Raw genomic sequence first — 268,538 nt, forward strand, 5'->3', positions numbered from 1 at the left:
AGCAACTGAATTCTTCCTACATGTCGTTTCCACAGGAATGATTGACAGTTACAAATGAAAACTGCACTCAACTGATATCATGCCACATAATAAGCTTCAGTAATTTTGGCTAATCAAAGGTAATTTTTCTCAATTTTTGAACGCTTTGATGGGTCATTCATCGACTTCCCTAGTGTGTTAATGCTTGTGATGTGATTGACGTTGGCTAAGGGTGGATTGCTTCTTCACTGTAGCACAAAATACACAAGACTGGACCAATGGAGACAGATTGAACATTTCCAAATCAACAACCGTCTTCAGAAATTGTGTCAGCTTTCCACACAATGCCAAGGCCAACCTTGATACATTCTATGAGGATATGAGGATTAGACCTTTAGGTCCTTCACTGAAAATGTGGAGCCCTCCGGATTCCCTTTGAAATAATGCTTCACTTCCCGGGGCAAATCTTTTCCCGGGCTCATAAATCCTTTTTTATTTCTTAATCGGATATTTAGATTACTCTGACAGACATTTGAAAATGAAACCCTGTGTGTGGTAAATGACAACACATGCTGTATTTGTGGCCAATCAATTTTTGGCTTTTACTATTTACCTTCAACAGAAATAGATGGCCATACATGCACAATGAGATTCTATTTGTTATTAGCTGTCCGATGAATCAGGCCGATATTGAGTCTGGATGTTATTTCACATGCTCAGATGGTTAGAATATATTACCTCAGACTCTCCTTTTTCATTACAAGATTTTTCCACTAACCGTGGACATGTTGTATTATTAAAATCGGAACACATTAAACATTTAATTGACCTCCATTGGCTTTGCATCATTCTCTTACAGACCTATCAGTTAGGCAGCAGCATCCAATTTCTAATGTGGTTTCCGGTATCTTCCGCCTTTTAATCAGGCATAGCTGTTCGGATTGTATATAAGTGACAGATATGGATCTTAATTATGGGGAGGCTTTATTAACTGGTACAGAACAATTCAGTTCAGATGTGCCGCACGATATTGATTGTCTATGAAATTTGGTTCTGCCATAGTATCAACAGTACTAGATTTAAACTTTTTATCAACACTGATGACTATGCCATTGTTTGACAATTGATTTAGGACACCTTGAGGGAATTTCTTCAAATTTGGAAATGTTCACTGCGACTGAAATATAAACTGATTGAGTTTGCTGGCCAAAGATCAAAGGTCAAAATAACTGTGACCGTATGACTCCCCATTCTTGTGTTTGCACTATCTCAGATACTCAGGGAATTTCTTAAAGTTTGGTTCAAATGTCCACAATGACTCGAGGATGAACTGATGATAATTTGATGGTCACAGGTCAAGGCCATGACTCAAGAATTAATATCTTAATTATGATAACATTTTACACATTTGTCTAATAGGACAAAATAACAAAAATTATGACATTTGATATGCTTAATGGTCAGAGGTGAGTTATTATTAGGCCATTATTCAACCTAATAGCTCAGAAACAACAACTTGGCAGGTGCAAGGAGGCACCTGTGAGGTTGCAAGTCTCATTGTAATGGCTATATGGTCGATTTTTAAATGTAAATGATTTTATAACTTATACCACAAGTCAATTTATAACAAACTGTTCACAGAAAAACAAAAATAAAGCACATTTTGACCAATTTCCAATTAAAAATAAGATCATAACGTCCTTAATTGCGGGTCTGAATGCGACGCAGTGCTCCAAACATGTTGACCGCCAATTACACATCGTAAATACATAAGAAAGTGTTATTTTTTTACCATCTGGAGACTCAACGCCACCAAGTTCTGTTCATGGTCCAGACTGTCCAAAATAAAACCAAGTATTCTGCATTCATATCAAAGCTGTGAGACATCTTCAGCTTGGCTGGTCCTCCGTAATACTGGTGAGGAACGCCTCCTCCGAGCTACGGTCACACAGCCCACATCCCAAAACAAACACCTGCAGCCTGTTGCTCTCATTTACAATGACAACATCTGCAGTATAAGCTGTGAAATATGAGAAGATAACAAAATACTCATCAACAGTTAGGACACAACCTACGAATAAATTACACATCATCAAAGACGAGGTTGATATGACCTCATGTCCTTGACTAGAAAATTAGCAACACTGTCATGTCTTGCAACAACGTACAGTACATCTATACAGGAAACAGCGTACAATATTATTAGATTCCTGTATGTGCAATGTAAACATTGAGGAGGAAACCTATTAGGAAACCGCAAACAACAACAGTGTCGGGGGAACCTCATTTTTCATCTGCTGCATCTACTACTTAACGAACAGCACTAACAAGGAGTGTGTGTGTGTGTGTGTGTGAAAGCTCTCACAGATACACATACATCACAAGCTGTACAGTGGAAGGGTTACCATCACAGACCTTCTACTACAACCCAATCATTTGCAAACAAACTGTGTTTACTGACAACAGTTTTGTGAAGTGATCCTGAGCCGTCATACTGTTTACAATTGAGTGTATGTCATGAATGATTAGCAAATAATCACATATTCTGTTTTATTTATGTTTTTCAGCGCCCTCAACACTTTTCTTTGAGGCTTTTTGTTCGTCTGTCAACTTATGCTCCGCTTTTTTTGACTCGACTGAATCACAGCACTGCAGTTGCTGATTCTGTTGCCTTCAGTTGGCTGATTTGTTCACAAAACATTTCTGAATCTGATGCGAGGTCAAAGACTGTATCGACTCTACATGTTTGCCGAAGAAAAAAATGGGACAAAAACCACATTAATTTGGCGTTAAATCCAAGGTCAAAAGATATCAACAATATTATTTTCAGTCAACACACACACACACACACACACAAAAATGGCTCCATCACTTTATGTTGTTATTGGTTATCATGACTGCTGAATACATCGATGGGTTTACTCTCTACTGACTACTTGAAAATTAAGGCAAAATGCCAACAAAATACTCAAATTTGCTTCCAAATTGAATTACTGTTTGGCTATTTTCACATGGGTCGCACTGCTACCAGGCAGACCATAAATGTTTCATACAAAGAAGCAACAGCTGCCAACAGAGCCACAGAGAAAACACAAATATTTTTTTTTTAAAGCACCAGTAGCTTTTTGGAAAGGATGTAAAAAGGAACAAGGGACACAACTGGACTGAATCTTTGACTGTGGGTGAGATGTGTTGACACTCGGTGAGAGCTGAAGTCAGAATTGGTACTTTCAGGTCGATTATGTTAAACAGATCACCATCTCTTTTTCTTTTTGTCTGTGTATACCAAATTACCACCATCTGAGGGAGTATCCGTACATCTATACATACAAAGCACAGATAGGAGTGTGCAGATATGCGCCTCTATTTTATTTGTATGTGTGAGTACAGTTTTAATGCACTGCTCAATGCGGTAAGAATGCTTTACAACAGGACTTTGTTTGTTTGTTTGTTTGCTTGCTTTCGGCGCTCTGTATTTTTTCTCTTCTTTTCCCTTTTTCCTGAAGAGCAAATGAATAAACAAAAATAAATAGCTGCCACATAATGCAGCTCTGTGGTTGGATAATGGAAACAAATTCTGAGGTAAAGTAATTACTCATTTCTATACATACTGTAAGCACAAAAGGTGCTCCTGTTTCCTGCTAGACTGTAGGTAGACTGTAGCAAGGGGCAATTTTAACATCTCAAATTGCCTGAAGCAGAAGTGATGCAGAGCCATGAAATTCGTAATGCACATGGTCTTTGATGATCCCTCCCTGCCTGCCAAAGGACAAACTGATGTCTCATGCCTGTCCAAGTCTTACTGCCAAATCTCATTTTTGAGGTATAAAATCATTTTGTTGGTGTTGTTGTTGTTTTTTCTCTTACACTTTTAACCTTTAACGTCTGATTTGTGTTAATCATCTAGTTTTCATGACCATTCTGTTGTCTAACATTTGATGTCTTTGTCAAAGGGTTAGCTTTGTCTGTTTCTAGCCGGCAGGGTTAGGGTGGTACGGGTTGGGGGGCAATGGTTGGCTAATGCTTTATTAAAATGGACCCCAGCGGCATCAAAATAGTGTCAAGCCCAGTAACAACATCAAAATACATCATTTAATTTCCTAACACTGTAAGAAAGGTGTCTTTTGTTCAGTTTGAATCCCTTTTTAAACAACATGGATGACTCTGTGACTGCCAATGGACAAACAAGTGTCTCACTTGTTTTCTACAGACTATAAACTTGTTTTAACTGTCTATATTCTTGGGAGTGTATTGTGGTCCCCTTGTATGTAAATGCGGGTGTTACACATGTCGCTAGAATTGCCCCCGTATGCTGTTACAATTGCTCAAATGGGCAGATGTAACATTTGACTTCTTGCATTTCAATAAATATTGTAAGTCTAACATTGATTGTAAAAAAACATTTGATGACTAGTTACAAGACAGAAGTTACCTACATGAAGATTGTAAACAGTTCAAAGGCGTTTAGGCAATGATGTGAGAACCAACATTTTTTAAAAGTGCCTCTGGTCTCCCCTATTTTCCACTTTCTAGCTCTATTCCTACTTCGACAGTTGATGGTATAGATACAAGTAAAATTGAACTTGTATATAAGTATTTTTATACTGTGTTATATTTTAATTATATATTATTAACCATTTTCAGCACTTTGTTCACCAAACTAAATTCTTTAGCTCTTTCTACTTCAGACACATTTGTAGTTTAAGCGCACCAAATCTTCAAGTCTTCAAGACTTTAAGAGACTTAGACTCTGTCGGTGTTACTGTACAGGCTCTTCTCACAGAAGCCATAAATAAATCGTGTTAATTCAAATAACACTACTCTTAATTAAATGTGTCCTTTATTCTTATTATCTGTGATCAGACAGATGTCACTGTAAGGTGTTGCTGGGTTACAAGTTTAATGGCGTATCTCTCAGCCAATCATGTCACTCAGTTCAATTCGGGTGTTTTCCAGTTTTGGGTTACAGTTTGTCTGTTTCCCCACACAGACGCACAAGAGCCGGGCTCACCATTGATCAAACAAGTTACACAAGATGTCAGTTTGAAGCTTTGAGTTATTTTCTCACGGCTCTTTCAAAGTTGTTGTTATGAGGTGGATGAAGCGTAGCAGAAAATCGTTCCGGCTCTTTGTGTCACTGTCTTTGAGGATCTGTTGATTTTATCACTGTCCTAGACGAGCCGGGGGAAAAATCTGGTCCTCGCAAACCCACAGGTGGTATGTGAGTCTAGATTAGTGTGGCTATTGATTACGGTTCAGGTTGACTTTGACTGCCAGATGGACTATCAGCCAACAGGGTCATTTATTATTTATCATGATTTATATAATTTACTATTCCTATATGTCAATAAATGTGCCTCGGCCTGTATGTCGTGTAAGTCATTAAATATGTATTGAAAAAACATGCAGTTATCGTTACTGACTGTGAATGTTAATCACTATCCCACATGGTGAAAGCTTACAAGCACATTAAGTGATTGAATACATGGGATTACATTGTCATGATTGCACTCAAGCTTTATTGTTAAAATCATTACCACACATTTTGTCTTTATTAAGTGATTTACTTGATTGCGCAGTGATTAAAATAAATCACACACAGGGGCTATTTTTCCAATATTTTGCCACCTAGTTGGAAATAATAACTGCTGTTCACATGCTGTGTGAGTCGAGCTTGTATTGCGCAGGGTGTGATCACACCAACATGAACATACAAGTCTATTCTCTTCCATAACAAAACATTTGTTGCGTGTATATATTTGGCATTGTGCAATAGAATCTGGCCAGGAGGGTTTTGGCAGAAAACGGTGCAGGACTCTGAACGTTCAAACAATTCCGACTTCAAGAAGTTGACCTGACAGGAAATTGAAAGAATTAGGATATGTCCAAGTCAATCCCAATGAAACTGCACCTCGGATCTTTTGAAATAGACCGGCTCTCATGTCTTTCCATCTCAGTGCACGTACTGTATTTGGCGGTAACTGAGGGAGGAAGGCAACTATTGATACCTACAGTAGCGGCTGAACCAAACTCAAAAGGAAACGACATCTAATAACTTGGTGTGAATGCACCTTAGCTGCGGACCTCAAGCTGCTTTTATTGTCGCCCTGTAAAGATAAAATACTCACCTACTGATCAATGTATGACATGGATTTCAAAGACAGCTCCGTCTGGTCTTCTTTGTGTGTAATCTGTTCTCCGCCTAAGGCGTTAGAAATCACTGACATGATGGAAAGTCTATGAGTACATTCACCTCGACAGTATCAATACAAAGATCTTTATGAACTGCTTTGAATTGCTGGAAGGACATACAAAATATAAATCTGAAGCAATGGTAACAAGATGCTATATATGAACAGGTTACGTTTGTGCTCACTGTAATGGTGGTGGAACAGCGACCAGGCAAACAGTCTTGTTGAAATGATGGAGCAGTGCAATTTTTATGAGGATGCCATAAAGATAGCGGAAGAGGAGCACAAGGAACATAATCTTTTCAGGTTTACCCTTTTCTTGGTCAATCGTTTTTTTTCACCAACACTGTATTTTCGCTTCTTTGTCAGCGGAAGTCTTAAACCAGTAGCTTGTTCCCTCCTAAACTGAACCGGAGAGGTGAGCAGCAACCAGCCGCTGACTGATTGGACCTGTCAGCCCTCAAAACGTTTGATTGGATTTGGCGACCGTGAGGTCTCTGCTTTCACAAAGTGAGCCAGCCCAGGGTTCTCCGGGGAGACAGAATGTTCAATAAAGTCCCACTTTCGGCTCCCCCCTTTCTCCTTCCGCTCTTATCCGGGAAGCACAATCAGATAAGTGCCTCACCCAACAAAGGAGATAGAGCGCTCACACTGCGAGCCCATATGTCATGCTGCATCTTCCCACCAAGGAGTTGATAGAGCAACAATTAGAGCTCTAGTGTGGGAGGTTAAATATTCTGTTAATTGTTATCAATGTGTGAAATATTCCCGAGGGTGCTCTATCAAAGTGTGACGTTTAATTATGACGCAGTAAGAAAGGAAAGACCACTTGTGGCTACGTCTTCTTAGTTAAGTTTTATCCTGCCGGCTCACATGTTATTAGTGTTCATCTATTCAGTGAGACTGAATCTGAAGTATCAGCAACTTTCTGAATATAACCTACTTTGGAGCTGAGAGAATTACTAAATATTTCATACATCTTAACTAGAATATTAAAACTGCACATCAAAGATGATCCTTCTTGACTGTGCAACTGGGCCCAAGTAAGTTCTGCACATATATAATGGATAGTAAAACATAGAGATTCAATAGGTGTTTAGGGATGACTGAAGTTGTACAAATTACTTTTCATTTTCTCTCTGTGCTGCGTTGACTTGTTTAGTTAGTGGTGAATGAAGAACTGTGGGCCAGTGCCAATGTCAATATTAATTATACGTTTCAAGATTCAAGATCAATTTTATTATAAAAAAGAAAATGACATGAAAGGATGGAGATAACAAAGACTGAAAACTAATTATTGCAGGTGGGGTCTGGAGGATGAATTTAAAAGTATCCCGGCCTGAGAAAGAAGCTCCTCTGTAGTCTGGTGGTATGGAAGTGGATGCTTCCTTTGGGCTCTGTGTAGACACCTCACCATACCAATATCACTGATGACCCATAGTCTGGTGGTATTGCAGTAGATACTTCTGTATCTTTTGCTAAGTGGGGTGAACAGTCAGTGGTTAGGGTAGGTGTTGTCTTTTAGTAGCCTTTGGGCTCCGTGCGGACATCTAATATGCGTGATAATTGAGTATCAGTGATGTTCAGGGTATAATCATCCGCTGTAGAGCCTCCCTACCCTGGGCCGTATACTTACAATGCCAGTTTGGGATGTTTAAAGTCAGAATGCAATAGTAATCCACCATGATAGGTTATCTGTGATGTTGAATCCCAGGAACGTAAATCTACTTTCTTGCGCCACCTGAGCTACACTAATGTATACAGGCCTGTTTTTCAGAATCATCAATCAGGACCTTGGTTGTGTTGACATTAAGCAGTTGACTGTCCTCTGTGCACCAATCAGCTAGATTGTTTATTTCCTCCCAACGTGAATTCTCCTTTGCTGTTTGCTGATGTCTGGGAGTGCGGTCGTGGGTGTACCGTGTGAACAGGTGGGGGCTGAGCACACAGCCCTGGGGGTCTCCAATGATGAGCACCAAAGTGGAGGAGGTGTGACTGCCAATCTGGATTGTCTAAGGGTTTGTATGTGAGGCGGTGCAGTATGTTATTTCCATCCATTATCTGCAACTTTTCATCCTGTGCAGGATTGCAGGGGGATGGGAGAAAATCCCAGCAGTCATTGTGCGAGCAGCCGTGTACACTTTTGACATATAGAGACAACAATTCACACTCACATTCACACCTATAGGTAATTTAGAGTAACCAGTTAACCTCGCCTGCATGTCTTTTGACTGTGGGAGGAAACCCGAGTTCCCAGAGTGAGCCCTTGCAGACACATGCAGAATATAAAAAGTCCACACAGGAAAAGGCCCAGTCAGGAATCCAAACCAGGACTTTCTCTCTGTGAGGCACCACGATGCTTCCCCAATATATAATACATCATGATAATCACACAAAATAAATAAATAATGCACATGGAGTTACAGGTGATGGTCAACGAGGCTCAACAGAGCTCCAAATTGGCCAAAAGCAGGTCACACAAAGTGGAGAATTATTTAACATGTCAGTGGGAACGGTCTCAACGATAAGACAGCACTGTGTCAACTGTGTCAGTGCAAGAACAAGGGGTTGGAAGTTGAAGCTTGGCAGCAGAGGCAGAAAGATACTTCTGTCGACAGGAAAGAGTTGAATCAATACTGCAGTCCCACGGTCTCTGTTTAGAGACTTGACTATTAGATACCTGCTATGTAAATGAAATGTGTAGGAAGCAGAAGAGCGTGGTCTATATAACGGTAAAACATTATTTAATAAAATGCTCCTCCTCGTGCCTTATTTTTTCGAGGACATAATTCCGAAAGACTGCTAATCTGGGCTTTATGAACCGAGATATTCTTAGAGAGGATCACGTTTAATGAATGTGAGCCGCTCGCAGTTTAGTTGCATGTTTATAAAACTCTGTCATTTCCCTATCATAACACCCAGATCACCCCATGCGTCACTCATTTGAAGTTGATCGTGTTTTTCCTTTTGCATACTAGCGAAAGAGTACATTGCCTTGTCTTTTCTAGCAGAACACCTTCCTGGGCTGTATTTATTTGCTTAAATTCAGTGTGCTGCAGTACTTGAACCTCTAATGTAATAAGAATTAAGCTAAAAGCATCAAGTATAATAGATAATATTCAGCCCAAAAAATCACATAAGTGGCAATGAAATGGAAAGATTCAGACAGGTTTGTCCTCTCCACGACTAAAATATCTCATTCAAATAAATAAGTAAGATGGCACAGCACTTTTTTTTCTGTGTGTTTTATGTTCTATTTTTAACACACAGCTGCTTACGTCCTGAGGATCGATTCATCTTTTCTTTTGACAAACCTTTCATATACTGTTAAATAACACTGTAGACGACAAGTATGCAATCTGGCATGTGTGTATGCAGCTCTGGAATACAGCGGCAGGTTGGGAGGAAGTTAGAACAAAGGACCATTATCAGCCTATATTATAATCAGTGTGTCCTTGTGAACTGGCGAATGGCACTTGTAAGTAATTGAATGAATTTTAATCATCATTTTTGTGATTGTATTGATTTGGATGAAGCTTTTCAGCCTCAAAAACGTGTCTAAACCTGCATTCTATTTAAAACCCAGCAGGGAGCAACTCTTCTGGTTTCTAAAAAAAAAAAGATTGTATGTAAGTTTATGAGAAAATTAGCTGTAAGTTAACCGTTAACTATAGAGTTTATGGTCTCAATCACTAGTTTCAAGTCTTCTTCAATACAGTATTATGTTCATTGAGTAACATTCAGTGCTATTTAGGAACAATAACGCAGGGTGTGCTTTCTGGAAGGGTTACAGTGCGATTGACAGGTGGCTACCATGCTGCTGCTCCACCCTCCTCTTCAGTCACTTCTGGCTTCTTCTGGCTTTAAAAGTGCGGTCCACAAGCCAGCGGGTGAGATCATGGTTGGGTTTCAGTGGTTAATGTTGTGACAATTAGTCTGGACACTTTCATAAGTATGGTGATGTGGTCTCCGGTTGCAGATCCAAGCTTTATGTGGTCAGCCCAGGCCCATCAACAACTATTTTACCGACTGCTGTTGAGGCAGCAGGTGGTAACTGTCTATTAAACAATTTAAAACGTGATGCAGGGCAATATCACAGTTTTTCCGGCTCTGGTTTTATGAACAGTGTACTGAAGTCAAGCAAGCAAGCTGCGGTTGGTCAATATCATATATCCATACACTAGATGAAAATTGAAGCCTAGCTCCAGCTACAGCTGACTGATGTAACTTACCTGCAATGTTCAACATAGCTGTATGAGATTAAATGTCTAAATAAGTTAGATGCAAGCCTGCTGACTGCCACTGTCATGAATGATGGATTTATTTTCTTTGTAAAGTTATGAATGGGTTGCTCTGCAAATGTTTAACTCAATCAAATATGATTGCCTTCATTGTATAGTGCTCCCTCTCTGAGCAATTTAATGATACATGTAGAGTGTTGTGAATGCCTGCATTTTACGAGTGGGCTACAACAAAGTCAAAATCTTCCTAGGTGACTCACTCCCCCCTATGGATCTGAATGACATTTATTGGTAGAGGGTAAATGTCAAAGATCTGGCAAGTTTAGCACAGAAGTATTTGTTTCCAAACTTACCCATTTATGAGTGTTCTAGTCTCCTTGATCAACTTTTATTGGATTCTCCAGGGATCTAATTATAATATTGTATATGTGACCAGAGTAATTCCCAACCACAATGCTCCTATCAACTGTTATACTTACAACACACACATTCACAGTTAAAGACATTCTGTCCAAAAACAAGTCAGACCTGTCAAACAGCCATAGTCTTGGATGCTAACTAACTGAAGAGGTTTTTTATTTTTTATCCTTTATTGTTGCAGGGAGGACCCACTGAAACTAAAGTCTCCATTTCGCTGGGTCCCTGCGACGATACTGTTAAATACTGATAAAGGTTAATGGATGGTCTTTGTTTCTAGAGTAAATGGGAAACATGCAAGGCAAGCTGCAGTCCCATTGGATCTGTACAGCACAAAGATACGATCATTCGTCTCATTCCAAGCTGTACCAAACCTCAATCCTGCCTCTGTCTCCAGCCGATTAGATTACTGTACTTGTCTATTCTTGGGTCTGGTCCAGAGATCAACTGAGAGCCATTTAAGAACATTTGCTATATTTTGGCTTTTCTTCGTCACTTTATTTATGCTTGCAAAATCGATTTTCAAGTCTTACAGGCATAGGTTAGGGTGGCAGATTTCTGTTTACTACCAGGGGTCCTCTGATCTTTTGTTGCACACTCCCAACCAGGACCAGGCTGTAGACAGAGGGCACACGGGTATTTTGCAGCCAGGGCTCCCAAAGTTCTCTAATAGCGTCTGGTTGGAGATCAGGAAAGCAATTCAATGTCCTCTTTAAAAGGTTATTGAACATGTTCTCTGTGAGCATTTATCCCACTCTCTTTCATCGGTCCTATCGGAAAAGCACCGTTTTGGTTAGGAAAAAGTGGTAAGCAGTCAAACATAATGGCCTTATTAATTCTGTTTAAACACACGAGATGATTCTCCAAATGGCTGCATAACCGCTTTTTATTGTCTGTAAACAAACTAAATTTTCTGTTTCTGGGAAAATTGAGAGCTGTGTTACCTGTCAAGTCTTTCAATTAGCATCAGATTCACAGCAGGCAGTGCCCTCCCCCACTCGTTCTCACGTGTCTTTGCGATACATTGTTGTTGTGAGGAGGGCATTTATGCATTATTCAGCGCAGCAGTTTTTGGTTAGTGAGTGTTGATCCAAGACTCCATTTCCTGTTTCAGATTCATTTATTCAAATGTGACAGTTGCGAAAGAGCTGTCTCAATGCTCTGCTACCAAAGTTCTGAGTAGATTATGAAATTCAAAGAGACAAAGACAGTCCCGTCCCTGCACTGTAGGCTGTACAGAGACAGATGAGTCACATGCTGGTAAAGTCCCCCGGGGAGCGTTCACCTGTATCTGTCTAACAAAGCCTCATCTGCTAACAGTGACAGAATGATGCCATTTTTCTCAAAGTAATTGCTTGTTTCATATGATGTTAGAAGTTACACACGGATCATAGACAGCCAGTGACAAAAGCAATTACAGTGACAATGTCATTTGCATCCTTCAGTTGCAGCTTTCCTAGCGCCATTTTTTTTTTTTTACAATTTAAAGCTTAATCATTCATCATTGTCCCAACATTTCACCCTGTAAAAGCCCACAACAGTGACAGTCTTACCTTTTGACCAGCAGCCCTACAGGTTGCCCTGTCAGTCGGTCAGTCAACAAAAATGTCTACACCCTTTGGCGACCACAGCTGAAGACTGAGTATGATAGACATGTAGTCCAAGTGTGTGTTGTGCGTTCGTGTCAGTTGGCATAAAGCGTGCATGGCAGAGGGAGGGGTTATAGCAAGAAGGTGCAAAACTACCAATGTTTTTTTGCAAACTTGGTAATGTTGGTCGCATGCCAAGGGTCAGCTAATTAAACGTCAAGCCAATTGGCTAAGAAGGCAGCATGGTAGTTGGAACATAAACTTACAAAACTCCAAAACATATGTAACATAAAACTTTGTATGAACAAATAAACACATATCCACACCATGTTGCCCAACAGGCTCTCACTCCTAACTCGTTCAAGTGCCCTTAACTGTGATGCTCTACCAACCCCCATGGCATCAGTTGGGCACATGGAGGGCTCCACGGTCAAGTTAGCACTAATGCATTGAATAATACATCCAGTTACACTTTCAAAATGAAGGCTCTGTGGTTTAGTTAGTTACAATATGTAAAGGTCTGATTACCCTTTCAAAATAAAGCGTGCTGACAGTTTATATAGTATGACATGACTTTTTTGAATGTCAATGTTGTCAGACAGTCAAACTTTACTTAGTCTTGAAAAATAAAGCAAGTTATGTACAACACTCTGGTAATGTAACGCTCATGACATCAGTTACGTTTTATGGACATTACAAAAGTTAAAAACAAGTCACTCTTGGTCACATGTGGGCCACAGCCCTGACCTTCAAAGGGGAAAGTCCTGTGAATGACCAGTCCAACCACCCCAGCAACCCCCTCACTCTGACTTTCCTCACTCTTTATACTAATGCGCTTGAGGGGCGCTTCAAGAAGTCCAACTAGAGGGGTGCTTACAGAATCAATCTTAGAAGCATGGCTACTGACCGAGCTGCAGTATTGGGAGTGACAACGACCAGCGGGTTTTGCCACACCCTTTCATAGCTCATGTACCGGTTGTTGGAGCCATCATCGAACTTAAATGAGTTACTTTTTCATTGCTGTGTTCGCCCCAATTTCTGTAATTTAACCATGTTGTGATCCTTCCCACTCACCTAAAGAGTCGCCTGCGAGGTCACTTCTACGCCGATCCACAAACACGCAGTCTCTTACTGTTGCACCGTATTTCTCTGTGCATGATGTACTTTTTCGCAGCTTTTGTGAATTCATGCTTGTTTTCAACAAAATTCACTGTGTATGAACATTCAGGGGTTGAAGCCAGTATCAATAACGTTAATGAGATTAGGTATCTGACTCATGCGGTGACTTTGAAAAGATATCAAAGCGTGAACACGGTTAACTCAGTTGCAATCACCTGGAACATTGGGGGATCTTTTTGTCAGCAGCTCTGATGGGGGCTGTGACTATTTGCAATGGAGTAAATGTGTAGATGTGTTGATGGTTTTTTATTCAAATAGGTTTTTTTGGCAAGCAACACCATCTTGTCTGATGGTGGAGTGCAGAAGTTCTGGAAAAATGTGCATATGCAATGACAAACAAAGTACAACAGTCGAAAGAAGGACAATTAAATTCAGGACTCACTGCTAACATCTAAAATTTTATAGTCTGCCCATTTTATCTTTGTTGGTGCACTCATAGACTGGTAGTTTTCTCAAGTGACCTATATATAGGACAACACGGATAAGATTACAAGTTTCATCTCTGCATCTGTCTGCCCCCGAAGACATTCTGCCTACCTCCAAATGAAAAAAAAAAAATTGCTTATTAGGAACCAAACCAATAGAGAAGGATACAGGCTCTACAGGACACTACACTATATCCTTAGCAACAGTAAAAGTGCTGGCGGAGAGTGGAGAGTTATATCCAGCTCTAATGGGATCAGGACACTTTTATCTGGAGTTTTTATCAGTTGATTAACCAATGCATTGTTCCTCGCCGAGATGTAGAGAGTTGTTTCAGTCACCACAGGTCGAAGAGGTCAAGCCAAGGTGAGATCCAATCAGGCCAACAGCACTGTCCCAGGCTGGCCGGCCCCGGTGTAATTACACTTTCCAAGACTCCTGGTGAAGTTACAGATAAGGCACAGGCATTGTTAGAGACTTGTGGACGCTCTGTCTACACAAACGTATTGTTTCACATTTTTCATGTTAATTGCATTGTCAGGAGTTGGTGTTGCTTAGCATCACAAGCAGTTTCAGCGCGACATTTCGCACTCCAAGTTGTTGGTGTAAGAAGTGTTGTGTGAATGAAGCGCATCGTTTACATTAAAAGTCACACTGCCTTGATTGTCACATTTTATCTCTCATTCTCATTGTCTGCATGTTCACAGTTATGCTACACATTACTGTGCATTATCATCTCTGAATGCTCTCAATCAGTGTCTAATCAATGGAAATTTAGGTCGTTTGCCTTTTGTTAACGAATTAATCTTAGTCGCAGGAGTCGTGAAAAATACCTCACGTAAGTACAGTAAATTAACACAAGTAACTTACGGGACATTACCCTACTAGTTCGACTAGTTCACAGCGTTAACCACTTGTTAAAAAGGCTTTCGGGCAGACAGACTTCCAACAGGGACAGACAGATGCTAAAAAAGGAGACCGAGCAAGTTCAACCCAAGGTCTTACACAATCTTACGAAGTTAAGCATATTTCTCAGAACTTACATAGCCTCATGCATATATAAATACAGCAAGCAATATGACTCTCTTACCTGCTTACAAACAAACAGCAGTGGACGGCACCTGCACTTATGTTGGATCTGTCGGCTCTCCGGGAGCTGTGACATGCATGTTTGACCCTTTCATAGCTTATTAATAATGACGCTTCCCTTAACATCAGGTTGGAGTTTTAATTTGTTTAACTTAGGCCACAAACTACAGACAGCAACTGCGTGAGTTATTTCAAAACTAGCAGTCAGTCCGTGACGACGCTGTTGGGTAGATATCAAAGATGCAAGCAAAGAAACACAGTACATGAAATGAGCAGGAAAGAAAAATTACATAGGTCGGACTCCAAACATTACAGGCATAAATGCTGAAGTTTGCCGATATCTACGAAATACAAATAAAACCTCCACTTGTCCGCCCTGAAGTGACAGTTGTGGTTAGCTAGATGTCACGGTGATTTGGTCTAAGATGTTAAATTACAAACAAGGCAATAATCACATGGTAACCTAACCTTGTGCAGCCTGTCTTAATTGCATGAAAATGTTTTGTGTGTGTTTTAAGCATCTACACAATGAGTCCATTTCTAAAGTTGAGGAGTTGAGGATATCAGAGGATTAAAGAAGAAGACAAGCAGACAGCCCATTTGGAGGACGAGGTCTAGCTCGCCCACTCAGACAACCATGAAACTCAACGGAAAAGAATCTCCACATTGCTTTTTCCACGAACCTTTCGCACACATTAGCTGAGAGCATAGCCACTAATCAGATTTATTTGTTGCACATGAAATTGAATCACCCATATGGCGAAGCTCAGCGAATATTTCCGACTAGCTCTCACACACTGCGAGAGCCTCGCGGAGTCCGGGTCACGGTCCTCGCTTCCTCCGTCCTGAGGCACAGTACAGCAGAGTAAATTTGTATCCCCTTGCGCATAGGTGTGTCTGATTGGTGGATCAAGTTTTGCGTCCCCCCCCCCGTCTGGCACTCTCATTGAATTACCACCATGTGGGCTCAGCAGCTGTTCCTTCTGGTCGCAGCAGGCCGCTGTCGTTAATTGAAGCGTAATGGGCTCAACAGCAGGGAAGGTCAGACAGAGCGCTCTGCTGATGCACAGCCCCTGTCAGAACCTATACACAACACACCTAGAAACTTTTCAGCTCTTCTATGGGGTTAGACCGATATGAGGGCTAAAAGAGATGTTAAATGCCAGTCAGCCATTTTCCTTTTCTTTCTGCAGAGGTGATTCTAAATCGTAAGGTTTGACTAACGTTTTGTGAAGCAGATGATTCATAACTTACAAGAATTTGCCTCAAGCTGTAATCGCTGCAACAAATGCGAATGCTGTGTCATTGTTCGCTGCTGTATACATTGCTATGGCACCGCAGTTCACATGAATATGCCAGCGGAATCTAGATACGGTTTCTTGACTTTAACAACCTTCATCTTTACTTCATTTTTATCTCACATGGTCGATACAGAGCCTCAGCTCTTGGTGTGATCTCTGTATGTCGTCGTCCAAGGTTTAAGTCCAGTTGATTTGCTGTTTTAATCTAAATGAAAGTTTATCCTCATGTGTCACATTTTTCCTCTTAGGCTGTTTCCTCGCCCTTTTTCTGTGTTTCATTTGTAGTTGAGTCTGTGTTTTTTTTCTCCTTTACTTTTCATTGGTTCATCTGTTTTCATCCCACCTCTTCCTGTTTCCCGGTCCATGTGTGTTCCTGATTTGCTCCTCACGACTTTATGGTTGTGTTGCTTTCATTTTGGATTTTCGGACCTCCTGTGTTATCCACCTGTGTTTCACCTGAGCCCACTCCCGGCTCTTCCAGTGTCGCCCTGTGGTATGTTTCTGTTTTTTTAATCGTCTTGGTTTTTCCTGAGTTTTGCTTTGCTCCTCTTTGTTGATACTTTGTTTTAGCTTTTGTGTTTCAACTTCACATTTTCGGGATTTATTCATGTTTTTTTTTTTGATTACTCAGCTTTTTGTGAAATAAAGCTCACCTTTTGTTCTTAATCCTTTCTGTTGTTCAACTAACCTGCCTCTGTCTGCCTTTGGGTCCTTTTTTGGTGAACTGTAACAGTATCATCCATACGTCAGCAGATAATATAAATGGAACTTTATTATTTGAATAACATGAGTTGCATCAATAATGTTTTCAGTCCCATTACAGTCATTTAATCAATATTAAATAAGATGCAGATTTGGTGAATTGAACTCAATTAAAGTCACAATTAAATAACATTGCGAGTTTTCCATGCAACAATTTACACCTACACCCCGATAGCATAACAGATTTTATTGGTCCCTGTGTTCCCCCCGTGTTTCAGCTGTCTTCTCACTTCTGACTCCAGATTGTGATTTGTGCTAGAAGGGTAGAGAAATAATGACCCAATCGCTAGGATGAATGTTTGCTAAGTATGTATTTGCACAGATAAGTTCAAACTGTAAGTTTCTTTGTTCTGCACCTTGCTCTTTGTTCATAATACATTTTCCGTATCTCTCCCGTCACAACGCTGTGCTTATCCTCTGGTTAGGAACACATCGTAGTTTGTCTTAAAATGTCTGTTTTGGGTTGCCATGATCAGGGATGGAAAAATCCATGTCAGGGCTCCTGAAATTAACAACCGGTTTTGTTGACACAAAAGCTGCTGGAAATCTCAATCAATAATTATTTGTGTAGCGTCAACAAAAGTCACCTTATGACACTTTCCAAATTGAACAGGTTTAGACGATACTCCTTGATTGATTTATTTACAGAAACCCAGCATTTCTCCCACAAGCAACAACACTTGGTGACAAAGAACTGTCTTTTAACAGGCAGAAACCTTGGAGCAGAACTGGACTCAATGATGGGCAGCCATCTGCCTCGACTGGTTGGGTTGAGAGAGAGGATATCTTCTCCCCTTTGACTTTAGATTTCCATCTGTGTTAAATGAACTCATCATTAATCCGAATAATCTGGTTGGAGTTCATTTGAGAATGAATATGTAGTATAGGCTTTTTGTGACCATATATTGCTGTTTAACGGTAAGTTGTCTCATTGTGATGCACAATGAAAAACAAAAGTGAACATTTCCATTACAAGCACATGATGTATAGAGCATGGAAAGCTGAATCTGCTGCAGAACCTGAAGCTTTATGCTGCAACAATGGCTCAAACCAGCTCAGGTCAGGTGGACAAACCCCTCCTGGTGATGGTTCTCAGTGCTACATGCAATTGACGGTCTGTGGTTTTGCCTTCATCATCTGCGTTTGCTCGCTCCACGCATCGGCTGTGTGGAAAGTCAGCTCCAGCAATAGCATAGCCATTCATCTTGGTGCTTACACCTCAAAGCACCATGAATTATCCTCCGAGCTCCACTTGTGTTCGAGGATTCAAAAAGATTTCATGGATCATTGGCATGAGATCAGAGTCGGTTTTATGAGTCAGAAAATCACAAGGCTATTGAACACGGTACCGTTTATTGTCGGCATTGTTTGGCCAGCTGTACCTGATTCTGCTCTGGCATTAGGAGCCTGTCTGCGCATTCGCTTCAGTGAAAGTTCCTTCAAATTCTGGGTCGTCCTGTAGCACACAAGCTGTGAAAGATTCATGCCGTGGCGAGGTGCCCCGGTCAGACTCATATTGGACATGAAGATTCTTTTACGTATGTATAGACTTGAGTCTCAGCATGCTCACGTTGGGACTCTATACATACATAATCTATACTGTAGCATCTCCAGGTTGTTGACATCTCTGAAATCGGAGTACTTTCACTGCTACTTTTATTCTTGCTGTGACTACTCAGGGAGAATCTCAGACGCTTGATAAACACAGCCTACTTCAAAAATGTAAGGCAACAGGAATAACCTGCGAGTTGTGTTTTTGCCATTGACCTTTTGGCTCTCTGCTTCAAAGAACAAGGAGTTGTTTCTTAAAGATTGACATCACCACCAGATGGTACATTATCTCAACTAAAAGCCCTTTGTGTCCTTTTTTTCTTAAAGTCATGTTGAAAACATCTCCCTGCTGTTGTACTGAGACTTAGGGGTTAGTTGGACGACCGATCTTTTAACTTGGATAAAAGAAATATCTGTTTTCTCAGCGAGTAGCTGACTGATTTAATTAATGTTAGATTGCGACTCAAATTTTGTTATTAAAAGATGTCTTTATGCGCCAAAAGGTTGACTCTTGTGAGGAAGCTTATTTAGCACTTTATGTTGTGATGTGAGAGAATTATGCTCCTTACATTTAATTTATTTATGATGTTGTAATCAAAGAAATGGTCCCACTGAAAGCATTAATGTAGGGCTGTTGACTAATGGTCCCGCTTTGTGTTCAAATTTCAACATAACTTACAGATTATACATTTCACATTTGATAAATGTCTGATGTTATCATTAGGATGTAACAATATTTGCATCTACTTAAGACCCATTGGAGACAACGAGCACACACAATAAAATGTGATACAGACATACAGTGCAGTGGCAGGCTGTGTCTTATGAACAAGATTCTGTAGACCAGGGGCGCACACAATTTTCCCCCTCAACTAAGACTTAATGGTGGACCACAGGCCAAAAGCTAACATCGATTGTATTAAGATAAGAAATTGTAATATACGGAAGCTCTGACAGGCAAATGAGAAACACAGATTCTGGCACTCTTTTCTTCCTGGGTAAGAAATGTATGAAAAAATGTTTTTTGTATTTTTTTTTACTGGCCTCTCTGGGCAGTACAGTACTGTACAAGGACCCTGACTGACATCCTGAAAAGGTGTCACTTTGCCTGTTGAGCTCAGATTCAAAAAATAATAAAATGAATAATAATATTTAGTCATCCTTCATAATTAAAGGGCATTTTTACACTACAAAAGTAAAGTGGCATAAAAAGCAATTCATATTATACATTTATTTCATCAATTTGTATCTTTTTTTTTTCTGGTGGGCTAAATCAAACCTTGAAATCCACCAGCTTTGGCCCGCAGGCAGCCCTGCTGTAGACTGTACTATGATTTAAAGACAACGTGGCTTGTAGTGATCCTGAACGTCCTTCTGTAAAGGAATCTGTTACTTGTACATCAATTCTTGAGATATTGTATGGGTGTTACAGGTTTCCATCTCTATGCATCTTAATAGCTTGTTAAACCAAAGCTGACACATTCTTTAAGTGAACTAAAATAATAAAAGCGCCTGAAAGCTGCATCTCCAATCAAACTCTCACATCTATCTAAAAACAGTTTGACTTCAAGCGTTCTTCCAGCAGAAACAGTGATACGGCTGTTACCGAAGCCCCGTGTTTGCACGTTATCTTCGCTGGAAACACTTCAGTTTTTCAGGCGGTATTCTATTTCCGTCTTTTATGCTCCTCTTCTGCAGCGCTGCGGATTACCTGGTTAAGAAAAGACCACCTTCCTTGCTGTGTCTTTCCACTTTGTACACGTCTCTAAAGCAAAATACAATGGGTGTAATTTTTGGTAACATGAAATACAGGCTGAGAGAGAGAAAAAAAAATAAAAAATTACGGGCACTTTTCTCTGACCAGAATTGGCGTACCTCTTTACTACATCAAAATCTCTGTCGGGTTGAGTGAAGTTGCTGTTTATTTTCCCTGACAGGGATATACTTGTTGCAGCTTCCTCCACACTTGCAAAATATGAAAGGATACATTACAGGGAAAAAAAGAGAGAGAGGCTGGAGTACGTACATGTTTCACCGCATTGTTAGACGTGGGGTTCTTGTTTTTTTTGCATATTCATTAAAAGATTACGAGAGCGTTGCCGCTGATGTCGAGCCGCGCACATGTTAAGTCTGCTGCTCTGCTTCCATTTCCCCGGTATGCTGTAGGAAAGAGACCCTTTTGTAGTCAAATGTCAGCACTCTTTGTATCCCGTGATGTCATGATTCACGGCCTCAGGTGAAACAGCTGATGCAACCGTGGTTAGTTTTGGGAAATGTTGCGGTTGCAAAACCATGATTTTGTTCACTAAACAGGATCGTTTGCATTTGTTCTAATGTGAAAATCGCTCCTCGCGCCGTGTTTCAGGAGCGAGGTTGTGACTCTGAAGGCTTATCCGCTCAAACTACTCAAACATCAGGTTTTTTGTGACTCCTCTAATATTAAAGATGTCGGTTTTTCTTCTCCCCCTGCTCTGACAGCACACGCGGGTGCTGACACAGGCGCTCTGTGTCGTATAACTGCCTCAGCCGCCTGCCAGGTTAACATTTTTGTTCGACGTTGTTTTCTTTAAGCTGGATCTAAAGCCATTATTTCTTTTCTGTTAGAGCACTTTTTTACAAATGGAATTACAGAAACACCTTATCCGTTACCCAGTTTCACACAAGAAAGGAGAGGCTGACGGCTGCCTGTCAAACTCATAGAAGATTGAACGGGGCTGGAATACAGAGCGCCGCAAAATCAAACCACTTCTGCGCTCTGTTCCAAGAAGTATTTTTTCTATATAATATTTCCCGCCATCAGTCCATATGAGAGAGTTGAGACATGACATTCTCTTCATATGCCGAGATAAATGATGTTGCACTTGAACAGAGTAAAAATACTTGTGCAAATTGCAGGAATCTTCAGGTTCTGATGGCACAGCAGCATGTGACTGTCACCCGTCTTATTTCTAACACATTCTGATGGGATTTGTTTCTTTGTGGGGAGGCAGGGTGACTTCTACCCCCCACCTCAGTGATAATTACACTCCAGGTTTATTTCAGCGCACCTGTCTGTCCGTGCATAATTCAAGTCCCGGCCACCTTGTACCTTAAAACGATATCCTTGAGATTTTTACAAAAAGATTGGCCTTTCCTGCTAGAGTTTAATCAGTAAAGCTCACAATATGACTTCTGTGTGACAGTGGTATTGTAATGGTTATCAACAGTCCTGTTCCAGCCAGAAAACGATTACTTTCTTGCGGGTGGCGTCTATCACCTCCGTTTCAAATGTCATCCTGAGTGAGTTCCTCCGTGACGGAGGAGCAGGGCAATTTATGGACCTCCCACCGGAATATTAATCCTTTTCAATTAGGACTTTAGTCACAAAAGCAACCTAAATAGAGGTAGTTTCCATCAAGATAATGGTGTATAGAATAGAATAGAAGCCACTATCAGCAACAACTCTGTCAGCTACTGGAGCAAGAACATTCAGATTGCACAGAGGTGAAGATGGCAGATTGTTTCGTGGAACGAGCGATAATATGAACACAACGCTGGAGAACAGCGGGAGCGCATCAGCATGTTTACACTGTGGATCGTTTCTATATCGACTTTCTTCTTCTCACACATTTTTGTCATAAGCGTTTAAAAGGATCAATACAGGGAATCCATATTGATATTTCCACTCCCTGATATTGGTATAAATATTAGCAGGGCTCTAGTTGGTGTGGGTGGCACAGAAAGTTATGAAGTAAGGATACCACACGAAGTATCCTCCAGACCACATTATCCATTATTCGGCAAACAAAGAGGAACCACTGAAATACATCGATATAAAAAAAATACCATTCAATATAAATATATATTTTTTTATTTATATAGAACCTTTCCGAGCAAGGTTAAAATGTGCTTGTACAGTGAAATAAAATACATTTCTGTAGAGATCAGTTAAGATAACATAATAACATAATCCAAATACAAAACACAAAAGGCGGTAAAATAAAAAAACACAGAGAAATCATTTGAAAACAAGCATTGAACCTAGAAATAAAGTATATCTACTCAGACCAACCAGCTACCATGATAATCTAATAACGCCATTTAATAAAAATGCAATTTTGAAGGTGATTCAAAATTGGTTACTGCAAAAGCCAACCTGAGGTCTGGGTGTATGTATCACGAAGGCCCGGTCGCCCTCAGTTACCAACCGAGCATTCGAGAGAACAAGTGTTCAGTGACCAACAGTGCAGTCCAATCATGATGAGAAGAGCGGTTCTGTAAAATAACCTGATCGGTGTCTTCCTGCCACCAGGGGAGCCACGCATGAACTCATGAGTTTTCTAAGTTTCACAAGCTCCGTTAGCTTTATTAGCCTAATAATTAGACAATTTTGTTCAATGCCGCAATCATATAAACACAAGCAAAGTAGCTGTCACTAATGTACCTTTCAGTCCTGAGGTAACCCGGCGCTCAGTGTACAACTACAACTGCGACTCGGTGTCGTCGCCGAGAGCATTTGAACCAAGACCAGAGACGAGACCACGTTGTTGAGCAGTTGAGAGCAAAGCAAGATCCAAAATTCCCATGAAGACACCCGAGGAAAACCTCTTCATTCAGCTCTTTTATGCCGTGTGCGTGTGTCTGTGTGTGTGTTAGTGTTCCATGACTGATGTATATTAAGTAATCAACAGGCACTGCGGGAGGGATTCTGATGTGTTGGAATTGTATTTTGTCGTTTCTATGAGCAACAAAATACCAACCATCATTTACCATCCACCTAAGAGAAGACAAAATTGGTGCACAATACGAACCATTATGAAGTACAGAATGTGTCCAAAAGATTAATCAATAACAGTGCTATCGCCGCAGCTGCGGTCTTGAAATGAAATCCACTGTCGATTCCGAGACGAGACCGTCGAAAAGTAGACGAGTGCCCCTACAAGGATTTTTGTGATTCACTTCTGCTCGTGGATCAAATTAATTGCTTCTTCTGCCATAAGGGTCATTCATCGAGAAAACATCACCGCAGCCCTTCATGTGTTTTTCAAGCCAGCATCCAGCCGAGGTAAAAAAAATTATTTAGAGCACTTCCACTCCGGTTAACTCGATATCGCCCTTCTCAAAATAAAAAACATAATAAAAGGGTTCACAGAAGGGACGAAACGAAGAGTAGACTGAAGAGCAGCACGAGGTCACATGAGAGATCGCGGTCGCAGACTGTACAATCCGCTAAAGCAGGGCATGACGAGGCCGAGTTCATGAAAATGTGCCCTGATTTTGCCTCCCTGAGACTGTTCTGAAGTCCTGAAGCAGCAACAGCAACTGAAAAAAAGAAAAAAGAAAAAAAAAAACACAATCACGATCCACTTCCTCATGCAAATGAGATTCAACCACAGTGCGTGCTGAAGTGTGAGCGTCGCACACCGAAGTCAATCATATACCAGGAAGACGCGAGTGATTTAACGTATACAGTACGGCACCGTCGTTCAAGAGCGACATCCCTCTCCTGCCATCATTATGTTGCCATCATTCGCAGACTAATCTCCGCAAATTATTGTGTATTCTCTTAAAGCCTGCGAAGGGGGGGAGAAGACAATTCCTATCAAACGCTCGCACACTCAGCCAAAAGCCTAATTGCAGCTGCCAAAACATTGTCTGCGCGCTCGATACTGGAGTAGGCACTTATTCCCTTTCATGCTACACCCTACATAAACACCCGTGCAGCGAGTGAGTGACAAATTGCGTTCCATCATCTCCATTTTCCGCTCGTCAACCTTGTGCCGTGCCAACACTTGTGAGTGACACCGGTTATCTTATTGGTGAGCTAACTGCGCTGTGCTTATTTGCAGTGCACGTGGCTGCCGTGTCAGATCTGGGGCAGACACTGTTTGTAAATAAAACATTCTTTTCTTCCTGGAGTACCTGACAGGTAGAGTTTACTGTAGCACGGCGGTTCAGTCATCCAAAGATCCCTCCTTATTGTTTTCAGTATGCCGGCGAGGTTCATGCATGCAAAGCCGGGCCTCAAATGAAGAAACCGACGAGGGGAGATGTAACAGCTATCTCGAGGCCAGTGCCATCTTCCCCCGGATCCACACTCTCGAAGCGAACTGGATCGATATAAGGTTAAGATTTAATCCCTGGAACTCCCATCAATCAATACAGGAAGTCACCCGTTTGAGTGCCTTTCCTCGACATGGAACCATAATTCCCAGTAAAACGACCTGGAGCCAGCCTCCTCTCGTCTCCTCTCCTCTCCTCTCCTTTGCTTTCCATCCTCGGCTGCACTCTGATAATCCAGACAGCTACAGACTCAGCATCCGGTCTCCCAGGCAGCCTTCCTCTATTGTCCTGAGCCCTTATCTCTCGGCACAATACCGGTGCCTCCTTACAGCACAAAGCGCCAACTTGTTTCCCCTCACCCCTCAAAATGTGAACTTTGAGCTCTGATGCAGTGGAGCTTAAACTCTACCCATTTCATGGTACAGACTTCAAAAGTTCTTTGTGTTAGTTTGAGATTTGAGTGTGCACCATGTACACGTGAGTGTGTTTGTGAGAGCTGCCTGCGCCCTATTAGCACGTCTTTGTCTCCTTCTATTGATTGGACATTTTGTTTGATGGCGAGGGCAATCTTGGGTTTTTGTCGGTGCCCACGGGCAGGTGCTATAAATGTTTGTTTTATTTTGATAAACCCAAAAAGAAATAAACCGTTGCGAGGATCCGTGCACAGGAGAACTCTGATAAGGACCTTTTCAATTAGCTGGGAAACGACTGTGCATCCCTGATGTAAGCCACTTTCTTTGCTTTTTAATCCACCCCACAGCTTTGGGTTGATAATGTCAAACACACACACACACACGTTGTGTCTTCCAAAACATTAATAAACACAATAGTTCATTGCATAGCAATTGGCTCATTGTTTCAAATATGTAGATAGCGCAGTAGGAGATAGAAACATGGCTGTGCATGCCTGGGTTATTAGTGCTGCAGGCAGTGTTGATAGGTTTGGAAAGGTCAGTGAACAAAGTGAACATAATGTTCTGACATTTAGAAGTGAGAGAGTAGGAGAGATAATAATAATGTTTTTGATGACTCATAATAGAAAAATAGTGCCTTCATGCATGAACCAAAGCATCATCTTAGAACCTCAAAAGTAATATTTAAATATTAAGTTCTAACTCGTGTTTTCAAGTTTGTTGGGACTGTCTGGTGCCGGTTGACGTGCTCCGTACTGAGGCCCCGCGGAAGTGCAACACAAAAAAGGAAATAAGCACACACAAATCGCACCACAGGAAAACACAGCCTCGGATCGAAAAAAGTGCAAATCACAAAACGTCTTTTTTTATTTGCGGTTGTGTTTCTCAATTATTCGGTTGGGTTTGTTGTTGCGTATTTCTATTTGCGGTTGTGTTTCTCTATTTGCTGCTGTGACATGCACAACACCGTGGTCATGGCCTCGTTAACACACCGCCTGTTTTTCAAATGTGTGCGATGTCACGCGCTTAAAAAGAGTAAAATGCGCCCAATGTTTATTCTGCGAAGAATTTTTTTGAAGCGGCATCGGGCGATTGAGTCACGCGGTCGTATTCTTGCGCATCTGTTATTGTCAGATTGCAGCGCACACTAAGCAGTGAATGGGTCAGCGCATTGTCACAGAAAAATAAAAGTAGCGAAGGCTTGTTCTTAATTGCGGATATCGTATTGATTTTTAACAAAGAACACTGTCGCGGCAAAACATCCAACATTCTCAGCTCTCTTTGACACACCTTTCCCGAACATGCTGGAACATTTCGACTTTTTAATTTTTTTTTTTTCCTTCTTCACATAACCCTGTCTTACTACTTCACATCGCCTGCCACTTATCACAAGAACCAGGCTTTTAATTTCACCCATGGTTCCCCTCTCCTCCACGTTTTCCCCTCTTTATAATTGACTTTTTGCACGTTGTAGCCATCTCTGGACATCTTCTGCAGGCTAGGCAGGTACCAAGCCCTCCGCTACCCCGCCCACACACACACACACACACACACACACACACACACACACACAGGGATAAATACACACAGCTCTCAGTACATTAACAGTTATTTTCCAGAGAGACACTCGTGGCTTCAGGGTCCAGGTGTCTCTGCGACTGCTGACCCATTTTATCAGCCTGCCTCAGCAAGCAGGCCTCCTCAAAATTAATCCTGACGCCGTCACGCCACCCCCCGTGCTCACACTGATGGCTCTCTCTCTGGGCGACAATCCCCTCTGGTCCCTTTGCAGTCGGGACTCAGACACGCTCACCTGCGTGCCCCGGCCTCACGAGACGCTCCCATCAATCGAACGGGAGAGAGAGGGGGAGAGACAGAGCAAGAATGACTGGGATTACAGCCGGTGCTGCGTTAATTATAAGCTTTTTTTAATGAAGGGGAGGTAGAGGGTGGGAGGCCAGGTGGAACAGCCACCCAAAACAAATCCGATTACCCGGGAACGGTTTGTTTCTCCTTTCAAGCCCTCCATCTCTCCCCATTCTGTCTTTTGTGGAATAATTTCCCTGCTCCGCTTCAGAAAGCACAGACATTTGTTTTTTTGGGGTGTCTGTTTCTGCTCCAAATCCCTTTTTGCTCTATTTTGCACATCCTGCGGCAGCTTCTCGGGGGGGGTGGCGTTACTTTATTTTCATCCAGGATGAACTACCTGAAACATAACCAATTAAAGCCCTGGGCTAAAAAAAAGAAAAGAAAGGAAGAGGAGAGATGTTCCTCCACATCCCAAAGCAACTTCAAGCTATTTCTACTTGTCCCCCCTGTGAGATTTTTCATAGTCTTATCGGGCATGTTCACGCCAATAAATAGAAATGGGCTTATCACTTTGCAGCTTTTGTTCTGCTATTGTTCCACACTAATTTGACATTCTCTAATATCCCTTTTCATGTCTTTGATGAAATATTTATGGTGCGATAAAAATATTCAGCGAGAATTGTCTGACTAACAATGCAATGCTCCGTGGCTTTGTTTTAGGCACCACTTCAATTAGCGTCATTTCACTCTAAAGGCTATTGATTTGCTTTGAACAGGAATTGTGTGAGCGAGTAAATGGTGCATGAATAGCCGGCTATGAAATTTGAAAAAAACCTTTTATATCCTGGGAGCAGACTTGATGTATGAAGGTATTCTGTGTTAAACATCAGGGTCTGTTAACAGGGCTGTACACCAATTTATCTTTGTAAATGCGAGGCCTGTCTCTGACCGATTCTGGATTGCTTTGATAAACATACGAGGCCTCGGCTGCAATCGATCACTCTGAGCACGTATTCTTATTCCGGAGCAGACATTTGATTTGTGGGAGAGCACGTATGTTTCCACAGCTGTGGGCCTAGTTTAATTTTTTTAATATATATATATATATATATATATATATATATATATATATATATATATATATATATATATATATATATATATATATATATATATATATATATATATATATATATATATATATTTTTTTACCTCTGATTGGATGTTAGTCACCAACCAAGAAATACTGTAATTGAGACAATCCAGGAACCTTGTGACTCAAATTCAAGAAAACACACACACAAGTGCACCAGAGCAAGGATTTCCTCTCAGTGATGGTGTTTGATGTAACTAATTTGATTAAGAGATTCACTGCAGCTCGTTCAGATTTGAGCGTGCTGGTGCCACTTTTTTTTCTGATCACATTTGCTTTGTAATTAATCAGCAGTCTTCTAAAGAAGCATATGCTTCCCCCGGACAGCTAAATCTACCATTCAATTTCCAAGCCAAGCCAAGGCTGTTTATTATAAGCATTCAGAAGCTGAGGGAAGAAAAAAAAATATAAAAGGGAAAACATCACAACATAGAGATGAAAAAGATTTAATACCAAAGTTAAATCCAGTAATTTTGTTAGAGAAAGATACTCGGCGGCAGACGGATGATATCATTTAACTGATCTTTATGTGGTGGAGCCGGGTGGGCACGACTGACTTTAAAAACTCTCTGCCGTTATCGACGCTGCAAACCCTGTTAAGATTGCTTAACTAGCCGTACTGCTGCACCTACACCTCAGAAAAAAAAGGGGCTGTAGTATGTTTGGTGCCACCACGATAAACATGCAGCTGATTGAGTTCACAACCCTGGCTTCAGGAGCAGCTGCCCAGGCTGCCAGACTGTTTGAGGTGCTGGCAGAGCAGAGATACCTCTCTCTCTCTTTCAGATACAGCCGCATACAACATCTTAACAGTCTGGGGAAACAGTTGTGAAATTCCTGGAAGGACTGCAAAAGTATACAGTTTGTCTTAGAGATGTGAGCTAGTGGCAAAGAGTTACAGTTTGTTGTTTCTGAGGTACAGAGGAAGAAAGATTTGTGTGAGGTTTGGAAGGGTTTGAGCAAATGTCTCACCAAGCATTTTAATTTGAAACTCTTTAACTCAAAAAAAAAAAACAACAAAAAAACTATTTTTTTGTTAGGTGAAAAAAAAGTGTCTTTTAAAAAAAAGTTTATTTTTTTTAGACCCATAACTTACCAATGTTCTCCAGTAAACAATGAATTTATTTGGAAAAGGCAAGGAAAAAAAGAATCATTTGACAGATGGTCATGTGCAGCGGATAACCGAGTTCAACAACCGCCCACGTGTGCAGATCATTTCCACAGTTTAATGTTACAATATATAACTGTCGTACACCAAAATCAGCCAGATCCGTAGGTCTTGATCTCTCAAAACGATGCAGGCGGCAGGAGAAATCTCACCTGTCACAGGATTTCTTTTTTTAGTACAGACTGACCTATTAGCATCTAAATCAAGTGACATCTGAATCCTGCCAGGTTGCCTTTGTACCACCTCACAGATGTCTCCAACACCTCAGACTGCAACACCGGCATGCTAGACACACTGTCGAAACAGGAAACATCGCTAAACGCACTCTCTGGGATGGAAATTGAAGAAAACCATTGACGTAATCTAGCATATACACAGCTTTCCCTTTTTAAAGATTAAATACAGTGAGGTGTCGTGTTAAAGCTAGCTTAATCCAAAACAGCAGCTCTGAGAAATCCTTGCATCATGGATGTTGAAAGAGGTGTTGACTTAAATTCGTGGTCGTTTTCATTTTTTTGGGTAATCCCATCAATTTTAACACGTTAAGTGTGTTTACAGGTCTTGGGGAGTACGACTGCATTTGTGAAAAAAATCTCGCCATTTTTATTTCATACATTCCTTCTTCCATGCCTACATTACCCACGGTGCAATTTAGCCAGTGAAAGACATCAGTGGAGGAAATTTATCAGATCACATGCAGCTTCCCCCGCAGCCACGAAAGACCTTGAAGTACTTTTTTATACGCATGCAGTAGTACGACCCCAAGACCTGTAAATACACTTAATGGGTAAAATGAGTTACCCTTTAAAATACTGTCAAAGATATAAATATGGTAGACCCAATATTAGGACGATAAACATTAATCTTCCTTTTAGGTATGATAAATTGTAGGGCTGTCATATTAGATTGTTGTAATTTTAGCTAGGTGTAACTAATAAACTGGCAACTGAGTGTAACTAATGACATATTCTTCACGGAGATAACCTTTTTATTTAGAAAACAGAATCTACATGCTGTAGTCTCTGTGAAGAGTTAGGCATATTGTGCATAAAGGTGACAAAGATTAAATACACACAGTTATCATGGTAATTTGGTAGTTTTGGCATCATGAAGGTTATACATTTCAGTAATCGTCAAAACAGTTTTAGAGAGGTACTTTAATTTGTGGTTGTTTTAGAGCTAGTTTGAGGTGCTGTTAATGAGAGGTTTGTCTAATATTTAATTTACCTTCACTGATATAAATATGGTGGACAATAGAATTAGAAAGAAACAGCTCTCTAGAAGATTTAAGAGGGTTAATTGTAGGGCTGTCGAATTAGACGGCATTAGTTTGTACCTAATAAATTGGCAACGAAATTAAAAGGCATCGATTACTGAAACTGCCTTTTGTTCATTTAGAAGGCACAATCTACGTGCCAACATCTCTGTGAGGCTGCACTGTGCTTCCATCTGAATGCTAACGTGCTCACAGTGACAGTGTGAACATGACGGTGTTCGGCAGGCGTAAGGTTTACTGTGTTACGAGCTCAGTTCAGTATGTTAACATGTTAGCATTCAGCATAAAGTACAGCACGAGGCTGATGGGAACATGTGTGGCCTTGATGGTGGTCCGAGATAAAACTATTTATTCTGATTCCTTGGACGTCTTGTTTTTTTTGAGTAAACAACAACTACTGCACCAACTCGATGCAGAAATCCACACGAGGGGGAAAACGGTGAGAGGTAGCGCAAGCGCTTTGACTGTAATAGAAGTCTTAAGTTGAGATTGAATAAAGATTAAATGAATTGTTTGTCCGTACCTGAAACCTCATGTTCAGAATTGATTTTTGCTCCCTCCACCAGGACCGCCTTTCTCCCATCCTATTTGTTGGCTTTTATTTAGTTAGTCGCCAGCCAGAGGACAAGAGGCGCAGCTACAGAGACAAGCTCATTTTAACCACAATGGAATGGCAAGGCAAAGCACTTAAAAGCCTTGGGAAATAAAGGTCTGGGTTGCTGGGATCCCGGGTTTTTCAGGAGCGTGGCCAGTAAGGGCAATAAAGGAGCAGAGCTGAGAGGTGGGGCCAGTGAGGCAGGGGTTGGGGGGAGTGAATGGGGGGCGAGGGCAGGAAGTGTTAATAGAATCAGAGTTTCCTCTGGATGAGCTCTCGGAACAGGCTTGGCTGGAGGGTTGACATGTAATCATTGGATGTCATAGTAGAGCAAAAAACCCAGGCTGCAACTCTTGAGACTGCACTCTTGTCTTTGATATCGCTGTCAGAATGTGACACAGGCTATGACAAATCATGTCAGCCTCGCAGTTTCTCGTAAAATTCGAAACAACAACCAACCCTGAGCTAATGCGATGTGTGAAAGCGAAGTTGCTCGGGTCTAAATATAGAAAATATAATAATCCTTCCTTATATGCACAGAAACTTTCTCTTGAGAACTTTTTCCGCTAAGATTGATGGTAGAATGAATAAGACAGAACAGATGAGTGGATTATAAATCACAGCAAAGTCGTGCCTCTCAACCACTGATGGCGGATAAAGCGAAAGGACGCTGCCTTCAGGTCATGCATCTTTATGAAACATCCGACACTGTCATTCATTCCTCTTTGCTCTTTTTAGCTTTTGCACACCTCTGCGATGCACGGCAGCAATCAACAATGCATCATGTTAAAGAAATATAATCTTGGACGTGCCATTGCGGGAAGTGTCGGATTTGACTCTGCTGAGGTATCAGATGTTTTCATCAGTGTCTCTTTTATCTCTCCTCTCTCCTTGTCCTCTTCAGACCTTGCAGCCTGGGGTGACTCTTGTGCCAACCCCAGCAGGAACATCAGTGGGTGGGTGCCTGACAGAGCCAGCACCGGGGAGTTAATACCGCTCAGTGTTGCTGGAGGTGTGACACAGTCCCAGCCCCCTACACATTGATTCACACGGGATTAAGCCACTGCATGATGCTTCAGGCGGGACGGCTGGCACAGCTGATTTACCGTCCCTGTCAGACTTAACGTCTTTGGAGGCCTCCTCTGCCCTGCTCTTGTCCTCTGTGGAAGAACTAGTAAAAAGCATCTGCCACCGCACCAACCGTATCACCTAAAGGGATGACTGGAAGTCATCTTGCTCAGGTACGGTGTATCTTGCAAAATCACGCTGTGTCGGATCGGCCTGTTCTCACTCCAAATGTGACAAATGCAGCAGCCTGGTCAGTGGCCCTACGCTTCCAGGTTTGACCCTGCAGTTATCCCTCTAGTGTTATTTTTTGAAGCGCCCCATCTCGTGCATTCGTACAGACAGCGAGAAAAGTCATAGTTCAGGGGGGTTTTGGATGGTTGGTTCAGTAACACACTGGACTTTTCCTCACACAGAGGTCCATTTCCTGTTTCTAAGAGTCAGGAGAGATTTATTGTGTTATGTAAGTAAGGTAATGAATGTAAATGTTTCAATGCATGTTTGGTGAGTGATGTACTCGCTTCACTAATGTTGTGTGACATGAGTCACGTGACTGAGAGAAGTTATTTTAACCCAAAATATTATCTTTTCCGAAAGCTAACCAAGTAGTTTTGGTATTTAAACGTAACCGCGTAGATTTTTGTCTTAACCCAACAGTGACCATTTGACACCATTATAAACAGGCAAAAAATCCTAAGAAGTCATCATTCATTTGTGAAGTGTTTGTCAGGAAGCTTAATTTTGAAAGTCTAACCAGACGTCGCATTTATATTATAGTTGACTTGACTGCACAGCCATTCACATGCAAAGCTGATGCCAGAGCAGCAGGTTAAAGAACTATAGTCTGAAACTTAAAGTCACTGACCATCCTGCCATATATGACGAATTGGGTGTGGATACATTTCGGTCAGATGTAATTATTTATGTGTGCTTGGAGTTTGGTAGTAGATTATGTGGAATAATGGGGTTCATTCGAGGGTACAGTGACACTGACAATGTTTTTTTGATGACAGTGGCAAGACTTAAGCTAAATAAATAAAGAAACAACCTTGAATTTGAGAACTGTGGTTAAATCTAGGACATTTAACTTTAAACTCATAAAAACGGAATGATATGCAAAATAGACAAATGGACTAATGAACGAATTAGGCCACTGTTTTAACACAAAATCTTACCTGCATGCATTGTCCTCTTAAGACTATTGATTAGGAAAACAGTGTCTTCCACTGCCCCAAAATATCTCTTAGATTTATTAAGATGTTTAACCTGTTGTACTGTTACTGGTGAAAACCTCAGATTCAGTAATATTCTGTGTGATTACCAGTCTTTGGAAGAAGCAGATGTATGGACTGCATGTATCTTAGAGTTAGAAAAGCAGCAGCAACAAAACAGCTTGGTCAAACATGTAAGGCAGCATGACACGTTTGAGTGCCGTGGATATGTTAATGATATTTTGCAATCCAAAAGAATGATTGATGCCGGCAGTCATCAAAATCTTCCTCGAAAACTTCACGGAAGAAATGCCTCTGTTATCTGATGTTTTAGCTGCTCCTCTCGAGCTTTGTTTTCCGTTAACATGTGAGTGCTGTGCAGAACACAGGTAGCTGCGGTATTGTTGGGTGAGCGGGAATGACAGAGAGACAGCACTTCTTTTCAAACAGAGTTTGGAAATGACAACTGGATGTACCAAGTCAGAGTCAGTTTGTTGTACTACTGCGCTCAAGAGTGGCATTGACACTGAGTAAACAGATGCCTTTTCGACTTACCTTTCAGCAGACAAGAAGGACACCTGTAACCACGGCACGGTACAGTAGCTGTGCACAAACTCGGTGACAGCTGCAGCCTCAGAGAGAACACCAAAATTAAAAAAATATATATCACAAAAATAGGACAAAAAGTTTCATGGATAAAAACCAGACTGATTTGTCTTTTGTTTTTGTTGTAAAAAAACAAGACTAGAAATGCCTAAAATCCAATGAGTGAAATGTTTAAAGCGTTAATTTAAAGCGTTGAAATATTACTGGTCCAAACATTATTGCCAGATGATGATGATGAAGAAGAAGAATGAATCGAAGCTACGGTATGGTTAAAAGGGTTCTGTGGAACTCCTGTCTTGTGCTGGAAGCCGGTCATTAGTTTATGTCTGCGGCCTCCATTTCTGAACAAACATTAGCTACTGTTACACTGAGACAGGGCGCTCGGTCACCACTGCACGTTCATGACGTGACGTAGACAGCCGACTGCAAAACGGAAGTTAGCTACAACGAAGACAGCACTCACAGCAGCTTTTCAACAAACCGCCCACAGACTTGTATAGGCAACTGATAGAAACAGAGAAGGCGTCATTTTTCACGTCGTGTTACAATCCACTCACATATGGCCAATAAAAAAGGGATGAATAAAGTACATGTCCATTTCTTCAAATTCTTACAACCTACAAACTTAGAACTTCAAAGTTAGGGAAAGACAGCTTGACTAGGGTCAGATCACAGTTAAGGGGCAGGCAGCTCAAACACATTGTTAAAGGTTGGGAAGGTGATTCTGGAGACGGATAGTTGATTGTTGAGCCTCAATCCTAGGACGTCAAATCCCGATGCTCTGGGTAAAAATCCCAGGCTGATTACCAGCCCAAAGCTTCGGTATTCGACCACCTGGGATGAGACTCAACTATCGACTATCTTTCTCTATACTCACCTTCCCTACCCTTGAGGTTTAGTGGAGTTTGAGGAAAAGTCGATACAAAGGGAAGTGCTAATTGAAGGTCCATTATGGGTCCGGAACTCTACAAACCCATCCACTACTTCAACCTACACATAATTCACCCTGATACATACTGGGCAAACTGCTTTGCTCAGGCACAGACCGTTGGCACTGAATGCAGAGGATTTGTCCAATGTTAATGTGATTCCCAGTGTGCAGTGCCTGTCCTTTATGAAACGTGAGCGGAGGCTCAACCTTTTTTGGAAACATCAAATATGCGGTGTGTTTCAGAGATGTCATCATCCGTTCGGCTAACAAAATTGGGAAGTGGTCTTTGTCACGGTCCTGAATAGAACAACGCCAACTGTGTCAAATGAAATGCGGGGGAACAAAAACGGAGATGGACAGCAGTTTCCTCCCATAACAGTACATACGGTGACAGCTGCACCCACAAGCCGGCGATCAAAGGAATACAAAAAAACAAAACAACAAAAAAAAATCCTCATGCGTGTTGCGTTTGTGATTGTTTCAGTGCAGTCACGGTCGTTCCTGCCAATGAAAACATCTGCAGAAAATCAGCAGGTTTTTGGTGAGGATAGATTTCCGTTTTTATTTTGCCAAACCCAATTAAGAACAATTACATGCATGTCAACAAAGAGGAAAATACTTGCAGCTTTGTTAACCTGAATATGCTGGATGCAGTACACATAGGAAGAGCACAGGGATACGGGCAGGAATCTGAGCGAACGAGCCGGTCGGCCACATAATTGTTTGGAAATCCAGGGAAGAGGGTGGCATCGCTGGTTAACGCGCTGGGATCAAAATGCCTTTGTTCCCACTCCAGACAGAACTGGCTGTTTGGCTCGTTTCAAGAGAGGCTGGAGGATCACATGGCGATTGTTCAGAGCCTTGGCATAGCAAATTAACTTTTGCCATTCATTTGGAAAGACCTGATCAAACATTAATTATTTTGACCACCTGTGAAGGAGAAGGCTGAGGAGTGTTGCTCATCTGCTCCCTTATGGTTGCTGCAGGGTCCGTACTCTCTGAAGCCAGCGAGTCCCCCCCCGAACAAGGACCACAGTAGACAGAGGAGCAGATTGCATTCCATCAGATCATGGAGTATCTAATAGGATGCACAGCAGCATCTGAGCTGCGCTGCTGTTTGCCAGGTTTTCAGTGGCTACTGAGAGCCTGGCATGATTTCTTTGACCCAGATATTTAGCAGCTTAAGAGCTTTTCTTTTTTTTTTTTAAGATTTTCAGGATAGCCTGTATTCCTCCTCCTCTACTGACAGGCACAGGCTGGATGTGTCAGAGCGGTATGGACAGAACGCTTCAAAGTGAGGCGGCTCAACAAAAGCAACCATATCTTATACATGATACACTATGGTAAATCTCAAACGTCCGTCTTCGATAAAACAATACTGCGATGCCTTGGGGTCATGTTTTTCTTTTGATGCTTTTTTTTTTTTTTTTTTTTTTTTTTGTTCAAGACCATGTTTTTCAATCAGTTGTGACATTCTGTCAGCCTATGGAGAGCGCTGCCCGTCCTATGAATAGTCAAATTAGACTGGCTGGAGGGAGGATGTAATCTGGGTGCAGTCAGGTATGTCTTCCAGAGCAGCGCAGCCCGAGAGGTTGGCTAGTAATCAGCAACCAGAGGTGTCTAATTGGCGGCTGTGTAAGTACCAGACTGCTCTGCTCATTCATCCAAACAGAATAAATTCTGTGGCCATCAAAAAGTGTGAGACAGAGGCAGCTTTGATTAGAAAAGAAGTGCATATATTCTGTTAAAAGCAGAAGAAACAATTAAGCCTATTACTATTCTCCAGGTTGACAGATTTACGATGATATGTGCCCGGATAGCATGTGTGAAAGATTAGCACTGAGGACAGATACAAATAACAACTGTATGTCGAATTGCCAAGCACTGAATTTGAGTTTAAAAGCCTCTGACACAAAGAGACCAAAACACTTTAGATGACTATAGAATAACACATCAAACCCAGAGCAAAATTGGACAGTCCATCAAAAAACCCGGGCCTCTGGCAGCCCGCTTCTGGGAACCGAGCCATCTCTACCATGCAATTCTTTCTCATTAAACAAATTTTGCCCCCACTGAAACACAGCTAAAGCAGCAAAGTAAAAATCTCATTTCCCCCGAATGAAGTCGAGCAAAAAAATAATCTAGCACCTGCCATTTTCGGAGACACACCATGTGTAAATAATCCTGAATCTTAAATGCCTGCTGCCTCTCAGTAGTTAATCTACCATTAGATACCCTCAGCGATACTTGGTTATCAAGAGAAAATGTAAAACCACTGTGTTGTGGTGGTCTGCAACGACGAAAGAAAATTAAATTAAAAACAGATTTTCACATTGTTATGATGCACTTTAAAGGGACAGTTCACCCCCATCAAAAATACTTATATTTCCTCTTACCTGTGGTGCTATTTATCCCGTTAGCTTGTTTTTTGAATTGCCGAGCTTTAGATATATCGTCTGTTGAGATGTCTGCCGTCTTTTGATTAGAATGGAGCTAGAAGGCACTGGGCTTGTGGTGCAAGAAAAACTTTGAAAACATCAACAGTGATGTCTCTTTCCTGCCAACTCACTCTTTCTTCTAATGCGTCATGTACAGCAGCCTGGTCAGTTACCCTCACTTTTAAGTTTGACGCTGTAGTTACCCCTCCATTTGTCAGACTCACCGCCACAGCACTATGTCAGGAGTGGAAGAAGGTCTGACTGCACCAGTCCTCTTGGGCGGTGCTCAACCTCTAGGATGCAGCAACTGTGCCACTGCAAAATAGCATCAGAGGAAAATTGGTCAGCACATGAGAGGGCAAACCCTGTCATTAAAACGACTAAATCCCTGGAAAAAGAAAAGGTACCAAGGTAACCAGGTGCTGGTTTGTTGATGGTCATGGCGTTAGCTACAAGGTTAGTGTGAGGGTAACTTTCAAATTTCAGCATGTAGGTTTGCTTGCTTGAGAGGTTGTTGTTGATCATCATCATCAGCCAACATCTGGTAAGTCAGACTATCCCTCTCGCATCAATTCGTGAGGCGCTGTTCTAGTGTAGAAGTATAACAAGTGAGAGGAGTCCAACTCACGGGTTGGTCAGCGCTGGTTGATTGGGTCATACTACAACTATGCATTTTGTTTGTGACCAAGAGTGACTGGTTTTTGATTTATGTTTCACAAGTAACAGTAAATGATGTTATTTATGTCACAAGCGTAACATGAGTGATGTAACGCAAGTCAGGTACGTGCCGAGATGTCAGTTAAGTCATGCTGTGAGATTCAACATAGTCAAACGCAAACTACCCCCATAGTCGTCAAACTTTACGCCACTTGCCAAAATGCCGTATTTTGTTAATTTGGGCACAAGAACATGCCGAAGGAAGGGTGCATCACCAATTAGCTAGCTAACATTACAGCTTAGCTTACAGTTTCCCTCTGAATGATAATATCAACCATCCATCTCAACAGCGACAGTTACATCTCTACTAATAATCTCAGTTGTAGTTGTAAAAAAAGATATCTTATACCGTCTTAAGAATATCAGAGCATCATACAGTTTGTTGAACTTTTTTCAGTTCTTTTATTTCTGTGATATGCAGCAACTCCCCGTGTTGCACAATTTATGCAATTTAATTTAATGCCAAATTATGTCTACAATAATACGCTAAGCAGTGAATCAGAAAGTGTTTTAGATTTTGACGCCGAGTTCCGCGCTCGCAGAATGGCAAAAAAAACCCCCAAAAAACTGCAGGGAGTGTGCTGTGGGATGATAAGCCAATAATAACAAATCTCACAATACCCAAGTGCTACAGTGCAGCAAGAATTGTTTTTTGGGAAAATGAATCAGCCTCGTCATGAACACCATAACATCAGTCTCTCAAAGCATCAGGTGTTGCAGATTCAATTCCATATTCATTAATTTTGCTGTTGGTGCAACACAATTAGAGGCGAAGTGAATCCAGGACTAATCCCCAACACTCCTAGGACATGAATCACGGCAGCAGGAGATAGGAATAAATGAGCTGCAATAAAAAGGTACTAATACCCTGTATTACTCCAAGCTTAAAGTCTCCCCTTCCTTCAATACATGTTTCCACTTCTACCATGGGAGGCAGAGATGCTCAAGCCTCTCTGACTAATTATTTTTGGTCTATGTGGGAGGAAAAGCGGGGACGGTATCACACTCGTATGCGGGATTTGACAAAATGAGACGGTATGATTCACATGTGAGAGAGTGTTACACACTTTACAAGGTGACACTGAATGTCATGTTGCTGGGCTGGAGGTCCAGTGTGACCTTTTCCACTTCCAACGTTTTTAAAGAGCCGCAGACAATCTCCTTCCCTGGTTTTTCCGATGGCCCCCATGTCTCTGGCAGTTTTTTTTTTTTTTGTGAGTGAAATGCTGATGAATTCCCTGTTCTTCCCACAGGAGTAAGAGAGGAAGCAATGGGCTGGACTATGACTCTAAAAGATGACTTTGGGGTCATTGCCTGGACATGGCGGGGAGCAGCGAACAACCTCAGCCTCTTCCTCCTCTTGTCTCTCTTTTCCTTTTCAGTCCAGTCCGACATTGTGTTTCCTCGGGACCGTCACTTCTCATGGAAAGCAGGTAAGATGTCAGTTGCTCTTCATCACTGTGAATGTGTGAATCAATGCCCCTTTTTGACTTTTCAAATTGAAACACCCAGGTAAAATCTCTTTCATCTCTGGATGTTGTTAGTTATAATTAAGGGTTGAGCGACAGGACAGATATATTGACTACTGGCCAATTGGCTGAAGGAGAGCTGGTGCTCAGCTTCAAGCTTGAATTAGCTGCAGGCTAACTGAGTAGCCCAAAGAGTCCAGCAACGACAGAGAGGCATGTAGAGTTTTGGTTGTTTTACAATGTTTTTTTTCTAAGTTTGGTACAAGACGGACAAAGACTATGAGTCAAAGCACATTTACTTACTTGATATTTTGAGTTTATTTTGTCAATTTATTAGACGTACCAAATGCAGACACACAGAGGCAGGCGGGTTGAAAACCAGAAGCGAGCTTTAACGACCAAAAATCCCAAATCCCAGAGTGTGAACAATGAAATGGTAGGTGATAAAAACTGGCATCAAAAAGGTCGGCAAAGGAAAATACCAAAGTGGGACAAAAACTGAGGACAAACCAGAAAACCGCAGGGAACACACGAGGGCCCGGGAACAGGCACAGGAGCACAGGAGATGCCTGGATGCGGAAGAGACGAACCAAAAAAGTGAGAGGACAACACATGCTTAAATACAAACTTAACTAGTGAGGGGATGAAGTGCAGGTGGAGAGACGCTGAAAACAGAGCAGTGCTAACGAGGCTGATGTGAGACAGGTGTTGGAGGGAAATCAGGCTGAGGAGGAGCGCAGAAACACTGGAGGGAAACAGAACACTGGGAACAACAGGTGAGAAGGGAAGTAGAAAGTGACAACAAGACCCAAGAAGATATAACTACAAAATGAAACAGTAAATTCGTAAACCAAATAACCCAAACCATGGCACACGAGTCGTAAGTCGGTTCACTTAAAGAAACAAACCCCTTTACTTTTGGCAAACATCGGATTTTGTGCTGAAAATGTTAACATATCGCCTAACTGCGTGAATTCCTCACACTGAGATACACAACTGCACTCCGCTGCTTGTGATTTGCCTGGGGTGGCTTCGATGGTTATATTTGCATTTCCTACCATTTCAGTGTGAGGATTTAACAAGACAGACCTCTTTGAACCTGTTATGGTTCTTACTGCTGGATATGCTGCATTGTGGTAGCCCACACACAGGCGCACAATCCAGTACATTGACTGTGAACACACACAGACACACACACACACACACACACACACACACACACACACACACACGCACACCAGAGCCTGACAGCCATTACTACTTCTTATAATGGGAAAAAAAATACTGTACAATTACATTTTATTTTCAGTGCAACCAGTTCTGTGGGGGGAGTAATCCTCTTCTTCCTGACTCACGTTGTTGGGAGCATAAACCTCAGGTTGGTGGACGCCATCAAGCCTAGGGGTCTTACACCCGGCCAGTTAGCATAATAATGCCTTATTTGTGATGGACTATCCATCCACAGCCCCCTGGTGACAACTGGAGCCATAATGATGTGTATGTAGTGGTAACGTGACAAGGTTAATGAGACATCGGTGCACAGTAAATAATCATGTCCTGGTATGTCGAGGATTTATTGCCTTGGTTATATCTGATGAAGTGCTTTTAATGAACAGCGTGCTGCAAACAGTACATATATGTAATGTTGTATGAATGTTGAGTATAAATGAATTGATTATTAAGCTTTTTCTAATGCATCCATGCAGTATTTTATAAAAACCAACATTTATCATATTCATGAGTGAACCTTTTGAACACTGTATGAAAAGGTCACGTCTTACCTCAGCCCCCATATAAAGGGAATTTGAGGTAATCTCAAGATTCATCCTGTAGGTACAATTGGAGCGCAATCCTTCACTCGCTTAACAAATTCAATTGAAAACACATTTCCAAAGCAGCTTGAGGAGGAAAACTTGGCCTTCCCACACAAAAGCCTCACTTGCTGTGCGATTAGCACTTTCATTTCTCACTCTGCGGTTGGGTAATGACACTGCCCAAGTGATAAAGAGATTGATTAATTTCACTTGAAAGAGCGTATGTTCAAAAGGGATGTAACCGGGACACCAAGTGTGAGGATTTGACATCCTTGCAGGGCTAAGATGGCTTATGAGTTGTTGCTTAACTGGATATGAAAACCACTTTGGAAACAAGAAAGGAAATCTCAAACTTAACATGCCTCTCACCTCTGAATATATCCTCCTAATGTCTGTTTGACTCGAGGGAAAACTGAGGGACTGTAACATTTCGGTATCGCAATGCTTTGAAGTTAATTCTTACAGCGGGAACTTCAGTCTAAGAACAGTCAGCTGTAAAATAAAAATGTGTTGAGTTACAGTACGACGGGTTTTTTGGTAGAGTTTGGTGTGAGATGAGCAGAAATTGCTCTTGGACACAGATCTGTCTGACATCCACTGTTTCTACAGCTGCTCCAGGCTTTATATCACAAGTATTACACTCATTTCGGCAAATATTGATTTAACTTCCCCGTGTCCACCAGGGACATAATATAGGCCTATTTAAATACATAAATTGGCTGACAGGCTCCTTTTTAATTCCTGACTTGTCAATGCAGGAAAGATGTGCTCTAAATTATGCACAGCCACCCTATTGTGTGTTTGGTGGGTCTATCTAGGCCAGCAGCATTGTGGGGTAAATCTTTTGTGTGAGACAGTTCCCAGAGCTGTGGCTAAGCCGGGAGTCTCTGGCTCAAACAGAGAGCCGGAGCCATTTAAGCTTGACCTTCATCAGCGTCTCAGAGAGCAGAATATAGCGCTGAAACACTGCAGCTAATGGGGCTATTATTTAATTATTTAAAAAGTGAGTGTACAAAGGCAGTCACTTTTAAACAGCCATGCTTGCTCTCTTGTAACGGGAAGGTGCACATTTATCATCAACTCACAGCACACTAAAAGGAACAAACTATGAGATAGTAATGGGAGTTTAAAACTACCATGTATGCTTGTGAGGCTTATCATTGTCGACCACAGATGGTGGAAATGTCTCAGCCGTGTGGCCGTGATAAAATGTTGGCATTTTGCATTTCTGTAAACTGCGGATACATTTACACTTGTACATATCTTATCAACCATTCCTACAACACGCGTCATATCATTTTCACATTACATGTCAATGGGCTGACTTTCATGGCACAATGTGATATTGCCAGGGTTGGTATTGTTCCCGGAACATCATGATTAATGTTACTTCAGGACCATCATTGGAGCCGACCAATCACATTTTTCACGCATGAGGCAGCTTTGCGACTTGGAAAAACTGGCAAAATACACACATGGGAGAAGTTATCTTTTATAACTTGTGTTTAACATTGTGAAAGGGTGTCTTTTGCTCCCAAACCATGGTTTACTGAACCTAATCAAAGAATTGTTCAATCCAATTGTCAAAATAAATGTTAGCTTAGTACATTTCTGCAAATCCACAGATAAGTAAACAAAAAACTTGGACTTTTCTCTATGTTATAACTTTATATTTGTTTCAGCTGAATTTTCTATTTCTCTCATGCCACTATGCTGTGCTCTTGCTCTGGTTACTGTGGGTTGCATACACGTTAAATGCTAACGTAAGATCCTGGCAACTTGGCTGATATTTTTCTGCCTAAACCTAACCAAAGACAAAGACCGACAGAAAACCGAAAAGAGTCACAAAGCCATGACATCACAGCATTGTGATTGGCCAGTTGCAATGCTGTCTTGGAACAGCATGAGTCATGAAATGCTGAGAATGACGCCAAATGATGATATCAGATAGACTGTCTTGAACGCTGGTCTGCAGCTTGGCACATGAAAGTCAGTGTTTCAACATTTCTCAGAGTTACACCATTGAATATGTTTGACCAGAGGTCGGGAGAATTTTCAGCTGTTGTTAGTGGTGATAAGTAGTTTGTGTGCCTAGACCTAAGCTAACCATGAACGCAGTATTGTAACAACAAAAAATCTAAAATCAATCTTACCAATCTCTCCTCAGAATTGTACATTGCCAACATTTGTTCTGACAGTTAAGTTGGTTATCTATTTTTATTTCCGACGTGAAATTCTGTGTGTGAAAAATGTGACAGAAAATCGGTTCCTACTGTAAATACCCTCACAACACATCAGAGCTGTCGACTGGGAGAGCACGATGTTCTGTTGTATTTTTTTATGTCAGTGTTGTTGCACTGCTGTAGATGGCATATAATTAGTTTATGTGTTGAGGAAATTGATTTTTCAAATATATTTGCAGACAAGTGAGCGTCTGCAAACTCCAGCGGTTGCCTCTTCAATTTTGCTTTTGAAATTCAAGAGATAACATGCAGCCCTGTGAGCTTCAGAATGCTGATATCCTCCAAAACAGAGCTTTTAAATTGGATTCCGACTTCCATACGCGTCTGCATTTAAACGCAGCACAGGAGGCCACCATGCTCTTCCTGTGTCAGCTTAAGTTGAGGGGAGACGTAAGAACTCCTCTCCCAGGTTTCCATTTGTCACCTTTGAGAGGAGTGTAATTTTTCTCTATAAAGGACCTTTAAAATGCCGAGATGCACCTATCAGAAGTTATTTGTGTGTTTTCACAGCCTAGTTTAACCAACAGGAGGAGAACCGCTTTATTCTTAGATACAAGAGCTCATCCCAGATGGGGTGTATTGTGCATCAAAGCTTCTTTTTTTTCCAAAAAACAAAAAAAGGAAAGAAAAAAACCTTTTTAATTTCTTTTTTTTTTTTGACAAGGGAATCCAACGGGTTCAGTGGAGTGAGGTTTCTTTATCTCTGAAGAGGAAAATGTGATATTCAGAAACAATTTAACAATACATTGAAGACTGTGTACAGGATTAAGACTGCAGAGAGTGCTATGATTAAAGCAATGCATTTATATTAAAGCAGCGAATGTATGTCCTCATTTGAATTGTTTCATTTATATTTCCTTTTTGGCTATTGAAATAAAACCACATGAGTAGCTGTTTTGATAAATCCTGCCAAATCCTGGTTCTCCGCAGGACTGAATAATTAAGCAGTCTATTGTTCATTTACATTACGTGGGAACTTCGAGCTTTAAGAGCTGACGGGCAATGATTTTCAAAAGATTGAGAAATCAATAAAAGGTTTTTCCTTAATGAGAGTGATCTCGGCTCCGGCTGTATTATTCAATGAGCTCACGGGAGGATGAAGCACCAGGACGCCGTCTTTCCCAGGGGGCATTGTGACTGTAAGAAAATATAAACCAATAGCGTGCAGTGATACAGTCAGGCAACATTTACATTTCATTTCAGGGTCTGAGTGTGTTTATTTGCAATTTCACCACACTGTTGCGCCATCAAAGCTTGAATCAAACATCGCTGCTGCAGTGAGCTTCTGTTGTTTCTGAGAAATAAGCTCAAAGGAGGCACTGTGCAGGGATGGAGTCTACCACAATTTCATATTAAAACCAGATGGCACTGAATAATTTAGAATGGGCTGTTCTTCATGGTGACAACGAATACAAAAAATAAAAAATAAAATAAGAAATCACATAGGTCAAATACGTTCTTTAACCACTTGACTGCACCACCCCGTCAGATGTTACTGTCACAGTCAATATTGGACACAGCGGATGATAGACTAGTTCTATAAAGGTAGCCATACTTGTTATGACGGCGGTGCTGGGGGAAAAAATGAAGGAATCTCCAGATCCAACAGGCTCCTTCCTCTTCGGAGCGTGACTGTGCAGAGTAATTGTTATGTACAGAACTGGCCCGGAGGTGTGTCCACTTGAAATGTGAGACTTGAGGTGAAGCAACAGAGAATATCACAAACAATAAATCATAAACGTAGGTCTCGTGTGACCGGTGCTGTAGGTTTAGAGACCCCCTCACAGAGCTGATCAGCTGTAAATAACAAATGACACGCTGAATGGAGAACAGGTTATTGTAGGAAATCGGAGAATGTGTTTACAACGCTGCCATAACTGATTACTCTCGTGGAGCTGAATGCAAATCAAGTCTGGCGTATGCAAGCGCTAACACGAGAACACAGCCCTCCCTCACCGTGTGCATGAGTCTGGAAGTTGCAAAGAACCCATGTTTTAACTGTGAGCTGTTATCCAGATGTGATTATTTTCATATCTGTCTCAGTCCGATGTCGGATAACAACCTATAGCTGTGAGTGATGTTCTTCCCTCTCGTCTCACTACACTGCCATCCTCACAATCCTGTTTTGAGCTTTGTCATGGAAATATCTTATGAAGGACAAGTGCACAGTATAAACCAGCTTAATTTACAAAAAAACACATCTCCTCCTCTCTATTTCCGCCTGCTATGCACATTGGGCTTTTTTTTCACACCTCAAAACGCACTTTTCAAAGATGCTCTCCAAACTTGATGACAGACTTGATGTGGATGGAAAGTAAAACTTTTTCACCACAATAACATTTTCCTGAATATAAGTGGGAGCAGAACTGTGAAGAAGCAAACTTTCCTTTTCCTCAGACCCTCATTTTCGATTGATCAATAGAGCCCACAATACAGTTGTTAACTAACTGAGTTTCATTGAGAATGGCGAGACAGCAAAAAAAAAACGACATGAAATGCGACGTTTGCACATTGAAGATACATTTGGAGGTGGTTTGAAATGAGATTCCAATCAGATTTTGTCCGTTGTCTCTCAGTCCTGACTCTGACTGCAGATTTCACAGGGTCTTTTGAGTCACCCGTACCATGACAGAACAGCGATGACGTTCTATCTAAAGTGACAGAAGTGCATCGGGGCAGCTGAGCCGGATCAATTCTGCTACTAGGATTTCTGCACCGTGATTGTTTAGAGGGTGCGATGATGGATCTCCAATTCTCATGCTTACATGTTGGAAAGCCACGTCACCCGTGTACGCAGTCAATGATGTCATTACCACAGCAGCCCATGCGGATAGGTTGTCGATGTCTGGACACACAGATCTGATCAGATCACTTGCAAATAACAGTGCGGACAGTCTGTGTGAAAGATCTGATTTGAGAAGCAAATCTCATTTGTCTGCGGTTTGAACAAAGTCGATGGCAGGGGTGCCAAAACGTCCTCTTTTGAATGGCCAAAAGTGAAACTTAACAGCAGGGTCTGGCCCAAAAGCAAACACCTACTGTGGAGCATTTTTAAAATGCAAAACGGTACAAGGATCCCAACTGACTTCAAAGTGTCACTCTGCCCGCTGTTCTCGGATTGTGAAAATGAAAGATTCATCGGGGATTCTGCATTATTAAAGAGCGTTTTTTCCTACAAGATAAAACAGCATAAACAGACATTGATATCATAATTATTACAATTTTTATTCAAAGGTGCAATTTGTAAAAAAAAATTCTACCTGTTGAATTCATAAGTAGAACAAAAAGGGGGCAGTTTTCACCAGAGTTAGTGCTAAATGCTGCTAACAATAGCATAAGCTACTTTACTCAGGTAGTGGTGGAGCTAATGGCCTGGACTGTGAGCCTGAAGGACCGGGAAGGTGTAGGTGCTTACACTGCTAGCACGGGAGCTTTGGACCTGGACAGGCCAGGGTCATTAGATACCTCTTAAACATGACACTTCGAATTCTGTTGCTAATTTGAGTAAATTGTTGAATGTCTCCATTATTTTTAACCTTATGGTGGGACGGCTTTGGCCCACACTCCCCACTTTTGGAGGCACTGGACTCAGGTTTCTCAGTGCCGTCACATTCCCCTGAGCGAGTCAAGTGACTTCATAACAAAAGTCAGAATCTGTACCACAAGTTCTTTGTAATGGAAACTTAGTTTACAATACGAACAGCTGAACCAATGTGCATTACAATTCACCTTTAGCACCCATGCAAGAAGTTGACTATCCAAGACTGGAGTAAAAAAAGCAGCAGTGACTTATAGCATCTAGAAAATATCCTGTTTATGAACTTTTGTTTCCCAAACAACCAAACTCATTGGAAGACAAAGAACCATTTTGCTGTACAACTTGTAGTTCAGTAAGAAAACTATTTAAGTAAGATAAAGCATTCATGTGGCACAAAGTTTGCAGCTATTACAGAATGACATTTTGACAGTAATAGGAAACAGTTTGAAATCTTGCACCATCTGCAGCCCTGAGCGCAACATAAGCAAGGCTAATGAACAGACAACGTCATCGGGCCCTTAACATCTGCTCCAATCCCAGTGATGGGACGTCCCATCTGGCTGCAGAAGATGCTAACCTGAGAGTCCCTCCTCGGGTTTGCTTGTTTAACTGATGAAGAGTTCTCCATCAAAGTCGGGACCACAGGTTCAATTGAAAGACACGAGTGTCAGTGCTGCCTTAACAAGTTGAGTTAAGTTGGCACGTTTTTTATTTGTTTGACGATTCAGTTTCTCATTTGACAGTAAGAATTTGCAGCTCACAGCGACCTCGTTATAATTAAGTGCACTGGAATTACCTATAGCCTTCATGGTTTATATGGTTTTATTCAGTAGCCACAACTTATCTATACATTTTGACATAATGTAAACTTTCTTTGCGGGTGAAAGACTTTCAAAGAATGCAGAAGTGTAGCCAGAAATATTCATTTAACTGGGCCTTGCCGATATAAGGTGGAACCATGGCAAAAAGTGAAATGTAGATGAACCAACAGTTTATAACTCTTCATTATGAGATCCCATTATTCTTAGTATCTGTTAACTGTTATGCCTAAATCTTAAACATTGCATCGATGGCAGGGTTTCTGGTTTTGGACATGTGATAGTGTCAAGAAATCAAGGTGGCGAAGGCGAGCTGCAACTTTAGTTCCTCACTAATTGCAGCATCAAATTCCACAGACACATTATAGCACAACTGTCGCAGCAATGTCTGTGGCACCACCTCGAGTTTTGGGATTTTTTCCGAGTCTGTGTTAAACGTCGGCAGTGTTCGGCCATTGCTAATAGTGTGATAACCAAAGAACGTCAGGCAGAACTGGGATTCTGATGAGAAGTTGAACGGAGTTCATTGCAAGGCGAGACAGGATTAATGGGTTGAGGTGATGCAGGTGGTGGGCGCCTCAGTAGAGATGTAGATCTGTAGACAGGCAGGCTGGATTAGATGTGAAGCCGGAGCATTGAAGCTATTCAGTCAGTGAAGGTCAAAAACACAAGGAAACAAAACGCAAGCAAAAAGCACCACGAGGTCTTTTCATCTCTACCGTTTACTGGAGTAGGCTAAACACTTCGGTGAGTGGCTGAAGAGCTGAGCTTCAGATACCGCAGGCTGGTGAGCTGATGAGGAAACAGGCGAACTGATGCAAACATGAGGAGGAGTGGAGGCTAGGCCAGGAGAGACGAGTTGGATAGCCACGGCCAGAGACACACAACTAAAGACGAGAAAAGAGAGACAAACACTGGGACACAAAGAAAAGGGAAAACAAGAGCCTAGTTCAAGGCCATGATGGATAGGTCCTTAGCAATTACAGCGGAGGGTCGAGACTGTCGGTTTTGGTTTCGAGGTGCTGGAGGGTGGAAGAGCCATCCCGGCGTCGGTGCTCAGGTTTTTGACTCGATGTCTAGACTTTCTCATTGTGTGGCCTCTTAAAAAGAACTTGTCCATAGAGTTTTGTTTTGACAAAGACCAAGGTGACCCAGCCATCGTTCACACTTTAAACTTTCATTACAAGTCACGTGAGGTCTCCATGGCTTTTCCATGGAAAATTTCAGTTAATATGTGTTAACATAATCTTCACGTTTCTTGAGGGGTGTGTATATGTGTGTGTGTTTCCTTGCACACATTGCATTGCTAAATCAGAAAATGGTTCTTGCTTTCAAATTGTTTTTTGTTCAGTGATTTCATGGTGATGGTAGCTTACAGTTTTACAGCAGGCCTCAAAGGTTTCGTTTCGTTTCTATGACCCCCATAGTTCCATAGGCAAAAAATATATTGTGTGGAGTGTAATATGATACTTGTATAACAGGGTTAACATTAAGTCAGTCATCTGTCAGTCTGATTTTATGTTTCTGTAGTTTTAATAGGACGTGGCTTGTTTTGCTTACTTTTTGGAACGCGCGCTTTATTTCCGTGTAATCGCAATGGTGACGGCTGCCGTGATTTGTCCTGTGGGCCCTGGTGTTGTGAGGAGTCTGACAACGGCTGTGTATCCCCGTCAAAGTGAGATTTCTTCTGCTGCGTATGGAGAGCTTTCAAGGTAAATAAGCAACAATTCAGGATAGAAAGCTGCCGCTGCTCTCTATGTTTCTAAACCTCTGCAACATCCTTATCACAGCATAAAATCACAGTCATTTAACCCTTAGAGGCAGCAAATATGAAAAACAAATTAGCAAAGACAAAGCTGCAAGTGATATTAATATTGAGTTCCATCTTCGGAGTGTTTTAATTGAATTGGCAGATAAGCCTCAACATGTTTTTTTGTTTTTTTTTGCCCGCAACCACACATCAGTAATCACGCAGTTCCCTCTCATTAAGTCGGCCTCTCTCTGACTTGAGGGGTGAGAATGTAATTGCTGCACAAGCGCTGGTCTGAGATCGGCAACGATTCTGCTCATCAGACGCACATCTGAAGGGAATAAAAACTTTCAGAGAGTGAGGAAATCATAAATGACGCTGTAATGACGGTGGTTTCAGTGTTAGTGATAAGACAAACAAACTGTTTTGCAGCTGTGTGTTGTATTTCCTTTACTTCCCTCTGGGGCGGCTTTAAGTACAGACATAAACACATTTACCACAAAGACCTGACGGAGGTACAGAAGAGGATAAGGGCCACAGTAAAAAAAAAATTGTTTCTTCACTTTTTTCTTGACTTTTTTTCAGAATTTTGAGATTAAAAATATGAATCAGAAGATTTTAATCTCAGATATTCAGTTTTAAGTACGGAATACAAGACCTGTAAAAGGTACTGAGGACGATTAGGGACGCTGCAAAAACTAAATATTCCTACTTTGTTCTCAAAGTTCTGAGAGTAAAATCAGAAGTCTCCTTTTCTAGGAAAGGGACATTTCTGTCGATAGTAAAAAAAACAAAAAAACATCTTGCTCGGTCTTCACACCAAAGAGACACCTGAGCTTTCTTTAAAATCATGACAAAACCAACGACTTCACCACGACTGAAGTACTTCTGAGGCGTTTTTTTTTATAGAAAACTTACACGCAACCTTTTTCCTCGCTCAACCATTTGTTATGACACACTCTTGATTTAAGTGTTTTCCTTTTGTAAACACAGTAAAGCTCTCAAGATGTTTTTTTTCTTTTTCCATCCATATAGTTTAAATTATGCATCGTGGCATTTCGATTCAGCAAATTCCTGCAAATGTGCACAAATGCTGTCTCATTAAAATCTGAAATAAAGGAATGTGATTTCTTTTCTTTTTTTTTTTCTTCATCCGCCTCCACGCATATCTCCCCTGGGTTGGCCGGATCTACTACTAGCGAGTCAGCCTGATTAGGATCAAGGTGAATAAAATTCAAAGTTGACTATTGATCCAAAGCTCCAATTAGATATTCTATATCTCGAGCTGTTTTAAATGTCAAATCTACTCTGCATTTTCCAAATAGTGCCTTGGGCATAGCATTGACAAAAACCCCACGAACAATAAAAGTGAATGACAAACGGAGTCTCTGCTTTGTCTAATTTAAATGTGATCAGCATCGAGAGCAGCATATTTGCAATGGCAGAGCGTGTATGCCAGCTATCTGAGCGACCTTGACAACATTTGATGTTTCTCTTCAGAAGCCCTTTACATTGATTATGCAATTGAGATCTCATTTTGAACTTGTGTCCCCCCTCCCTGTCTCACTGGCAGGGGACTGATTGAGGTTGTCATAAAAGCTGGCGGCTAAATTCTCCAGAGAGCCCACGAGGCGGGAGATTCCTAGCAGTCGGATCCCTAATCCAATGAGAATATCCTCATGCTGGAGTTCGCTTTCAGAGCAGCTCTCCTCTCAGAAGTCCCTTTTCAAGCAGCATGGGGGCTTTCACGTTGCCCTCATACAAAACGCCTCTATTCTGGTCAAATCTCCCACAGTTCAATTTCTCCCATTAGAGGCTTGGAAGAAGCATAGTGGAAAGACGCAGAGCCGTGACAAGTTTGTAACTTCGGGAGAGAAATAATTATAAAGAGCTCCTGTTGCTGCTGGGGAAAAAAAAAAAAAAAAAAAAAAGGGGCCTGAAGTGCCATTGTGTAAATGATGGGAATCAAAGATAAAAGGTTTGTCTCATTACGGAACGACTCCCACGGCTTCAATTAATGATAATACTGCAGTGCGTGAAAGACATCTCCTCTAATTTTGTTTGAGCCACTCGTGTGCAGAAGAGTTTCCTTAATACATCTTTCTTAAATTCATTAGAAGGATGGCTTCTGATTAAAACAATGTCAATTTGTGGTTTATTTGTTTAGACACCCATTGCATTCCTCCACTTTCACATGAAGCGACATGTTAACACTTCTATGAAGACTGCATCTATAGTGCATTATGGTATTATGATGCATTCATAATTCTTTACCAATGAACTTATAAACAACGTAAATGCTTTTCAGGAACACTGCATGATAAGCATCACTAAAAACTTAGGTAATAGTTTTTTTTTAACTACAGTTGTTAGTTAATAGACAATATAACAAACAATTGAAGGTTTTATCAACCATTTATTAACCAATTACAAAGTATTATTAACATCAGTTGCAACTTTACAAAAACAATTGCTTAATAAATGGTTCACAAAGCATTTTATTGATTTTAATAGTAAAAATTAACAAGTTCAGTTAACACACTGCAACAATTAACCGCACTCAGGTCTTTTTGTATGCTACTATAGTTCATGCAGTATCATAAGATATCATTTACAGCAGCAAAATATCTTTTACATGGATGAAGATGCATTATACTTCACTTACCAACAAGGAAGAAACATTATGATGAAGCGTTCGGTGTTATGCACCACAATGACAACAAATGGTACTGCATGGATTGTTGTGGCACGCGAAAGGTCGTTAATACAGGTGATTGTGGATGTATGCATTGGGTAGTTATACAGTGTTATAAGCCCCATCAGTCACCTCTAGTTTCAACACGTACTCACTCCCAACCCATCAAAAAAGTATATGGTGATACTAATTCTCCACAGAATCGATACTGATACCAGCTGCTCTGTCTCACCTTTCTCTTCTCTCTGACAGAGTCGACACACTCTGCAGGGTCGACGTAGGCCGGCCTCCTCCCAGTCTTCTGACTGTGGTCAGGAGTACAGTACTTTACCTGAAATACTGGTGTGCTTAACATACAGTAAACACCCCTGGTAAAATGTTTTTTTTTTTTCCCAAAGATATCGAACATGGTATCTAATAACAATATTTTAAGGTATTGTATCAAAGTAAAAAAGAAAACACGCTCTATTTACCCCTCCAGTATCGATTTTGTACAACAAAGTTCTTTGCAGACAAGTTAGCAACAATAGCTACTATGCAACGTCTGGTTAGACTTTCAAAATAAAGGTTGCTGATAGAGAGTTCACATATTATGACTTTTGGACTGATATTAACATCGTCAAACTGTCACCTAAACACTACTTGGTTAGCTCGGGTAAAACATCATACACATGGTCACAATAACTACATTCAGTCTTGTAACCTACATCATGAAACTAAGTAAGGAACGTAACTCGCATTGTGTAACGTAAGTGAGAATGTTAGACGGATGCTTGTCGCATCAAACTTAGTTTATAACTCCATAACTCTTGACCCGTCGAACTTCTTATTGTGAGTCTTATTATTATTCATTGCGAGTCACGTCCAGAGTGTTTTATGACTGTTGACAGAGAGTGCAGTCGTAAAGCATTATGAATGCATTATAATTAACTATGACTGTTCCCATGATTCCCTATAGAGAGTGTTACCAGAAACAAATACAGCTTGTACACTGTGTCGAGTTATGATATGTGTGCCCCATCAACCACACTGACGTCTGTTGAATATTGTCTCAGTGTCTCTGTGGTGTTGCTGACAGCGTGAATCGAAACCCACCAGATCAATCAGGGACGGTTGATTTCTACGATTTTAGATGGTTGAAAAGAAACCCAAGCAAATGAGTTATTCAGAATGAATTTTAGGAACATAGTTGAACCAAAAAAAAAAAAAAAAAAAATCACAATACTGAAATGTAAAGCTTTACTCCTTTAATGCTAATTAGACAAACCTGCTGACTGGAGCTTCTCCTGTTCCACTGCTGCAAACTGGCCCTGACTGCAAAGATATCAGTAGGAGAGCCAGACAGGAGCATTTCCTGTCGCCTCACTAGAAGTTTGGAGTGCTGAGTTTTGGAGGCCGATGCTCGCGACCTTGTACTCCTTCGTGTTATACATGCCCGTGTGAAGGTCAGGCACATAAAAAGGCCGTAAAAGTAATTTGTCACTGCATGAAATGAACGGACAAAGCATTCAACATCCTCTGTTGCACACTACAAAATAAATTAAGCCTCAGTGTCACATAGCATTATTACTCTATCATTCCGCGCCTCACTTTTGTGCCACCTCTTAATACGCTCTATAAATGCTCTCTGCGGAGGAAGCGTTTCGTTGTAATTGTAGTTTGTAAAAAAAAAAAGGCTATTTGCCGCTCTAACAAAACATAACAGGCCTGTTGTAATTACAGTAGTTTTAATGAGATGAACTCCTCTTAGCTTTACAAAAGAAACTCTTAAGCCTGAAGGTCTCAGCCACACTGAGTCAGTAAGAGTCTGGAGAGAGGGAGAAGCTGCATAAAAATACAGGGGGAGCTCAAACCTAAATGCTAAAAATGGCTTAAAGAAAAAGACCTCTTTTGTGTTCATCTTCTTCATGGTGCAGTTTCCTTGACAAGCTGCTCTCCATGCTGGAGTGCTCTGTCTCTGTCAGCAAAAGTGCTTATACCCCCTACTGCAAGACGGCGCTGGAAGTAAATAGGTTACCGACTGATAAGATTTCTCATTTCTTCTCGCAAAGTTCCACTCCATTTCTATCACTATATCCTCCTTTGTGTTTGATAACTAATGGCACGATATTTGTTTCCCGGGGTGGTTGTTTCACTTCATTTAAAAAGATCTCTGAATAATGGAGGATGGGAACTCCTTTACCGATGCACTACCCGCGGTAAAGAGGGGGGAAAAAAGAAAGAAACGGGAAAATGTTAATAAAGCTCTCTGTGTTTGAGCAGCGAGCCTCTACAGAGACCAGTTAAAATAGCCTACTCTGTTTACTGTGTATTTGACCCAGTGGGGAACACACCAGAGAGACAGCGGGGTGAAAGCAAATGGATTTCATTCTTACCTGAGAAAAAAGAAAAAACTCCCACATGAGTCATTTTCTGATTGTAGAGCGCTGTCTATCAAGAGCTCTTGTTTTATTTTACCCTTTGATCAACCGCTGTGCTGAAACGCAGACTAGTCGGAGCAGAGGAAGAGTGGAAAAGAGGGGCTGCGAGGACGAGATTGCAGGGGAGTCATCCTACCGCTGTTAATGCAGTAGCCAATGCAAAACATAGGTTTTGAATAATGTAGCTCATTTAAAGAAAAAAAAGATCAGGTTTGAGAAACGTGCGTATATACAAGATCTGGGCTCTGCTCCAAGATGCAGATGTAGAGAGTTATCTGGATGACTTTGCTGAGTTGCCCTCTGCCAATCCGCTGTAGCTGGTAAAAAATGACCAATTTGCAACAGCAATTTCATTTTGGGGGAAACGTAATGCTGCATAGACTGGGTGGTTTATCATCATAAAGGGGGAATGGTTTAAATTAACACATCTGGTTGCAACATCTTGATAGTTATGTCTCAGTAGAATGTTCACTAACACTGTTTTAATTGTTTTCCCCACAATATCTGCCCATAGAGTAACTAGAGCATGTTTACATATTTTAAAGGGGCAACATATGATTTCTATGTATTGTGCTGCGGAGATGTCTACTGGGGTTAGCATGCTAACACCTAGCTCTGTTTTGTGTTTGAATTATAAAGTACGGACAGTATGAATCACTTACACCACGTCACGAGACGCGTTTACTTGACTGACATTTTACTGAAACCAAAATCTTTTGCAAACTGTAGCTGAAAATGATTTTGACGCACATAAACTGACTGATGACCAGGACTTGACTCTATAAAGTCATGTGGAATCAACTAATCTTTTCTCATCTACTTGACCAAAGTTATAAGGATGATATAATTTAAAATGACATTAAAAAACACAGTTTGACAAATTTTTTGACCTGAAATGATGGAGCTGTGAATGTACTTAAAATAAATATTAAAGGAAAACTATCAGCATGTTAGCAGTCATCCAAGTGTGCACTGTTTGACTGATTTCAGTTAGAAATTGAAATATTGTGTTCACAAGAACAACAAGAATTCAACTGGAAGGAATCATTGGCTTTTTGTAATATTATTTACATCAAGTTTAGATGTTAATTACCTTAAATGTCCTTCTCGGATTCAATCAACTTAAGCTTTTAAAGTTAAAACCAACAACTTTTTTGACAGTGTTCTTTCACTTACTGCGGAAAATGATTGTTAACTCGTCCCTGCACACAGTCACAGGTGTTTTCACTTATGGCTGATTAGGCTTCTGCTCAGGGTTGATTTTGGATGGAGCTACGCTGGTGTCGCATGAACTTACCGGACTCCATGTGCATCATAATGTTGCTGTCGGACCGACAAAGTCAGAGTTTCTCACACTGTTCTCTCTTTAAATTCCATCCCTGTGCTTGCAGCATTAACCTTTCTCTGCTGCTTATATTATTCCTCTATCAGTTAAATAAACAAGAATATAGGCAATCAATATTTCTTGAATGGGAGGTCAATCCCAGCTACTTTCCCAGAATGGCTGAACATTGCGGGGCTTTGCGATTTGCGTGTTTAAGTACAGTTTGAAGGAAATCGATGGGGAGAGAAACCCAATGTGTACATACATAATTCGTCCCGACCGAACTGTTAACAAAGCTAACAGAAGAGTCAGGCAGACGTTAAGCACACGCCTACAGTACACACCTACAGTTCACACAGCCCTGAGCAGAGGTCCAATCAGCCAAAATAATTAAAATGACCTATGTGTGTTTGCCCCGGGTGTGCAGGGGAATTGAGCCCCCCGACCTCAGATCATCATCAGACCATCAGAATCGTATTCTGAGGACACCAGTATAAATTTCTATTTTCACGCTTTCGAAGACAGAAGTTGTCAGCGGTGTCAGGACTTCTATCTTACTCGCTGCTGTGTAACAATTATAGACGGAGTCATGAAACTCCACTGACAGTAGCTGCAATGGACTGTGATTTGAGAAAGGGGCACTTCCTGCCTTATTCTGTATTCCATATTGGGAATTTGATTATATAACTGATATACATACTGAAATGTAATGACTTATGGTGCATTAGCAATTAACCAGGGCTGGCTTTTGTGAACGTGGATGACTTTAGCAATGTATATCCCAGATGCGACTGATTCTATGACTGTGTTGTTGAGAGATTTCCTGCCGCATTATTTTAATTTGCATTAAGGGGTTTATTTGTGACTACAACGAGCCATCCAGTTGTGTCTGTGTAGCATGTCATTTTTTTTTTTCTTACCTCTTGTTTATTTCCACTGCCCTGGGATGAGCAGCTATATCATTCTTTGTTGTTGAGAGAAGAGGGAGAGCTGGATCGACCTGTCGGGCTCAGTGGGCACAACAAACCAAATTCATTAATTCTGCTAATGCTTGGCTTTCATCCTCGTTTTTTTTTTTTTTTTTTTGTTTAGCACGGCCGTTTAATAATGTTTTGTGAGTGACTTCTTAATCACACTGTGGGCTTTTTCTTTCTGCAATCTGCTGTACTCATGAGGTGAGAGAGGGCCGTTTCCTTAATGGGGCAAATGTAATAAATTCCACAAGAGTGAACTAATACATCTATGCTATAATTTTCAGGCAAAATAAACTATCACTTACCCACGGTAATTATTTAGAGCTCACAAGATAATTATCAGATAAATATTGGTTGGTTGCATTTGGCTATGTCGGACAGCTGAAGCCTCGCATTAGCTTTGACTGAACTGGAATGCATTTTTTGTACAGCAAGGGCGGTGTAGAGTCGCCTCCATCGCTTACATCATGTGGTGAACCACTTTGTGGATAATATGGAGAGGAGAAAGTCAGTCTTTAAATGTGTATTTCAGTTTACTATAGCGATTAAAGTAAAACCAAGAGTTGATTTTAATGGTTTCAACACACACCTCCACATAAACCTCCTTCAAACCTGCAGGCTATTCAGAGGTTCAGAGCAGCAGATGGACATAAGTTAAGTTGTTGTTGAACATATATTTGTTTAAACAGTCATTTGCCATGTTACGCCATGTTGAATAAACAGAATTTCAGATATCTAAAGTAGGAAAGGTTCCTGCTGTCCCTGCAAGAGAGCTGTTGCATTGTTACTGCATGAAACAGATCAGACCCACCACCCCTCCCCACATCCTTAGATCAGTCCTGCTTTCACTAGTCAATCTGTTATTGGTTGGATTTGAGCCACCTTTTTGATGATAATTGATAATTGTAATTGGATGAAAACATATGATACATCTCAGTCTAAATCAAATCTGCTACTTTATGGGATTAGTCATTGAAAAATGCTGTAATCTTGAATCTCCTACCAGCTGCAAAACTCGACCACCTGACTGATTAAGGTTAGAATGTCTACTTTCATTTACTGAAGTACTGTGACACTTTCCCCAACCATGCTGAAGTTTATTGAATTACATTTCAAATTTTACTGCAAAAGCTGGCTAACATCCTCACAGTTACAACATTAAGATGTTCCGCGGATGTCACCTTTTACTATTCTCAACATCTGCGACCAGCATGTTGGCATGCCAGCATTTACACAAAGCACAGCTGAGAATGGGGTTACCCTAACCCATTTTATTTATATAGCCAAATCACACTTTATATTAAAGGGCTTTACAATAGGCACAATCGGTATCTTAGAACTTGAGATCTTGATTCGGATAAGTAAAAACCCCCCCCAAGAAAAAGCGTCCTATGTGTAAAAATGTCAGTAAGAGCATCAGAAGAGGGATCACTCTCATAGTAAAGAATACTAGATCAACGATATATCACGGCATACACACGTTTTTGATGACAGTAATACCAACAGTATGGATCCAGCAGGATGTCGAGCAACTTCAAGCATCGCCAGATAGATAAAACCCGAGTCTCACAACCTCAACTGACCACTGAGAGCTTGGAAAAATAACAGGAGAGTCCACAGAGACAAACACAGTAGAGGCAGCGCAGCATTTACACAGACATAGGGACAAACAAACACACCAGAGAGAGAGAAAGAGAGAGAGAGAGAGAGAGAGAGAGCGAGAGGGAGAGAGAGAGAGAGAGGCAGGATAACATGCAAGCTAGAGGAGGGAAGGGTGGCTGAATCTCTGAAGGGGAAGTCATGAATTTTGCAGGTCTGTGGTCATAAAACATAAAGTATTTGACAAATTGAAAAATTCATACCTGATGATCAGGGGAGCGTTAAAGGCAGTAGGTTTCATCTCTTAGGAATGCTAGTTTCATGTCCATCCATCCAGTACAGTGGTTGGTGATTATTTCAGTCTTGACCAAAGTGAAAGACCGACCAGTGAACCGACTGACACATCACCATCATCATCATCTCTAAAACCACGCTGATATTGCAGTCATTTTATTTACTGCTTAAATATGAGTAATTCCAACTTTGCCTCCCCCAGAAATTGCAGTCATGTTGAAATAATATCACATTGCAGATATCCAGAAGTCCTTTAATGTCTTTAGGGAGAGTTATCACAAATGTTTTTTTTTGTTTATATATATATATATATATATATATATATATATATATATATATATATATATATATATATATATATACATATAATTATTCATCTCAGCAAAGTGACTTTACTTTAGGACTACATCTATCCAGCCTTCAAAACCCCTGGATCCTGTGAAAAAGAATATTATTGAATTTCCCAAACCTGAAGTTGTAAATGTTGAACTTGTGTGGAACTCAAGTGGGAGTGCAGTTCACAGAGATTTAAATGAGGCGCTCGCAAAAGTTGCATTTCAATAAGATGTAACTAGGGGAGAGAACACTGGTGTAATGATAAACAGGCAGCGGTGGGAAAAGGGTGCTGGTGGGCTTTGCTGCAGGGGTGCTTGCGGGACTCTCCTTGATCAGGGATCACGCTCTCAGACTGGCTGATTTTGGCATTGTGAGGCCCGAGCTGAAGAATGGCAGCGGCGGCTCAATGACAGAGTCGAAGTACCCAAAGACGCTACTCATCACAAATCAAGCGAGGCCTGAGAAAGCTAGTTAGGGCAGAAACTCTAAAGTTGCCAAAGCTGTGCATCAGCCTCATGTGTCAGCCAGGGTTGTGCACCGCCGTCTCTAATAAGCAGTAACTTCAGTGACTCCTTCAGTCCTTAAGGCAGAATTGTACAACAGTTGTTGAGAAGCAACTCACCCCTCAATCCCCAGAAGAGGTGATGTCAAAATGCTACGGATAACAATAATGATCGAGAGATGAGAGCGCACAATAAGAAATCCTTAGTCCCCCGCTTGTATTTTGTGTTTGCAAATGTTTAACAGTTGACTTTAAACACCTCACAAATGATGGTACTCAAAACACAGCCTTGACGTGTAAACAGAAGCTTTTTTTTACACCTTCAGGCGATTCACATTTAATACAGCTATTATGGGGAAACATGGAGATGTGGCCTTCAACATACAATATGTTTTAAGGCAATGCAAAGGATGGATCAGAGTGGATATTCAAGCAGGAAACAAATTTTATAATAGCCCATCAAAAGGGCACAGCCCGGGCTCTACACTGTAGATAATAGCATAGAAATTCAGTGTTAAATGCGCAATACCCTTGACCGACCAAATAACAGTTTATCCACATACATCACATCCACGACTTGAAAACCGTGTCAGTCAATAATGCTATTACGTCTGCTGTAGACAGCACCAATACATGTCAGTCAGTAGTTTTCAGCTATTAGTTAAAGAGGTCGTATTATGCTTTTTGGGTTTGCCTTTCCTTTGTTATGTTATGTATCATTTTTGGTCATGTGAAAGGAAAATTTGAAAAAGTCCACGGCAAAGAGAGTTTCGCACAGAAAACACTGCTCATGCACTGCCTGAATAGCCTGGTTTGGAGTCAAGCCTTTACTTCTGTAACCTATGTCTGTCACTATGTAACAGGCCTTATATAAACATACATTTTTATATATTTATAATACGATATATTCACCACAGTAAGTCACCAGACATACAATTGCCACTAGCGCTGTTATTTTAGATCACACTACCTTGCACTGCATGACCCGTCCTACTCTGCCTCTGATTAGATATATCCTGCCCGTTATATAATGAGCATATGCAACTCTCACCGAAGATTGAACAGATGTTAGATGTCTCACTGTGTAGCTAAAATGGAGCATTCAAGACAGTGTGAAAAGGGATGCTGCAGCATATGAGAAAAATGCTGTGTTTTTTTTCTTAATTAAAATATGTAAACCTATTCTACTGGGACACCAACATAAATGTATGATCCTGAAAATTAGCGTAATACGACCTGAACATTTTTTCAGAACATTTTAACAAATTAAAACCAAAAGTGGTGCTGACGTGTCCCCAGTGTCTCAAGTGTGAATGACACCTTTGATGCTTGAAAATAATTTTTATAAGAGACCTGCTTAATTTGATGATACAATTCATGGGAAGAAACTACAGGTGGATAACATCTGAGCCAACACACATCACCATGAAAAATCTTTGGTAGTTTATAAAGACAGTTTTTTTTCCTATCGCAAGCTTTCCATAAACAATGTGTTCAAAATGCAATCAGGCATTACCCTGTTTAATATGCACTATGCATAACTGTCCAGAACAGGAATTTAAACATTGGAAAAAGCTAGGTTGTTTCATTTCATTTTGTTGACATAAAAGTCAAAGTTTTTCTTACGTAGGCAATTCTGAATCTATGTTTTATTTAATTTTAACATTTATTGAGTTCTAACAAGAAAAAAGGTACAAAGCCTAACAGTTTATAACTCACAGCTTGGTTAAAGTGGAGGACAACACCTTCTCATTTAAATTTGAGTTACACAAAATGTAACCAAGTAGTAGCTTGTCCAAGTATAAATCTGTAACAGCCGTAGTGTTTTGTGTGTTCAATTTGACTAAGAAATTAAACACAGGGAAATCTGAGCTCCAACAACAAACTTTATGCACAGATGGTGAGTGAGAAAGAAACTAACTGAATCCACTGGCTTACAGCTGAGGAACAGCAGTCAGAGGTGGTAATTAGTTGTGCACTTCCTGCTTCTCTCCAAGGAATCTAGAAAAGAAGGAAGGGTCATTATGTCACCGAATCTTGCTTTGGTGCCAGACTGCGGTGACGGCTGCGTAGAAGTCTCAGTTTTAGAAAACCACTGAAACCCAATATATCTACGTCAATACTGCCGGCACCACAGTCTGCCCCCAAAGCAACATGCAGTGATGCAATGACCCTTTTTTAGGTTCCTTTTAAGACAGGAAGGCCAAACCAGGAAGTAAAAAGGCTCAAAGGGCTATCTCATTACTCAAACTCAGTCAAAATAAATACCAAGTACAAAGTGATCTCAAAGCTACACGATAATGTGAAGTGCTATTTGGTGACGTGCATAAAGGTTTCAGAGTTCATCGTGTTCTTGATGCTAAATGTTCAGTGTGTCCCGATGGAGAGACGAACACCCTGTGCACTGTTCCTCTCCTCCGGAGGTCAGAGAGTGTGCTGCTGTCGACACCAGTGATTCAAAACCAGTTTTAAACACCATGATCCGAAACAAGCCTTTTTTTATTTTTATTTTTTTCCGAGCTATCTTCTCGACTGCGTGACAGAGTTGTAATTGAGTTTGAATGAGTGTCCCAGTCTTTTTTAATTTAGTCTTTTGTGCTCTGTCAGAATCCATTAAGAGGTGATGTCTCGTCCTCTCAACAATATATCATTGTAATTCTTTGGTTGTTACGTAATTAAGAGACCCAGACCTACGCCATAAATCAGGAAATACTGTCAACACCTATAAAGAAAAATAATGTTCACCATATTTGTAGGAAAAGAATGTCATATAAAGTATGAACAAACCCTTTTGTGAAAACCTGCAGTGTACAGACAAGAATGAAAGTATTACGCTTTGTGTATGTCACACTGATGAAATGCAGATGTACATTTTTCTCAGTTTTAGACTTAAAATGGTGAAAAGGGTAAATATTTCATCTAACAGATATAACAATCGAACTTCCCTGACAACTATGTTTAGTATGGTTAAACACGTATTATTAAAATCGTAGTTGTTCCGAATCAATTGCTAACAAGCATTTGATATATTTTTAGTGTTAATAATGAGATGATATTTAAAACCAACATTGTATTTATAGTTATAATCCCATAGGAATACTCTTATAAATTATCTCTCAGGTCTATAAAAACGTTATTACTGTGGCAAGAAACATTTTTTAGTTCTCATTCTATATTGTAAAAGTCCAGACAGTGTGTTTAACAAAAATGTATGATTATGTAAAATTCCTAACCTGTTGGTTACAGGTGTTTTTGTGGAACATCAAGAAACCAGTATCCTCTTGTGAGGAGGAGAATGTTTCAACAAACCTGCACTGTGGGCTCCAGTGGATTTGTGCTCAGCTCGGTTATTGTTTTAAGTGTTGTGAAGAAAATTATAAAAAGGAGAATTTGTACGACAAGTTTTAAAAAATAAGCAAGTGAGGATATCCAGTTAAATATGTGCTCATTTGGATTTCCAGAACAGAAATCTAAAAAACTAAAATAAAGACTTCAATGTGTATTTTGGACCTTTTTCTTTTTCCACTGGATTAAAACAAGACATGTCACAGAAGCAAAAAAGTCAAAAATCTCAAAATTGACCTGTCAATGAAAAACAATGTTCTCACTTGTTCACCGACTTGAACTTTGCGTTATGTTCTCGATCGAAGCACTTTTGCTCTTATCCAGAGTGGCGCACACCTCTGCTCAGAATAAAACGAAATCATCAGCCTCAGAAATCTGGTGGCAATCAGATCATCCTAGTCATTATCACTGACCATGGGTGGTGCAGGGACCAAACTCATTAAGGGGAACGGAAAAAGACAATAGCGTGTACACGGTATACTAAACTAGGCGGCCCTTACAGACTTGCTTTCCACTGGGAAGTTTATTGTTTTGCATCCATACAGTGTTTCAAGAGCATTTCATTATAAAGTCATTATGCTCAAGGAAAAGAAATCTATTTATTTGTCATTGATTGAAGAAAACTGAAGTCACGTGTCTGGTGCTTTTGTCTCTCGTATCTGCCAGAGCATAAATAGAGCGCAAATAGTACAATGAATAATAATAATACTATACACCAGTTTCTCTCCGGAGTGGCGTTCATGCTCACCATCCTCCCGAGGACAGCCGTTTTCATTGATTCCTGCAAAAAGAAACGAGAACACAACCTTCACCGGATCTGCTGAAAATTGTTTTTGGCTTGTACTGCAAAGGTGTTACACGAGAAAAGACGCTTAAACTACAAGTTTTTGGGATGTAAATGTGCAGGAAACTCATAGCACATAATTAACACAAGTCGGATACGCCATGCATCATTTTCCTACCCTCGAACGCCCAGCACTTAATTATGAGGAGAGAAGCCAGGTGAACTTTTAATTAGGATTTGTGGAGTGATGTTTGATCTTTTATTAGCTTCGCCTTGGAGGTAATATGATGGCCTCTGTATTCCTGTGCGCGTCAGAAATTGTCTGCTTCCCAACAGGAAGACGCCTTTTGAGTTTAATGACCATAGCTTATACCTGGTGTCACGGGGAGGCCAATATAATGACCATATTTCTGGAATTATTGCTCTTCCAGGCATAATATTTGCACTGACCTGACTCCATGATGAAATGACATATTATCAGCCCCGTGACCTTTCTCCTAACAGTAACAGACACAGTGCCTTGGGGTTTCAGTTTTTTGAGTTCCTCCGTCTTTTATCCGGGAACATTCTTTGCTGTGTGAGTAGACAAACTGATTAATAATCGTAGCCGTGTTGTCGTTTCCAAGCATTCCTTTTGGGTAACGTGCTCAGTGTATTGGAGAGGAGCTGAAAATATAATGACAAATCCTGTTCTTTTTAGGGCAACCCACTGGGAAATAGCAGCAGCTACCTCCGAATCAGACAGGGGTATTTAAGACTTTTCATTATCTAACTGTCTGTGAAACACTCTGACTTATTATAACATGATGGCAGATATCCCACGGAGGACAGGTGGAATCTGCGGAGGGTCCCGGGAGGCGAGCTCTCCAAAAAACATAATTGGCTCCGAAACTCTCTGCACAGCTCGGTGACAAAATTGACCAGGCTAATCTTTGGTTTCAGAAGAAGCTAATGTGGAAATGCTCTTGATTAATGTCTGGTGGATCCTAAAACCCTAAAATGTCAGCAGAGACACGACTGACACCGCCCCCTTTTTCTCTCTCTCTCTCTCCCTTTGCCCTTGACTTTCTTTGAAACCGATTTTAACTTTCTGGGCTGTAAACGGGTTAAAGTCATTTGTCTTTGTGGTTCAAAGAGCTAGCACAATGCTGACTCAGAGGTAATCCCAAAATGTATTTTCACTCTTGGACTGCTTGCTATACAGTCCAGCAGTAGGGCTGGGTGTTTGATTAAAGTCTTGTTATACTGGTGACCCGACACTGAAACAATCTGTGACTATACACGTGTGACACCTAGACAACATGTAAGATATTGTATATGTTAATTGAAGATGTTTTTATTATGGCATCTCACTAATATTGTCTTGAAGGCCCCATATAATTCCCATTATCAGGATCATATTTTTTCATTTTGTATGTCTACAAGAAAAATGTTTACAATGCTTTAATGTTCAAAACGGATTCTGTAATCAACCTCTGTCTCTGCCTGTCTCTTTAAGACCCGTCCCCTTCTGAAAAGCCCAGTTTGCTCTGATTGGTCAGCTCTCACAGGCCTGAGCAGGCACCCATGCCTGAGCTGAGAGGCAGGGCTGAAGGCGGTAACTGTATAGCTGTGACATCACAATCTAAAGCGAGTCCTGACGGCTCATTGAAGAGCACACTTTGTGAATTTTGGGCTGAGCATTTCTCAGTGAATTGAGCGTTTTGACACTTTCATGTTATTTATAGACCTACTTTATGATTTAGAATAACAAATGGAAATATAGGACATTTAAACATTTACTTTGATACGCTAAGCTTATGCAACACTTCCAGAATAGTTCTGTGACCTACTGTATCTGCAATTTGATTTATGTCTCTCTTGCAATTATAAATAATTCTAGTGTGTAAAGAGTCAAAATCAGGGTCCGACTGGGATAATGTTTCTGGCAGGGAATCACAGATCAGCCCGGCTTATTATATTAGAGCCAGTAATATATCTCCCAGCCTATTACCACTACGGCTGCAACCAGCAATTAATTATTGAGAAATTTGCTGATTATCGCTGTGATTATTAATAAATGTATCCTTTAGTCTGTAAATGTCAGAAAAGTTACCACAATGACAAAGAAAAGCAGCAAATCCTTACATTTGAGAGGCTGGAACCAGAAAATATTTGACATTTGTCCTTTTTTTTCTTTTCTGTCGATTGACTTCTCAACTCATCGACTGATTGGTGCAGCTCATTTTCACAGCACCAAAACAGCCTAAAAAAACATCCATGATAGTTCAAAAACAGGCCCATGTCTCCAGTTTCAGGAGACGGTCCAGTGCACTCCTATAATTGACTCTACTTGAATAAATATTCATCTTTTTTTTTATTTAATTTTTGCAACTATAATCGGCACCGTAATATAATTAGCGCCCTGAAGAGAATATGTTTTGATGTTTTTTGGCTGCAGCTTGAGCATCAGTCGACACAAATAGACTACAGTGTGTACAAAACTTTCACCTGCGTCTTCCAGATGTCCAGTGAGAGCATGAGGTTCCCGATGGTTCTGTGTTTTAAAGTATTATATAGGGTGTTCCCCTGATCCGTACTGAGCCGAACTGTTGCATCAACCTCAGCAACAATGACTTTATCCTCCCTATGCCTTCACCGTGTACACGTCAGCAGTGTTGGGGAGACGTAAACTACATAGTTGAACTACATAGCTTAACTACAATTTGCTGTAACTTGCTGGTAGTTAAACTTCATTCATATTTTGTGCTGCGTCGAGTAATTCAACTACTTTTTGGATGATTTTTTGTAGTTTAACTACTCAATTACATGAAACATTTCTTGTTTAAAAAAGACCTATATAATATACCGGTACATTTTATTTTATTTTTCTTTGAAAAAAGGCATGAAACATGTCGTGACATGCCAAGCCAACACTGCCTCTGATTGGCTTGCCCTGGCAGCACTCAAATGCTTCACAGAGTGGGCGGGTCTTTGTGCCAAGGAAGTCAGTGTTCAGAGGGCACACACATCATGGACAACCCTCCCGCTACCCCGATGCGCCCCCGAACGTGCCAGCCTTACCACGGCCATATTTGAGCATTTACATGTTGGATATAGATGCATCTACAGACACGACCTACATGTTCACATGTGAGCCCTGCAAGCCGAAAACAACAATAATTTTCGGATACAGTCAATATGTGGATATGTGTCTGACGCGTAACACATACAGTATGATGCAGGATGTGCCGCGTCACATTAAAAGACAAGTGCAACTTCAGGTGAGCGTTGTGCTATAGGAAATATAATCAATACAACACAAACCACCAGCCTGCAAAATGACTGTGAAACGAAATCAACGGAAAAAAAACTGAATGATGAATAACTCATAAAGGGTAGGATTTACTGCAGTGCTATTATATAACACAGGTGTACAGAACAATCTAGTTGCACAGTGCGTAGCGGGGAATATTCAATTCACACTCCAAGCTGCGACTGCCTCGTCTCGATTTCTGCCTTGAGTTATGAGCCAAAAAAAAAAATCTGAGCCACACAGCTGCTTTTTCAGGGTGGGCTGCATCAGGTCTAATGTCATTTAAAATCCATGCATCACACCCACGCCTCTCCCTGATGTGCGCCCACACTTACATAACTGCCTTTCTTATTTCACGCGTATTCAAGAATGAAGGAGACAATGCCGAGCTCTCAAGGACTCGGCTCACATGGTGGCATCGCGGCATGATGTAGGGTGTAATAGGTTTTCTGACAGCCACCAAACAAGCCTTTAATTATCGGCAAGTGTTAGCATGATGCACGTTTTCTTTTTAAAGGTTTGAGCTGTTGACTGACTGTTCTTTTTCGGAGCTGAGTCGCTGGTTGAGGAACACTTGACCCAACAAACAGCTTGCAGCCAAGCGCTCTTGTCTTGATACCCAGACACCCACTGCCCTATGACTTAAGGCTGGATACACAGGGGGCATTACAGTTCATTTTCAGTCCAACTTCATACTTCTATTCCACATCTCAGAGGCAGACATTGTACTTTTCACTCCTTTTTTTCTGACGGCTTTGAAAGATAAAATTCAGTGTTTCTGAACTACTTCTTCCTAAGCTGAATCAATTATTTAAAATCTTGAATCTTCTTGAAAATACACCGTCACAAAGCTGACAACATACCCGTTTTTTCTGAGATCATGAGAAGTTAGAAAAGTTAGCGTGTGGCTGGTCTGCAGCACAGAAGGGGGAAAAAGGTTTCAGACAGGCGGAAAAAAAAAATGTGCATAGTATATTCTTTGGTGCTACCACAGATGGTTTCACAACTAACTGGCGAAGGCTTTTGGGGAAATACCGGCTTAAAACGGGTAGCTGGTGATCAGTGTGGCTGGACCGCAGGTGTGTGGAGCAACAGGTGAGGAGAGACTGTCTGATGGTCAGAGTGCAGGTCAGCCACGCCCAGCCTGAGACAAATCACTGACAGACAGAGGGAGACAAACATACAACAAGCAACAAAGGGAAATCGACAAAGCTCTGCAGATCCTAACGCAGTGATGCTTCAAACATACGATGATTTTAGCTAAATTGAGCTAAGTCGCAGTTAAATCTGACTAAACCAGCAGTGCTGCCGCGCTTCTAACATGCCGGTTTTATAACAGTTTTAGCTGGATCAAATTAAAGTCCAAAGTTAGTTAGTCCTTTTGTAAAAATGGGAGTGGTTTAAGGTTTTTTAAATCCAAATTCAGCCTTTTAAATATAATTGTTATTGTTATTGTTTGTGGTTTATTTTCTTATTTCTTTTGTTTTTCCTGTTTCCCATTACTTGTTGTCTGATTGGTTATGTGTTCCAGGACATGGATAGATGTAATGATCTTAATCAATCATCTTTTTTTTTTTCTTGTACTTGACCTGATTGTAAAACATAGAAAACCAAAACATGGTAGTAGTTGTCATGTTTACGCGGTCAGCGTTAAACACTGAACACTGAACGACATAACTTTGATTCAGATATTTGGTTAAAACCCAAAGTTCTGGGTAAATTGACTCAGTGATGCACACAAGAAATAATGAGCCTAAAATGTTGATTTATTAGTAGATTTGACTATGTAATAAAATGAATTACTAATCGAATTTGATGACATAAGTTCAGAGTAAAGAGTCACATTTCATTTCATTTTTGCATTGATTGACTAAAGAGTCAATGAGTCATTGTCAGTAAATCAAATAACCTTGACTGGTTATTAAATAATTCAAATGTATACATGTTGTATGTGTTTACTCAGTTATAATAGATCATTATTATTATTATTATTAAGTTAAGACATAAAAAATATTGTGTCTTTTAAGTGTATTTATTATTCAAGTATAAAAGTAATGCATTATAAATGTATTCACAGTGACACAACATGAGAAAAAAAAACAAAACACTGATGAATGAAAAAATGACATGTAATAATCAATTGATCCTCTGTGATCATGGATTTCAATATGTACAGTTAGATTGAGGAAGATACATCCCTCATCAGTGGTATTTACTGCCTCTTGATAAAAAATATCTCACTCAGGAGCAAAATGGCCCAAACTAACAAAGCAGTTTATACCCTTTCTGCCATATATTATTAATTGGATTTGTCATGATGTGAGGGAGATGAACACGGTGCACCTCTGACTATCAGAACTCCCAAACTATCCATTAGTTTTCTGTCCTTGCCAATAAGTCTCCCAGAGCAATGGGATCGGATGTGTCTGCACATCTCTAATGGACTCAGTGATGACAACTTCTGTGGCTTCACAGTGGCTGATGGCTTTGTTTGGCTCCCTGATAAGGACAGGCCAGAGACCGTTGTGTTGTGTGTTTTGGCCGAGGTGATCGCGGGGGTATCAGTGTACGGCAGCATACAGCAGCCCTACAGAGTATATTGAGCGATTTTTCAATTTCACATTCGAGAGCATACTGTATTATTTCTATATTGTTCTTCCACTACGAGGTGAAAAATAGAAAAAAAAAAAAATATGAGTTTGTTGCAGCTGAACACCGAGCTCTCGCCGACTTTGGCATCAGGGAAAGCGAAGTCTTCTCTGTCTCGTGTGGTTTTTCTTCTGTTGCGATATTAAGTTGGAATAAACGGAGTTTGAGAGATGCTGCTGGATGCTGTTTTGTCCAGCCATTATTTATTTGACCTCCCACAGATGAACATTAAATGAGGGGAGCATCTGATTAATATCCGAGGGACGAAGGGAGCACAAATGACAGATGGAGGATAGGTGAAGTATTTAGCCTCTGCAGGTTCCACTCTGCGGGCTACCTGACGCGGGTAATCGCTTCTTGTGTCACGGACTCTCTCTTGGCCCGGGGTCCTCGTTGAACTTGTCCTCACCTCATCATTTTGTGGGTTGATTAAAGGGGAAAAAAAAAACCAAAATTGCTCCGATTGAAGTCTGCAACATGAGACGAATCTGGAGCATGAAAAAGCCTGTGGACAGGAGATGCTTTCAAAAAACAGCGGCATATTCATGAATCACCAGCTGTGTTTTAGTGACAGAGAGGCAGACGTTTTTTTTTTCTTTTTTTTCAGAGGATGGGAAGATCAATAACGAAGTGTTTAGTGTTGCGCACCTTTCTTTTACTTAAATGCATTTTGAGTAGCCAATAAAATCTAGGGCAGGAACAATACCTCGTCCTTGTTACCCCCCCCCCCCCCCCCCCCCCCATCTACTCATGGTACATGCAGAGAAACAGAAAAAAAAAACGCAATTTGATGGTGTGAGCACGGCTTCAAGTGCCGCTCCGCCAGGACGAGCACAAAGCATGCCTGATGCCTTTCAAGGCTTTTTGAGTGAAATCACATGACGTCTGTAGCATTTTACAACCGTTTTATGCAAGTTGAGCAGTGTTGAACAAACAGACATCTTTATAATTACTGTTATTAAACAAAAAACAAAGGAAGAAGACAGACCTTTGGCTTTTTGTTTACGCCAAAGCAAGCACTGTGATATATATTAAGTGTTATTTTCTAGCAATGTGTTCTAGTAAATTGCCCCCCACCTTTCAAATGTAGAAGACAACTTGCAGAACATATGGTGACATGATGAAAAATGAGGGTCCGGAGGCCAGAGGAGGTAAGAAGTCTTTGACTGAACTGGAGTCGGGTCCCTGTAACAGTAATAATAATGCCAATATCTCGTTAAAGCGCCATTAATTGATTTTTTCCGGTGACTTGGGGACAGCAGAGCAAGATATTATCAACATGTTATCGCTTTATCAGTGTCTGGGTTGTTGAAAGAATGCATTACTCAACTTATTTACCCCGTGCACAAGGTAATTTGTTACACTACTCGGAGCGCTATCTGTGTGTTATTCTGCAACGTTGCCCGAGATGTTTTGTCACTTAATTGCTAGTTATAAATATAACGCCCACAAATCAGCCTCCTTATAGGGAGGACATACACAAAATCTTTCTTTAATGCTCACTTGAGTCGCTCAATCACGAAATCAGGGCATTTCAGTAAATAAGTCCACCTTATTTGACATTTTTTTTTCACTAAAGCAGTGATTTTAACCATTCGCCCTCTGCTTCTTTCATTGGTCTTGGAATATACACATAATATGAATTGATATACACATGAGCTGCTTAAGGAGAGGCGCGAGATGAAAAAAACCTTCAGAGGGCCTTGATTTGGGCGCTCTCCACTGCAAAGGCTATCCATTGAAAGCTAAAATTACTAAATTACTGAAACTTGATGACGCCTGATTGTAAAAACAAAGGTTGAGATGAACGAGTTTCACGAACACTGCAGACGATTCCTGATGCCAGTTAGTGGGACGAGTGCTCGTCCACACTGAGCTACGGTAATATACAGTTAATCTCTGAGAGGATGCACCTTCCCGCTGTTTTATTTTGTGGTGCTAAAGCAAGTTCATGTTTTCCAAGCTGCTGAATACCCAAAGGTATAACGGTAGCTTCAAGACAGCTTTGACAAATCTCAATTCCACCAATTTATTCTGGCCATGTCAGCCAACATGCTAACACTTCAGCCTGGTGAATGCTATGATGAAGGTCAAACATTACCATGTTGGTTGACATGGCCAGAATAAATTGGCGAAAGTGAGATTTGTTAACTCAGGCCTGAGGATTTGGTTGTGTGCTACTTTTTTAGTTAAGATACATGTTCGCCTGGATAAACCACAGAGTGACATAGAAATGTGGCTGCCTTAGTGTGCAATTTTATTTTAGTTGTGACTGTGCTAATGTGCCATTTTCCAAGATAGAGACTTATGATAATGTGTTTCTCTTCGGAGTCAGCGGAAGGCCGGCAAGGCTGAAAGGCTTCTCCACAGGGGGAACTAGACGGTAACACTGTATGGAGTTTCGTTAGTATCAGGGGAGGCCAGGCTGATCGTTATGCAGATAATTGAAGAACTTTTAAAGCAGGAAACAAGGGAATTGATCAGAAACTGAAGTGTGACTACAGTTTCTGCATGCATACATCACTGCGTCACAGACAGACAAGTGTGATTACAACACTGCGGCTTACACTGCGAATGAGCTACCAACCGATTTACAGATTAGGATCTTTTGCGGCTCTGTTTTACTTTCTACCAAAATGCAAAATAAACTCTGTTGCAGCTGAATGCTCCACTGTGTTCACCATCTAGTGACTAGCCTCGTTTGCCCATCGGTGCTGAGCAGGTACTGTAGCGCATAATGGGTTAATCAGAGCTTTTTTGGAGAGAAAATAGCTGCCTGTTGCGGATGGAAAAAAGGGTTGATGAGGGTAGTTAGACTGAACCGAACAGCAAAACGGCTAAAAGAGGCTGAAAAGCTCTGTAGGACTGACGGCTGGGATGACCCCGTACACATCCCTTACAGTCTCTGTGTGACCTTAACCGAGTACACATAACTACGTAACGGAGGAACCAATAAGAGCATGTTGATGTGGCTCATTTCAAAGCGCTGAAAAAAACACGGTTGTTGTGTAGGTACTTGAGCACCTCGGAGACATAGTTTACATTGTTCGGGGGGGATGAAAACCTACCTTGACTCAGTTTGAAGTGCTCTCACCTCACACTCGAGCAGAAGTGGAGCGGCACTTCAGATATATCGCGGCTCAGTCTGAGAGCAGCTCAAGGAAAACCTCTGGGGTGCGTCAGTAATCACTGCTCAAATGAAGTTTCAGCAGATGTTCAGCCATGACAACCTTGTCAAGGCTCGCCTCAAACGCAGACGAGGGGTAGCGCTTCATAGCCCCTGCAAAGTCAGCTTATTCCCTGTTCTTCCTGCAGTGCCTCCAAAAACCAGCCAATACATTTCTCTTTTTTTTTTTATTTCTTTGACACAAACCCCTCCTGCACTGTGACTCATGAGTTTATGTCTGCATTGTTTATCGAAAAGTAGTTTTCATTGATTGGATGTGCAAACGAGGGGGATTTTCTGGGTTATCTGCAGCTCCTTTGCTCCCATATAACCCTACACTACTGATGAATTTAATTAATAAAATGATGGGAAAGTAAATATGACTTTAAACTAGTCTTAGATTCATAAGCGAGGAGTTGCCTCTGTGCCTCTGCGGCTTACTTGTCTTTAGCCTAGTTAGCATGTCTAGTGTTGCAGCTTCGTTTTTAGCACCCTGCTCTATGCTAAAGTCAGAAAGCGCACATTGATTGCTCAACAGACAAGTTTAGCACCGGTGGAGTGAAATTAGGAGGTGATTTTATTCTTCATGGGACCCTTGCCCAGTCAGGGTTGTTAGCACACGCTCACTTTTAACACTGGGTTGGGTTGCCAGGTACCACAACTCATATACCGTGCATAAACTTAAAAAAAAAATAAATAAAACCTCTGTGAAATCAGGAGATTAATGGGAGAAACTGCAAATCCATAGCACAGCACGAATAAGGGTTAACAAATTAGAAAACATCAAACAACATGTTGGTGGTGTCCAGTGGATGAAATATGTATTGACAGATTACCTGACAATTCCCAGATTTGCACCGCTGGATGTCACTTTTTTGACATAGAATAATCCGAGGATAAATCATACAAAATGCTGCATTGCCAGATACACAACTTTATCTCTGTCCTGCCATGGCCCCTTGTCACCTGCATTATCAAAACACCGCGGTCTTTCCTCAGGTTGTTGCCTGTAGATATGGCCATTAGTTCTGCTCCTGTGCTTACGGGGGAGAAATCCCAGGTCAGTGGAAGACAGTGAGACAGAGGAGTGAATGACATCCTATCCAATTACCTGTCACCTCTACACAGGCTGGTGCTGGGACTAGAGGAGACCACATGAGACAAGCAATTACACGGAAAAAGATTCTGATCACCGCGGAGGTACAGCGCACCTCTGTCTGGCCCCCGCTGTAGTCTTCATGTCTTAAAGTGATACCAGCTGAAGTACCGTGGCATTAATAAGTGTAAACACATTGATTCGCAGAGAACCCCCCGGAGGGGCTTTCCAGCCTAAATCAAAGTGGGATCTATATGAATAAATGAAATCTTAGAGGAAATACATTATGTGCTTTGTGGATAAACTACCAAGTCTCCCAAGGCCAGTTAATAGAACAGGCCAACATTGATTTCATAGGAGGAAGTCCTGTCGGGATTCTGCCTTGAGCGTATTTAGCGAGACAGCGGGACATGCCACATTCACTATTAGGAAAAGATGAAATGTCACTGGCACTGGATTTATAGTCGAACCGTATAGTATAGAAAAATGGTGCCCTGCTGTGTTGTGCTGACACAACATTACACATAAGTGTATGCCATGTCAGCCTGTTTGTCTGTCTGGGACTTTACACCTTTCAGCTATGATCGCATTTTACAACCCAAATCAACTGATTCACAGCAGGGTCTGAGAGGGGAACCGAGTTAAGATCCAGATTTAACACATTTGTTAACACATTAATTAACCTCATTTCAGCTTGCTTTTAGTGCAGTCTGATGGCCCTTACAGGCCCAGTGGGTCAACACCACCACTGCGCTCTGAAACCCATTATTTCCAGTGGCTTGCACCCCGGCACAAAGGCTTTTTTTCAGTGTCAAACAAAACACTGCTAACACCGCCATGCGAACGAACCATCAACCCAGTCTCACATCAGAATGTGTAATAGCTACATTTTTCCACAGCACTATAAGTATTAGTTTAAATAACGGCACTTTTAAAGGGCCACTAAGAGAGCGCCATGTTTTTTATTCTTTAGTCCCATCTGAATGTATCTCTAACATCCTATAACTGCTGTTGTTGGTTTTATTATATGTCTCCTAACTTCCTGTTGTATTGCTTTGATTTAGATTGTATCATCTTGGACCATTTTTTTTGTCTTGCCTTCTCTGTATTATCATATTATTTTAATGTAGGGGGGGATTATTTCTTTATTCCTGCAAACCTATATTGAGGCAGACTCTGACCCATCCTTTGTAACTGGAAGCACATTTGGTCTTTTTTTTTTTTTTTTAAATGCACTATTTGAAAGGTTTACCAGTGTGGATATCAGCCATCACATACAAGTTTTAAACACACAGAAGCTACAGATAAATCTGACTGACTCATCATCAGGTTCCTTCCGATCCATTCAAAGGGTCCAGGATCTTTATCGTTAAGCCATGGAAACCCAGGAAAATAGTGCTGCTCATGGTGGCTGCTTTTACATTATTCTACACCCCCCCCGTCTTGACATGACAGAAAGGAGACTGTGTTTTCAACAGAGCCCATTTGAAACTCTCTGTCAACCCACTGCTGTGGGCAGGTTAACATATACAGAGTACTCACGAAGACAAATGGGACTTAAGCAATGACCCGGAAAAAAATATATCAGGCAGAGCAGAAAATAAGAAATGCAAGCTTATTCTTCATCTGTACAGTCACAGACGCAGATGAATCTTTGTCCTAGCTAGCGGTGAGCAGAGGTTTCACCTGAGCTGAAGGCGGGTATGCTTCAGCACAGCACAATGGTCTCAAACCAACGGCTTTAGCACACATATAGTCATGTTATAGTTAGCATGTGTACTTAAATTACATACAACACCAGACATACATATTGTAAATGGGTGTCTTTGGGTATAGATTATTGATGTATGACTATTTCTGTAGTCTTTCCCAAATTGTTGTTGGTACAATGTCAGTCTTTCCTGGCATACAAGTACTATGTTAGGCCAAAAACCCTCAATACTTGAGTTAGATGACACAGAAACAGCCTACATGCATGTTGTATCTCCATTTACCCTCGTGCATTCATCATACTGTACTGTTTGTAGGCTTGTAGATACTCTGTATTGCGGCTCTGCTGTTGTAACACAGCTTCAGTCAATCAACATTCAACATCTTGGAGCTTGAAGAAGTTCTTTGCTGTTTGGTTGCAACCCTATCGAGGGAATAAAGGACCATCCTGCAAAACCACTGATAAATTCAAGCTGTCCGTTTCTTTATGTTTCAACTTTTACATTTGTTTACATGTAGGTTGAGTGTTCTTTTCCGCTGACCTATCTGTGGTTTGCACCAACGTTGGCGGCTAACACTGGATCCTGACGACTGGGCTGGTGATCGAAGTTTCGAAGGCTATATTATATTATCATCGGTGTGTTGTTTATCGGCGGAGACAGTGCAACGCAGGAAATATATCCGTGCTTGTTTATATCAAAAGCTGCTGAATTGCCACCTTCCATGATTGCATATAAATATGGATCATTGGTGTATTTATGCAGCCGGTCACAGAGCTGTGTTGTTTGTTTTGCTCCGCAGGCTGAAGGGAGAAAAAAAAAATCCCCAGAAACCAGAAAGTGAATACATCAAAAAAGGGCCACTGCTTCGTTATGACTTCTGTTATTCCTCGTGGCTCCACCCCACGCTGTTGTCTGAAGGCTGCGATTCAAATACTGCCCCCCCCCCCCCCCCCCCCCCCCCGCACAGTGATAACTCTCTGAAGGAATCATGCTAATGCTGACTAAAGATGATTGATTATTCACTTAGAAGTCTTCATGCTGGTATTAAAATTATCCTCTTCATGATCTACTGTAATATCGATTTGAGATAAATCACAGCAGAGGAGCTTGTGTGTGTTTTTTTTTTTTTTTTTACAGTGCAGAGGTTGAGATTGGCTCTTTGAACCGTCACACCTCGTGACATCAGGCCGGAGACTCCAGATGCTGTGGGTGCATTTGTCTTTATCGCGCATTATCTCAGACACCTCTAATCAGATTTTCATTAAAAAGAAAGGGAGGAAACAAGTTTTATTGCAGCACTTTGGCGTTGAAAAATGACATTGTATGGCTGCATTACAGCACACATTTGCTTAGTAACTGATTGGCTCAAATGGGTATTACATCACTCAGCGGACACAACATGTGTTAGTGTTGTCTTGTTTATACTGCTGGCCATTCAGTTAATGATTAGGCATTCAAGTAGGTCTGGCACTGGTGCTGCAGGGCTGAATGCTAAATCATCACAAAAGCCTACTGGGGCCATGTGTATAGTACTGCAGCCCCAGGGTGCTTAATTCATTAGTGTGGGATACTGAAGCCGCATTTGATGCTTTGCCTCGGGATAATGCAAGCCGCAATAAGCATCTCATTGTCAAGCCAAAACACAAATACCATAATGCATTCACTTATTGAGCATTTATGGAAATGTCTGATTTATATTCAAGCAGGAAGGTCAGTCTTCTCACAGTGGCTGCTCATTCTTTTAATTATCACACATTATTTTTAGCTGCAGGTGATTTTTTTTTTGTTTTTGTTTTTTTATTTTTGTCACTTAATTTGCTTGTGAATTCTTACCTGTGAATGATTTTTTTTTTTACTACCCTTGCTAACAGTTCGCAAATTGTCCCCATAACCTGCTACAAAAACAGTCGGTTGAAAATGAGCTGATTCAGGCCTTCTGGAGATGGATTGACTGGCTGATGATAATCTGATGAATTTCTGCATATATGAATGTTGTAATTGAGGATGCACCTCGCTGCTCATAAATTACAACTGATGGAAGTGTGGCATGGGGGACGGCTCCGCGCATAATGAGGCTCAGTGGCACAGGTATCATTTAATTAAAAAGTGTTGTGACAAAAGACGCATGTATCCAGACAGCCAAACTTAACTCGAGTCGGGGATGGATGGTGAGTAAACTCGGCAGATGTTGGTGAGGAAAAATGCACCGAAACCTGCTGCGTTGAGAGAAAAAATGTTGTGTTCCCCCTCCAGAGCTGAGGTATCTGAATTTTTATTTTTATTTGAAAAAGTTTAAGACAAATAAAGTGTTCAGGACAGTTGTGTCGAAAGTGACACACGACAATATGAAACCCAATCACCAGTTCAAACGTTGGGAATGTACATCTCTGAAAACCACACTTATGTTCAAACTTTACATTTCTTTATGTTGCAACTTTACATCTGATTAGGTTCCGTTTTTAATTGTATCTTTAGACAACACTGTGATTATGGTCTGGTTAGGTTTTGGCACAAAAAGCACTCGTTTTGGCTTAAAATACCTGTTTTTGTCTCCACAAACATTTCTGTAAACTGTCCTGATGTCTCCTTAAAAAATATCCAGTGGTTTCACACTCATAAATGCCAAAAAGCAGACTGTGTTCACTGGCTCGGCAGCTTCCCCGCCCGTAACTCCATCACCATCCCCTCCGCATCTGGATTTAAGTCAGGTCATAAACATGAAATGTTATCATGATTTGACACTTATTGTGGACATTTCACATGTGGTCTACACTTATCAGTGGATAGCAGAAACGTTTATTGCCCGCAATTTGTCCTGCTAACCAGACTGCAGTTTGATCAACAAATGCTCAGAAGAGCTTTGCATCTGTTTTTCTTTGGAATAATACTACCCTTTTAATTGGAAGCTCTTTGAGCCGCCGTCAAATCCAGCTGTTCTGGGCGTGAAAGTTTAAAGCTGTACTAGTAAACGTTGCACATTTACAGTTCCGACATGGTCGCCTGAAGTTGGAAAGTTCAGAAGAAACTGTAGAAAGACTTTACTGAGCTTACTCAATGGCGCTTTCACCAAATGTAATTAAGGGAACCGGAGAGGCGAAAGATTTCACAGTGGTGAAATCGCAGTGTTCTCGAGACGGAGCGACGCTCGCTGCTGTTTAAACAACACTTTACTGCTTTGCTGTTTGCTTCTTCTCTGTCTCCGTCTGTCTGGTTTCGGGGCATGGCGGAGATTGCTTTTGTTGTGTTACTTGTTATTGTCGTACAGCTTTGCTATCATTTGTCCAACTTAAGGGTTGAGCTGAACACTGCTGAAAGAGAGAATACGGTTTCAGTCATGCAACATTGGCTAAATTTAATTTCTCCCTTTTCCCTGTGTTGTAGTGAAGTCTGCTCAGCCTCCTACAAAGTTTTTACTTCCTATTACCAAGATGTAAATGGAATAGTAAATATAGCAAGGGCCCGTGGGGGTACTGGAGCCCCCCGGAGGTGTAAGCAAGGCGACTAAGTGCGACAGGAATGAAGGAGCTGTGGGTGACTGGTTCCTCCTGAGGGGCTGACAGATGCTGATGCTGACAGATCGAGAGAGTGATTATTCAGAGCTCAGGAGATGAACTAGTGCTTGTGTTAGCTGGCTCCCCTGGCAGCGGAATCAGTCCCAATCACACCTCCATACATCACGCACACACATCCCTGGCACAGTGTGAAAACAGCACCATTGAGCGAAGGTGGTCATGCCGATGAAAGAGTGGTTATCGGGCTGGAGTGCCATCAGTGACCACAGGAGCACTCAGCTGCTCACTGTTGACACTGGAGCTCTTTATAAGCTCAGCCGTGAATTGCAACTCGTATCTTATTTTTGTGGAGGGCTCTTCATGTCTATTTCAGGGTGTAACCCATATAAGATTATTTATTTCGGTCTCGTCGGCATTGACTGAATTGAGAACATCTCTTCAAGCACATTTACAGAGCGGGAGTGTTGGAGGCGGGGTTGTGACTACACGTTTTTTTAGAAGTTAAATTCGACTGATGTGTCGGGTCTAATTTTTGGCTCATCGGCACTCGTAGATGTTATCACAGCCGGGAGTGATCTCGTGTAGCTTTTTCTCTCTTCTGACAGACAGAAAACAACACGTCTCACCTGTTTAAAGTGCTTTCAAGTGTCTTTCTGGTTGGCAGTTTACATCTCGCCGAGCCAGAGTTCAAACTATTAATTCATAGTGTCGCAAAGCCATATTGGTCCGGTTTAATACAATGTGCTGCAGCCTAAATAAACACACAGAAATACCAAGGAGTGGAATGGAGATATCCAAGATAGACACATACTGTAGTGAGAATCTGAACTCGTGTGTTGATCAAAGTGTGTATTTAGTGGTTAAAAGTCCACTTTCGCCAATGCATAACCTCGAGGATCCTCTCCACACGCGCCTGTTCTTCTATTTTCGGCTATTTTTGTTTGGCTTCATGTTTTATGCAGCTCATTTTCCGCTTAATTTAAATATCGAAATCGCAAGCCTCATTTACATATGGCCTTTTGATTATGAAGGCTAATGCAACAAGATATTTTTGGCCTTCAAGTTCCTGTGATTTGACCTCTTAATCGTGTTCTCGCTCCCCATGAAACTTATTAGCTCGTCGTCGTCCAGCACTCTGTTCATAGACAGTGATGGAAAGTAACTAAGTGCTTTCATTCAAGTAATGTATTCACGTACAATTTCCATGTTCTGTTACTTTATACTTCAACTCCATCACATTTCCGAGTGAAATATTATTATGATATGTATGTGACAGCTTTGACTAGTCATATGTGTTTCTAATAGATATGATGCAGTACTATACTACTCATCCACCCAGTGATAAATGAAGTATCTAAAATTGTCTCTGCATTAAGAACAACAGCAGAAATGCTCTTACGTGTATTGATTAGTGATGAGAACAGAATAGAATATAAACGGAGCCATTCTGCAGAATGAGGACTTTTGCTCTCGATACTTAAAACTACATTTTGATGACGATACTTCTAATACTTTTAACAGAAGTAATTGGGGTTGGAATGGAAGAAACCTCAGGAAGAGCCAACCAGGAGGGATCCCTCACTCAGGACAGACAGACATGCAATAGATGTCGCAGGTCTTCCTGAGTTTTTCCTACTGAACTGCTTTGCTTTGTATGTCCAAACACAGTTTTTGTTTTTGCTTAAGTTAAAAGTATTGATTATAAAGTTGAAGGATGCAAATTTGTACTTAAACTGGCAGTAGACACGTATTCTGCTTCAACATACATCATGAAGTAAATGTTGATTGCACGATGTAAAGGATTTAGCATAATGAAACCATCAACGTTTACGTTGGCACCCTATAAACCTTCGTTATTGCTACATCATTTTGTTTGCCTCTGGGCACGCAGTCACCCTGAGAAAGGGAGGTTGAGTGGCGGCCCACTCCCTTAATAGTCTAAATGATTAAATAAACTCATGTTTTGTTTTGTGTTGTTGTTATTTGTGACTCTTAACAAAAATAGAAACAATCAAGTTGTCTTAAAAAAACAGTTGTGCTAGCAATTATACCACTTGGAAACACTAGGGGGGAAATGTTGTCTGTTGCCACTATAATTATAGAGGGGGAGTGTAACACGAGTAAAGCAAGGTTTATGCTTCTGCGTCGCGGCGACGGCGTAGCTACGTCGTCGACCCTACGGCGTCATTGAGCATTCGAAGTTCTGCGTCGAGGGAACGCGTTGTTCTGAAATTCACCGCCCAGCCGCTAGGGGGGTGTGGCTGTGTCTTTGTTTGGTTTCGGACATCCTTGTAATGTCTTGAAGACGAGTTGTAAAGGTGGTCATATTTTCTGACCTCGATAATTCTCTCGTCTGCCTGGTCCATTTTTTCTGTGCCGCTCTTACCACAAAACCTTTAAAAATGGCGGTGTTGTTATACTGTTGACCGGAAAAGCAACTGCCGGAAATGACGTTCTGAGCGGACCAATCACAGTCCTTGCCGTTCGCGTCTCGACGCGTCAACGTGACTGGATTTTTTGGAGGCGCACGTCAGGCTACAGCGTAGGGTCCGCGTTGGGGTCTGCGTCGACGACGTAGCTCCGCCGTCGCCGCGACGCAGAAGCATAAATCAGGCTTAACAGTGTAGCTATGGCCCCTTCCCACAAGGACTTCCATCCCATCCTGAATTATTCCAGTGTATCACCAATGATATGTTAACACAGCTTTTTCGACCTTTCTCCCCACCGTGTTAATACTGGTAGACGCCAAATGTACTCTAATTGCTCACAGTCGTGGCAACACTTAAAAAACTGTGCAAATGGCTCAACAAACCATCACATCTAGGTCATATGTTGTTCCACATGTCCATGCGATCTGAATTGGAGTTGAAATAAAACTGAAGAAAAACATCGCTCCGCTGTTTATGCCAAACATGCCTTGTGAGAGAAAAGGTCAGATCCCGTTCACATCTCACTGCAGTGTGAATGAAGATGAAAGGATGATAATAATTATTGTGACAGTATTCACCCGCGACACAAAAACACAAGCATCTGCTGCAAGAGCCTCGGCATGTTTCGCACCGTGTCGGACAAAGATGGCCTTGTTCTCGTTGCTGCGCCTCTTCATTATTTCCACGTTCCAGTTCCTGAAATGAAACCAGTGGACGAGTCGTTTATCTCCCCTCCTGTGTGAAAAAAAAAACTATTTCCGAATTAATGCAACGCTTGTAATTCTTTTCCCTTTGTGCTTTCGATGTGTTCAGTCGAAGATCATACGGACATAATAATGTTAGCTACACCGTAAGTCCCCATTAACATTGCAAAGCCGAGATGAATAAACTCAATGATGTGCTTCGGTGAACTATGAAACAATTCAGCGGTTTGAAATATTGCCCCCTTAAGCAGGAAAGCAACAGCTCCAGAGCAGCTCTGTCATGTCAGATTTCTCTGGTAGGAAAACGGCATAAAACTGTTTCAGCTCGTTGTCATTCGAAAGCAATTTAGGAAGCAGTAGGATCTCATTATTACATCAATTTAATTCCAATTAGAAGAAATGAATCAAATTATCTTTTTCATAGCATGTGGCAAAATAACTGGATGAGAAGTGAACGCAGATAATCACATCGTATCAGCAAATTGATTTTGCTTCTTTTTTTGGGTCTACTTTTTCTGATTTATGTCTTTTGAAAACGAGGACAAGGGGTCAAAAACTAAATTGGCGTGTGTGGGGGGGGGGCACAAATCCCTTTTTAAGGATGGAGTTGTAATGAATCACAAATTAATTTAGCATTTCATTTTATTGCAATTCAATATGCCCCGACTTCTAATAACCCAATCTTTTTTCTAATAACCTGATCCTACACATCCTGCAGACATTTGCACAGCATGAATAAGTGTATCATGTTCTGATATAGATTTGAGAACACACTGAAAGACATTAGGCTGAGATTCAAGCCCTCAACAGGAGGCGTTGTCACAGGAGAAGCAACCAGAGAAGCAGTGCGGTGTACAAGCTGACGACGCATGCCAACCAGCTCTCTTTGAAGTTTCAATTTCCCGATGTATTCTTTATTAACAGGCCAGGACCATTAACCTCTCGTTAACCAAATGCTGTTAGGCTGCAGTGTGCTCATGATGACAGCTGTTTGCATGAGACTGAGCATCAATTTGCGTTTTATCTTCTACAGCGGAAGGAAAGTGAAGTGAGCGATGTGTGTTGTAGCGACTCCACACAGCCAGCCTGTTCATTTGAACCTCCGGTAACACTTTAAAATGATGATGCGAGTTATATACTTGAGTAATTCAGAGACAAATGCATGACTCATGATGATTTAATGCCCGAATCAACGCAGGATGCGTTATGAGTTTCTTGTTGCTCATCATTAACAAATGATCAGGTTGATACGACTTTATTGTCGCGCTTCATCAGTTAATTCAGTCATTAATCAATATGCAATCGAATTAGTTCGATTCCAAATACAAAAACAATGTATTTGTGTAACTGTTTCTATGTTTATTATGCGTTTAAATGTTGCCATCTGACGACCAGTTTGGTTTGCTTAATATTTCTACGAGAGCAGGGACCGCTCTGCTTTCAGAGAGGCAAAGCAAATACATGTTCTATGTCTAATGTGATCATTTAACATGTTCACATCTTTATTTATGTGTCAAGTAACTGTGAACACACCTGAGCTGATGATCTTAATGACCTTATCATCTCTTAATGATGAGCAACACAAGCTCGTGATAAATTCTCAATTAAAACCCAGCCCATACTCACTTGAGACGTGTCAGATACAGCAGCCATGGTCACTGACACGAGTTGCAGTACTTGCATTACATAAGTTATGAGACTGAATATATAAGTGTGATCTTTTAATAAACATAACTATGTTTTGTGACACATTTAGGCAAAAAATTTACCCACAAGACACACACAGAGGCAGACGGGTAAAGGAACAAAAAGCACCCTTTATTGCTGATGACCAAAAGTCCAAAATGTATTGAGCAAACTACAAAATGAAAACTCCAAGAAAACTAAAAAGTTATCCAAAAAAACAGAGAACAAACGGTAAATACGTATAATGTTTGACTTTGCTAATACATTGTTTATCCTGCTCAGTACATGAATAATCCATAAATAGTCATGTTTAATCTTGATTTTTGTTATTACTGTTAGTGGACAGCAAGAAATCATTGCGTAAGGAAGTGTGTGTTTAAGGTCAGTATGACTTTGTTGGAAAGTGATGGATTAGGGGGTATTATGGGAATATGGGTGTTCAACCTTGGAAGAAGGGAGATTATAATGTCACCAGTAACTCAAACGTGATAAGGGTTAGCTCCTGTGAGGATAAGAAAATATTATGCACAGAAAAGAATGATGTTATGGTACTGAGCACATGAAGGAGGACATTATGGTGTCCAAAACTCAGACATTCCTTTTTGGGGGGGAACGTGAAAGGACATGAGGTTTTGTTGTGCCTGCTTCATGACAATTAAAACCCAATGTCAGGACTGACATGGTAGAAACCACTAACATGGTTTTCTTGACAAACCAAGAAAGAGTGGGGGAACAACACAGGCTTAAATATACCGGGAGAAATCAACTAATGAGGCAAGCAAACAGACAAAGGGAGGAAGTGGAAAATTATACAACATGAAACAGGAAATGACAAAACTAAAATACCAAATCGTGACATTTTGTTTCCTAACCCTAACCAGATATTTTTCATGCCTCAGCCTACCAATCCACAACCGTTTGACAACATTAATAATGGTCCAAAAGCTGTATATATGTGATTTGTTTGTCAGCATGCTTTATTCTGAAAGTCTAAGCAGATGTTGCATGACGTCAGGGGAGGTGTTCATGTCCAAATCTGACACTAGGGTAGGTAAAGTGTCATAGTTTGAAGCTTAAGGGCACCGGGTTGCTGTATTTCACGGAGGGAGAACCTGTTGATTATATCATCATGATTCACACATGAATTAAACGTTCTTTAAGTATACGATTTGTATCCTTATTATGAGGTGTGACTGAACCTTCTTGCTGTGTGGCGAGGGTACGAACAACCACTGCACTGTGGCACCGTCCTCTTCCTGTCACTTTAATTTTACTTTAACACAGTTTTCTGCCCCATATAAATAAGTAAAAAGTCATCCTTCTTTTCTTTTCATGCATCTTACATCAACTGAAATACATAAATTTATATCAAAATCCATCTTTTTTTCATAGTATCACATCATCCGTTGACTTGAAGGTGGCTGTGGAAAACTTTGCAGCTCCCCGACTTCACAGAATAAGAATCTGTGGTCAGTCTGAATTTGTGCAAGTGTTACACTTTAAACTACAATTTTGATGCTCATGCAAGTTTTCACGATGAAAGAGGAGAAAGAGGTGTCAGCGATTTTGTTCCCTCTCCGACCACGCAGTGCTTCTATGTTCCTCCGTTTGTGTGACAAAAGCACAGTTATTTTCACCCTCGCACTTTGATGCTGCCGGTAGTCACGGCCGAGCGCGGCTCTGTTTCACGCAGCGGGGCTCAACCACATCATCACTCTGTAATGTTAGTGAATACCTGAAATTCAGGCTGCCATTCTGTGGTTCAACTTAACTTTGTGTGAAATGTATTGAACTGAGCGTTTTCATGAGGAGTGAAAATCAGCATTTCGCACCTTTTGTGAGTATAGTGGCCCTAAGCTTTAAATGTCAATACGACCTAATGTTCTCATAATTTGTGTGCACAATATTTATGTGACAGAGTTTGTTAAATAGAAATGTAACCAGAAAAAAAAGATTAGAGTTGTTTGAGTCAGAATACTCAAAGCCCCCCTCCAGTCAAAAATGTGTTTTTTCTTCTTGTTCCAACAGTTGAGTGTTTGAGCTTTACCGTGTAGGATGATGTATGTGCACAGTTTCACACTAGAAGGCATGACTTGGGACACCGAGTGGCACCGTGGTAATGTTTCATGACATCCTCTCCTATGAAGACACTGCGTTATCGATACTGTGAAGGGTTCCATTGTTCATTTTCGTCATGTTTTACACTGCAAGCAAAATAAAATCACAAAAGAAAAAAAACATTTTACAATAAGCCAGCCTGTCCCACTGATTAACGTACTTGTATGTTATCAAGTATGAGTTGAAAAAAAAAGGACCTAAACACAGACCTAAAGACAGACAAAGACAGTCAGTTTGAAAACAAAAAAAAAGCGAGCTGTGTTGAAGTAAAGCTGAAAACCAGTTGGCAGGGGCAATTTAGAGAATTTGAATTAAAGTATACCAATGCAAAAACTAAAGAAGAGCTGGGAATGCATGCAGGAAATAAAGAAAAACACAGGGACTGACGAACAAATGAAACACAGCGGAAAAAGTGGAAAGAGGACAAAGAGTTGAAGTGAAAAACATAACCTGACAATTGAGGAGATAACTACAAAATAAAACAGGAAATGAATAAGCCCAAAGAACTCAGTATCGTAGTTTTCAGTTTTTAACAGTCTGAATCAACTCTACTGTGAAGAATGCTGAAAGACATCATGGTAACTTTACAATAACAGGAACTTTTTATTTCTCCTCTGTGGCAGTGAACAACACACAGTCTTTCAGTGACTGTTATTCTGCAAACTCAAATAATCCACACACTATCTATGGCCGGCTAAAGTAATGATAGCACGCGTGTTTTAGTGACTGCAGCAATGTGCCGGTATATTATTTTGTATACTTTTGTTGTAAGTATACAAAAAGTATACTTACAGCATTAAAATCCTTAAAATGTCTGTATAGTTTTTGCAGACATTTGTAATCTGATAAATGTGTCTAGGTGATCAATTTAGAAGGAACATGTGTTTATGACAGAGCCAAACGAGTTGACTTTAATTTCACCTCTTACTCAGACCCAACAGGCATTGACTCAATCAAATTGTCACGACTGGTGAAAGATGAAATGTTTTAAAACAGCTTCACCACTTTCCCCTTTTGAAGTTTGATGTTGTTAGCTGTTCCCAAAGCTATGAACACAGAAAAAGAAACTCATGTTTCTCTCTGGGTTTGGATTTTTGCTCTGCACTCAATAAAGGGAGGCATAAAGTTGTACTAAGTTTTATTTCTTTTGCAGACATCAATTTATCTTCTATAAGACCAGAGCTGTTTTTTAAATAATTTCAGCCAGCAATTGTATTGCGCGTTAAGGTCAAATCCTCAGTGTGCTGCGAGCAATGAGCCAATTCGGAGCAAAATATCAGACATGTCCTTGGTTGGTTCTTTTTTTTTTTATTTATAGAGAAAGAATTCAAACTAAAAATTTTCTGTATTTAAAGTTATAGTAATGAGGTAATAACACAAACTCAGAGATATTTATTAAAATATGAAAAACAGAATGAACACACTGTTCTTTCAGAAAGAAAAAGGTCCCTAGATCTCTGTTTAAAGGTGCAGGCAGGGTGTATATGAACAAAGTAAAACAGTATGAAATTGTGTTGTCCGTTAAGGTCAGTCGATTTATTCAGTTTATGAAGTCATGAAAACAGAGAGAGTTTTTTATTCCGTTTGTTTAGACATCCCTGCAGTCACCTTTGAAGGAGTAGCTTCTTATCAAGTGTACTTATTGAAATAAAAAACAAGATATTGCTCACAAAATGTTGCAGTTCATCAAAATGATAGCATATCTGACAATAGTTCCTGAGTGAACAGCAACTCTGGTTGCGTTGCTTAGCCCGAGATATTGATCCATTTGGGATCAAGGACCCTAATGAGTCTCGTCCCTTGACACCAAGAAACTAACCTTATTTTTTTTTTGTATCGATGTCTGCTAGTGGTTTGATTAGTTTGTGTTCCTTTCTTCGTTTCTTCTTCAGTTCATGAATAAAGCAATCACGCAGGTTAAGTGAATGGCCTTGAATTGTGCTTGATTGCAAGCTGCCAGATTGCTGCAATTGAAATCATCATTTCAGGTTTTAATGAAAATGCCCTCTCTGTGTGTCTTCTCTCGGTTGCAGGTCAGTGGGGTCACTGTATGGGCGAGGAGTGTGGCTCCGGCGGGGTTCAGACGAGGACAATATGGTGTGTTCACAGGGAGGGCTGGACAACACACCATACCCACTGCCAGCACATGGACAAGCCAGAAAGCCAGCGGCACTGCTTTAAGGTCTGCGACTGGCACCAGGACCTGTTTGAGTGGGACGTGTCAGACTGGGGGGGCTGTGTTCTTGTCCCTTTCTTTGCCAATGAGCTCCTGCCAAGGACGGCTGAGTGCATCACAGCACAACATGGCATCCAGAGGCGCAAAGTCCACTGTGTGCGCACTTCAAACCGTACCACAGTCACCTCACGGATATGCGAGTTCTTTTCCCAGAAGCCAGCTGTCGAGCAGGCGTGCCTCATCCCCTGCCCCCAAGACTGTGTCGTTTCAGACTTCAACTCCTGGTCACTTTGCAGCAAAACCTGTGGCGCTGGCCTGCAGCATCGGACTCGACATGTCTTGGCCACACCAATGTATGGAGGTGCAAACTGTCCCAACCTGACAGAGCTCAGGACTTGTTCGAGCCCTGTTGACTGCCCTGCTGGGGAGGGCGAGTACCAGTACAGCCTTAAAGTTGGGGCGTGGAGCGAGTGCCGACTACCCCACCCCAAGGACACCCTGTTAAGTGGGAGGACCACAGTGGACTTTTCCACCAGCCACAGTGAGAACAATACAGTCACACTGCACACACATGCCTCTCACCACCACTCCCACCGACACCACCATCGTGCGCACAAGAACCCCATGTCATGGGAACTGGAGGTTGGATACCAGACGCGACAAGTCCGCTGCACACGGAGCGACGGCAAGAATGCAATGCTGAGGTAAGCCAAATGCTGCAAGTTGTCTCCCCTTTAGCTGCAATTTCCACCACTAGCTAACACTCTTGTTGGTAAGATAATAGTGATGCTTTGAGTTCCGCAACTTGTCAATTATTTACACTTTGGGATTTTAAGTCTTACCGGCTACTATCTGAAAGCGTCACCATTGATGAGTTGGGAATAAGACTCAAAAATCAACTATCTTACCAGCAGGAGCTTTAAGTTCAATCCAGTTCAATTCAATTATTTATTTATTTTTTTTCCATAGACAAAAGTTGTGGATTGTACCAATAAAACCACTCCATTCCACCATTGTTTTTTGCTACACTTCAGGTTAGCAGTGAGTCTATACTCAAAGGTGGTGTTTAAACACCGCAGACCGCTGGTTGGTCAGAGATAAATGGAGAAACCAGAGTCGTCTTGCTTTTTTTTAGTGGCCTTTTGTCTTTCTGCCTTCAGCTTTCCTCAAACATAGTTTGTATCCTTTTAAAATTTTGCACGGCAGAAAAGTGATGGTAAATGTGCGTGGTTGCAGAGACAAGGTTACCAGTAAGTTGTACATCAGTATGAGTTACAGTTTTTCAGTTAATGAATCTCAAGACCCAAAAATGTCTTGTTTGTTTCCCGGCAGCTAGAAAAGTGAAGGGACTTAGCACTGAAGCCCAGGTAACAGCCCTGTCTACATATGAGAGTCCTGTCTGAGGTGAACATGCAAAACAGATTGAGGTTTACCATTCTAGAGTGGAACGGACTGATCTGAACTGAACTGCAGGGTGGAAGCATGACTTTTTATACAGTGTGAATAGAACAGGGGTGAACCTTAGATGAATACATGAAAGAATATGGCATTTCATTTCAAGTCCAAGATGAGTTCAGTGTAATAATGAAAGCAAGGTGGCTGGTGAAAAGAGCTGGTTTGTAGTTGTCTAGGGACAAGATACAGATAACTGGATTTGTCAAACATTAATCTCTTCTTCCACTGGTGTAGCATATGACAAAGTTATAAAAAAAAACAAAAAAACACTGCTCTGTAGCTGAACGTGGGTGTCAGGTGAAATAACCCTCATGGAGTTGATTGTTTTTATGAATCCTCCACACTCGTATTGTTTTGTAACACGACAGGGACGTGATCAATGGTCATCCCCCCCTCGTGATACCAGTGGGTCGTTTGCTCCATGCGGAGGCGTATTCACTGAAACAAAATGGGTTTTATCGATGGTGGTTATTTATTCAATTATAACTAGATTATGTGGGAGCTGGTGTTTCTCACGCGTATTAGCATGGTGGCGAGGCTCCATTGTGGTAAATGTCAAGTGCTGCTCCTCTCCTGCGCCTGCTGTTTGAGTTGTGCCACGGTGCAGGATTTGATAAGAATGGATTTTTCTGCACATGCTAGCACATAAATGAAGGAAGAAACACACACAGACACACACACACCCCCACACACGCACACACACACACCTCCATATCCACACATAGAGTACAGAAATATCAACACTCCATCTTGGGCTTTCTTTTCAAGGAGAAGTCATTGCATGTATATATTAAATTGACTGAATGCCACTAAACCTTCTACTTGTTGTAAAGTGACACTATTAGTTGACTGTTTTAATCAAATGCCGACTGCCGTCTGTGGAAGATATAGTAGCCATGTATCAATAATATTGTGTCGGAATGATGCATTCGTAGTTCATAGATGTTTCTTTCTTAAGGAGACCTATTATGCTTTCTTTAAGTGTTTAATAGGCTCTTGTGCATGTAAAAGATGTTCAAAGGTAAATAATCTGCCCCTGAAACTCTGAAACTCTGCGACTTGGTGACATCACAATACATCACCATCCCACACATTTGCACAATTTATGCCTAGCAGCTAGTTTGACGTGGTAAGAATTGCTTTTGCACAGCTCTCCTGTAGTTGTAAGCGATGCTGTTCAGAGCAGACTAGGTAAGTCTTAAAGAGACAGGAGCTAAAACAGAGCGTTTCAGATTTCAGTTTGAGAAAACTGATGTGTTTTTTTATGATTTTGGAAGTAAGCCTGTCAACCTGTTCTAGTAGCAACCCAAAGTAAAAGTCAGAAGCAGTGCACTGCAATAGCACACAGCTAAATAACAGCTAAGCGGTGGCCGCTTTAGGGTTGAAACCCTCACATGTACAATACCGCATTAAGTTTCATACAGTTTTGATGTGATGTGTTTCCTTCATCCCATGCCGTTTGGATGAAGGGGCTTAAATTTGTCTTGTGTGTTTGATGCTCGCACACCATTATCCCTGACGGGGCGCACAAGGTTCATTGGCTTTATGGCTTTAGTGTGAAGAGACCATTTACTGTACGCTGCTTGATTAACATGGTATTTACCAAGGAGCTTTTGAATATGGATTTCCCACCTGAGTTCTGCCTCATTCTGCTTTTCTAATTACACCCTAATTACAAAGTAAAATTCTAAAATGAGCATTGTACTCACATCTTAATAACCTAACTAATTAAATTGTCCAAATTAAAGAATGGGAGCTATAATTACATGACTAATGCACTTGTTTCGTATTTCAATGAGCATATCAGCTCTTTGTACCATTTCTGTAAAGGCTGAAACTGAACTGAGACCTGTTTTATGATGATGTGTAATAGCTTTGAAAGTTGTCATGATGGAGTGGAAGCTGCCAAGGTCATTTCTTCATCAGAAAATCATGATATCTTTGAGTTAGTTCTCCTGGCACAGTGGTTGCCAACCTTTTTATGTACGATGCACCCCCACAGCCATGTTCGATTAAATCAAGTGACCCCTTCATCGTTGCAACCATTTATGTTCCAAATGAGTTCATTTAGAAGTCCTGTGTGTAGGATTCAGTTGCATTCAGAGGTGCAACCAACAGAACACCCTTGTCTAACCCTCGCCTACGATGGCCGCTTAAACCGCAAAATGCAAGAAACTCAAAAACTGTGAAAGGTCAACTTGTTCTCAGTCCCAACTCGTCAAATTCGGCAGCTTGGTCAGTGCCCTAAGCCTTAAACTACGATGCTCTACCTACATCCAGTTAGACTTTTAAAAATAAAGCATGCTGACAAACCGGTCTTTTCTGAACTTAGAAACTCTGCCTTTAGATTTGCAAAACATTGTCAAGATTGACATTCTCTTATTGCAACTTAACAATTGAAGACAATTAGCTCAAAACACTTTTCACTGACTTTTGTTCTTCTGAAATATTTCAACACTGTGTATTTTTGTGGATCACGACATCATTGCAAATGATTTTTGAATGATTTGACAATTTGATTGCAACAGTTCATATATGATGATTTTTGGACTGAAGCAACAAAACAGCTTGGTTAAGTTTAGCAAAACATCAACATTCAGTCATCAAATGTCACTCGTGTCATTGACCTTACGTGACGTCACATTATATACGTAGGATAACTCACCTTTGTTACATACATGAAAAAAAGTCACTCTTGATTCTTGGTCACAAACAGGACGCAAATCTCTGTCACCCGAGGGAAAATCCAGAGAGTGACCCAAGGACTCAAGGGCTCATCTGACTCTTTATACTACTGCTTCTTCAAGGAGAGACACTTGAGGGGAACCTACGGCATCAGACTTTGAAGCGTAGGGCCACTGGCCAGGCTGCTGTATTTGATGTGTTGGGAAAGAGAGCAAAAGAGAGAAAAGGACCTCTCTGGGGTCAGCGCCAAGTTTGTTTGTTCTTGGCTACTGAAGAAACTTGTCAGTGCAACATGGCAAGCTCTGTTGGATGAGGATCCACCCCCTCTGCAGATATAACAGGTTCATTCAAAGGAAATGTAAACACGTTGATTCTTGGTTTCAATTGATTATACACCAATGAAATCATAATTCTAAATATGATATTGTATTTCTGCCACTAAATCCATCTGTCAATCCAAAGTTCATTTAAAATTGGATGGGGTTTTTTTTGTAACTATGAATCATGTCAATTTTCATGTAATACATATTCATAGACAAATGAACTCTCAGTGTTGTTGTTTTTTTTACTCCAACATAGAGTTGCAAAGGTCAACATTTTTCCATTACTTTGAGCTAACTTCATCTCTGCTCGCTTGCTACAGTAACTAGTTTATATGCACTCTTAATTGCAATTACACACATGTGGATGTATAATTAAATGAATGTTTTAAAATGAGCTACTGTACGTACTCTCTATGTACAGACAGAGTAGAAGTACCATCAGGGGTGCAAGTCCCCCTGGTTGGGAATCACTATCCTACTGTAGCAGATGGTATTTCTTGCAATTGATGTGATTCTGACTTAATAAAATAAAATCTCTGTACCAATCTGATTAAATCTCGACCACACCTAACATCTGTCACTCCTCTGTTTCGTGCTCTCTAACTTTCTTGCAGCAACTTTGTTGTCGATCTCTGGTGGGGTTACAAAGATTTGGTGTAATTAAATTTTGTGTCTTTGCTGTGTCACAGTTCAACGTTGTTTTTCTTCTCAATCTGCAGTCTCTGTACCAAGGACAACTCCCCCCTCACGTTCCAGGCGTGTGCGATGCCCAAAGACTGTCAGACGTCTGATTGGTCATCGTGGAGTCCCTGCTCCAAGACCTGCCGTTCCAGCGACCTGTCTCCTGGTTACCGCCTCCGGTCACGGATCATGACTCAGATTCCAGTTGCAGGGGGCAAACGGTGTCCTGCCCTTGAGGAAAAAGAAGCTTGCAACATCATGGGAGATTTACTTCCAATCTGCCCCAGGTAGTTTCTCAGCAGTGACGGCTATCATCTCTCTCTGAGCTCACAATCCTCGGAAACAAAAAGCTTTGTTTGTGTGTGATCTCCCGATGCAGATGTTTATGCACCAAATGTCAAAGTCTGAAACCAAATAATGATTTTTAATTTTGCCTCTCTGAGCTTTTTCACCTGAACAATTATGTGAGAACAGCCTAGAGGCTGCAAATATTCATGATTTCACCATTGAATTACTCTGTGCATATTTTTCGGCATTCCCTCAATTATCTTGCGACACCTCCAATAACCTTCTGTACTGTCGGGAGCTTTTCACTCAACGGACATGACATGGATGACAAGCAGTGTTTGACAGAGCCTCATTGTTTCAGGAGTGTTTGGGTTAAGATAAAAGGCTTTTGCCTAATATCACACGCAGTAAACAAAGTAATCAATAGAGAATTATTTTCCCTGTTGGTAGATTTTTTTTTATTTGCTAAATCTACACGGAGTGCCTGAGAGCAGAGGATTTACATGATTAGGGAAAACTCATTACGGAAATTAAGCATTTGATAGATTACTACAGGCTGTTGTTCTGGTAAAACCCTTCCAATAATATTGCTTTATGCACCACTGCATTTTTCATAGTTGAAACTAAACATTTGTTTAGAAGTTTCCAAATCAAAACAATCTCGCCTCCCTCCTCCTGTCATACTGTGAGAGAGGCTTTTACCAGAGACTGCTCCCATTAATTTGTCTCTTGCTTTGTGCTGCTCTCCTGAAACAACACCGCTGTGTATACTGATACTTTATCCTTTTTCAATAAGCTCATTCATCAGTTGTTTTCTGAATGGATTGCAGCTCCTGAAAATGCATCAGCGTGACACTCTTAGTCGTCAGGATAAAGTACCGGCAGTTAATGTTTCTACAAACCCACTGATATGTTCACATTTGTATGTCATATTGACATTTCTACAAAAATGAGTCACGTCGCGTTCGCGTTACACGGTTGCGGACGAGGGGATAGTGGTGGATTTACAGGCGAGAAGGTTGCCAAAGTGACTGCAGTTTGAGACTGCATTTTAACATTTGTTATGACACCACTGGACAGTTTTAAGCAGACCTCGAGAACATTTTTATTTGTGTTTGTAGCGGTATTTTAAACCAAAACATGATCTTTTCCCAGCCTTAACCAAGTAGTTTGTGTGCCTTAATCAAAGCACAGTGATGTCACAACATAAAATAGAAAATAAACCTAAAGAAATTTAAAGATGCAACATAGAGAAATGTAAAGTTAAAAAATAAACATCTATTCTTTGACTTGAAATGAGGACATTTCCAGATCTGTTTCTGATACCCAAAGCAGGTATTTCAAGCCAATACATGGTATTTTCCTAACTCTAACCAAGTGGTCTGTGTGTCTTAACCCAACCAGCATCACAGCATTAAATAGAAAATTGGCTCTAAAGAAACGTAGAGTTACAATCTATCGTTGGTTTGCAGAAACCTACATAGCCAGCATGTATACTGGGTTGACTTCCTGAAACAAACAGTGTCTTCAATCGTGACACAATTTGATTGCCAATTCCTTGTGTGCATTGCAAATGTCTTTACGTGCTGGTCTGCTCTCCGTCAGGTATGTGTGGAGGGCCACTGACTGGGGAGAATGTCGCATCCTCCCTTTACTGAGCCAGCAGGATCGGCGGCAGGCTAACATCAGTATTCTGTGTGGCGGCGGGATCCAGACCAGGAAGACCTACTGCGTTCAAGTCCCTGATGACTCAGCACCACATCACAGGAAAGAGGGTAAGGAAATCTGCATTCATCGCCGTTGACCCAAGGCCCGCTGGAAGCACGCGGCGACTCGATAGATACACCAGAGATAAATTCAGAGTAAGCTCAGCGGTGTGTTTTCATATAAGCTGTGAGCATGCATTATTAAAGTTAAGGTTAGCAGCGGAGCATTATGTTGCACCAGGAAAACAATCATGAGCACGCTGTGCTGCTGCAGCTGAAGCATGTTCAAAGTGCAAGCAGTCAATGAGGATTATCATTTTATTGGGACTGTGCTTTCCTGCGCTACAATATACTGCGGCCGAGGCTTTGAACAGCAGGGATCCACCACTCTGCATGTGAAAAAGCTCATTTTTACCTTGAAAGGTTTTATTGCTTTTTGTTCGTTTGTTTGTTTCAAACAACTGGCGCTTTGGTGTGGCATCAGTATATATTTTACCTCAGTTTAATATAAAATGTCTCTACTTCTTTTGCGCTGGAAGCCTCACAGGGCAGTATGAACATGGAAATACCCTTACTCACGGCATACAGCGAAACAACTGTTTGCCTAGAATGTGTTTCATTTTGCAGGTGTGCCACACCTCTTGGCAATGTTTGACATTTGGGGAAACACTCTTACTTTCCCTCCTCTCGAGGGAGTTAGATGAAAAGATGGATACCACTCTCATGTCTGTGTGGTTTATATAAGACCAGCAGCCGGTTTGCTTTGCTCAGCAGGAGAGAACGGAAAAGGAAAAATACAAAAAACAGAATATGTAACCTGTTCTTTCCAAAGGAGGCGTGACATATAGTCGGAAAATGAAAAAACCATGGTGAAGGCGGGACTCAAATGTGTTGCTTTCCTTTCCCTCTTAGGGTGCTGTTCTGATCACAGTCCTTAATGACATCTCACCTTGATGTGATTCATGTCTCCTTATGCCACATTTTAAGTTGCATCAAAATCAGCACAGAAGTTGTCATGAACACCGTTTTGCTCATCAGACAGCGATCACAAAACACAACAGCTGACGACAGCGAAACAACGGGCGTGTGATGCGGCTTCGCCACACGCCACGCTTAGCTGATGTTTGTTGAATTTGTTTCTCCGAGGCAGTGACGTCTCATTCTGTTAAATGCCTGTCCTCTCTCCTCGTGTCTCTTGCTCGCCTCCTCCGCTCGCGTCTCACGTCAGACGGACTTAGACACGCCGAGAGGAGTCGAGGGGGGACAGAAACAAGAAGGGCGGCGGGTTTGGTGACTGCGCTGCACCGAAAAAAATCTACATGAAGTAGTGTTACGAGCAGAATAACCCCGAAGACTAAGTTACAGCAAACCAGCTTTCATAAGTAATCAAGAGCTATTGTGAACTCTGCTGCAGGTTGAGAAGTGCGTCACTGGCAACGAAAAATGGACGGACCCTTCAGACTGTTAGAAATAAATGAATCCAACATTTGCAAGTTGTGTAAGGATGATTACAAATTGCAGTGAAAAAAAAAACATTTGTACAGTTTACATAACAGTTATTTTTGTTATATCAGAACTCTCATTTCCTTTTCAGATAACAACCAATCTCGCTAACATCTTAATGGAAATACCCCTGTTGGAGTGCACTATAGACGATATGTGTTAAACAGTAAAAAAGCTATTATTATTGTTATTATTTATGCGCTCCAAGTCCAGACAGTTGATGAGCACGTCAGGAGAAAAGGTGGCTGCCTGTCGAGTGATCATTCATCGCCCGGTACCGTAACTAGCTTAGCACATCTCTGCCGCTGTAGTCACACATGAATTATCCAACGCACACAAAGAGTGGTATTGTTACAGCCACTAAGTTTAAAAGTATAATTCCTTTAGCTGTTTTTTTCTTTTTTTTCAGCCTCGCCTCCCCTCCGCAGTTAGTGTTCGTGTGGGAAACCTAAACGACTAAATCACTTTAATGCGGGGGCGGACACAGTAACTCAAACACCTAGGATTGCATTATATCGTACAAGCATCTGTGTAATTGTGGCTGGCCCGGACTGTAGGGGAAAAATGGGCTTTTTCACAAAACAAGTAAAACAGTTTTACGAGGTGGAGAAACTGTTGCAGACTCGCTGGGCAGCCCGTGTTCACATCAAATCAAATGCGGCGAAACAGGTATAGTATTAAAGGGGGGATGAATTTGTTTACTCTGAACACCGAGCACGACCGGCTCATCCTTCCCACTGTGACTTATGCTCATTTTATTATGCATTATGTTGGTATCATGCAGATATAACAGCCTGTAGTGAGGTGTAAACAGGTGGCTTCAGATAAGGGGAGTCAGTTCGTATAGAGAATAAAAGTTAGAAAAGAAGAAAGTTGCCTAAAAGGGGAGAGAGCCAAAACAAAATCAGACTTTAATCTTTTCCTGAGCCGTGGAAACTCTCACTGTAGTTAATATACATTACTTATACATACATTACTTTTACACTACAAAATCGGGGACGAACAACATGTTAGAGAAATCTGTGGTTAACCTCCTCTCTGAAGTGCTGTCTTTCAACTATTGGAGGCATTTCTTCATCGGAAGCCATACGATTACAATACAGCTGGCACCACAGGAAGACTGGGTGACGTAATGACCCTTCATTCTTTTTCAAGTTCCTTGGGTTCTGATCAAGAATCGAGCCACAGCATCCAGTTTACTGTCCAACTCAACTGCCGGCAGGGCTCAGCTGTCAGTCATGACATTTGACCTCCTTTTTACTGCATCAATTAACTAATGAAATCCACAATTATTAACAAATGAACACTTGAACACAGATAACCCAATCAAAGCACTGACATTGTTCGGTATTGTCACTGGTTTAAGAAAATGGTGGCTTATGGTGCATATACATATTCCATGTACGTGCCATGCTGAAAATATACACAGTGAATTGCAGCCTGTCTCGTTCTCGCTGTTTCAGCGTATGTACTTACAGCCCTAATTGCAGGAATTAAAGCCTGTCCGCAAGTTGTTTCCATGAGAGCACAAGATTACAACGTCAACGCTGCCAGAAGCAGAAGCATAACATTATGCACGTCAATGCATAAAAAAAAAAAATAATAATAATGTAGACCTCATTTAGAGCATATCTGTCTTTGGATGCAAAATAATGAAATGATGGTTATTATTGAATTGATTAACATTTTGTATCTATAGTAACGTCCCCGCGGCCTCCTCTGTGCCTTCACTGTGTCTGTTTCCAGCTCCCAACTATGCGTTCAGGAAAGCATTTGCCTTTTTTTTTTTTTTCCTGCACTTGCCCATTTTTGACTCGATGCAAAGAATATACACCTGATAAATATTTCACAGTGTAGACCTCTGACCTAACCCTCTTCACATCTGCCTTGCCCCGCGAAAGTTTCAAGATTGTGTTTTCAAAGTTTCCCCGTTGTTTAGCAGCACCTCATTCCGCATGCTACTCTGTCTCTTCCCCTTCTTCTTTATTCCAAACAAAGTCCTCTTTCCGCAGCCAGAATCACAAAACTCATCACTTCCTTTTTCGTGGGAGTTTTGTTGGAAAGAAACATTTAAGCTTTGGAATAAAAGAGAGAAAAACCTGGAGGCGGACACAATCCTCTATTCACAGTTGGTAGGTATCGCTCAGAGATGAAAAGCAACAGCTTAGATATATTTGTACTCAAAATGTAAAAAAGATTTAGTGTGATTATCTGTGTAAACAACCCAGGAGCACTACACTAAGTTCTCCAGGTTGAATGTGATAGCTAAAGTTAATTACTTTTCGGGAGATACATTGGTGTGAACGGAGATGAGGAAGCGTGCTGAGTTCGGTGTGTGCCAGAATCACCAAGGCAACCAGTGTTTGTGAACTGTGGCAAAAAGAAAGTGATACTCTTCTCACAAAAAAAAAGTAAATGAAACAAATTGAAAGTTTAAAGCTTATTTAAAATCAATCACTGCGAGAAAATAACAGGAGCGAATGCATACCAAGTGCTTCATTCATCTTTTTAATTAAGCACAGTGGGTAGTTTGTAATGGCGTTCAAATATAAGGTCCTATTTCGCAAAATCGCACTCCTTCCTAGATATTAATTTCGCCTCATCCGTGCTTTCCTATATTGCCGACTTGATGAGTCCCGGGTGGCTTTACTTCTCCCCGGAGATGTGTTTGGACAACGAGCTGAATGTGGCATATCAATGAGGGGGGCAGCTCTTTCAACCAAGAGATGTGAGGCGGGCGGAAATCTATACATCAACTGTGATGTTTACCTTGACGCGACCCGCGGAGTTTGAGCTAATTCAAACAGATATGCAATGTGGAGATCTACTTGGGTTCGGTCATGTTTGCTCCGACCGTTTGTTTGCTAGATGTCTCGTGACGCAACTGACAAACACGAACAAAGCGGACAGATCTGCAAAACGCACTTTGCGAACGCGTTTAAGCAAGCATCTCATTTTTTTTTTTTTACAAAGGGGAATCAAACACCGTGTAAATTACTTTTGGTGGCGAAGACAAAATGCACAATGGACATTAAGTAGATTCCTCTTCGGGCTCTCATTTAAATGGAAATTTGCCACTCAATGGTGTGCAGAGCTGCATCAAAATGGAATATTAGATTGAATAAGTCCCTGTGTTGTGGACGGGTAAGAAAAAAAAAAAAAAAAAACCCAGTCGTTCTGTTTGAGAGACTAATGTCAAAGCCCATTACAGGTGGCTGAGCTCTCTGTGATCTACAAATGATACCAGCCATGCTTAATGGCGAATTGGTTATACCGTGTCTTCCCTTGATATCTCCCTATTCAGCGGCTGTTTACTCCCTCAGCCGGCCGCTGCCCTCTATTTAATATTCTCCTGAGCCGGGTTTGAGATACGATGAGCAATTTTATTTCACTTCTTTCTATTTCCTCCTTTATTTTTTCCACAATAAGCTCCACTAAATCTAACCCGCCTCTCACCATATTGTTCAACATTTGAAGCTAAGACTTTACTAATATACAGTATAACCCACTCTCTTCCCAATCAGAGGGAAATTACTTCTGTACTTTTCATCGAATGACGCTTCTTGTGATGCTTATTTATCGTCTTCGCTCTCTTTCACAACATCATGCAATTATTTTTGCTTGCGTTCCTGTTTCGAACATACTTTTTTACACACACACACACAGAAATACACTCCACCACTGCCCGTTTACTGATTTAAACCAAGTATTTCCCTGCCTGTGTTCCTTGTCTTTGTTCAGTGTCCAGGCCTGTGAATGCCAGGCTGTGCGCCGGTGAAGAGCCCCCCTCAGCCGTCCAGCGCTGCTCCATCCCTTGCCAGCACTCCTGCCTGCTCTCCCAGTGGTCGCCCTGGGGTGCCTGCCTACACGATAACTGCAAGGAACCACAGGGAAAGAAAGGTACGATGGAGTAAATTGGATATGAGGCAGAAACAAGCTTTGCCTGGTTTCCCAAAATGTAATCAAAAGAGCTCAGGTTCTTAAAATACATGTTCAAACACTTCCCCATCATTCATGGTTCGTTAAAGGGAAAGAAAACAGCTGTAGCTTGTTGAAAGAGGTTTTGTTGTGTGCTTAGATTTACCTCAAACGCCCATGTTCAGTTCCAAAGACTGGAGTGTGTTTGTGTTCATTTATATAATTTATAGCCGGGGTGCCCAATCATTTTCAGGTGGAGGGCCAAAACTGCAATCTAACAGTGGGCCACGGGCAAAAAAACTAAACAGTTCCCTATTGTATCGTATTGTATTGTTAAGATGCAAAATGATACCTTGATCCCAAATCACCTTTACTGACTAATTCCTTGCACAGCCTGCCATGCTCAGATTATGAAAAATAATAACTGGAGATCCTACACATTTACAGAGCATTTTTACCTCACAAGAAAATCCAACACCATAGACATTATTTTATTTTCTTAGTGTAACCTTATGGTGGGCCACCCTTTGGGCAGCCCTGGTTTATAGTGACTGACATTACATTACATCGTATTGGCCTAAATTTTCATCTTTCCATCCACCATCCAAGAGCTGAATAAAGATGTGTGCAATCCACGGTTCAAGCAGGTACTTGAAATCCTTGAAAGATTGATATTTTGGAAAGAGACATAATATACATAAATCGATGAAAGTGATGGAATTTATAGATTTTGCGCAAGGAAAACTTTTTTGTTATATTTCTTTTAAAATTGCAGTCTGTGAGCTTCTGTGAAGCCTGATTGGTCTCATTCATAGAAATTGTCAGTGCTATAACCATCCATTGTCTGTAGCCACTTTATCTCTTTTATGGGGTCATGGGGGTTTTTGCTTGAGCCAATCCCAGCTGTCTCTGGGCGAGGGCAGGGTACTCCCTGGACAAGTCGCCAGCTCATCGCAGGGCCCTCTGATAGCAGAGGCTGCCATGCAAGGTGCCAACCGCACATCAGGAGCAATTTGGGGTTCAGTATCTTGCTCAAGGACACTTCGACATGCAGCTCAGCCCGGAGCTGGGATTTGAACCGGCGACCTTCCGATCACTAGCCGACCTGCTCTACCCTCTGAGCTAACTATACATCCAAAACTATGCTCTGTTAAGACATTGTATTTTATAGAATTGGGTGTGAAAATATTTGAGATTGATGTAAAGGAAGGTATTGGAAAGCTGATAATCTTGAGTTGTCACTTAATCCAGTCTTTTGTGGAAGAACATCGATGTCCAGAGCACAGGCGCAACACCAGAAGAGGCAAACACGGCACAAGTTTGGGGATCCCCAAAGAAATTTGGTAGAAGAGGTGCCCAATGGTCACTCATATTGGCACATCATGCAATGACAACTATAAACCCTGTTAAACCTCCCATACAAGCACCATACTGTGCACTGCTGCAGCCTCAAAATCAATACTTGATGGGTTGATGGCCTTATAATGCCGGTTACTGACAATTAAGTTGTTTATTTATTCAATTAGGGTTTAAATGTTCTGGTTTTTGGGTCAGACCATAGACTCGCCACTGGTCCAGAGTTTACATTTTAGTATATGAAATGAGTAAAGGTGGCTTTTTGTTGGTCCTACATGTGCAACCAAAGACTAATATTCTTACTAAAACACGATCCAGATGGCTGACACTAGCAAAACAACTGATGTTAATGTAAAGACGCAACAACCGACCACTGCACTAGTAATCACCAGCTGGTTCATCTTCAGATTGGACAACAACAGTAGCTTTGAGAAAATTGTAACAATCCTCCCTAAAGTAGTCCAGGGTATTCTTTAAAATGCCAAAAAAAAAAATTCCCAAGTCATATCATCCTTCCAACATTCTTGAAAAGCGGAAAACTGTTCTCTCATAATCATGTCTGACAGATGGACGGAGAGAGGGATGAACACATCTGAACCAATCATCCCAAAAAGATTTTTACAGATAGCTATCTAACAAGCTGATATGATTTAAAATTGAAATTGATAATTGGACAGATGGGCCAGTGGTGAAATCAGAAGCACTCGGTCAAAAGCAATTAACTGTTGAGTTTTATTGCAGATAGCCACATTTACAATCATGTGTTCGCGCCTATTGTTGCTCAAGAGCTGAGTGCCATCAATATGGTCAGCAAGGGGGCTTTATATTAACCTGGTTTGTACACTGTATGTTTTCAATTTAGCATGGCGCCATGTTTTGAATGTCTAAACAATAGACTGTGTCATGCTTTTGGCAACGCTGAAAACCAAAGGAGAGATGGAGCGATCGAGGCAGACGGAGGTAAAGAGGGAGAGCGACGGTGCAAGGGAGCGATGTTGTCACAGCAGGAGAGAGAGAGAGAGAGAGAAAGAGGCGGTGTGTGTTTGAATCCTAAATTGTTTGTTGATGAGAGGAAGCGTGCTCCGGAGGAAGGTGGTAACATGTATAAACCGCAGCAGACGAAAAATTCAGAAAGAGAGCACACCTGTAGTTCAGCTCTCAGTCCCCGGGAGGGTAGAAAGGAGCATCAACAGACAAGATGCTTCCTGTGTGTGTGTGTGTGTGTGTGTGTGCTTCTGCGTGGCGTCTTTGTGTGTGTGTCGGTAGGTGTGCTCAAGTATTCAGCGAGCTCGTGCTGTCTGAATGTACTTGTCTCTTTTCGCTGGTGAACCTGTGTCATATCTCAGTGCTTCGCGGAGGCTCGGCATTGTGTGTGCGGTGCAGTGCAGTGTGTGTGAGTGTGTATTTCGTAGTGCCGAGCCGCTGGTGTGTCGGTGCGGCGCTAAAAGGGCAGCGTGACCTCGCCCCTGCCGTTAGTAAATGTGCATGAAAGCCCCCCGGGGAGCAAGTGAAGTGTGGAATTGTTCAGGTCAGTGCCCACACTCTTCAACGCTGGATCTCTATGGGATGAGCCGGCTCCTCTCTCAGACAGTGTCATTAATATATTTCAAGGGATGAAAAAAAAAAAAAAAAAAAAACAGCACACGCTGTTTTGCACCAGGCTCTCTTGTGGCATTCTGTCTTTTGATGGCATTCATAAAGATCCACAGCCCGCAGCAGATATGAGAGTCTGAAACCAACAGAAAATCACTCGCAGTGAGCTTTGTTGCCGGCAGAGCAATGAACAGTTATTGAGTGGTAGGCATTGTTATGATCCAAGTCGTTCGCCCATGGTCCTTGAGCTGCACAGAATCTCTCCTATTGAATGTGCACTTAGCCTTTATGTTTCAAAACATCAGAATAAACTGTGATCCGTTCCCTTTCCGAAAAAGGCTTGCGTTCAGGTAGACCAGCCAGCCAGCCAAGATGCTTCTGCTGCCCCGGCTTTGCTCTCTGGAAAATTACAAATTCAAATTGCCTCGCAGAAGCTTTATGTGCTTTTCACTTTTTTGCTTCTTTTTTTTCCTGTTATCTTGGCCTATCACATTTTGCAGCTATGGGGGGAAATGAATTGGTCATGGAAGGTTACTTGATAGAATTTCAGTAATGCCTTTAGTAGACATCACAGAGTCGAAGGAAGGTGTATTTTTGAGTAACAGGGTGCTGAAAATCACTGGTTGGCCCTTGTTTCCCTGAAATAAACCTGGTATGACCAAGAAACCTTTCAATTATTAATATCCATGGGGGCTTGCCCACACCAAATAGTTTTTTGTGGTTTGGATGTGAGTAGCAGTAAGTGCTCTGGGCAATACTGCAATCGATCCATAGTCTCTTTTCTCTTGGAGAGCACACTCGGGCAGCACTGCGGATCAGACTCCTGAACTGGTGCCTGGCACCAGTAGATGGTCGGGGGATGTAATTTGGAGAGTGGGTATCCTGGGGTTAGACAGGTCTTCCTGCGGAGGGAAAGAATGTGGAACCTTTCTGCCAAGTGTCAGAGCTGCGGTGAAATGAGTGTGGCTCCCCAAGAAAAGCTGCTGCTCAAGTGTCGTGGACATTTATCTGAGGAGGTGCCGAAGCCTAGAAATAGCTTTTTGATCCCACTGTTTTTCATCTCCAAGAACATTTTTCTGTGTCATCTGGGAATTGGAAGAGCTCAGTAGTCGATAGAGACTGGAGATTAGAAGATGAGGTGTCTTCTCAGTGGGAAACCTTTTCATAAAGAAATGAATATTATATGAAAAGTCCAGCTCTGAGAAAGATCAATGTTGAAGAGAGCACGATATGAATCCAAACTGATTAGGTGATTGACTTAATGATAATGATTGTGTCAGAATGTTGATCCTGTTATTGGACAATTTGCCAATAACATATTTAAATTGTATTCAGAGCCATTTGTTGTCAAACACCCTGTCATAACCCCTTTCAGATCTCACTGGCATTGTCATCAATGTCGTTTAAAACAGAGCGTGTCAGTCATCAGTATGTCTGATTTATTACTAACACAAACCAGCAGAAAAGACATTGTTAATGGCTGGAAAACAGGGTAAAGTGGAAATACCCAGGTGGTCTATGATGCCACTCCAAGGGAACAGGCGATTTCTCTTCCTCAAAATTTCCTCACACTGAGTTTTTGCGCAGATGAAATGAAGACAATTGACATAGATTGAAATACGATAAGTATGCAAGAGTGTTTTTGACACAAAATGTGGGATGTTCAGGGTGACAACACAAATCCAGCGATGCAACACCATGTTCTTTTTCACGCCTCCTGTTTGAACAGCCCAGTCACTAGTGTCAGCAGTGAATGTTTCTGCAATACAGACAAGTGTGTATGTGTCATGGTCAGGCTATGTACCATATCTGCATTTGTACAAAACAGCACGTCATTATATTTACATGGTTATTATCTCAAGTGGGTTGTAAGGAGGTGGAGCAGTGGGTGGTGGAGTTTCAGGTCACCAAGTGTGAAACAGCTGGATGTTTTTGACAAGGGCCAACCACCTTGTTTCAACATTTGCAAGCGCGGAAACACTTTATATATTAAAGGTGAGCTCATGGCAATTCCCAGCCCAGTTTGTGGCCACCAAAACCGGGCCACGTTTGTGCAGACAGAACCATGTGTTTTTATAAGGAGACCCGTGGACACTTCCAGCAGGATTTGCGGTGACCATAACAAGTATTTTAAGCCAAACAATGATCTTTTACTCACCCTAACCAAGTGTTTCGTTTGTTGTTGTGTTTTTTTGCCTAAACCTAACCACGGCATAAGCACATCGAAAACTGAACCCAAAGAAACATAGAGTTGTTAAGGAGTTAAGAAGTTAAGAAACATAAAGGTTTAACTTATCTTCAGATAAGCAGCAGAAGCATACTTACAGTAGCTCAGATTTACTCTGCTGATTGGCCGGTTGGTTTAAACATGTAGTTTCTCCTAACTTTAAATGGCTCATAGCTGCTCCACTGTAGTGTGATATGATTGAAATGTGACTTAGACAGCACAGCTTTAGATTTCATAGATCAGCTGTACAAATCTGATGAACTGCAGCCGGGCTCATTTACATCTCTAATCCTTTCCTGCAAAATGAAGTAAGATTTTGACAATAATATCTGGCAGGCTCAGCATATAAACTTATTTCCAAAACAACCTGTATGAGCTTGTTGGACAGAACATTCAAAAAGCCAATTTGTTCCCATGCAGTCAAAGGAGGATGTTTGAGGTCAAGGCCTGACACACATTGTGTAACGGGTGCACAGAGACAGGACCCAAAACGCAGGACGCAGAGCTCAGAGAAGGTTTCTTTAATCAAAGGAGTTTGGTACACGGGTGATCAGTCCAGACAGGCAAACAATTTCCAAGAGGGTCAGGCAAAGGCAGAGTCGGAGAAACCAGGCTAAAGTCCAAAAAACCAGGAAGATAGAAACACTAGAAGCTCAGGGAACAAAAGGCTGGAGCGCTAGACAAACTAAGACGAACTGGCACAGGAGGTGGGGGAGACAGACTACTTAAGCACACAGGTGAGACAAAGAGACACAGGTGAAGCACATCAGGGCGGGGCAGGTAATCACACAGGAGGGAAGGACACAAGGTCGGGAGGTGAAGGACCTGGAACAGAGACAACACGGTGAGAACCAAAATAAAATACAGGAAGCACAGGAGAGAAACTGACAAAGTAAAAGGGGAACACTTAGCTGGGCGACGTGACACATTGATTAAGGTCATAGCAATCCAGTCGAGTTCTACCAAACTAGAGCTGCAAAATGTTGGGAAAAAAACTGACATTGCAATATTTGATTTTCTGGAATATATATATTTCAATATAAAAAGAACTTATTTTTTTTTTGTTAATAGGTATCAGGTGCTGCGATGTTTACGTTCGAATTGAATACAGCGAAGAAAACAAAACACGCAAAATGTGAAAAGCTTAGGGATTTGTTTTTTCTTGACATTGCACGTGCTGCGATTGTGACTGTTGTGCATGCGCAGGTCGCAATGTTGATACTGAAATGATGTACTACTCCAAACCATAATTGTTTAACCATTCACAGACCTCACTTTGTGGACAAGTTATAATGGAACAGAAAAGCTGATACCATAACGTTGCAACATCTTTGCATCCTGCAGCAGTAAGAAGTCCTTTCACTTGAACTAAGGGGCCTTCCGCAAACCCCTCACAAATGTCCCTCCTCCACCAAACTTTACAGTTGGCACCAAGCATTCCAGGTGGTAGCGTTTCTGATTCATCCATCCATCGATTGCCAGAGTTGTGGAGCATGACTTTTCTCTCCAAACAACACATTTTTCTCGCTGGACTGGAGTCCAGTTGTGCTGTGCCATGGACTCCAGCTGATGCTTGGCATTGCGTGCTGCTGCCTGGGCCATGAAAATCCATCATGTGTAGTGCCAGACGCACAGTTTGTGTGCTTCCATAGGTAGTTGAAAACTCTGGAGTGAGTGATGCAAGAGAAGATAGACAATTTTTCATGCTCCACATGCGGTCTACACTTTGTGGCTGAGCTATTGTTACTCCTAAGTGCTATTCCTTCACAATAACAGCACTTACAGTTGGCCAGGGCCAATTGACTAGGGCGGTAATTTCATGAACTGACTTGCTGCGAGGGTGACAGTGCTAATTTTACAGTCACTAAGGTCTTTACTGCTCATTCTGAATGCTATGTTTGTTGTCATGGATTTCGTGGTTATGTGCTGGCATGTGTGCACCTGTAGCTTTAGCTTCCGCTGTGAGCTGAAACACTTGATGATAGTTCAGGCTGCCCGCTGACTTTTGAACATATCAGGTGTTCCAGACTCATTTCGCACCCTGGCTGCACTGGTGAGGCTAACTTTTTCATTTAGGTGAACCAGCCAGTGTTGGTCACGTTACTTTTAAATAGTAATTAGTTATAGTTACTAGTTACTTCTCCCAAAAAGTAACTGAGTTAGTAACGGAATTACTCCAATATAAAAGTAATTAGTTACCTGGAAAAGTAACTCTTGCGTTACTTTCTTTTCTTCCCCTTTTGAGCTCGGCATTGATTTTAATGTACTCTGCATCTATGTATTTAGAAAATGTCTTTCTGCATGGCGGACCGGTGTTATGCCGAGAAGTGCCTGCATACCGGGATCTGCATGCCGCTCACGGCATGAGGGGGATGCAGTATTCGGCAGAGCTGGTTTTGAACTTGCCAAGATATGCATCCCTGGCTGTTTAAGACAGATACACTGCTACATATATGGAGTCCATGTTCATATGAATAAACACTGCCAAATACTGCATCACCCTCATGCCACACCTGCTGTCATCGTCAACAGTGTCAACAACGGAGTTTTTGGCCACTAGTGTTGTAGAAGTGCGTGCAGTTGAGAGATGCTTCATTAGATTAGAGTTGCTTAAAACGGAGGTGGACAAAGGAGGTTAAAGTAGTGTCTGTACTTCCACTTTGAAAACGTAAACTTTCCCTCTGGACTTGCCATTTCTGCAGCTCACCTCTGCTAGTTTGTGTGTGTGAGGCTGTGTGGTTTGTGTGTAAACCGAACACAGCCTCTGATTGGCTTACAAACTCTCACTCTACCTTAGAGAGCCAATCATCACCTCTGCGGTTGTCCCGCCCCTCCCTCCTGCCTCACCGGAGAAAAATAAAGCAGCCCTGCTGCTCCAGTGGCTGAGAGCCGAGTCTGATGACAACAGCTTCAATGAGAAACTTCAATTTGTAACGCGCCACATTTTATAAGTAAGTAATTCATTAGATTACTCCGTTACTGAAAAAATAACGCCGTTAGTAACGCCGTTATACTTAAACACCGTTCCTCCCAACACTGGAACCAGCACATATTTAATGATCACGCAATATACATTTTAATTCCATTACACATCACGCAAATGACTGTAAACTGGAGTAAAGGTGCAAATACATGTTTTCACTCACTTAAATATCACGCAACAAGAAACTGAGCTAATCAGAACTGTTGAAAAAATAAACTTCTTAATTTCAGGCACTCTGGTGCGATCAGTGAAAAGTGCGAGTCACACTTGACAGGTTTTGGGGCACATTTGCAAACCAAAAGAGTTGCACCCTGGAGCCCCGAAAATACTGTTTCCTCTTATGTGACGCAGGAGACCATGTAACTGTGATGATCTCGGTTTTAGCCTTGTCGGAGATCTTTTAAACGTATTACAAAACCTCCTTGAAAATATGATTACAGTAGTCTGAGGGAAGAAGCTACTCTGTCACACGAGAGACCAGATTTCATGTTGCATTATTCCAAACGTATTCCACTGACTTGGATCTTTGCGCACCACTATTAAATCATTATTTTCTTTTACTCAACTGCCGAGCAGAGGAATGTTTTGGCTTGCATCAGATAACATTAACCGCACAGCCTTGGGTCTTCATTTGAATCATATTATATCTAAATTGCATCACAGCAGAAGTCAGATGTGTGCTGCTCTCTTGGGCTACTCTACATGTATCTCACATTTACACTGGAGTTGAAAACATATCGAGGGTTCATATGTGTTGCTCCGTGTGCCTTTTTCTGCCCTGCTTGACCTAGAGAAGATTATACGATTGTGAATTTTTTACGTGAGGATGTTACGCCCCTGATCTAGGGGAATCAGAGTCATAACATGATGTGCTTCTCCCCATTCTTCCCACTGCCAAGAAGGCCAGTGTCACAGGAACTTATATTTAAGGTAGCATTTTTATTTTGCTTTAGAGGGCGAGAAAGCCAAAACAACAAACAAAAGAATCTATCTCCCTACCTTCCTTATGCAAATCAAAAATGTTAACAAAAAGACAAAATCTTACCTGACTCCTAAATAAGGAAAAACAGGAGAAAAAGGGTTCAAGAAAAAGGCTTCTCCCTCCGAATGGGCTACTAAACAGTTTACTTGTTCAGAAATGTACAAAATGCTCAGATGGTAGATTTCACTGGATTACACAAAGACAAAAAACCAGGCAAGCTAGACACTAGCCCGAGTTGGATGTGGGTGAATTGGTGGAGTGGGAGACTGCAGTCAGCCGGTGCTTCAAAAAGGCTCCTCTCTTCACTCTGACCAATCCTGGGGCAGCAATCAGTCTGCTCAAACCAATGAACGGTCCAATCATTCACTCACACACTTGGAGGAGGAGGGACAGAGCAGCAGCAAATATGACCCAGGGTCATAACAAGGATGATGAAAAATGAACAATGATAATAAAATCAGAGCAAAGCTATGATCCTAACAACTACACAAGGTGTTAATGGGTATCGCAATGCTTAACTAAAAATAAATATGCATATTTGTTATCTGTTTTAAAGACAATAAATGAATAGATTTCAGAGGGATTGCCACACAAAATTATTCATGATTTTCTTTCACATGCCCACAATTATACAGCACATAAGGACATAGCTGTGTGATTTAACTCACGCTGTTGGTCTTTATTTAGACTATTGCTACACACTGCTGTTAACCTCTCGGGGCTAATGGCTGTAAACAGAAATTGAGCTGAGCATTGATGAGCTGTTTGGAGCGACATCACATTTCTGCCACTGCAGTGATGTTGAGTACTGTAGGTGCCAGCATGGAGCCAGCACACCTCAGCCGGTAGCCTCCAATTTAGTAACAGCAGCAGCAGCAGCAGCAGCAGCGTCAGGACAGTGAGACTCAGTAATTGGAGAGACAGGTGTCATCGCGAAAGTTTTCCTACTGTATCTTGACCCCATTCACTCAGACTTACTCACTTCTTTAAACACCTTCTCCTTCACCGTGTCACATTGCTCATTATGTTGCTCACCTTCCCCTGTTTCTTTTCTCACCAGGGAAATTGAATACAAGCGGAGATTTATGAGCTCCTCTTATCTCTCTTTCTACCAGTTTATCAATTAGATATATTCTATGTGTCTGTTTTGGAATATCAAATAGGGAGTATTTTTTTTGGATAAACAAAAATTAAATGAGGAGGAGTGTGACTTTTGTGTGAGCATGTTTAGATGTGTTATACGCTCGATATTTTGCACAGAACGTACCACTGACAAGATTAATCGAGTTTGCAGGGAATACGGAGCTGGCAGGAGCCTGGCTGATAAGGAACCAGGTGATGGTCATTAGCCAGAATCCCCCGGTAGACTCGGGTAAAAGGGTCGGAACAAGAAGGGCCGACGACTCCCAGCTTGTGTGAAATCTGGCTGTTTGCAGTGAAAATGGATTCCAAAATCTTGTCTTTTTGTATATCACATTTTGTGAATTTCTTTCGTCTGTGTATTGCACTTAGTCGCTAGAAGGCCTGACGTTACATCTGCCAGCTGAAACCACCTAGGTGCAAAGTGGTATGTCAGACAGGGCCAGGCTAGCTGGTTATCATGCTATCTTCCTTAAATCTGGGCAACACAGACACAACCTCGACACTGTGGTTGCTTCACACAATTTTTAGAATGGATCCTCCCATGCCAACTCACCTAGGGCGTCACAGTTCATGTCATGGATGTTCTTGAAAAAAATCATGTGAAACTTCTATTATATTCACAGGACATGGGGCTCTGAAGTTATGTTTCAACACATCTGTGGCACTCGATTTCTTTAAGCAGGACCAAATACGTTTCTAGATGTGACAGAACTACATTAATACAGAACATTTGGTCGCAAGAAAGTGAAAAACGAGTGAAATTTGATTACTGTAACCATTTCTCAACTCAACTACTTCAGTGAATATATATTGCCAAGTTTTGTGAGGGTGTCTTGGATTTTCAGGACAAATTTCAACCAAATCCGGTGAAAAATAACGGATTGGTGAGGTTCAGAGTTTTTTTTCGAGAAAGTCCACAACATGAACTGGGAAAAGTTCTGAGTTTTGTGTGAGTTTGGCATGTTGCTTCATTTTTTTTGAAGGTTTTAAAATAAACTAAAATTCTGAAGCATTCCAACTAATGTTTGAAGCAAACAGCGCAAAACATTAAGGAGATATGACTAAAGGTCAGTCATGATGGTGGTACTTGGGGAGTCTAACATTTTCTGGGGTGGGGAGCCAAACCACGATCTATACCTGAACCAAGCCAAGTCTTGGTGCCTTCGTGCAGCAGGTTGTATAGTCACAGTCACAGCTGAATGAAGCAGCCTTCATTAAGGTGTAGGGAAGCGGAAAGCTTTGGGGGGACCTCCCTCTTGGCGGGCATCTATCAGCGTCTTTCAGAAGCTGCATTCATTAATTTTGTCTTGTCTTGTTGTTGTCTTGAGCATGCTTGGATTTTGAAATAACCCTTGCAAATATCCAACACTTTACAAAAAATGTCTATCTTAGTTCAGCATTGTAATTTGTTCCGGTAGTTGCACAGAACTTACATTTGTACGTTGCACGTGGTCGGTAAGTCGGCATTGTTCCAGACTAACTATGAGAGGGTTATAACCAAATTTGGCTCTTATTATTATGGGATTGCACCTAATGTGGCGAACCCTCCATGTGGACGTGCAAATGGGGTGGAAGTGGATAGGGTGGAGAGGGTGTAGGGTTGGTTTGAGAAAGGCCCTACTTTGATTTACAACCTCATACCTAACACTTTCCATGTGGAGTGAGTGGAAATGGATTCTATGTCTCACTCAGCACCGAGCCACTTAATAGATCATCCTGCGGACAGCTCCTGCCACTGAAATTGAATCTAATAAATTCATCTACCACTTGTGCCTTCATTATGAGATATCTCCTTCAGCGCTACAAAAGGTGAATAACTTAACGGATGAGTAAAAACCACTTGTTTCAGCCTAGAGCTCGCCGCTATCAGGCACACTTTCATTTCCCAAAAAGTATTACCATTCCAAAGTTATTTATTTTCCATCAACAACAATGTTGTTATGAAGAAGCTGTGGAAAGAACAAACCTTTCTTCTTTTTAACTCCTGTTTTCATGATTCAGCTTTAATGTTATCAATGAGACATTGCTGCTCTTGTTGGGAGCTGCTGCTGCTGCTGCTGCTGCTGCTGCTGCTGCTGCTGACAAGAGCAGAGTTGATAAAAGACCTAAATAATTCATCACAGAGACGATGCCCAGTGAAGACTACATCTTAATACCGTTTTTTATTAATTGGCTGAGACGGGTTCTCGAGACTTTTTACTTGAGACAACATGCTTACTGTTGCATTATTTTTTTTTTGTACCAGAATAGCAACAGCTTCGCTGACAACCCATCCCTGTTCCCTCCCTAACCTTCCTCTTCTCTGTCAGGTTTCAGACAGAGGAGGCGAGAGGTGTTGTGGGAGTCCAGCAGTCCTCTGGAGACCTGCCCCCATCTGGTAGAGTCCGTCCCCTGTGAGGATCCCGTCTGCTACCTGTGGCAGGTCCAACAAGAAGGAAGATGCGTACCCGCTAAAAGCCCCTGTGGTCCTGGAACGGCGGTCCAGAGCGTGACCTGTGTCAGCGCTGAAGGTAATGTCCTCCATTTGCATCATAAGGAAGCAGTTCACGTAAATATTTAAATCCTCAGTCACACCACGGAGATTTGTCCAGGTAATAAATGCGAGGTGATTTTTTTGTTCCAGGTCGATGTCACCTTCCTCCTGTTATTAAAGCACACTTAAAGGACATTTTGGTAAAAATGCTTAGTCGCTTCCTTGCCAAGACCACGATGAGAAGCCGTCTTTTTTGTTACTTTTGGACAGCAGCCCAGTCGGCGGAATAAAATGTTGTCACAGTATGTTTCTGCTGATGGTGGTGGTGGTGTGATAGCTGGGCGAGTCGGCTGCCAAGTTTGAGATGGTTTTTCAGCATGTGTAAGCGTGAAACCACTAGATATTTTTGAGGGGAAGTCGGGACGTCTTCAGCCGTGTTTGTGTCCATAGAAAATAGGCATTTTAAGCCAAAGCAAAATCTTTTCCTCGTGCTAACCAAGTTGTTTTGTGCCTAAACCTGACTTTAGCAGAGCGTTGCTTCACGTAGGAAAATTGAACCTCAAGAAGTGTAAAAGTTTGAACATTTTCATGATCAAGAGGAAACATGCATTGCCAACATTTATTCAGTTGACCGGGTTGTGGACAGAGTCAGCACTTTTGCTCTGTTTCCAACACTTAGGTTGGGCTATGCTAAGCTAACTTCCGGCTGTAGCATCATATTTGTGGGATCAATTTCCTCACCAAGCTCCTCGCAAGAAAACCAACAAGGTTTAATCTCCCCCAAAAAGTCCAACTACCCTTTTACCAATTAATGAATATTGTGAAATGACTATTGGATTTTCTCTCTCAGCCATCATCCATGTGTTCAATGATGAAATTATTATACTATAGGAAAAAAAGATAGCTCAGTAAGTTTAAAAAGGTGCCACAGTAGAGCCGTCAGCGGTCCAGACACTTAATGTTATCAGCAGCATTGAGACGCATGAACTATCAGGTATAATGTGATCCATTGTGCTCAGTCGTATCATCACATTGGGTGATAGGAACATCCGTGTTAATGAAGCATGAATTATTCATGAGGGTCCATCACTGAGTTTATAGGCACAGAAAACATTGGCCTGATTAAAAAATCAGAATTGCAGCTTCCTGCTAAGCATTAATTGCTCATCTCCATAGATTATAAACCTAATTGCGCCCCTTTTTTTCGCCTGTGTTTTATTATTCTGTCACAACGGATCATGTGTATGTTTGTCAAGAAGGCAGCGGAGGGTCCAGATTTATTAGCCGGCGAGAGAGTGTAATGAGTTTTGACAGGACGGCTAAGAACACAAGCTTTGGCGGGGTTTGAAGAAAAAGGGGCTTATGAAATTATCTGCTGCGGATTTATTGTTCGTGAATGTTGACAAGTTGTTCACTGTTCCCTTCCTTAATTGGCTTATCGAACTTTCCATTTAAGCGTGTTATTTCCTCGCACAGTCACAACAGTGTCACGGCCAAGTTGTTAAGTGATGCAAAAATCCCGTAAAGGGCTCTGTTTATCACGAAAAGACACCGCAGGCTGACAGAGCAGTGTTATAGGTAAGGACTGAAAGAATCACTGAGCATGACAATATGAGTCACAGTTTCATGAATGATACCGTTTGTGTGGAAGCTGAAAAAGTTTCAGATTTAGACTTGCAGTTATTGTTTGTATGTTTTAAGTGGAACTGTTATTACGTGTTTGTCTTTTGACTTCCACGAGATCTACTGAAAAACACATTGCCTGTCTAATCTGCACAAAACAAATGATTAATACATATTTCCGGAGAATGAAATTTTTTGAGTTTTTTCTCATGGGTCTCTGTTGCGAATAGTTCTGATAAAATGTAACTTTAATGAGAAAAGATGTTTCAGCATGCTGGCAGTCCTAGTGTCAAGGATTTGACACCAACTGTGTCAATTCATGTTATTCAAATAAAAACGCACCATCTACACGCTCATTACTCCTAATGACAACCACACACCAAAACCAACCGCTGCTGCTATTCTTCCTTTAATGAATTGAACGGTGGACAGATGGAAATGTAGATAATTAGACGGACAGAATAACGTCTGTCTGTTTGCTGTGATTCCTTTGTTTTGTGCAAACATCCCGGTGACCCCCTGTATTGATTGCGGTTTTCTCCAGATAAAATATGCTTTTTGGTTACTTTTCCTGTTGTGCTTCACGTATAAATTTAGTAGACCTTGGGGAGAGGCAGCCCACTAATTGCCAGTCTGTCTGCGCATTCAGACTCATAACATCTAAACTCTTTCTTTCAGACTCCACACAAGGAGAGGAGATGATGGACACTTTGTCCGTGTTTAGTATTTAATTTAGACCAATCTGTAAAATCTGTTTGGTCACAAATTCACAACCCATTAGACCCATATACGTATATGAACTGTTTAAAAATAATTTCTATTTTTTTTTTTTTTTTTTTAGTAGTATAACATAGGCTAACAGTCAGATTATATCAGTTAAACAAACACTGAAAGTTACTGTTATTGTCATAGTTTTAAATGAAAAAGTTAGATGTATTGGGCGTATAAAGACACTAATTTCCAGCTTGCATCAAGATCTAGGTTATGAACTGAATGTTTTATCGTGTGCATTTTACATTTTAAGCAGGCTGTTATCAGCCACCACTCATCCCAGATATTTTCAACGCAGCTTTAATCGAAGCGATCTAAATCCCGCCCTGGAGGTGGACTGTTAGTGGCGTTATCCGCAACATGTTTAGGTGCCTGTGGTGTCGGCAAATAGATTCCAATAATGTTTTTACAGTACTTTACAGTTCTGTGGAGAGAGCCACGGGTGTCTGAAGATGCCATGGCAGGAATATTTTCAGAATGATGGTGAAGAATAAAATACCTGCGGTCATGCTGTAGTCGCTGTCGGCTGGGTTTCAATCATTTGAACTTTTTTTTTTTCCGAAAGTGCAGAAAATAGCTGACAGGACAGTGGAGAGGCGAGAGAGAAAAGAGAGGTAGTGACACATCTGGAAAGGTGAAAGGATTGTTCACAATAATAAACAGTGAGCAGCTATGATGTTGGCGGATGAACACGTCTGTCAATGGAAGCAGCTCGCCGTCCCACCTAATCATACGATAAATTAGCCGACCTAATGTGTTTGTTTTAAAGTCTGAATTAATTTCAGCTCCCTCGGTTCATTAAAGATTGTTTATGGATGAGATGTGATTGGTGTCTGGAAAAAACAAAAAAAAACAGGTTGTCTGCCGTCCAGCTCATCGTGACCTCACTATACCTCATTATTTGCAAAAACATTTAGTTTCACCCTGTCTGCAGTTTGGGAAGCTTCCTTGCTCATTCACTGAAAACCTGCATTAACCATTAAACGTTTTTATCTTTGGATCTTGTGCTTTCACCATGCATTGGGAAATCGGTTTCTATCCTTTTGTTCTGTTGTATCCAAACGGCCCTCTCAGATGAATTCCAATAGAAGTAACCCTTCATCAGTACAAACCGTCACTTCTAAATCTGTTAATTCGAAATGATTTCACACCAGATGTTAATTTTGTATACAGTTGAGAATGGTTTTGTCAAGTTTGCATTTGCTCTGCTACCACTTGGGTAGAAATAGAACATTTCAGCCGTTTCGCTCAGTATTTTGACTTAAAGTTATCTAACTATGTATCAACAGTTTAAAGCATTTGTCTGCTAGTTAAGCGCTTTCCCATTTTAACAATGACTTTTAGCTATTAACTATTTCAACTGTTTCTGAACTGTTTCTGGCTGTTTATCCATTACTTGGGATATCAATTTCAGACATTATCAATTACTTTTAGCCGTCTATTTAACCACTTTAGAATTTAAGGATAAATGGTTGAAATACAATGAGTAGATACGGCTACCATTTATACTTTTAGATAACATCTACAACAATTTCCCTGTTACTTGTTATTGATAGAGTTTTCTGCTTGCTTTGCCAGCTATGTAGTGTTCAGGTGTTAAAGTAAATATATATATATATATATATATATATATATATTTACTAGGGCTGTCAAACATTTTGTCTATAGTTAACTCGTGATTAATCGCAAATTAATCGCGATTTTTTTGGCACATTTTTTCTGTTCTAAATGTGTCTTAATGTATTTTTTTCATGTTCTTAATACTTTTAACAATTTAAGAAAGGGTTAGGGTTAGGCAAATATGCTTGTTTTGTGAAAATGTTTATTCAACAATAAAAAAAAAGAAAATAAAAGACTCCCCTCACCCTAAATGGGATCAAAACATGGTGATGTCTGCTTTTGGCGAGGGGGGGAGGGGGCAGTGGGCTCTCTGCATCTGCCATGTGTTTGGCTTGCAAATGATATTTAAGACTCGACGTACTTCAGTGGTAACTCATTTCATGTCGAGTCGACAGTACGTGCAGATAACTTTTGTCCTATCGACCGAACCATCTGGCAGTGTTTTGAAAGTCCTTTCTTCATTTCCTTTTGCTTTTGTTTTTCAGTCCACTGTGTTTTTCCCAAACGCCAACCCTGCTTCTACTTCTTCTGATTCCCTTTCTTATTCTTCTGCCACCCTCTGGATCAAGACTACAGGTGCCACCGACGGCCGTAAATCATACAATGCGCGTTTCTTATTTTTTTAATACTGAGCGTTAATCGCACGTTAAAAAAATTGACAGCGTTAAGAGGATGTTAACTTTAACAGCCCTAATATATACATAGATTAGCAGATCACTGCACCAGGAGGGAGCATGCTTTTAACTTTAGTTTATTTTCAGTGCATGGAGTCACTTGGGACAGGGATTCGCAAATGCTCCCAATGTGCATATGTGTTGGATGACGATTTCACAAAGAATATAATTGGTGTTGATGTAAACACATAGTTACTCTCTACAGGAATAAGGTACGTTGGCGTTTGAAGTGGCAGGCACCATCTCAGATTGTGAGTTTCTGTCAACTAACAGGCACCCGAGAGAGATGTAATGTTTTTTTCCACTTTACTCCCTGATTGAGCAAGCATTTGGTTTCCAATTTCTCTGCAACACTACTCTGCATTTCAAGCCTGAAAACTCAGGCTGAGGAAAGTTTGGGACTATGAAAAAAAAGTGATGGATAGCACTTTACCAGCAAAGTTGATCTAATGGCTATCTAAATTATTATCTACGACTGCTCAAGCAATCAGAAAACATTCTCTGTCGCCTAAATGGCAGCTTTTATTGTTTAGCAACGACACAAGGTAATTCTTAAAACCACTCAGGGGTGGATGAAATGAAATAGACTCGCCCAGTGTTTGAGGACATTTTGGTTCTTGGTCATGAGTACGACCCGGAGGGATCTACCTCTGGGCGAAAAAAAAAACTTTTCAGATGAAAATGCATCAGTCTGGTGCATCACATAGTCTCTATGTACTTCCCCTCACCTGTCTCCTGTCACCTTCAGGGTGTGTAGATAGAAGCATAGTCCTCTGAGAGCACGGCGAACATGAGTGTGTGCAGTATAATATGTGTACCGCCACTGAAGAATGTAGTCACTACAAATGAGATCACATCATTTCATGCACAGACACCTTTAATATCATTGCACCTCGTGTTAAAGGCTGCTATTAATATGTTTTAAATTACCTGCATCACCTGTGTTTCAGAATATGTGGAACGTGGCGCTGTTAGTCACTAGTATGAATGAGCTGTTTAATTGTACCTGTTGTTACATAATGAATACTGACACTGATAACACTGGCAAAACTGTCAAAGTGTGATTTAGCAGTTCTCTTGGCAGATAAGTTGTCCGGCTGTATGTCTTATTCTTTGCTCCTTGTTTCTTGAGGTATTGCTGTAAAGTAATAAACCTTTCATAGATTTACTGAAGTTGGAGCCATGACTGTGTAAAATGTATCCATGCAAGTTTCTGAGGATCCAATCTGCACTTTGTTTGTGTTTGTCGGTCAGCTTGACTGTCAAGACCGACCTAAGGCCAATCTTACGTTGACAGCAGAGAGAGTTAGATTGCTTATCCATTTAATGAAAACCCCCCCATAGCATCATGTGTCAATAATGCAGAGGCTAAAGCATTCAGTCTCTGAACCTTGTCATCTTCTACTTGTGCATGTTAGCTATGTGAATATGAAGTTGCCTTACATGCAGCTTGGAGTTGGAGGGAGCTGCATCCACAGTTGTTGCAAAATGAGTTAAAAGTATTAAGGTGTCTCCCGCAGGGAGGGTAATGGGCACTTATTGCATTCCACAATAACTTCATTGGGCCGTAAATTGTGGCAAAAAAAAAATAAATTAATATAAAAAAAAAAAAGCTGTGTTAGTGTAACCCACTGACTTTTTGCCTCAGGCGGAGTAAAGTTGTTTTGACAGCTTCTGCTCGCTGCACAGCGACTATTCACACCAGAGGAGTGAGCCCCATTTCCTGGACTAACTATCAACCACAGTGCACGCTGAGTGCACCTGTGACTGACAGCTGACATGACAGATGTAACCCCTCATGGATGCATGCTGGCTAACCTTCCTAAACCTACCGACATTTCCGAGCCCAACAACAATAAGTCGGTAGCGCGGTTGCCATCAGCCTGAACTATCCCTGCTCAACTGGTAAGCAGCCCTGTCTGACTGCCTCTAACAGTGAAGTTCTGTGATTGACAGGCTAATACAGTAAAACCATTAATAAGTGACCCGGGATAGATTGTCAGAGCCCACTTTGATATATTCATAGCGATTTTGTACAATTTGCCTTGTTGCTTTAGCCCACAAGCTTTGTCTTAAAAGCTGCCGCACGTAGTGAATGTGATTATTAACTTTTAAGCAAAGGTGAGGATTGTAATTTTTTTTTTTTTAAATACATATATATATAAATATATATGTCTACCTGGGATAATAACAATGAGGAAGATTAATTGGTGGGTGGGCGAGCAGAATAGAAATCATGTTGAAATTGTATGCAGGAGGCAGTGGTATTATATCTGAGTAAGAACCCCAACTACAGATCTCTGTATTAATAATGCAAAAGGACCCCTAGGGCAGCCATCTATTTGCAGAGCCCCCGAACATGTAGTCTCACACTCGCACACATAGACACACATTGACACTCACATGACTCTGGATTCATGTTATCATACCATTTCTTTTTTTTTCTTCAGGCGGCAATTCCAGCAGGCAAAGCTTTGTGGTGCTCCTGTTAGTTTTGTTTTTTGCTAACATATTCATTAGTCCTCTGTGATTTTCAAGCGGAGCGATTGCTGAATAATTACTTATTTTTCTGCTGTTTGTTAAAGTATAGCAAACACTTCCACCGTCGGCAATAACACATCTAAACAATTCATAAAAATATGCCTGGAGCACGACGAAACTGCTTTCTGTCTGTGCGGCAATGCATACTCCCACATTGTTCCATATGTTTCTTGAATCTACAACCAAGGCACGTTATTGTAAATGTGTTGAAAGAGCTTAATATATTTTGGCTTGGCTAGGGGTCAAAGGTCCATTCTCACATTTGTGTGGTTGGAGATTACAACCGAGTGAATACCTCTCTGGACGGCAAGTGTTTTGTATGTTTCGGTGGACTGTAGAAACATGACTGACCTCTTAGTAGAGGACCTGATTCCTCTGTAGATATAAAAGGCTCAGTGTTACAATACAAAAAAACAAAACAATTGTTACTTTCATATGCTACTGCACACATAGTTAGGAATATTATTTTCCATTTCCTCATAGATCTCCCTAAATCCTACACACTGAGCCACTAAGGGAGTAACCAGTCAGATTGCAGTTCTCTCTCGCCGTAAGTTCAGCGACAGTTCAGCTTTCTGACTCAACACCTTTCGGGGAAAACTGAGCTTGTGAGATATTTGCTGGCTTCCATGTTTCCTTCGGCAGTGGCTTTTGCTGTACTTATTAAGCCTTAAGACCAACCAAGTGGCTGAGCGAGACCTTTCTTTATACACGCCAACTTAAAATAAACAATCATGATACTGTTTTTGTAGGTACAGTGAATTACTCCTGCAGTGTTTTTGAATGGTATCGATTTGACAGTTTGAATGTCTAATGCTGTAGACAAGAAGGAAATGCTGTAAACTTTACTTCACCTCATTGTTGAAAGAGTGCCATAAATATTGTTCTCTTAAAATTTGGCAAAGATGGCTAAATTATGAACATTTTGGCAGGTCCTCTATCTGAAAACAATGTTTTAATTCCCTCTACTTGACATACGGATATTCTGCACCCGTTCCTGTGAAAGTAATACAAGCAAAAGAATGTTTTCTGCCCACCTTGATAAAACTTTCTGCTGGAAGTACCAATTTAAAGTTTTTAAACACCGCCGCGCTGTATCTCATTGTCCATTTTCATGTTCCAAGTGCAAAATAGTCTCTTATCTCCACATTTTCACCAAAACTACATGGATGGTAAAGATAAAATAATCTGTCTGCCCCTCTGAATATGGGTCACAGGGGTTGATTCACAGAATCTACTGCGTATTACCTTTTTTCCTCTTATGCTTACTTTGTATAAGCACTGACGCCTGAAATAATTACCCGGGTGGGAGCCATGGTGAACCAAGACAATGTATTTCCCACAGCTTAAAATTGCCCTGCCAGTTCAAAACAATTATGTAAAGTATGAGCACAGGCAGTTCTTGTTCAAGTGCTGCAGCCTCCAGATCTTTGCTCAGCTGGTGTATTATAATAGTTCTCTTTATTTTTCAGAGTTTTAATGTCATTTTACTGTATTTTATAACACTAACTTCATCACCACACTAACCACGTAATACAGTATCGGGGTGGAAAAGTATGATCCAAACACCCAAAAAAGTTGTGGCAATGCAGTCCTTACGGTCTACTTAGGTTTAGGCACAACAACCTCTCAATTAGGGGTGTAACATATCTGCTTTGTTAGCCATGAGCACAGCTGGTGATGTCCCAGCTTCCTGTTAAAAAATATCTAGGTTTGTTACAAAGATCATGGTTGGAAATTGTCCCAAGGGTTCCCCAAATGTTGAAAAGGCAATCTCGAGCTACAGTCACTAACTTAGCAGCCTTTCTTGCTTAACGTAGCTGCCTGATGACATGACAGGAACATGTAATGTGAATGCTATGTGCTTGTGTTGCAGAAATGTCGACATCAGCGGTTTGCAGAAACGTTAAAAGTGCAAAATGTAATTTTATCTACTAAAGTTTGTATGTTGACCAGCTGGTCCTAGCCCATCACAGTCCAACGCTCCTGTGCTAGCGGTGTAAACACCAACGCTTCTGCTCCAAATTCCCAGTCTTGATCATTACACGCATGGCTAACTGAGCTAACTAGCTAACGGCAGCCACAGTTAGCAGCGCTCTGGTTATATGATGACCCCTGTTTGTTGACTACATGGCTAGAACAGCTGGCCAATTCTTATTGCACCTTTAAGTGCTAGGATTTTATCGTGGGGACAGGGCTAAAAACTTCCACAAAATGTTTGAGAGTAGTTTGTTTGCTAACTTTAACTGCAGAGCTCTCATGTTACGTCTAATCGCATTTATACTAATGAAAGGTATAATACAAACCATAGCCTGTGGGACTTTGACAGTACTTTTAGCAGACTAATGTCTCCCAGTGGATATACTTTGATGGCTGGAGATCTCTGGCGCTTTAACTTTAACGGGCGAAAAGGTTCTCAGGCTCCCCGAGGGAGTGTGTCACATCTGTCTGATGAGGCGATACTTACGTTTCTCGCTGTCCACCGCCCTCCTCCGCATCAAGGGTATTCATTTGGAAAGGAAAAAAAAGACAAATTGATGACAAATCTGCCCCGGGGTTGTTATTGTTAAACCATATTCCATGATGTAGTGGCAGAGTTCAACCGAGTTAATGATACTGCTGTGTGTGAGCGTACATCCAAAAAAAACAAAGCCTCGGCTGCTGCTGGCATGCCTGGTTTCTGAAATTGATCTCTCTTTCTCCTGGACACGGAGACCTCAGAGGAAACTGTGGCACTGCTAACTCCAACCAGAAAAAAATCACAGGATGGTATTTTTCTGGGGGTATTATTCAGTCATTAGCATTCATGTGAGAATATTTTTCTGCAATTTAGTTTTTAATCACACAATAAGAGAGTCATTATCATGGAAGTACAGTAAAGAGAAAGAGGCTCTGTCTCTCCTTTAGCTGTCTCGCTCCCCAACCAAGAGTTAACTGGGAGTTGTGATAAATATTTCATAGCATGACTGTGAGATGAAGGCTCAAGGATGGCTTTTAAAACTTGCTCAGAATACCAATGGGATGGCCTTATAATTTTTTATTTATTTATTTTTTTTAGATAAAATGAAATTCCAATTGTGTTTGACAGAATTTTTTGAACACTTAAGAAGGAAGACTGCTCAAGTTTGGTGTGAATCTTTTTTTAGAGAGGAGATTCGGTTTCTCAGAGAGGATCCAAATCATTTTGCATTTGGTAAACTTTGCCAACGCTTAAAAATGACACCAAGCTACGGATTATAATAGCCAGCTCTTTATCCTGCTGCTATTAACAGCCAAATAGGTGTTGTCATCATCGGACGGTATCTAGATTAAGGATGATTGTATTAGCATGCGTCGACAGTGAGATTCCATCCTGATCCATGTCTGTGTCAGAACCGGACGCCTCATCAGCTCCAAATCTTCTGAAAGAAAAATACAGGCCTTACAGAAAACAGTAAACAAGACAACCGCACGTCTAAGTAGCTGACCATATATTTTTAGTTGCACTCTATGAGAATTGCTTTTACACTTTCCGTCAATATTATCAGAATGAAACCCCTCTCAGCTTTCCGAGGGTTGTTTGTGTATTCAGATCACAATTAATCAGGCTTCATTCACATGTGCATTTTTATGTTGGACACATGCTGCTCTGCAAGTTTTCATCTGATCAACCCAAATATATGTGATTTCATACTGTTCTACATTCTCTGCGCTTCTCGTGTTCATTTTGATCCTTTACCTGGGTTGAAATGTCGTTCCATCACTATCACATCACGGTTGCTGTCTGATCACGTCAAGATGCATCGAGGTGTAATAGCTAGCATCCTAAAAGCTGACATCTCCCTTTCAAACTTGTCTTCCTCAGGGGAAGATGTGCCCGCTGCCCACTGTGAAGGCGACCCTCCCCCCGCAGAATTGGCCTGCGAGGTGGCCTGTTCTGCAGACTGCGTGGTCGGCTCCTGGTCTTCCTGGTCGGCCTGCTCGCACAGCTGCGCCACCAAGAACGCAGAGGGCCGACAGAGTCGCACTCGCACGGTGCTGGCACTCCCAGGGAAAGGTAAAGGAACACACTCTATGTCAATGAAATGGTGTGTTGTTTTAGTTTTCCTACATTTTCTGGTTATGAAGCATGGATGTCTGAAGGTAACATTGCTTGTCGGGATGTCGACTTACATTATCCCAGATGTTTCCAACAAGGTAACGGAGCGTTTTGTTTGGCAGCCTGTTGCTATGACTTCCGGGATAGAGTCAGAGTCAGAGAGTGGGGAAGGAAGTTTAAGAAAGAGACTAAACATAACCTGACAAAACACATCGTCCATGAACACTTGTGCCTGGAGTCACATCAGATATATTTTCATTAGCCGCGGAGATAAAAGTGTTTGTGTTCATTCGTGTGAACTATTCTGAGAGAGACCCTTAGTGGCAGTAATTGCATATTGTAGTTTTTTTGAATTATCTGGTACTAACATTTACAGCAGATCATGTTGTCAGCGGGCCACAAAGCTAGACATATTAGATGACAGCACTCACTTCTAAAAAAACACTGAAAATCGTTTTAAATTGATTTGCAAAAGCTACGTGTGGTTAGTTGCACTATGATTTCTTTTAAAAACGGAGAACTCAAAAAACTGCAGGATGTGTTATACTGTCAGTGAGAAACACACCTAAGAAACCCATAGACAAACTCAAAGCTCAACTCAGCAAATAAAAAAATAAAGAATAAAGATTGATTGAGTTTTTTTTTTTATCAGAATGTTTTCACCAACACTGTGGGTTTTGCCTTGGCTGTTGTTTCTGTGGACTTCTTATGGAGTCTTATTTAGACATTTTTCATCTGAGAAAACATTTGAGGTTTCGAGTTGACCATCCATTATCGAGGGCTCTTTTTCTGGCCGGTATTTTTTTTTATTTTTTTTTTTAGTCAGACAGCAGAGCCTTGGCAGCCAGCTCCTGCCCATTAATCCCTGTAACCAAACACATATCTGCAATAACAGCTGATGAAAGAATCTCACAGCCTCAGTCAGGTTCCAAACTGTGTTGTTTATTACTATGTTGCTGGCTATCTGCTCGCTGGCAGAGGTGCTGTGCGTGTGTGCGTGTGTGTGTGTGTGTGCGCGCGCATGTCTGTGTGTGCGTGCTGTATCCTTGCTCGTACGGCCGACTTGTTTTTTAAGACAGTGTGACAGTAAAGAAAACTACAGAATGCAAAAACAGACTGGGAGCTGGAGGTGTTTATACGGTCTTGGTTCGGTGACAAACTCATTCTCGCCCCTTTCTCCAAGTCACTTTAGGGCACTTACCGTTCTCCGGATGACACCTATGATCCTACTTTCGTGTAAACTACTCCTTGCTTCTACTTCCATTGGGGGGAAAAAACGCAGACGAAACACCAGAATGTAAAAATAGCACAACACGGCGAGGCTGTCGGTGCACAGAACTGAAAGATGACACAGTATAAATACGCCTAAAGTTGCGATGACTCATTTCCAACGTGATCATATGCTTGTTATCCCATATTTTGCATTGTACTTCGCACTTCAGGTATATGCACTCTACCTGTGAGTTTTTGGGTTACAATGAACCTGACGGTGTCACCCGTCTGCAGATAGAGAGGAAAAAGTCACACAGCACTAACAACACTGTGATATTATTATAGCCGTGATACCTTACTGCACCATGTTGGTGAAAAATAGAAGTTTATACAGATTTCATGCTCTCAGTGTTGTCACTGAGGACTGGTATAGAGGAGCACTGTATGCTTTTCCCAAATAATGACAAAAAATATGACACATGGTATCCAGGGAGCAGGGGCTGGAGAGGATTGTTATGGTGTAGCTGAGGGCGGTGTTTAAAATGGCCCCTGCGTTGTGTCGCGGTGACCTCACCGTGACTTTTCGTCCGCGAAACAAACTTCTGCGAGTGTTAACTTGTAATGTGTGCTCGGCTAACCCTGAACAAACATTTGTTTTTGCCGCTAAGCAGCCAGCGGTCAGTGATAATATTAGCACTTGACTTCCAGCAACTAACTACAGCTTGTGACTTCAGGGGGACGTTTATTTGTCTATTGTGTGCAAATCACTTGCACGCCCTGCATAATAATGTCGACTTGTTGAACCAGCGAGCAAAAGCAAAACGCTGTCTTTGACTCTGTGATTCTGTCCTGTGTGTCGGTTTCCAGGCGGGAAAGAGTGTCCGGCTGCCTCAGCCCTGGAGGAGTGGAGAGTCTGCAATGACCACCCTTGTGTGGTGTTCTACTGGGAGGCCTCCGCCTGGGGTCCCTGCATTGAGGAAGCCTCCATGGATTTCAATGGAACCAGCTTCGGGAATGGGACCCCTACCTGTGCAATGGGCGTTCAGATCCGCAAAGTCAGCTGCACGAAGGCGAACGTTGGACCCGTCATAAGTAAAAGGTAGAACTTCCGGGTAGTTTCATGCTTTTAATATGCATGTTTAAATCTTTCACAACTCACTAACATCAGGTTGGGGACCACGGCGGTGTGATGTAGCTTGTAACAGTTTTCGGTCTGTGTTTCTTGGTTGATGATGGTAAGCTTTGACAGTGAAGCAGAAGACAATAAATTTAGCCAGAAACCCACAGCCACACGTATCAGGGGTTTCCACAGTGCGCGTTGTTTATCACAAAGCCTGGTTGGATGCTTACTATTCTATTATAGATGGCCAAACAGTGGCCACACATAACCATCACAATCTACTTGATCTAAAAGGCAAACGTGATAGAGTGCCACTCACATAACTCAAGGAAAAACAAGGTAACTAAGCAACCCAGTACGTCCAAATGCATACCTTCTCCGAGGCCCAACGGTGTCCTTTAATTCAATCAATACTAGTCTAACGTCAAATAAAACAAAAGTAAATCTGCTGGGTCTCGGGTCTTCATCTAATTGTCCTCACTCACAGCCACCTAAATAGGCCTGAATGAAAATAAAGTTTCTGGATCCATCCTTTTAATCCGGATCCGCACCAAAAGTTAATCAGGGTTCACGAGGGACCCGTCATCCATCCAGCAAACCGAAACGGAAAGATGAAAACATAACTGCCTCGGCAGAGGTATTTCACCACCGGGTGTCTAACCAGAAGAGTTGTTACTGTGATGTCACGGTGATTCTATCATATGTACTTCAGTCCATATAATCCAACACTGTCAACCACATATCACCTGTTTTTTTTGTTTTTTTTTATCCTTTCAGACTTTCAATGGTTTTCTGTATGAAGAGTGTGGGTTTCAGTGTGCAGTGTGTCTTTACAGTTTAATGTGTAAGGTGGCAGGCATGTTTTTCAGCATTTGTCTGGAGGCGAATTGATACCTGTGCACAAATCTCCCTCTCGTTTACTTCTGGATGGTGTTGAGCCAGATGCACTTACGTACATGTTGGCTCCATTTGTTTAACGCTCGTCCCCGTCTGCTTTTTTCCAAAATGCAGATAGACCGATTTGTTTTTTTATCGTGCCCAAAAGGGATATCAAGCTTTGTGTTGTTGTTTTTCAATTGAAAACGAGGCCTAGAACACATTAAACAGGTGTGTTTTCTTAATTAATGTGTCTAAGTAATCTGACACTTAGCCATAAGAAAAGAGGTGAATGAGTGTTTAACCTATTCTGAACAGGTATTAACTAGAATTATATGTCTGTGCCTGCTGAAAACGTCTAACATTGAGTCATTTTGCCAGGATAAGAATTTCACTTTGTAACAGAGTGTTTTCCTCTAATATCCTTATCTGACACCGCTGCTTTGCTTGGTTTTAGATACCAGGAAATGATTCCCAGGAGACACATGTGGAGAGCTCATGGATGAGGAGTTAAAAGCTTTGTAAAAAATCTGACGGAGGAGTTGAGAGGTGATCTTGTCTCTTTCACAGAGAAGTCATTTTAAAAAAGCGTCTTCCTTGGAGATGCATAGTGTACGCTTTTACTTGCTGACAAATGACCCAGAGGACTTGATGCACTGTGAAACGATACCCCCAGAGTTTTGTACACTGAGCTCTTCTTCTGTGCTTTCCGCCTTTGTTTAGGATTGTTTTTTTTTGCTTTTTTTTGTTATTTTTTATGTGAACCTGAGATTCATTTTGCTTATGCTCCACCATTATCTACTCTTCTTTCAGCAATACAATATCAAACACTGCTAAGGGCTTTTGTGCTGTCACCATAATGATGTTATAGCCCACACCAGGAAGATAGATTTATAAATAATTCACAAAGTTTGCCCTTCTTTAGCTCGATCTATTATTGACAGGGCCATAAAGTGGATTATGGAGGCTTTTTTTCTTATGAGCGCCCTATCTCCCGCCGCAGAGGCTTTAATGAAAGCTGTCATTTCTGCTTCCCCAACAAATCTCGCCTGTACAGTACGCTGTGAATTCAATCGCTCCTTCGCTATTCATATCCAGCAGCAGGGTGTTCATTTAATGCAACAGCACCTAACACACAGCCCTGCGTGTTGCTGCTCGTCATAGTTGATTTCGATGATCAATAACGAGGGACCTCACTCATGAGACTGTTCACACTCGGTCGTTTTCAGCCCTATTTTAAAATGTGTTTGTGCTGAGTATTTCCAAATTGTTTCTATCCAAGAAGCAGATGCGCCCTGAATACATTTGATGTTGTGTTGCTTGAGAAAGGGTCAGCTAAGTCAGTAAACATCTAAGCATTTCATGCTTGGCAATAATCTCCGCGGTGAGCAGTGGCTCAATGAAAGGTTAGTAGGTGTTTCTCGGAATCATTACGGAGCCCTCAGGAAAACAGCGGATTGATTTTTACTCTAATTTCTGCTCCCCTTTGTTACACATTGAGGATAACATATTCATTAACGAGCCGAAAGCGGTGGAAATGAGTGTGCGACGTACAGCAATCTTTATTATAGATGGGGATTAAATGATCGTTTCTCCAACTATGCACTCTAATGAGTACTACAAGGAACTTTTAACTGGTTATGAAACAGTCTCAATTTAATACTGAGCCCTCCACATGACCTACATGAGCAAACAGCACCATCAGAAAGAAGGCTGACTATTTCTATGAAGCGATTACAGCCATTCTTAATTAATGCCTGATAAGTCGTATAATTAAAACTATTTTGGTAACACTTAAAAAGAACCCACATTCATATATGGTACATTTATAGCTAGTTCAACTTTAGTTAATGGTTAGCTCACTGCTAACAGACAATGAAATGCTAAGGATGAATTGAGTCTGACAAGTTTGTTTTGTTTCACCGTTGTCATATTATAGTTTTTAACCTTACATAACCTTAACATGGATATTTGAGGCTGTTTAATGTTACCTCATCCTCCAAACACCTGTGTTTCATAAAGGAAAATAACACCTGCTTTCACTCGTTTCCAAAACAAATGTGAATGCTGGCCAGATCAAGATGTTAAGACACGAGCCAGTGCTGCTCATAGTGCCTTTGTCCACAGGGGTTTCCAGATCCAGCACAAAATGAAATTTCCTTGTAGCTGCTTTAGTATTCATTTATTTTTTCGAGTTATGATTTTTGTGTTAATTATGTCGAGAGAAGACAAATTACAGCAGTTGGTGCTGGGCTGAAACAGTCAATCAATACTTACTCAAACTAAAATATTAACCTGCATGAGTATTTTACCGACCTGTAATTGTATGAAAATGATGAATTAGGTATTTGCAAGGAGACACTCAGCAAAGTATGAGAGACATTTAAGGTTCCCAACCCCGAGACTGCAAGTCTGATTCCTTCAACTTTGGCGCACCACACAATATTCCCTCAGCTGCTCTGTTACGTTGCCATGCCCTCTGGCATGCATCACTGCAAAGAGGGAGAGAGAAGAGGAGGGATAAAGCTGAGGAAGGTTGGGTTTTATGTATCTTGCCTCCTTATGCTTTGGCATACTTTGATCTCATTCCTGTGCGTGCTGGCTTTCTGCAGTTGCTAGGATGTGGCACCATGCTGGGTCTCTAGTGAGACCTGGATCTGGTTGTCGAGCAAAGGAAGTCACTCACTTTTAAAAAAAGAAATAAAAAATGTGATGTGTGTGTGTATCTGAGTGTACATGTGTGTGTGCATGTGTTGGAGTGGTGGGGGTGGTGGGTTGGCAGCTTGTTGATGAAGACATCAAAGCTCAGACTTATTTGATTTTACGTTGCTGCTTTAATCCCCAGCACTTCAAGGTTTCACAACACACAAAATGAAACACAGCCACGGGGTACATTACAGATATGTTCCACAAGATGTGTAGCAGCCGAAATACGTTATTAATTTTCTATTCCATAACAAAGAAAATTGGTAAAAGTCTGTGAAGTCCTCTTTGAATCCTGGTTACGGTGTCCTTGGTGTGGCAGGAGTGATTCATTGGTAAACAGTTTGCATATCCTCACTTTTCTCAGGTTTAATTAGCAGCCATGCTGTGGACTTTGATTGATTTTTCGTCCTAGAACACTCCGTCTCCTTGGAGGCAACAAAAGACTTGTGCGGTTGCTCTGCACATGTATATGGAGAGATAAATGCACTCACCTGGTTGTTTAAACTGATCCTACATTCGTTTCCCCTACTTATAGCTACACAGGCCCAGAAAAGAATTTGGTAGGTGCAATCTGTGTCATGCATAACGCATGCTTCAAGATGTTTTGATCAGCTCCCTCAAACTGAGTAATTTACATGGATGTACATTATTACATTTCTGTATTCATTTAGCTCAGTTAAAAATATTTGATTCTTTTTCTCAGTCACTTGCTGTTTTTCCATTATCTCTATAGTTTATCTTGTGATAATGTGTACCCTCAGGCTGTAACTCTTTAGTTTTGTGTTGTGTTCTAGATTTTTTTTATTTTCCAATCGGTTTTCTGAGTGGACCCCTTGAAAAGAAAGTGATAGCTTAAGGGTTTTTTGACTAAATAAATCTGGCTGCAGTCTGACTTGAGTAGATTTTCACTTCACGTTTAAGAGGCTAAAATGAATTCCCGAGAGCACGAAACAAATGCTTGCAATCAAATCTTATCTTTAATGTTTACTGTGTGTTTTATCCCAAATAAAGCATGCATGTAGGAAGGTGAAGAGATAGTCTTTAACCATAACTGTGTGAAATTAATGAATACAATTAAGAACAATTCATTTCAACGAGTCAGTTGCATGTGTAAAGGCAACCAGGTGAACTCAAACAAAAGATGCACAAGGTCAAAAATCTCCACTGGATTTTTCAGAAGATGTTATCATATTCAGATTATTAACATGGCATCAATATTTCATACTCGAATGTTTAATTAATCGCGGCAATTTCTGCATCCATTTGTATGATTTAGTTTTGTTTTGGTCTCTTTTAACTCCTGAGAAAAACAGCTGGCTCTTCATTTTCATCTGCCCCTGTACTACATGTTCAACCAGTCCCTTCCTTTGACTACTGTTTAGAAATTGTGTGTTAGTGTACAGTGGTTTTCTGTCAGAGCGTATCACCTTAAACCAGATTTCCTTTTGGGGCTGAAGAGGTCGATGAGAATGAAGTTGGGGGGGATGGAAATCCAAAAATGATCCAAAACAGACTGAAAGGCTTAATAGAGCTGGGAGGAACTGCAGAGCTGGGCGATAATTCATCACTACAAGCCTACACCCTGTTCATATTACACATAGTTTATTTGATCTATTGTTGATATAAAACATTTTTATTAGTGCAGCTTTAAGATAATTGGGTTTTAAACCTGACAATGAACCATAAAACACAGGCACTTATGCACTTGAATAGCAGGAGGATTTTTCTTTTCACAGAGCAATATTTGTGCCCTGGGATGCAACCGAACATGTGAGAAAACTGTAAATTTTTATATTTGTCCACCTTTTGCCTGAGCGGGCAGGCAGGGGGACATGTGATCAATCATGTGTTCTGTGGGGAGATGTGTGCTGTCAAGGACAGGGCGGTTGTTTCACTGCCCTGTCCCGTTACCAGGGCGACTCGGGGCGTTGATCATTCATGGCCTGGGGGATGAGGAGAATTTCACACCACTGTTTGTTTGTATGTTTAGGTGCTCAGATTCTGCTCGTCCGGAAACCGTCCGACCCTGTTCGCTTCCCTGCAAGAGAGACTGCATTGTGACACCCTTCAGTGAATGGACAGCCTGCCCAGCAACCTGTATGCCAGGTAGCTCTGCTTATGAATTGTCTTATGCCTCTACAACCTTTAGAAAATGTGTCAGATATCCATTGCTTACTGGTGATGGAGGGATTTTTTGTAAATAAGACCATTTCTGTAAAGAGAAATGAGAAATGCGAGAGGTCGAGTGAATCCAATCCTCATCAAAATAGCACACATTACATATGGTGTATATGTATATATATGATCAACATACATACATTTAGCCAATGTTTTGGTCCAAAGCAACTTACAGTAATTCATACATACATTCATACACTGATGGCAGTGGCTGCCATGCAGGGTGCCAACCAGCACACCAGAAGCAGTTTGGGGTTCAGGATCTCAGGATCTTCCCCAAAGACATGCAGACCAGGGGAATCAAACCAGCGAACTTCTGATAACAAGACACTGGCTCTTGCCCTGAGCCACAGCCGTCGAATGGCTAGCCAGTTACTGGGTTAGTTAATTGACAAAAAAATCACTCGCCTAAGATTTGAATAATTGATGAATTGTGAAGGTAACTTCTCAAGAAAAATTACAAAACATTGTACTAGTTCAGACAGTTTTGCTTTGTTTCTTATATAGTAAAATTACATTTTGGGGGGTTTTGGACTGTTGGTCAGACAAATAAAGCAATTCTAATATAATTTGCATTTTGGGAAATTCACTATTTTCCTTTGTTTGGAAGGTTAATCCAAAATGAAAATGATAGTTGCAGCTCTGAACATTATATGATTGAACTGTTGTATCTAGAGTTGTTACAGCAGCAGGACACAGTATGAGTAAAAGCTTTGAAATATACGAGGTACTTACTGTATCGTATAATATATGTATTAGTAAGTGTCACCAGAGACTGGAAATTGAAAATGTTGTGCTCTCAGTTAATGTCCGTGGTGTATTCAATGATTACATTTAAGTGTAAATGACAGTGTTAACTGTCCATTACATTAAGCTGACACATCACGAGGAAAATGGATATTTAATGGCTTTCAATATTTGTACTGTAAGTATTTTGGAAATCAAAAAGTATGTAATTGTTTTTTAAAGAAGTGTGCAGCCATCTCGTCTCTGTAAATATGCTGTAGTCCATTGGGTCTGCTGATGATGTAATCACTTTCTTAATTGCACCATTTTCAATGTTTAGTAATTAGTGTTGTGTAATGAGCCTTGGAGCGGGAGCCAAATGAAGCCATTACAATGTGATGTGTCCGAAAACAGACTGCAGCGAAGTGGAGGACATTCCAGCCACAAGGGCAAGCTAATCAGGATCAGATCAACTTTAAAATGATCTGTTTCATAGCCATCTCTCAGAGATGTCAGGCTGCACGGGTGGTATTGTTCCTACTACTTTGACTTCACTCATACTACATATGTCAGCCATTTGTCCCAGTATCATTTTACTGTCTCTTCCTCCCGTAAAACATTCACTTGGATTCAACTGTGCTACTAATGCATTCTTTCAGTGAAGATTGTGTTTCTTGTTCAACAGATAATGCCACTGCCGCCACGCAGTCGCGATACAGGACCATCATTCAGAGGTCTGCTAATGGAGGTCAAGAGTGTCCTGACACACTGTTTGAAGAAAGAGAGTGTGAATCACTTCCTGTATGTCCAGTATATAGGTAAAAGCATAATTTATAACCACCCATTTTCCTTTCTTATTCAAGGATGAGCTGTCTTTATTTATCAGCTGTATAAAAGCACCACGAGAGAAGAAAGTGGACTGTGTTGGACCTTTTTTTTTCAAGTAATCGGGGTCACAAGAGCAAATTATTGTTGGGAAATATTTGCGATGTCTATATATTATTTTATAATGGCCTTAAGAACAGACGCCATGACAATGACACATACTGTCATGCTGCTCACAGTGTAATGTTATAATGGTTAACATGGAGGCATGTCTGTGTTCAGCGACATAAACTGAATTGCAACAACGTCACGTGGAAACGTTGCCACAACCACCGAAGCTGTCAGAATATAACAAAGCCCATTTTGTACACCTCTTAAACATATCGGTTATTGCTGTTAATGTGATCAGGAAAGTCACTGATCGACATTGATTGATTGACTGACTGACATCTTTGATAGTTATTGTGTGATGAGAAATTAACAGTGCGTAAGTATGCAGTTTCTGGGTCAATAAAAGATTAAACAAAAGTCTGACATTACAGGCTAAAAAAAAACATTCTCAGTCATTTGGCAGTATATGGACACACATAAAAAAATCTAAATAGTCTTATGATGTGGTCTCCTTAAGCATTGTAAGTCATATTATAATACTAATACAATACTAATATGCCCATGTAAACAGGTCAGAGCTGCCAAACAGCTGGTGGCAGACAGCTCATGATCGTCTCACCTATTTATTTTCTATGTTACGCCAATGTTCTCAGCATAAGTAGACCTGAAAACGACCTGCAGACAGTCATATCGACATTATACCAGCCTTTCGCGACTGTTTCAGTGTCTGTATTTGTAGAATATGTCACAGACATGGAGAGAATATATACGACAGTTATTTTCTCTCTTGTTCTCCTTCAATGAGGGTAGCAGGACGTCAAGTCATCATCTCCTCTGATCAGGATCAATGACAGACCTCATGTAGAAACATATAGCTGGCAGTTCAGCGCCGCTCATGCAGGCTGCGTATCTGGCCGTTTCATGCTGCTTACCAACTTAATCAATAATCAGTTAATCATTAAAAGCTTATAAAAATACAGATCACCTGCGGATTTTTGCAAATTTTTCCCAGCATTATTCAGACAGTTGAAATGGACATTATTAAGTGTTTACAGTATCGAATGTGAATTTGGTAATACACAAACATCCCTTAAAAAATGGCTTATATTAGAATAACATTATGCAGATTGGAAAAGCAGAGTGTTCAGTAGGTAGAGTCCAATAAACATCATCCAGTTAACAAATTAGAATATGTAAATGTTGCATAATGCTTTACTTTACTTACTGAGACCATTTTTTTTTTTTTTAATGGTGAGCACAGTTTGTATTTCACCACTTATTGTTGAACATCTTTAAAATAAAGGGCCTCGGTCTCTACCTACCTTTTGATAATCAGTATTAATTCCCTTACATTCCACAATAAATGCTGTTTATTTCAAGAAAACGTATAAATGTAATCGCCGGGGGTAACTGTGATTGTGAGTTCCTTTAAGTGTGTCTAATGAATACATATTTTTTTTTAACACCATTCTATTTTTCAAGATAGAGTTATTATGTCGGCTGCATGTGGTCCAGACCAAGCACAGAACTGAATCTTGGAGGGAAGCTTTTTCCCTGCTGTGTAAATGAAGCTGTAATAACACACTACCGTTCCAAAGTCGTCTCCCTGTGTGTTTTCGTGCAGGTGGAGGACACACAAGTGGCACAGCTGTATTCTGGTTCCAGATTCGGTTCGACGTGGATTACCCGGACCAGGGGAGGCCTGCGGGAAGGGCTTGGAAACAAGAGGCAGGTGTTCGCTTTCATTGTTGAACTATTCTAATCGCTACACTTGTCAGCTGCTGCTATATCGCCATTTAAGCTTTGCTCTTCCATCTATTTACTCCCCTTATTTAATGAGACCTAATAGCCCTTTCAGATCTGCTCCTTTAACAAGCAAGTGATGGAAACATAAAAGACAGAGGCAATTTGTCCGGAGAGTGGAACGAGATGAACCTTTACGTCTGTCGTCTTGATGATCACATCTCACAACGCCGGTTTCTTATTAATGAATGCCAGCCAGTCTGATGGCCACAAACACATCTCAGCCGCTCGAAAAGAAACAATCAGCCTTGATGCACACAATAACCGCAGACACTTGTGCGGACTGACTCGCACAATGAAGTTTTTAAAAAACATTTTAACAGCCTGTTTATCTCACACAACAGAGGTGTCAGGCGAAACGATAAATACGTGCTTCATAACATGACAATCCGGGGTTATAAAGTCTGATGCTGAGAGAGTCTGCAAAACAACAATAAGAATAAACTCACAAAACACAATTCATTAATTCAGAGCACAATAAGAGCAAAGCCATGAACGGAAATTATATACAATCCTCTGGTTCTCCTAAATCAGGCGGTCCCAAACTCTTCCCCTTGGAGAGCCAAAACTAAAACTACATTGTTTTTCATTGTATTGTATTGTTAAGATGCAAAGTGGCACTAGGATCCCAGCTAACCATGACTAATGCATAGCTGTCAGTCGCTCCCAGGCCGCTCCCCTAACTGGATTTGGGGGACCAGAAGAGTTGACTTTATTCTCGACATTTCGACTTTATTCGCGGAATTGTATTTCAACTTTATTCTCGACATTTCGACTTTTTTATTGAAGTGCATAATGAAAGAAAAAAAACATCCTCCTCTGATTGTTTTTCCCCTCATCCCTGGCCCTAATACTCTCCCGTATATTTAACTAGCTTTTTTTTTATCTTAAAAACACCTGGCAGGTCAAAGTAAAAAGCATATTGTGGGTCACCTATGGCCCCGAATTAATGAAACCACCTAACAGAGTTTTCCCTATAAAAGTTGTTCGTCCCGGTGGTAAGACAGGGCCTTAGGTCTAAGTCTAAGTGCAGCCTGGCTGTGTTTTTAAATCAGCAGATGTTGCTGATGATAAATGTATTGAAAAAATTTAAGCCTTGGACTAAATACTATCTCCCCATTAGTTCTTATCATGACTAATAGAATGTCAGTGAACTGGATTACGACTAGAATCTTGATTCAAAACCGATTCTTCATTGAATGAATAGAAAAACGTCGCCGTTACACTGTGAGCCAAACCATCCCATCATTCCCACAGTCCACTGAAATATAATATGAAAAATAAATATGGTCCACGGCCTTTATATTTTAATAAGTTGTCTGGGTTACACATGAATTAGTTAATTATTCTGAAAGCAAATTTAACTCGTGCCTTTTTTTTTTTTTGAGACAAACAAAATGAGGGGGAGGCGGGGTGCTTCGCTGTGTTGCTGTTATCTCGATATTTCCAGCAGCGGAGAGCCGCCTCTCTGCTGCATCCTCAGCTCTGGGGACAGCCGCTGTTTTCAGAGACCTTGACTGGGGACATCCTATTTTTGAGATGAAAGATACCGAGCACCGAGCTATTCTCTTCAAGTTCTGTTTAAGTTCTGCGGTGTGTGTGTGTGTGTGTGTGTGTGTGTGTGTGTGTGTGTGTGTGTGTGTGTGTGTGTGTGTTGGTCAGCTGGTCCTCTCTTTTTTGCTGCTTTGAGTATTTGAATCACAGTATTTACGAACCTTACCATCGCAATACACAAGCAGGAAAAACCCAGCATAAGGTGCGCTGAATGTAGATTTTGAGTGGTATTGTTGGATTGCAACATTTTATGTGTGGATTTTTGAGACAACACTTTTGATCAGTAGGTCAGAAAATATTTTGTATAAGTCTATATGAAAGTTTAGCCAGAGCACAGCTGTTTTACTTCTGTGAAACCTGTGGGCGGACGTGTCTGGATCTGTTGATTGTCTGCAGTCTGTCCCATACAGCATGATTACCTGTATCATGATACAGCCATTACTGTAGGCATCATTTATTGTACTGTCTCCTTGTAATTACCACTCATTATTGCCGATGCTTTCTGAGAGTCTGAATGTGTTGTGTGTGTTTTTGTTCGATGCAGACTTCTGCCTACTGTCCTTGGTGAAGAACTCCATTTTTTTTCCCAAGTGGAGCTGTGAGAGCGGCTGCCAGTGGCCCAAATCGTTAAAAAGCCAGAGAGTGTTAATTGGATCATTTCAGACTTATTTAGAGAAAAGCAAATGTCCCAATAAATCCCAGAAACTGGCTGTTCTATCTAATTTACTGAGGCGATCGGAGTGAAGTTTTTCGGGGGGCTTTCTGTGCCACTGCGACAACTTTTCTAGCATTTCTGCTCAGCCGCTCACTTTTACTAGGCGGTATAATTGTGACTGACATTTCTCGAGTGAGTGTCGATGACTTCTTGGCGAGGATGGGAGGGAGTGAGTGTCTGCGGTGTTCCCAGGTTAAGAGCAACCCTCATTGACCTTTAAAGCCTTCTATTTGAATATGATTAGAAAATGTCTAAGTTAAATACCTGTGACATTTCAAAAACTCAAGTGTGAGTCTGGAATTTGCATTCGGTGGAAAGACTGAATTTAAATATCGATTTAAGAAACAAAGATTGTGGCCAGGGTTTCCTTTTCACTGTCTCATTTTGAGGAAAATTACATATAAATGTCAAATTGGGCCTAATTAGGGCACAGTGATTGGGAATAGGGCCAAACAAAGGGCATAAAAACTTTGAATAAGGCCATATCACAGATTTAATGACAGCAAGTTATAGCAGGGGGTTTCATGATGATGTTATTCAAGGACCTTTAAAGATGTGTCTATGCCATCATCAGCCCACACTCGGCACAGAGTACAATGTAGTCTGGATTAAATAATAGCTGATGATATGATAGAGACATGGCTTTATTTTCTTTTGTTGCGTTCATGTCATTATTCTCATCAGTGTGCAGTTTTGATGATATTTTCAGCATCAGGTTATGCTTTATTCATTGTTCACTTCCTGTTTTAGAACGTGTTATGCTTTCCTGTTTATCTGTGTCTTTGACATCAATTTCCGTTACCCTCAAAATATTCGACATTTTGTTATTTTTTCATGCACTTGGTATTCTCTGTGGTTGTTGTGCTCCCAGCAGTGGGAGCCAAGCATGAGATGGTATCTACTAAAAAACACTTCATTTCATTGAGAAGCTAAATATGAAAAAAGCAGGTTGTGCAGTGTTATCATGTGAGACACTCAACCTGTTTTGCGCCCCAAAAATATAGGCCAGCTCTCACGTTCTCCTCTGCATTTCACTGTGTAGACTATATCAGCACTAGTGCTGCATTTACATCCGACGGTGCATGTGGGGAAAGCTTCTCCTGCTCCAGAGTGTTATTAATTAGTGTAATTAAAGGTACAGGTGGGCAATCTGATCAACACTGGATAGTGATCAATCTGAAATGCATCCGCAGTCTATTTTTTTTTCAGCTGAATTGTGGGGTTTGCAGTATTTAATGTCCTTTTGCAAACCTCCCGTAACCTCCTCGACTAGCAGATCTGCTCTAGCCCAATTTATCCATAGATATATGATAGACGGCTATGCTGACTGGATGAATCACTCATCATAACTCGTCCTTGGGTGACATATTGTAAACGGTGTATCATGAGTTAAAGTTAACATGGCAAATGATGAGCTTATGCCAAAATGTAATAGTAATGGTCATACATTTTCTTTAAGTAACACTTAAATGTCTCATCAAAGTTACAAAGTGCTCAACAAGGAGTAATCAAAACATAAAAGGCAGATGAAATAACAATAAAATGAAGAGGATATATCAAATGGAAACAAAAACAATAAAGTATGACAGCATATGTTAAATGTTTCCTAAAATGAGTGATCCTTCTTTAAAGCAATGCTGTGTTTTAATGGAGAAACTCATCAGCTATTTCAAGTCTATTTCAAGGCTGTAGTCTGCAGGGCTTTATAAAGTTGAGACAAAAGATCACAAATTACTCAGCCAAGACTATTTAGGCATTTAAATAGATGATGATAGTATCTTTTGGCCATTTTATAAAATATACATCTGTTACATTCTTCACAAGTCAGGAGTAAGTCATTATAAACAAATCCTGTGCCTGGTTTTATTATTAGGCTAGGTTAATTTCTTTAACTCTACATTGATTCTACTGTGAATGATTACCACACATTAACATATCACAGTACGAGGAAAACATTGAAGAATAAAAAGGGTTATTTACACGTATTATCCTTAGTGTCCAAAGTGTTTGAGAGTGTAATTATGTCTTGCCACAAACAGCCAATGGTTGTGTTTCCCATCTGATTGCTGTGACACTTCCTGTGTCTCTGTATGTCACAGCTCTGGTTTCTGACAGGCTGGTTTCATAAATTACCAGAAAGTCAGTTTCTCGAATTTTTCTTCAAGTCTCGTTTTTTCCTCCTGCTTCTGTAGACAAATGGAGTCAACTCACTTCCATTTTCTGTTATAATAATAGCTCTCTATTTGTGCCGCTACTCCGTCTATTTCCATTGATTTCGTCGGTATGCATGCTTTTTTTCAGATATATCTAAATGACGCCGTTTACCACATTTGCTTCGGAGATTGGGCTTTGCGTCTACGAACAGTGAAGGGAAATGCATCAAACCACAAACTGTACCACGTGTAATGCACTGATCTATGATCTGTTCGATAGTTTCACCTTTAGTTACCCTTACAGTGTAAGTATGCCTACAGTAGTTGCTGTATCACTGGTTACATTCTTCCTAAACGAGCACCTAAAAAAATGTGTCTTTTATCTTCCTTGAGGTGTGCATCATTTTTGTTGCCAGGTTTTCGATTGAAAATTGCGTGACGCATTCAGACAGCCCTTACAGGAAAAAAAAAATCAAAAAGCGACCATTCAGTTTCAGCCCAGTATCAAACCGGAAACATTGGCTTAGACATGTACTGTAAGGTTACAATCAAGGCCAAGTTTGGGACGCGTGCGCGTGATTAGGTTCCTGCTTTACAAAGCCAATATGCCCTTGGCTTGAGCAAATGCTTCCTCCCTATCTCCAGTGTGCGTCTGGCCCCCGTGACGGATGCAAGGCTGCATGTTGAATGAATGCTAATGTCTGACCGAGTGTAAAATGAGGTGTGGGTTGAGGTGCTCGCGCTGACCTGACATGCCTCGGGTCACAGATAACAGGCATTACTAAATCAGACAAGATTTGAAGAGGAGGGATCCTCGCTTTGCCGAGAGGAAATCTTTCACCGAAAAAGAACAGGCATCTCTGAAGCGCATATATGAAGTTGTAGCTGATAACTTGGAAGCGTGCAATGAGCCAATGGATTTCACACTAACTACAACACACTGTGTCTAATTTCTGCCAACTTGTGGCTCGCTACCAGCTGGATGTGTCATATCCCTCCCTGAGTAGAACTGGAACTGTTTGGGAAAATTATTCAATAGAAAATGAGTCATGCTGATCATATTCAACTGCAGGGAGTCTTAATGGCCGTGATGAATCTAATCCACGTTACTCTGCACATAGAAGAGCACTATATGGGCAATATGGATGAATTAACATAAAGATTATACTCGATGTTAGGGAGGTTTTTGTGGATAGAAATCCTAGTTTTTAAAGTAATCGCAGGAAAATGTAACAAGTTCCGGGTCAGATTGATAAAAGCAATTTATATTTAAAAGTTGAGTGTGACAGCCCCTCTTCACAGATCCCGCTTCCAACTGGCCCCTCAGAAGTGATCACCTTTCTAATCCTAAATAACTGTATAATTAAAGGTAATCCCTGTCAGTGGCAGCGCCGCCAAGACAAAAAATCTTCGAGGAGACGATGTGAAAGGCCACATAAATGTAACCACAGGCTGAAATTATCATATTAAAAATGGATGTCACCCAGTTCACAATCAGAATGTCGGGACTTGCAGGGGGCTGGGCTTCGTCTAATAAAAGAGTCTCGGGGTGACAGAATGAGGCTGTAACTAGTGGATCAGGTTGGGTAAGAGAAAAGACAATTCAAGGTAAACGGACAAAGGTAAATGTCGACAGGGAGGCGTAATTATTCCCACACTGGTGCTAATTGGACTGATGCTGCAGCAGCTGTTAATGATCTGTTGTTTAACGCAAAATAAGGTTCACCTTTGAGGGTTCACCATGGTGTCACCGCTCCTTAACCCGAACGCATATGTCAAAATACAAAAGGATTGTTTTTTATATCCGTGATTGTGAATGTTACGTAAATGCACTTCAGTAATAGCTATCACCTCGCTTTCGGTGCCTTTGCCGAGGCCTCGTATGTAAATGACCATCCCACACACCCTCAGCAGACATGTAGAAACCCAACCTGTTTTTGTCAGAGGGCAAAATTTAAAAGTCAAATAGAAATCAATAAAATGGATTAAAGGCATGTTTGTATATCAGTGAATCCTCAAAGACGCGGAGGCGTTGGGGGGCGTTTCTCCACCAGCATCGCTGCCTTACTTGAATCCCAGAGCGTCCATGAGAGAACAGTGTATTTGAACATTGATGTCCTGTGTAGTGTCCGTCTGCTTTAATGTCTAGTTTAAGAACGCTGTGGTCCAATCGACTGCTACCGTTCAGTCGCTGACGCCTGACAAAGCAGCAAAAACGGAGCAGAGAAAAAGGAGCATAGTGTCGACGCCTGCTCATATGCTCACGTTTTTTCTTTCTATGAGATTTATTTAATTAACCAGGTTTACCACTGTTTTATTAGGTTTGTCATTAAGGTCACTTTCCTCTTAGCCGGTGCTGAGCAAAGTTGTGAAAAGCACCCAGACATCACACTTGATCTATCTCTTCTTGTCTCACACTGCCCTGTTTCTTTACAGTCGAATGTCTTTTTTTTTTTTACTTTGAGCACAAAAGTAAGTTGTGTGTCCAAAAAACAATTAGTGGCAAACAGTGTCGCTCATCAATATTGTAAGGAAAGGACTCAGAAAAATACTAAATATAATAAAAATGCCAAAATACACTGGAGGGGGGCTTTAAGTGCAGTACTTGTATAATATTCTTAGTTACATTCTTAGCCACTGCTCTGACAGTCACATAATTATTATTTCCACCAACTTCCCTGCCAAATTTTATGCAGCCTGAGATTTCAAGAAAATCTTTATCCAGGGAGTGTTTGAATTTAGATGTGCCACTTGATTCACAACACTACTGTCACCAGTTCACATTCTTCAAAAATGATTCAGTCAAGTGAATGTGTAATTCCCCCAAGAATGATAAAGAAGTGAAGGCTGATCTGTAGTAAGATGTCTGTTCGCTTTACATTTTGTTGAAATCAAACTGGTTAAAAATCCTTCCAGAGGTGGAGATTTGGATCTTTTGTGTCCCCAACTTGCAATTTTGAGTCATTCATTAAACCGAGCAGCACGATATATCAAACACTGAGACACAGCGCAAAATGCATTATTCAGTTTTTTGTTTTTTGCAAAATAAGACCGACATCAGAGACATCAAACTGGAGGATATACTTGAAGTTCCAATACAAAAGGCGTGCGTGTTGCTCAATATGGTGGTAAAAACACAGCCGGCAACGCAGCGAGGTTTAAGTTAAAAAGTGCATCAATAAGCCAATATTTATATGTTCACACAAATGTCTTAAAAAAAATGCATATCTTGAAGCGAAGACATTATGCTAGAGTCACAGGAATCCTCATTAGTATGCAAATAAATGCAGCAAGGCGCTCCAAAATCAAATCATCTACTCTACAGAGGGAACCTGTGGTGTCAGGAAATCTACTGTGGTTAGTATTCCGGGAGATGGCTCGCACACGAACACACACGTGACGTGCCGAATTTCTCACATTTTCTGTGTGTGAACGAGGACAATTCTCTCTTTTTTTAAAGCCATAGTTTTGCTCTCTTATGTAGCCCTTCCGTCGCACTGCACATATCAATCCCTCATGCCTCCTTTTGTCAATTTGTTTTAAAGTGAGCACTTTCTTCCCAGACCACAGTTAGCTCTGTCTTTTTATGACAAAGAGTGGACTTACTTCCCTTTGATAGTTCTCATTTATGATGTAAGATCTATCAAATAATTGCAACACTCATGTTCAGGGGTATTCCCCAAATTTAAAAGCAGCCACACTGGACTAGAAAGTCTGTTTGCGATAAATTGGATGCTACATCAGGTGTTTAGTTATCCATCTGGTCTCGCTGTGTGTCCTAAGTACCTGATAATTATTCCGAGCACACACGGGCACAAACTGCCGCTACAGCACAGGGATGTCTTTATCCCTCATTGATCAGATACCTATACACTGATCAGAGAGTGTATACATCTTTCTATCAAGAGTGTTTAGCTCACGCGTTAATCCGATTCTGTCAATGTTTGTTTTTCATGCAATAAATCATAGTTATTTCATTTAGTCAGATGAAGGTGTTGAATTAGCATTTCACAAGATGTGAGCATGAAAGCTACACAGGGATGTTCTTTATAGCCATGATGAAATGGCTTTCCCGTAACCCATTAAACCAAACACTAAAAAAAAAGATGAATAATAGATCCTTCCCTCTCTGATCGTGTTCAATCAAACTGTGAATATGAGCTATTGCTTGAATTAGGGGTTATTCCAGGACGGACGACCATGAACGTATCTGTAGGGAGAATTCAAACAATACTGGAGATAACTGAACAGGATGACTTAACTTGGTGAGATGCGATCCGCTCCGTGTGCATTGTCTCGTATAATTGGAGTGACAGTCTCGCCTCCCCTCTGTGTTCACAGGAGTCAGTTGTGTTGAGGAGAGCGGTGAGTCGGCCAATATGACAGAATGCCTGCGGTGGGCTGGCCCCCTGCCCCCTCAGATCAGAGAGTGCCGGGTGGCCTGCAAGGACGACTGCACTCTAACTACCTGGTCCAAGTTCTCCGAGTGTGCTGGATGTGGCAGCTCCCGCAGTCGCAAACGTTCCCTCTCAGGTAAAGGCTTGACTTTTATTCACCGGCTGTGAGACACAGAAATCACTCACGCTCCTTGCATGTCCAGCCGAAGAATGATTGGATTAATCGATCACACATTTCAAACTATCATAAACACCAACCTAGACACCAGAATAAATGTTTAAATCTTGTTTTTTTTCCACGACATTGCTGTGCTTGTGCTCTGGTTAGGTTCAGGCAAAAAACACTTCAAAGTTCAAAGTACCTGTTTGTTACCTGACTTCCATGTCAGGAGTTGGAGAGGATGGTGGTGGAGTTAGGTGACGGACATCTCAGTCCCTGTTTTTTTGGCAACCAAAACAGGTATCTTAAGCAAAAACATGATGTTTTTCTAACTCTAACCAATAGGTTTTTGTGCCTAAACCTAACCAGAGCATCAGCACAGCATTGAACATTGAACCGAGACAAATGCAAAGCTTCAACAATTAGAAAAAGTAAAGTCGAACATAACTGTGGTTGGCAGAAACATAAAATTTTATTGTGGCAACTGAACAATGCTAACACATGAGTTGGTGCTCATCTTTCAACCCCCACACGTAAGTGCAGGAACAAGTAAGAAGCTATTTTGAGAAAGTCACCTTAAAACAAATGATGTGTCTGATATTTTAATTTACTTCTACCACCTCATGTGACAGATTCTTTTTTTTTTTTTCTTTTCATGTTCGCACCACACAGTGAAATGAAATTATCACTTCCTGTATGAATACATAGTACTAACCCCCTTGTACACTCATTCCAAAAGTGATTCCATCATTTTCAGGGTTGTCGTCATTGCAGAGGATCTTTATGTGCTGAAAAAAGCCCCTGTGCTGTGACATATATAGCAGCATCCAGTCCAATCTACTGTAACTTCCTACTGTCCCTGCAGTGTTATGTCAGGTCTTAAATTAGGTCTCTCATAGCTTGTAATCCCTTATTTCAGTGCAGATGGCGAAATCTGAATTACATGCCGTGGTTGCGGACCATGCTGGATACTATTTGTCTTCATGAATATTTGATCTGATGCCGGAGGGGCTGTAGTAAACATACCCTGTCTCCTTCTATAACGCTCTTAGAATCCAACACATGAAATCAGCCTTTTGCTCAGTGGCGGGTTTCATTTGAAAAAAGAAGTGCATGCTCATGCTCAGAGGGTCGTAATGGTCATAATGGATCCATTTTTCAACTATTTTATGCCAACTTTTACACTTCTTTAAATTTCTCCGTCAGGTAAATTGATGAAAAGCAAACCCACTGTGGGTGTTAAGCTCGAGGATGTGGTTGAGGAAGTTGGCAGCTCACCAAGGCCTCTGCTTAGATGATACAACTACCTCCTGGAGTCGTGCAGCCGCATAGTTTGCGTGTCTAAACTTAAAGTCGTTCTGGAGGTCCAAAAGGCTGTTTGAATACCGAGAAGCGGAGGAAAAAAATCTCCATCAACCAAAGTTGGCATATGTTATTGGCTGTTACGGTATAAACACAACAGCCTGATTACTAATGGATGAAGATAAGGATGGAAATTGGCAAGGTATTCCTGCCAGACTAAGTAAACACAAGGAATATAAATCCTTTGGTTTTGCATGGAGCATATCATGACAGGTGTTCCTGAGGTTTGTGTATATAATTTTGGGGTTGTCATAATTTAATAACCTCCCTCGTATCGTGCCACTTATTACCCGTAACAATGGTTTGTTTACAAGTAAAACAAATCGAGGGCTTTGAAAGGAGAGCAGCCACGCCTCAGCAATATGTGAATGTTAACTTTTCTGACAGCTTCCGACATCCCTGCCTGACCCCCTCCCTGTCACACAAACACACACGCACACACGAATGCAAATCATTGGATTTTGTATTCAAAGGTTTGATGTTACACCTATGACTTTTAAACGGCTCACTCACAGACCCGTGTGATTGATTCTGCGCAGAGTTTTGTTGTTATCTGTATGCGTTTTGCATTTTATGAGTCAATTGAGCCGGATACTGTATATATATGTGGCAGTCTATCCGTGTAAGGACAGCAGTGGGTGGCGTAGTATTTAACACTGTCGCTTTAAAGTGAGGCTGCTCTGGTTTTCAGTCCACAGGGAGGCTGCTGCCTTTCTGTGAGGAATTTGCATGTTTATCCCATGCGGGTTTCCTCCTGGTGCTCTGATTCCCTCCCACAGTATAAAGAAAACAGGCAGATTAGGTGAACTGATTATTCAAAATTGCCCATAGGTGTGGATATGTTTGTCCATCTGTGTGTGCCTCATATGTAGACTGTCAACACCTGTCTAGAATACACATCTGTACGCCATTTGCAGAATAGGTACTTGGATTTTTTTTTGAAAGATTAAAAGAAGCTGGCTGAGTGGACATGGCTCATCAATTAACTCAGACAGCCAGGTGTATTTAGTGCTCATGCACAGCAGTATTGTTAAGCTACCTTCGGGCTTTTGGACTGAGAGAGAGACAGCCCACACCTGTTTGACCACGTGTCTTTTTTGCTGAGAACTGTTGAGGCGAATACCTCCAGATTTGTCTGCTGGTTGGACCAGCCAAACGACAATTAAACTGGAAACAAGGATGTCTGTGATGAATACCATTTAGGCTGGCCTTGGTGGGGTTTGTCGTGCGCTAGCAGCTGATGCCAACTCGATAGGGGTAAGCCCCACTGCCAGCCAGCAATCTTTTTTCTTTTCTTTACCTGTTTCCATTTCACAGACATGCAAACACTGTTTCATGCCCATTGCAAATGTGTCATCAAGAGTTTCCGACCAACACAGTTGTCATTTTCATATGCAGTGCCCACGTTGTGTAAATAGCAGATGTCAGCATGTCCTCATCAGAAAAACGACAATATGTCGCCTATGAAAACTGTTTATTACGACCCATATCGACAGTTTTTGGGAGGAGGAAGTGAGGGGAAGAAGTACAAAGGGCGACAAACAAGCATAGGGTTTTCATTCAGGAGAGCACTGTTCCTGCCCAGTGTGACATTAGAAGTCAAAGTTCTTACCAACATAGTGACATTACTTCACGTACACTGAAGTTACATAAGTAGTTTTGTAGCCTAAACCACAAAACTGCAATGGTCACGTTGTTTAGGAGTCGACCTATTCACTTGTGTTGGTATGAGGAAGTGTGTCTAAATGTACTTGTGTACAGTGTTGCAGTATTCTCTGTTCAGATTGTAATATGCAGCTCCATAGGCAGGCATACACGCATAAAGGGAGTTGGACGTTCCCTAAATGCACTTGGGCCGCACACTTTAGACGCCACCCGATCGATAGTTTAATAGTGCCCTAAATGTTAGAGAGTGACCATAGCCTGGAAAATACTTTCCAGTCATTCATGTAATGGATACATTAATCCCCTCATGACCCGGCACAGCGTAGGCAGTTTAAAGAAGGGATTGCTATTAGCCCTGTGATGGAGTGGTCAGAGGTGCACGCTGCTTCTCCTGCATGTTGTTCAATGCATGCAGGGATAAACCCGTTAAATCAAGACCTGTGACTCCCTTACAGTGTATGTCGCATGTCCAGGCATCACAACCACAGCGGCAATTACCATATTTATAGACTAATATGATCCTTGACAGATGATTTGCATTAACATTTTGAAACAGCATATATATCTTTAACTGATTCTGATGTGCTGATATAGTTACAATAAAGAAATGACAGCTTGAAAGACGATTGAAAGTGGCAGAAACACAAATTAAGATCTCATTTTCAAGGCTGTTGCAATTATGATGTCGCTCCTTGTCAAGACCTCTGAAAACTTCAACTCTGCTTGCCCCAAATGCCAGTTTTATCGTTTTGTTTACATTAATTACACGGACGCCCAAACATTAATGGGGTAATGATTTATTGATGTTTTAAATGACACACATTTATGCAGATTAGCCGTAATCTGAATCTGTCTCCTGTCAGGATGAAATGAATGTGTTTCTCATTGCTTTATTGGCAAGTGCTGAGTTGTAGCTAATTTCTCTCCGAAGCAGCATGTTGACTTGTTGTATGTGTATTCAGACGTTAAGTTCTGTGAATTATTTCTTGCCACAGATCAGAGAGCAGAGTTTGTGCGTGGAGCTGTAAGAGCTTAACTGCAGATAAATGGTTTAGCTACACTATCCAGCTTTGTTACTCAGCCATTCAGAATTGTTCCGACTCTCTTCTTTGTCAGACTAAGCTTTTAAGTACCTTGTGTGTACCACTTAGCCTGGCCTTTTATAGAAATACTGTAGTTCTAACGGTCAATTTGCCGTTTGGAACAAAATTGATTTGATTTCATTCCGTGGTTCCGTTTTTTCTCTGATCTCATGCCCTCTCTACTCCATGTGCTCTGTGAATTCATTCTTTGACTTTGTTTCTGCTCTCTAACTGTCTGATAGCATACATATGTGTTAATTTATATTATATTGATTGCACAATATATATCGATTGAGAAATTTAAACCCACACGGGAAAAAAATCCACTCAAATTTCCGAGAAAGGTCGGGGGAAAATAAGTTATCCCAACTGAACATATAGCACTAAGCTGGGGTGCAGGGAAAAGGATTTCTCTGGGATTTATTACACACCGTTGTCACCGTACATGGATTTTACTGTCGGGCATTATACTACCAATGAGATCGACTACAATTGCATAGAGAGACTTGTTGTTTTATGACATTAATTGTATGCCAACTGTTCTGGGATTTGTGTAGAAAATAGAAAATACACGTACCAATATGAATAATGTCCATATTTTCAGTTGTGCTTTGTGAACAATATAAGCACTCATTACAATGATTGAATGCTTTTAGATGTTGGAACAGCTTTTTCTTTTAGTTTGTCTTTAAAGACAGTTTTAAGTTCAGTTTTTACCGGATCCCCCTGTATGTCACTCTCCTAAGATGTTATTATAATCAGTTACAATGACCCTTAAAGCAACAATGTGTAAGGTATGGTCAGAATATTAGTTTAAAACATGAAAAAAAAAAAAAAAAAATGAAGTAATATTTTAGCAGAATGTCAAGAAACAAAATGGACGTTATGTCAAAGATGTCTATGTCCTCTAAAGCTATGATGCTAACCAGCTAGCCCCGACCCGTCCTGTCTCGTAATGCCACTATGTCAAGAGGCGATGCTCCAATGATGATTGGGCCCTGTAGATTCAGCTGGTAGATATATGTCAGCTTGGTGTGAAAAGTGAACAAAATAAACTCAGAAAACTTGCTTCCTAGTCCTGGTTAAAAGCAGTAAACCACCTTTTTACTGTATCCCCAGACTTTATACTGACCTCAGTTGGTGTTGGGGGCTGTTCATTCCCAGTTCCGTTTCCAACTGTGCTCACTCTCTACTAAACCTGGTTGAGCTGAGCCCCGCTGCCCTTTATGGCTCCCCTTCTGATCTGAGGTCCTTGTTCAGGCAAACTTTAGAGGCACTTGCTCCATTAAAAAACTGAGTTGTCGTAGATTGTGCGGAGGACAGCTAGCAAGGAGCAGCAGCTCTCAGTAACTCAGGTGACATGCTGCCCTCTGTATTTTTAGAGCTACTTTGGCCGTGTTTTACAAATTAACACCTTTACAGGAATGAAAAAGAATATTTTCTTTGATTAAACAGAATCTTTCTTATAATTACACAAAACGTGTACCACCTTACAGACCTAACCTTGATAATAACTTGAAATATAAAATGTCTCGTTTGCCACCAACAGTGTTTCTTGAACAGGCAGTGTGTTTTTTATCAGTTTGAAAAATGTTAACCAGATCAATGACAGACCAAGGTGGGATGCACTTATCAAATCGAATGAAGGAGGTTGCTGTTTACACGTCACTATTCAGTTATGTCTATCTGTTGACATCTTTGTCGAAGCTATTTCATCTGTGGCCTGGCCATTACCCAGTCAACATTTGCAGATGCTTCTCAGGTCACTTCTGAGAGGGGACTGCAGAGTGTCATGACTGTTAATGGGGAATGAGCAGAGGAAATCAAAAAAAAGTCTTCTAGTGATCAAACATTTTATTCAAATGCATGATGTTGGAACTGGTTGGATATTGCACACTTAGATAAGATTGTTTGTGATGCCTGTTAGCCTATGTGGTGCTTTCGCCTTTAATGTAGTTGTCAAAGTGAAGTGATGTTACACTGGCGCTCCTCAATCAAACACCAGCAGTGTCGTAGATTGAACAGATTGTTGGTGAATTGCAGTGCGGTGGCAGTGAGTTCACATGCTGTGAGGAATGTTTGCAATCAGACCCACTTCAGAAACAGATGGGCTGCTCATTGGGCGCACAGGACACAGAGGACTCCCAGGATCCATGAAACGGATAGGGGCGCACAAGTGTAGCAGGATTGGGAAACCTGCAGCGCAACTTCCACTAGGCTCGTGTTTGAGTTTAATGTACAGTACAGAAACAAGGTTTTTTGCCACAATTAAGACAATGACATACTAATTTCCCACTGCAATTTGTTAAGGCCACACATGCATGTTGCACAATGTGTTTTTCCAGCTCTATTCTGTTGGGACCAGCAGGGTTCATTTTAACCAAACAATAAGGAAATAGCCACTTAAATGCAGGAACATAAAGCAATATAATACCAGGTGTCCAATATGAATAAGGCAGGTTCATTCTTATTTGTCTACTTTTAAATCAAGACTATGCAACTACAGAAAGAGAAAAATGAAACCCTTCCTCTTACAAAGGAAAAGTTTGATTACCATTAAATAGTTGTTCCTCGGTTCATTACACTAAGGGGTTTTGCTGTTACAGCCTTACTTGCTCTGCTGTGACCACTAGCTTAAAGTGGCTATTGTGAGCTAATTTGGCAAACTTTACATGCACATTTCTTACTTACTCAAATGCGCGACTTTCTGACTCTTCTTTACCCGCTACTGTGACAATACTCTGCAGCACGTCACAACATAAACACAACATTACTCACTGGGAGACATGTTTGGTTGCTACCAACACCCATTTAGATCATCAAATGTCGATGTCTTTAAGGGTCCAGACACACCGAAACCGGCATTAAAGAACGAGTGGCGACAAAGGCGGACTGTTGCACTGCCTCACATCGCCTGTATCTTGGCAAAAAGCTGCACTTGAACACACCACAAATACAACAGTCTACGTCCAACTAGCTTACGTTCTGCACCTGCGTAAGAGGAAGTAACTCTCCAAACCACCAGGCGTCGGCAGTCTGTATTCGTCATTAGATAAAAAAAAAGATTTAGCATTATACAAACCATTGTTATGATAAAGCAGCGACATTTTTTACACCACTGTCATTAATATAGCTACTTTTAATTAGCTATATACTCAAAACAACAGTGACATGATCAAGAGAATTTCCCTTTCTTTTAACATTTTCCTACTCATTGATTCGCCTAGTTGAACAGCCAATCAGAATGATTTCTCTCATCAGCCTGGTGTGTGTCAGGACCCTAAAGTTACTGTGAAAATAAGACAAAATTGAAAATGTTTCAGAAAAAGTTAGAACGTCTCACATCATGGGGAGAATTATTCCCAATAGAAGACAATAGAAGCGTGATATATATATATATATATATATATATATATATATATATATATATATATATATATATATGGGAACAGAACATCACAGCTCTCCCATATAATACTCTTCAATGATGCGAAGCAGACAATCAATCACAAGGAAGATTTTTGAGTGGTCGGACAGTTTGACAGGCTGTATCTGTTACTTGTGCAGATATTGAAAGTGACAGCGTCTGAGGAGAACACATGCCTCTCCGCTGCTGTGATGCTTTCCTGCTCATTCTCATCTATTAATACCCATCAGATACAATGGACAGGATTAATTATTTGAAGCCTGAAGTGAAGTGCATTGAGAGGTTAGCTCTAATAGTCATAATGGAGGTTTTAATGGAGGTCTTCAGCTTGAAATAAAAAATTCATTTTCACCCTCATTAGACAAAAGAATTGGAGCTGGAAAGGGAAAATGATGACATGTTTCTAGTGTTGTTGCATTGCACTGAAATATTTTGACACCAAATTATCCATTAAAAGGAAGCATCCGGGTATCACCTGGCAACCAGCAACTCTGCTGCTACAAGGGGTTAACAAAAGCATCACAGGAAATATGTGAAGTTATTAAATGATATTAAAAGATACAAGGCAGACTGAGGGAAAGTGGCTTCTCCAAAGAAAGAATTAACAGCACTTACTCATCAAATACCTCCTGAGCTGAACATCACCGACTAATGATATAACAGTGCATGGACAGCTGTGAAGCTCATTAATAATAAACAGTAACCACTTCATGCTGGTGAGAAGCCTTGGATGAAGCAGGAAGCGAGGGAATAAATATGCACCAGGAGAAGAAAAAAAAAAAAGGCAGGAGACTTTTAAGCAGACAAGCATTTCTGTATTTCCTTCTTAGTGGGAGAACAGCTGCAGCGGTTTTGACTCTCCCTGTTCTTCATGGTAACACACAATGGCTGTACTGTACGTGCGATGCCTAGATAAGATGCATTTGCATGCAAATGACATGCAAGAGTTGGAAATTGTTGTTTTGTTGAATAAAAAGACGATCTTGTTTATGTTGTGAATTCTACTTGCTTCTGTATTGTGTGGGGAAAAAATAATTACTCAGATCAAACTTTTTAGAGCGTACACTCGTAATGTGTAACACAGACATTAAGTATGCACTGTTCCCAGGCTGCTTTAATGTAAGAGAAGAATTAAAGTTTAATATACTCTCAGATAGCACAAATCATTTCAAGGGGTCATCTGGAGTTCTTTCTGAACATGCATCACAGAGAAAGGAGCTGCCTTGCTACCAGTCATGGAGCACTTTAAAGCTCTGATAGGCTTTTAATTTGTTATGTTAGATCCCCCTGAAGGAAATCTGGTCGAAATAAAGGGAAGAGAAGGGAAGATGAACTACTGAGTTGAGTGTCCAACACCTACATTATCTCACATTTTGTGTTGTGTAACCACACATTTAGAGAAAGCCATTTATTTGACCGTCTGCAATGAAACCAGATGTGAAAAGTGGTAAACAAAAAATGAATTAATTTAAAAGGGACAATCGCCAAATTTTAAGTGATGTCTAGTCAGTGCTGATGGCTATTTTCTACAGTCAATGTTTGATGTAGTCAATTGAAACTATAAATGCCTCTATTTGTGCCATATCGACCAAGAGGGCTGAGTTCTGCTGCAGCAAAATCTGTTTCCATCAACAGTGATTTAGTTGGTAGTCAGGAAGAACCACAAGCTACTGCTGCTTGGATTTCTAGTCTCTGCCTCTGGGCAGCCAGGATGTGTTGTTCCTCATAAACAAAACTTTTTTTCTTGCTTGTAAACTAGCTCCATTTCCAACAGCTAAATTTGCATCCCAAAAAATGCATAGGGAGGATGTATTTTTGCATGCAGTGCATCCTGGTACATGTAGGCACTGCAGGTACGGCCCCACATGAGGAGAACACAGCAATCTTGGTGATTAAAGCATGCAGTGAGGAATTTATTTGTTAAATTGACACCATTTACCATCAACGCCTATTGGAGATCCACGTAAAATGTGGCTACTTCCCCTTTAAGAGTCAGCACAGCATAAGGTGAAATATCAGATTGGAAGCTAAAAGCACATGAAATACATCGAGGCTTCTCTGTACACATGTTCCAGTTTGGCCTGACACAGTTTGATTTGGCATGTCAGCCCAGTGAGGCCAGCATCTCCAACAACAGGGCTACCCACCTAAAGTTTTGTCTTAGAGGATAGGGTCATATTATGCCAATTTTCAGGTTCATATTTTTATTTTGCGGCCTTGGTAGAATAGGTTAACATACTGCATTTTTAAAAAAAAATCTATTTTCACACTGTTTTGAACACTCCGTTTTAGCTACAGAGTGAGACATCTTGCCTCTTTTAGTCTTTGGTAAGAGTTGCAGATGCACATTACTTAACAGGCACATTACCAATCAGAGGTGGGTAGGGCCTCACTTACATCCAACAATTTAAGCTCTGTTTATAATAGTTACTACTGGTGATCCAGTTTGCTGACCTGCTGACATTGTAAGATTAAGAATGCATTATAAATGATCATAAATAACTGATCAAAAGAAGTCATTGCATTTTATAGTTTCATGTTTAAAGCAAACAACACATCTAATTATGTATTCAGCAGCTCATACTCTACACTCTATTCCAGTGATGGAAATACATACAGTTTTTTTATCACCTACTCAGTGCACACTAACTTTTCCTTTATTGTCCATCTTCTACTCAGGTCGCAGTAAAAAGAAGGACCATTGCCTGAATGAGAAGTCGTACCCACTGGAGGAGACAGAGACGTGTCCCTGTGATGAGTTTTTGTCCCAGCCCTATGGGAACTGGTCGGTTTGCATCCTCCCTGATCCTTCAGCTCCGGGTTCCCTGAAGGGCTGGATGAGCCACCGGGAGGTAAAGGAGTGTGGCCAGGGTCTGCGCTACAGAGCGGTGGCCTGCATCGACCAGCAGGGACACCTGGTCGACCCCACACTCTGTACGGACTCAGGTAAGATTCAGAGAAATATATTCAACTAGTTCATGTCGGCCCATGTTTATGTTAGGTGGTTTCTAATCTTTATAAACAAATATCTGTAAATGAATGCATACAAAAGGACAGTCCTTTGGTATTGGAAGCATTCTGGGTCCTATTTGGAGTAGTATTAACCAGGTGGCAGGCAAACAGTCCACGTGGAGACCCGTCACAGATAAATGAAGCTCCCTTCTCACGTCTCAAGCTATCAATCGGATTGTATGTGGATGTAGAAGCCGAGATATCCATTATGTGAATATCTGCTTGCTTCACTGGAATCCCTGGAAAAATTAATGGTTGCCCCTCGAGGCTAAATTGTGGTCAAATGATAGTCAGCGGGTTCCGAGATTGGTTACAAAGATGGAACTGACTAGCCAATCATTAACAAGTGACATACCGATCTACGTCATCTTTAACTGACAAGGAACCTTAAGTAGCTAGTTGATCACAGAAATATGTTGATTTTAAAAAGACAAAATTAACATACAACATTTTGTGCAGCCTTGCTGACTGTATCCATGTATGTTGCCATTTACTGTCACTGCTCTTCATGGATGTAGCTTGGTAGCTCGCTGGCTACAGTATGTAGTGAGATGATATCCACATTTTCAATACCCTCTAGCAAGCATTGATTGGCAGTGCTTGAAATGGGCTAGTGTAGAAGCGCTTTTACATTTTGCTCTTTGGTGTCCCATGACTTCTTCTTACACACCAGCACTTCTCAGAAGCTCTCAGTACTCTATTATGCCCTCTCTATGTTCGATTCTCTGGGCAATTCATAATGGCCCCAGATAAACTGTGATACCAGGGGGCACTATGAGACAGTCACCAGTCTGCAGCCTCGCCTGCCTGTTCCTTTCTTTTTCAATGTTGTGCTTGCTTCTTTTGTGTGACACACTAAAAGTAGTGAGAGAATGTATCCAGAGACAAACACATGCCAATGTAGTCTGACTGGCCATGGTCCACTGTTTCTTTGCCTGGCTCAAACACAGTGGGCACAACACCAGACCTATTGGAAATCACTGAGCAATTCTCAGATGTGGGCGGCTAGAAGCAGACTAACACTGTATTGATTTCAAGGACTTCTATCTAAAGTGAACCATGCTTCCAAAAAAGCAATTTTAGGAAAATATCAGTTATATTTTAATTAAATCACTGCCATTTATTTTTCTCCTGAGAGAAACTGACTTTATACTTTTATCTGCTCTTGGGTAAGATGATTCACAGGCTTTCTAGTTAAATTAAAACAACTTTTTCAGTAGATGCCAGTATATTTAGGCTATACTATACATAAGCAGTGAGAATAATCAGAAATGAAAATGGATTTGGAAATGTCTTTGTCCCGTTTTTCTGCACATTTCAGTGTGAGAGACAGTTGGTTGGAATCATGCTAATAAAGTGATCCGGAGACAGCAAACAAACAAAAAGCATAATACAGTGTGGAAACCCAGTTTTAGTTTGCCGTGTTGGCACAGTGTGGGAATGAGACACTCATTAGTCAGATAATTATCTCTTGGTGTCACAGCGAGCAAGTCCAAGGTCTGCCAGAGCACAGGCCAGTGGCACGTCTGTCTGACATTATTAATGTGATCCTCGCTGCAGACGCTGAATCAGGCCTCCCCCTCCCGTCTGCTAATGTTCAATTTCAGGCTACATGGTGGAGGTTTGCCACATCCCTTGCCCCCTGGACTGTAAGCTCAGCGACTGGTCGGCGTGGTCGGCCTGCAGTGCATCCTGTGGCAGCGGGCTGAAGATCAGGTCCAAGTGGCTCAGGGAGAAAGCTTTCAACGGAGGACGCCCATGCCCAAGGCTGGATTTGAAAAATCAGGTAAGACATGCGCCAGTGCTTGTATTTCCTTGGCATCCTGTTCAGTACAAAAGGGAAACAAACTGTGGAAGGTAACTGTTATTATGAAGAATACCAGAATAGCAACCCAGTCGCCAGAATAAATGTTTGCCGAGCACATTTCTACAAAACCACAGATGAGTATGTTGTTTGTTTAGGTTGGATTTTCCTTTTCTCTGTTATCCAGATGCAGCGTATATATGCTATAGTTAGGGTTAAAGGCACAAAAATTGCTTGGTTAGGTTTAGATAGGCATCGTGGTTTGGCTAAAAATACCTGTTTTGGTCGCCAGGAAATGGGCCAAATTCCTGGGAATGATAGCCAGTTTTGGTCACCACAAAAGCCACTGGAAGTGTCCACAGCTCTCCTTACAAACACCTTGGGTTTGATGCACCAAAAATTGATGGAAATGTCTCCAGGTGTGCTTAAACTCTCGAACTCTAGTCACCCATTTGGCAGCCTTGTTGACTTGTTAAAACACCACCACCATCCTCTCCACCTCTTGCTGCTTCAGGTGGCTAGGATGAACCTGTGGTTTGCCGAAGCCTCAACTGCTAACATGATATCCTGGCGACTGGACTGGAGAATACTGATGTGTATGCTATCCGTCTGTCATTAAAGTGGAAATTAAGTCATATTCATGCCAATCTCAGCCATTGTCTGACTGTATATCTGTCCAAAAAGATTTTTTTTTAAATACAGTGCCTCGTTTTAGTTTCCAGAGCTGACCTCATCACCCATCTACATTGTTCTCAACTCACTTCTTCCCAGAATTGATTGTTTTCAGGGACACATATAATAGAATGCAAATATACCCCGAGTCCCCTCATGATAACCACTAACAGCACATGTAACAGGAAGGCCATGCTAAATGTAAACAGATTAATCTGCATGTAGCGAATAGTTTCCACAGTTCTGCTCATTTTACACAGCATCCTCTCACTGGGAACATTAGTATGATGCATGCATCTTTATTTTTTTTACACATCTCCAGTATGCGTTTGGAATACATTTTCCTTCAGCCCCGGTTGTGTTACAGCCCAATGCCATCACGACACTGTGGAATTGCTGCATTCTGCTCACATTTCAATGACGAGGTTTATCATCCATCAGCCAGTGGGACTCCTGGGTGACCTGTTCATTTTCTGGTGTCTTCAGACAGACATGCAAGACATGCCCTTTCCTTGGCATAAAAACAGGACACTGTTAAGTAACAAGGAGAAGGGGGGCAGAGAGGGAAAGTGGACAGATGGGAGCTTTTGATATTCCATAGTCAGGTTTTATCCGTAGCGCCGAATATTTTGTGACAGCATCTCTCTCATGGGGTCGCGGTTTAAAGAGGGGAAGTGTTTTATGAATGCTTCAGTACGCCTGAATGGGTTTGAAAGGACACTTCAGTTTGTGGAGGTCAGTAGGAAAATGAGGCATGGCTGTGTGAAAAATATTCCACTGTGTTCGAGTGGAGATTTGTGTACAGATGGTTAAGTGCCCACTAACAAGGTCTATATGGCCCCTGTAGTTATGCCCTGTAATAACCCTCAACACTGAAATTGGAGCTCGCTATTCCCAATGCCCTCGCAAATTTATCCTGAGGGTGGACATGGCCTCAGTGTTAACATTATCAAACTGGCAGCTATTTAATGTACATCTGTCTAAGGTGTGGGTTGACAGATACTTTAACCTTTCAATTGGTATTGTTGTGTTCGGCAAGAAAACTCCTGGATGATAAGTGGTGGCTTGACATGGACTCAAAATACCTGCTTTCTCCTTGAGCTGGTGCACTTAACCGTTCAACCTTCATACCTTCATTTGCGCTCAATCCCATTTCCAATTTTTACCCCTTCCTCCGATTGTTAAGTGTCCCCTTGACCATCAGAACAGAGTTACAGGGGGTAGTGATTTAAATCTGCCCCTATGAAATGGGACAACCCTTCAACACCCTCATACATCATCTGTCGCCGTCGATGGCGTTTCTGTAAATCGACGCGTCTGCGGCAATCCTGGTAGCTATGTTCACAATGCAATTTTCCATTTATGTGATGGAGATGGAAAAGCATTGACGCTGGCGGTTTGTTCCCAACTTCAAGCGATCAATCAAATAAAAAGGAACACTGCATCCTAGCGATCCTTTTTTAGGCTAACATCAGCAACCTGTGCTCCTATCCTGCTTGTCTGCACTGACATTAGGTGAGTGTTAACAGCAGCAACTTCACTGCTGCTGCCCTACATCAAAGGGGGGGCTGGCACATTGAAATACCTATTAATGCCAAACGGTCGTGCACATATCAGCTATAACAATGTAACGCTAGCTAGTTAGCTACCGAGAATTAACAGACTTGTCGTGATTGTTTTGTGCCTGTATAAAAAACAGAACGATAATACTCTTGCGTTACTAAAAGCGCAGCTGCCACCGTTGCAGTCCGTGGCTGCGATGATAGGCAGGTGCTTTAGTAAACGTCATAGTGTTGGTACAACCTACCCAAAAATCCCAATGACAAGTATGCTTGTACAGTACTAACATAGCAGGGAGAAATATGGCTATACAGTTTGGTGTTTTCCTGTGCCCAGTTTTTCTTCTTGTTTTCCTTATACGAGGCTAGTCCCTTGTTGTACAGCTCCGGATAATCAGATACCAACATTATCAGCTCCTCCTTGTTTTCTTCTGATCCGTGTCCGCCCATTTCTATTTGATCGGCTGATCCCAAATGCTACCGCCATAAGTTCAGCATGTTGAACTCTGAGTGGCAGAGAAACTTCTGTCCACGTTCATGGTGGCATCACTTCTTAGTCCAACCACTGTGGTCGTAACCGCTTCTCCTCTGCCACCCTCGCCTTGTTAGAAAAGCCCTTGGAGTTTGGCCTACCCCTCCATCCAAACAAGAATCGTGACTGGTGTAAATGTGCAAAAGGGAAGGGTAGTGCTAAGTGGTAGGGGCGCTGTGGGTGAACTGGGATTGGGCCTCTATCTGTGATGCTTCATTTAGTCCCCGTTAGGATACAGTGTGAGAATATTCACATTCTTAATGGCTACCCTCCTCTCCTTCGAACACTTGCCCTCTTATCACCCACTGTGAACCACTCTCTTGCCAAAGTGTAGCCTCGCTCCCACCGGCAGATGTTTCCCCTCAAGCCGAGGGCCAGAAAGTGACTGGCTTGATAGAGATGAAATTTACAGTGCGCCACAACTCATCCTCTCATCACATGGCTGAGTGAGCAAGAGCGATAGAGAGGGAGAGAGAGAGAGAAAGTGCCACTGTGAAAATAACGAGCGAAAACGGCCACCCTCAAACACACAATGCGACAGACTGCGTAGGAGTTGTGCTATAAGGTAAGCTGTGACTGTTAATTAGATAGTCCTTGAGATTTCCAGGCATTAAGAAAATGCGATCAAAACCAAGTGTGATCGAGATGAATAATTCATGCGTCACCTCAATGAAAACCTGTCATTGCAGATTTCTTGGCCCGTTCAGTTGGGGAGAGAGTAATTAAAGAACAAACTTTCAATGGATGGTTACGAATTGTACTTCAGGTGTGCTTTCTATTGACTGTTTGCAGATTCCCTCTCAGGGAATCAGAGTTTTGCAACTGTAATCCCCGCAGCACGCCTGTCAGGTTTTTGATTGTTCTTACGTTGAAGCAGCGTGCGCAGAGCTGTAATAAGACTTCCTCTGTATTTCCTCCTTACGTGGCTCCTAATTAGATTTGGTGGAGTTCACACTCCAGCAGTTCCACCCAAAGTCGTTATCCAAACCAGCGTTCGCCAAACACATCAGTTAGTCCTTCTCTCTCATAACAATAAGAGTGAAACATACTGTTTTGAAAAGATAAACAACAACACAGCTTAACCGCCGTCTCGCTCGGCCAATTATATAAGCTGAGCAGACAAACACAGTTATGTTATTGTGATATGTAAAAGTATTGCATCAGAAGAAAAGCAGCTGCATATTCGGAACGTTGAAGTCGGTGTCTTCATTACGGTCAGTTTGACTAGACGAGCCTGTTATGCCTGTAGCGGCATTTCAAACTTGAGAAATTTCTATTTTAATGTGGTCACGCTGTGGAAAACTTGCACACTATTGTAAGACAGTGTAGGTGAGTAGGATATTTATAGGTGGAGAGTGATCCTTCCTTCATACACATCTGTCAAGACACACTTTGGCCATATTCTTAAGACATTACATAGATTATCATATTTAAAGCCGCTGTAAGTGTTTTTATCATTTTTGCATTCTTGCCATCCATTTTGCAGTTAGCAATATGCCCCCCACCCCCTCCTTTATATGCTACCACACTTGCTCAACTCCTTTCTTCCTTTCCCAAAGCAGCTCTCTTTGCCTTTGTCTTTTTCCAAGCGTTTTCATCACTTGGCCCACGTAAAAGTTGTCACCCAGAGCGCTGGAATTGGGAGCTTGACGTGTTACGCCATTGCCGATGTAGCTACCAGAACAGGAGGATCCCTCTCTCTACCTGTTACCTGAGCAGACAGGATTGCCTCTTTATGGAGTTCTCTGTCCTGATTGGATAAAGTTAGCAGCGGTACCAGAAAATGTCTTTTATTTTGCACGAGCAGGGGGAGGAGAGACATGGGTTACTGACACTGTAACACTCTAAAACAGTGATCACTGTGGGAAAAAGGACTGTTTAGCACTTAATTTGATAGGAACATAATGTGTATAGCAGCTTTAATATAGATCTGTGCTTTTTAGAATTGATATCACAACACTCGCAAATATTCAAATAGTGAACTGATGCATCTTCACACATTGGTTTCACAGTACAGCTATTTGGAGCCAGTATGTGAATACAAGCTTCCCTGAGAGACTGCTTCAGAGAGCTCAGAAGATGTCAAAGCAGAGCTCACTGAGAGACACAACAAACTGGATCTATAATTACAGGAGACATTTGAATTTCGTCAAAACTCCCACAAGTGTCTGCCAACAAGCGCTGAGCTATCAAGTGCCGTACGTGTTATTTCCATACAATACAACACAATTGTCTTGACTGTCTGCCAGCCGCTGTGCCAGTCAGATTTCATTCTATTAATGCCCGTGGCTTCGAACTCATCTGCTCTGGCTCTGTCCTGTGGAGAAACATACTGTCCAACTCCGATGCTGCGAGGCTGTGCGTTGCGTGTGGTGGGAGGTTTGTGTGAATGTGAATAGAGAGATGCCTGACAGGAAAAAAGACAGTTGCGTGATTTTGGTGGTGATGGTGAGCCAGCATCGGACACTGACTTCACTTTTTGACTTTTTCAGTTAACTCTTGTATTATGCAGCTCATGCAACAGTTATGAAACTTATGCAACTGTTACTTTTAAGCCCTTTTTATTGCCTGGATTAAGTTGATTGTTCTACTTTTGCTGCTCCGCTGCTGTGGGTTGTTTGGGCTGTATAGTCTTTATTTTTGCTCTTGCGTTTAATTGTTGGTTCTTGTGGGTATCCTTAAAAACAAGACGTCCCATCTGAAAGAGTTCAGTGGAACATAGTTATCAGAAAATGTTCAGTGCTAATAGTTTTCCTCCTGTCTTTCACAAACCATGTGTGTCACATGTGGAGCATGGGTCCAAATCACGAGGAAACATTCATGTTCTTAGTACCATTGAACACTGTCCTTCATCCCCATCTACAAAAAATATGTTCACATGCTTGAATGCTCAAAACCGCATTAAAAAAGGAGCAAAATACAACCATACACCGCCTGAATTCAACTTCTTCTCTGTTACCGAACTAAGATGAGCTTAATTGCCTCGTTACCTTGTTATAAAAAACACACACAGGAACAGTTTTAGTTTGTAGTCCTGATCAGAGACGCGTTAAATCACCTCAGCAGCATATCCCCTGTCTTCAAACTGACATCAGTCGGTCCTCAGAGAGCGTGCTCAGTCCCAGTCTGCTATCCAGCGGTGTCCACTGAGAGTCCCCTCGACTGAGCCCGGTTGCCCTTGGTGACTCCCCCCATTATCTAAAGGTGGCAGCGTGGGCAGACTCGAGTCTGCTAATAAGGCCACTTAGCTCCACAGCTAGCAGAACTCCTGGCTCAGAGCAGCGAGTCGCTTCAGACCAAGATAGCTGCAGCACACGGTACAAGGTCCAGTACAATGAGTCTGCTCTGATTGATCAGCTCACACAGGCCAGAGCAGGCACCACCCACCGAGCTTCTGCATCAGATCTGCTGGTGTTTTCTACACCCATGGCTATGCCTGGGCCAATTTCTGAGGGTGGTGACTTGTAACATTTCAACCTTATGGAGCCTTCAGGGCTCTCCTGAAGGCCCAGTTTCTCAATACATGTGCATTTCTTTCCATTGGTTGAGCATTTTGATACGTTCACAGTATTTATATCCCACCTAGATCTGCTTTGTAATAATAATAAAAAAAGAAAATAATCAAAATATCACTTTTGATGTGAGACCTTTAAATGCCACAGTTCAACAGGGGTGTTGTGTTTTGACGATATAAAAATCGGTCAATCTCAGGAGAGAAAAAGCATCATCTGTGAGCTTCAGGCAGCCGAGTCAAGTGATGCTCATGCCTGACATTCAGTATACCACCATCTACAGTGGACATGGAATGCACTTTTTGCAATCTATCGAAGTTGCCTCTCACCTTCGTCACCAGGCTGCTAATAAAGAATGGCTTTTATTCGGCAAGCTGGCATGGCAGTCAGCTCATGCTACTTCAGGAGAGATTTATCAAGGAAATAATCACGTGTGTGCCCCACATCCACTGCTGCTGACAGCATCCTGGAAATCTGAGCAACGACCAATCTAATACCAACAGTTACCCATAAACACACTTTAAGGCTTGTTTTTCTGCCCATGCTGTTGGAGGCTCGGGATCGTTGCAAAATTATTTTATTCCAATGTATCATTACTGTCAACACTGAGTTCCCAAGCTCATTGCTTTACTTCACTGAATTTGAGCATTTGGCGCTTGTTTGGTTCTCACATATCATCATCGGATGTCTTGGCTCAGTTTGTCTTCTTGGCGAACGTGAGTAAGCTACGACAGCGCCGATGCTGCTCACTGTTTTCCTCAGAATACCTTGAGCTGCTTTGCTGTGGCGCCCGAGTATAAGAACAGGCTAGAAGACATTCGATTATAGGTATTAATTTATTGAGGGGTTTTCATTGCCTCCCACAGAGCTGCTGGTGGCTGCTGGTGTGGCTGCCAAGTTAAGCTCTTATGGTGCTGCTATCTGTCCATGCCCAGGCTTTTGGTCGTTTCCTTTTTGGCAACATATTGAGATGCTTCACGCTACTGGTTACAACAGCAGCGAATTTTGACTACTTGTGTCAGCAGGCATTGATTGAGGGCCTCCATTAATGTTGTTGGCATTGATTTTTGTGGGCTATCTCTCCTATTTGAGCTGTGTGAACTGCGGTCACTGGGAGAAAGTTGTACTTTATTGGTTTCAAATCCCTAATCCTCACATATTCCTTGTTTTATTGGCTTTGAGGCATAAACAGCATGCTTTTTAGGTCATCACGTTCAGATTTTCTCCACGCATACTTCAGCTCAGCAAAAAAAGGAAAAACACTGATTTAGGTGACAGCTTGCTCTGCTGTTTAGATATCATGTATGAGGCCTAAACAGCTGAGCGCTTGTTAAACTTCTCTGGATTTGCTGCTGGACTCCGATCACACTCGATGAACTCGCGGCCATCTGCTGTTTATCAATGCTGCTTTTTCATGGAGGAGATTTTGTCTGCTCCAAGCCAAGACTCGTGAGCTTGTAATTTGAATACGTTAATGAACTATCTGCTGCAAAAGCTGCAGTCTCTTATCGTTACACCATGATACACAGTGTATCATGGTAGTCAGGCCCCGGTCCGTGCTTATCAAGAGTCCGGAGAAGCTTGTCCTCTCTCTACCTCAGACTCTGGAAATTACATCTAAAAACAGCATTCAAATAGACACTGTTTTGTCCACTGTGTCACTGACGGACAGTGATATACTGCAACAGTCAAGCTCTTTTGAAAATTGATTAATCGTTCCAGTCATTGTTGAAGCAAGAATATAAAAAAGACTGACTGGTTCCATCATCTTAAATGTAAGGATGTGCTGCCTTTCTTCATCATTTAATATGATAAATTAATGATCTTTGGGGTTTGGACTGACAAAACAATCAATTTGAAGACGTCACCTGGGAAACTGTGAGCATTTCTCAAAATTTTTTTTAACGTTCTATAGAATAAACCAATACCTACTTATACTTAATAATTGTCAGATGATGAAAATAATCCTTAGCTGCAGCTCTGGTTTGTGGAGTATATCTACAATGACCCTGCATCCCTTTCGATGTTAAAAATCAAGGTGTTGTTTGTGGACTTTGGCAGGTCAGAAAAGTTGGACGATAGCCAGCTAAAGCCGGCGCTGGCATAACCATTTCCAGAATGTCAGGCTGTGCGCCTCGCTCATGGACACATGTGAAGGTGAAGCTGGTTATCAAACTGCCAACAACAATTCCTCTGTACTTTCTCAGCCACAGCAGCCTCACAAGTGGAGACGCGGGTTCTCTATTCTTACAAAAAGCTGAGTGTTTCCTCAAAAACAAGGTGGACTGGACTGACAACCTGGACAGATACGCTCTGCACAATGGACAATGGCTTCCCTCGAGTATGTGGGGTTGTAACCATCCATTATGTGCAACACCTTCCACCCACTGTGTCGGACTGAAGTGTCCTTGGCAGCTCGTCTGGTGCCAGGATGCTCTACCTGTAGTGTATGAGAGAGGCAGCTCCTCCCTGCTGTTTTGTGGCTCTACAGCCACCGTTACCTTCAGTGGACCACAATGAAACCTGAATTATAAGACGACCATAATGTTATCCTGGTGTTTTTAACTGCACTGCATATAAGCCTCTTTGCAAATTATCTTATACACGCGCAGCTTTGAGGTTTAATGAGAACAGTCCCAGGAACAGTCACATGAAAAGAGTCTCCGATGAGTAAAAATGCAAAAGTACACAAACATATGCATACATGGACATAAATAATCGCACAGTGTCGCTAATATGAAGCCCAATTGTGAGATGACACTTAAATAGCCGCCTCAGACAAAACAAGTGACAAAACATTAATATATAAACACACACACACAAGAGGCTATATCATTGAGGGAAGATACTGCATCCTTATAAAACATCCTCAAACAAGAAAAACAGCAATGGCAAAAATACATTAGTGTACAAGATTATATGTCATATAGTTATATTTACAGTAAACAGGCAGAACTTTGTTGAACCACTTGGTCACTCTCCCTTTATTTCTTACAGGCTTAATGCTTTTAACTTTTAATTGGCCTCGTCCTCTGTTGTCTTCACAACTGTGGACTATAATTCATCAAAATTGTGAAGTAAAGTCACACCGGATTAATTTGTCTTATACTGGCCTGGCGAAAAACTAAATCTGAATAACAGTACGGAGTTGGCTGTTCTCACCGAAGAGGAAGGGCTTCCCAAAGTAACTGATTAATCCTCTAGCAACCCAATCGCCAAAATAAATGTTGGCAATGTACCTTATTGCAAGCCACAGATACCTCGATGAATTAATGTTGTAACTTTAAATTTCTGTAGGTTTAATTTGATAAGGACATTTAAAAGTGTCCTTAGCTTCACATTTTTTGGAAACTTTTCAGTCTCCTGAAACGCAGCTTCAAAACTGTGGTCACAGGCTTGGCAGCCTTCTCACCAGTAACTCTTTTAACATATCCTCCCAATATGACAGTCAGGTAATAAACATATAATGTGAACACGATATGTCAATATCATAGGTAGGTCATCAGAGGTTTGCAGAAACATGAATTGCCAACATTTTATCCCAAAGACTGGGCTGTCTCTGGGAACCATTAATATCTTCAACAAATGTCATAACAATCCAATCCATCGGCGTGCTGTCCCTCTGTCAACAGCCAACAGCAGCCCAGAGCAAGTCTACAAAATGGGTGAATCTGGGATATCAATAAAAAGATTAAAGAGAAAAAATAGATTGTTTTGTTTTTACTGGAGTTCACCCAGGTGCTAAAACTAATTTCTCTCCTACATTAGAACGAAAGACTTTTGGAGCTAGCTTCTGAAGGAGCTTCCTAAGGCCAATGAGGTGGAATTAAAGAAGAGTAGTGCTCTGGCATGTGTTATTCTCCTGCTTCAGCCCCAGTCCAAAAAGCGAGGTGTCTCCTTGCATTACAATCGATGCATAATGTTAAGGCGGTCTGGCAGCCAGAAAAGCTACCTTTGGAGCCTCTCTGGCTTTGGTTTAAGCCTCTAGCCACTCAGGTGGCCCTTAGCATTTACTTCAACTGCAAAGGTTAATCATCACTTCTCCTCTGTAATTAGAAAAAACAAATTGTGTTAAGTAACAGCGAATGTCGAATACAGACTCATCATTCGATACCTGGGGTGACTTTCTTAGAGACTTAGTTGTTGCCCGTTTATAATCTAATGAAACATAATAATAACCACCAAGCTCTAGTTTTTACTCAAAAGGTTTTTTTTTTTAATTTGTTTCCTTGAATTTGTTCTACCAATTAATTTTCTTTCTGCCTCTCAGCTTTGTACCAAATGGCTATTCGTTGTTATGACAATAAAGCAAATAGAAAAATCATCATAATAGCACTACACAAAGAGACGAACAGCAGAATTAACATTTAAGAGGAATAAACCTCAGACAAAGGGGCACAGATTGGGCCTCCAGGTGATGTTGTGATCTTAGCAGGGTTTAAATGTCTAAGTTGCTCATAACAAATTTGAAAGAGTGGTATTAACTCTGATACAATGGGGGAGCTCATTCCCAAATGTTTGTGTAACCGTGTGAAAAAGATCTTTGATAGCTATTATTAAAAGCTGGCGCAGGGTTAAGTGCTTGTGAAATGTCTCCGCTAATGCATTCCTGTCTAGTTGAGCTGTGTGCCCGTAATAGATTACAAAGTGAATGAGGAAAGCAGATTATTTCAGAGCAGGAAATAGAGCTTGATGGTCAAATAATTTGTGTAATTATGGATAGTCACGTCATTGGCTCGCGGCAGAGCCAGCACAGCTGTTGATCCAAGGAGGATGTTGGACGTAAATCTCGTAAGGCCTCGAGTTCTTTGACGTCCTCGGTGGTTAAGAGTCATGATTGGAAGACAGTTGGAGGGAGAGACTGTGATATGTAAACCAACTCAGTTTTCAAACGCGGAAATCAATTTCAGAGCAGTTATGTTCGTGTCACTCGGGGCTATGCGTGGGTGTTCGCGCGATACTGATCGAAAATGGAGAAATTACAGCCGATTGATCATTGCAGGTTCACAGCGGATATGCTTTGTTATGCAGTGCAGTATTGTAAGGAAGCCCCGAGAGGCAAGTGAGATTAGGTCTGCTGATTCAATTTTTTTGTTTTACTTTTTTGTTCAAATTCCCCCCCTCCTGCTGTTTCCCTGGCACCGGAACAAGATGGCGTTAGCAACTCGGCTACCGCTATCGGCCTGGTTACTGTTCAAGGCAAAAAACATTCAAAAGACTTCCGATTTTGACTTCCCGTCACAATCTCAGTGCTATGAAAAAGAGTAAAACGACTGGTTGTATTAATAAGCAGGTAGAACGAACTGTCTCATACATCATCTGGAAAGCAGGCTTTGACACAACACCACAGCTCTCCACGGAATGGGAACCGTCCGTTGACTTCTTTGTTTTACCTCGGTTTCTATCACTCTTCTTTGCCTCCTCCATCAGCAGGGGTTCTTTTTCTTTTGCAGTGTAGAGCTTCTAAAGTTATACCAGTTGCTCCACCGTTACCTGGGGATTGTTTTTATCATTTTCCTCCAGCTTAACCAGCCGAGTGGCAGACCAAATAACATAGTGAAAGCAAGGTTTACAGGGACCCAGTCTATACGCAGATGGTGTTATTTTTACAAGTTTTCAAGAATTAATAAACATGGAGGAACTTATGATGATGAACCTGGAGTAACCTTTTTTTTTTTTTCCCTCCACCTGTTCTTAAGTCATGAACACAGGAGAGAGATGATATTAGATCAAAAATGCTTTGCCAGATTTTTGTTTTATTTTCTTTTTGCACTTGCCCTTTAGGAGTTCTGTAATATTGAGTTATTGTGTGTGCTGGGAAACTTTAAAACAAGCTCACAGCTTTATTTCAAATACAGTAATCTGCGTGCATCAAGTTCCACTGAATAACATCTCTTTGTATTTCAAGTTTGATCCCTTTCTGCTCTCACGGCAGAGTCTCGCTGCTCTCAAGAGATCATCTGAGTCATCGCACCGTTATAAATCGTCGGGAAGTGCTCGGCAGCCGATGGCAAACTTTGTGCATTGTTTCCTTTGCTGATTTTGTTGTTGTGATTCAGGTTTTCCAAATTAATAATTTTGCATCTGTCGGTTTGTTGGTACAGAGCGTTGGTTATTTGAGCAGCCCACACACATTTTAATGCAAATTGTTTTTCGGCCGTGCGGCTGCATTTCATCGTGTTTCTCGTCATTTACACTCGCTTGGATTTCAGTTCTCAGCAGCAAACAAGAGGTTGTTTTTTTGCATGAGTACCGTGTGTCGCAAATGTTTGTCACTCTCACCGGCAGTCGTCCTAATGGCTGCTGTAAATGTTGGCACACTCTCGGCTTATCGTCTCAGGAGTATATTTAAGGGGTCATCATCGCACGGGAATAGATCCCCCTGTGTTTCTCAGAGGAGCCATTGTTTTCTAACTTCCTGGGCCTGCTGACGGTAATAGGGCAGTTTATTTGAAGTTTTAGTCACACAATGACAGTTAGAGAGATTTACAGAACAGAGTCCTCCTCTTTGAGGCTTTCTATCCAATTTCCCCCTCTGTTTACAATAGAATAAAACCCCTGCAGGAGGGCCTCCTTCTGTGTATGTGTGTGTGTTTATTTGTGTATGGGTGTGTGTATGTTTTCCTTTGTGCATGTGCATCAGTGTGTAGGCAATTACATTGTACATTACTCTGCGTGGGATTCTCAAGTCTTTGCAAGTGTGTGTGTGTGTTTTGGATGGGTGTGATAACTATTGTCTCATACAGCCATTGAGAAGAATTTCAGAAGAACGCAATTCCTATGCACATTTGTTTTCTACAAGACTGGGTCTTTAAAATTGAGTCATCATTTGGTGAAGCCTCTTCACTGGAATTTAGGATGGTTTTAAGCGGTTCCTCTCAGATATGCAAAGCAAAGTCATGAACGAAAGAATGAAGATGGAAATAGTGGCTATCTTGATATCCAGGGGGGATTTGCAGCTAGCGTTTACGCTGATCGATGCCCTCGCTATTTGTCACGACAAAACAAGCATACTGAGAGTCTTGTGAATGTCCGGTTCAAAAAGGTATTTGTGTTTATAGAACATGCAGTCTGTTCTCACTCCCAGTGTGGTCAGTGGCCCTACACTTCTGATGCTGCAGTTAGCCCTCTAGTTACACTTTTTGAAGCACTCTCTGGTGCAGTAGTATGAAAGAGCAAGAGCAAGAAAAGTCAAAGTCAGGGTGCAGTTGTGGCGGCTGGATGGGTCATCCACTGGTCTTTCCCAACAGAGAACAGGGTTTGCATCCTGTTTCTGACCGTTACAAGGCTGAACGTATTTATGGTAACTGAGGAAAGCGATCTTTTCCTTTTACCTAACTGCAGTAAAAAGTAGTTTTTGTGCCTGAACCTGACCAAACGTTGACCATTTGACAACGTTGACAACATTCCTGAAGTCTTAGTATGATATGTGAACTGTTTGTCAGCTGGCTTTACTCTGAAAACTAACTGGACCTTGTACATTACATTTTATTGCCAAATGGATCGCTGAACCCTTCACATGCAAAACTGATGCAAGAGGTTTAGTTAGAGCGTCATGGTTTGAGGCTTGAGGCCCTTGACCGAGCTGCTGTATTTGACAAGCTGGGCGTAAGAATGTGTTGGAAAACATTAGCGCTGTCTTGGTCCACGGAAATTTTTATTTGAATGTCACTTTCACTGTGCAAAATAATTGACGGCCTCACCGGTTTCTTTCAGAAACACAATAGTTACTGTTAGGAAGCACTGTGTAGATACAGAGCGCACAGCCTCTCCGAGCATATGCTCGTTCACGCCGACTTCCCTCTCACCATATCCAGACAAATTAATTTCTCAGAGTTGCCTTCAGCTGCAGGTCTGGCCGTTGCACCAGCTGCTGCAAGCAACTGCAGCGCTTTAAAACTCTCCCAACACTATGAATCATTCAGTTTGGCAAAATATCCGGGACCTCGAGATTCACTAGATGATGAAGCACTTAATCATCCTTTGCTCATTAATGAAACACAGAGCAGAATGCAGTATTTTTTTTTTTTTTTTTTTCTAAATCAAATTTTAAAGCAGAACTATGCATTTCTGTCACTGCAGGCAAAAGCTAAACTAATGATCATATCATTGTTCTTCTCTCCCCCGCCCAACTTCTGGCTTGTCATGCACTGCTAATATGGACATCCACGCAGGCTCAGGTCAGTGCCGTTCATTCTGTACATACACTCTGCTATTAGCTAATGAAGACAAAATGCATGCCAGATCTGTCCAAGTCACATGTACTCCTGTGACCCTTCTGGTCGAGAGAGAGTGCTACATTGATGGAAATTATTTATGTCAGAGTGCATTTGGATGATAGTCCATCTGCTGTTTTCAACCAGAGGGACTCAGATTGACATTTTTTTTCTGCAGAACGTTAGGACTTCATTACACTGTCGGTCAGACGTTTGAGAGCGTGCTCAAAGAAACCGAGCCTCATGATATCATTCCTTTGTCCCCTTTCGTACATGTTCGACTTTTTCAGAAGCGTCTAAACGAGAACGAAAAGAGCAAAAGATAGAGATGGCCCATGTAACATATCCTGATGATGGAGGTGATGATTAAATACCTATCCGTTACCTAGGTGTTGTGCCACTGTAAACCAATTTTGGTAAGTGTAGGGTTATGCGATTTACGTGGGGCGAGAAAATAGAATGAGAAGTGCACATATATTGAGGAAACTGACAAGAAGAGTTGTTTTTTTTTTTCCTTCCCCCGGTGATGAAAATGAGCTGCTTAGCTGGAATTGTGTTTTCTACAGTAGTGGTGGAGAAAAGTGGGAGCAGAGCACTTGCCAGTTTACCCAGCAGGGGCATCTGCAGGGACAGATGGGAGATGATGAGGGTGTGTAATAGGCATCTGTGTGGCCCGTAGGGGAGGGAATACTCCACACTCATTCTCTTCCTCTCTCTAGACTGCACACACACACACTCACACACAGACACCCATTACAGCTTGTCATAGCTTTTTCCCCACAAATTGTCCTCCAGAGTACACCTTTTACTACTGCAGACTGTTACATAGATTGAGAATAAACATGTGTTTACAGGAACATTGCGCTGCCGGTTCCCTTGGTTATACCCATGTGACAGAGCCACTGGTCGAGCAGGGTGGGGTGGGGGGGGGAGTGAATGAAGCTTAACATCCGGCCAATTACAACCTCGGCTGAAGTGCCGATCGCCATGGTCATTGTCGCTTTACACACCCCATGCTGTTCCCCTCCATATCATGCATCCGTTTGATTTCAATGTGAAGAATAATACTTTCTTCTTTTTCCCCGCAGTGGAAGCATGTTAAATGTCTGTCAGTCAGTCCGTAGCTCCTCCGTGGGGGAATATGCACTTCCTCTAAATAAAAAGGCTGTTGACGCTCTGTTTTAATTTCCATTACTCGCAGTCTACTCCTCTCAATTATGCTTTTTCAGCCTGTCATGCTCTGACTGCAGCAATATTTGGTAGTTCGCACTGACATTAAACTGCATCATTTGTGGCAACGCTGAATAATTCTTCCCTTTAATTGGGAGCAGGCAGACTTCAAAAACATCCCAGGGAAGCAATACGCACATCCATAACTGCACAAGTGCTTGATGTCAGGAAATAAACGGCAAAACAAGAGAATACGAGCACGCATTGTGTTCTTCGGCAGGAGCCTAATCGTAAAACCGGATGTTCAGATGTATAGCTCTGGAATGAAGGCAAGAGATAACAGCTGAAGGCACAAAGAAGTCATTTTTTTGGGAGATTTACTGAGGGAGAACTGACAAGGATTACTGGTTTGTAACCTCGAGGCGCTTCATTAGTGTTATTTTCAACTTTATTTTACCAGGAAGTCCCATATGAGATCCAACAACTCTGTCGCAAAGGAAACCTGGTCAAGCTAGAAGCCGTACAAAATCACAACATGATGTACAAAAACATACAATAAAGCAGAAAAGCCTCTGTGGAAACACACCACGCGGCTCCTTCTCCACACTGAGTGTCCCTGACAATCGCCGCCAGTACAATTGTAGCATGCTTGTGTGGGTATTCACATTTGTTTATCTTTTCAGGCAAGCACACTCAGCTGTTTCCACCCTGTAATCCCTCGTATGTCCCCCTTTCCGTTTGCGCATGCGTGCGTACAGGTGTACGAGGCCGTGCGGTGCCACCGGGAATGCAGCCAATACGAGTGGAGGATCGAGCCCTGGTCCATTTGTACCATCAACACTGTAGACGACCTGCCAGCCTGCGGTGAGGGAGTCCAAAGCCGCAAGATCAGGTCAGTGAGCGGGTTAGACTTGGCAGACAGCGAGCCCTGGCACTGCAACACTCACCGTGAGGAGCAGACTGGCAGCAGTTCCTGTAGCTGGCACTCGCACCGGTCCTGACACTTGCAATGCCAGGGGAAAACAAACAGTCAAAACAAACTACTGCCTCCTAATGAGTGTTGTTTGATTTTTCTTTTCTTTTTTTTTTAAATGGGTACTTAGAATAGCCACAGAGGAACAGTGTTGACTTTTGCACGCACCGTTGGAAATGAATAAAGACATATTGGGCAACTGGGTAGTCGCGTCAAAAGCAAACTGCAACGTATCTTTCGAGTCACAACCACAGATCTCAAACTGGTCCCGTTAACCACCCAGAGGGCCTCTTTCAACAGGTTTAAAAATCTGCGTTAGTGTCTCCATTTTAAGATTTTCATGCAGTGTTACTTTGAGCAAACCTGCCTGCTTCCAGGTTTTTAACAATGAGCTCAATAGTGAGAGATTGCAGAGGAAATTATGTTTTCACCTCTCCTCGCGCCAGACAAATCTTCGAGCGCCAAAATCTGTTCTGACTTTTGTAAGAGTCGGGCACCACTGTACCGCAGGTGTTTTGGATGAATGATTGTGCCCGGTAACGTGGACAGAATTTTGTTTGCTTGTAGTTGAAGTTTTGAGTGAGTTGTACACAGTATAACGACAGCATTACAAAACATTACAAGTAGCAGGCCACAATTCAAACTGCTCTATGTACATAAATTAGCAGTAGGTACCTGGCTTCCCTAACTGTGAATCAGTGGGAGCTAACACACTTACATGTTTTCTATGCAGCATCTATCCGGCTGCAATAGAGGCATTTTGCTCCACGGCACTTGGAAAATCGGAAATGAACCTCGAGGCTAAGGACTAGTATGCATTTGCAAATGAATCTACCACTACTGCTCGTCAGCCTTTTCAAAAGCACGAGTTATTTCACCGACACGAAAAGGTTTTAGAAAATGGCCTTCAAGCTAGAAGAGAAAGAGAAACCAAAGTAGCTATGTAGTATGCTGTCATTTATGCTGTGAAAATAGAAAATACCCTTCCTGAACCCGCGCTTCAGTTTTTACACGGCTTAATGTTTGGAGAGGCCAGACACATGGGGACAAATAGTCCCTGTGCAAATAAACAAGCAGCCACATCTCACATGCGAAAAAAAGAGTGTGATCTATTTTTTTTAAGTCAGAAACTTAGAAATGCCCCAGGGACTCTTTATACAGCTTCATCTGCCGCTCTGCTAGGTGTGTGAAGAAGGGAACGACGAGCGGGGAGGCCGGCAGCGTGGACGACAGTCTGTGCGATCAGGACGAAGTGCCACCCAGAGCCCAGGTCTGCTTCCTGGCCTGTCCCGACGACTGTGTAACGACACCCTGGGGAGCGTGGAGCAACTGCCCCCTGGTAAGAAGCAATTACTGTGTTTTAAGTTGTGTGGTAAGTGAGATTATTCATTGTTGTGTCATTAAAAGGCATGTTCATAATAATCAGCATGCAAGGGGAACAATTCAAGTCAAGCTAGTGGAGAGGGGAGAGGGTTAACATGGACAGGAAAGAGGCTTTTCAGTTCTTTACATGAATTATTTGATAGAAATTTTAGTGGCCGTTAATATACATAGCACAAGTGTATACGTATGTAGAACACTGCCTTAACTACAGTATAAAATTCACATTTAACTCATTGTTTTACTACAGGGTTTGAGCATTGAAATTGGTTTATAAAGAGCATATTTGTTTTTGTTTTTTTACATTTTAAGTATTTCCACTTAGCTTTACTTACATTTTTGACCATTCACAGAAGAGTAATTATTTGTTGTTTTAATGGTTTTAGCTTACAATATGCCAAAATAGAACACTTTTTATGTTTTTTGGATCCGGGTTAATTCCATTATTTGGAACACTGAAATATGTATCAATTAAAATGACCAACAGCTGCAGTAATATGAATATATTTAGTTTTCAAAAAGAGTTGAGTTTTGAGTGCGAGTATCCAAAAGTGTGTAATGTTTCACTAGATTTTATGTTAATGTAGAGGTTAAAAACAACATTTTCACCGTCTAATTACACATTTGGGAAGTTAAAGTAATAATTAGCAATAACTTCTCATAATTTAAAGAGCTCTCATCCACCCAGCTGTTCTGTAACATTCAGCACCACTCCTAAAAATTAAAGATCCCATAAACGTGCCTCTATTTTCTAATTAAGGTTAGCCCTCGGGCTCAAACCACGAAGCATATGTTCTCCAGTGTTTAGCCACAGGCTAGCGGTCACACAGCCATGTTGCCATGTTATAGGTTTCCTGTCAAAGATAACAGTTCAGCAGACGGGAACATTGCAGCCAGAGACATAACAGGCTGGGGAAAAAAGAGATATAGCGATAACTTAATTAGTCCGAGTTTTCTCCTCGGACGTTTTGTCTCATTCAATCTCTCAGTCTGCGAGCTCTTGGCAGGACTCTCATCATCAGTAAAATGCAGCTGTCTGGTGCATTTGGTGATATAATGATGCGAAAAACTGTTAACTCGAGAGCCAATTAAACTGTAACAGCCATATAAAACTGTTATAGATGATATATTTCTACAGTTAAAGCAACCCTGAAACATTTAACACGTGTAGCATAGTGGCGATGTGTGGAGATGATGGTGTTTGTGTTAAAGCTAGATTTTTTTTTTTTCTAATCCATACAACAGAATGACTAACCTCTGAAGCAAGCAAAGCTTGTTACAGGATTTCACTGTTGTGTGGACTGAAGTGGTGGAGCTGCATCAATTGATTTTTAGTCACGAGGAGGCAGAAAAAAAAAAACCTCACGCCGTAGTAAGATGTTACAGATGAAGTCGAGATGCAAGTTTCTCATGTTTGGGTCGATAATACTGAGAAAAAATAAAAGCGAAAAGTCAAACAATTTTTGTAGCGTCTTCGAAATGTGCAAGGAATAAGTTGTCCTGTACCGTAAACAGTCATCACAGCCTGCATGATTACAGTGAAATGCTAATTGCAAGCGTGTGTTACAATTTTCCTGGAGAAGGGGAGGACCCAAATGTAAACAACACATGGGGGAGGGAGGATTGGGGAACTAATAGGCAAGTTTGTTTTTTTTTTTTACCAAAAGCTGAATATAGAAGAAAAAAAGAAATCCCGAAAAATCAAAAATGTAAAAGTAGCAACAAAAAGGGCTGCAAAAAAGTGCAAATCAATGAAAACACAAGGAACAAAAAAAACAAACATACCACGGGGAGACACTGGAGAAAACACTGGAGAGGACACAGGTGGGAAACACAGGGTGGCGTCACCCTCGGAACACGGAGCGAACTGACCAAGACATGAGGGAGAACAAAGACTATATACGGACACGCTCACAAGAGGATGGAGTGAGGAGGGAAAATGACAGGAAGGAGGGCAAATCACAGAGAGGGAGGAACTGAAAAGCGACACGTGACACACGAGGGTACAATTTTCAAAATAAAACAGGAAACGCAGGAACAACAAGAACCGGAATCATGACACAATCACACGGAGCATTTCCATCCATAGTGTGGCATAACATACTGATTATTTTTATGTTAAATGCTTTTAGATTGATTGAGCAGAGTAGGTTATTTAAAGTATTTACATCGACTCAGCATAATAGAAATATTTTGCAGTAAAATTATGTACTTTACACAGAACTTGTGTAACAGAATAATCAGAATCAGAACGAGAATTCCTTTATTTCTCTGTGTCACAGCAGCCAAAGGACATCAATATTACAAACACCAATAGTAGTAAAAAAATTAAACAGTAAAATAAAACAGGTAAGAGAAGGTAGAGATGTAGAAATAGATTGTACATACACAATATTGTACAATATGCACAGTGTAATTAATAACTAATTAAAGGGAGATCTTATGTGAGATTAAAATACCTCTACATATCACTGTTCTGTAGATTTTAGAAACCCCACAACCAAATCTCTTCATGAAGTCGATAACGAGCCCCAAAATACCAGAACGCCAGTCGCTGAGTCATCCTTGATTCTTCATCTCCTCTCAGACGTGCGTGTCTCACCTTTACTTGTCTTGACGTCTGGGACGTTGCGCTCCGAGACGCTGATGAGACATCTTGACAGGACACATCTCAATTCTGGGGCGTCCTAAAAGCAGGACTTTTCTTTGCAAATAGGCCCCCGTAATTGGAGGTAGTTGTATAGCTGTGGGCCATTTCTGTACCCGGCTGGAATGAGGGTGTTGTGTAGTGTGTGCTGGATTGTGATGAGATCAGCAGTGGTGTGGGGTCCAAGGGTGGCGGAGTAATAAAGGAAAGTATCCTGGTTAATGACGCTGTGATGGTTCCCACACACTGTCCACATTTATTCACAGTGACATGATGGCCAATGATTCTCTTTCCCCATAGCCTTCTTTCACCCAGGTCAAAGCCAAACTTTGTCAATAAAATGCAATCATGGGGGATTGTATTTAGCTCCAAGACCTCTGCAGAAGATACACATCACACATTATCAAGAATAAACCCCGAACGGTCTTTATGGCGAGGCACAAACACTGCATTAAAGTATTGTGTTTGCTCACAGGATAGGCTGAACCAACAGTGGAGGGTTCTTGCACACATGCAGACTCTGTTAGGTTTATGGAAATGAGGCAACGGAACTGAGAGGAAGAAAAAACAAGAGGGCTTGCTCGACCGGAGAAACATTCAGCAAACACCACTCCGTCAGTACCACTTTGGAAAAAAAATTTGGCAATAACATAACTAATGCTGAAATTGTAGGGCTAAAAGTTGATACTGGTTGGTGTACCATAGGGATTTTCTGCAGGGTGTACCTGGTTTAACACATTTCTGCTTCGCCAAACTTTCTATTCATATTCACGAACACGTCTACCTGTAAGCTGCTTCCTGCAGCACAGCTTGGGGTAAATGTGAAATGGTCTCGAGGATGAGACTCAGCAATTTTAAGTCCGATGTCATCCTGTAGCTTCCTGTGGGGAAAAAAGGTGAACGTCCCTTTCTGTTCCAAGTGAAGGAGATTAGGAGCGGACGGGGGAACAAGACAGACCGATGGTCTGCTGATCTGTCCAATGTATGTGAAGAGCCTCTCGATCAGGGCTTGACGCTTAGCATTTTGCCAAGTAGCACGTGTGCTCCTAAGTTGACAAATCTAGTAGCACACAAATAATTTTAGGGGCACGATGAAAAGTTACCAAATGTGTTTTTCTTTAATAAAGTGTATGAGGTCAACGAGGAGGTATTTATAAGCAAAACAATTGAATTCATAGCTTTTTAAGTTTGAGTTATATTCTCTTAAGAGTGCAGAGAGAATAATACATGTATTGTAAGTTATTTATTGGTGCAAATGTGCACAGTGCAACTGAGACAGTATCAAAACAGCAAGTAAAATTCTCCAAAAAGTGCAGCGGATAATACTGTAACAAGTACTGACAACAGACTTAAGCTCATTTGGCCTGTGTTATAACATAGAACATTCATACAGCAGGCAGGGTTCATACAATGTGCTTGAATTTTATGCCTATGCGATTTACTGTTTCACTAAATTATCTCATTTGAAGTTCGCGTTGCCTGTGACAAAAACGGACTTTCCAGCTGCTTGCTTCTGTGCTTTGCAGTACTTACAATACATTAATTCGTTTTCGTAAAGGAGCCACGGGAATGTTTTCTGCCAGTCAGCATTAAACCTGTACTTTTTACGACTGGGAATGGTACGTTAGCGTTATCACCTGCCCCCCGGTTTCGATTAATAACTCTAATTCTTCCTCGTCCACCATTTCGGCCTCAGTGCCTGGGTCCACAGCTTCTGGCTCTGTCGCCCTTTTAAAATAATCGCTAATGCGCTTCATAGTTCATACGTTTTGTTTTCGTCTGTTTGGCTTTGCCTCGTTACCATAGATACTCCCTCTGCCTTTAACCGCCTTCCGCAGCACGTCGGCAAGCATGCTCACTACGTGTAAATTACGTATTTTTTTTTCAGCTGAGGCTGCATTCAAGTGCACAACCGGCCACAACCTCCAACCGTCAGCAACACATCATTAAACATTTATTAAACGGTAAAATTCGGTAGTCGCACACGTGCTACTAATTGCATTTCACAATTCGCACTGAACTGTTTTTTACTAGCATTTGCGACGAGGTGCTCGCACTGTCGAGCCCTGCTCTCGATTAATATTTATCGCGTTTTGGGGGGGGGGTTATCTTCTGTCTATCTACTGTTTACACAAAAATTTATTGTTTTTTGTATTACGTACACGGTACACATAATCCCACAATATTTGCTTCTTCACATGCGAACCAACATTTGTATGAATATGATAATGTCAGATGTGAACTTTTCTCCACTTCAGGTTTTCCCGAACCCAATGAGGTGCGGAAGACACTACAGGCACTATTTTATTTATTTTGACATAATATGTATTTTTTTATGACACTATATTCATTTAGAAACTTTTTGTTTGTTTTAACTCTATATTTATTTATATTGACATCATGTCAAGTGACCTGACTGAATGCTATCCAAACCCGGACATCTTTCCTAGACTTCAGGTTCAGGTCGGGTATCCAAGCGCCGGTTCATATGTGATTGGCTTTTTTCAAACGTGGATTCGAATTTTCTCATAATTTAATTCATTATTAATTTTGTGAACCTCATAGGCTTTTAGCGGTTCCGGTAACGTCACAGTTTCTAAGGTTGTGTAAACATTTGTTCCCAATCTGCTTCCGATCTATCCATAAAAAGGCACAATCGAACCTGAAGCTTTAGATAGCACACATGTGCTGCGATACAAAAGCATCTCCCCTTCCCTTGAGATTTCTATTGCATGACAGCAGGTGTGAAAACATTAAGGGGAGACTGAGTGCAGCTGATTCATGAGCCTCACACAGAGGTACCTAATTAGGAGGTGACAGTGATTGAGGTTCTGGTCCTGCTGCATCAGGAGCAGAGGGACAAATGCAGCTCAATGTGGAGACCTTTATCAAAAGAATCTTTCTTCTTCCCTCAGGGAACGAGATGACAGTTCCTCCACACATTTTCACACATCCTTTGCTTCTCCGTTCGCAGATTTCTGTTCCCCGTGTTACTGTGACTTAAGGGATTTGCAAATCCTCATCCTGCTACCACTGTCCCTTGGTAGATGTGGGTGATGTAGCGCTCTTGTGCTCATAATTGCTCTCTCAATTATTATCACGTTCGTCTTCATCCGACTTCAAATGCGCTGTGTAAATATCGGCGCTACGGTGAATTCAGGGGTTTTTTTCCCCCCAGTTTCAGACATTCAGACTGAAAATACAGTATTTATAGCAGCCGTTGCCGTATGTGTGTCAAATAATGTTGACTTCTATTCAAACAAGTGTCCTAGTTCTTTTCAAGGCCTCGGGTGGCGGCACATAAAAGGATGTTTATACCGATTTGTATCAGTAAATTTGCATTACCTTCACTAAGAGCTCAATGCATTCACACACAGACACAAACTGTGCCATGACAAAGATGTTAACTGGAGTCTCAGTACATTATTTTTGAGATGCTATCTCCCTTTATGCATTTTCAAGAGCAGAAATGGGTTTCTATTGGTGGGGGGAAAAACATGAACGAGTAATGGATTATTTGAAATATTAATAGGTAATTTTGGAGAGCTACTTCACAAGTTGTCTTACTTATTCCAAGTCCACCATGACAGAAAAGGCAAGATGCCGTCAAGACTGGAGTGAAAACACTTCTAGGACAATTTTAGGTTACTGCAGTGAAATTACAGGTCAGAGACTCATTTTAAAATATTATTATTAAAAAAGGTGAAGGGTTGGGATGATGAGGTAGGCTGTAGCTAGCAAAGAGCCATAATAAGCCCCGGAGAGGTCTTCTTTAGATTTAGTGTTGAAATTAAAGCATACATGACTTCCTATACAAATTTTATGTGGCAGGTAAATTCCGGTTCATTCTTTCCCAACAGAAAAGGCTCAAATTATGGGTATAAAAGGGAGCAAAAGGAAAGGCTTACCTTATACATTGCTGAGGTTTTCCTTCATTTCTAACAATCTAATTTCACATGTTCGTATTTAAAAAAAGGCTGAAATTATTTTAAAATGGTTCTCGTCCACAGTTTCACAAGTTTATTTGCTAACTCGCATACCATCGTCTTCCAGTATCTCTCCATGGCTTTTTAGTATAATCAGTATTGTTTGATATGCACAGCAACTTCTGTCTTTTTTAAAATTATTATTATTATTACTTACTTGTGAAAATATAGGGGAAATGCCCAATAAACAAATGCCTGTTCCGGGTCTAATGAACAAGTACCTCCTACAAGCCCCAGGGGGAATAAAAAGGTGCACTGAAGGTGTATGTATGGAGGCTTGGGCTGTGAAGGGGTTCCCAAATAAACAGACCTGGCTGACACTCGAAGAGGAATGAGGTTTGCAATGGACCAAGGACAGATTCGGATTGAGGGTGAGCGCCACCTGTGTGCCGTTCCCCACCTCCTTTAAGCCTTCACAATAAAGGGCTGGAGCCGGGAGCTAAATGCCCCAAGCTGCTTCCACTCCTCAATCAGGAGTCAGTCTCCCCCACCTGTGCACAGGTGATTTAAATCCCCTGCAGTTAGTCTTGAGGGAAAAAATCAGCACAAACTAAGAAAAACAGCAAGTCTCAAACAATTGGACTGCTCCAAAAAAAACTAAAAAAACTAAATAAATCCAAACATACAGTTTACAGATCACCTAAGTCAGACAATATGGTCCTCATGCCCTCACCGTTATCCAACAAGGGTCAAAATACAAGACATAAAAAAGAATAAACACATATACATAAACAGCCACACTGTATATCCGGAACCACTATTTGGATATAATTATTTTTGCATAATGAGCCGTTACAGGCTTTTGACAACCATTTTTGTTGAGGTAAAGATTTCAACTTTTTCATTTACAGCCAATTTTCTCACCACTTCTGTGCAACTTACTTCACAGTGGAGGTCGAGGAGAAAGTCACCTGTCTCAACAGCAGTGAGGCAGAGGAGGTTGTTTTTTTGTTTTTTTTTCACACTTGTAATTTATGCAAAGGTTACATGATTTGCTCACATACTGTACCACTAACAAACTCAATGGAGTTATATAATCTACTTGTGAAAACAGTCAGTTACACAACTTTAGGCATTTACAGTGGTTTGCCCTTGAAAATGAATACAGGAAACATGAATTACTGCTGGTCTCTCTGGTACAGCTAAAAAAGAAAAGACTAAAAAATACAGTTGAGGATGTCATATTCCTGACTCATCTTTTTCATTCAAAGCTTAGTGTGTTATGACAAAAATCAAACATGTTCTATTCATCAATTCATTGCTTAATCAAGCATGAAAACCCCTGTGCAGAGATGACTGTACACCTTCAAGTTATGATATCATTATGGACGACAATTTAATCATAGTGTTTAAGACAGAAGATAGCACATTATGTCTTTCTTTTGCCCTCGACAATGACACGTTTCTGTTTATGTGTCTCATTGTTGTGCAGCAGTGTGACCAAGGAACAGCGAGGAACAGGAGCAGACACATACTCCGTCACCCGGCCTCGACAAGCCCGGCCTGTCCGGACCTGGTCCAGTCAGAGATCTGCATCCTCAACAGCACCTGTTTCACCTACCAGCACAGAGTCTCAGGTAGGATGGTGGCAAAGATAAAGCAGTATGACGGGGCCGCATTGACAGCAGTGAGACTTTCTGAGAATTTAAAATCACGAGTTCAGCTCAGTGCTGCCGGGCGTACAGCTGACAGTGTGACTAAAGTACAGCTATGTTCCGTTTGTGTATCTGTGTGTGTGTGTGTTTGTGTTGCAGACTGGAGCACATGCCAGCTGAGTGAAAATGCCATCTGTGGTCAGGGTTCAAGGTTGCGTCTCCTGGACTGTGTTCGCAGCGACGGCAAGATCGTGGAGTTGCAGAAGTGCCAGCAGGTAATCGTCGTGTCATCGCGCCTCGTTTTTCCACATTGGCCCGTGTACAAACCGAGCCCAAATTCAGTCCAGAACCTCCACGATCTCCAGTGTGTTTGCAAAACAAAGCAAAACTAGATCACTGACTGATGACTGTAATACAGCTCTATTCATAGATTTGTATCAACGTGAATGGTATGCCAGCATATTTAGCGTGAACAGAGGTAGCATGCTAGCTGTGTAGAATGTAGAGTGCTATATATGACTTAAGTGGTCTGTCAGTGTTTTTATGAAAAGTTTTTTCTTTTTTTTATATTATAAAAAAAGAAAAACCTTTTTAGTTTAATCTTCTCTTAATCAGCACAGCTGCTGCAAGACGGTGTACTCCGAACTCTCTTGGGGTTCACAACGCTACACAGCACTGCTCCATCTGTTTCACTCGTAGCTGTCACTCCTAAAGTAATGGCAGGTATCAACTTATAGTTACTCCGAGGAAAAAGGGGCATAAAATGCAAATGTACACATGTAAATAAACAAACAGAATAATAGAACTGTTACTCAATTCTGCAAGTCCAAAATTGTCGGCAAATCATTCCTGCTGAAATACTGATATCATTTACTGCTCAGCCTAACAAGCAAACAATCAGTTTAAGTAACCCGAAATAAAAATAACCCAAAGAGCATTTACTCTGTGCGGTAACTAAGGTTACACAAATAATAACACATTAGTTTATCTTAGGTTACACCTTATGCTTCATCTTAACTTTGCAGATGTGGAATGGGGAGCGAACAGGAAGTGAAGTGCATCAAGTGACAGAGAACAAGGGAACACTTTGAAGTCCCTCCAAAATTGTTTGGAGAGTTTTTTGGTTTTTTTTTAAATGTTAAGTATTGATTTATGCAGCAGCACTCCATTTCCTCTCGTGTTCCCACTGGCGTGTACATTATTGAAAGGCCAGTTGCCCAATTTATTTAAGTGAAAACGTCCTGGAGACACCTTCATGTTTCACTAAGCAGGTTGCCACCAAGCCAAACGCAACTTCATTTTATCGCCGTGGCTTAATCATGCAAAGACAGATGGAGGTCCTGAAGATGCTGCAAGTTACTGTGAATTCACTAACCCGAGCAGCTTTCCTCAGTGGTGGGCTGGCAAACTGGACATCCGTCTCGTTCCACAACCTCAACAGTAGTCCTCTGGAGGGAGCTCTGATGAAGTGATGTTGTCGCCTCTGTGATTCATAAAAATTCAAGGAACTAGCTCAATAACGCGTGACGGCGAGGTTAATGGTGAGATTTTAATTGCAACATCTCCGCTGTCCTCAAGTGCCCGCCTGTTTGAAAAAAATAAAGATATGGAAATGCAGATGCTCTCTCTCTCTCTTGTTAGTGGATATAATTAACTCTCTCTCCTCACAGCGCTGCTCTTGTTTTTCTGCAGTTCGGTCTGATCAACAAGTGGAAGCTGTCGGAGAGCTGCGTGGTCGACTGCCCCGTCAGCTGCATGCTCTCTGATTGGTCGCCGTGGGCGGAGTGCTCGCACACCTGTGGCAGCCGAGGTAAACATGTGCGCCGATGAACGGGAGTCGACCGCATGTGCAGCGGCTCATTATTCCGTCTACTCAGGCATTCACCAAGATGTTGAATTGTGCATGAATACATTTAAATGCGTTAAAATATTTATGAGTATGTGTTATCCAGAGCCTTATTATACAGGGAAACAGTGCGGGGAGGTTTTTTTTAATTCAGCCATGTATACATTAATAATCCTACTTCTTTCTCATTCTATATGAAGCCCAATTAACTTTGCTTTATGAGGTTATATTTAAAAAACAGCTGGTTCATTTAAGCTAAATTTTATACGGCTGACCTCTATGGACGTCATAAATGATTCAGCGTTCCTAAATAAAATATACACCCTTCCTTCGCCTGATTTCAAAAATTGCAATTAGTAATCACCAACCTGTGGCATGCTTGGCTCCGCTTTGAAAAAAAAAAAAGCTGTGGTGTAACCTCATTCAATATGTAAATGCTAATGATTTAACCTGGATGCATGTGTTGTTTCTCGGGCCTTCCAAAGCCAATCTCCGAGAGAGAAAGCCTCTTATTCTGTTAATTAGACACTCAACAGTGTCTCCTTAAGTTCATTAATTTTAAATTGTTGTCGGCTGTCTGTCTCCTCACATTTAACCCCCTCGTTCCAGTAAGCTCACTCTAGCGCAGGCTTCCAACCGGGGATTTATACTCAAGCCTCTCGCTCTGTCTCCGCCACTCTCTCACTTCCCCCTCACACATTGTCAGCCTTGATGAGGGCTTTGCGTCGTATCTGTGTCAGACGGCGCAAGGATCTTGTTTTGTCGGGATGCCAAGGGAGCGTTAATGTTTTGGGTTTGATTTTTGAGACGGCAGAGCCGCAATGTTCCTTTTGCCACGTCTGCCTGGGGGCCGACGGAGCGCAGCATCTCCCCACCGGCGTACCGCAAACACACACAGCTTCTGTCTTGACTGGATGGCTGATGGAGGCCTTGCCTTCACTGAGACATTGAGCTGTTACTACACAGCAAAGCCGCTCTGTGGCCCGTCCTTTTTTTTTTTTTTTTTTCTGTTGCCAAACTTTTTCTCTCACACATTATTAATGACCGAGCTGAACAAAGCACTTGTGTGGGGAAACTGTTAAATGTGAGCAAAGAGTGTCGCGGCGACATAGATGTATGGTGCTGTTGTGCTTATTCCTCTCTGTCACAGGCTACAGAGACCGCTCAGCCTATTTTCACCCCTAAATAAACGATCATCATCCAATTCAGCCACTCGTTTTTATTAACTGTTTTTTCACGGTGCTTTTTTGTTTGTGCGATGATGCATTTGTTTCCGTCGACCCGACTTGCTTGCATTGTATCAATTCCACAGTGTTATTGATTTTCTCATTTGCAGATTTTTCATTCTCTAGAAGCAAACCAGCAAACTGGCCCTGGAAATGTCGCAATTTTGCACACGGCTCTGTAAACGCGGCTTGTTAATGTACTTGGATCTCCTGTGATCTACTGTTCTTCATTAACGGCGAGTCGGTTCTTAATCCTCTACAGGTCATTCGGCGCGCACCCGGAGAGTCCTGCAGGAGGCTCACGAGGAGGGTCGGCCTTGTCCCAACCAGCTCACTCAGACCAAACCATGTCCGGTGAGGCCCTGCTACACCTGGCTGCTGAGTGACTGGTCTCCGTGCACTGTAGAGGTATGTCCTGCACCTGCTCAATATTCTGTATTTACAAAGGGCGCCTATTTGCACCATGAAGGGTCCTTAGTTTCTGTTTCTCTTCACCATTAGGGTTTCTATGCATCAATTTTCTTTTGAATATGTGCAGTTTGGAATGACGTCACTGAACTGCCACATTTCTGAAAGGTACCCCGTGGAGTTGTAATAGCTGGCAATGTACGTTTTTGCGAACCATGAAAATGTTCAGACTTCATGCTCAGTTTTTAGTGTTATGTTGCAACAAGGGTATGCTTATGGTCTGGTTAGGTTTAGGTTTGGTTGGGGTAAGGGAAATGTTGTGTTTTTGTCTGAACACAGCTGAACATTGTCCTAATTCATGGAGTCCAGTCTGAACCACTTATTAAAAATTCCAGTGCTACTGAGGGGCAACAGCCAACTAGTTTCAGCTGGCTTCATCTCATTCTTTCAGTACTGCACTTATGATATCCACCCAAATTAAGTAAATGCTTCTTGACAAAGTTAAATTGACCAAACATCTGTTGGTGTGCGATCATGCAGGGGGCGGCGTGTGGCGAGGGACTTCGGAGACGGAACCTGTCATGCGTCGTCCACTGGGGCGACGGGTCCAAGTCTCCTCCTCAGCCGGTGGGGGAGGAGGAGCTCTGCGGAGACAAACTGAGGCGGAGGATCCAACAGGAGATGGAGCAGCCCTGCTTCGTGCCCTGCCCAGGTAAAGCTGCTCCTCACACACAACGGCCTCACAATCTTTGTTATTCAATTGTGTGTTATTATTGTTGTGATTGCATGAAATCTTCAGTATATTGTAACACATATTGATATGCGCGAATAGCGTAAAACTACATAATTGCATGAATTATGTATTACTGTGGTCATTCTGGATTCATAATAGCAGTAATGACTTGCCTCGGGACATGTACTTTTTCATCAATAATTATGTTTTTAATGCAAGCTCATTTGCTGGAATCTGTCGATACACCGTGTCCTCTTCCGAGTCGTTGGCATTTTCAGCTGCTAAATAATTATTGGAAAATCAATAGAAGTCATAGAGTAACTAATGACCCTTTTAGCTCTACATTATCTGGATGGGCACATCCAGTAACAGCTAGGGAAAAAACAATACAATGTCCATTTGTGCAACAGAAAGTTTGTGTGTGCAGAAGTCAGCACCGAATGGCTACAAGAGAGAGAGAGACATGTTTTCCATCAAATACTTGGCAACGCTATGGATTTTTTACACTACATGATGTTGCGTTCTTGAAATAGGAAGAGAGAAAAAAAACCCTCCTGTGATAACTGCGACAATTAAGCGATCACACTGCCACACTGCTGCGAGAAATCACTCACATAACACCACATCATTAGCAGCTGTAGGAATTCTGCGTGGCGGGAGCTTTTCCGTCAGCACATAGGTGAAGATTTTCCAACAGAAATAATGCAACAGCGGAAAGAAACTAAGTGCAACTGAAACAGCTTTGTTAACATGTATTGCAATCAGAAAATTATATATGATGACAACATGCAAATATGTGACTGGGTTCATCGTAGCTCAGGCTGCTTTTCCCTTATGTGACACGGTGGTGGACTAATTTAACGCGTTTGTTTTACAATATGATGGCAACACATCATTACACAGCACCAAGGGCAGGTACAGCGGTGTAGGCTGGTGGTAAAAGCACCAACTGACATGTTGGAGATACTCGACAGTAACAAGCTGCATGTGTTGTCCCAGCGATCGATGGGATGAACCTCACCACAGCTTAACATAACTTTATTTGAGATCTGTGAAATGGCGGGCCAGAACCGCAGGAGCTTCGAGTTCCTGGAGCGAAATATAAAAGGAAAGGGGAAATGCGCCTCCTGTGCCATCGATTAAGTATTTTAATTCTTTTTTTAAGTGGCTTATATACCTACCTAGAAATTGGTTATTGATCAGGCCCGTTATATTTCTGCGTCATGAAAGCTGCAGGGGGTGTGTTGCAGCTTATTATTTGGCAAAACCGCATGAAAAGATAAAGGCGGTATGTTGGAGGATGACAGTAAGAAGTTCTGAAACATTCCAAAAATTCAAAACATCACGGTAATTCTCTTCATTTAGCATTTTAAGCCCCATTGAACATTTCAATGATATACCTTTTGAATGAGTGCGGCATAGAATACTTCAACATGTTATGTTATTTCTAACACCACCACAATATCTTTAGACATTGTAGTGTCTGTGTTGCTTACACATCCTGAGTTATGATTTAACTATGACAGGACAGGATGCTTCCATTCAGGTGAGTTTGGGAATGTGACGATGCTTGGGTTTACATGTCCAGGAGCCATTAATCAGCTCTGTGGGTGTGTCAACGGTTAGCTAAAGAGGAAGAGGCCCATACAGAGGTCTGAACTGAGATCAGCTCTCACTCCAGAGCTTATAATTGCACGAAGATTACGTGCAAATCTTGGGTTAATGGCACGTCCATGTGTTCGTACCATACTGTACAGCCACAGCCCACTGAGAAGTTCGAGATAAATCTGCTTCTCTCGCAAATTTCAGCTGTGTTATTCATTCACCGTTGGCAGTGTGCAGCACACATCACATTACATGCATGCTGTTTCTGACAGACTATGATAAAAGTGCACCAGTGCTTGGAGAGCGCTGCCAGTACAGGAGCTGTAAAAAAAATAAATAAATAGATAAAAACTTGGTGCATCTTGGCTCTGCTTGTGTCTTAACAGTGGAGAGAACTTGGCATAGAAGAGACTGACAAAAATTATGATTTAGTGTGACTTCATGTTCCTGCTGTTTGCAGTAAATCAAAAATGTGATTGCATGGTAGTGGTGTGCAGATTGATCCAGATGTTTTCTGTTGTAGGATCAATTTTCATCTCTATTTAGACTCAGTAAATTTGGGTTAATGTGTGCTTTATCATAACAGCAGAATGAAACTATGAAACACCAGGATGTAGTTGATACAGGAACTATTTCTCCTTCCGCCTGTCAAAGTCACATGCAAACTACAACTCTATGTGACGGCGAGTTGCTGTTGACGACGGCTCATGCGTGGTGCTTTTTCAGCATAACCTTTTAGACATTTTGAAATTGAGCAAAATATAGAAATTAAGCTGTCACGCGATGCCTTTAATTGATCGTTTAAGTGAGATAATTAGGGAGCCCTAACATCAAGTATCGCCATGGTGTTTAATTGTATCCGTGCACAGTGAAATTGGCAAACTTATAATTATGAAAATCACCACAGCAACAAGAAACCAGCCAGACGTCCTGCGGTGCCTGCTGGTGCCTGTTGGTGCCTGTTGGTGCCTTTTCTCTTTTTTGCATATCCATTTTTAGTCCACATTGTGAACGGACGATTTTGCCGTTAGAATCGGAGCTTCTGGCCAGCTGACAGCAATGACCCAAATCACTTGTCACTGTCAGGCTTTCCACGCTGAAAATCTATAATAAAAGCTTAAGGCACGCTCAGTCAACATGCGGGCCGTGTCTACAAGTAGCAGAGAATATACCAGATTTTTTTGTCATCTATAAAAGAAAAACACAATCATTAGCATCTGATAAAAAGACAACTCTGATCTCCTTGGGCATGGTTCTAGCCAAGCGAGGCTCGTGTTAGCTTTTGCTATGAAGAGACACCATCTTGCAGTGCTTGCTTTTGCTCATCTGTCTCTCGCCCCGGCTCTGATCCTTGCCTTGATTCATCACTCATCCCGCCTTTGCTGTGAGCCTTGGCTCAGGATCAGAAGTGTTTGATGGCTGGAGCAGATGTGTGTGTATTTGTGTCCGCGTGTGTGTCGGTTGTGAAGGTGGCCGGCGCGCTGTAGGGGCCAGGGGAGGGGTCTGTCGACATCCATGTGATGTGCACAATGTGCGTATTGGTGTTGCTGTTTGCTGTGTGCTGCAGCTTTTGCCACAGCGTGTTTCCACAGCCATAGCAGCATGGGGGGGAGAGCTGATTGAGTATAAAGATGAAAGATAATGAGATGCACCAATCCACAGACAGACACTAATGGGCGTTCAGGGCAGAGTATCTGAGGGTTGTTTTGGCTGGGGAGCTGTAGCAGCAGGTGATATTCTCACTACAGGCTGACCCTTATCAAGGATTACATAGGATAGCAATGCTTGACCTTCAAGGAAGCAAGTGTCTGTGTGTTTATATGTAGGCTGACTGAAAACATCAACCAGCCATTATCCACTTAAAAAATGTTCCCAAACCGAGTTTTGCTTCTCTGAGGAGACCTGTTTTCAGAATTGCGTGCCGCCTTTACAGCTGGGCTCCGAGTTATAGCTTGTATTGTATAATTTATAACTCTGGTTGGTCTATTACTTCTGAATACCCACTGGGCTGTCTGAGTAATTTGTTTGTGGGTTCGGTACATTATCAGCCGCAGATGTGTGCTGAAGTTGTTTTGGATGTCTTTTAAATGTTCCAGGAGCTAGCAGGGGAGCCAAAAAAATGATCCCTGAAATACTGTTTGAAAACTGAATATAAGCCACCCGCAAATGTCTGAAAAGATAGTGTCAGGCAGTGTTGAAGACTAAGTCGTGTCTGTCATTGATGTTTTTTTCCCGACCCTTTTTGCCCCCAGGAGACTGCCATTTGACTGTGTGGTCCTCTTGGAGCTCGTGCCAGCTGACCTGCCTGGAGGGGCGAAGCTTTGAGACCACGGGGCGCCAAGCTCGCTCGAGAGCTGTCATCATTCAGGTCATGGAGAACCAGGGCAGCTGCCCACATCAAGTCTTTGAGACCCAGCCCTGTAAAGGTACCCAGGAACCACTTAGTTACAAATGTCAGAAAACATCATTTCGTCTCTAGTGATGTGAGGGATCTGAACATAACCTGATTTGAAAGGCTGACTTGAAGCAAATATTAACAATATTCGGTTATAAAATGGTTGAACAAACTATGCGTAAATGCAATTCCCCTTGCAGCTAGCAAGTAGACCAAAATAATTCTATTAATGAGGTTTAAAGGGGTAAATTAACATGAAGACAAGTTGTGTTTTAATTAACTCTTCTCCTCGGATGCTTCGACAACAGATGTTTAGGCACCAAAGCTACTCGGTTAGGTTTAAGAGAAGGTCATGGTTTGTTATAAGTACATTAATCATGTCTGTTCAGTGACATGTGTGATTTATTTTACGTTAAGTATGTGACGTTATGGAGGTATGCTTACGTTGAAATAAGTTAACGCTGACTTTGTGGTTTCTGGGTGAAAGTCCTTTGTCACTTGACTTCCTCCTTTGCTCCCGTCATAATTCTTACGACCACTAGAGGTCGCCGCCTAACATAAAATAAACTTGATGTGAGACGTAACAAGCTGCTCACAAACACATGACCTATATGGCTGTATTTTCCAGGAGATTTGTCTGAGCTTGATGGCCCACATTTGCTTTAATTCAGTACAGCTTCATTCCTTCCTCCTCACTGCTGTTGCACCGCCTCTATTGAGAGTCTGAACACTGGATGTCGGAGAATGAAAGTCTCTCCTCAGGTGGATCAATGGAGTTGACCCTTTCAAATATACATTCAATAAACTTGAGATGCAGTCATGAGGGACACAGAAAAGATATTTATTTCACCTTGTTGACATCGAACGAACGCTCCGATGTTTATTTACGTGCATCGGGGCACTTTTACCTTGAGAAATCCATGAGAGTCGTGTTTACACCATCCACAACAGAACACTCATCATGAACAGAGCAAACACTCTGGACTGGAGGCTTTATCTGGCATTCTCACTAAGTATGAACCTGTGTTTCCAGTGATGAAAGGCTGAAAGGTGACATTACAAATGCTTTCTAAATGGCTAGCCCTGCAGTAAATGGCAGTTTTGTGATTGCAATGGCTTTCATTGTAAGGAGGGCACTTAAAAAATTACAAATACGATGAAGTGGCTCATTATTAAAGGGTCAGTATTCAAAAATACAGAAGGTTACACTATGGCTGCTATACCACTGCTAACAGACTGACCCCAGGGAGATGTGCGTAGCTCATCGTGGAATACTGCTTTGGAATTTAAGTTTATTTTTATCGAACTGTCTGTTATTATGAGTTTCTTAACTTATCCCAATTGTTTCATAACATAATCTTCCACTTTCTTGATTGCTTTGCCTACAGTACGTACCTAATCATATACCTAATATATACCTAATCAGCTGCCGAGTGTTTGGGCTTGTGCCAGCTCTCTTTTCCCTCATTAATTAGCTGATTTTTAAAGTTTCATTAAAAATGGTAATTGTCCAGCACTTGTCATTCATATTAATTCTGTACAGCTAAATGTGTATGTTTGATAGAGATACTGTACTTTTTAAGTCCTTCCTGCTATGTATGATTCTGCAGTAATTTTCACCATTGCATACGCAGCTAGATTTATTTAAAGCAGACATGTTAATGCAACATTTCCCAGTTCATAATTGTATCTTGTTACGTGCCAAACAGACCTCGAGGCAGGGGCGGTTCTAGGGGGGGGCCAACAGGGGCCAGTGCCTGTACTCTGAGTCTGGACCCCCCTGTGGCCCCCCTGACAGGGAGTCTGCATCAATAATACAATGACAGATTTCTTGCAATGATTTTGTTCTGAAGGGAAAGGCAGAAATAAAGTGTCTCAGCAGTTTACTACCCAATCACAATTGCTGAAATTGTAAACACTGCTTTGTCTGAATGAGGGATTTTTCCTTTTTTCCGGGTTGTATGTGCCCCCTAACAAAAAAGCCAACCCCAACCTGGCCCCCCTATTAAAACTAGTCTAGAACCACCACTGCCTCGAGGCATTAATTTTCCAAATGTGGAGATGTAGTGTGATGTCACAGAATTAAAGGCGGGACGGCCGACGAGGCGTTTCAGAAGCAGTGTTTTCCGTGGGAGAGAGGAGCTTCGGTTGGTGTGGACTCTCAACTTCAAAGATCTTCTACATGCACAAGAACCTACACTAACACACTAAAGGAAAGGAAAGAAACGAAAAAGCACAATCGGTTTCCTTTAATACATAAAGTCAGACTCAAGTGTCTTCGACTCTCTTCAATTCAATCTTATCCCCTATAGCTTCCCCAAAGGAAAATAAGAGCCTTCCTCGGATAAAATAAGAGGTGTCTTTCATACATTTCCAGCCACTTTTTACCATCTCATTTCCTCCAAAAGATACCTTTGTCTCGTAGTGTACTGTTTCAAAGGAGGTGTGCTTTCTCTATCCCGACAAACATGATGTGTCTTATAATGTTAAGTAGCAAAGCAGAGGCAGAGGTGGTGGTTAGTGTCCACGGGAGCCAAATGACAGGGTTGCATTCCCCACGAAAAACAAGCCACTGCTGAGCGTCGTCTCTGCTGTTTCTGCAGGAGGAAAATGCCACAGTTACCAGTGGAGGACGGGAGGATGGAGCAACAATGTGAGAGCCGTGTGGTGTCAGCGCTCAGACGGTGTCAATGTCACAGGTGAGTAGTCGCTGTATGTTCTGACCACCTCAGAGGTGGTTTTGTAGAACACACGCAGACACACATTCTTATATAGATATGAATATCTCCCCCGAGTTAATGCAGACAGCGCCGGAAGTGTCCCAGTTCTGTTTTTGTTCCGCCGCAATGAGCTGAATCTTGTGAGCGGCAAACAGCTCCACGGAGTCACATTTTTCTATTCAGCCTGGATCACATGGATATGTGCTAAAGCATCAGATTATTTGCTCCGCCATGACAGTGAGTGTCTTCTCTCATTCATCTGAGAAAGCTGTCACACGGGTGATTTTTGGCAGAGGTGGTTGTAGCAGCTGGTTGTGAAATACATTCAGAATCGATTTCCTTGTTGGCTCAGGAGATAATTGAAATGTTCGGAAACACGTGAGAAAGGTGGATACGAAACAAATTTTTAAATACTGATGTCTTTTGTAATTCAATCTCAGGTTATGATATTAGTTTACTTTTTACGGGTTATACCCTGCAATAGACAGCATCCGTTCCACCGCCCCTGCAAAAAAGAATCACTTGGCATCGTTTCAGTATTGTGCACGGCGGCGGCCTTGCACATGGATGTGGATACGCACACACACAAACACACACACACACACACACAAGGAATAATTTTAGCATAGTGTTCTAGTTGAATTTAACACCTTATTTGATCTGCCTTTTCGCAGTGCAGCCTCTATTGATTTCTTCTCTCCCTCTTAACATAAGTAATCAATAAGCCAGACTCTGAGCTGGGAGGCTTTCAATCCATATAAATATAATCATGCATTTGTATTTGTGGGAAGCAAAGCAGGCGTAGAGAAACAGAACAAAGGTAATAGTGCTGTGGGAAACGAAAAGCTTTAGGCGAGCTTGATGTGCTGTAAATAGTGGGTGAATGTGATCTTATCGCTGTAAGGAAGTGTTCCCGGCCCAGAAGGAGTAACCTCGCTCTGCAGAGAAGGCAAGAGCCCAAGGCATTACTCTTTGATATTTTGACATGCAATTTTCCATGTTGGAATTAAAATGTTCACAGATTGATCAGGGACTCTGATAGGCAACTGAGCACATTAATCAGGTGTGACAGTACATTAATTTAGTGATCAATGGGCAAAGGAACAGAAATAAGAACCTGTTGTTTCTCTCCAGGGGGCTGTTTCCCGCAGAAAAGGCCGACCACGGTCAGACACTGCCATCCTCCGTGCATGAAACCCTTCTCGCACTGCACGCCGGTAAGATCACTGTACTTTGATCCGACATCTGTGATCTCTGTAATTCTCACTATGTATTTTTGTCTGTTTCCTGTCGCTGCCACATTCTAGGTGAGGATTTAAATGGACTTTGACGGATGACATATTTTGTTGCCATTAAAGGATAATTGCATTAATAGCAGTGGACGTGGGCTCAGTCTCTGGTAGAGACTACACCTAGGTGGGGGGGGGGGAAACTGCACAGAAAACAGCCATAAAAACGACAGAGGATAGCCCGAGCTTGACGTTTTACTGCCCCTCTGAGTACCCTCCGTGTAACTGCGCCGAGGCTTCATCTCCTTAGAAGACACTCAGCCTTAGAAACTGTTCACGAAACCCGGATTGAGAGTCTTTTAACATCCCACTTGACTTGTTTGGTGACCTGAACTGCAGGAATAAGCCGGCTAGAATAGCTGCCAGAAGAAATAATGGGGAAGCCCCAGATGCGCTGCGAGGACAAGAGATGAAGCCTTAAGCAGTCATAGAGTTCGTTCTCAGCCTTAATGTTCTCAGTTTGAGACTGAACTCTGAAAGGCACTACATGGTGCCTTTGGCAACTTAAAATATGTCAAAAAAAAGACAGTTTTAATTCAATCAGCTATTTAAACCCCAACCTAAACCTCTGTGCAATATCTTAATGCTTTCTGCTTTCTTTTAGGTGTCTTATCTGTGTCGTTATTTGTGCAATATAGTCTACTTTAGACTATATTGTAGTGGTAGTAGCGGTTAGTAATCGCCTGAACACCCCTCTGTCTGGGTTGTCCCTTCTGGGCTCCTGTAGAAACATGGGGTTGCAACATGGTAGACTCTGTCGAAGAGTACCTGCTCTTTTGTAATTATGAAAGGCTCATTCTAAATGTACGTGTCCACAGGGTCCATCGTGTCCTCGCCCCCCATTCATTTTTCTATGCAAGCAACCATACATTGCATTCCTGTGCGTTTTCGGAGTGTCGTGTTTCGATACACGATGCATTGTGTTGCTCGCTCCTTATTTGCCTAAACTTTTTTTTCTTTTATTCTGGCTACTGTTGCTCAGGAATCTCCAGAAAACTTATAAAACACCAAACATTGTTGAGTTGAAATAAAGACAGTTTCTGCGACTGCATGGCTTAACTCCCACATAAAATGTCAGCAAAAACACATTCAGCTGAGCAATTTTTGTCCCTACGAGCTGCCATGTTTGTCCGATTTGGAGCACACGGCCCATGAGTGGCGTCCGTCTGAGGGTCGCACCCTGTTTTGTTTGTGTGCGAAGCTGTGACACCCCTGTGGACACGTACCATAAGGTTAAGAAAATACCATTCTTAATTTCAGGTGATTACACACTAATGAAATGAAATCGTCCCCTTAATCCTACACACTGGACATCTGAGTTTATTAATTTTTTTGGTTTGTTTGTCTAACTTGCTGGCAAAGTTCTATTTCCATTCCATTGAACATTTTGTGTAATTGCGTTTTTGATGCTCAGTGCTGATGAAATGCCTGTGAAGTGTCTGTGTAATCTACCCCCTGAGGAGCGCATCTTAATGTCACTGTTGGAATAAATCCACCTGCGTTGATAACAGAAAGTTCTTAAAGAGTAGAGCGCAGCAGACTGGTCCTTATACATGGCAGACTGTTGTGTCAGAAGTGTTTTGTTTTAATGGGAAGTAAAGATCGCAGGAGTCTTGTGTTGGCTGTAAATGATGTTCCTCCGGCCTCTCCTCCTCCTCCTCCCCATGCAGAGCGGCGTGTGTGGGTGTGAGAAGGGTTACACTGAAGTGATGACCACGCACGGCTTCTTGGACTACTGCACCAGAACCCCGGGGGTGGACAACAACAAGAAGGCGGACGTGAAAACCAACTCTGGAAGATTAAAACCGGGGCCGTCTCAGGCTCAGGACCTCTTCAACGAGTGGACCTTACGACCCGTTGGCCCAGGTACTGAAATGGAAATCATCTTTACAGCTCAGCCGGCGTGCCTGAGATCATTCCTGCCTTTGAAGCAGCCTTTGTAGCTCTGGGATCACTGGTCTGGGGGTGGAATCCATTCTAGGTCAATGTTTTCTGACATTCATCATTGTGTGCTGTATAAAAAAAAAAAAACTCAATGGATCATAAAAATGTCAAGAAATTCTAGTTGCTCCTCTCTGCAGTATATATGAAAAGAGAATAAACCTACTGCTTTATTCTGAAACGTTAGGGGAAAAAAAACAGTTAATGATGCAGACGTACGTATGTTTTTAAAACTTTGCATTAAAACTGCTTCTCCGATTGCACAGATGGAAGAGTAAAGCTGTGGGTTTACGCCGTGACTGCCGTCGGATTCATCTTAATACTCTTCATTATTGCATTATCGTTCCTGGTCTGGTACGTACCATATTACATTCTTTACGAGATTCCTCACAGTGCAATTTTCCCCGAGAACAAAAAGCCCCAGTTGTAGGTCACACACGTTTTAGATGAGAACAGACTGAACACTGAGAACGCAAAAAGCAAATTCCTAACCACCTGCTTCCCCCCCATCCCCGAAAAGCACCTTGTCAAGTATGAGTTATACTCCTCACAATATTTTGTCTGCTGCGTGCTGCTGGTATCAGATAATGGAATTCTTTGTAGAGGCTGAAATCAAGTTGAACTGCTCTGTGCTGCGAAGTCAGATACCCTGTCAGCTTTTCTTTCTTGTCTATTATTTTTTTATTTTTTTCAGTAAGCCGACCAAAACCACTAAGACGTCTCCTCCTCCGCAGAAGCCCCTGACCCTGGCCTACGACGGCGACATGGATATGTAACCCGGCTGCTATACCTCACGAGGACGCGCTCGGCCTCGGACAGACTCCTGACCGCGTTCAGATTGTTAGCAGGCACGTCCATCACACACCACTGATTGCTGGCCGGCTCGTTGCTGGCTGACTATTTGCTGTCGTGCCAACTGTATTGCAAAATGCAGCGCACATGAATTTGCTGCTGAAGGGCGATGGAGCCCTGAATTTTTTGGCTGCAGCCAACTTTCCTCTCCGCAGAAGAGGGAACCAAAGCCGAACATGAATAATGAAAATGAGATAAAAGGTCTCTAGGCATAGGAAATAAATGGACCTCTGTTTTTTTTTTTTTTTTAACTGCTAGCAATGTGAACAGCCAGTTGAAGCACTGTTTTCGACACACAAGACTAAAGGACGCCTGAAAGGCAAAGACAGAGTGGATCCACAAGTGTTGATTTTGGACGTGTTTCCGTGGGACCACCTCGTTATCTGTCTCGTATTTGTGTCGTGAGTGAGACGAAGCATCTCGAGCCAACAGTCACTCGTGGCATCCGAAAAGGTGGAACACCGGAACGTTTGACATCTGACTTTGTCTCATCAGTGCTGGATCTTTGTAAAAGGAAATGTCACAAGCCTTTTGGGTAAACAAACAGCCTTTTTTTGAATTTCTGAGAATAAACAAGATGCTCTATGCACTACGTTAGTGCTGATTCACTTTTGTTGTTTTGTTTTTTTTTTTTTCCTTTCAAATGACTTTTCTAGTGTTTTAATTGTAATGCAAGTTGTTGCCGTCAGATTGTGTTTTGTTGATGATGCCATATGTTGTGTAAATGTGGAAACCAAAAGCAGGCTTGCCTTGAATTTAACGATACAGTGATGCAGTAATTTCCCCTCCCCGACACTCACGAGACTCTCGGACAGATTTAAATTGACAGAAAAAGAAAAAGAAACGTATTGAAATCATATAGCTTCAACTGGAAGTGGCTCCTTTGGCGTTAACAAAGAACAACATTCACAGGCGGTTAAAGAATTACCAGCATGATAAAGATCATACCTCCTACACACATTTTCATGAAATGCTAAACAGAAAGAGCACCGATCACTGAAACAGATGAAGAATTTATCCATTGGAGCAAATATGCTTTATTTCTGTTACAGGGACATCACACTTCATTTTCTTTTACACCGTTTATTTCAAGGTCAGCTGACACACAGCGAGGGGAGAAAATAGCTTTTGAGTTCTTTTTCTTCTGTATTTCTTTTCAGTTTATTGCACCACAGAGTCAGGGCCGAAAACATTTAAAGACATCAAATACCAAATATTTGTGAGCACACATCACTTAAGTGAGCCATCCCTCGTTTCTGTTTCTCTCACTCCTGCATAGAAAATAAAGACTTATATTTATTAAGCCCTGAAGTTATTTAAGATTTACACTTACCCTATAAGGCATTCATGATTTTTTTTTTTTTTTTTTTTTGTGCATTATGCCAATGAGTCCCAGTGGACCACGACTGCTTACATTCAGTCACATTTGGACGCGGACCCTTCAGTGCATCATTCACACGACCCAGTGGAGGATTAGGTTCCTGATACTCTGACCGGAGTTAACGCTGTTGCCCCTTCTCTGCCCCACCCCCACCCCACAAACTGAAGATTTGGTCTTGTGTTATCTGACCTCCTTCTGAATGTATTTTTACCAGTAACTCTATAATCCTAATGGCTGTGCGAATATGGTTGTTACGTGTCGTAACGATCGTATTACAACAGCTGATTGTACGTAGGCATGCTTGATCCATTTTGGCAGAAAGTGCTCCGAGTGGCCTTGCAGAGATTCTGTTTTTACGAGTTGCCAAACATCTTAGAGTAGTTTCTTTTTAGGCGGTGTTTCTAATCATTTGGCCAACAAAGAAAGGGACATGTGGTAACTGTGAAAGTCGACGTAAAAACCCAATGTGAGGAACCGATCGTGTCTAATTAACACGATTGACCGATTACCAATTACCTGGGCACATTTCCATTATATAAAACAGAGAACAGCCAGCTGACGTGATCAAAGGAATTCTATTTGGATAATCTAAAAGTATGTTCACTCATTGTTTACAGTACCATGCTATTTGTGTTACTATTGTGTGTACGTGGAGAGCTGGACAAAAATGCAAATAAATTGTGGAACCATGTGACAAATAAAAAAAAAAAATACGCTGCATTCTTTGCTCTTCGTTGAGTTCAAACTGTGTGAAATCTTTTTCGAAACGAGAGAAGCTCTACTCCCGCTGTGATCTTCATCGGCTCCTTGACTCTCAGTCCTGATAAATTGTAATTACTGATACGGGCTCTGAGGCAGAGCCCGGAATATATAAGCAGCTGATAAGATTCATCTTGCCCTCCAGTCAGATTCCCACTCCGATAATCCGCAGGTTGTGCGGGAAATAGTGTTTAAATCTTTTGTCTCATCTAATTCATTTATTTAAGACTGTCACTTTTGTTTAAGAGAAGGTTGAATTCAAACGCTTGTGTCATGGCCATCTGATCGGTGGCAACCACGTGGGCTGATCTTGTCACGTCCGATTCATCTCATTTTTTAGTAGCTCTCAAGGCATATTTGCAGGTTTCAGGGAAGATATGTGAACCGTCTGACTGTGGCAGTGTCGAGTTGTAATCAGGATTCATCTGTTACCGCGAGCTGATCATTCTAATAAAGTGCAGCATGCTGTGTTTTGGCAGAACAGACTGAGAGCTTGATGAATATTTAGTCGGAGGAATGGAATAACCTTTTAAAATAATGAATGTTTATTATAATTTATTATTGATTTATTATGGGCATGTCTACACCCCCACAGAATGATGAAGTTCTGCATTTTCATCATCTTGCTGGTGGTATTTTGTTTCCTTGAAATGAATCTGTCCCTTTTTTCCCCCAGAAAAAAATACTTTTTGTACAGTATTTATGGAAATTAGGCTTTATTAAACATTCCATTTTTGATGGGAGAACAACAGGAAGACATAATAGTAAGCCATCTTACAAAAAGTATTATGTTAGAATTAAGTTTGAGTGTCTAGAGTAGCCGGCAGTCAGTCTTAATCAATAGAACTGACAAATCCAGTGAGATGAAAAGTGAAACATCTGCAATATTGGTTCTGCAGTTGCCTGTGATGTTATTAGATTACTACAGAAGAAAAAGATGTTTTGGATTTCAGGGTGAAGTTTAGCGATGCCATGTAAGCAGCAGAACGGCTCTAAGGGGTCTAAGAATATCTCAACATCTGCTTGATGGATTGCCACTGAATTATGTACTGACGTTCATGGTCCCCAGATGATGAACACTGTTTCACTTTTAGAGCACCATGAGGTTGACATTTTTTCTTTAGTTTTTTAGAGAATGTCTCCCCAACTATTGGATGGATTGCCATAACATTATTAACAGAGGATAAATTCTTGTCATGCCCTGAAAACCTCAAGGTGTCCAGGAGACATCCAGATGCCCAAACCACCTCAGCTGGCTCCTACTGAGGTTCCCAGACTGGATTCTTTTCTCAAACGGGAGGCTGAGCAGTGTGATACAATTACAATTGCAGCACACTCTCCCTTTTTGTAAACGGGGGCCACCACCTCTGTCTGACACTGCAGAGGTTCTGTCCCGAACCTCCACGGGACACTGAAAAGGAATGTCAAACAAGACAGCCCAACAATGTCCAGAGCCTTCAGCGTCTCAGGGCAAATCTCATCCACCCCTGGCGCCTTGCCGCCGGGCAGCTTCGTGACACCCTCAGCGACCTCTGCCGGGGTTATAAACGAGTCTTCCCTCCGAGTCTTCATGATGATGATTAACTCTGTCATTCTATGTATGCTGTTTGTCTTGTGTTTTTATCTATCTATTATTTATGGGATCTCCGTGTGAAGCAATTTGCACGCAATGCACGCGCACAGCATTATATAACTCAAAACATTCAGTAGTAACAAAGTCCTTTATGTGGCCTACAGCAAGAGAGAGACAGACTTTTATTTTGTTATCTTAATGAGTATCTGTGAATCAAACAAAGTTACTCAGATTTGTTCATTCATTTCAAAAAGGTGAGGCTTGGTAGAAAAAACACTTTTCCGGCCACCTTGTCGTCTCGGTTTTTTATGTACAATCGTCATGATTACACGGAGAACCGGTCCCCCTGTGATCTGAGAGGCACAGAGGTGGCACACAGAGGGAGAGAGAGCAATGAGGCCGGGTAGATAAGATGGTGCAAGCACGTGTAATTGATAAAGGGACTTTGAAGTTGAGTCAGGCGTGGACTGCGAGCCAACGAAGGAAAGGACAAACTGATTTAATACGCTCAGCTTTGTGAGGCAATGTTTTATACATGCTGAAGGTTTAATGTTTTAAAAAAGAGGCCGAAATATATATGATGTTTTCCTCAAGGTGTCCTCAACAAACTGTCTTCGACGTACTTTTACTTGAACAGAACTCTAATGGCCCATGTCCAGGTGAAGCTGAGTCCCAAAACAAGGCCACCGTGAGTGCCGAGGATCATGGAGAAGATTTGCAGAGGTCCTAGAGGGGAATTAACCACATTAGTGCATGTCTAAAAATGGATATTGTTGTAGGTTTTTTTTTGGGTTTTTTTATCAGAAAACTACTCTTTGGATCACTGACTACTAAATCATATATGAGATAAAACTCCTCTTTGGATTCACTCCCTGGATTTAAACCTTATCAGATGGAGTCTGTGGCCTAATTATAATCTAATTTAGGTCCTTGGCCTACTTCCTGTCTGACATTACTAAGTGACAACTGGGAAATCTGGGAGCCACGGACAAACCAAGAGACATGGCATTCCCTTCATTCTCTCTCCTTCAAATTACATGATGTATTCTTTTTGTTCATCACAAACTGATATAAAACTTATATTTCAAAAAGTCCTTTGTATTTGTCTCTCTGTAAAAGCATTTTACAGTATTGTACCTAACATGTTTTCGCCGACCTTATCAAAGCGTTCTGATGTGTCTTTCCAGACGCTGGCCTCCACACAGTGAGATAACCCACTTTGCCGAGACTTGAGCTAAATCATAATAAATGTCCGCTTTTATTCTTTTCAAAAATACATTTACTTTGTGTAGTGATGCTGAAGGGCAGCGTTGTCAAATCTTGTATCTTTGGCAAAACTAAAACTGACATGATGAATTACTTAGAGGATAGATTTAATGCCGATGGTGAGTCGGGTGGAGTTTCCGGCATTATCGAAGTCTCTGGAAGCCCCGAGACCCCAAATTGATTTTAAAAGACTTTATTTAAAAGCCCAAATCTTCACTGTAGCCGCTGAGCTATAAAAGCATTAGCGTGGATACATGAGCCCAGCCATGGGTGTAAATATTGTCTTTTTCAAACCAATTTGGGATCTTGGGGCTTCACCATATGAGCTGTATGGAACCATTTTATGTGTTTTTAGTACGACCCTGCTCCTCATGATTCTTCGCCAAACTGACTGCTGCCTCGAGGACACAGTATTTGTTCATGGGATGTACACTCGTGCCAAGTGAGCTACAGGAACACCTGCCTAACCTTATTTTGATATATTTACCTTTCTTTGGACTACAGCTGTGTTTGTCTTGTGACTCAGTAACTTCCCCAATAAATCATCAAACTGATCCTGTCTGCCTGCTTCTGTCTGTGTTTTGGTGCTATCTCTGTCACGTCTATGCACCGACACCATTTTTTACACATAAAATACAGATATACATGACTCTTATTATTATCTTAAACAAAACGATATATCTTTTGATCATCTCTGCTGAAGCTGCCCCTGCTAAAGCCTTTCTTGTATATCCTATGATATTCAGGGACACCTGTGATCCAGATTATGAAGGTCATTCATCCACCTGATTGGAAAACATATGATGGGAAACTAGTTGTACATGTACACAAATATTAGAACAGGGACCTAAAGGGTAACTCCAACAATTCTGCACATAAAAGCATGTTTACTTGGCGGAGTACAGCTGCACATGTCAAAAAGTAGCATTAAACACTTATCATTGAAACGTCTGTGGCTCCAGGGGAAGCTGCACGTGATCTGATAATTTGCCCCCATTCATGTCACTCAGTGGCTAAATTGCATTGTGGGTAATGTAGGCGCTAGAATTTGAAAAGAATATGTTGAACAAAAAAATCTCTGGTTCTGCTGTATCGATTTTTGATCATTTGTTTTTAATCTATCCATAATGAGTCCTACAGATTTTAACTCAAGACCAGTCGACTGCTTTTCAGAACCTGGCTCCTACATTAACCACAATGCAATTTAGCCACTGAGTGACATCACCGAAGACATTTTTTTTCCAAATTCCTGCAGCTTCCTCTGGAGCCACAAGAGGTTTTATACTGTTATATTTTCACATATGCAGTAGAAATCCCCAAGGCCTTTAAAATTGAAATTGGTGGAGCTACTCTTTAATCTTCAACAGCAACACAACGGCAATACCGCAACATCATAATTTTTTTTTTACGCTATCAGTGAAACGCTTTATAAACCATTCGTCAAGTAACTGTTTATTATAAGAATGCAACTGACTTTTTTTAATACTTTGTAAACATAAACATTATTGCAATCGCTTACTAAAGCATTGTATTGTTTTATAGCAGTGATAATAAACATTGACTTAACTTGTGTAATTTAAAATGTACTAATGGTTTACAAATGAAGCCACTCACAGACGTATACAGACTGGTGTTACGTCATTGGATTTGTTTGTTCCTGTTCCCCTTTTTCTTTTTTTTTTCCTTTCTGCCCCTTTGGCCCTCCATAAAAACGCAGCTGTGGGCGGACTCTCCATGTTGCAGCCCGCAGATCTCTCCGGAAAACACTCACGCACTCCTGCAAAAAACGTGTAAGTGAAGAAATGTTCGCGTTGGCTTTCCAACACCAGCCTCACAGCGATTATGATGTGAAAGCCGATGAGATGTTACGCACATTACGCGCTCCTGATCGCCGGATGGCACGCTCTTCTGTCCGTCCGTCCGTCCGTGTGTGTGTGTGTGTTCTGCTTCCGTCACTGTCTTTATCTTATGCACACACGGAGCAGCTCCGTCATGATCATGAAGACACGACGTGCAGCAGTTGGGAGATGTGCGCCCGTAGCCGAGAATAATGGCCTGGCAGTTTGGTTTAACGTGGGTTCATGTTGGGACGCACCGTTTCGTTTTCCAGCAACAGGTGTCAAATACACCGAGAGAAGAAGTGCATGTGATGAAGGTCAATTGTGCAAAAGCTGGCACCCTTTACACGAAAATAATACCCAAAAGTTGTTTTTTTTTTTTTCACATGGCTATTTATCCCCCCAAAAAACAAACCCGGCAAATGATTTATTCCACAGTAAATCCTCGAATGACAAATGCGACAGCTCGACTCTCAACTCCCCGTCCAGATCTCCCAGCACCACCCACGCAGTGTGACTGATGTGTGATGGGTTGAAGAGTTCACCTGCAACAGAAAAAAAAGTGTTTTAAGAAAAAAAAAGAAAAAAAACACATGCACACACATTTCTTCTGCAGCTCGTGGAAATAATATATGTTGTTTTTGTTTTTTTTATTCCCAGATAACTTGAGCCATGTCATCTCCACTGAACAGTCTGGTTAATGATGATGGAAGGTACCAGGAATCCTTTGAGCTCTTTCTGGAGCGCTCCTCTGAGCATCAGTGTATGAGGGACTTCATCCATAGTCTGCTGCCAGATATACTGGGCAGGTAATCTTTCACACACACACACACAGATCTTTTATGAGCCACATCACTGACGACAGGATAGAATGCACCAGAGTTTATGGAACAGTGTAATATAATGTATTTAAAGTGGTATTGCTGCTAAAATATACTATAGAGTTTCCCAACATTTCTAAACAGAAGTTAAATAAAGTAGTTCACCAATACAGCCATAAGAAAAAAAATACAATTAAGAGGCTGAAGTGAAATTGTTAAAGAGGACGTTAGAGCTCTAATGATAAGTGTTCATGTAGGGCTTCACCATTAATCAGAGTATAATTGAAAAATTCCAGTACGGCTAATTGCAATATCCAGATCACAGAAGCTGCAGGGATGTCCACGCCTACAAATCTCCTGATTTAAGAAAGCAAGGATGGACCGGCTGATTACCTGGGTCGATATTAAAACATTTTCTGATTACTACTGTTTAGTGTCCCATTGCCAATGTGGATGTTTGAGGGCCAGAGGCGAAAAAAATTAAAGGGGGCCATCTGCGCACGGGGCACCATCTTTATTCCACTAGACTGTCATGGTTTATCGAGCATCCAAGACGCTACTGGGAAGCGTTTTTTTTCCGAAAACATTGGGTTTTTTCCTTTTTGTTTCTGGATTAAAATTTGACAAGCGAATCATCTCAGTTGTCAGCACAAGCTTCTTCCATCTATTGCAAAGTTAAAATCGTTTGTGCCCGTTTAAAAGATTCAGAAACTTTGGCTACTGCGTTCGTTTCCTCTCGCTGCAATTCTCTTCACACAGGAATCAGTCAGTCTGCAGCCTGTTCAAAATGCAGTGGTACCCGGAAAAAGACACCATATATCCCCTGTTCATGATTCATTTTAAGATTCTTTCATTTGTTTTTAAAGGACTACATGTACTGGCACCGGGTTACCTTTCAGAACTGCTCATCTTGTACTTCACCTCTCGACCCCTCAGATCTGCTGACCATTTTCTGCCCTTAACGGTGGAGTCGTTTACCACAAACAGTTAAATCCTCCTCCTCCACTGATACATTCTGATTCACCTGCCTTGAAACCCATCTCTTTTCCTCAGCCTATGAATTAATGAAGAAACCTCGTCAGTCTTTGGTTTTCATTGTCTTTGTATTTTACCTTGTTGTTTTATGCAGTGCTGCTTGTGTCATGTTTTGATCTATTCCTGTTTTTTACTTGAGTTCCCGGGAATCAGACAGGGCAGTCAGGATTAGACTGGAAACAATGATGGCTGGAATTCTCAGCAATATGCTAAAGACAATCTGGAGGAGGGGTTGCACTGCTGGCCTGTGTAGATACTACTGACACAATCACAGGGAATGTGGAGCTTCTGAGTAAGTGGGCAGAGCTGTTGGAATGAGATGAGGGTGTGCCTGGTTCTGCAGTGACAGGAGAGTTAGTAACAGGAAGAAAAAACAGGTACAGGAGGGGCTCACGACACTTTGAAACTCGTACTTTCATTGTTTTAACAATGTTAAGGCCTCATGAGCTATAAGTCGGTCAGCATTTATCTGTCAAAAAGTGTCCAACAGAAGGGCATATGCAGCTATGCTATTTAGACATGTGATAAAAAGTTTAGAACAATAAAGCAACGCAACCTGTACAAATCAACTAACATGCACTGTATCTTGACCATTACAGCTGAGGTTTGTTCAGATCGGGGCGGCCCAAAGTCACCCCACCAAAAGGTTCACAAAATGTTTCCAGAGAAAAAAATATATGTAAAGGCGCAATATGTAAGTATTTTAGTCAAAAACATTAAAAGATTAACTAAAAACTTGAGTGTGAGGTATCATGTTGAAGAGGTATACAGAACTTGGCATGCTAACCAGCTAGCCCCGGCCTGCCCTGGTCCAAAGCTCCCATGCTAGCAGTGTAAGCACCTACACTGTTCCCGGTGCTCTGAGCTCACGGTCCCGACCGCTAGCTCCATTGTTACTCGAGTTAACTAGCTAATAGTTGATACTGTTAGCAGCATTTAACGCTGGCGGCGGTGAAATGACACCACTGTAATTATAAATTGGATGGCTGGCAAATTATTACACATCGCACCTTTTAGATAATTATGATATCAATGTCTGTTTATGCTGTTTTATTTATTTAAAAGAAATGTATATTAAAAAAACGGTGTTAAGAGTGACACTTCGAAATTAGTTGGGATCCTAGTACCATTTTGTATCTTAAACATGCTCTACAGCAGGTGTTTGCTTTCTTCCCCTGCTGTTAACTTTAGGCACCCCTGCTTTAAAACAAACTCGATCCTAAAACATAAACTGTTGATATTATACACAGGTAATTTCATACTGTTCGTCACTGATGTTCCCACAATATTTGACCACACAAATGTACATACAGACTAAGCAGCTTAACAAGTGTGCGTGTGTGTTTATGGAATTTGCTCTTCTTGTATTTCTTCTGTGTTGATATATGTAAATATGGTGCTATTTTACATAATATACATGCAAATGTATATCTTCTTTGAAAATGTTGGATTCAGTGTGTAATGCTGTGTTGTGATTTGTCTCTGATTCGGTGTTTTCGTACGCATCACTGCAGCTCGTACGTGAAAAATGGCCATATTGTATGAACCGCCCCCTTAAAGGGATATTCCGGTATAAATTTAATCCATTGTCTAAATCACCGTGAAACTCTGTTACACTCCCTCTCGAGAAATCAAGTTAGCAGACCGCTAATTTACAGAGTTTTATCAACCTCAGAAACGACCGCAAGACAACAATACACTGCAGTAAATGGATCCAAATAATAACCGCCACCAAAAAGCCACAAATAATGCTCAGAACAGCACCAAACTTCAGCAACAGTACATCTAACCTAGATGTACTGGGGCATCTGACCTAGCGGAGGTTAGATGCCCCGGACTATGTGCTGAGACCCTATTTGTACTGTTGCTGAAGTTTTGTGCTGTTCTGAGCATTATTTGTGGCTTTTTGGTGGTGGTTTATATTTGGACCCATTTACTGCAGTGTATTGTTGTCATGCGGTCGTTTCTGGGGTTGATAAAACTCGGTAAATTAGCGGTCTGCTAACTTGATCTCTCAAGAGGGAGTCTAACACAGTTTCACGGTGATTTAGACCATGGATTAAATTTACACCGGAATATCCCTTTAACTATATCGTCCTTTGACTCCTAAAAAGCAACCCGCACTCTCTCTGGTGAAAGTTTTTGCATCTTTGTCCTGGTGTGAGTTACAGAGATGCCTTAAACTTTGTAAGATTATAAAGAAGATGTAATTTGCTGATTGTTTTAAATCAGTGGCTTGTTTCTTTATGAACTTTTCATGTGGTTTGTTTTTGGTTGTTGTTTGTTCCTTTTATGTGGCCTTCTTGGCCGGTACTCCCCCTGTAAAAAAAAAAAAAGAAAAAACGATTCTGAATCTCAGTGGGAATAGTCCTGGTCAAAATAAAGGTAAATAAAATAATCTAATAAAATATAAAAGCTTGAGGTGTAGGAGGCCAGTGCTGTGATGCAGAGAACTAAAAACCCAATCTCTGGGTTCTGTATCGGTGTCTGAGAAGCACATCAGAGAGGAATCTGGAGACATATGACTCACAAGTTAATTAAAGAAAAAGTGCAAGAACATTATTAAAAATCAGACGGTGAGCGACAGAACATGTCACAGCGACACTCAGAGCCGGGGTGTTGGAGATTCTTCAGACGCTAAAACGGTCCCTCTCACGTAGCCGGGTGTCAGGCAGAATTGACAGTTACGAGCCCAAAAATGTGACCCACATTTGGCAGGTCAGAGAATGTGAATTTTCCGAGTCATGACTGCTCCAAAGACTCATGGCGTTTTTTTTTGGTTTTTTTTCTGCTCTCCCCACAGCATCGGAAATGGAAAGTCCCATCTAAATGTCATTGGAGTCGGAAGCGGAGCTGGTAAGAACGCACACTATAGGACACTTTTACTGCCGAACTCACCTTATGTGCCGCGTGACACTGTAAATAGCTGTTGCAGACAGCGAAGGTGAGGGGGCGTTGTAGAATCAGCTTGCTATAACATATCCTATTGCTGCGCTGTCATTTATTGGCTGCAGCAGTAACAACCTTCGCCCTTATTATGACTGTCGAGGGTTTGCATCTGTCCGGTTGTCAGATTAATATTGTTGCTGTCAGGGTGACCGGACCTGTCCTTGATTTTACTAGTTTTGGAGCGCTTGTGATACAGCAAGGTTAATTTGTTTCTGAGCAAACCCACGGCCTGCCCATGAGTGCTATTACCCTTCACTTATGTCAAAGCCAATCTTTTTAATTTACCTGAGCTGTCATGTCGGTATCATAATGGAGCGATGTTACAGATTCTCTAATGGACTGTAAAATCCATTAGAATGACTACAAACTCCCCCGCAAGGTATTATTCAATCTAATCAGAAAGATTCAGCGCCTGTCCAGATCGGCTTCTTTACTCAAATTTATCCCTTTATACAAAGCAACTTGTCAGCTCCAATAAGAGCTAGAACAAAATCACCTGCCTGTGGCTAAATGAGATTGAAATGAATATCACAGTGATAACTCTGGGTAACTCTGAATCTCGCAGCATTAAACGTATCATTTCCTGCAAAACTGACAAGTGCTATTAGCTATTTCCCGCTTAAATTAGAGGATTGTGATGAAACACTGCTCGACTCTACATGTTTTCGTTTTTTTTTGTGTGTGTGTATTATGGCTTAGTTTGGCTGTTGTGGGGAAAGGAGGTCAGAATTTTATTTGCAAGCCATTTTCAAAAAAAACTGTGTTGGTGCCTGTAGGTGAGATTGACCTTGAGATGCTCTCCCAGCTCCGTCTGAAGCACCCAGGGGTGACGGTGGATAACGAGGTGGTTGAGCCTAGCGGGCAGCAGCTACATAACTACAGAGGTACTGCCTTTATCAACACACACTTGACTCGCATACCACAAATTGACACTATATCTGTATTCTTGTGCCCCCGAAAATCTGTTTCAAGACTTAATTTAACAGCAAATGAGAGTAAAATACAAATATATTTCGCTTTATATTATTATATTATATTATATTATTATGAATGCAAAGAACACATTTTAAAGCTGCTTTTGGCTTTCACACTTATAAATAAGTAATACTGTCATTCATGTGTGAGTTGGGGATTGCATATTCAAACTCCCAGTCTCACATTTGAACCTTCATGTCAGTGAGTATAAACCTTTCTGAAGTGAATGAAACAGCTCCAAGTCTGCTGCTCTCTGACCAGTAGTTTCACATCAAGTACATCTGGTGCTGATACCACAGAGAAAATGACATAAATGAAAGACGTGTGTGCGGGGCGGTGTTCCTGACGTTCCTCATCTCTATCTTCTCGTGTCGCCTCCCCTTTAAGTGCTCGTCGTGTTCTCACACCACCCCGGGGTTTTTTTTTTTTGTCCCGGGAGCTTCTGTAGGTGGCTCTCTGTTGACACGCATGTCAGCCAGAATTAGTGTTTCTAAAAAGCACTTAGCGAAACATGTTGGGAGTCTTTTTGTGATCTGAAGAGTTGCCTGTACTTGTCTCCCTTTTGAATTAGCACAAGAGAGAGTTTACATAGAGAGTCATGGCGGTGTGGGTTCACAAAAGACAGCTGGAAGGAAATGAGTTCAAAGTTAGTTGATTTTTAAGCAGCATAATGCATAATTTACCTTAAAGGAGTCATCACCCGGAAATCGCAATTTCTCTCGTTAAATCATGCATATTGGTGTTGGACCTCTGTTGAAACTTGCCTGAAAAGCTGGAGTTTGAAAGTGGCTTATTTTTTTTTCGCTTTGGCTCTTTTTCCGAACAGGAATAGCGCACAGTAGTGCGCGTTCCTAAAGCACGAGATTTTGACTCTGCTCCGGTGGTGACGTTACCACAGGAGGCTACTTGCATATTAAGCATCGGCTCACAGCCGTCCTCAGCCAGACTTTCTGAGTGAGCACACGGAGTCTGCTTATTTCTCTGTCATTTTCACGCCATACATCGTGACCGCCAGCATTGAAACTCAGGTCTTACATGTAAAACACGAGTGTGAAAAGTAAGACGGAAAAAAAAAGAATTTACCATTCAGAGACGTCCTGCTGTAAACGTGTCTCTTCCACCGTCTCTGCCTCTTCACTCTCCCGTTCGGTTTCCGGCTCCGGCTCGTACATAAATGCCTGAATTCCGTAAGGTTCGTCATTTAGTGTGTGCGCCATGACAGGGGGCTGTTTATGTTTTGGAGTCTGTGTGTGCATGCAGGCTCGCCCCCCCATTCCGGCTCTGTCCTTCCTGCGGCCAATCAACGCGCGCCTCATTACATATTAATACAATGCACATCCGGACCGGTCAAAACCTCGCGCATAATCTTGCGTGAGAAAGTCGCGGTATGAAAAAGGGTCAGAACAAGCTCTCTGTTTGATTTAATTTTATTTTATTTTTTCTAATAAGTTTTAAGAATTGATCCAAAGCGATCCAAGAGGGACTGGATATGTAAAAAACCAGGTGATGACTCCTTTAAAACAACAGCTTCCAGGTCATGTTGATGGTACAGTCTCTTGAATGGTGTCTATGTCACTTGTTTCTGCACTATATATCTAGGGTAGGATCACAGCGTATTGATAACAGGACCATATTGATTAAATATACAAACTAGCCTGGCGCACACCTCCGCCAAGGCCCAACAGCCCCCTTTAATTCATTCAAGCTAGATTTTAAACCACTCATCATGGCTTCATTGTAAATTTCAAACTCACCATATCTGCAAAACAATGCAGATGGAACCATAATCTCAATTATGCCGAGGAATAAAAATAGATTTTTATCCGGATCCTCATCAAATTATACTCGCTAATAGCTCACAGCCACCTTAATACGCCCCAATTTTATCACCATGCATTATTCCCTGAGAAATTAACTTGTGATGTTAAAGAAAGTGAGGGAAACAATCCTTCATCTGCCCTTTTTTTTTTATCTGGATCCTCACCAGAATTTAATAATCTTCCATCCAAGCTTCGTGGAAATCTGTTTAGTAGTTTTTGTGTAATCCTGCTGACAAACCAACAAACAGAGGGCAGAGGCCAAGGAGGGTGTGTTGTTTTTACAACATTATTAGAGAATTTTACATTCTCAAGACTTGCCCAATCAATTATTGAATTTAACAAAGGTCTGATCTTAAAAACGTTGCATTAGGACTAATAAGACACTCTCCATAACTCCTTTTTGTGTCCGTCAATGCAGTTTTGGTTTCGAAGAAACCAGAATTAGACTGGGTCCAATTCCACTGGAACAAGATGACTGCCGCTGAGTTTGAGGCGCAGTGGAAAGAGAAAAAGATGAGTAAGAAGGTTGACTTCATCCACATGATTCAGGTTGGTGCTGCCACTGTAGTGCTTCTGGCCCACAGACTGTGTTCCTGACACATCTAGGTCATATTCATTTGGCGGGGCTCCATAGCAATTAATCCCATTAGAACATCTGTCTAGCACAGCGTTATAATTAGGTGCTCTCCGAATCCAGTTACCAGCTCATTATCTGTGCTGAAATCGACAGATGCTGTACTATGTGAAGGATCCTGGAGCGACCGTCAGCTTCTTCCAGAGTCTCCTCGACAAGAATGGGAAGCTTGTGATCATTCTGGTGTCTGGTGAGTGGATGGATCTAATCTTAATTCATCACGCCATATCATATTTTCTTCACTCTGGTTATTTATGCAGCCTACAGTCAGTATATTGTAGCTACTGCTCAAACATACAGTAAAGTAAAGGGATGGAAACTAGTTTAAAGCTGTCTCTCAGGAAAAAAACGCTATCACTGTGGTTATCAGAGTGAGGATTAAAAAGAAAGAGAAACCTTTGCCTGCTGTTTTGGTACAAACTGCTCAAATTAATTGTGTAGTAAATGGACAAAGCAGTCAGGTGGCTTCTAATTAGAAGTTCAACATTTATTTCTGGGAAAATCATTCTTCATCATTTACTGCATTTAATTCAGTAATTAGCTAAACAAACATGTCCCTCCAAAGGATGTCGCTTTGCTTTCATTTAATTAAACGTCCTCCTTTGTTTCCAAGACTGCACTGCGATGTCAGTCCGTCAGTCCCCGACTCTGTCCAGATTACACAGGGAGCCATGTGATAATATCATTTAACGATTTGCCTATCTTACGTCATTGCAATTCAAAGTATCGCAGTAATCTTCAAAATATTCCTAAAACTTTAAAGATGCAGTATGTAAGGATGGACCATCTGTCTATTTCAAATTTCAAACAAATAAGGGGCAGCCTATCATCCGAGTAATCGCTAACTACTGATAAATTTAGCTGCTGTTAGCTAGTGAGCTCTGTTAGCAGTGCAGCTAGCTGTCTTATCAGTTTACTCAAGTCTGCCTGAGCTGGAAGCTCGGAACACGAGGGGAGATTTTTTTACCCATTGTTTTTTACTAACTTTACCCATTATTAACTTGAACTTGAACTTGAACTAGAAGATTTGGTGTTAAGACACTAATGCATGAGCATTGGACCACCGGAAGGAGACGGTTTTCAGGGGGAAGATGGTGGGGAACCATGCTGTGGGCTAGCATGCTAAATTTAGTCTTTCACTATTGCACCTTGTAAGATTAAACTAAAATTGCATATTTTTGTTGCAGAGAGGACACCTCTTTTTTCAGTTAAACAGTCAATCACAGAACCTCAAATAAGTAACCACACATCATAAGGTCCTCCTGCACAAGTAAAGGATAAATTAATGGTGGTGACCTCATCTCACCATCACTCTTTAAGTTGGAATCTGTACACAGATAAGATTTAACTTTTTTTTGTGGGCGATAGAATGTGCAAGTTATGTCTTCAGCCATGGTGACAGGCTGAGGCAATTCAAAATAAATCAGGAAACCAATTTAAGACTGCATGTCAGTGAGTTGGATATCTTTTTTAAAGTCATGTGAGGATATTCATCATTAGCCCGATAATGAAAACTCAGCATCATCTGCGTAATGTGTATTTTATTCATGCGAATCCCAATAAAATCTTTCATCATGCCATCCTTAGTCCAGATAGAAGTATCACAAAAATTATTGGATGGAGTTCAGTTAAATTTGATACGGATATTATTTCCGAAGGATGGACCTGCTGACTTGGTGAAGCTATTCCCAAAAGTGCTTGTTTTTACTCGTCCGGTAAAATATCTTAATACTCAGCAGATGGATTGGCCCAAGATTTTGTGCAGATATTCATGGCTGTCATATAATGCTTTTTAATGACTTTGGTGATGCCTTGACTTTTCTGCCAGCGTCAGCATGAGGTTGACATTTGTGGTTTATGGTGAAATATTACACTGTTGAATGGATAAAGATCAAATTTGTTCCCTTAACCTTTCAGTGCCATCATAAGGTCAAAATTTGTTCACTTTGGGTTTTATGACCAATTACATTTCCATAACTCTCAGCTGTGCTTGTGTTCAATGCTAATAAGCAAATGTTAGCATGCTAACAAACCACATTAAGATAATAAGCACAGTAAACACTATACCTGCCAATGGACAAAAGGGAACTCTGTACACAAATTGATTTTAGAAGCCTTTAATAGTTCAAACAGACCAGCACTTCAACTCTGATGACTGTGTCATCAAAGAACAAGCAGACAATGACATAAGCAAACAAATATTCGACCGAGAGCAGATTAAACCGGCTTTTGTATCTTTCGTATAATGTTTGCAAGGGTGGGAGTCGCCATAGCCAATGTCCAACTGCCACGCAGCACTATAGTCACTTTTGAAACACACACGTACATAAATACAATTCATCCTGTAGTTAAATAGTTGTTTTTAAAGGCAGCGCATCCTTCAGTCAGTTATAGGAAACACATTTACTTCTTTAATCACCACCTCACCTCAAGCAGAGGATGAGATTTTGTCTTTAATGATGCTACAGATCCACAGTTAGCCTGTACATAATGCTGAGCAGTAGCACAATCAGTAGCCTGTGTGCATTTCTGTGTTCAGCTATGCAAATCTTTAAAGCTCTCAAAGTCTGTCCTACATAAACTACCCCACAGGGACATTTACAAAAATGTGTGCTGCTGCAGTTTATGAAACATGTTGCAATGGCACCTGATGTAGCTGCATACTGCTGGAAGATGGGTACTAATTTCTATTTCGCTTTAGCATGTTAGCATTGTGATTGTGTTTGTGTTTGTATTAGTATGCTGGTGATTTAGCTCAAAGCACTGCTGTACTCAATGCTGCATTCCATTTTATCCGGGAGAAATTACTCCAGGAGGGGAAAAAAAAGACTTTTAAAAGTGCAGTGGAAAGGTCATCCGTGTGGGAATTCAATTTCTAAAACTCAAGCAAGACCAACAAAGACTTCACCAACATAACCTCACATGAAAGCACAGCAGTATGGCAGCGCACACACAGTTAACAATTACCTGTTGAAGTATAACAACTTTGTAGTTGTCATTTACATTTACTTTCAGGGGATTTGTGTTTGCAAGCATGTGGTACAAGCATACTCATACTGTCTCTTTTTTAAGTTTGCTAATCTGTTACATCAGCTGCTGTAGTTGCTTGTGAAGTTCACAGACTTCAAACACCAAGTTGCTGCTAATAACGATGTTTCCCTGAGCACATGCACAGGGAGTACAGACTCAGCACTGCAGCGTTACAGCAGCCTCACAGTGCCACTAGCATGGCCGTAAAATCTCAGTCTTGTTTTCGTGTCATCTATTCCAGGTGAGAGTGGTTGGGGAAAGCTGTGGAAGACTCACAGGAGACAACTCTGTAACACGGAAATAAGTCAGTGTGTGACCACAGGAGACATCAAAAGCTTCCTGGACTCGGAGGGAGTGAGCTACCAGAGCTACATTCTGCCATCTCAACTGGATATCACCGAGTGTTTTACCGTGGGGGATGAGAAGGGAGAGCTGCTGCTCGATTTTCTCACAGAGGTGCTGGACTTCAGTAAGACGGCCCCACCTGAGCTGAAAGCTGGTGTCATGAAAACACTTCGGCAGCCAGACTGTAGTGTAGAGTCCAACGGCAGAGTTATCTTTAACAACGACCTTGAAGTGATCGTCTTAGATCCACGCTAGGGGCGTCACGATTCTCCAAACTCACCATTCAATGTGACTTGCGGTTTTAAGATCACAAATTGATTAGATTTCCTTTTTTAATCAGCACTGACAGCTATGCTATGCTATGCTAAAAACAAAAAATTACCCATTCAATAATAATCAACAAAACACAAATTGTTTCACAGTTTGGTGTCTCAAAACTGTCCAGAGTAAACCATTTTATCAAGTGAATTAATCAAGGATCTCTGGCACCGTTATTAGTTTAGTTCAATTCATTTTTTTTTTCGCTGCGCGTGAACCCTCGTCTCAAAAATAAAGGATCTCTGAAGCACCTTCAATACTGTCAGAGTTACATTTAGTGTGTTCGTGTGGGGTTAGAATAATCGGAAAAATATATTTCTGAGTGGGAAAGTTCACCTGAACACCTCCTCAGGTCGGAACAACTACTCGGAAACTAGTTGACTACTATGAGGTTGATGGTCTGTTTCCTTTGCTTGTCCATGTCACTCAGACAGCTTTCCATGTCACTCAGACAGCTGTCCGTGTGTTGTTTAAATGCTTTAAGCTGCAGAACATCATCCATGTTGCTCCCATATTCCGACCAGATGCACTGCGCACGGAAAAGTCGGGAGACTGACTTCCGAACTCTGGAAGTGGGTCCAATCTGAGGAGCACATGAATGCAGCGTAGGAGTGTGGAAGTGCAACTGCAGGCCACCGATAAGCTAGCCGTGTCTTCTGAAGTGTTTTTATTACCTTTGGACGGGCACAAGTCGGCGTGTCGTGGCGGAGGGGGATACTCATATCAATACTGAATTTGAGTTTGATGGTTGAAACTGAACACTGATTTCGATCAGTTGTTGACAAAAAAAACTAAACAATTGTGACACCCCTACTCAGCTCCCTTGAAAAATGTCCTGTTAAAATGTGAAATGAGCAGTAGAATGATAACATAACTGTTTCTAATTAGTTTCAAACATGGTGATCGCCTCAAATTGTACTGTTTATAATTGACTATACATAATTAATATGAGTTTAGCCTGCGTGTGAAATGGCTTGTTTTACATGATCGGACAAACAAATTATTTGTACAATTATTTTGTCATGAGCCACCCAAAGAAAAACATAAAGTTATACGTTTTAATCAGCTTCAGAATTCTGCTGTCATATAATCTTTATGGGCTCCAGCTGGCAGCCCGTACTAGCAGCCCCATTACACCGCTGCTCTCATCAGATCATATTACTTTGGTATTAAGAAAAAAAAAAATGGAAAATTGAACATTTAATATTCCGTGGAGATTTGGTGATGGATTTTTGTGTCTTTGCATTCACAGTTATATTGCATGAAATTTACATCACTGAGGGACAAATTAAAAACCAGAACCTGTTTTCCGCTGCCTTTCTATTTTGCATAGTAGCTGTAGAACATGTTTTGTATACTTATCTCAGCTATAAGCCCAGTTCCATATTCATCATTGTTAGACTTTAAAATACACACAAATTAGTCTTATAAGCCCTATGCAAATTTATTTTTCTGTCAGTCAGTCAGAAGGATTTTAATTTAAGACTTATTATTGGCCGAAAATCACTTGAAGATGAAGCATTGCCGCTAACTACACGGTGGAGTTAATCAAATTGATATTCAGCTGATGTAGAGGTTCTGGTGTGGCTTATAAATGCAGAAATTAAACATATCAATCAGCCACCCACTGACCAGAGGGTGTGTGTGTGTGTGTGTGTGTGTGTGTGTGTGTGTGTGTGTGTGTGTGTGTGTGTGTGTGTGTGTGTGTGTGTGAGAGAACTCTGATAACTCTACACAACTTAAATCTAAGAAGACTCTTTAAAGATCACATATATTCAGCCTTTCAACCTGCAGTTGTGCAATGTACATACAGATGTACAATATATTGGTTAGTTTAACACGGGAACATTAGTAGCCACGGGTGTCACTATTTGTCTTTTGCCAAAATAATCATCACTGTTGTGCGACGTATTGGCACCATCTTGAGGACACTGTTAGTAACCATCTGCAAAATACAGGGCCGATCAGTAATCACCCATTTCACCAAAAACACCAAGAAATAATCTCTCTCTTTTTCACAACACACACACACACACAAACACGCACTGCAAACACTAAACATGTAATTTGATGTATCCTCTAATTAAACTGAAAGCTACATATAAAATGAAGTACAGGTGCTTTTTTTTCTTTGGTTTGTTTTACCTGAAACTATATTTAACACATACAGGGTTGAAACACAAGCTTACAGACAGAGCTACTGTGTCTGCATGAATAAACAGTGCCTGCAGCTTTTTTAAGGTCGCCCTTGACTGTATCACATCTGTATCTGTACACAATCTGTACTTCACCGTCACTGCGGGGATGTGGGCGACACTGTTACTTAAAAATGAGCATGTTCACAATCTAGCGAGATACTGCATTGCTGTCTATATTTAATCAGTGTATATATACAAAGAAAATGTGATCTGAAGGGATTTAGATTTTTTTTTTTTTTTAAAAAAAGCACTTCTCTCGTAACCTGGAGGCAAAAGATCCCCACTTCAAATAAAAAATTTCATTTAGTTGAGATGCTCCAGTGGATCCACTCAGCAGTCGTTAGGAGGGAGGCAGACAGGAGTTGTACTCCCTGGTGTGAATGTAAAAGCAGTAATATGCTAGAAACAATATGATTAGCTTTTTTACTCTTCTCATCCAGAAGAAGTGCCATGCAGACATTTTTCTAACTGTTGGTTTCAACTTCCCCAGAGGTTTCTTAAGTCAGTTAGAAATAACCATTCGGGGTGGCTACAAACACCTTCCATATTCACCTAGCTTGGGCGTAAATCACAGGGGGTGATGGGGGGGAGACACATTTTAAATATGAACTGAAATTGTAAGTTTTTATAAATTTTAAAAGTTTGCAACTGCCTCACTTTGCCTCAAAGTGAGCTCGGTTTCAGTTAGGTGCATTGGACATCTGGTGGGGATTGTGGTAGAATACAAAGAAACTGGATCCTGGTGAGTTTACACAATGTCAGGGTTCTGAGTTCTTGTGTTCAGCAGTTGTTGATCCTTGAGTTAAATTTTAAATTATTATTATTTATTTATTAAATGAATCGTCCAAAGACTAAACACAAAAGCTAAAAAAAAAATTAAAAATACAAACCGAAAGCAAAGTACAAATCAAAATGCAAAGTACAAAGCAGGAATAACACAAAGAAGACAGGACAGGGAGACACTGGAACACGAGGGCGGAGCAAAAAAAAATAAAAATCAACACATAAACTGACAAAGGCAGAGGGGAAACAGACAGGGGGTGATATAAAATATATAACAAAACCAGTGCATAGATCAACCTTTTTGAAAGACCTCAAGAAAATGATTCATTCTTTTCAATATGCATTACCATTTTATCTAACTGGTTGCCATATTCTTTTAGATGTTGCTTGAGATTTGACAAAACAACCATCAGCCTGAAATTCAAATCAAACGTGGACGACAGGTGGAAATCATCTGTGCACAATCTTGCAAAAGTTGATGTCGCCATGCCTCAGAAATCTATGATTCTGTAAATATTTGCGCACATTTCCAATCATTTACACCAAATCCAGTTATCCTCCCAAATTCTTCAGCATGAGTCTCTTTCCTCCCATCCTGCCGGGTCACATGGGGCCAATCCCGAGCTCACATTTAGAGAAAAAAAAAACCCTGAATAGGCCTGCAGTGCATCGCGGTGCTAACACATGTACACACAGACAAACACATTTGCACTCACACTCAGGAGCAAATTAGAGTTGCCAGTTCACCTCATCTGCATATGTTTGGACTGTGGGAACTGGAGCGCCCTGAGGCTGCAGCCAGCTGGTGGATTCAAACTGCTTATTGTCTGTGCAGAAATGCAGATTTTGTTGTTTTGTTTTGCTTTGCTTAATAACGCATGTAGAAGACTGTGTAGCCTTGATGGAGGTGTGAGACTTTTCAGGGGTTTTTTTGTGATTTGCAGGTTCAAAAATGTTTCTACTAGAAGTTAGACGTTGCTGTAACGTGAAGGTGATACGGGCCTGTAACGTGTACAGATGTGAACGCGTGTCGTTTGCAGAGACACGAAGGCTGATTTTCTACTCTTGGCCCTCATGTTTATACATATGCATTTATTTATTCAAACATTTTCAGCATTCATTTTAAAGGTCCGTCCTGCATAAAGCTACCTTCCCAAACTTCTTCTGTAAGAAATGACCAGAATTTAAAGAGTCCAGTTCAGTGAACTCACCGTTGCTGTATCATGCAGAAGTTTTGCTTTAACAAATAGTGAAAGGTTGAGGCTTCTATCAACAGGCGTTGCGTTTCAAAACTGCAAATCAGAAATAAAACACTGGCCTGCCGCTGGTTACTAATGAAGTGTTTTACCGACCCAATCGTCAGGATCAATGTTGACAATGTCCTTTCCTGCAAACCACAGATACTTTGTGTCTTCAGTTCTTCTTGTTGCAACTTTACATGTCTTTATGTCCATGCAGTGGCAACGCTGTGCATGTTGGGGGTTGGGACTTGGAAAATGCAGTGGTTTCTTGTTAAAAATAGCCAGGTGTCTTACCTGTGTAACAAAAATACGTTTATGTGATGTGTATGAAACGCACAGATTTAATGTATCTGTAGTTTGCAGAACTGTACAGTGCCAACATTTTATATTCTGATCTCTGGGATGCATTTTACTTAATAGTGTAAAAGCAACCAAAGTAACCCTAAAATAATGTAGCACACACTTGCAGACATAGCAGTGGGTGCTTGCCGTAAGCGCAAAATGTGTTGAGAACATTTGAAACAAATCTTACGGCACAGCTGCCGGTGAATCTGCTGTGCAGCCAAAGTTCATCATGAGGAGTTACGTAAGACACGCTCAGGGGAGGGCAGCCGGCCAGACTGTGGGAGGGGAGAGAGCAACTCTGCCCAACTTAAAGAGGAGGGAGGGAGGTGAGGGAGAACAGCCGACTCTCTGTCTCTCCTCTCCGCACACTCAAGGTAAATGCAGATTTAAAGTGCACAGCTGATGTTTACATGTTTACACACTCATTCCGCGAGCTGTTATAGTTATAGCATACATAAATCATTGCTATTCATCTGATTTGCAGGAATCCGTCATGGCTGCAGAAACAAAGCAGACTTGTTATGAGGGCAGTTCTGTCGATAGCTTCCAGTTCTACTTGAAGCATTCAGGAGAACATGAGGCCATGCTCCAGTCTGTTCACAACATCCTGCCGGGACTAATGAAAAGGTACAAGAGGGAAACGCAGGAAGTGCAATTGGTTGTTATGTCCGCACACTGTTGTGACTTTGTACCCAGACTCAATAGATGATTTGGCTGCCTTCTATATGTCTGTGTGTTGCAGTCTGGAGATAGAGAATCATTCGCATTTTTTATACTGGGCAATACGCCGCAAATTGGCCGTCTTTTTTTGCGGCTAGGTCCGCAGAATTAAATAGAAGGCGGTACATTGGGGGTCTGTTTTGGTCCGCCAATATGACACATGGGAGGGTTCACTTCCATTGCTGTCTAAACCCGAGACGTCGATGTGCCGGTGTTTCGGATTAACACGGGACTGTGTTGACTATCGACCGTCAGCCGAATGCGTCAGTGGTCGCCGTAGCTACAACAGATGTTGACAATGGGAAGAGAAGACGTAGCAGTCCTCTGATATGCCTCTTTTTTCAGGTTTTCTCGGTGCAAAACATATCTGATACGTGTTTGGGCTCCTGTTTGATTAAACGTGTCTAACCCTCAGTCGCTGTATCAAAGTTGCTGGTTGTTACGGAAGACGATGTAAACAACAAAGGGGAGAGTTGCTCCTGCTGTGAATGTGTATCTCTAATAAACTTTTATTAAAAACACGTACTCGTGTATTCGCCCTGTTTGATTTAACATGCATCACATAGAGGAACTATGGAACCCTTTTAAACAAAAAAAAGAATTACAGGACTTGAACTCACCTTCACTGAGGGGGGCAAAAAACACCTGCGCGTTAACCAATCCACTGTGCCATCAGATCACACAGGTGACTCGCGGTACAACCTATTTCACTCCTCACAGCAGACACACAGCCACCTCTGGGTCGCAGAAGAAGGCCAGATCAACATGTGACCGCAGTGTCTGTTCACCGTGTCTGTCGCCAGTTAACATAGTCCCGTATTAATTGGAAACACCGGCAATTGCGTGAGATGGGAAAACTCAGAAATGTATTATTTACAATATTAATGAGGTAATAATACAAATCCATAAATATTTATTTTTTCCATAACTGTGTTTGTACACTTATCTCAGCTGTAGTCCCAGTTCCATATGAATCATTGTTAGACTAAAATACACACAAATTAGGTCCCCAGAACAATGTCTGAAAGTTGGCAGGGTAAACAAAGTAAAACAGTATGGAACTGTGTGGCCCTTTAATTTAGATATTTGTCTGCGGATCAGAATTTCTACATAATGCACCTTAAGGTCTAAGGTGAATTCTTTACCGTTTCACGTTAATAAATGATAGTAATAATGCCATCCACGATTTCTTCAAGTGCATACTGCACTATTTGTTTAATTAAATGACTGCAACTTCCTATTTGCATATAGATTTGCTTTCCGTATGTGGTCTCTAATTAGAGGAAAGAGTTTTTGCATTAATACGCTTTTTATTATAAAGTAATGTAAAATAAATAATGCATGGAAAAAACGATACTACTTGTGTTAGAGTTTTTAAATGTTTTATATATTTTTAAGAGAATAACAAGGGATTTTTATGTCTTTCGTTAGAACGCTCTGAAATCAGGCCAAAAAACAGCCAAATTATTGGTATTAAAAAACATCCCAGGGACACCCAGATATGCGTCGTAATTCTGTCATTATGTGCTCTTTTCTGTCTCTCTCGTGTGCTGATGCAGGACCGGAGAGGATCTAAGCAGCCTGGATGTTCTCGGCGTTGGAAGCGGTGGAGGTATATGATGATGAGATACAGCAACTGGTAACCGTTGCGTAAACACACGTGGTCGGGGTTACTAACTGTAGTCTAATTTTGCACAATGGCAACACTCCATGAATTAGACTGTGCATGTGTTTACAGACACAGCTTTATTTAAATACCAGAGGAAAACACACTGATGTATTATTCTCATTAAATATTTTCCCCCCTGCAGGCGGCCCAGTCGGGGGCCACTGCCTCTGCAGGACTCCTTGCTGCTGGAAAAAAAATAAATAAATTACACTTTTGCAAAACAATAATGATGCTAGTGAATTTGAGTTATATTCCCCTCCGGTGGTCAAATGAATAAATACCCTGTTTATATACAGGATTTAGCCCAGTTTAAGTTGAGTGGCCCTGCATTAATGTTCTAGCACTTAGTTTTCTGGCAAACTTCTGTCCTGAGCGTGCATCAAAGCTAAAACAACACAATCTGGCTTCTTAATAACAAACTGCTTCAACTGCTGCTTCTAATCATTAACAAACATGAATGCATAATGGATTTAACGCTTAATATGTTTATTACAGGGGGTAGAAGCAGCGACACCAGCTGTCATTGCATTGCAGCTTTTAATATATTTCCAGTTGAGGAGGTGGAGTTGGTGGAGGGCAGAGAAATGCTATACAGCCAACTCGGTGACAAGTGATCTCTGAGTGATAGGCAGAATTATACTGGGTCAATATTGTAACAGAACTATTCACACATTTGAGTGAATACGGTATTTAAATCCGTGTCTGTATCCAGAATGAGACGTGTATTGAGATCTGTTGATGCTGAGACTAATTTTAAAAAGTCAAACTATTTAAAAGGTATATAGAATGTTTTCCTCTACACATAAAACAGATTATGTACATATAGGTTCTGATTTTTGTATTCATTTATCAGTGTTTCTTCTCATTTGACAGTGTAGTGAACATTACTGTAAATATGTCAGATCTAGCAAAGAGAGGCTCGTTTTCATCTGTAGTCTCTGGCCGGGCGTAAAGTCCGCAACCTAAAATCAATAGCCGAGCCATAGAATAGATAAACGAGTAATGACTGCTACTTTTTGAAGCGAGCCTGCTACCTCAACACACAACACTTTAAATCTCTCTTTTTCTGACTCACTCTTAATCGTAGAGAAAGGTGCTCTTTTTGACGTAGCTGTTGGCAGGAAAATAAAGTCCCCAGAACACTGTTTGAAGCTAGAAAGGCGGCAGGGTCCGCCACATATAAACAGTAACAAGTAAAACAGCATGAAATTGTGTGGGTAGGCATTCAATCGTTTTCTGTTCTATTCTATTCTAAATCAAGAAACAAGAAAAGTTCCCATGCATGCTACTCTCCACTCTCATTTTATGAAAATGGCCTCATAGAAGAAACTTCAATGATCAGGTAACCACTGAAGTCAATAGTCAACTGCCCATAGGAGCACTGAAACAGTTTATGTTGCTGTTATCGTTCCTTCTCTTCATACAGGCCCTGAGGAGAGAAGAGAAGTGATGAGGGACAGTCTGATGTCTGTGCAAAAAATACTTTCAAAAGTGTGTCTAAATTTAATATGAGGCCTCAGCAGTCCCAGCTCAAATCCAATGAGAGCCTTCGAGCTTACAGTCTTTTTTAGAATGAAATTCACTCTTTGTGTTTCTGTCCCTCAACCGCCGGAAAAACTGCAAGGACATGAGAGGAATTTAATACTGAAAAGATAGTAGCTTTATATGCCCGTTCTGATTTGACTGTTTCAGACTGCTGAAGCCCCACATTGACATATTGACATCATAACATATAAAATACACTTACAGTTGACAATACTGACTTAGAAATTATGCAAAAATGTAGAAATTGCTTCATTCTGGATGTTTTTGTACAGAGGCCTGGAAGGGACATGGAGGGAAAGAGAGCTCGCAAAACTTTTTCTTGTAAAAGAACCACCACCTTCAATTTTTTTTTTCTTCCCTTGTCGCTTCTGGGGTTTTTCATTTTTGAGTTGCCATTGATAATGAGGAGCAGATATTTTATTTCATGTTAAAGATTATTCTGTGGGTAGAATCTCAGTCTGACAACCAAGACTGTTTGAACTGCTCGTGCTGCGCATCATTAAGGGTCTAATAATAGAGAGACGTCCTGAATAGAGACCATATCTGTGGGAGAGTTGGTAGGTTATAGGAGGACACTTTGGTCAAAGCTCATGCAGTTTATTTAAGGCCCTCTACAGGTTAAATCAGGACACACTGTAGATTACATTTACTACTGGACAGCGGCAACATCAAAGGATGTCCAGAACGATAAGACTATGGAGACACACACACCACCTCTCTCGCTTGACCTAAATACAGTGACAGGGAACATATCAACCTGAATTAAGTGTTTGAATGTTTCAGAAATGTTTGCAAAAGTGCAAACAGATATATTTGGGTGTTTTCACATTGACGCAGCGTTACGCTGAGGCTCCTGGTTTTTGTTCCAGGGGAGATGGACGTCCAGATGCTCAGCCTGCTGCAGTCGACGTTCCCCGCTGCCCCGATCACTGCTGACATTGTGGAGGGCAGCTCGAAGCTCGTCGACAACTTCAAAGGTACTGATGATTCAAAAACACAGTATCAACTGCTAAATTAGCAGTGAAAAGGAAACTCTGCACTCATGAACAAAAGATAGACAAGGCAGTTATTGTCATATTTGTATTATAAACAAAATATCACTTTTATATGTAAAATAACAAGTATTACTTGTATGTATTGTTAATTACACGCTAGTTAATTGTTATTTCACTGTTACCAAACAATGAAATGCTTTATAAACTAAAGTTGCAACAAATGTTCATAATACAAAATACTAAATGTTTAATGAATATTGTGACATTCATCATAAACATTATTTGGGTGACTTTTATAAAGTTGCAACTGATGTTCATGAACCTTTACAGTGATTTAATACATGTTTTATAAAGCATTTTATTGTTCACAGTAAAGAAACAATGAATTAAAGTGTAATGAACTAGAAATTTACCATTTAATATTTATAGTTATTGTAAAGTGTTACCAATCAGGCTTCATATGTCTGAAAAACTCAGACTTTTGTGTATAATCCTCATAAAATATGCCAAACCAGACGTAGTGTAACTTCTAAATTAGTTTCAAAAACATCAGCTGATGTACTACCAGCTCTGAACACAGAGATCACATATTTCTGGTCATTGCACAAAGGACCCCTCAGCAATCAAAGCTTCCCCTTTTAATATTCCTCACTTCTGAATTTGTTTTTGATTTGTTTGTTTGTTGTTTTTGATCAGAACACTACCTTTGGTATCTTATACTGCACATATCTTTACCATGATCTGTGCTTAAGTAAAACGCTCCCACCATATCTCAGTTGTATTTTTTTTATGCACGACCTACAGCTTTGGTGGCAAAGACCCCCAACCTTCAGACGATCCCGTTCACGTGGCACGTCATGCACAGCGAGGACTACCAGAAGCAAGTCCAAGCCAAGGGGGACGTGAAGAAATTCGACTTCATCAACATGATTCAGGTATTCGATTTTAAAATGATGTGAGCGATGCAGTCAACAAGAATATCGGTGTCTCACTGTGTGAGTATGAGATTTATTTAGTCCTCCGCTGCTGCGTGTATAATTATTATTACTATTAACAGTAAAACATACTGTATCGCCCGGCAAAAGTGGCCCCGATTCATCTACAGTGAGTGAGTCACTTCCCATTATAGGCCTTGTGTAGATGCCAGCCTTAATCCGCAAGGTTAAATTAAAGTTTCCCAACAACTGCCTTCTTGACAGATGATCTACTACGTGGATGACCTCGCCGATACGATCAAGTTCTACCACAGCCTTCTGAAGAGCAACGGCAGGCTCATGATCATCGTTGAAGCAAGTGAGTAGAACTTCTTCCTTCTTGCGGGCAAATAGAAGAACAGAGACCGATTGGGGGTCTTTTGGTTCAAAAAAAAATTCAGATGACGATAAGATAACCAAGTTTTAATTCCTCCTGGAGTGAATGTATCCTCTAATCTCATCCTATCCAGGAAACAGTGGCTGGGACACCCTGTGGAAGACGTACCACAAGGATCTCTGTGTCCACGCCATCACAGAGTACCGCTCGTCAGGCGACGTTATCGCCTGCCTGAAGAGCCTGGGCCTGAAGTACGAGGAGCACGCCGTTCCCAACGCCTTTGACATCACCGAGTGCTTCGATCCAAACAGCCAGACTGGAGTGCGTCTGCTGAATTTCATGACGGCGAGAGATCAATTCTACCAGTCCTTCACCCCTGAGATCAGAGCGGGGATTTTAGATCTGCTCAGAAACAAGTGCAGCACCGAGAAGGATGGCAAGGTGTTCTTCGACAGCACTCTGAGCTGCATATTCGTTCATGCTTGAGTTAGTGCCATGAAAAATTCACACATTCAGAGTTCTCTTATCTAATCTCTGCCGTGCCATCTTATCATTTGTACAATATATCTGCCTGTTTGCTAATATTCTGTATGCTATAGTTTTCAGCATATATTCACCTCATTTAATCTCTCTATGTACCAGGTTCAACTCACCTCGTTTACACCGTATGTGTAGAAGAAAGGTCAATAAAACCAATAAGTCACAAATTTGTGGTCTCAATCACTGCCACAGACAAAATGTATACCTTGAGGAAAAGAAACTATATCCAACTACTAACTAAATTGTATTTATATGATTTACCAAATGACAAACAGATATAGTGTGCAACCAGCTGGCAGAGATTGTGGAGCAGCTGCTTTATACTATATTATAATTCAAGATGTTTCCCTAAGACACTTTTAATTTAAGTTATAAGTTTCATGTTGAATATGCATTGGCCTATACATTTGGCGTGCTGTCAGTGCTTATCAAATCAATTCTGCTTTCCTATTGTGGAATTGCCCAAATACTTTCAATTCCATGCCACGTTGGAGAAGAGAGATCAATGATGTCCGGATGTCGGCAGCTGAGTAAAGGTGGGTCACACCCTGACAACACAAAAAGTCTTGAACAAAGAGAGTTTACTTGGTAGGACGTAGTCGAGGGAAGTAAGATGGCAAACGGAGGTAAAAGGGAGTGAAGGAAAGCGATCAAAGGCATCAAGGCAGAGGGGAGTTCTATCTGTAAGCTTTTAATTTTTTATTATTATCTCTGAATCTTTTTATTGTCACTGCAGTGCCGCCGTTACATTAGCTGATACAATAAGCCACCCTGTAATTCTTACGGTTATGAAATGTATTCAGCATAGAACAGTAAAAGCACCGACCCCAGCACAGTGAATGTGTCATATTAGATTATATATTTAATTACATTTCTATACTTTTAGCCCTTCAGTATCTACAAAATAAGCGTCCTGATGAAAATGCGCCCTTTCTACTGTTATCCAGATAAAAGTGTCAATCCACGTGTTAAACAGGAACCAGAATACAGAGAAATGACATCCACACTTCCCCGGAGCGTTGTTCGATTGTCCCACCCACATCTCTAATGCACTGAGAAGTTGATGGAGGCTTAAAAGAACTAAAGGCAGAGTGAACATGTGACTGAAATGAATGCTCATGTTGCTCTGCTGGATGTATTGTAGGCAGCTGTTTGCAAAGTCAACATGCAGGGTGATATTTCAGTTGAGCTCCCACTGAATCCTGTGTACTGAAGGATTCAGCTGGCTCGGGTGTTTTTTCAGCAATACTGGGTGACAGGTCAGGACACAGAGACTCGACTTGGATTTATATAACTTCAGGTCAGCCTAGTCTTTAAATCTTTTATCTACCTGTCTGCCGTAACGCAGGGTGTGGGAGTATACAAGGGGCCAAAACAGGAGTGTTAATACAGCTAATACATTACTAATGTTGTACAACCGCTGTGTAACATGAAGGCAGAGGGACAGTAAAAAAGCGGAGAGGGATTAATTTGACAAAACTTTCTGCTTGACATCAACTTAACCGCACGGCAGCTTATAACACAGCTTTCAGTTATTTCAGCACACAACAGGTAAGGTAAGGTTAAAGCCGGCTGTAAAGACTGTCTCCTGTCACAGGGGATTCAATAGCACGCCTGGTCGGGCGTAACAGGAGCCTTTTCTACGCACTGTGCAAAAATACCTTAAACCATAGTGTAAATAAAATCAGGAGCATGTACCTGTGAAGTATAGAGTAGATTAAATGTTGAGTCAGACTCTGATTTGAACATTTTAATTGAAATTAACAATAGACACTGAATACAGTTGTTCTTTTTATTTGTTCTACTTTATACCATATGCCTGTGAAAACACATAAACAAATCAAAAGTAATAATTATATAATAAAACTTAATTAATATGGTTCTGATTAAAAATGCTTAGTGCTCAAGTATACAAACTTCAAGTTAAAGTCAATTATACATACATTTTCATGCATGTATACTGTGTGTTGACCATTTGCCCGCCTGGCTGACTATCAAAGGCGATATTCAGCAATTTTCTACACATGGTCACACCTACATGAACCTGCATATTTGAAAGTGTGTTTGATGTTTTCATTCAGGTCTGTGTACAGATTAACTAAGAACCCTGTTAATAATTAAAGGTGTTTTTTGTATGTCTCCTCCTTTAAAAGGGTACACTGAGTATATCTATATTATTATCTTTATTATCCCAAGATCTGCCTTTATCTGTTTGTGATTCTAAGTCAAGCCAAGTACGGAAGCCCTGAGGGGCCACTGAGAATTTTCACCCTGTTTTTACACATGAAGAAAAAGAAATTAGAACTATGAAAATGGAGCGCCAGAAAAAAATAAAAATAAATCTCACTTGCCCCTCAGTGCTTCCCTAATAAAGTGTTAACTGAGTTTGTTAAAGAGCATTCCATCACTGTGGCAAAACACTGTGGTAATCCCACTACAATAAGAGCACATTATTCCATGATCACACACACACACACGCAAACCTCACTGTGATTATTTCTGAATGCCAGACTGGAGAACAGTTTCTCAGAAGTTGTCTGGCCAAATCTACACTCGCTGCTTACAATATCTAACAGTAAAGGCGAGTAATTAACCTTTAAGTCATTCATAGACTACAGAGAACTAGATCAGTAATACAAGCACACACTCGCTATAACCGGCCTCTCCGTGATGCTGTTAACCTGACAGCCACCAGATGGTACTATATGCCTGACAATGCAGCTGATCCTGTACCTGTTTTCACCGCTGCACCTCCAGTAGATGGCACACTGATCTCACAATTACACACGGCATCACAGTCAAGAGTGACGGCACCAACTTTTTATTAAACGTAACCAAAAACTGTTTGCCTAATGTGTGGAAATAAGGTACATGTGTAGCCCTTTTTGTTTGTCACCTCCTGCACCTTCGGTTCCCGCTCAGCCGTGAAGACGCAGTGTCTGTCTGCACGGAGGCCACGTCAAGCCGCCGAGGTCTCGTCTCGAGCTGTCTGGCAAATGTATTCTGGCTGCTCATTTACCTCATTAGCTTTAATAGATCAGTAATTGAAATTCATCAGAAATTCTTGTCAGTGCACACCCCCCTGATGTCAGTGGGCTTTCAGCACCTGCTCAGGCTCCATTACCGGGGGTCCTCGCTGGGCCCCTTCTCATACCACAGAGTGACAGAGCATTAGTCACAGGGATAATCAACCTCAAGACACTGTTTGCGGCTAATGCTCTTCAAGAACTATTTACTTCACATGCCAGTTGGTGTCCTATCGCAGGAGAAGTTCTCAGCTCGATAAATGTGATGAAACGTTCACCTTGTTTCTCACATGATTGATTGCGCTCAGAAGCGCCGAACAGCTGGATGTTGTTGTGTTGTTAGCTGCATATTGCTTTTATTTACTCTCTGACAATTGCTCGTTAGCTGATGGCATTACGGAGAGCCGTGTCTCCGGGGCGTTTGATGTACATTTATGTTGTTGTTTGTTCTCTGCGAGCTCACTGTCACTGCGAGGTTACCGAACACTCAATCCGTAAAATGCCTCTTTGCCTCACGTGCAGGTCACAAACGGCAGCTGTGCCAAAATGTTGACATGGTGTGCGAGAGGCGTCCAGGTGAAAGCCTTCTTCAAAAAAAGGAAAGTCCATCTGGCCGGCCATCAGAGCTGAACCTCCAGCCTGTGGGTGCTCATCAGTGTGTCTTCACTCATCTTTAGTGTAATGAGCTAACGGGCCATGTGTCCAAAGTTTGAATATTATTATTTTCACTTGACCTGAGTACACCTCAGTTTTTCCTTTGTTCCACACAATGAAGACAGTCCAGCCTGCATGTGTTTGAATGCCTGAGGAGGAAAGCTGGTTTAAAACCAGGGCTTTCCAAAGTGAGGTGCACTATGTAGTTTTGAGTTGAATGCTATGAATTGATTTTCACGACTAAATAAAGGGAATGGACAAACAGTCATTACAGGTCAACACATGTCAGACTGTTTCACTTTGCCTACATTTGTAGGACCACCTTTCCAACTTCAAACAGTGACCTGGGGACCTTATTGCTCTCTGAGGACAGCTTGTTTATACAGAAAAGAATGTAAAAACATATTTGATATATACATGTTTGATTGATAAATGCATGTAATAATAGACTATTTTTACTGTATTAGTATTGTGAATGTCACCCTTCTGGGTTCAAATTTATTTTCCAAACTATAGTGCACCTTTAAGTATTTTAACACATTTATCCAATTGGGTCCCTAATTATCGACACTTTGTGCACAAAGTCAGTCAATAAATGGAACTACAGAAGCCCTGAGTGGCAAATAAAAAACATTTTAAAGACCCTGAAAGATTCTTCTGGCAAAAAATGTTCACCTGTTGTCAATTCATGAGCACAAGAGAGAAGGACTTCCCAGGAGGTTTTGGCATCGTAATGAAACGATACAAAAGGCGGACCTCTGTTAAGTTTCAGTTTTGGCCCCTCCAGTAGAAAAAGCTTTGGCACTCCCTGATTTAAAATGTCTGAATGTCTAAAAGCAGCAGACTAGATGAGTCTCTGCATTATGTTGTGTCTTTAAGTGCTGAGGCTTCTTGTAGGGGAGCTGCTTGACTTTAAGCCAAGGTTGCCATCATCTGTGTGTAACAAATTGAATAAGAGAACAAGGCTGGGTATGAAAAGGACGTAAATTTAGCCAATTCAACAAATACAATCGACAACTTTTCAACACAAGACTACAGCGAGACATATTCTAAAAATATGTCTCGCTGAACATCAATGCAACATGCAATATTAAAGGATATCATTTTGTTAAGGGTACCATACAGCTAATTGTTTGACATGGGCTAGATGTTGATACTGCAGGATGATGTCGGTGTTTATAACCCCTAATACGACCAAGAACAACGTGAAAGCTGAAATGATATCTTTTGTTTTTCCTTCATCGTTTTTTGCCCACATTCCCCGTATTGTCAAAGACAACACAACATGACATGGCATTTCTAAGTTCCCTCGTTGCCCAAATAAACTTGTAAGATGTCTATCTCCTTTAATACAGCTCCTCTGCTCTGGTCCCCTCCTTATGGAGAATAAGTATTAGACCAGAGGCGTCTTCTATCAGCCATCATGTCAGTGCGCAGACCTCTCTGAGACCAGAGCAGGACATACACTGGCCCTAAAATACATCACACACACTTTAATGGGCAGAGGCTGCGGCCGGGGCTTGAAATATTGCTCTGATACCAGTCCTGTAAATGGCCGGCCTCTGCGGCGTATTTCATTCTGGAGAATTAGTCGTGTTTAGCAGCTGCTGTTATATAGCAGCTGTCGTCCGCAGGTCTGAGTCAGGCGGAATAAGGCTGCCTGATTGACGATTCTTCGGATTTTTTCCCGCCTTTTAAAATTCTATCTCAGATCAATTAAATCGCTATAAAACAAGGTGGAAATTCCAGTTGCAGAATTCGGTCTCTCTCTGTCACTGGGGTTGAATTGTGCTGCATGGAAGTGATCCTATAGCCCTCGCAGGCTTAAATCAATCCGAGGCGATTAACCACAAATCAGGAAAGGGTGCAACGGAGTGACTCTGCTCTAATCAAGTTTACCTTTGTCTGTCTCATTAATCTAGAGATTGGAGGCCTCGTGGTCAGATTTTCAGGACGGTGTTCCTGCGGGTGTGAGTATGGAGAGTCGTCACGAGATAAGCTGTGGCGCCATATTTATTCTGCGCATCGCTAGCGCGGCAGATAAACCAGGCCAAAAAAAAAAACACGCCACTAATTGACCCCATTCGGTTCATATCTCGATCAATTACAGATAACGCAACAGATTTAGTGACTTCGTAAATAATGTGTTCCAGCCCGGGCCTTTTGTTTTTGCGGTGCAGACTGTATAAACTTCTCGTGTCAGGGAGGAAAAAGTTCAAGTGAGAAGTAGGCGACTTCTGAAGAATTTCATACGTGCCTGACAAACAGCGATAACAATTTTGAGCAACGACTTGATATTGACTCTAAGCCATGCTCTTTTAAGCCCATATTTGCTCATTTTTGATAAAAGTGACAGTGACTCTCGCTGTCACTTGTTCACTTTGTCAACTGAGAGAGTTCCTGAGGGCGAGATCCTCCTTAATTACACTCGGTGATGTTTCCCCCCTCGCTAAACACCCCGGTTCCCCCTCAACACGGTGCAGTGTTTGGGGCTGTGCTTGTCATTTACTTACTAAAAAAAAAAAAAAAACGAAGCCTCATGCAGTGTCAGTGTTCTTTTGCTCGTGTTGTTTCTGCTCAGACGACTACGGTTAGATTGATATATGAGTTATCGGCACTGGAACAATTCCAATCCACCAAAAAAACAAACCCCTATATATATTATTTTCTTTTAATATCTGGTTTTGTTTTACATCTAAGTTCAGCGTGTCCCAGAGTTAATCGCTGCACTTGCGATGTGGGTCAGGTCTGCTTTAAAAGAAAAGAAAAGAATTTAATTAGTCTGGGATTCAAAGGGAAATTAATTGAGTGAATGTTTGGAGGTTTATTGATGCTGCTGCCGCTGAGGATAAGCGTGGAAACCTTTAACAAACAACGACATCGTGGCACGAAAACGTCCAAATTAAAAAAAAAAAAAAAAAAAAACGTTATAGTGACTCTCTGTGACTCCAGTGCATCAGCGGAGGCCTTTAAAAAATCCTTATCAGTTAAACCCTTGCAGATGTTATCTGCTGTGTTTTATTGCTGTTATTACTGAGGATGAAGTCTGCCTCTCCTGCAGCTACGTCAGTGGACAAATACAGGACTCGCTGCACTGAAAAAAACTGTTCATGACACAGAGCAGTCCTGCCAGAAGTTAATACCAGTAGCGGGGATATTTGTACTTAATCCCTGTCATGAGAGAAAAGAAAATAAGACCTTACATTTCCCTGCAGATCTGCTGTGGCTTTATTATTCTTCGGTGCATTAATCAACCAGTATCTCGTCTTTTGCTTTTATTAAATGCCGTTTCTGGCTCACATCCATTCATTGGATCTTAAGTATCCTCCCTCTCAGGGGTGTGGGCTTGATTGTGCATAGGAAATGAAGTTGGAAACTTCAGAGCTCTATTTAAAGTGCGGCTCCCTGGAGCAACCTCTCTGTCTTAATAACTTACGATCAGGATCCCCGGGTCCTTTATTTTTATTCCGCCTCGCCGGTGTTCCCCGCAACTAAGCCCATTCTAATGAAATGTTCTGCTAAATTGTCAGACGGATCTGTGTTCCGTCCATAAAAAAAAAAAAGGGGGATGTTTACAGCCCCGGTGAGAAGCAGTGCACAATAAAGATGGTTGTTTAACTTGGTAATTCACAGTGCAGGTGAACGGGGGGTGTTTGCTATCTCATTTAGGAGTTGCGAGGCACTCTGAACGTCGCTCACCTCTAATGGGGCAGTTTGAGGAAGTCTCCCCCTTGCAACACTGACTACCACTGAGAATCAATGTGCTCCACAAATGATGCACGCCATTAAATTCCTTGTGCACTATTGAAACAATTACAGCTTGAATCAGTGTTTCACACCCCTGCATGGAAATCAGCAATTGCAAGCACATGAAAGCAGGCAAACCAAAGTTATGAACACACGCACGTGTCTGACGTTATTAGAAAAAGAGGATGGGATTTAGGTTGTAGCGTTCCCAGGGCTACAATATTATTAAACATTCACAACGCTTTAGGCCGGGTTTCCCTGCATCTGGAGGTGCGTCGCAGCGTGAATAAAACCATGATGGATTAACAGATGTCACATCATGCTACATTTGCTCTGGCGCCGCTCAAGTATTTGTGTGTGTAGCAATTTTTTTTTTCTCTCCCCCCTGCCCCCCACCCAACCCTCGGTTCTCGCAGGGTTCGATCCCACCAGCAAATCAATGCAGGTATTGATGGGCGTCAGATAAAAACCATTATGGCAACCAGCTCTAATTCTTCAGCTGAATTGATTTCATTTTAAATGATCCATGTACGTCCAGCGGAGCACGCCGCCGCCGCCGCCACCACCACCACCACCACCACCACCACCAACGCGAGTGTGCTTTACCTTGACTTCATGCGAGAGAGATGTTATTCATCACCAGGAGAATGTCCCCTTCTTCACACCCCAATAAAAAGCAGAGTAATGAAGCTTCTGTGGGCGCTGTCACCCCAACACTGCTTTATAAAGGATGACACAATTATATTTTACCAGCTCACCAAAAATGCTGACAAGCCCCGGTTCAATAAAACGCAATCTGTACCGAGAGGAGCACGCTGGTTTCTTTGCTCTGGAGTCATAGCTCATGAACCGCAGGGTGTCGTTGCCTTGGGATGCTCCTCAAAGAACATTTTCTCCTCACAATTAAGTGAGGGGGGGGGGGGAAAGTGGTTGTGATGATATTAGGAGTGATATATCAGTTTTGTTTTAGAGAGGTTTAGTCTTGTCATGCTCTCTTGTACCCTCCGTGCAACATATTCTTTCTCCAAGCTCTCCAGGTCCTTTTCACAGGCAAAAATTCGACTCCACATTTCTTTCCCCCCACCCCCCAACCCCCCTACTCAGAAATGCATAAACAGGCATGACATTTGCCTCTGAGCAAACAGAGGCTAATGCTGCATTACCGTCAATCAGTCAACTTTGTAAATGTTTGTTTAAGTATGATGGATGACGCGTCGACAACATTAAAAGGCGACCGCTTCCTAAACCTGAAATCTTGCATATTCAGAGACAGCCGGCGTGATGCTCCAGACAGCCGACCGCCGACGCCCTGCTGCTTGACGCTTACCAGCGGCAGGATATGGCTGCTTCTTAGCGGACAGCGTGTTTTTCACTTGGAGAGAGACACATCTGGCCTTGGATAATCTCTCCTTAGTCTTCTACTGTGTAATACATGCAAAGCTCTGCTCCATGTAATTCCCCCGACTGCTCTTTTTCCCCCTGACAAGGGTAAAAAGGCCGGTAGTATGAAGTACACTGCATGTTTTGATTTTTTACTACATACTCTTACTGTTGCAAATGGCTGTCGTTCACCCAAACAAAAGTGACTTAAACATAAATATGACACAGAGCAAGAATTACAAATAGCAGAGGCTTAATAACAGGCTCCTGTATTGTAAAATGTATTTTTTTTTTCATTCAGCTTTCTAATGATTAAGAAGCCAAGCCAAATGATTGCTGCCCTGGTGAGGGAAATGCAACAAAATGCATGTACTGTATCCATTTGCGTTGTTGACGGTGTGCAAGTAATCCATAAAAATGTCATAATTATGCTTTGTAAAAGGAAATCAGGACCAAATTGGGACTGAACATCATGCAATGTTAATGGTAATGAAATGTGCGGCGCGTAGCCCGGATGCCTCGAAGCCTCGGGAATATAATATGTACTAGCAGTGTCTCACTTGTTTATTTATTAACAGAGGAATTGTCTGCTTCACTTGCTATCACTGACGCTTGACAGCTGCAGAGTCCAGGTGATGCATGAGCCAATATGTGGACTGGAGAGGGCTCAACGTCGCACATCAATATGAAAATCAGTTTCTGGCAGAAATAGCCCGAGGCAGTACATCCAGCTCCAAAAAGTGACTAATCTTAGGGTCATAAACCCTGCACAAGACGCCTGGGGTCTTTTTTAGAGAGACAGAATTCAGAAATGCCATCATTTTCCATTCCACAAGCCAAGGACCCTGCTCCTTGCATTAGCAGATTTCTTTTAATAGTGTGTGAAATAGTGGGGTTGCCAGTACTCAGCGAGAGCAAATAAAAGAGAGAGAGAGTGGGGGGATAGTGAAAGGTGACCTTAGTCTGTGGAACGCCAGATTAAAAACTTCAAATGCTCAGCCAGAGGCTCTCCTAAAGAAACAAAAAGACCACAGGCACAATGTTACAGTAGATGGAGGTGGCTGCCAAATATCATCTTCTTACAGAGAGGGATTATGAATTTCACAAGGCAATGGTGGTCCCATTGGTGAGAATATTAGTCCGCATATTGTTCTCCAGATCTGCATATATTTCTGTTTATTTTTTCTTTTCCTGACTTTCAGAACTTCTTAGCAGTGGTTTGGCTCCGACACACTGTGCAGACTATTTTGGCGCATTTAATTCCCAAAGTAAACCTTTGTGTTTTATGATGTCTTAAATATGAAATATACAAGAAACCAACTAGTTGACGGTGGAAAATATGATGCCAATGTTTTTTCTGTCGGCCAACTAACTCTGATATAAGAATGTCTTTTATACATCCTATCCACGTTATGTCACAGCTATTGCACATCTACATCGATTACCTCCATTACACTGGTCAAATAAACTGTGAAAACCATGGATGTGTTGCAACTTTATGTTTCTTTACGTTCCATTTTAATTTTATGTTGTGAAAAACGCTAGGCTTGGGGTTCAGTTAGGTTTAGGCATGACAAACAGTGCATGTTTTGGCTTAAATACATGCTTTGGTTACCACAGACATAACTGTCCCGAGGTCTCCTTAAACACATGCAACCACATAACGCTCTCGAATGTTGGAACACAGTCTTGAACATTGGTCACTGGCTTCACTGAATTCTTGATAATTTTGCAGGTTTTTGAACGCGATTTTATGATGTGCACTGATGTTTGGGACATTGGCATGTATTGATTTTCCATCCACATAAGTTTAAAAGAGAGAGTGGAGTAAAAGATATTTAAGGATGTCACTTGTCTCCATGTTGTTTTCTATGTTAATGGTTTCTCAACGTGCTCGTGACTCCAACGTTACACCAGAAAAAAGACAGAAAGGCAAACTCATGTATCAGACCATATGTTTAATATTCTGTTGGAAATGTGAAAGGAGTCAAATGCCTATTTTTAGTGGGTTTGTGAATTCTAATTTTGGTGTAAATATGACACATGACTTGTGCTTTTCGCTCTTTGAGACCATTGTATTATCTGCAAGTCATAAAATGATCCCTAGCACAGACTCAAGTGTTTGAATAGCTTTGATTTGGTAAAAAAAAAAAACATTATGCAATAAGGAAAACAAAATGAAACAATTTAACAGGCTTGATTCTTTTTACTTTGGACATGTAGAAGGGTAATAAAACTGTTTGCAGGAAGAAGTTGCAGCACCCTTCTTATGTAGCAATGAGCACACTGCCGTTCACTGAGTGGACATTGCACATTTTAGGTGAACAGGCAGCACTTCTCCGGTCCCTCCAGTGACTTGATAATAACTGAGCTTTCTTAATTACTGACTCGGCTTCCCAGAAAAAAAAAAAAAGCAAGAAATGATTTTACTCAAGAGGAAAGTGAAACAATGGCTCTCCAAATCCTTGAATGGATTTCTATCTCAAAGCTCATGGTGGAGACAGTTTGAACTGTAGCATCGGCGGCTGCTTTAATTACTGTTCAATGACTTTATTCTGAGTCCTTGACCCAGTTTAGATTCCTTATCAAAAAACAGCCATGCTCTGAGAAAAGATTACTTTTTAAACTTTGGGAAGAGGGGAGTGCAGACAGAAAACAAGCTAATGATATTGCACAAATACATGGAGGGGGACACAGCCCAGAGCCATTTGGAAAGCAATAGCCCATTCCAAGATGTGGCATCGGGCTGGCATCCACACAGCTCTTAAATTCCTTTTCTCGAGCCAGATGGCTATGGAATTACACATTTTTTAATCTAAAGCTTGAACCTCTCTAGGCTTGGGGAAATCTTCTTGGGATAGCCATTTTGGATTTATTTCCAGAAGAGACAGTTTCTTGCCCTGGGGGCAACATGTGATGGTAAATATGGAGTTTGACATTGAATGTCCTGAGTCCACTTGGTTAGAGCTCACTCTGAAACATAAGTCAAACTCACAAACTGGTCTGGTGATTTGAACAAATAATCACTATGTTTTTCTTTACTTTTGAAATAAACTCATTCATTGTCCTGTATATAGAAATATAAATGTGCTACGTTAGCAGCTAGTTAAAAAATATTGAGTACATTTATGATGATGTGGCAAGACAAACCAAGGCTGTGTTGGTTAGTTTTGTTTTTGTTGTTTATGTCCAGTTTGAATGAAGTGTGTGTTTTACGAAGAGCGAACAAGGGAATTAATTGTATTATTGTATATTTTGTATAGTATTTATGTCTGCACTTTTTGATTGTTTGTCTTGCTTGTGTATACATGCTGTTGTTTTTATCCTGCACTATTCTGAGCCATTGAAACAAAATTTCGTTCCCATCGCACTGTAAAGTGAAATTCGAATGACAATAAAAGACAGTCTAAGTCTAATTAATCTCACCTTAGTTTGGTAAAACAGCACAACTTGAATTCAGAAGGTGTACTATGTTTCATGTTTGGTAAGAAAATAGAAGTAAGCCATTTCATTCATTCTGGCATTTAGTGACTCAATTTTGTTTATTTTCATTACTCTTACAGCTGGCATAGTTGAAACTGCGGGGGCTATAGGACAATCACCTCTTGCCAGTATAAAGTGGTATTATACACCAGGACAGGCCGGGACTAGCTAGTTATACTAACTTCAGTAGAGATCTCTGCAACGCAGCACACAGACATCTTAGACATAACGTCAACACTGTTGTTTCTTCACATTCTGTAGATAGTGTTTATTAAAATAAAATTCTTGTCATATCTTATATATTGCTCCTTTACACATAAGCCTACAGCCTGCAGTCCGTTAGCTTAGCTTAACATAAAGCCAAGAAATAGGCGGAAACAACTAGCCTGGATCTGAATCTATGAATCGCATGTGAGCAAGCCTAATGCTCACTAATGAACAAGTTTCATCCTGTTTGTTAAGTCGGTGCACAAAGAGTGTAAAAAAAAAAATTTGCAGCAGTTTGTGTCTGACTGTTTCTTAGCTCAGAGCAGTTGCCAGGCAACCAAAAGAGAGCCAGGCTAGCTGTTGCTAAGCTGTCCTAAGCTAACCAGCTGCTGGCTGTGGCTTCATTTAACGATCAGATATGAGGGTCGGTATCTACTCATCTTACTCTCAGCCAGGGAGTGATTATTTCCCAAGCTGTTGAGCAGCTCATTTAAGCCTGTTTGTGTTTTTGCAGATTTTAATACCAGTCATTAGAAATTACATTAATAACTTCATTTTTTTCCCAGTATTTGGAGCATTGTTTTGTTTCTCTGCGCTTTTCAAAGCTGCCGTTCAAAAGGAAATCGAATCGGCTCTGATGGGTGTGCACTGACAGACACACTGGCACACTGTTGAAACACTCTCAGTTAAATAACACAGCAGTCGAGATTTGTGACATCTATAGGTCGCTCAATATATAAGCCGGATCAATACTACATTGTTTCCTTCTGCAGCGAAAACAAAGATGACATTTCGCAGTAAGCACATAGAATGCATTCATATACAGAGCCTGACCTACAGTGACCGAGACTTACAGTTCAAGGACTAGTGTCCTAATACTTGAGAAGACATTTCTTATTGGACTTCAAGAAAAGTCCGGCAGCTGTCCGGTGGTCTCTCCACTCTGTGAATGCAACATCAAGCAATGCATTTAAAAGGTTAATTAGAAAAATTATCTGTTGGAGCTGAAAACAAATGGTACCGCGGAGTCCCCCTGCTGGCAGACGAGTTAATCTATGGCAGGTCTCCTCGCCGGTCCACCTGCGATCTGTCTCCGTCACTCTGCTGACAGTCCCTGCGGCCCGCTGAGAGGATACGCTCCATCGCACCGCTGTGACTAGCCTGCTAATGAATACAGAGGAGACCAGGACGTCCAGACGCCCACAAAACGGCTGGGAAGACTCCTCTGGCCGCTCAGATCATTCTCGGGCCGGATGTCGGCTCAAATGAAGCGGAACATGGCTGCTGGTCTGAGAGTGAAGAGCGGAATGCCACTCAGCACAGGCAGTGATTGCTCTGATGTTTGAAATTCATTCGATGAACCCCAATATATCCCTAAGGGCGAGAGAATGGGTTGCAGTTTACGGTAGATCTAGTAGGCAGGGTTTAATATGAGTGAAGATGATGCTGTAAAGAGAAGAGGGAAACAACTTTCAATGGATTGTAACGTGGCTAAGTTTAATGTCAATCAAAATGAGCACATTCTTTATGGTACATTAAAGACAACATTAGGGGTTTAGAAGCTTGAAAGGATATTAAGACGGGAAGAAAGACATTCACAGTAGTGTGTGAGCATTGCAGGTAGCATTTCAACATTGTCTCAGGCTATTGAATCAACCATGTTTTTGTGCCTTCGCAAAGCCTCCATGCACACAAGAAACATAAGCTGCTGATAATGGACTGTGTCGCCAAACATCTCCATCAAAGCTGCGTGTTTCTCAAGACCCAGCCGTCATGTCGAGAGCCGAATATACCAAACATCGATGAGTTAATGTGTACAAACTGCAACGATCCTGCTAGATGACTTCCACTTCATTGGAAAGCATGCCCGTCTGGGTTAGAATGCCATGTCACAGCTTTAATTTATTGTCCGTGCTGACATTCACAGCCAACCATTAGAGAGCCTGGTGTGTTCATCCTTTCATTAACAAACAGAGTAACACCAGCATTCAAATATTAGCAACTGTACCAATCATCGCAGGAAGAGGAGGGGAAGGGAAGGATGCAGGAAGCTAATAAATCAATGTCAATTTAGATGTCAGGTGTTTCAAGGCCTCCTGATAAAAGTGTTGTTCTAAAACAGGCAGTTCAGCTGTTTATTTCCCTCTCTCTGGTGTAATTGTACAATTCAAACAGGGATATAATTGTTGGCCAAAAGCTGGTTGGTCGTGACGACTTTCTCTGAACAGTGTCTGCCCTCATGAAAACAAATACTTTCATCAAGAGCGCAAAAAAAAAAAATACCAGCATACTCATCATCATAGTAAATTTTCACCCTCCGCCACACTTTCAAATAATATCACTGTAGTGCATATTTATAACATAAATAAGGTAGACTTTAAGTTGACTAGTTCACAATAATTACAGCTAAAATACAGCCAGTACAAAGGTAGCTTTTTTCCAAAATAGCAAACTTTAAGTCACCTCCTTATTAATATACTTGAAGTCTACTGATGATCAGTCTGGTTACAAGTGCACTCAGGGCAACATAAAAATAATACTAAAAACTGCTTTTTAAATGGCTTATTGAGGTCCTGATCTCGGACAGTTGTGCACAATCACACTGGTGTTACATTTGGTGTGCCCACTAATTTTCTACGTAGGCGGACTTAATTCAACGTCATCTTCTCAACATCGAATGGTTGGTTTAGTGGTGCCTGTTTTGATCTAAATTGCTGTAGTTGGTCAGGACTGTTGAGCAGATCTCATTATCAATCCAAGTGAGATGAGATTCCCCGTGGATGAGGCCATATGTTGACAAGGGCAGCGGGTGAAGTGGCTGAGAGACGACGGCGGGGAGCCTCTTTCTGCAGGCGCTACAGGTACGCTTGCTGCCTGTCATAACCCAGCAAACACATGCACACACACACACACACTCGCAAACACACATATTCATGGTCAATATTTGCTCTTTATTAAATATATGACAACAGGCAGCCGGTGTCATCTGCTTCGGATATGATGGATGTGATGATACAAACATTGTAAAACTGTTGAGTACTGCACCAGTTGTTTAAAGGTCAACGTCATCCTCAGTTTGAATGCTTTGTTTCAGATTTTAGTTTTCCATGGCAGGCTAATGTGTTCCAGCAGAAACACTACATACTGATACTTATATCAATGAATGCTTCTGATTTTCTCATATTTAGATGGTTATGGTAAATTACACCTAGTGTTGGAATGTGAAATATGAAATAGCGTTCTTAAGTACAATCTTGAGGTACTTGTACTTTACTTGAGTATTTTAATTTTCTGTTACTTCATACTTTTTACTCCACTATATTTATTTGATCACTTTAGTTACTAGTTACTTTGCAGATGACACGGTGCATCAGAGTCCGTCAGTGTTATTTATTTTATCTGATTGTTGAAAAATAACGGTTCGTGCAGATGTACATACATGTTACGGCCACACAAAAAAAGAAAAGAAAAAAAACCGTTGGCTCTACCTCGTGCCCAGCAACCTATTAAAAAGGACACCATACCTGAGAACACGTTTGCAAAATAAAATTAATGTTTATTCACAGATAACATCAATTTATGGGAGTCTGGAGAAAAGAATAGAAAACATCAACAGAGGACAAAGACAGATAATCTAAAACAGTCAGGACAGAAGAGAGCTCCTGCTCCTCCAGCCTCCCTTTAATATGTGGCAGGGCTAATTACCTGACGAGCAGCACCTGAGAGAAGGGAAGGAGAGCAGAGGAGGAGAAAACACAGAAGGGGGGAGATGTGTAAAATACAGTTAATACATTTGAGTCAAGGCAGCCACGCAAATAAAAGTTAGAAATACATTCATATGGATTTACAATTTTCACAGATTACAAACAGTTAAAAGTTGAAACTGTGTTATGTTAATGTCAGTGTATTCTGTATAAGAAGGGCGCTGGTATCTTGTGGTAATTCTTCAGTAGGTTGCAGTGAGTCACTGGATGAATGTACTTCCTGAGAAACAGTTGAAAGGGGCTTTAACTCCGAGGTAACTTAATCACATTTGCAGTGGCTGTTACCAAAGCGGGTCAAATGAGGTTGAAGTTGGCTTCATGTGTCAGCTCGGAGCAAACAGCGCTTTGATTTGTGGGTTTTTTTTTTTTTTAAAGCAACGTCAAATGTCGGAAAAGAACTCCAAAGAGGGGCGAATCATCGGCGCTCAAACCGCGCAACATCCGTCACAAGCATTGCAGATTTATTTCACATGTCAAAGGGAACAGTGTGGCAAATCCACAAATGCTGCACACAGACAAACAGCGTCGGCAAAGGTTAGGAGTTACAAGTTGAAAGTAAGCAGTGGGTTTACGACAAATATTCATCTCTGAAGTTGTGTTGAGAGAGGTGATTTGTTAACGTTTTCCTTTACTGGTTATTATAACATTATATTCACCAAGACAGGCGTGTTTGATTGATTAAAGGTGTTAGATGTGAAAATATGACAGTAATAATAATCAGGCAATACACAGGAAAACTGATGACCATGAAGTAAAGTTCAAACAGCTAGTTGGTCTGTGAACTATGATGGATGTTTGGAATAATTTCACCGTTCACCTTAATTTTCTCCTCCAATGTTTCAAATTCATCACATTAGACCTTTTTTTTGGCAAAACTGTCACCAGATCTCAGGATCAACAAAATCTAAGTCTCATCACCAGGTCGTCAAATACTGACACTTAAGGTTGTTTTTTTTTGAAGAGTGCCAGTATTTGACGACATGAAGATGAGGCTTGACTATCTTTCTCCAGGAAGTTACATATTGTTACTTAAGGTGAAAGTTATTATGTAAGGATTTCTGATAAGTTTGATGGAAAAACTGACACAATAGGAACAAAGAGTATATTTTATGAGAAAAATTCTGTCTGTTTTTTTATTAATACATTTTTTGTTGTTTTGCTCTTGCGATTTTGCAAGCCCAGTCACCAAGACAAAGTGTTACTTATTTCTATAAAAAATAAGATTAATTCTGTAGACATTACATGTTTATGACTTGACTGTCATACTGGGATGTGGAGGGGACGGCGATGGAGTTGCCAAGCTAGTGACTGCAGTTCGAGACTGTGTTTCAACATTTGTAAAGTGAAACAGCTGAATGTTTGTTCAGCTGCGTTTCTTTTGACAGAAGCTGGATATATTCGACAAGGAGTCGGGACATCTCCAGCCATGTTTGTAGCGACCAAAACCAGTATCTTAAGCTGAAACATGTTTTCCTAACCCTGTTTTTTTTTTTTTTTTTTTTTTTGGGGGGGGGGGGTCCAGACCGTGAGTGTTGTCACAGCATAAAATAGAAAACTGCATCTCAAGACACACAAAGGTGAGACGCAAAGAAATGTTAAGTTTCAGCATGTAAGGGTTTGCAGGAATGTATTTTGCCAAAATGTACTCTGTTGATTTTACACCTCACCAAATGCAGTAAAGTTTTATTTAAAAGAAAAGTATGATGCAGTTAAGTAGGGAATCATTCTCCATAAATGCTTCGAGATATACTGACAAGTGACCACTAGTGGTGAACACAACAATGTCAGTATGAATGTAACATATACAATTTTAAAATAATGTTTTGTTGATGTCTGCAGTCACTTGTGCCATTTTCTAAAATCAGAACTTCATTAATGCATGTGCTTAAAACAGCCTTCCGAGCTGTTTTGACCGTCTCCAGAGTCAGATGCCTTTTATGGCCGCTGAGCTGTTGTAGCAGCTAATGGGAATCACAACCTACAAACTTTCAGCGGTGCATACAGTGAGTACATGTGTTATATCAGCAGGGTCCCCGTCGGAAACTGCCCCCAGAAGACCATAATCATTGTCCTATGAGTGATAACAACCACTTCATTTACTTCTACATTGACTATGATAGGGCTCATTCACTGTGATCCTCAAAACGACATTATATTACGAGGAACACGGGCATGTCTTGGGTGTGACAGCACGGGGGTGTGAAATCATGTCGCCTTTCATCAAAAGAGTTATGATCAGTCAAGTTGGGCTCATAACAAATAGCAGGCTTTGCGCTTTTATCAGCAATGCCGTGACCCTCAACGCTGTGACCTCATCATTAATATGGGAAGGCCGGATGATAGATCAAAGCATGGTTCAGTGGAGCATCCCTGGGCCAGAGCCGGCCTTGAATCGTTCATCACACTATCGCTGTGGGGACTTTACGAGGGTCCGGGGAGAAAGGACGCTCTCGAGGCTGTCACATTTGTTTTACCGCTTTTGATAATGGCTCCCTTTTTAAAAGATGATACACGCAGAAATTTCTCATTAACACATAGCTGTGATTTCAGCTGTGATGACATCCTCCAACGTTAATAAAAACCGGGACTGTCACAGAGCGATTTTCGACAGTCTGTTAAATGCTTTAGTTGGTTTAGTTTGGTTCGGGTTTTTATAAAACTTACAGTCAAAGGATGTCAAAAATACTGAAATACCGAGCAAATAATGAGCAGATACAGCAAACGTGAGACCGTGTTGTTCATGTGGTTGTTGTTTATTTCTCAAGGACAGGTCAATAGTAGAGTGCTGAGTCAATACATGTAAGGTTAGTGGGAATTGGCAGTTTTTTGGGAGTTAAATCAGGGAAAGTGATAGGCTGTTAAGGTTAAAAGACACTTGAGTGAACTAAGATTTCTTTGGGCAGTTCCCCAGGAAAGGTTGCCTCCTTAGTAGTGAGAAACAAGTAAATGGGAAACAACGGTGCATGAAGGTTTCATGGACACTGAAGCAGGAACATCGCCAAAATCTCCATGTTATCTTCAAATTGCCCAATCCCAGTAATATAACCATATAATATAACCCGAATGCTGAGCGAGCAAGGTGTGTCCGACAGATGTTTCCTGCTCAGCCTTGCTCACGGGGGAGGGAGCGAGCGATGGCTCCTAGAACATCTTTTCATTTGCACTTGATTAGTTTTGAATGATGTGATTTACAGGTTAGTTTTAGTTCTGCATATTTCTTTCGGTTTAGTGTTAATTTCTACTTTTAAAACTGGACATTTTGTGGTTGAGTGCATGAGTGCTGAGTTGCACATGCACATAATCATTTTTAACTGAAGTAAAAAAAAAAAGAAGCTGTGAGTCATCCGTGCCACCTACACCTTTATGTGGAACCAGGAGCTAAATATCTTTATACGAATTCAAATTAGTTTCTGAAGTTTGATTAGTTCCCCTCAGTTTTATTGATTTAGAAAACGGTTATGCTTGGCCCATGGGGTAAATTGATTTAACAATTACTGAAAATATTTTGTGTTGCTTTTTTACTTTAAAACCATATTACAAAACTGAAGGCATGATATGAGATATTACCAGGGATTACTTTGCATCTATCTATCTATCTATCTATCTATCTATCTATCTATCTATCTATCTATCTATCATAGTCTCTGCAGCAATAGTCATCTGTGAATAACCACAGGGGTCTGCTGTATCAACAACAACAACAATAGCTCCTCTCAGTGACCTATGATTTTAGCTGAGACCATCTGAGGTCAGCTGATATCACTACTCATTACGACCACTGCAAATGAAAATCTTATCTAACCTTTTTAATTGCATCTCTTTATATGTATTATTGTCACGGGCAACAGGTGAGGCTGAGGATAGGGAAGGCTAAAAGGCTAATCATACTTGTTTTAACGACCGCTGCAAACAAAGCTATTTATTTATATTCATTAATCAGAGCTTTCACAATAACCACTCAGTATCATGTCATCCGCTCTGTTTCAGTACTATGGACATGGACAGGCAAACAAGCCACTTAAGAATAGTCAACCTTCAGTAGTAAGGCAGGATCCGGCACAAATGAAGACTTTTCACAACAAGTATTTTTCTTAAACAACATTAATGATTAGAGAGACTGCTTTCAGTAATTTAGAACGTTTCAATGTGTGCAGTAATGTCACTGCAGGCAGGGCAAGCAAAACTAAAAGCTGTGGCTGAAGAACTTGACAGGACAGAGGGAACTCTCCAGAGGCCATAAACTACATATATGCACCTGCTTTAGATAGGATTAGCCCACAGTTTTTGTTTTCTAATGCTACTAATTTGATCATATCAGAAAAAAGGTTTTAAATTGTGAAACGATATGTACTGTATTGTATTCTATCCTGTTTTACTTCAGTGTTTTGGTTTACAGCCAAAGCATTTTTTGTATGTTGGGGTCTTAGAAGCTCTCATCCTCACCCTATGGACCACTATCAACACAAACATGCCCTGATAGCGCCACTGCTCCGCAGCAAACGGCAGAGAAAGGTGCAGAGCGGCTGGCTAAACATTGTCAGTGGAGACCAAGAGAGAGTTAAAGGCAAAGCCAAATGTACCTGCATTTGTTAGCCAGTGAGAAATGCACCACTTAACAGTCAGCAACAACAGGATGGAACTGTTGTTAGTATACTGTTTTTAATATAAGGACTTCAGCTTCTACACACCTGTGATAAAGTATTGAACACATGTTTTCATCCTGAATTTCCCTTAAGGCAAAGGTAAATACACTTTGTTCAAAACATTTCACACCTTTCTTATTTTGTGAGCTTTCAACGCTTCACTGAATCCTTATGATGCGCACAGTCCAAGGCACCACTATTCATATGATGGTATGATTCCATATACATTTCTTCGTTCAGCCTGACGTACCTGGCATACCAATAGAGTTCTACCTCTTCATAATATACATACTACTATCATAATATCTGTATAATAACATCTGCATTATACTAAAATGTTGTATAGTCTTACCTGTTTTTAGTTAATCTTTCTCTGTCCAAAACTTTGCTCACTTTAAATTAGGAGTTACTCCAAATTACTGCAAATAGGGTAAATCTACCATACAAGATGTTGCTAAACTTAGTTTTAAAAGCTAATAAATGATAAAAAAATATATTGTTTTTTTTTGTTTTTTTTCAATACTTTAAGAAATGTCTCCATGAAGCACACGTGACACAAAGCTACTTTTAAAATCTGTAATAAAAAGTCGACAAGCATTCCTTCTCATCGGCCCACATGACTTTATGTTTTTTCGTCCAGCCAGCCACATCCTTCAGGCTGCTTTTCACCTACAATCAGAGGGACAGTTTCTTTCAGCACAGACAGACATAGCTCAACTCTACAGGTAGCAGCTGACATGACTATTAGTCTTTCTTCTGGTACTTGCAGGTGTCAGACTCGCTGGTGCTCACTTGTCAGAGCTGCTCTGTGTGCTGTCTGAGGTGATTCATCTTCTTGCCAGCATCATTAACTTCCTTGTGAAAGGACTGGTAAAAGGAGACTCAAAGCAGGGCTCCAAAGAGTTTGTGTGACTTGTCAGGAGCTGCTTTCCCTCCTTTGTAATCAGATCGAAACTTCTCTTCTCCTCCGTGTACTTTTGTTGCCTTTAATTGTTTTCTTCAGTCTTCTCTGTCTTCAGATTGGAAGACAGTGTCCCTGAAAATGCAATATTTAGTTAATTGTTTAAAATGTTTCATGAATGAATTAATCTCAACCAGACACCATTCAATAATAGAACAAATGTTGCAATTATGATTTCAGAGTTAAGAAACCTGCTAAAAATTACAAAGAAGAACTGCGGTCTTTATCGTTAATGCCGCCACATTTATCATCAGTAAAAAACAAACAAACGGACAATGGTATAAAAAAAACACCCTAGGCAGTATTCTGATTTGTAATTTCCCCATTAAACTAATGACTTTCTGTTTTTCACCATTAATTGCTTCATTTCAGTTCTGCTGCCGATGTTTATTCTCCAATAACATATATTCGCTGATTGTTTGCTTTATTTAGGCTCCTAAATGAAACCACTTAATTAGCGATTGAAATGTAAAGACCTGTCAAATTAACCCCCGTTTCCAGTACATTACATTTCTGCATTAAACCATAAATGAATTCTCACCAGTAGCACAAGATAGCGGTATATAGGTCATACTTGAAACAAATGAAAAATCTGGGATTGATGAAGCTCTCAAAAAGATGTTCAAAGATGTCATCGTGTACTCCCGTGTATGAGAGCAATGGCCCGTAGCAATGATGAAAGCATATTTCCTGCTTTATTAAATGTAGCATAACACTCAGGAGTTTAAGAGAATTATTGAACCTGAATCTGCTTTGTGTTATGCTTGTATTAAGGTTGCAAATGCACATATTACTTTCCTTGTTTTTTGTATCTAAAAAGTCTCCATCAAACTTCTTTTTCTTGAAACAAGAGCAAATGAGATGTGTTAGATCTCTGAGATTGTTTTCCTGAGGGAGAAAATAAAATGGTGCTCACCCCCTGACCTTTTCCTCCAAAATGTACCTCTCTTTCAGCTGCTTGATAACAAGTTATTATCCAATATGGCAGCCTTTTGAGAGCGAAGTGGCAGAGGGTCTGTGCCGGGGTGTTATTAAGCTGGGTATGGACTCTTAAGGACTGTCCTTCAACCTCCGAGTGTTTTATTATGAAAGCACACAGCTTCATTTTCAGCTTGAGTCTTCTTGTCTCTTTACAGTATTATACCACGTAGGAAATCTTTCACCGTGCCACTTCTCACTCCACTTCTCTGAGTGGAGAAATAGATCAGATTGATTTTATGAATGTATTACTGTCAGAAATATTTAAATATTTTGGCCATTATCGGTAGCACATTATAATAAGGTACAGTAAGGGGGCGAGTGAATTTGGGAATTAATCAGGAGCGACCTGATAATTCAACATTATTAAGTAATTCCTAAGTTACTGTGTCATTTGAGCAGCTACTATATTAATGAGTTAGGTTAGGTAATGATTCAATGATTCACTGGGTAATGATTAGTTTGTACATATCTGTAAAGGCGCACAACAATAGTAATTAATGATTAAGTAATCAGCCATTTACAAGTGTACCTGGTAACTTCTTTAACATATGGTTCATTTTTATTGAAGGTGCACAAAATGAGTAATTAACGTCAATTAATGAGTAATTAATTAGTTTACTTGGTAACTACTTAGTATTATGTTTTACTTGAGAGTACACAAAAAGAATAACTAATGATTAAGTAATAGGTAATTAATTAGTTTTCCTGAAAACTACTCATTATGCATCACTTTACTTGAAGGTGCACAAGAAGAGTAACTAATGATTAAGTACTCAGTAATTAATTAGTTTGCTTGGTAACTACTTAGTATTATTTTTAACATTGTGTTTTTTGAAAGTACACAAAAAGAGTAACTAATGATTAAGTAATCAATAATTTACGAATCTACTTGTTAACGATTCAGTATTATGCGTGACTTTACTTGAAGGTGCACAAAAAGAGTAACTAATGAATTATTTATCATCACTCAATGAGTCTAATTGGTAGCTACTCAGTACTATGTTTAACCTGAGGGTGCACAATAAGAGTAACTAACCTTTAAGTAATTAAAAATTAATGTGCCGTCACTAGTTTGTGCTATTCAGTGGCTGGCTCATAGTTAATCAGGAACAACTCACAAAGAAAGTGGTCAGCATGTCAAATCACAGATATTTTATGAAGTAATCATTACCTAATAGTCTAGTTCACTATATATCACCCGGTCTATTCTCTAGGAACTCAGGAATTACTCAATAAAGATCAATTAATTATCAAGTCATGTCTCTTTCTTTCCATTACGTTTCTGTTTACCTTATTGTAAAGTGTGACTCCATTGCTGCAGATCACTCTATTTGTGTAATAAGAATTTAATATCACAAGAAAGTACATGCATTCTTTTGATCTAATGTAACTACTGGCCGCTGAAGAATTAAATACATTCTGTTTTAATAGAGCTGTCACCGATAATAGCCATAAGTACATTTATTGTAATACTATACACGCTACTACACAGGACTGTGAGTTTATTGCGGAGGAGGATGGCGAAGTGCGGAGGAGGAAGAACACTCCCAAGATGATTCTCGCTCCTTGCTCAATAATGCAGCTCTTAGAGGATACACGCCCATTTGTTTAGGATCATTGTTTGCTCTATATATGTTGCAGACAATTGAGCCAGCCACCCTCCTCCCTGAATTTACAGTGTTCGTTAATAGGGTTATAGCAGGGGAGCAAAAAGAGAGAGGGAGAGAGAGAAGGAGTGCTAATAGGAAAAACACTGAATACAGGGGGAGTTTCATCTCTTGTGTCTCCACTTGATTAGTTTAACAGCTCCTTTGATCTTTTGCTGTGATTGAAGTGTTTAAGTGGAACATGGGGGGCAACGGCAGAGCCAGAGTGCAGGCGCCGAGTAATGTGCCACCACATGCCTATGAGGCACAACACCTTAATGTCAGGGGGAAATTAAAACACTTTTCCATTACCAAGGCTCTTGAATCTTAATTCATTTGTCCACACACAATACAAAGTAGGTGACAAGGTCAGTAAATACTCATTGAATAAGACGTGAATGTTGACCTTTGAGAGCAGGCAGAAATGAGAATAATTTCAAAATATATACATATGAGACGGAGAGTTCACACATTTCAGGTTTGGAAGTGAATGAAGCCTTCACACCGATGGGGTCAGTTTCCATTGACTAAAGCTAAGCGCAACTTTGCACATTCACATCTACAAATGGCAAAAATATCTTACCATCGATTTCAGAGATCCTGGTGACGTCAACTCCAAACAGGAGACTTGTTTTGATACGGGTGCTCTCAGCCGAAGGAAACCAGACTGAGGCCAGAGTACTATGTAATGCTTTTGGCTTGAGAGCCCTTAACATGCAGTACCTACTAACATAGACTATGTTTGTAGGTTTTCACCAGGTCAACCAAATGTTTTTAATTTAGCTTTATTTAAATTATTTTTAGATGCCAATAGAGATCAAAATTATCCAGTGTCATACTTTCACACGGTATTGTTATACGTCTTTTTTTTTCTCTTTTGTATTATGACAACTGACCACTCGTCAAGCCCCACCCCCTGACTTCCTGTTTCTACATCTTCGAAGTTTTCAATTTTGGATTTCTTTTTTTCCAGAACGAAGTAAACAAAAGCAGGCTTCTCATTTCTCGCGGGTTATCATCAATTTTATTAGTTGCTGCAAATCAGCTAAATAAACAAATTTTAGCACTATGTGTTGTATTGCATTGTAGAGCTAGTTTGTCGTAGTATCATAGTATAATAAGGAAATATATACATGTGTTTACATTTTCCATGTTTGGTTGCTTAATTTACATCATGAACGTATCATAGATCAGGATATGGTGGCACTGCTGAGTCTATATTTATCGCCAGAGACCAACATTATAAAATAGATTTCTCAGGCACTGGTGGTGGAATTACAGTCGAGAAGTCTAGCAAGCCACTGACTGCAGTTCAAAACTGTGTTTCAACATTTATAACTGTGAAATGTTTGCGAGCATGGTGCCACTAAATATGTTTGAGGCGACATTGGGACATCTCCATCTGTGTTTGTGGTGACAAAACCAGGCACTTTAAGCAATAACATGATCTTTTCCAAACCCTAACCTATTGTTTTTGTGCCTAAACCTAACCAGACGATAAGCGCAGTGTTGTCACAACAAAAAATAGAAAACTTAACCTAATGTAAAGTTTACATATATCTGTGGTTTGCAGAGATGTACACTGCACACCCAATCACCAGAATAAATAACATTTCTTCTGGTGATTGGGTTGAGTCTATGGGCGGCACGTAAGAAACACTACTACACATATTCATGACCCAGAAATAAATATTTTTGGTGTTTGCCCAGGTGAGCAATTCTGTATATAATGTAGTTATCCAATGGCATGCTCCTTGCCCTTGGAGGTAATGCTGGGTTAGATGCTGTAGATAGTGAGCTAGTTAGCAGGGCATGCTAACAGTTACGGCTTACATTAATACAGATGAACTCACATTCATACTTTTTTATTTATTAGGTGCCAGTATCTCTACTATACCATACCATGTTCACCATTTAGTAATACAATGCCGAGTTACAGTTGCTATGACTAGACACTTGAAGTTTAGCTTTTTGGAGGAGAGTCCGCTATCTGCTGCAGTTTCACAGTCTGAGTTGAAGCTGATATGGTGTATTTTCACATAGAATTCTTGTAAGGGTTACTTTACAAGGCTTACTTCACTAAAATAAAAACAATCAAGTTATTGCCCGCACATATATCAACTGTCGGATCTAGTCACACCACTACATGTTTGTCTGCCAGCCGACCATCAGCCATCAACTCTTGGAAGCCCTGACACAGTCTGGAGCTTTGAGAGTCATAAGCTTGAGGTATCTTCGAGACACACTTCACAACACAAACAATTTGGTACCTGTAATGTTATGTCAATACCCCTGGACACAAGACAGATGTTGTTATTATTTTGTCATTTCAACATTTCGCACCAGTTGGAGAACCTCAGAGATCCTGCTGCCCTGCACCAGAATGTCAACTAATGACTGGACAGTCGGAAAAGAGCAGCAAATTTGTTACCACTGACAGAAAGCAGTGATGGATTCAAGAGCCGGTGAACATCCACAATACAGGCGGCTGCAGACAGTCTTAAAGGTCTAGTGACACAGACGATGCACAAGGTGTTACTGCAGATATAAATATGTGCTCAATACAAGGGAAAAGTACCAGAAAGAAGTCTTCAGACAAAATCAAACCCAGTATAAGCAAAAAAGGTCTTTTCACTGTTTTCTAATATTATGATATTATGATAGTATGATAAATTAACAGTGGTTTTACTTAAGGATAGATAGAAATAATAGATATAATTTTTATTATTAATATGTTTTATTCTGTAGAATCATTTCATCTTTGGTAATTTTTCAATTATAGAACCAACATGTTCAAAGTTTGAATTCTAAATGTTATAAATAAAGATGTAGATGAAAATACATTACAGTTTTATTGTTATGTGTTGTCACTATTTTTATCTTGCTTTTCCTGACCTTCTCTTGAGCCAAACATATACCAGTAGGAAAACCATTACCATTGCATTACCTGAATGGAAGACTTAGATTATTCTACTATTGAAAATGATGTGGAGTAAGTGGGACACCTTTATGGTTGACTGTATTTTGGTTCTAAATTCAGCCTCCAAAACATTAGAGCAATATGTTACAATACATTAAGGGATCCTCAGTTGTAATACTTGATACGTCGGATATTTAAGAAGCAACACATCCTCACACCTCAATGATTAAAGAAGTTGACTGGCAGTCACTCCCAAAAGAACATGGTAAACTGGACATTCATTGTAAGTTCACAGTTTGGTTATGTTTGGTAAAACATCATGTTTTGGGTTAAAATAACTACACTACTCATGTTGCTTCATTTACGTACGTATGCATCTTACAGACCTTATGTAGGTAATGTTGCTTCACTACGCTGGTAAGTTAAAAAACTCACAGCTGACGTCTGGTTTTATACAGGAATGGTGGTCTTCTGGATGAGAGTTCTGCGCTTGTTTAACCCAAACAATAATCTCTGAGCTTGACTTTATGTGGTCACTCTTTATACAGAATTGCCTGACTTCCTCCTTTGCTGCTGTCATAATTACTACAGCCACTAGAGGCCGCTACCTGACAAGAAACATAACTTTTGCTCGTAATAAGCTGCTTTGAAAGTCAAACAATGACTTTTATCACTTTTATCAGCAAAACATGTTCACCATCCTTGTTCAAGTTATCAACAGGAGTACAATGTTTTAACACTGACCATCTAATGACCAATGGTTCATAATTCATCTGTGATAACATTGTTTTATGGTGGACATATCCTTACCTAAAACCCCTAAACACTGGCAGGATACGTAGAATGTTTGATTTCTACTTCACATGGTATCCGTATCCACCTCCATGTGCCCTGATATTGCAGTCCCCTTGAAATAGACGCAGTGACTGGACAAGACATTCTGTCCTCTTGACTTTATACAGTAAGAAGCATAATGACTGTCACACTTCTGAATTCCTATATAGTCCATACTGTGCTGCCTCTTGTTGAGTGTGTTGTCTGCGTTAGCACAAGCTTAAATCAGGAGAGATTATCCACAGATTCTTGTTAGAATTCCAATCACACCAATTACATTTGCTCCAAAGTGACTTTTCCCAGTCATCCGGCCAGGGATTTCTTTAGCCATCAATTAGAAACGTCGCTTCTAATCTGAGCCGGCTTCCCAGACACTGGTCATTTCCCATTAGAGTCATTTTCCCCAGGATCCCGTGGAGCGATAGACATCTCCGCGGCTCAATAGAGGAGACGTGGAGGAGACCATAATTAAAGAGGTGGCATTTACTCTCAGTCAGGCCCTCTCAGAGATCTGAATCTGCAATTACCTTCCAGAAAATAGCATTGTCAGGACAGGACCCACGTTAATAATGGCCCCCATCTCTGGGGCAGAGCACAGAATGCAATCATTTCCACTGAAGCCGCACTTTGATTGTTTATCGCGTTACCCAGGGTTATCAGCCACTCTACTGTAGCAAATGTACACAGAAGAAAATAATCCTGTGGGCCACTAGCTGGCTTATTCAAGTATTTTGCTGAGTGGTGACCGCACTCATAAAGGGTAACGTTAACACCCCACTCATAAAGGTTGTAATATCATGGATAGGATTCACCAACCAGCCGTCACTAAGTCTCACTATCTATATACTCGTATCGCACTCTCTTTCTTTCTCAGCCTCTCACACACAGTTTCTATCTTGTTCACACATACTGCAAGTGCACAGACTCCCCTAAGCTTCTAGCAACCCGCGCCTGACTTTCCAGATACTTTATCAAGTGCATAAGGACCATTTGCACAGAAGGCAATTAAAAGCTTTAGTGGTTCCTGCAGGCAGAGGGGTAGTTTGGGGGCCCCAGTCGACACATGAGCCAGCACCTTATTGGAGAGGGCTGGCTTTGTGCAGCAAAATGGCTTCAGTAATTTATACCAAATAGACTGCAGGTAGGGTATGAGAGCCAAGAGGAACGCATCTGCATTAATCAATATGAAATTATCCTGGACGTAATTTGTGGAGGGCAGCCATGCACCTGCCTAGAAAATGTGATTGGGGGAAGCCTGCAGATAAATAAGTGACTAAACACTGCTGAAAGCCTGCTGGCTGGAACAGGAAACGAGATCCAAAATCAGATCCAGTCATCTGTCACGTAATGAGATGACGGAGGAATGAAACGTAAAATCCCTTTGAAAAACATGATTCATGACATGCACAGGGTGCTTCTGGCAAAAAAAAAAGAAATGTAAACCTTTATATGAGTTCGACCATCAATGATCTATTCAAGGAAAACTCAACTTTTATGAACTGGGACTTTTTAAGGTGCTTTTCCCCAGACAAATGCAAATGTATTGGGGGCTGATTGTCAAGGGCTGCAAGGAAATAAATCTATTAGCATGGTAAATTTGGCTGCCAGAGATAAGCGCGTCCTTAAAATGACCATATGCAAAAGAAGCGATAGTGAGGATGTCCAGCGGATTATCGCGTTTGCATATCTTCTAATCAATCCACTTGCGGCGTTTACGTGTGAAGGCCAAGATCATTGAGTCGTGATTTGGAATCAGCCTTGTGTTTATGTGGATTTTGTTTTTGCCATCCATGAGATGTTGAAGTATTAGTTTTCTTTGTCCTAAGCACACTTTTTTCTTTCTCCCTACACACTCCTTCACCGCGTGTTCCCAATGTCGCGAGTGTCAGTAAATAGAGGAGAAGCCGAGGACATTGTGGAGATGGTCTGGCCCGTCTTTGGCAGCTGGTGACCTTCCTGGTCTGTATGCTCCATGACTCTCTCCAGTCTCTTTTTTCAGGTTTCAGACAGCCCGGCTCTCTTTATCACCCGCCTCGATCAGCAATTGCTCACCGACAGTCTCTCAGTAATGCATCCATTCTGGGTATCTCTTTGGAGCACGGCTGTGTGCTTTGCAAATGAAATATACAAGGAGTGAATACAAGAGAGCGAGTGAGGCAGAGGGAGTACAGAGCATTTCAAATACCATCCCCGAAGAGGAACATTTTAAAGCTTTAAGTACAATATTTTTTTAAACGGCATTTCACCTTCATTGGGCGATTATAAGTAGACAGTAATAGGAAATATAAAGTAGGAGAGAGGGCTCGAGGATGTCAGGTTCACATGCATTCTAGTCTGCTTGAACACCATGATGTCCCTATTAACAAGGATTGGGGCAGCAATTTTTAAAAGTGCGGTGGTTCCAGAGGTGGGGCATCAACCCCCCAACCCAGTCTCCAAAACACATAATCAAATAATTTCTGTGCTTTTCTACATTTTCTTCACCACCAAAGGCAACTGATGTTGAGTATATATATAATGTATATGGTTGAACCACACCATTCCCAAAAATGCCAAGACTTTAATAATCTTTTATTTCTCAGATGATATCACTTTTAAAAGATATCAATCATCCAGTATCTAAGACCACAGTATAAAGGTGGGTGGACTTAATTTTTCTACGTAAATAATGTCAGCTAACATTAGTTTGCATACGTTTGCTTGGCACAACAATTAGGATAGCCTACTTTATTTAATGTTAAATGACTGTGGAAGCCGACAAATTACACAATAACATTCTCTATGCTGGTTAAACAGACGTTTCATACCTCTGATTTGTTCTCAATGTCCTCATGGCCGATGAATGACAAAAACCCCCGCTTCTGAATGCAGACCTGACTGTTAACTCTTACGTAGTCCGGGTGTAGACTGTTGATTTGAGCCTACCAATGGCTGAAAACGCACAGCTTAAGATGTGGACGTGTTTCTGGCAAATTCCTATGAGGTCAACTAATATAATTAACAATATAAATCTATGAAAAATATGAACGCTATCAAGTCGTATAAAGGCCAAATAACAATATGGGACTCTGGATCCACAAACTGATATTAGACCGGATATTTTGGGAGTAGTGAGTTATCAGTATCAATCAAAAGCCTGCAAACCTCGCTAACTGCACATGATACCCAACTGATGAAGCCAAAAAAGTAATTTTTTTTTTCCTCACACTATCAGCGTGTTAGCATGTTCCATATCCCCATCTCAGCAGGAAATAAGAAGACCAATCTCTCAAAGCTAGCAACCTGCACATGCAAATGTTAAACCGTGTCCAGTTCCCCTTGACACTAATTTGCAGGCGCACCATTGCTGCATTGTAGGCTTAGAAGATCGCCCAAAGAAGATCGTGATTGGTTCCAAAGGAATACAATAAATCCAGAGTGTTTTTTTTTTTTTCCCCCAATATCACGGAATGATAATGCAGTCAGTGCTGACCGTTTTTTTTTTTTCCCCCAATATCACGGAATGATAATGCAGTCAGTGCTGACCGTTCCCTGACCTGCTGGATTGGCCAAATGGCTGTGATTTGCCAGATGGATGTTAAATCATCATTATTGAATCTGTTTTCGTTTCATGAATTACCGCCTCAGTAAAAAGTGTGGGGTGATGGAGTCATGTTTGTGCGAAAGTGCAAGTCTGACAACATCCGTAATACCTGTGGGTGCAACGCGTGTTCCTGTTACTCCCTGTTTTTCATGTGACGATACGCCCGTCAGCCTGATTGTCAGTCAGGGAAAGAGATTACAATTTCCAATTACATCTTAAAGGCATATCTTATTTTGAACAAAAAAAGTAAACATTTTGGTTGAAAAATAAAAATCCAACAAGCAATAAAAAACTATATATGTCCTAAACAGTTGTGAGTGAGCTCTCCTATTAATTCAGACTGAGTTTACAGAACAAGATCCACATTTACATTCAGTGAAACAACGGGCTTTGTTAAATTTTACTATTTAAGTTATTCACCGACTTAAAAGAGGTTTTCTAATTACGCAGAGTGAAAAACTGACAAAAAAAACACATTTAGAGCCCTTCCTGTGATGCATGGTTCATATGAATAGTACCACAGGCTTAATTGGTTGATTTCCTCTCTTGGCAGACAAGGAAGTGTACCCCCAGGCACAGATAAAAGACTTCTAAACTCTCTTTTGTGGAGCGAGGAGATGAAAGGGCAGAGAAGACAGCAGCTTGTCAGGAAGGAGCCGGTCCCAGCAGCCAGTTAGTGTGCAGGTGTAGCGGACCAGAAGAACGGCAGGTTATCATCAGCTCCCTTGCTTGAGAAATGAGACACCTCGTCATCAAGTCATGATGTCTTCCTCTCTCCCTCTCTCCCTCAGCTCTCGCATCCAATCATCCTCACTTCTGACGTGACAGACGGCGCGTTGTTTACAAATATGAGACGCTGACTGTACAACCAATGCTCAGATTTAACATCCTCGCTACGCAACTGTTACCGTGTCACAAAATATTTGAAAAATCTGTTTTCAATATTTTTTCCTTCTTCTTTTTTTTTTTTTTTTTTAACCTTTGTCGTACCTATTTTTTCTTCCAGAAAGGATTACTTGCAAAGTGAATGTTAAATCTATATTTTATATAGACACACATCTCATGAATAACTCTTTGGTTGTGTTTACTGATCTCAAAATCGTTTACAGTGCTTCAGGTGATCACAACAATGCTGCTCCAGTTCAAGTTTAGTACCTATGTCTTTATTATTTATGCTTAAATAATCACACCACAACAAAGAGTGACAAGGTCAAAGTAGTACTAACACAGCAAGACATGTGTCATCGTCCTGATACTGTGTGAACTGCACTACTGAAGCAAATGCATAATATGAGAGAGACTGTAGATGTTGAATTTATCAATGTGTCTGATGTTTACTGTTGGACACCACAGATTATCTGGTTATGTGAGGAGTTTACAGATCTCAATCTCAAACCTCCTGAGCTGTCACACACTCATCAGAGCCGCCCCAATTCATATCAAACATGTTTACGATTTCAAAATCTGGATGATTGCATCGGTTCTTTCAGAGCCGGGCCACAAGAACCAGCGAGAGAGGCGTCCCAGAGCAGCTGGTGGTGATGCCACGCGGCGGTAAACATCCTAGCCCTCGAGGCTAACGTTAGCTAGCGAACTACTGTTGACAGAAACTTTAAATTTCACCTCCAGTTCCTATGCTGATCGCGTCTCTTCACTCATTCAGACCCGTTTAACCTTCTGCTTTTTCTTTTTCACTGTAACACACTTATACAGCAAGTCCCTTTTCCTTATGTCTGAGATCACGCAAGGGTGATCATGTGTGAGCAAAGCTTCAGTCTGCAGAGCCCTGAAGCCACACTTCTGCACAGGGCAGCGCCGACTGTTTACAAATGTATGTTTTTGAAAGTGTCACACAGGGCTGGCACGATATCATTTTAACTAGATGATTAACATGGCCAAAAATATAATATAATTTGCAATAACGATATTATTGCAATACGTAGAGTAATTAAGGGAGGACATGCTGTCAAATTTATCTGTAACTTTCTTTGTCGTTGTAACACACGAGCAGGGAGATGGAGAGAGTCTGTTTAACCAATCCACTGAAGTTTTATTGAATCCAAAGCAAGCTAACAGTTACCGCGTCTTCTCCTTATTTTTCCATTTTATGACACATTGCAACCAGCATTAAGGTGCACTACTCTAGTGGAGATGGTTTAAGCGACGCTGTGTCATTTACAGGATATTATCATGCACTTACCATTGACACAATATCAATATTTCATCGTCAATAATGGTTATTCTTGACACCCCTAGTGTGTCTGAATTGCACCAAATTCAAAGCTTTTTTGAGTCTTCAGCAGCAAACCTGCTAAATGTGATGTAGATCTGATAAAACTAGCTATTTAAAAAATACACAAATTTCCCTTTAAATCCTTTAAAGTTACTTTAAAATAGTCACTGTATTCCATATGAGTGTGACTAACCAGATGTGATTGTATTTTCCTGTTTGCTTAACACAGACACACTAACAAGTGGACAAACGTTCAAGTGGTGCAGCACGAGATCAACTTGTCAACGGCACCAATATTCACAGACAAATCGTCACATTAGATATGTTCTCTCTAATCAAAGGCAGTATGGAAGAATGTGGTTGAAAACGTTTCATTTTAATTCTAATAACTGTAATACAGTATTTCAAGAATGCCATAGTTCATTTGATAATCAAGCCAGAATAAAAATGGTCACATTTTGGTTAAATTAGCGTCTCATTTCCATACCAAGCGGCACTATTAATAACATGGAGCCAGTGTGCAATTTCTCTCAGTGCTCCGTGGGAAATGAGCTATGAAGAATAGCAATAATTGTCAATGGACATCTTGGCAACAGAGCATCTGCTTCATGCTACATAATCAGCCCTGTCAAAATCCTGAAAGGGCTCAACGATTGTTGGGAAGGAAAACATAGAAAGCACTTAATTAAGGAGAATGAAAATGGAGGGGGGAAAAAAAGTGCAGTTTAATCTTGTCTGGAGTTTCATTACCCTCTCCCTCTTTCGCTCTCCTCGCAGTTAATTTTCTTTCAACTCTGGTGTGATGCTCAGGTGTTATAATCCTGAAGATATTTGGCACATCATACATTTTGCGAACATGTGTTCTGAACTGTCACATTCTTTAAACAGGTCCAGTTTCCTGCCTCTTTCAGAATGACTCACAGGTTGTCATTAGGACAGAAAATTTAATTTCACATGCAAAAATAGGGATTTTTCTTTTTTTAGGTTGTCCGCTCGTTTTATTTCACAAAGTATAATACAGCATAAAGAAACTCAGCTACTCCCCGCTGAACAGCTCAGTTAGCTGAAATTTAGGCAAAATCTCTTTTCATTAGAGGGACGGTCTCGCACATTAGACTGGGAAAAAAAGGTTTTAAAGCTTTTTCAATGATTACATCTAAGTATAGGAGTCCCGGTCCAGTGCTCAGGCTCAATGGAGCTGCACATTTTAAATAGGGGCACTGAGAGTGGTTTTGTGTTGTGGACTTTCAATGATTTTAACAAAATTCAAACACAGACCTTCACCGGTGATATGCAACAAGAATTTATTCATTTCCTTTGTGAAAAGGAACCCTCCGTCAGACAGTGTGTGCGAAGGACAGGATTATCAGTGTAATTCAAAAAGGTGAAACTTCTGCATAACAGCAGTCAGCCTCAGTGTGACACTGTGCTACACATCCAACAGAGTATTAACTGTGATTAAAAGACTGTAAGCGTGGTATTTTAAAAAAAAAGAGAGAGAGATTTCACTGGTTCAAGCTCATTATGCATGAAGTTATTCAGGAAATCTGTCGATAGATTATGAGCACGTCAACACTTGACTGGCTGCCAATGTGCGAAAATTTACAACACTGTAACAACACATTGACATCACTGCTGCATGAATTCAACCACTGTTGCACACTTAAGACTACCTCAGTTTCATAAAGATAATAGTTAAGTCTGAGCTTCCCTGAGGCAATGACATGTTTGTCTTTTTTTTTTCTCTCCAACATAACATTAAAGAAAATCTGGCTATAGCTTGCATTGTAGAAATACAGCAGTCATATTCAAAGTGCAAAGCAACTCATAGTCAGTGTTTAGCCCATCACTAAACCACCCTTAACTGTTTAATCATAATTTAAGCTCCACATCAAATATTACTCAGTTATAGATACCTAACCTTTTTCTTCCATCAAGATCTATGATTTGTTCCCTGAGAAAGTGATGAAAATGTCCAAAGAAAACGCCCTGCATATATGTAAAAACTGTCTACATCGTACTCCAAACAAATAAGGGACAGCATATCACAAGAGTGAAGGAGCAGGGTGGTATTATGCAACAGGATGGGCCGGGGCTAGCTGGTTAGCATGCTAACTTAAGTATATAATGTAGCAATAAAGCACAAAGATGTCTTTGACTTAATGTTAAAACTGTTATTTCTTCTTACAAATTGTACCTTGAAAGAGAGGGATTTTAAAAAAAAGGGACAAACCTGTACGACTTGTATGAAAACCTCACCTGAAACATATCTGAACAATCAAGATCATCAATACATTTTCAATACCAAAGATTCACAATCTATCTATCTATCAGTGGTCATTATTGTGTCTAGGTCTCTAGCAGTAAACCTTTTTATTCTCTAAGATTACTACCCCATATTTGATAGAAAACTGACCATGGGATGTTTTATTCAAAGGAAGAGAAAGATTCTGAGCTGGTTTAGTTGTGTTACTATGGAAATGTGAGTGATTAACACAATCATTTCTAAAACTACAAGGAAAATCTGAAATGTTATATCCCACTAACAAGAATGTTGAAGTCAAAAGTAGTCTACAACTCCAATTTTAGAAAGAAGTCTGGATCCACACTAAAGGTTAATGGGGTCTAATCTGGGCTGAGACCCGTCCTCCATCCAAGTTTCGTGGAAATCTGTTTTGCAGTTTTTGTGCAATCATGCTGAGGAAAACCAACCATTCAACAAACCATCAAACAGGCAGGTGAAAACAAAACCTCCTTGGCAGAGGTCATCATGCCAGAACTGGCATCTCTGATGCTAACGCTAAACCTCACAGCAACTTATCTGTCGCTTATAAAAGCAAATGATAAATATTAATATGTGACATGTACAGTTGGTAGACTTCGGTTTTATTAATACAAGCAATGGATGAGAAGGTGTGCATATTTCAAATCACTGTGAGTGACACGGAATTCTCATCGTAGCTGAAATAAGGTTAAGGACAAGTTGGATTAAAACTGATCGTCCCAGTGAAAAGGAAAGACTCATTTTCCACTTTGCATATTTTTCATAAAATATTCCATACCTTCTCTGTCAACCAGTGATTAGTCTGGCAAGGGGATCCAAGGTGATGCAGTAGACAATGTTAATGACAGTCTACAGAATAATTGGCATTTCATGTTGGGATTGGATTCATCATGTTCCAGGACCATATTCTCATAAAAAAAAACCTGCTATAACATGTAAAAGGAGACCTATGATTGTTTCCTTCCGTGTTTTTTATATAGGTTATTTTACATGGAAAAGGTCTTGAGAGTCAAAAAGGTCGAAGTCTCCACCAACAGAAGCTCTTCTCTCCTACAGGAAATGCTGCTCCTGAAGTGCCTGAGACGCCTCATCAGTAGTCCCGCCTTTAAATCTGTGACTTTGTGACATCACTCTATGGCACCACGTCACACATTTGCATACTTTATGTTTAGTGCAAGGAAAAAAACAGCGCAGTTGCTCTGGTGTTGTTGTTAGCGGTGCTGGCTCAGGCATCTGCCAGCGTACCAATCAGAGCAGACTTAAATAGACAGGCCCTGAAACAGAGTATTTCAGAGAGAGGGGGGAATACAGTGATGTTGCTCTGGACAGTATGACAAAACTGGTGTGTGTTTTGGAGCATTAAAGCATGCAAACCTATTCTAGTAGTAAGCCAAAGTACAATTATGAATAATAAGTACCTTTAAAAGCCATGTTTTGGGGCTTATTTTGTTGTTTTGTGGTGTTTGCTTTTTCTCTTATTACAGAGATAAAATATATTTTGACAATAACAATGCCTCCACTTATCTCAAGAATCTCTGGCGAATGTCGCATTTTGGTGTCTGTCCCTTAGAGCCAACATCAAGGGCTTCCTTAAAATCGTGGTTTTGTGATAACATTCAACCATCATCCAGGAATCGATCATAGATGAGAACAAAGGATGCACTACTTTAAAAACAGGGGGCTCATACTCCAAAATGCGACTCATTCATTTTGTGTTTTTTTTGCATTAGCTGTTAATCATCACAATAGATTTTTGGTGTGAAAACCGTAGTTGAGACAGAACTTTTCTGCAGGACCTCTAATAATCTGATCAGCTAATAGCCATTTTCCATATCCGTCCACTCAACGTTTGGATATTACCATACATTTTATGACATAGATTTAATCAACTAAGATGAAATTGGAATCTTTGGGGTTTTTTCTCCTTTGTTCAGTATTATGACTTTATTTCCAAGACACTGGCAAAAAAAAAAAAAAGTGTGACTAATTTCAGACTCAATTTTTCTCTCGACATCTGTATGGCCACGTTCTGATAAGGTCACTGCGGGGCTCGTCTTGTCACCGTAGCCTTTTTTTTTCTCCTCCTGCTCATAAGTTCTGTCCGTATCAGTCTTCATCACTGAAGGCACTGAATACTTGTCAGGAATAATATCAGGAGTATTTGGAGATCCTCTTAATTAGAACTGTATTGTAGACTGGAGGTAGAGGACTGTCACGGCCATTGTTTAAGGAGATATTCATGCAGAGGGGGCTGTGAACGTATCAAATAGGACAAAAAGACACAAAACAGGTATTCAGTGCTATTCATCCTGAGGCCGGGAGAGAATTGAATAGAAATGTGTGATGGAACTGATTTGAAACTAGGTGCTCACACTGCGCTCTACACGAGCCAATTAAAAGAATAGCAGGTAAATGCAAATAAGTGATCGCTCCTCAGCCTTCCTATTCTTGGACCATGTTGTCTGCAGACACTTTCACTGAAGCCTGTTTCCCCTGCCCTTATATTAAACTGGTTTAAACTCCTGATAAGCATCCCCCCGTATCTCTTCAACTGCGATCCTATCATCCATTCCTCCTACTTCAAGAAGGGTCAGGGTATCATAACTATGATGTTAAAGACATTTGATGTGGGCTTCAGTATCAGAATGTGACATTTTGTCGCTGTGTTTACAGTATTTTTTTTTTTTAAACCAAACCCAAACTGTTTCGCATACATTTCGGTGTTTGGCGTCACAATGC

The 268,538-nt window shown here is 41.2% G+C and overlaps 3 protein-coding genes and 1 long non-coding RNA gene across 5 annotated transcripts; 3 read left to right on the top strand and 1 right to left on the bottom strand.

Annotated features, from left to right (window-relative positions):
- Positions 1 to 23,851: 23,851 nt before the first annotated feature.
- LOC115588671 (uncharacterized) lies at positions 23,852 to 40,202 on the bottom strand. The gene is made up of 3 exons (XR_003985402.1): positions 40,126 to 40,202; positions 37,654 to 37,744; positions 23,852 to 24,023 (listed from the first exon to the last, which is right to left on the bottom strand). It is a non-coding gene; the product is annotated as an uncharacterized LOC115588671 (long non-coding RNA).
- On the top strand, positions 32,086 to 201,463 carry thsd7ba (thrombospondin, type I, domain containing 7Ba). 2 transcript variants are annotated; one of them, XM_030429404.1, is made up of 29 exons: positions 32,086 to 32,419; positions 39,400 to 39,579; positions 88,452 to 89,298; positions 93,777 to 94,025; positions 95,632 to 95,801; positions 100,977 to 101,135; positions 113,747 to 113,947; positions 124,984 to 125,175; positions 127,297 to 127,528; positions 133,122 to 133,237; positions 134,721 to 134,853; positions 136,596 to 136,699; positions 145,538 to 145,729; positions 155,969 to 156,235; positions 157,909 to 158,087; positions 172,555 to 172,560; positions 174,525 to 174,658; positions 175,922 to 176,078; positions 184,185 to 184,329; positions 184,507 to 184,622; positions 186,040 to 186,157; positions 187,682 to 187,827; positions 188,368 to 188,539; positions 192,418 to 192,591; positions 195,164 to 195,259; positions 196,415 to 196,497; positions 198,240 to 198,435; positions 198,777 to 198,864; positions 199,205 to 201,463. In XM_030429404.1, exons 2-29 carry the CDS (start codon positions 39,417 to 39,419, stop codon positions 199,284 to 199,286), a joined length of 4,917 nt encoding a protein of 1,638 aa, XP_030285264.1. In that variant the 5' UTR covers positions 32,086 to 32,419; positions 39,400 to 39,416; the 3' UTR covers positions 199,287 to 201,463. The 2 variants fall into 2 exon arrangements, with proteins under 2 accessions (XP_030285264.1, XP_030285265.1); XM_030429405.1 differs by lacking the exon at positions 172,555 to 172,560.
- Positions 201,464 to 206,011: 4,548 nt separating this feature from the next.
- On the top strand, positions 206,012 to 219,413 carry LOC115588184 (histamine N-methyltransferase-like). The gene is made up of 7 exons (XM_030428580.1): positions 206,012 to 206,131; positions 206,840 to 206,988; positions 210,839 to 210,891; positions 211,761 to 211,868; positions 214,198 to 214,328; positions 214,510 to 214,603; positions 217,685 to 219,413. The coding sequence occupies exons 2-7, from the start codon at positions 206,852 to 206,854 to the stop codon at positions 218,041 to 218,043; spliced, it is 882 nt and encodes a 293-aa protein (XP_030284440.1). The 5' UTR covers positions 206,012 to 206,131; positions 206,840 to 206,851; the 3' UTR covers positions 218,044 to 219,413.
- Positions 219,414 to 219,794: 381 nt separating this feature from the next.
- LOC115588185 (histamine N-methyltransferase A-like) lies at positions 219,795 to 229,620 on the top strand. The gene is made up of 7 exons (XM_030428581.1): positions 219,795 to 223,047; positions 223,158 to 223,300; positions 224,953 to 225,005; positions 227,477 to 227,584; positions 228,407 to 228,537; positions 228,802 to 228,895; positions 229,047 to 229,620. The coding sequence occupies exons 2-7, from the start codon at positions 223,167 to 223,169 to the stop codon at positions 229,397 to 229,399; spliced, it is 873 nt and encodes a 290-aa protein (XP_030284441.1). The 5' UTR covers positions 219,795 to 223,047; positions 223,158 to 223,166; the 3' UTR covers positions 229,400 to 229,620.
- Positions 229,621 to 268,538: the final 38,918 nt, after the last annotated feature.

Source organism: Sparus aurata, chromosome 9 (genome assembly GCF_900880675.1).
Source record: "Sparus aurata chromosome 9, fSpaAur1.1, whole genome shotgun sequence".
Lineage (NCBI taxonomy): Eukaryota > Metazoa > Chordata > Actinopteri > Spariformes > Sparidae > Sparus > Sparus aurata.

What these genes read in the sequence shown, in the direction of transcription:
- LOC115588184 (XM_030428580.1), top strand. Translation starts at nt 206,852, where the DNA reads ATGTCATCTCCACTGAACAGTCTGGTTAATGATGATGGAAGGTACCAG. An exon ending in GCAGCTACATAACTACAGAG is followed by an intron (nt 211,869 to 214,197) that starts GTACTGCCTTTA and finishes CCGTCAATGCAG; the next exon opens with TTTTGGTTTCGAAGAAACCA. An exon ending in TGTGATCATTCTGGTGTCTG is followed by an intron (nt 214,604 to 217,684) that starts GTGAGTGGATGG and finishes CATCTATTCCAG; the next exon opens with GTGAGAGTGGTTGGGGAAAG.
- LOC115588185 (XM_030428581.1), top strand. Translation starts at nt 223,167, where the DNA reads ATGGCTGCAGAAACAAAGCAGACTTGTTATGAGGGCAGTTCTGTCGAT. An exon ending in CGGCGTTGGAAGCGGTGGAG is followed by an intron (nt 225,006 to 227,476) that starts GTATATGATGAT and finishes TTTTTGTTCCAG; the next exon opens with GGGAGATGGACGTCCAGATG. An exon ending in ACTTCATCAACATGATTCAG is followed by an intron (nt 228,538 to 228,801) that starts GTATTCGATTTT and finishes CCTTCTTGACAG; the next exon opens with ATGATCTACTACGTGGATGA.
- thsd7ba (XM_030429404.1), top strand. Translation starts at nt 39,417, where the DNA reads ATGGGCTGGACTATGACTCTAAAAGATGACTTTGGGGTCATTGCCTGG. An exon ending in GACCTGTGTCAGCGCTGAAG is followed by an intron (nt 113,948 to 124,983) that starts GTAATGTCCTCC and finishes TGTCTTCCTCAG; the next exon opens with GGGAAGATGTGCCCGCTGCC. An exon ending in CCTGTATGTCCAGTATATAG is followed by an intron (nt 134,854 to 136,595) that starts GTAAAAGCATAA and finishes GTTTTCGTGCAG; the next exon opens with GTGGAGGACACACAAGTGGC.